The sequence below is a fragment of the Bos indicus genome, chromosome X, assembly GCF_029378745.1.
Source record: "Bos indicus isolate NIAB-ARS_2022 breed Sahiwal x Tharparkar chromosome X, NIAB-ARS_B.indTharparkar_mat_pri_1.0, whole genome shotgun sequence".
Taxonomy (NCBI): Eukaryota; Metazoa; Chordata; class Mammalia; order Artiodactyla; family Bovidae; genus Bos; species Bos indicus.
In genome coordinates this window covers 22,046,047-22,334,404 of record NC_091789.1, presented here as the reverse complement: position 1 = coordinate 22,334,404, position 288,358 = coordinate 22,046,047, and positions in this window count along the sequence as shown.

Below are 288,358 nucleotides of genomic sequence, written 5' to 3'. Positions count from 1 at the left end.
AGGGAACCAACAGTAGAATAAAGGAGGCAGAAGATAAGATAAGTGAGGAAGAAGATAGAATGGGGAAATAAATGAAGCAGAGAGGAAAAAGGGAAAAAGAATTAAAAGAAATGAGGACAAGCTCAGAGACCTGCAGGACAATATTAAATGCCCCAACATTCGACTCACAAGGGTCCCAGAAGAAGAAGACAAAAAGAAAGACCATGAGAAAATACTTGAGGAGATAACAGTTGAAAACTTCCCTAAAATGGGGAAGGAAATAATCACCCAAGTCCAAGAAACCCAGAGAGTCTCAAACAGGATAAACCCAAGGCAAAACACCCCAAGACACATATTAATCAAGTTAACAAAGATCAAACACAAAGAACAAATATTAAAAGCAGCAAGGGTGAAACAACAAATAAAACACAAGGGGATTCCCATAAGGATAACAGCTGATCTTTCAATAGAAACTCTTCAGGCCAGGAGGGAATGGCAGGACATACTTAAAGTGATGAAAGAAAATAATCTACAGCCAAGATTACTGTACCCAGCAAGGATCTCATTCAAATATGAAGGACAAATCAAAAGCTTTATAGACAAAAAAGCTGAGAGAATTCAGCACCACCAAACCAGCTCTCCAACAAATACTAAAGGATCTTCTCTAGACAGGAAACACAGAAGGGGTGTATAAACTCGAACCCAAAACAATAAAGTAAATGGCAATGGGATCATACTTATCAATAATTACCATAAATGTAAATGGGTTGAATGCCCCAACCAAAAGACAAAGATTGGCTGAATGGATACAAAAACAAGAACCCTATATATGTTGTCTACAAGAGACCCACCTTGAAACAAGGGACACATACAGACTGAAAGTGAAGGGCTGGAAAAAGATATTCCACGCAAATAGAAACCAAAAGAAAGGAGGAGTAGCAATATTCATACTAGATAAAATAGACTTTAAAATAAAGGCTGTGAAAAGAGACAAAGAAGGACACTACATAATGATCAAAGGATCAATCCACGAAGAAGATATAACAATTATAAATATATATGCAGCAAACATAGGAGCACTGCAACATGTAAGACAAATGCTAATAAGTATGAAAGGGGAAATTAACAATAACACAGTAATAGTGGGAGACTTTAATACCCCACTCACACCTATAGATAAATCAACTAAACAGAAAATTAACAAAGAAACACAAACTTTAAATGATATAATAGACCAGTTAAACCTAATTGATATCTATAGGACATTTCACCCCAAAACAATGAATTTCACCTTTTTCTCAAGTGCACATGGAACCTTCTTCAGGATAGATCACATTCTGAGCCATAAAGGTAAGCTTGGTAAATTTAAAAAAATTGAAATCATTCCAAGCATCCTCTCTGACCACAATGCAATAAGATTAGATCTCAATTACAGGATAAAAACTATTTAAAATTCTAACATATGAAGGCTGAACAACACACTGCTGAATAACCAACAAATCACAGAAGAAATCAAAATATGCAAAGAAACAAATGAAAATGAAAACACACAACCCAAAACCTGTGAGACACTGTAAAAACAGTGCTAAGGGGAAGGTTCATAGCAATACAGGTATACCTCAAGAAACAATAAAAAAGTCAAATAAAAAAGCTAACTATACACCTGAAGCAACTAGAAAAGGAGAAATGAAGAACCCTAGGGTTAGAAGAAGGAGATATCTTAAAAATTACGGCAGAAACAAATGCAAAAGAAACAAAAGAGACCATAGGAAAAATCAACAAAGCCAAAAGCTGGTTTTTTGAGAAGATAAACAAAATTGACAAACCATTAGCCAGACTCATCAAGAAACAAAGGGATAAAAATCAAATCAACAAAATTAGAAATGAAAATAGAGAGATCACAACAGACAACAAAGAAATACAAAGGATCATAAGGGACTACTATCAGCAACTATATGCTGATAAAATGGACAACTTGGAAGAAATGGACAAATTCTTAGAAAAGTACCACTTTCCAAAACTGAACTAGGAAGAAATAGAAAATCTTTTTTTTTTTTTTCCCCAGCTGCAGTATTTTATTTTTTTAAATTTTATTTTATTTTTAAACTTTACAATATTGTATTAGTTTTGCCAAATATCGAAATGAATCCACCACAGGTATACCTGTGTTCCCCATCCTGAACCCTCCTCCCTCTTCCCTCCCCATACCCTCCCTCTGGGTCGTCCCAGTGCACCAGCCCCAAGCATCCAGTATCGTGCATCGAACCTGGACTGGCGACTCGTTTCATACATGATATTATACAGGTTTCAATGCCATTCTCCCAAATCTCCCCACCCTCTCCCTCTCCCACCGAGTCCATAACACTGATCTATACATCAGTGTCTCTTTTGCTGTCTCGTACACAGGGTTATTGTTACCACCTTTCTAAATTCCATATATATGCGTTAGTATACTGTATTGGTGTTTTTCTTTCTGGCTTACTTCACTCTGTATAATAGGTTCCAGTTTCATCCATCTCATTAGAACTGATTCAAATGTATTCTTTTTAATGGCTGAGTAATACTCCATTGTGTATATGTACCACAGCTTTCTTATCCATTCATCTGCTGATGGCCATCTAGGTTGCTTCCATGTCCTGGCTATTATAAACAGTGCTGCGATGAACATTGGGGTACACGTGTCTCTTTCCCTTCTGGTTTCCTCGGTGTGTATGCCCAGCAGTGGGATTGCTGACCCATCACAAGCACTCTTCCAGAAAATTGCAGAGGAAGGTAAACTTCCAAACTCATTCTATGTGGCCACCATCACCCTAATACCAAAACCTGACAAAGATACCACAAAAAAAAAAAGAAAACTACAGGCCAATATCACTGATGAACATAGATGCAAAATCCTTAAGAAAATTCTAGGAAACAGAGTCCAACAACACATTAAAAAGATCATACATCATGACCAAGTGGGCTTTATCCCAGGGATGCAAGGTTTCTTCAATATTCGCAAATCAATCAATGTGATACACCACATTAACAAATTGAAAGATAAAAACTGTATGATTATCTCAATAGATGCAGAGAAAGCCTTTGACAAAATTCAACATTGTTTCATGATAAAAACCCTCCAGAAAGCGGGAATAGAAGGAACATACCTCAACATAATAAAAGCTATATATGACAAACCCACAGCAAACATTATCCTCAATGGTGAAAAATTGAAAGCATTTCCCCTAAAGTCAGGAACAAGACAAGGGTGCCCACTCTCACCACTACTATTCAACATAGCTTTGGAAGTTTTGGCCATAGCAATCAGAGCAGAAAAAAAAATATAAAAGGAATCCAAATTGGAAAAGAAGAAGTAAAACTTTCACTGTTTGCAGATGACATGATCCTCTACATAGAAAACCCTGAAGACTCCACCACAAAATTACTAGAGCTAGTCACTGAATATAGTAAAGTTGCAGGATATAAAATCAACACACAGAAATCCCTTGCATTCCTATACACTAATAATGAGAAAACAGAAAGAGAAATTAAGGAAACAATTCCATTCACCATTGCAATGAAACTTAGGAATATATCTACCTAAAGAAACAAAAGACCTATATGTAGAAAACTATAAAACACTGGTGAAAGAAATCAAAAAGGACACTAATAGATGTAGAAATATACTGTGTTCATGGATCAGAAGAATCAATGTAGTGAAAATGAGTATAGTACGCAAAGCAATCTATAGATTCAACGCAATCCCTATCAAGCTACCAACAGTATTTTTCACAGAGCTAGAACAAATAATTTCACAATTTGTATGGAAATACAAAAAAAACTCAAATAGCCAAAGCTATCTTGAGAAAGAAGAATGGAACTGGAGGAATCAACCTACTTGACTTCAGCCTCTTACTACAAAGCCACAGTCATCAAGACAGTATGGTACTGGCACAAAGACAGAAATATAGATCAATGGAACAAAATAGAAAGCCCAGAGATAAATCCATGCACCTATGGATACCTTATCTTTGACAAAGGAGGCAAGAATATACAATGGAGAAAAGACAATCTCTTTAACAAGTGGTGCTGGGAAAACTGGTCAACCACTTGTAAAAGAATGAAACTAGAACACTTTCTAACACCATACAAAAATAAACTCAAAATGGATTAAAGATCTAAATGTAAGGCCAGAAACTATAAAACTCCTAGAGGAAGACATAGGAAAAACACTCTCTGACATAAATCACAGCAGGATCCTCTATGACCCAGCTCCCAGAGTAATGGAAATAAATGCAAAAATAAACAAATGGGACCTAATTAAACTTAAAAGCTTCTGCACCACAAAGGAAACTATAAGCAAGATGAAAAGACAGCCTTCAGAATGGGAGAAAATAATAGCAAATGAAGCAACTAGCAAAGAATTAATCTCAAAAATATACAAGCAACTCCTGCAGCTCAAATCCAGAAAAATAAACGACCCAATCAAAAAATGGGCCAAAGAACTAAACAGACATTTCTCCAAAGAAGACATACAGATGGCTAACAAACACATGAAAAGATGCTCAACATCACTCATTATCAGAGAAATGCAAATCAAAACTGCAATGAGGTACCATTTCACTCCAGTCAGAATGGCTGGGATCCAAAAGTCTACAAGCAATAAATGCTGGAGAGGGTGTGGAGAAAAGGGAACCCTCTTGCACTGTTGGTGGGAATGCAAACTAGTACAGCCACTATGGAGAACAGTGTGGAGATTCCTTAAAAAACTGGAAATAGAACTGCCATATGACCCAGCAACCCCACTGCTGGGCATACACACTGAGAAAAGCAGAATTGAAAGAGACACGAGTACCCCAATGTTCATTGCAGCACTGTTTATAATAGCTAGGACATGGAAGCCACCTAGATGTCCATCAGCAGACGAATGGATATGAAAGCTGTGATACATATACACAATGGAGTATTACTCAGCCATTAAAAAGAATACATTTGAATCAGTTCTAATTAGGTGGATGAAACTGGAGCATATTATAGAGAGTGAAGTAAGCCAGAAAGGAAAACACCAATATAGTATAATAACACATATATATGGAATTTAGAAAAATGATAATGATAACCCTATATGCGAGACAGCAAAAGAGACACTGATGTATAGAACAGTCTTTTGGACTCTGTAGGAGAGGGCAAGGGTGGGCTGATTTGGGAGAATGGCATTGAAACATGTATAATATTATATGTGAAATGAATTGCCAGTCCAGGTTAGATGCGTGATACAGGATGCTCGGGGCTGGTGCACTGGGATGACCCAGAGGGATGGGATGGGGAGGGAGGTGGGAGGGGGGTTCAGGATGGGGGATACATGTACCTCCGTGGTAGATTTATGTCAATGTATGGCAAAACCAATACAATACTGTAAAGTAAAATATATATATATATATTTTTTTTAAAAAGCCTGTTTATTCCTCAACACAGTATTTATCATATTGTATTATAATTTGATATCCTCTCTCTCATTAGACAGCAAGCTTCCTAAAGGTATTGATAGTGACTTATTCTTCTCTACTTGTACCATATTATCTAACACAGTGCCTGGCACACAGCAGGTGCTCAATAAATGCTTATTCGAGGAATTAAGTTTTTGCTTGTAGTTAGAAATAAAGAATCTAATTTGCCCTCAATAAAAATAGGATCTTAAATGGAAAAGCAGAGTTATTTTCTTCAGTTGCCTCATATAAATGTAATCATTGGCATCACTCACTTTCATCTTTCCCATATACATAATCAGATAGTGATAAGACTAGCAGATTGATCTAAGAGGCAGTAGACTGATCCGTCAAAGGGGATTCATCTGAAAGGCAGCAGAGATCAAACTATGGTTGGAAGTGGAACTTTAGATGATGTCACTAATCTGATATGTGGATCCTGAGAACTGCAGTCCTGAAATGTAGAGGTGAGGAAGTTCCTTTAGATATCAAGAATCACACAACTTTTATATCCTGACAGGGCTCATTGTTAGAAGAAGGAGGAGGAGGAGAGGAGGGGGAGGAAAAAGAGGAAGAGGAAGAAGGACAGGGAGGGATGGGGAAGGAGCAGGAGGAAGAGAAAGTAGTGGAGGAAGAGTTTCCTCCATTTCTGATGACAGATCTTTCATTAAGTGCTTTGTTTCAATATATGAAGGTTAACTTTATGATCCTCTCATTTTTTTCCTCCTGTCCTTACAGTTGGAGCCCAATACCTTCATGCTCCCTTAGTCCTCCACTAGGGAAGCTCACCCAGGTTGATACTCCACAAGGTATAGTCGGCCACAAAACTACCTTCTTCATCTCAACTCAAATCTCCATCCTCACAGAGCAGGGATTAAGAGGAAGTTTTCACATTTTCAAAGAAGATACATATAAACGCAATGAAGTCTATAATTGGAAGGATTTCTCACAGTAAAAAATTTGAGGGGGCGTGTGAAATTTTGGATTTCGGCATCAGCTACATGGTGTGACTATGAATCTGTCGTTGGGTCTCTTCTTAATTGATTTCATATTGAACAGTGTCTTCACTCCTTCTATTTGTGAACCTATAGCTTGTCTAAAAGTTTCCACTGTTTTTACATCAATAGCAACAGTTGGAATAACTGTGGCAATCTGCATATACAGATCATGTATGACTCAGATGCTCTTAAGTCAGGGATTGCTTATCTTCCTATTTAAGATTATTCTTAAGTTTTTTCTTTGAATGTTGATTTCAAAAGGTTCATTAAGAGATAGACTTTTATAGAAAAGAGTATTAATGATAAATCACATTTGTATATTGTGTCTCAGTTTCTAAAACAATTGCCAAGTACATCACCTTTGAGCCTTCAGTGAGCCTGAGAAATGGGTTGAAGAGCATTATAACAAATCCTTTATAACTGGGGAAACAGAAGTTCAGGGTTTGGTTGGCTTGCAGAATGTTCTCCACTATTAATAAAGGAACAAAGCTATTAGGTTAGAATCCATGTTTCTCAATCCTGGATTGAGCTCTTTCTACCACATCATTCTGCCTCAAAAACAAAGTTGAGGTTAAGCAGATATCTGGATTTAAGAAACATAGCCCAATTATTGGTTGTTAAGGAGAACATTTGATTAAAATATTTTGCACTATAATCGGATACAGATATACATATGATACGTTATGTGGAGACAAGTGAATGAAGAAGTTAAATCTCTTATTTCTTTACTGAGGATAGAAGAATGGTCATCTTTCCTCTGGATGAACTAACCCTATGAGGAGAAGTTGTATTCACAGCATCATGACTAACTTGCCACTGCTCACTTGTATGGTAGCTTACCCAAATTACACAAAAATCCTTCAGAGGAGATTGAGTTTTTGCCTGTTGAACCTGTAAACACTATGTGTATGGTCACAGTAACACCAGAGGAGTCATAAAAGTAATATATTTATTCATTTGAGGGAAACACAAGCTACTCAGCTCATCTTCAAGCTGTTATAAATTCATTAGGTAATACCAACAGTTAAAGAATTCATGTTAACTTAGGAAGATATAAGTTGAGCCAAAACTATCTGGACATAAAATACATAGAACTATGAAAGTTGGAGAAGAGAATCAAAGACAAGTGTTTTTAGATGAATTTAGCACAAAAAGATCTTGGGAAAAGGATCTGGGAAAAGACAAGGGGGAAAAGTCTTTAAAATAAATATTCTACAGCTGAAAATGCAAGGAAGTTATGATTTTTGTTCAATGAAAAATAAATGTCTTCTCTCAGATACCAGTTTATTTTTGTGTTGCTATATATGTCTATTTTTAAAAAAGTATAGTAATGTCCTATTATAAAAATATTATTGCATGGGTTTAGATAAAGTTTAGGCCCATTCATTTCTTCCAAATATTGTACAGTAACTTGAGGTTGACACAGGGAGTGTGGTAGAAAATGATCTTCAACTATAAGTCAGAACACCTGAGATCTCTTTCCTGGTCTGAAACCTACAAGCTTTTACTCACGTGCTTTAAATGCCCATCATTTCACCATGCCTATTCCCTTTCTTAGAGAATCTGCTTTGCCTTTAGCATAAAGTGAGCAGCTACTTCCCATATGACCCTGTACCCCTAGCTACATGATCCAGGGATGAAAACCTATCTCAAGCTCAGGCAATCAGATTCTCCTTTATGGAAATTTGATCATGTAGACTTGGGGTCCAGGGCTGCCATTTGCTGGAGGCAGGCATGCTGGGCCATATGCAAATAGATCAGTGAGCAATAAAGAATGAAGCAGAGGTGTAGAGAGAAACACATGTGATGTGTGTACATGTGTGACTAGGAGAGAGACAGTAATAGCAAGAGAATGAGTGAGATAGAGATGGAGACAGAGACAGAAACAGAGATAAAAATGGAGATAGAGATTGGTTGCACTAATGGAGGGAAAAGAGGGTATGTCAAAGTATAAACCGGCTGTAAAAAAATCCACCTGGAAATGACACATCTCTGCTCACATTTCATTGGCCAAAACAAGTTATATAATGACACACACCTTCAAGGGGTCAGGGCAGTGCAATCTTTCCATGTGCCAAGGAGAGGAAGCCTAAACATCTGTGATCAGGGCTAATGACTACCATGTCCAGGTACCATCATAAGAGTCCAAGGGAAATCAAATGAAGTAATGTGTAAAAGCAGGTCTTTTAACTTTAAACTGGCATCTAGATGTGAGATGATTATACCTATATGGTACATGTCTATAATTTAACTATCATATATCTGGAGTTCATTAGACTCATCAAATTTTAAAAATCAGTTCATGGCAGGGAGTGATATGGATGTGATGGGATGCATTTTTCCCCTTTGTTCCTGTTATCCTTACTGGTGTACAGAGCATATCTAGCCCAGGATAACTAAAGTTGTTCTCTGGTCCTATAACTCCATGCTGAGAGAGAACTTGAATTCTGTTAGTTGAATAATGCAGGGTGAAAGTGCTAAGAATAGCTTGATCTTAGGCACGTTAAATATCCGATTGTTTTGTAAATACTTCATTCTGAAGGCAAATGAAGGCAATGGCTTCTTTTGTACTTTCACTTTTTATTGCTCAGAATCAAAAACTCCCCCTTTTCTAACACACTAAGCAATCCATCAAGTGTCCAAGGATCAGAATGCTTGATTACCCTTTCCACAGGCAAGAGGAAAATCAGTGGGTTTAAGTGGCCTCAAAAGAGAGAAATGAGAGAGTAGTTTCCAAAGGAAGAGGTTTCTCTACAATGGGAAAGGGTTGGTGGAATGGGGTAAGCTGAGAGAAGAGAATAAAGATCTCACGTCTATTAGGAAACTTGGAATGAGTTGAATGATATAGAGGAGACAGTCTTTATTCTATGGATGTCAAATGATTTGAAATATGCAGTGAAACCAGAAGTAGAGGACACTTTTGTTACACAGGTATTTGTGTATTATCTGACAGAAAGACAGTTTGGTTAGGGTCTGCATCACTCTCCATTTTTACTCTTAAGGGTAAAATTCTGATCCCACATATATTTGGCAAATTATTTTTTAATTAAATTTTCCAAATAAGGATTTTAGGTAAATTAATTATGATCCAGTTACCAGCTATTATTATCTTCACTTAATAAAAGAGGTAATTTTATCATCAAAAAAGCAGGAAAGACTAATGAACAACTGGCCCTCTCTATCTCCCTTATAGAAGGTACAAAACAGAAAATGTTTTAAATAATTTATATTAACTTGGGGAGAATGTGATTCTGGAAAGTTGGAAAGCTGGAGATAGAGATATAGTTCAGAGTCATGAAGGCACTTACTCTGAGGATACGGTCCCACTGATACCAAGAGATCCCAGTACTTTTCTTCTCTGAGGTCTTCATATACCTCTCCCAGATACCACCTCAGGGTCTGTAAAAGTATCAGAGCCCTTTTGCTCTGAACTCCCTCAACAGTAAGATGACCCTCACATGTGCACTGATCACCTGGTCCTCTGCGGGTGCACAGATCCATGGGGGAAAAATGGAACAGGGGCATCAGCACTTGCTTCGATTATAGCCTCTTGCTTACTATCACAGGGGGCTTCCCGGGTAGCTCAGCAGTAAATGCAGGAGACCTGGGTTTGATCTCTGAGCCGGGAAGATCCCCTGGAGGAGGGCATGGCAACCCACTCCAGTATTCTTGTCTGGAAAATCCCATGGACAGAAGAGCCTGGTGGGCTACAGTCCACGGGATCACAAAGAGTCAGATGCTAATGAAGTGACTTAGCATGCAGGCACGTTACTATCACAGAGAGTGATAATGCTGAATATTGTTGTAATTCTCCTAGAATGCTTATGTAAACCACAAGAAAAAAGGAATATAGCATATCAAAAATAAAATCTTAGCCCTGATAGGTATTGCTGTTGCAGATACAGCTAGTTAGTTACCTACTCAGCATCCATTTTCCACTTTTTCCTTACCTACAGAACTCAGATATTGTTTGTGTTGACAATTTCCCTAGTCATTCATCATACTAAAAACAGTCATCTTCCTAGCCTCTCTTGCAGCTAGGAGTGGCTATGTGAGCCAGTTCTGGAAAATGAGATAAAATCTAAAGTCATGACTCCTCTGTCAGGGTGGATAAATACTAGAAGCCAGAAAATAAACAAAGTCCTGGCCAAGATTTGCTTGCTATGGGTCAGCTGCGTCCATGAACCCATCCAATGGTCATTTCCCTGGTCCCATATGTATAATTGGAAGCTAGAATAACACACACACTGGAACCTTGGCCTGCAGAGTTAGAGTTGCCCCCACCCTGACCCAGATGAAGGTCAATCAATTTCACACCAATATCACATTCTAGGAATGGGAGAAATTATTACCACATTAAGGAGGTGAAGGATGCAGAAGCTGTAGTTTCCATCATATTTCCATCTAATCCACCGGTCTGGTCCCTGGAGAAAAGGAATAGATTGTAGATGATGATCAGAGTACCATCAACTCAAGAAAGTGGTAGCTCAAATCATAACCACAGAGTCAGATATGCTCATTAGAAGTCGTTAATATGATCTCAGGTATATGACATGTGGCCACAGGTTTGGCAAATTCTTTATTTTCTGTCCCCAAGAGGATCAAAACCAGCTCACATTCTCAAGGAGGAAAATTGGTATGCATTAGCAGTTTTGACCTTGTGTGATGAGAAATCTCTGATCCTTGGACATAAAGTAATCTGAAGGAATCGGAACATGGATACTTTAAATCAATGCGCTCCTGCTAATTGGAATGTAGCAATAAGAAATGGTGAACCTGCTGGAGACCTTGGTAAAAGACCCGCTGTCTGCTCCAAGAAGCAGGAGATAAATGTTGAAAGATTCAGGAGTCTGACAGATTGCTATAGTTTTTAGGAGTCCAGCTGTCAGTAGACTGCTGGGACCTTCTCAGCAAAGTTAAAGACCAATTGTTGGACTTGCTCCACCACAAAGAAAGAAGCATTGTGCCTGGTAGGCCTCTTTAGGTTATGCAGGTTGTGCATTTCATATTTTCCAGTACTGCTTGAGCCCATATACCAGGTAAAAATAAAGCTATCAGAGGGGACACAGAACAGGAAAGAGCTTTGAGCTTTGCAGCAGGTCAAGGTACAAACAGCCCTGCTGCCTAAGCTATATGACACTGCAGACCCTCTGGTTTTACAGTTATTGGGGAGGGGGAAGAAGAAGTTACACTGAGTTTGTGGAAAGCTTGAAGGAAGAATTGTAACATGAGTCCCTGGAGTTCTGGAGGAAGGCCATGCCATAAGCACTAGAGAATTTAAAGCCTTTTGAAAAACAACTCTTGTTATGGTACTGGACACTGGTAGAGTGAGAGATTACCTAACTGTAGGACACCAAGAGACTGTGCATCTGGAATTCCCCATTAGGAATTGGGTTCTGTCTGATTGATCAGTTGTAAGTGTAGGTACCCAACAAGCTGTAGGAAATAGTAGGCTATATCCCAGTGTCATCTACTACATTTATACTATCACCTCTTCTTCAGACATGCCTATGGCCATCTTAGGATTTCCATGTGATCAATTGATGCTAGAGTTTTGAGAAATCTCAGGCCTGTTTTACAGATAGTTCAGCTAAGTAGACGAGCACAAAACTAAAAATGGATGGCAATTGCCTTATAACTTCATTGTCATAAGGCCAGGAAAGACAACAGTGAGGGGAAAATCTCCCAAAGGATGGAGTTTCAGGAGCTACACTTGGCTGTTCACCTTTTGTGGAAGTAGAAGTGGTTAGGGGTTGGAATATAAGTAGAGACTCATGAGCAATGGCAAATGGTGTGTACATATTCAGCTGCTAAGTTGTGCTGGACTCTTTGCGACCCCATGGACTGTAGCCTGCTAGGCCCTTCTGTCCATGGAATTCTCTGGGCAAGGATATTGGAGTGTGTTGCCATTCCCTTCTCTAGGGCATCTTTACGACCCAGGAATCGAACCCCAGTCTCCTGCATTGCAGACAGACTCTTTACCATCTCAGGTACCAGGGAAGCCCTAGTGAGAGGATGACAAGAGGCAAATTGACATGATGTTCTTTTAGTCCTCATGATATCAAAAAGAAGTTGGTGGATTCTCAGGTACATGGTCTTAGGTTTCCATTGCCAGTTCTTAACACTATGCATAAAATTTACTTTCTAAAATAGCTGTGTTTAAATGTTACTGAGAATGCATAAACATACCCAGGGGCTATAATAAGCTATGGTTGAAATGTTTGAGTTGAATTAATGAGCCAGAGATCTGACTTCTTTCCTGCCCCCAACTAATGAATTGATTGATTAAATTTATGCCCACCTTTCTATGTTTGATATTTTCAACTATGAACAGCAATGTACCCTCAAAAAGGGTTTGTCTGAATGCAACAGTGAGAGTGCTAGGAAAAAATTACCTACAATTCTCTATAAGCCTCCAAGTCTGACCAATGGAAAACTATGAGGAACATTTCCACTGTGTGTGTGTGTGTGTGTATACACTGGATTTTGATGTCCTACAAGGGTAAGCTGAGTCTCTTCCCCTAGAATTGCTGTGGGGTCTCATGGATAGGCATACGTTCCCTAAACACTACATTAAGGGATGATGGAAAGGCAAATCTCTCAGACCTGTTGCAAGGGCCTCTTAGCAGAGACTTTGAGAAAGTGGAAGTTGCTCAGTCATGTCTGACTCCTTGTGACCCCATGGACTATACTAGTCTATGGAATTCTCCAGGCCAGAATTCTGGAGTAGGTAGCCATTCTCTTCTCCAAGGGATCTTCCCAACCCAGGGATCGAACCCAGATTTCCCACATTGCAGGTGGATTCTTTACCAGCTGAGCCACCAGGGAAGCCCAAGAATACTGGAGTGGGTAGCCTAGGCCTTCTCCAGTGGATCTTCCCAACCCAGGAATTGAACCAGGGTCTCCTGCACTTCAGGTGATCTCCTGCAGGTAGATTCTTTATCAGCTGAACTACCAAGGAAGCAAATTGATGAGCATGACTTCTCATACATGGTTTAGAGAACAGCATGTTCTACTTTCTACATATTTGCAAGTAGATGCAGCTCACAGGATGTTTGATTTCTATATAGCCAATCATTTGTATGGAATAGGATAGTGGTTAAAAGTGCAAACTTTGGAGTTAGACATATGTATTAGTAGTTTGTCATGATTCACCACTCACTAGCTGTATGACTATGGGTAGACTGACTTCTGAGACTCAGTTTCCTCATCTGTACAATGGGTGTTCTGTTCATATCTATCTCCAAGGTGGTCGAAGAGATGAATTACAGCAGTGGCTATGTTTTTTACTGAAGCCATAGCCCATGCCCACATTTATTTTCTTATTTATCTTACACTCCACTTACTGTATGTGGAGGCACTGGGCTAGGCACTGGGAAAACAGATAAATGAATGAAATATAATACAAGGTCCTGTCCTTCAACATGCTATGTTCTAAAGGAGAAAAACAAACAAACAAATAGATTCTTACAATACCATGTGGTAAGTACAACAATGGATCTTTCTACAGATTGCTTTAGCAGCACAGATAAAAGGCAACTCCTTCAGATTAGTTGTTCAGTGGAGGATTTCTACAGGTTATAGGTATATTAAGTTTTTTTAATTATTTATTTTTTATTGAAGGATAATTGCTTTACATAATTTTGCTGTTTTCTGTCAAAACTCAACATGAATCAGCCATAGGTATACATATATCCAGAGAAGGCAATGGCACCCCACTCCAGTACTCTTGCCTGGAAAATCCCATGGATGGAGGAGCCTGGTGGGCTGTAGTCCATGGGGTCGCTAAGAGTTGGACACGACTGAGCGACTTCACTTTCACTTTTCACTTTCATGCATTGGAGAAGGAAATGGCAACCCACTCCAGTGTTCTTGCCTGGAGAATCCCAGGGACGGGGGAGCCTGATGGGCTGCCATCTATGGGGTCGCACAGAGTTGGACACGACTGAAGTGACTTAGCAGCAGCAGCAGCATACATATATCCCCTCCCTTTTGAACCTCCCTCCTGTTTTTACAGATAAATAGGAAGTAGTTGGATGGAGAAAGGGTTTTATTGGAAGCTCTAGACAGATGGAAAAATATATGCACAATCATAGAAGCATTAAGCAGAAAGCAAGAATAGGGAGTATCACACAGTTCAACAAGGGAAGGGATGAAATATGAAGCAGAAGACAAAAGCAAAGGCCAGACAATCTAGAACTTCATTAGCCAGAGTAAGGACTTTATCCTGGGGAAGTAAGGAGATATTGAAGAGTTTTTAGCAAGAGACTGATCAGATTTGTTTTTCTATCAGTGGCCTTCCAAGTATGGTCCAAGGTTTCACAGCAAAAGCATCACCTGGCAGCTGTCCAAAGTGCAAAATCTCAGGCCCTAACCTGGACCTGCTGATACAGAGCCCCTGGGAGGGGGCCCAGCAATCTGCTTTAACAAGTCTCCCAGTTATCTTGATGCACACCCAATTTTAAGAATTGTTGATCTACAACTCTAGCTGCAACAGAAAAAATGGGTTGTTGGAGGTAGAAGGAGCCCAGATTGGATGTAGGGAGAACAGTTAAGAAGTTATTATGATAATTCAGTTCAGAAATGACGTGGGCACTGAAGATTCCATTCCTGAAAATCAGATAGTCCTTTATCAATCTTGCTTTTTCAGTTCCTGGAGCTTTCACTGTTTCAAGCCCTATTTCTAGACTGGTTTTACTATTCTTGTACATTTTCCTAAAACACCATGACTACTGCTGAGGAGAACACACATTGGACTTAATCCTTTTGAAAACTCTTAGTGCGATATAAAGGGCTTTAACAATCTGGCTTCAGTGCCTACTACTCTTTGCAAACTCTCTTCTTATGATGTCATTCTCTCTGTTTGGATGCTGTCTTAGTGTGCTGGAGCTGCCACAAACTATATAATATCATAGACATGGTGGCTTAAACAACAGAAATGTATTTCTCACCATTCTGGAGGCTGGAAGTTTGAGATCATAGTCCCAGCACAGTGGGGTTCTGGTGAGGAATCTCTTCCTGTCTTGCAGACAGCCACCTTCTCTCTGTGGGAGAGAGTGCTGGTGACTCTTCCCATTCTTACTAAGGTACCAGTTCTGTTGGATCAGAGCTTTATGCTTACAACCTTGTTTAACCTTAATCACCTTCTTAAAGACTCTCCAATACAGTCACATGGTGGGGGGTTAGAGCATCAACATAGGAATTTGGGGAGGACACAATCCAGTCCATAGCAGATGCCACTCTGTCACCTCTCAACTGGCAAACTTCTATCCCCTCTTCAAAATTCAGCACACATCTCTTCTGTTTGTATACTGTTCTTGGTGTCATACTATTGATGATAGGAAAGGATTAGCTTCTAGTTCTGTGGGAAATCTTGCTAAGGAAAACAACTGATTTCCTAAGGTAGGTGTTGATGTACAAACAAGTTCATGGTATAGTATAGTTCTTTATAAAGAACCTTTATTGAATCTTGACAAAAAAGATCTTCATGACCCAGATAATCACGATGGTGTGATCACTCACCTAGAGCCAGACATCCTGGAATGTTAAGTCAAGTGGGCCTTAGAAAGCATTACTATGAACAAAGCTAGTGGAGGTGATGGAATTCCAGTTGAGCTATTTCAAATCCTGAAAGATGATGCTGTGAAAGTGCTGCATTCAATATGCCAGCAAATTTGGAAAACTCAGCAGTGGCCACAGGACTGGAAAAGGTCAGTTTTCATTCCAATCCCAAAGAAAGGCAATACCAAAGAATGCTCAAACTACTGCACAATTGCACTCATCTCAACTCTAGGAAAGTTATGCTCAAAATTCTCCAAGCCAGGCTTCAGCAATATGTGAACCATGAACTTCCAGATGTTCAAGTTGGTTTTAGAAAAGGCAGAGGAACCAGACATCAAATTGCCAACATCCGTTGGATCATCAAAAAAGCAAGAGAGTTCCAGAAAAAACATATATTTCTGCTTTACTGACTATGCCAAAGCCTTTGACTGTGTGGATCACAATAAACTGTGGAAAATTCTGAAAGAGACGGGAATACCAGACCATCTGACCTGCCTCTTGAGAAACCTGTATGCAGGTCAGGAAGCAACAGTTAGAACTGGACATGGATCAACAGACTGGTTCCAAAGAGGAAAAGGAGTACGTCAAGGCTGTATATTGTGACCCTGCTTATTTAACTTATATGCAGAGTACATCATGAGAAACCCTGGGCTGGAAGAAGCACAAGCTGGAATCAAGATTGCCAGGAGAAATCTCAATAACCTCAGATATGCAGATGACACCACCCTTATGGCAGAAAGTGAAGAGGAACTAAAAAGCCTCTTGATGAAAGTGAAAGAGGAGAGTGAAAAAGTTGGCTTAAAGCTCAACATTCAGAAAACTAAGATCATGGCACCTGGTCCCATCACTTCATGGGAAATAGATGGGGAAACAGTGTCAGACTTTATTTTGGGGGCTCCAAAATCACTGCAGATGGTGACTGCAGCCATGAAATTAAAAGACGCTTACTCCTTGGAAGGAAAGCTATGACCAACCTAGACAGCATATTAAAAAGCAGAGACATTACTTTGCCAACAAAGGTCCGTCTAGTCAAGGCTATGGTTTTTCCCGTGGTCACGTATGGATGTGAGAGTTGGACTGTGAAGAAAGCTGAGCACCGAAGAATCGATGCTTTTGAACTGTGGTGTTGGAGAAGACTCTTGAGCGTCCCTTGGACTGCAAGGAGATCCAACCAGTCCATTCTAAAGGAGATCAGTCCTGGGTGTTCATTGGAAGGACTGATGCTGAGGCTGAAACTCCAATACTTTGGCCACCTGATGCAAAGAGTTGACTCACTGGAAAAGACTCTGATGCTGGGAGGTATTGGGGCAGGAGGAGAAGGGGACGACAGAGGATGAGATGGCTGGACGGCATCACCGACCAGATGGACATGAGTTTGAGTCAACTCCGGGAGTTGGTGTTGAACAGGGAGGCCTGGCGTGCTGCGATTCATGGGGTCGCAAAGAGTCGGACACAACTGAGCGACTGAACTGAACTGATTGAATCTTTAAAGTCTGATTCTTTTTGCAAATTGAAGTATAGTTGATTTACAATACAATATTGTATTAGTTTCAGGTGTACAGTGTATAGTGAGTCAATATTTTGGCAGAATATACTCCATTATAAGTCTTCCTTGGTGACTCAGTGGTAAAGAATCCATCTGTAATGCAGGAGACATGGTTCGATCCCTGGGTTTGGAAGATCCCCTGGAGAAGGAATTGGCAACCCATTCCAGTGTTCTTGCCTGGGAAATCCCATGGACAGAGGAGCCTGGTAGGCTACAGTCCATGGGGTCACAAAGAGTTCGACACAACCGAGTGACTAAACAACAACAACTGCATTATAAGTTATTATAAGATAATGGTTATGATATCCTGAGCTATATAATAGGTCCTTTTTGCTTATCTGTTTTATGTAGTTTGTATCTGTTAATCTCATACTCCTACTTTATCCTCCCTCACTCTTTCCCCTCTAGTAACCATAAGTTTGTTTCCCATATCTGTGAGTCTGTTTCTGTTTTGCATATACATTCATTTGTATTATTTTTTAGGTTCCATGTATAAGTGATATCATACAGTATTTATCTTTCTCTGATTGACTTATTTCACTAAGCATAGTATTCTCTAGCTATATCCACATTACTGCAAATGGCAGAATTTCATTCTTTTTATGGTTAATATTCCATTATACATCTAATATACATATTATATATAGATTATATATTATATATCATATAAAATTATATAAATTATATATGATATATATTATACAATATATAAAATTTATTATTATATACTATATATTGTATAATAATATATAAATTATATGTAATATAATCACTTTATTATAGTGTATATTATATTATATATTACTATTTATTATAATATAGTTATAAAATATATAAATAACAGTATTTAATATTCTATTCCATTCTATTATATACATAATTTGGGTTGGTTCTATATCTTGGCTATTGTAAACAATGCTGTTACAAACATTGGGGTACATGTATCTTTTTGAATTCATGTTTTCAGTTTTTATCCTGCATAGGAGTGGAATTACTGGATCACATATAGTTCTACTTTTAGTTTTCATAGTAACCTCAATACTGGAAAACTTGATTCTTAAAAATAGATTCCTTGGTGCTCCTATTTTAAATAAAAGAGCAATCCCAATAGAAGTTAAAAATTGATAAGGAATTTAATGCATAGTGAAAATTTAAGATACACACCAAGAGTGAACCCTAACGTAAAAGATGGACTTTGGGTGATAATGTTCATCAATTGTAACTGATGTATCACTGTGGGAAGGATGTTCATAGAGGGGAAGGCTGTGCATGTGTGGTGGCAGGGGTGTGTGGGACCTCTCTGTACTTGCCATTGAATATTGCTGTGAATTTAAAACTTCTCTATAAAATAAAGCTTATTAATTAGTAACATATCCAGGTCAATGAGCTTAAAAAAAGAACTGGAAGTTTTCTGGGTAACTTGTAACTAAAAAAGAACAGAAGTATAAGAAATCTCTCAACTACTGACACCTTACCCAACCATTTTTTGGAAAGTGGTACTTGGTTTTGATGCTGAAGAGACTGATAAACGAGTAAATTAGTGCTCTCGACATGCTGATAAAAGTAGTACAATAGAGAGTTCTATGGGCAAACAAGTATGGAAGCATTGGGTTTAACCAAATCAGTTTTCCTGTATTACTCTTCTCAGAGCTCTCAATACACCAGAATATACAGTGAATGGCCAGAAATAGGGATATTTAAGAAACACTTTTCAAACATACTTGATGATGGAACCCCAGAATACGTTTTTGGAGACGTAACTGAGGTTATGGAAAACCACTGGAAAGGATTTTCATAAGATAGTATTAAAAACACAATCAAATATTTGAATTTTAGAGAGATCACCCTAGAAACAATGTAAAGGAAGAATTGTGGGTGATCCAGAAATAGGGCAGGGGGACCACATGAGGGGTTACTGCAAAAGCCCAGCTGAGAAAAGTTAAGGGCCTGCTTAGGGCAGGAAGATAACGGTAGAGCAGAAAGGATGACTGCTGTAGCTTGTAGCATGGAACTGAAGCAAAACACAGAGTTTTCTTGGAGCGCGACTAGGTTTGGTTACTCAGATTTGCTGTAATACAATCCCCAAAGGGAAATTTAGGGAAGGTTTCAGGGACTGCGCTCTATGTATTAAAATGGGCATTTGTGTGTGCCATGAGTTGGCATAATTACTGAAACATCTTCACACAGAAGTGCCTGGGTGGGGAGGGCTTAGGTCCTGTTGTCCACTTCTATAAGCTATGCTTATTGTGTTTCTATGGTAACAACGCCTCTGCAGCTGCTGCTATTTCAATATAATTGATTGAGACACCACACTGCAATTGCAGGGCTCCTGAAAGCTGTCTTACACTTGTTTCATAAAGGTGATTGCTGCTCCTTTAGCATCCATTCTAGCTGGAAAAATCCTAGGGTAACAATTTCTTAATAAAATAAAAGCAAGTTACTTGGTTTCCTGAGGGGGGAAAGAAAAGGCGGTTTAAAGAGCTTTAGGGGAGCCAGGCTTCCTGTCAATTGTCTAATTATCCACAAATAATCACTCCTGCAAATATTTTTAACTCCAGTTCTTTGGTACCAATTTCTTACTGAGCTGGACTCTGCTGAAAAGTTGTGTCCTTTCATGCTGACTTTACTGGCCTAATAGATTGCCTTGCAATCAAACCAATTTTTTTAAAAAAGCTGCAGAACGGGATTTATATACAACCAACCACTTTATACTCTGTAATGTCTCTGAAAGATCCAAGCTAGATTGGGTACTACCACAACCTCATTCCACACAGCCCAGGTTAGAATACCTAAAAACTCCAACCAGTAAGAATAACATTGATAGCAAAGTTAGAGACAGTGAACTACAGTGGGAAATGAGCTGGACAGGTGTCAAGACACAGGGAGCTCTTCCTTTCTCCTTGACCAACTCATGTCACTTTGGACAATGCACTTTATCCCTCGATATCTTCCTCCATCTGTAAAATGGGTATGCAAATACTGACATACTTGCCTCACTAGGACATTTTGAAATAATTTTGCATACGTTTTCATATTTACAGAGCACCTTCACAATCATGATCTTACTTATTCATGTGCTCATTCTTTCAACAAATATCATTGAGAATCTGTTACGTGCCTGAGTTTCTGCCAGATTCTGGCAATACAGATGGCCCTGCTCTCAGGAAACTGCTACTCTGATGGAGGACACAGGAAAGTAAACAATTAAAGCACAATGTAATAGACATTATTAGAGGTATAAGTGTAGAATGCTTTGAAATCCTTACAATGGCTTGTGAAACAAACAGAGAAGCAGTGATCATCCCAGTTTTACAGATGAGGAAACTGAGATTCAACAAATACAATGACTTGTCTAAGATCACGAACCTAGTTAATGGTAGCCTGAGAACCTGAACCCAGCTTTCCTGATTCCTCACTGAAATGTTCCTCTGCTGTAGAAGTCTATATCCAATGCTTTGCAAAATAATCAAGGGATATTATGTGTACTGACAATGCATAGCCAGTGCAGAATACAATGTTGATTCATCAACAGTAGAGTCTGTAGCACTGACAGAAGAACTGGTGGGGATGGAGGCATGAGTAGAAGATATCTGTGTAGTTGAAATCAATTGCAGAATGACGTGATAAAATATAACATTGTATAGAGACTTGGTGATCTCCTAGGACTGTAGCACCATTAACCCCCAAATATTTTGGAATTCTGGGCTAGACTCCAAACAAAATAAATGAACCAATATGGTCCTTACTCCACTGGGGGATAAAGGGACTTTAGATCAAAAGCTAAGATTATTGATCTAATCAAAGGCACCTACTTTTGATCTGATACACATGCACAAACACACACACACACGTATGTGTGCTCAGTCATGTCTGACTCTTTGTGGCCCCATGGACAGCAGCCCACCAGGCTCCTCTGTCCATGGAATTTCCCAGGCAAGAATACTAGAGTGGGTTGCTATTCCCTTCTCTAAGAGATCTTCCTGACCCAGGGATTGAACCCACATTTCTTGCATCTCCTGCAGTGACAGGTGGATTCTTTACCACTGTGGCATCTGGGAAGCCCCACATATATGTGTGTATTTGAGGGAATAATGAGCAAAAGAAAAGTGATAGGAGAAAGAAAGGAAGGAAAGGGGGCTGCTCCTCAAAGTAAGGGCAGATACATGATTCCAGGTGGGAAGAACAACTCTGAGATGTGTGGGGGCTTTTGGAGGACAAATCACTGGTAATTGGAGCTGTGACAGTTACAGGAGATAGGTAGAGCACAGTTCCATCCTAAGATATTCCTAAACCAGGCAGAAAGGCCTAGTCACAATCAGTTAAAAGGAATATATCAATACACGGCAGTGGTCCCTTTTCTATAGCCCATGCCCACTTGCACTTTCATCACTTTCATCATTATCATCAAACTAATATTTTAGGGCTGGTATCATTTACAATGTGCTTTCTAATGAATGTTTTCATATAATACAGCGATTCTATTAGGTAGGTATTAGCCTTTACCATGTTGCAGATGAAGAAACCAAGTCTCAGACAGGTCCAAGAACTCACCCAAGGTCACTCAAGTGTAAGATTCCAGCTGTTATTGACTCCCAATCTAATCAACAATTCTGAGATCACAGCAGATCCTAAATGCGTGACATTTTGATTGGCATCTTTCTGAGGAAATTTTAGGGACTGGCCTTCATTTCATTAGCAACACATTTTCAAGTCATCTCTTAGGGTTGGTTGCTTCTGAAAAGATTTCCACAGATGGCTAACCCCATCTATTTCATTTTCAATTCTTATTATCCCAATCAGAATGACACTGCCTGACCTTGTCCCTCAATTCTGGAGACTCATAAGGAGGCTTGTAGCCTTCTATCCCTGACTAACTTGCCTACAAATATCAGGCAGTAAAATGATTTTAATGATGAGTCTCAAGAATGCCTTCTGTTTCACCTTTTGTTACATGCTGTTTTCGTTAATGATGTGGCTAGCCTGATGCTTGGAAAAACAGTTTAAGCTCTGTAATCTCTTTCTTCCCCCTGACCACAGTGAATAATTTTTGGCTCTTCATTTTGTGGTTTCTCCTCAGATATTTAGAGACAAATAACCTGCCTGATTACCAACTTTCTTCTCAACGGCACAGATCAAATCACACTCCTGGAGGCAGGAGATTGATGGCAGGGAACTAGTGCCCTAAAAGTGGCCAATTAGCTCCTGATTACCCGAGTTATATCTTGCACTGCAGGAGGTCAGGCCATATCATTTTTATAGATGCTTGTAATATGTTGGTATTATTTATTGTCAGCTTATAGAATGTTCAGTGCTGTGCTGGCCTGACCTAAAGCCTTGTTCTCAGAGATCCATCTCCATCAGCCTGACAGGGCAGGAGGAAGCCTGGCTGCACAGGCAGCTGAGACATGTGCTAGAGGTCTGTGTTTTAGGATCGTGCTACTCAAAAGTCAAGTGCCATTCCAAACTCTACCACTGCATTCTAATCAGGTCTTCCAGGTGATGATCAATTCTCGTGTAGGAGCATTTTTCTTGGGATTATGGCTGACAGGGAGTGAATTTTCCCCCGTCTCCTTTTTTAAAAAACCAAAAAATGCTGCAACCCTTGATTAAGAAGCAACATGGCCACCTAGGGACACACACAAGAGACTTCATCCCCCGTTACTAGAACGTGGTATACTGTCAAAAGAGCCATGGGATGGTCTGAAGAAAGGGCAGTAAATACAAGCAGGAGGTTGCTTTTGGAGACTTTGGAAGCTGGTAACTCTTGGAAACTTTTGGGGATCCATTTTGGGGAGCTCTATAAACACTATCAAAGGCTAGAAGGTGAGGTTGCAGGCTGGAGCCTGGGAAGAAGACTTGCTAATTGTGTTCACTCTGGGGACAACACAGAGCAGCATCAGGTATTCAGTTAGTGCCGACCAGGTAAGAACTTGAAAGTGCAAGAAGAAGTGCTTGAGGAATGTGAGTGTTTGGAGCTGTGGGGACACATTCATGACAGATGTTATTCTTGAACACCTACTGTGAGTCAAGCACTCCATTAGGGGCTTTACATCCACTATCTCATTATACCCACTTATTTGGTTGGGGCTATTATCATCACCATTTTACGAATGAAGAAGCTGAGGTTTGGAGAGAGAAGTCATTTGTTTAAGTTCATACAGCAAGAAAGAGGTTGAAAAGATTCCAGCTCAAGTCTGATGGACTCCTTAGCCAACTCTGCTGCTGTTCGAGAAAGGTTTTTACCCTGCCACAAAGATCATGGCTTATCTTCCTCTTCTGGTCTTTGAAAGACCAGAGTAGCTGTGGTTTGCCTAAGGGCAGCCTTTTCTAGCTCTATGATGCCTGGGCAGAGACCAAGAACATCCCATACAGCTTTGCCTGCAGGAGCTTTGGGCTTTCTATCAAGAAACCTGGATTGGTGATCCCTACTAAAGACAAAAATGAGTAAGACTCATAGATTTTCTAAAATTCTGCCACTTGCTGGCTTTTTCTCCCAGAATAATGTAAATCAGAAAATGAAAATAAATGTCAAAAATGCTGAGATATAGAAGACGTTATCTTCAAGTGTTACATTGCTCAGCCAAAGATTTGCCTGAATAGCCTTACTTTAAAATCTATATAGCTCTCCTGCTCCTGCCTGGAGTGTCAGGGTGACAACTTTTCAGTCAGAAGGAGAGTGTGTGGGCCTCATGTTCAGGGAGCAGATGGCTTCCAAGTGCTTTTCACAAAGCACGTTTCCAACCTGGAAGGCCAGGATTCTGGGAGCACTCTCACTGTTTCAGACACTTTATCTCTGCTCACCTATTCAACAACACCCCTTCTTTGGCTGCAGTGATTCTGTTCACAAAATTGGTCTACAGCTGTGTTAAATGATGTCCAAATGAAAACGATGAACTCTTTGAAAACAACTCAGATCCAAGAGTCCTCTGGCCTCAGATGGGCCTGCGAAGGGCTGAAGTGATAGATTCTTTAATAAAGTGAGAAAAATCTGCTCATTCATTCAACAGGTTTTAATCAAGGACCTACTATGTGTCTGGCCCTGTGTTCAGCCCCTAGGAATGCAAAGATACATAAGACATTTCTGTCTCCAAGGATTTATTGTCTTATTGGATGAGATTGGCAAGTTGTAATACAATGTTACAGGTGATGCTGAAGTGACCCAAGAACCAAAGTAAAATTGCTCCTGTATCTAACACTTGAAAATTTGAACACCAAAATAAATTGTTTTAGTGTTGAGTTATAACCCAAAGTATAATCAACTCCCATAATTCCAAATGGAAAATGAATGATTGAATAAATTAATGAGTAGAAGGGATAAATCTTCCTTATAGAATAATTCTAATTAAAATGTGGAAGGATGAGAGAAATATAAAATCACTGTTAGAATACTATAGTGATAAATACTGCAGGCAAGATATGAGGAATGCTAAAGTTAATAGGTGAAACTTTAAGTCAAAATGGGATAAATGTATAGCCTCAAAGTATTCCCCAAAATATTTATTAGTTACTGTGGTAGTTTTAACAAATGTCCACAAATTATTTGCTGCTTTTTCTTCCAGGAAGTATAACTCTGTTCCTCTCTTCTTGTGTGTGGGTTGGACTTAGTGACTCACTTCTAATGAATAGAGTATGGAAAAGGAACGATAATAACTTTACAGTGGAAAAACATGACATTTTGAAAAATATCTGACCAGTACTCTTCAGAAGTGTCAAGGTTAAAAATAAGGAAAGAGAGAGAAACTGTCAGATGGGAGAGAACTAAAGAGACATTGACAGCTAAATGCAATGTCGGATCTTGCTCTGGCTCCTGGCACACAAAAAGGATATCAGTGGAAAACAAACTTTAGTTTGTTTGGGGTAGACAATATGATTCCTAGTCCTGGTCATATATTGAGAGTTTACAGTGGTGTTTTGCCTTGGTCTCTTGCCTTGGATTGGCTCACAGAAAAACCAGACCTGTTCCAACTAGCCCTGAAAGCTTTCAGGTACACTCTGAAACTAATGGTAGATAAAGCAAGTTTGGGTCCAATAGAAGACTGTAAAGAGTTGATTAACTGCCTTGAAGAATACGAAAGTGACTGGTACATAGGTTTGGTATCTGATGAAAAGTGGAAGGAAGCAGTTTTACAAGAAAAACCATACTTGTTTTCTCTGGGATATGATCCTAATATGGGAGTTTACACTGGGAGAGTACTTACCCTTCAAGAATTATTGATCCATGTTGGGAAGTTAAATGCTGAAGCTGTTAGAGGTCAGTGGGCCAATCTTTCATGGGAATTGCTTTATGCCACAAATGATGATGAGGAACGTTATAGTATACAAGCTCATCCACTACTTTTAAGAAACCTTACAATACAAGCAGCTGATCCTCCCCTGGGATATCCAATTTATTCTTCAAAACCTCTCCATATACATTTGGTTTAGAGGCCATTTGACTTGTAAATGTATTGTGAGCAAATGAGATGTGTTTATTTTTTCATTCTAGAAAAGTTATCATTGTGATTCCTTGTACTTCACTGGACTTCCCTCTCTCCTCCCACAAGTCAGATGCCTGAGAAAAGCTAAGCTCTATAAAGTTGATTTTCTTAGATAACGTAGTGGTATAAAACAACAACTTTATGTATAACATAAAAGTTAGAATTAGTTGGCCAATATTTGTGCCCTATGGATTGTGGTAGGCTTTGGTAAATATAAAACATTTGTATAAGATTATAAAATGAATTTTTTAATGCTTTCTTTAATGTGTGATAAGTGACTTGCCTTAGAGTAGTCAACAACTATGTAATTTTTACATGCTTAAAAGATATACATATCAGTGTTTTTTATGTAATAATAATGGATCCTACTGAAGGTTACAAAATGTATATATATTTATTTGAAATATATTAAATTTTATAGAAAAAAAAAAAAGAAAACTGGTGAAATCCAAGTAAGTTCTATAGTTGAGTTAGTAGTATTGTACCAATGCTAATTTATTTCTTAGTTTTAATTAATATGTAATGAATCCGTGAGACGGTAACATTAGAGAAGCTAAGTGAATGATTTGTGGAAACTGCATTACATTTGCAACTCTTTTGTAAATATAAAAGTATTTCAAAAGAAAAAGTGTAAAACTGTTACACTGCTGCTGCTAAGTCGCTTCAGTCGTGGCCGACTCTGTGCGACCCCATAGACGGCAGCCCACCAGGCTCCCCCGTCCCTGGGATTCTCCAGGCAAGAACACTGGAGTGGGTTGCCATTTCCTTCTCCAATGCATAAAAGTGAAAAGTGAAAGTGAAGTCGCTCAGTCGTGTCCGACTCTTAGCGACCCCATGGACTGCAGCTACCAGGCTCCTCCATCCATGGGATTTTCCAGGCAAGAGTACTGGAGTGGGGTGCCATTATAAGCACATGAAAATAAAGCCAACCTTTGAATATTACTGGGGAGTTTTCAAGAGGAAGTGAGGTTTGAGTCTTGAAAGAAAAGTAGAGGCTTGCTAGGTAGACAAGGCAGGGGAGGCAACTCCACAGAGGACACTCAGTACACTGAGTCCCTTGGGAAAACTGCAGCGGCATGAAACAGTTTCCCAGTTTGGAGAAGCAGACTAGCTACAGGATTTGGGATTTCCATTTCTTAGAGACACATTGTCCTAGATTTCCAGCTCTCGCTGAAAGTGTTCTCCTCTCTTCCAAGATCAGACTCAGCAGAGAAGGATGTATGCTGAACTTCTCAGCTAGTTTCATATTCTCTTCTTCTCTTTTGGGTGTTTTCTTTCTCTATCCATGTTGGCTCACTGATAGTGAGCTGTCATTCTGGCAAGCAGAGATACCATACATGGGCGAGAAATTAAAATGAAAAGAGCTGGTGATGAGCATTATTTATAATTTGAATAGTCTCTGTTGAATATAATAGCCGAGCTGTTAAGCCAACTCCTAATGCCTTCAGACAATAGTAAAATGCTCCTCAATTATAATGGTGTGTTTGAGAGACTGATGCTGTGTGGACCATAATGGGGTTGGGGATACAGTGGAGGAGGAGACATGACAGGAAAAAAGCTTAAAGCAAATGAAATGTTTCAGGATATCCTGTCCCTTTGGCCTACCCACCTCAGCACCCCACCCCACCCCCTTTTCTCTCCCTAGCATATCTAACAAGTTGTTGGCCGGGAACATAAATGTCCACTAGAGAACAGAATTATATTCTTTAGGGCTTGAGATGAGAAAATTTACCTCCAGAAGCTTAAATGGGAAATAAGACATAGACTCCTGAGATTGTGCATGAGAGCTGATCCAAGATGGTGCCCTCTTCCATTACAGCCTCAAATGGTTTCTGAGCCAAGATCATTTCAGGGAGATTTGAGGCCCCTCTCTTGAAGGGTAGCTTATGTCCTACTCTGAAGAAGAACTATAAATATACAAAATATGATTATTGCAGTGCAGAAGAGAGACATAAGACTTTAGAGCTCAGGGAGAAAGAAGGACTGGTGATCCTATGGGCCTGACTACTTTCAGGACATTTTTTGTATTTCCAGAGCACCTTGGGCTTACCCCAACCAAAGCACTCATCATAGTCTATTTTTCCTGCCTATTTGCCTTTCTCACTAGATTGTGAGACCTGCAAGGGTGGGGACTGTGTCTCAATAGTGTCCTTAGCACCTACTATAGAGGTTGGCACAGAGTAGATGCAGAGGACTGTTTGTTGAATTCATTCACCTATTTCATAAATAATTATGATATACCTACTTTGATGGTTACTTCTATGTGTCAACTTGAGTGGGCCATGATGTGTCCAGATATTTGGTCAACATTATTCTAGGCAACTCTGCAAGGGTATTTATGGATGAGATTAACTTGAATCTGAACCAAGTGAAGTAGAATGCCTTCCATGATGTGAATGGGCCTCATTTAATTAGTTGAAAAGCCTGAATAAAACAAAAATGCTGACTCTCCTGTGGGTAAAAGGGAATTCCTCTTTGCTGACCACTGAGCTGGGACATCAGTATTTTCCTACCTTCAGACTTGAACTGAAACATTAGGTCTTCTTGGGTCTTGAGTTACTGGTTTTTGGACTGAAACATATAGCGTTGGCTCTTCTGATTCTCAGGCTTTCAGACTTGGACTAGAACTGCATCATGGACTCTTCTGGGTCTGCAGTTTGCTGACTGCCTATCATGGGACTTTGTCAGCCTTCTTAATTGTGTAAACCAATTTCATATAATAAATCAGTCTCTCTCAATCCCTCTCAGGTATTGTGGAACAGAGACAAGTTATTCTCACAGTCCTCTTTCTAAATTCTTGATCCACAGGAGCCAAAGGCCCAGATGCTGGAATGGATGCCAGAGAAAAGGTACCTCCTCCAATTCTGTCAGCTTCATTACTCTAATGGGAATGACACTATTTTTTTCTAGTTGAATAAATGGTTTTAACTAATGAACTCTAAGTATCAGTATAATTTCTGCAAGATGATTACTGAAAATTAATATAGGTTTTTCAGCTATTGCATCTCTCAGACTAGTTTAGCAGTGAGACTGTAATAGGCAGAGTAGTCATGGAGGCTAGCCAGTGTGAAGGAATGACAAGAGCTGGCATGGTAGCCTGGGAACCTGGGTTCTTATCTTGTATCTGAGTCTACATGTGTGACCACAGCCCAGTCCCTTAGCTTTTCTGATCCTAGGTTTATTCATTTACAAAAATGGAAAAACATTATTTGTTCTGCCTCCCTTAGAAGATTTGTGTGAAAATCAAACTCAGTAAAATAAATAAATAGACCAAGAGACCATGAAGCATTATGGTCATAAGAGATTTTGTTTTCCATCTTTCATAGCCCACCCCATGTGACAGCATTTATGTACCACACATGGCAGGGTTAATATTTGGACTGACAACTTCTGTTAACTCTGGTAGTTTTTCTTAAATAACTTAATTTTTATAGTTCAGAACTTATGCTTGCAAAGTTAATGAGGGGAAAGATCAATGCCACATAATAAGATATTTCTAAAAATACCAAATAATTAGATTTAATATTAACAGCATTTTTAAGAGTCCTGCTTACATCCATCCTAAATATTTCTCAGATCTATTCCATATCTATGACCACTACCCTCAAGGTTAATACCAGCCTTTATGACTTCTTTGTGTGAATTAGAACACAGTTGTCTCTTTCTCAAATAGGGTAAGGCCTCTCACTGAAGTTCTTGGTGACTGGAGCCCAGACTAGATTCCAGCTTCCATTTGCCCCCTTTTCACTGCACTCTTGTGCAATGAAAAACCTGAACAACCATATGCAGCCACCCTTATGTCCTCATTTAAGCCATGGGATCATACCTAGATTATGACAATAGCTTTTCACTGAATTATCTGATCCTGCCCCTACTTGTACACCATGCCTGCTTCTGCCAGAACACAAACCTGACCTTGGTGTTCTCATGCCCAAAGTCTTAGGATTGCTCTCCATTTCTTTGAGAATAAATTCCAGTTTTCTTAGCTTTATGCAAGGGGTCCTTTATGAGCTGAGCCTTATCTTCTAGCTTTGTCTCTGTGCTGAAAATTCCAAGTTCCCGTAACATCAGAACTTGTAGCTCTCCACAGGCTTCCTGCTATTTTATGCTTTCAGTTTTTGTTCCTACCGATTCTTCTGCATAGACTGCCTCCTAGGCCCACACCTATTCTCTCCTTAATGAAATCCCATTCATCTTGAAGGTTCAGTTTGGTGTCACTGCCCCCAGAAATCTTTCCCTTGCCAGCCCAGCTTGTGCTGAGGAAGGCATGAGGATGAGGTATTACCCCAGTGCATAACTCTTCCTTTCCACCACCATTCTAGAACTGACCACACGACTTGTCAATGTTCTACTATGTCTCTCTTTTCCCTACTAGAGGTCAGTGAATATAAGGACTGTTTCTTATTTAACATTATACTCCTAGCAATGAGCAGAGTGCCTGCCACATAATTATGGGTTCAAGATGCATTTACTGAATGAATGAAAGAATGAATGAAGAATCATAGAATGCTAGCACCAAAAGGGAGTTAATAAATGTTCTAGTTCAGTTTCCTTATTAAATCTAGGAGAAAACTTAGGCCCAGAGAGGGTAAATAGTTAATGAAAGTCACATAGCTAGTTAAGAATTAAAAGTAGGCTTAGGATCAAAATTCCTTTCCTCCTATCTTTACATTTTCCTACACTGACCTCAGACTTATTATCTCTTTAATATCCAACTAAATAGACAGGTACTTTTCTTGAGAGAATTTTCAATTTATAAATCTCTGCTCAAATGCTTTTCTCCCCTATTTTCTGGCAAATACCATCTGTCAACTGGTATTTTATGTGAATGGAATAACAGAAGGTTTGTGCTCTTCAGAAAGTGTTAGAAGTTAATACTTCCCGCTGTGATCCATATTTGGTTGCTTAAAGAGAAAAAGTCTTTTTCAGCATGAATAAGGAAAAATCAACTTGAAGCTTAACTAATTCCTTTAGAAACTGTGGTTGAGTTCAAGGTTGCTTTGATCCTTATGAAACTTTTTTGGAAGTGTGACATGTCTTTTTTTTTTTTAATATAACTCTATCCCCCAAGAGATACCAGAACAAGAGATTGATAAAATTATTAGCTTTGAAACCATTGAAGAATTTACAATGAAGAAAAGGCTGATGTAGACTCCATAAATTCTAAACCTCTGCTGCTGCTGCTAAGTCACTTCAGTCATGTCCGACTCTGTGCAACCCCATAGATGGCAGCTCACCAGGCTCCCCCGTCCCTGGGATTCTCCAGGAAAGACCACTGGAGTGGGTTGCCATTTCCTTCTCCAAAGCATGAAAGTGAAAAGTAAAAGTGAAGTCGCTCAGTCCTGCCCGACTCTTAGTGACCCCATGGACTGCAGCCTACCAGGCTCCTCCATCCATGGGATTTTCCAGGCAAGAGTGCTGGAGTGGGTTGCCATTGCCTTCTCCATCTAAACCTCTACATATACATAAAAATGGTTAAAATAATAAGGCAAAAAACAGATGAGAAAAAATTACCAGTAAATATGACAAAGGACTATAATCTAAGAAGCTCATACAAATTGCTAAGAAAAACATTAAGAGACTCAATAGATAAGTGGGCAATGTAGATGAACAATTTATAAAAGGAAGTGTTATTAGTAAACAAGCATATGGGAAAATGTTTAAACCTTCTAGCAAGAAACAAAGTAAAAAAGAGAACATTAATGAAGTACTTTTTATAGCCATTAAACTAGTCAAACCAAAATGCTATTGACTACACAATGCTGTGGTAAAATTGGCACATGCCTAAATCACTGGTGGCAGTGTAGGCTGGGATAAACATTTTGGGTTTGGATATGTATAGCCTTTGGCATAGTAATCTTGCTTCTGAGAATTCAACCTCAGGAAGTAATCCAAAAGGAGAAAATAAACCATAGTCATAAAAATGTCCATTTAAGTGTTAGCTAGGGTAGAAAAATAAGAAACCATCTAAATATTTAATAAAGGTAAAGTATCTGGTGAAGCAGTAATAGTCTAAAAGATGAGACATTATGCAGTCATTATAATTATGATTTGGAAGACAAGGTAAATAACACAGAAAATACTTAAGACATAAAAAGTGAAAAATAAAGGATAAAGAATATAACTCTAGTATAGTCATGGTTATAATATTTTGTTGGCGTGGACCCAGTTCCCCTGTCCTCATAGTCCCATGAGAGAACTTTTGCTCCACTCTTCAGGAGGAAGTAGTATCAAAGAAGCCTTTTAGCCCTTCTCTTTATCTCTTACTTTTCCTCTCCTAGGGAGGAAAAACGATTTATCTGATTAACAAGCTAGGGAAAGGGTCACTGGGTACATGCATACATATGTTTATTGCTTGTTCTCTTTGGGGGCATTTGCTCTTCTCCCTACCTCTGTTTCCATGTATGATAAGGAGAGCTGGATCAGGGCTCAGGACCTAGCTTCCAAAGGCAAGACTAGAAGTCTCCCTCTCTGTTGTCCCCCGCCTCCTGCTTATCCAGGGTATGACCTTCTGCATGGTTACCTGGGAAATGCCTGGTCTGCAGACCCAGTTCTTCCCATATGCAAATCTCATGTTAGTTGACTTGAAAGGGAGTCAAATGGAACCTCCCCTTTGGTAACTAGTCTAAACCACTTCTTCCAATCCTTTACCAACTATAAACAAATAAGTTTCACTGGGTTCCTGTGTCTAATTCTCGACCGCTTTCAGAGAGAAGAAAAAAAGGCTGAGTAATGAACTCCCCACAATCCTAACACACCCATGCCCACGGACCTAGAAGGGAGTCCCAGCAAAATTAAACCCATTTGATTTATTGGAGGGGTAAATATGGTTGTGAATTCTTTCCCTTTCTTTCATTTGATTTTCCATTAATCTTGTCTGAGATAGAAATAGCTCCAAATCTGTAGGCAGGTAGTAACTACTTCTGGTCTTAGTCCAGGTAATGGTATGTGACTGGCATCCCCCCAGAAACCACTTTTCTAAGGACTTTGGCAAGCTTCTTGGGAGCATGAATAGTTTTGTATTTCTCAGGGGTGGCTCTTGAGGGACTATTCACTGGTATAACAATGGGAACCTAACCCAAGTTGGATCAATAAGATCTCTTCCCTAGCATTTAAAAAGCTAATTTGAGAATAAAACTGATACAGAAGTGGATTGACAATGGAGAAGAAGAGAATAGTTAGGGTGTAGGGAAGCTCCTGGCTCCAGGTATTGCTGACAACCAGCTATATATAGCCTTCCTTCTTCTCTACTTGGTAACCTAGACCAGTAAATTCTCATTTTGGCATAAGCTGGCTGCAGTTGGAATCTACCTAAATTCTGACTGCAGAGGGAAACTCTCTGTGAAACTGAATCCCATCAAGGGGTGCTTTGGAATCAGTAATGAAGCTGCCCTGACTCTCATCTAAGGCCTACTTAGGAAGGTTGTATGAAACTATAAAATGTGATCTCTGTCAGAGAAAGGCTATTCTGCATATAATCCATAAGAAGTCACAGTTTAAATAATCACAACACTAGTGTTTTTAAACAGAAGATTAAATCAAAATTGTTCAAAATCACTCACTGCTGTATTTCATCAACTCTGTTAGAATCACAGCAGGTATGAATGAGTAGCAAATTCATGAATTGTGCATTAGTTTCTCTTTTCCCCAAGGCTAATTGTTTGCTTTATTTTTCTTCTATTAGCGCTGTCAGTGCACAGTGACATATAGTAAGCCTTGCATCTTGATGAGAAATAAAAAGAAAATTTTAAATGTGGATATAATTATACAATGCCACAGAGTCTGTTTCCTTTTTCTCCCCACTAGCTCTCATCAAGGCAAGAGTTTTTGGAAATTAACACAATCAGCCCTGAGAATAAAGAAGTCAACAAACAGAGTTTGTATATCTGCTGACTGCTCTCTCCATGAAGAACATTATCCAGAGTTGATCTTTAGCTACTAGGCTGCACAAAGGTTGTGTGTGTGTGTGTGTGTGTGTGTGTGCTTGCGCGCGCATAGGCACGTGTGTGTGTGTGTGTAGGTAGGCTGAAATTCACACTGTAGGTTGTTTTCCAAACTGACAGCTCCCTTTCCTGACCTGAATGGCTGTGGGTAGTGACTACAGACTTTGTACCTGGAGTCAGGAGCTCTTTCTCTCCTTGGTACACTGGGCATCCTTCGCTTTTATCAAGTCTGCCAGATAAACCCTTGAAATGGCAGTCAATATTTACTTTGCCTTAGGTCAAATTCTGTTTCTCTTTCACTCTAAGTATCATTTGAGAATACAGAGAATATTGGTGATAGTCAGAACTTCCAGAACTAATTAATACTGTCAGCCACTTATTGGCATAAATTCCTCCTCTATCTCTATTTTTTAAGTGAATGGAATCAGGTTCTAAAGAACTTCTTAAACACCTTGAAATGAAAAAAAATTACAATCACATGTCTATCCCTCAGGTCTTTTTGAAAGTTTCATTTCAATGCAAGTTTTATTTCCCATTCCTTTCCATCATTGTCTCACAAAAAAATGAAATCAAGATATGTTTTGTTCTTTAATCTGATGCATCTCTTTCCATAATGGAGACACTGACCACAAGCCACTCTCCAGAACTTTGACTCATCTTATTTTATTTTCCTCACAGATCTTATGCTCCTATGGAAGACTGAAGACAAAGTGTAGTCCTTCTGGGTAGTCTATATGTCAGAAGATATAAGCTGATAGGAAAATGATAGATATTCTCTTAGATTCCGTCTCTCAGTGAATTAAGGCATCCACAATACCAATGAGCACGTGGTGAAAGGTTTGTGCTTCATATTAAGGGGTGCCTAACTCAGTTAAGACTGTCGTGTGCTTAGAGTAAACATGAGAGTGGCCAATTAAAAACATTAATAAACCCTAGCAAAGAGTGAGTACATAGTGACACATAAAGTGAATTTGCTAGTTTATAGATATTAAGAAGTAATTACCTTTTATCATAAACCTAATTACTGGTATATCAATTTAAGTTTGCAAAGCACCTTCATTATAATCAAGTGAGAGCAGCATCACCAGTACATCATTTTTCTGCTGCTATTCATAGCAAATTTTCTAAAAATACAAGTTGTCTATACTCATTGCCTCTCCTTTGCCTTCCACTGTCTCCTCAGCCAACTCTAATAGGCTTTTGTGAAACATTCTTCAGCAACCACCTTTAATATATATAATTAATACGTTCTAGTATTATATTGGGTTGGCCAAAAAGTTCACTTGAGTTTTTTGTAAGATGAGAAAACCTAAATGAACTTTTTCTTATCTTACAAATAAAAAAACCCAAATGAAATTTTTGGCCAACTCAATATTTCTCAGTAATCTCCATGTGGCTAGGTTTGTTGGTCAATTCCCACTTCTCATTTTTACTTCATCTCTTAGCAAAATTTGACACAATTTATTGCTTTCTTCCTGCCTTGTGAAGTACTAATCTCTTTTATTTCTCCTCCTACCTCACTAGCTGTTCCTTCCCAGTTTCCTTTCTTGATTCACACCTGACCTACTTAATCTCTTAATGGACAAGTGACCCAGGTTCAGCCCTTGGATCTCTTCTCTTTTTCATTTACATCTTCTTTCAGTTCAGTTCAGTTGCTCAGTCATGTCCGACTCTTTGCAACCCCATGAATCACAGCACGCCAGGCCTCCCTGTCCATCACAAACTCCCGGAATTCACTCAAACTCATGTCCATTGAGTCAGTGATGCCATCCAGCCATCTCATCCTCTGTTGTCCCCTTCTAACTCCTGCCCCCAATCCCTCCCAGCATCAGGAAATTGTGTTGGCTCTGCCTCTAAAATAATGTCCCAAATCTGATTGTTTCTTACCACCTCTGCTAAAAATAATCCGGGTCTAAGCCAACATCATTTCTTGTCTGGATTTTTATAATAGTTTCCCCACTGCTCTCTGTTCCACCCTTGCTCCCCTATAGTTTCTTCTCTGCAGAGCAGACAGAATTGTCTCCAAAAAATGTAAGTCCCAAGCAACCTCCTATCACACTTAGAAAAAAAACCCACAGTCTTACGATGGCCTAGAAGCCCCTCTATGATCTTGCCATATCTCCTACTGCTCCCAGTTTTCTTTCCTGTGTTCCAGCCTGTACCTCCAACATATTAAGCAATTCACCTTAGAGTTTTTGCGCTGTCTACTTCTGCCTGGAAAGCTCTTCTACTAAATTTTTGCATGACTGGATTCTTTATATTATTTGGGCTTCTGCTCAGAAGTCTCTACCTCAAATAAGCCTTTGTGGAACATTCTATCAAAAAGACAGTCCATCCATTTTACCCATCCTTCTCTATTCCTCTATTCTACTTTATTTTTTCATAGAAATATTACTCTGTGAAATTATATATTTTATTATTTGTTTATATATTTATTGGATTCCTCTCCACTTAGACTACAAGCAGCATGAAGGCAAAGTCTTTGTCTTGTTTACCAGGACAGCCTTAGTGCTGAGCATATAATAGCTACCCAAAACCCCTGTGGAATGAATGAATCAAACACTGTATTTTATACAAAAGAAAACTAAGGCACGATGGTTAAGTAATTTGCCCCAGGTCAGAGAGACTTTGACTTAAAGTCTTATCTTCATGGTACTTACTCTGGTTGAAATAGCCTATATTCATGGGTACAATGCTTAAACAGAAAGTCTCTGAGGTAAGACCATATCACTAAGCTCTTTCATGATACATACCAGCAATATACAGCATAGCATAGGGCAAAGCCAGCAGACTAGCTTGCAATAAATTTCTAATGCACACACCAACAGATAAGATTTAATACTTATTAATATCTTTCCAAAGACAAGCGTGCTACTGAACCCAAACTTCAACTGATGATGATTGTGTTCCTCTTTAGACTTTTTTTTTTAATGGACAGGTTGATTACAAATAATTCATCATTTCAGATTGTTCATTACTTAACAAAGAAATGGAGAGAGGGAGCCAGCATCCTTCCTGCTGTCTCCTACAAGTGGAAATGAGGCTCAGACATCCAGGACTGCACATTAATTTGACTTTTTAAAAATAGGGACTGACAACTTTAATAATTCAAGACATGGATGTCTCTATCTTTGCACATGAGCCTTTTTAATCTTTGGAGACTAAGATAGAAATCATTTCTTTAGTACAAAGTAAAAGAAAGATTTTTTAATTGTGGTCTTTTGTAGATAGCTCTGCTTCATGATGCATTAGTGCCAGGAAGCTTTTTTTTTTTTTTCCTGAGAAAAAAGATGCTCTGTAGTCCTAGGTTTGCATTACAATCCATAAAGTGTGTCTGAAATTCTCCCATTTCTAATTCATTTCTCTGGATCTCTTAGATCTTACTCTTCAATGATCTGTCCCCTCATATGCAAATATTCACGCCCTTCTTCAACCAGCACCACTCCAAAGAATCTGTGAAATCCAAAGGGATTCATTACTAGTATGGTGCTTTGATGGTGTAAGTGTTGGCAAGAAATCACTTATATCTATAAGTGGTATTTATATGGGCAAGATCTTCAACTCTCTTGATGAAACTGGTCGATTAAGATTTTTCTGAGTCAGAAGGTTGACAGGAGCAGGTTTCTTTCTGGATTGACTCCTACTTACAGGACAGAACGCAACACTACACTGAGTAAAGGGGAAAAGTGAGTTTCTGTGCAGAGAGAGTCCCTGGCTCTACTTTTGAAGGGGAGCTATCACTCAGAAGTATAAAGTCAAATTTTGCATCTTTGAAGAGCTCCATGAATTATCTGAGTATGCTTTTCATAAACTGAGTCATCCTTGGAGCCCACCTGCAGTTCTGTGTATTTTCGAGCAGGACATTTAAGAGTTTTGGAGTCAACAGAGAGCTGGGCTTGAATCCCAGGTTACAGTCTATTTGCCCTTATGCAGGTTACATAAGTTTTGTGTCTCCATTTGCTTATCTCTAAAGTGGAGATAAAGTGGAGAAGGCAATGGCACCCCACTCCAGTACTCTTGCTTGGAAAATCCCATGGACGGAGGAGCCTGGTAGGCTGCAGTCCATGGGGTTGCTAAGAGTCGGACAGGACTGAGTGACTTCACTTTCACTTTTCACTTTCATGCATTGGAGAAGGAAATGGCAACCCACTCCAGTGTTCTTGCCTGGAGAATCCCAGGGACGAGGGAGCCTGGTGGGCTGCCGTCTATGGGGTCGCACAGAGTCAGACACAACTGAAGGGACTTAGCAGCAGCAAAGTGGAGATAATGTCAGCCCCTGTGAGGATTACAAAAACTGATGCTTAGGACGGTATCTGACACATAATGCAATTCAGTAAATGGAAGTTATTGGTGCTGATGGTGCCTCCTTTAAAAGGAATAATGTTGTATCTTTGGCATTTACCAGCTGTGTGACTTTAGGCAAGTCAGTTCACATCTCTGAGTTTCAGTGTTCTACTTTTTCAAAGAGGGATAATTACAATATCTACCTGAAATGGCCTTGTGAAGATTACATAAGCAAATCAGTGTAAAGCTCTTTAGTAGAGTACCTGACATGCTGTAAATAAATGAATAAATGTTGATAGTATTCTTGTTGATTCCTTCTTCTCTTGACCAACATGTATCTTTCCTTGGAATAAGAAATCTCTTAGTAAGGAGGGAAAACAGAGGCAGGGGGTTGGGGTGGGGAGTATCTGGATACACAGGAAAGTGAGGGGTTGATGAGACATCAAATGTCATGATGCAACCACAAAAGAGAATATAAATTCAATTATGACATTAAAGTACAGTTTAATTTTCATTTTGGAGGAAATGACAACAGATTGGATCCGATTTGATTAAAAATGAAATCAAGACTAGAAATTCGTCCACAAAGTGATGAAACTGGAAGATTTCTTAGGGGTGACTTTAAGAATTAAATGAACTCCCTCAGCCCTTTTCAGAAAGTAAAAGCCTTGCCCACTTTGAAGTTATTGGAAGGGAGTATTTGATCTACTCATGTGGCCACTGGCACACCACCACTCCTCTCTATCATCTCACTACATAATCCTCATGTGTGCTCTTTGAATCCTGTCCATAGATTGAATTGTCCCAGACTAGGTTCTCAGTCTAGACACTGAGAGAATGTTTGCTGTTTGTGCCGTATGTGAAAAAAAAAATATTCAGTACTCTCCATTTTCAACCACAATTGCTGAAAAATTAAATACAGAAGAAGAAATAAAAAGGACAGATCTAAAATATTCAAGTGCCCACAATTAAAACGTGGATCTCATGACTCTTCCTTAGAATATTTCTTTTAGAAATTGGTAATTTTTAGTGTGTGTCAGATATTAAGGCTCTAAATGCCCTTTACTTATTTTTAGGTAACTTTTAGAACTTGTTCAACAAAATATTCTAGATGTTAGGTTGTGGGCTGATTCTAGTAGGTAGCATAAGTATATAAATTAAATAAAGGTATTTCCAAATGGTTTAGTTCTAGGGATGGTGAGCATTTAGAGGTCTTGCATTATGTAGTTCATGGTTTAAAATAACATATTTTCTTACAAGTGACAGAAAGTTTGAGCTGCCTAATGTTCTAAAAGGCCGGATGTACTCAATTTCTATTTAAACTACTTTTCTAAGAACTGCTATTCCAAATATCCATCCCTCACTGCTCAGATATATTTATGGTATTGATTTTTACTGAGAGTAGTCTTATAAGAAACTGGTGACCCAATAGTTCCAGTTTTTAAATGTTTCTTTTTTTTACTTCTGTTGTTATTGTTTTTCAATCTCCTATACTGGTTGGAAATAGAAAACCCAAAATAGAACAGATTCAGGTAGCTTAGGTAAAATTTAATTGGACTGTAACCCAAGTCACAAGTCATAAAGTATAATTTAGCAGATGCTCAAAACAATCTTGGGAGGTCACCAAAAGGTTTGATTTTAAATAGTTATTTTTCTGTAATAATAGCCAGTTTGTAGGATGCTGTTTATATTCGACTCTTTGACTTTCATTCTAAATTGCTTTTTTACATAGAAGTTTTTACTTTGGAGAATTGTGTGATTTTTTAAAATTGATTTTCATCTATATTTGGGAAGGAGGTAAATGTTTTACCAGAAAACAAGTGATTACTGAAGGGGATGTGTATGGATTCCCAAAGCTGCTATAAACTCACTGGTAGTAATAAATTGTGGTTTCTAGCTTTGATATTTTTTTTTGGGGGGGGGGAGGAGGCAGTGATTGTTCTTTACAAGGAAACATCATACTTTAATGAATGTTTTTAGTGGCTATCACTAAAGCGGCCATTTTAAAAAGACCGAAATATTTGTCACATATTTGTATTTACAGATTTCACTTTTTTATTGTTTAATGATACATGGTGCAATGAATACATAATGGATGTAATACTGCCACCTCTTGGTTATGTAAATGAGGTGCTCTGCAGTCATAATTCTCTGTCTTCAAATTGGAAAATGCAAGTGCTTGAAAGTCAAGGAAGCCTTTTCTATTTTGGTTTGGCAAAACAGTTGTAAATAAATATCTATGCGTGTGTGTGAATGCTCTTCACAGAGCCTCTATAAAGTACATTATCTATGCATTAAAAGATATGTGCACTTACAAAATAAAAGTGACAGTGACATTTTGTGCTGAAGCGTTCCAGGAAACAGTGCTCAGACCTGGAATAAGTTTAAAATTGTTTAGAGTGTCCTTTATTCAATCAAGATCAAGTTAATTCAATCTTTCCTTAACTATAACCTAAGGCATAGAAATCCAATCATTTTCTGTTTTCTTTCTTTTTTTAAAAGAGCATTCCCTCCTCATTTTAATCAATTTTAATCACTTTAGCAAGGTATTAGATAACCAGATTACAGGCTAGAAAAGCTGGCATTTTCTTATTAAGGAAGGTCAAAAAACACTGACTGAAACCGAATTCAGTGCCCCAGGATTAAAAATGCTAAATAACTTTTTTTTCCTTTCACTTAGGTAAGAAGGAGCTTATAGAAACAACACATCAAATAATCTTTCTGTGGTTAGGTAGATGCTAAGATCAATTACCTATTTCAACAAGAATGGCAAGAAGTAGCCACAGCATAACACTGGATAAGTGTTTTACTATTTTAGTAGCAACTCTCGTTTCTACCATACTTTATATTTTACACAGCCCTTCCATATCCACCAGCTCATGTGATCAGATAGTCAGTTTCCTTGGCAGTAGGAGCACATAATGCAGTCATGAAGGACCCACTGCCTTTTGTCTGTCAGGTAGTCAATGGTGCTCTTAGCCCATCAAGAATAATGTGAATGTGCTGTCGTCCAGACACAAAGGTGACCCTGCTGACGGAGGATGGATGTGCACTTGGTGACTGGTGTGGGCAGTAAGGATCATCATACACGTCTGCAGGCCTGTTTCCCCTGGCAACAAAAAACTGGATCAGGACTAGGGACAGAGTGTATAACTCTAGAATAGGTTATACGCTATGTAAAAGCCTGAGGGAGAAAAAAAAAAAATCTCAAAATTGGAAGAGACCTTAGAGACTGGCTTCCCTGGTGGCTCAGTCAGTAAAGAACCTGCCTGCAATGCAGGAAACTGCCTGCAATGCAGAAGTCGCAGGTTTGATCCCTGGGTGGGGAAGATTTGCTGGAGGAGGGCACGGCAACCCACTCCAGTATTCTTGTGTGGAGAATCCCCATGGACAGGCTACAGTCTATAGGGTCACAAAAGAGTCAGACATGACTGAGTGACTAAACCACCACCACCATCACCAAGCGTCCTGAGACGACATGTGAATGGGTCACTCGGCAGATGGGTGGCAGAGCAGGACCAGAAGCTGAGCCCTCCACCGACAAGTCCAATCCCCTCCCTTCCCTCTGTGCTGGGTCTGGGCTCTCTAGTCCTGGCTTCTGCCTACAGGTGTCTTTAGTTGTGGAAGGTGACATCTGATCTCTTCAGGGTGGCTTTACAATTATAAGTGGTAAAGGCTCTTAAGCTCCACCCCTTACTCAATGCTCTGATCAGTGAATCCTCTTGGCTTCAGGGGATAATTACAGGTCCAGGGGCAGCTCCAAGGTCAGGGCTACTTTTCAAATCCAGGATGGAACCTTGTGTGGTCTTCGAAATAAGTGAGCAGAGCTCAAATAATCATCTCAGACAACTCACCAAAGAGGAAGTATCACCAAAGAGGAAGTACGAGAACATGGCCTTTAATTTTCCATAGCTGATGGACAAAGTGCTACCCAGAGAGAAGCAGACATGTGTCTGGCACAAGTCTCCCAGCAGGACTGTGGTCTAGAGGAGCCTGGGTCTTTGCCGGAGCACCACGACCCCTGCATCACAGCTCTAGTGCCTCACCTGACAGGGCAGTGGGGAGGAAGAGCTTTTACAGACTGAGAGGAAATCTGAGGCTAGAGGGTGCTCCATACAGGTTCCATAACCTTGAAGAGATGGTCACTGTGCAAGGTGGCAGCTGGAAGACAGGGGACCCATTTGCTTAAATCGAATTTCCAGCGCTAGCTGCTTTTTCCGGCTTCCCACTGTTCTCCGTGACTGGCCTGACACCTGAACCACTGCCGTGGAGAATTCAAACTATCCAAATAAGTTAGAGCTCCACACGTGTTATGTTCTTCTGGCCCAATAATTAGTCCCGGACCTCAACCCGTGGAAGAACACGATTTCTGTGTTCCAGCAGCTCCCAGTATACACTGGCCATGGAAGCTGCCTAGAGGCTCAGCAAACAGAATCTGGATGACAGGTGTTTGATGCTATAATTCTGCACTGACCTCTGAAGCAGAGATTATGGCAGCAACTATGATCCGGAAAGGGACTCTTTCTGTTATTGGGTGCCCATATAGAGTTGGAAGAATCCGACTGCAGTGCGGGAGAGCTGGGTTCGATCCCTGGGTTGGGAAGATCCCCTGGAGAAGGGAAAGACTATCCACTCCAGTATTCTGGCCTCGAGAATTCCATGCTGTATAGTCCATGGTGTCACAAAGTGTTGGACGCGACTGAGCAACTTTCATTTCACTTTAGAGTTGGAAAGAGAAGGGATCTGAACTTCTGGTAATGAGGTCTCAGTCAGTCAAAGGGAAGAGAGAGCTTTGTGTAATGTGTGGTGTGGAAAATGTATGTGAGCGCCTCCTTGGAATGATGTAAGAGTGTGGAAGTGTTTTATTCTGGGCCCGTGTGTGTTGTGTGTCTGTGGATGTCCTGTTTGTCTGGGCAAAGCACTGTGAAGGGAGGGGGTAGGATGTGTGTGGTGTGTATGGTGATGGGGCCTGGAGAGGGAACTTTGAAGGAGAGAGACTTAGTATTCAGTAGTGGGATGGCTGAGGGACACTAGGGAAGCTTGATATTTGGGGCTTTCTGGGACCCTGGAATCAGACAGCATCCTAATCAGAAATTCTAGATCTTTCTTAGCTGGCAGACCACCGATAAATAGCTATAATTTCTTGAGCATTTACCATGTGCTAAGGTCTTTCCATGCATGTGTTCATTTTGCTCCCCTAACAATGTTGTGAAGTAGCACTACTACCTCCCGGTTTCTGCAGATGAAGAAACTGAAGCACAGAGTGCTTAAATACCTTCCCTCAGGCCACTTAACCAGTAAATGGCAGAGCCAGAATGTGAACCCAGGCTACCGGGCTCCATAGCCCCTGCTCTTTGCCACAATTCTCTACAGTCTCTTACCTGTCACCTCCCTGTCAACACCCACTCATTCTGAGGACCTCCTTTTACAGCTGCAAAAATGGGAGCCTGGGGAGGAGAAGCCGATTGCCTGGGTCTTTGGTAGAGCCCAGCATTTCCAGCACTCTGGTCTGTCTTTGACGTTGGGCAGCCAGCCTCCTGGGGTGGGTGGGGTCATCTTTTCCTTGAGCATCAAACACAATTCTGGCCCTGCTGTCAGTAGCAGCCAGTCAGAAACAAAGTCCCTTTGCTGGTTTGAAGGCAAATGGAATCACTGCATTTTGCTTCCCTTTTGTCATTAATATTGTGAATGAAAGTATATTTTGCTTAAGACTGCACAACCCCTTCCAAAGTACTCCAATCTCTCAGTCTTGGAGTATTAGGGAGAAAGCGAGTTTGACAGATCTAGTGAAACACCTCACAGGACACTAATCCAGGAGGGTTATTGCCTATTTTTTTTTAAATAGCCAAAGTGCTAAGGCAGGATCTGTGATAAGACCAGAAGCTAAGCCATAGGAATATGAAGATTCATTTATGAATGGTTCTTGGTGATATGACAAAATGAAACGAAATATAAAGAACTGTAAAATTGCTTTTTAACTTTAAATTTTACGCTGTGTAGCCATGTGTATATGATAAGCAAAACAGAACCACAAATGGCTGATCAATGTTTTTGACCATCTTAATGGCCAAATGGTATGTATTGCTTGGGTGTTGGGATCATTTGTACACAGATTAGGCAAGGCTGCCCACCTCCAAGATGAGCTGCTTGGGGATGAACTAGCCCGAGCAGTGGTTGTGAGATATCCCCTTCCTAAACTTTTGGAGCAGCATACGGCCCATCTATTTTTCTACTAAATTGGAAATATGATGTTTTTAACCAAGAAGCAAATTCTAGACTTGGAAGAAATAGATACAAAGCCCAGCTTGTAAATCAGGAATGCACATTATGCACTTTATTCTGGAAATATAGCAAATGCACCCAAAAATGAACTATTTAAATCAGTGGATGAGCCAACTTTCCAGAAAATGGTTAAAACAGCCATGGAGGATAAGAGAAAGCTTATTTAAGAGCATGACCTTCAAATATATGTACATGTATATATATACACACACACAATAGAATACTACTCATCCATAAAAAAAGAATGAAATGACATTTGGAGCAATGTGGATAGACCTAGAGGTCATACTAAGTCAGAAAGAGAAAGACAAGTACCTTATGATACCACTAATATGTGGAATCTAAAATAAGATGCAAATGAACTTAACTATGAAACAGAAACAGACTCATACACATAGAGAACAGACTTGTCGTTTTGTTCTCTCAGGGGGGAAGGGAGTCGGGGAGGAGTGGATGGGAATTTGGGATTAGCAGATGCAAAGTATTATATAGAGAATGGATAAACAACAAGGCCCTACTGTATAGCACAGGGAACTATGTTCAATATCCTGTGGTTAATTATAATGGAAATGAATATGAAAAAGAATATATATATATATATATATATATACACACACACATATATCTGTACATATATTGGGTTGGCCAAAAAGTTCATTGTGGATTTTCCAAAAGATGTTACAAATATTTGACCAATCTAATATACATCACATATACATGTACATAGCAGCTCAGTGGTAAAGAATCTGCCTGCAATGCAGGAGACTCAGGTTTGATCCCTGGGTTAGAAGATCCCCTGAAGAAGGAAATGGCTACCCACACCAGTATTCTTGCCTGGAGAATTCCATGGACAGAGAAGCCTGGTGGGCTACAGTTCATGGGGTCGCAAAGAGTTGGACACGACTGAATGACTAACACTTTCACTTTCATATATACACACATATATATTCTTTTTCATATTCTTTTCGACATGCAACCCAATATATGTATACACACACACACTCAGATAACTGAATCACTTTGCTTTACACTAGAAACTAACAAAACATTGTGAAACAAGTAAACTTCAAAAAAAAATTTTTTTTAAAAAAGAGCACAACCATCAAAAATGGCTAGGTTCTCCACCTCATACTAGCTAACAGGACAGAAGATTGGCAGTTCTGGTGAGTACAGTTTCCTGTAGTTTTTTTTTTTTTTTTTTTTAAGCTTTTAATAGAAGTTACGCCAGGGTAACTGCCCATATCTGGGTAGAAATGGAGGGGGAGGGGTGGAAGATTGACAGCAGCTTCTGACACACAGGAGCAATACTATTTTAAACAATTTTTTTTCTTGTTTTTAAACAATGACAAGAATTTAATATCAAATAGAAGGACAAGAGAAAGATGAAGATAAGCAATTAGGAAGTTAGACACATAGTTGCAAATTCCTCCCTAATATTTCCAGGTCTAATTTTTGAAGTGTTAGGCTAATGTGCAGAAAGACAATAGATTTGTAGCTGAGAAATGATGCTCCTGAGATCTTAATTGTTATTTAAAATAATGAGAACTGCACAAGAACTTGAAAATATAATAGTGGTTATTTAATCATTTTGATAGTTTGCAACAGCAGAAATGTCACGCATTCTCTGCAAAGTTTTATGTTTCCTTTGATCTATTTCTTTGTGGATTCCCTAGCTCCAACAGTTATTTCTTAAAATAATCACTCCTGCTTATTCTGTTAAATAGAAAAATTTTAGCTATTGTACATAAATCTTGGGAAGAATAAAGTTACCCTGCTCCCCAAAGCTTGAATAACACTCATGCATGCATGTTCAGTCACATACGATTTTTTACGACTCCATGGACTGTAGCCCACCAGGCTCCTCTGTCCATGGAGGTTTTCAGGCAAGAATACTGAAGCGGGGTTTCATTTCCTTCTCCAAGGGGTCTTCCCTACCCAGGGATTAAATCTGGGTCTCCTTTGCCTCCTGCGTTGGCAGGTGGATTCTTTACTACTGCACCACCTGGGAAGCCCAAATAGCACTCAAATATATTCAAATATGCATTATCATTTGTCTCTATAAGGCAGATACCTTGTCTGTAAGGCAGATACTTCTTTCCATTTAACAGATAAAAAAAGCTGAGGCCCCAAGACATTAAGTGACTTATTAAGATCATCTCCTAAGTGGTAGAGCTAAATGTAAGTCATGTTTCTGACTCTACCATTCTATATCTAAAGGATGTCTGACCGCAGAGCGACTTTCAAAATGTAACTCAGATGTTTGACACTGGTTACTGGAGTGCAGACTACCATTTAGCAAGGTGAACTGGCCATTCATCTTCACATTCACCTTCAGTCCAACAAGTGGGATCGGTGGAGGAGTGGGGGTTGGGGCAGGGGGACTGGAAAGGATTGCATGTGAGCACAGCTCCCCCTGGATTCAGTGGGCCAGATGCATAGTTTGTGAGGCCAAGTGCAAAATGCAAATACAGGGCTCCTTGTTCAAAAATCCATAAGCACTTCAAGACATCAAGAACTGAGCAGTCAACCAAGTCCAGGGCCCTTCTAATCACAGGCCCTGTGACAACACAGGTTGCTTGCCTGGCGGCTGGCCCCGACCCCACCCAGAGCACTAACTGTGAGTGTTCAGAAGATTTTTTCTCAGGGACTACTCCATTAGGAAAATGACCAGAGACTGCCTACGAGAAACTGCCAAGGAAATAAGCAAAAAGTAAGATGAAAAGAATAAGTGTCCCTCCAATAAAAGAAATAGGAGACATCTGTGCAAACACAGATGAGAGTGACAAGAGTTGATCAAGTATGAGGGCAGACAAATAGTAGGTACTCAGAGAATATCTGTCAAAAGACTAACAGCATGGAAACTGTATTTAGTCACATACCTCCCCCATCCCCTAACTTCAACAGGTATTGTATTACGGAGAGCTGAGAATGCACAATTTATGTAAGTGATTTCCAGGAGCTCAGAACCTGGGGTCAACATCTTGGAGGAACAAGCAATTTCCTACTACATAGAATTCTCCAAAGGCATGGCCAGGACAGTTTCTTAATGCGCCCACTTTCCCTGGGATGCATGCCTTTAGTGTTAGCCGCAGAGTTTGTCACGACCCACTGATGGCTCTGATCAAGGATTCTATAGGGTTGCTCCTACTGAAACAAAACATAAATACAGTATACTAACGCATATATATGGAATTTAGAAAGATGGTAACAATAACCCGGTGTACGAGACAGCAAAAGAGACACTGATGTATAGAACAGTCTTATGGACTCTGTGGGAGAGGGAGAGGGTGGGTAGATTTGGGAGAATGGCAATGAAACATGTAAAATATCATGTAGGAAACGAGTTGCCAGTCCAGGTTCAATGCACGATGCTGGATGCTTGGGGCTGGTGCACTGGGACGGCCCAGAGGGATGGTATGGGGAGGGAGGAGGGAGGAGGGTTCGGGATGGGGAACACATGTATACCTGTGGTGGATTCATTTTGATATTTGGCAAAACTAATACAATTATGTAAAGTTTAAAAATAAAATAAAATTAGAAAAAAAAAAGGATATAAAAAAAAAAAAAAAAACATTACCTGGAAGCTGGGACTGAGGCACTACATAAGAGGAACAAAAAATAGCTCCTTTCCAGCTAAAATTAAAAATATTATCTTGAGAGCCAGTTTAAAAATTCAGACACAGGAATGAGGCCAACTTAAATCTGAAATCCCCCTTTGCTATTTTGAACTTTGTGATCTTGTCTACATCGCTAATCTTTCTAGCATTAGTTTCCTTTCATGTAAAATGAGGATAATACCAACAACATTAGGATGCTGTTAAGGAATTAGTGAGATCATTAAAGTGTGTAAGTTGCTTAGCACCTGTGCCTGGCAATTGATAAACACATAATAAATACAACTACTGTAATTATTGGAAACATTAAATAAGTATTGCCCATATTAGGTCCAGATCATAAAGACTATTTTATATCTTTATGAAAAGTGTAATGATCCTAAATATATCAACAGTGTATGTTCTTGGGATATCAAATCAAAGGTTTTTAAATATTAGTAGGCCTTTGAACAGAATACATGATTTTGAGCTAAGTTCCTTCAGTTATGTCTGACTTTTGTGACCCTATGGATTGTAGCCCTCTGGGCTCATGGACAGAGATCCATGAGATTCTGCAGGCAAGAATACTGGAGTGGGATGCCATGCCCTCCTCCAGGGGATCTTCTGGACCCAGGGATCAAACCTGTGTCTCTTACATCTCCTGCATTGGCAGCTTGGTTCTTTACTACTAGGGCCAACTGGGAAGCCCCTTACATGTTTTTAGGTGTAGTTTAGAGAGAGTTTGGGGAGTGGTAACAAAAGTGCCAGCACAGCATTTTATTTTAAACTCTATACTTTGGGGGTTATTTTGATGAGTTTTCAATTAAAACACATTCATTTAATATGTAGGTGTTAATGACATGGAACAACAGACTGGTTCCAAATAGGGAAAGGAGTACGTCAAGGCTGTATATTGTCACCCTGTTTATTTAAATTCTATGCAGAGCACATCATGAGAAACACTGGGCTGGAGGAAGCACAAGCTGGAATCAAGACTGCCAGGAGAAATATCAATAACCTCAGATATGCAATGACACCACCCTTATGGCAGAAAGTGAAGAAGAACTAAAGCACCTCTTGATGAAAGTGAAAGAGGAGAGTGAAAAAGTTGGCTTAAAGCTCAACGTTCAGAAAACTAAGCTCATGGCATCTGGTCCCATCACTTCATGGCAAATAGATGGGGAAACAGTGGACACAGTGGCTGAGTTTATTTTGGGTGGCTCCAAAATCACTGCAGATGGTGACGGCAGCCATGAAATTAAAAGACACTTACTACTTGGAAGGAAAGTTATGACCAATCTAGACAGCATATTAAAAAGCAGAAACATTACTTTGCCAACAAAGGTCCGTTTAGTCAAGGCTATGGTTTTTCCAGTGGTCATGTATGGATGTGAGAGTTGGACTATAAAGAAAGCTGAGCACCAAAGAATTGATGCTTTTGAACTGTGGTGTTGGAGAAGACTCCTGAGAGTCCCTTGGACTGGAGGAGATCCAACCAGTCCATCCTAAAGGAGATCAGTCTTGGGTGTTCATTGGAAGGACTGATGTTGAAGCTGAAACTCCAATACTTTGGCCACCTGATGCGAAGGGCTGATTCATTTGAAAAGACCCTGATGCTGGGAAATATTGAGGGCAGGAGGAGAAGGGGACGACAGAGGATGAGATGGTTGGATGGCATCACCGACTCAATGGACATGGGTTTGGGTAGACTCCGGCAGTTGGTGATGGACAGGGAGGCCTGGCGTGCTGTGGTTCATGGGGTCACAGAGAGTCGGGCACGGCTGAGCAACTGAACTGAACTGAACTGAATGACAGTTACATAAATAACTGTAATGACAATCATGTGAAATAATTTATATATAAGAATTAAGTCTGGAAGGGAATATGGAAAATAAAAAGGATTGCACTGGCAGGGACAAGAGCTTATTTTTAAGTGCTCAGTTTAATGTTGTAGAATTGTTAATTTAGCAATAAGTAGTATTTTAGGTATACTTAGGTTTAGAAAAGAAAAGAGATTCCCAGTCATATAAGATAGTTTTACTCATGCATAATTAAAAGAAGAAATAAACATTTGCCTTGTTCTTATATTTCCTTTAAAACATGAAATTGGAAGAAGGGGTCAAATATCCCAAATCACTAAAGAATTGCCTCTTGATTTTAAGTAAACAACATCCTTTGATCTTTGCTTTTAAAATGCAGTGTATTGTTTTCCATAAATACCCACACCAAAACAAGGGCTGTGGTTTTACTAATTTCTTCTTGAAATCCATAGCTCCAGGCTTTGGCTCTACATGCGCATCGATGTGATCATTCCCCCAAGATCACTACAACTAACAGCCTACACCTGGAAGTCAAATGAATCCTTCTACAATAAAAGACTTTCCGGTACAGTTTACCCCTCTCCTCTTCCTCAGTTGTATTCAAGTGGCTGTAGGCTAAGGCACAAACTCCTTATTTAATGTGTCCTTGTGGTCTTTCACAGCTGGGCTCCTCTTTCTTCAATGTTATCTCCTACAACCTCGCAGTAAACTAAACCTTTCTCTATTGTTTCTCCCAGCCTGACGTACATTGTACTTCCCTGTTTCCTAGCTATTCTTTTAAGAAACAGCTTGAGACCAGCATTCTTGGGGAAAGTCCTCCCTTTCTCTGCAGGCCCTTGGGGATCTCTGCTTTCACTGCCTCCTCTGCATGTACCTCCTATGTATCTGAACATTCTTGGCCTTGAGCACTTGCTGCCTGATGCGTGGCCTTGATCTCTATCCTGCCACTGATGCCGCCTCTTTTCCCCTTCCAGCAGGGCAGGCAAACATCAGTGTAGTTTATTGATCATGATGATAGTAGAGCAATGACTGTGGGGGGAAAAAAAAACTGATGGATAAATAGTGGGAATCTATCCCTTTCATGTATCCTAAGTTCTTACCAACAGTTTCAGCTTGAAGCATATAATTGCATCCTTGCTGCTGTGTAACTTGTAATGGTCCTCACATAGTTTTCTTATATGGGTGCTACCTTCCCCCCACAAATATCAGTGCACCAAAGGCAAGACTCTGTTTGTCTTCATCCTTCTTAGTAATATTGGATTTAGCAGGGCCACCTAAAGGTTCAGTTATGTCTTTGTGCCTAAGTAACCATAAATAACCAAGAAGGGAGGTCTGGACAGCACCTGAAAGGGAAGGGTATTAACCTAACCCCCTTGATTCCTCCTTCCAAGTTTGAGTATTTTTGTTGGTTGTGGTACATCTTGGAGAACGCAATGGCACCCCACTCCAGTACTCTTGCCTGGAAAATCCCATGGATGGAGGAGCCTGGTAGGCTGCAGTCCATGGGGTCGCTTAGAGTCAGACATGACTGAGCGACTTCACTTTCACTTTTCACTTTCATGCATTGGAGAAGGAAATGGCAACCCACTCCAGTGTTCTTGCCTGGAGAATCCCAGGGATGGGGGAGCCTGGTGGGCTGCCGTCTATGGGGTCTCACAGAGTCGGACACGACTGAAGCGACTTAGCAGCAGCAGCAGCAGTGGTACATCTGGTAGCTTGGCACAAAAGACATGTCTTAATAAAAATGTTAATGCCCTCCCCACGCTATGGGTGTATGTGTGGGGGTCATGGTAGTAGAATGTTTTTGGAAGATAAGGTGTTACACTTGAGGTTGAGAGCAATTTAGGCCAAAATGCATTTAATCCAGGAAAGTTTTGCAGGGAAAGCTAGATCAAAGGTAGGACTGGGACACCAATATGTTATCATAAGGAAAGTCCTGGATGAGAAGTCAGGAAATCTGGGCTCTTATCCCTGTGAATGGATCCATCTCCTCAAAACTCTAAGCTTAATTTTTTTTATTTGTAAAATGAGAGGCTTGGTCTTGCTAAGGTTTATATTAGAATCGCTGGATTCTTGAGACACAATCAGATACGAAAACCCTCCCTTCCAACATCTACATCAATGGGCCAGTGAGCCACTGCCTGTGTACCTCCTGTGAATGGGATCTAGGAACCTCTCTAGGAAGCCCATTTGTTTTAATGCAACTTTGATTCTTGGGCGGTTTTATTTTCTCAAATGATATCCCTTCTAGCTGTACACCTGAATTTTGATGAGATGCCTGGGATAATCTGGCAGATCAAATCGGAGGCCTCATCAGACACAGGCGAATGGACAATGTGATGTATGTGTGTGTGCTCAATCGCTCAGTTGTGTCTGACTCTCTGAAATCCCCTGGACTGTAGCCCCCTGGGCTCCTCCATCCATGGGATTCTCCAGGCAAGAATACTGGAGTAGGTTCCCTCCTCCAGGGGATCATCCCAACCCAGGGATCAAACTTGGGTCTCCTGCATTTCCTGCATTGAAAGGCAGATTCTTTTACTGCTGAGCAACCTGGGAAGCCCTGGCAATGTGATAGAGGGGGAGAAATCAACAACCTGTAAGAAGTGAGTTTACAAGAGGGAAAGGGAAGAAGAGGATAGAAATATAAAATATGACACAGAGAGAGTCAAAATAAGCATATCAAGAAGCTGCTAAGGCCAGGAGGATGAGACCACCAAAGAGAGTAACATTTTATTGATGTGAGGTAGGCCACAAGAGTCTTCAATGGCAGCGGCAGCTACTCCCACATCCTCCATTTCCTTAGTACATCACTGAACACGAATCAGCTCTCAAGGAAACCTCTGGTGCTGTGTTTGCTTCCTGTTGGGATTTATCTAATTTGGCAACGTATCTAAATGACTAAGCATCTTGAAAAATTCTTACAAATTTTGTTGTTGTTCAGTTGCTCAGTCATGTCCAACTCTTTGCAACCCCATGGACTGCAGCACGCCAGACTTCCCTGTCCTTCACCATCTCCTGGAGTTTACTCAAACTCATGTCCATCTCATCCTCTGTCACCACCTTCTCCTCCTGCCCTCAATCTTTCCCAGCATCAGGGTCTTTTCCAATGAGTTGGCTCTTCGCATCAGGTGGCCCAAGTATTGGAGCTTCAGCATCAGTCCTTCTGATGAATATTCAGGGTTGATTTCCTTAATCCTAAAGTCCATATTAACAAATTTAGTTTCAGCAAAGCTTCTAATCATCCAAAGTGCACCTTTTCAGCTTGCTGAGAACCATGATCAGTAGGCACTTGGGCTCACAGGAGTTATTTCTGCCTTCAGACTACCTTCTTCTTCTGTCATGGTTTCCATCACCCTGTTGACACTGTCCCTGAGTCACTTGCCATCTGAATGTGCACACCAGCTGCGTGGGAGGCAGTCTCTAGAGGTGCTGCAGGAAGGCAGCCTAAAATGAAATATTTGCTACAGCAATCTGAACCGGGCTGCCTGGAAAGCAGTGGAGCTCTTTGTGTGCCAGGGAGAAGGAGCAGGGGAGATGGAGGGAGGGAGCTAACACCTACTGCAGCCCCTCGCTGCTGTGTGGCAGGAACAGTGCTAAATGCATGGAGCTTCTCATTTACTCCCCACAAAACTGCTATAAGCTGATGGGTATTATTGTCCCCATTTAGATTCATTTATTCATCCACTGAGTTAACATACATGATTGCATATGTTCTGTGATAAGGAAACTGAGCCTGAGAGGGGGACAGACTTGCAGAGGGCCCAGAGCTAGCACCCTATCTTGTCTGCTCCCAGTCTTTGCTGAAATCGGAATATCAAAAATACTCCCCTGAGGATAAGAAGGGTAAAGTGGCTTCTCCCTTATCTCCTGGTAACACAGATTATAATTAGAATGGCCAAAGAGATCAGATGATTACTGGTAACACAGATTATAATTAGAATGGCCAAAGAGATCAGATGATTACAGGAAATAATTCTGTAAATATACTAAATACAAGAACAATGTGACTTGGGGTTTGGCAACTCATCACTACATCAAATGATCTGGTAGGTAGTTCCATACCCATCTCTCTTCCAATGTATCATTCTGCTTTGTAAGAATAAATGGCATCTTTGCCCATTGCTTTGAGAAACCTACCTCTAAGGAAGTCCCTCTAGTTCTGACCTAAACCATCTGGATTGACTTCCAAAGAACTAATTTGACTAGATTGGTTTTTCTATCACTTGCCTGATGTTTACATAGACACAACCAAGGAATTCAGTAAAGTCAAATGAATGCTTTTGCTTCTTCCTAGCTCTGTGAAGCTTGGAGCCTTCAGGTTGTTCAGGTACAAGCAGCCTACACTGCAGTATAAACACGAGGGCTCCATGAGCTTAGGCATTAGAAAACTGACAGCTGCTATTAGAAGTTCCATTCTTCCCCTCATGAAGCCCCATGAGGCTGACACTGTCCCAGCTGTGCCTTTGTCAAGTTCAAGCTCATAAAGTTGTCGAGTGAGTAAAATAAAGTCCAATGTCTCTGCCTGCATTGAAGCTGGATCTTGGCCATGACCTGTCCTTGAGGCATTTGGTCAGAGTTTGGTGGAAGCTGTCAGTTAGTATCCCTCCCATCCCAGTACCAGCTCAACTAGAATCAAGGATCTGCTGGTTGAATCCAGGCTTAAACCAGTTTCCAAGCTACTAAAGGCATCAGTCCCATTAAACAGGGTTCAAGGTAAAGGAAGAGATTAATCTCTGGAGGCTACTGGCCAATGGTTCTTAATGATCGTGAGAACAGGGGATGTGTTTAATTTCTGTAAACTCTTGGAGTACTGATAGAGGAGGAATAGCAGGTCATGGTTGATAGGGGAGGTCTTAGCAGGAAGAACCTGAGCAGAGTCAAGGAGGGAAGACAGACAGCATGGGAGTGGATCAGGGGAAGAGAGAGAACCTGGAGCCTCTGAGGGATCCAGGAGGGCATGGGGACCTCATCGTGCTAACAGAAAGGTAAAGAGTAGTATTTGCCAAGTGCCTACTATGTACCAGGCACCATGCCAATTGTTAGACACGTTCTTTCATTGAATTCTCCTGTCAACTCTATGAATGAGCTCTTATTATCTTGATTTCGTAGATCAGGAAAATGAGGCTCAGAGACATGAAGTCATTAGCCCAAGGGCACATAGCTGGTGAGTGTCAGAGTCCAGAGTGAAACTCAGGCCTGTCTCCCTTTATAGTTTTTTCACTATTTCAGCTGCCTCTAAGAAAAGGGAGTTAAAACTCTGAAGCAGGCACACCTCCATCCAGAGTCCCAGTGAGCACTAAGAGAGCAAGAGGCAATTGTGGATTCAGGAAAGTGTGGAAGGCAGGGTAGCTGGGGAATGCTGAGAGAATCCAGGCTGGTAAACATCCCCTCAATGCAGGAGACCCCGGTTTGATTCCTGGGTTGGTAAGATCCGCTGGAGAAGGGACAGGCTATCCACTCCAGTATTCTTGGGCTTCCATGGTGGCTCAGCTGGTAAAGAATCCGTCTGCAATGCAGGAGACCTGGGTTTGATCCCTGGGTTGGGGAGATCCCCTGGAGAAGGAAAAGGCTACCCACTCCAGTATTCTGGCCTGGAGAATTCCACGGACTGTATAGAGTTGGACACGACTGAGCAACTTTCACTTCACTTCAAGCATCCTCTCACCTCCCAGTGGCCTCAGAATTCCCAAGAACAACACAAGCAAAGGCTAGGGAGTTTGCACTCAATACTGGAAAAGCAGGAATGAGAGTGTGATGTCATTAACACACTATTTTCCTGGCTGTTTTCACATAGTTCCTGGTGCAGGAAGAGAGTCCTTCACGTCTCAGATGCTGGCCTAATGAGAGTACATACCACAATGTAGCAAAGGGCTCTCAAATCAATAATGTTTTCTGGCACACACCTCCTTGGTAAGCACTTTTGCAAGGTGGACATAAAAATAAATGTGCAATGTAATATTTAAGAGTAACCTTTAGCTATTAAGCTGATTGCCTATCAAACTGTTACCTTTACGATAGCAGCTTGCTACTTTACGCTCACTTAAAATCCCTATATGCAGGAGCCTCATCCAACACACCCTGTCCCAGCTGAGGGGTGATGGAGGGGGATAAAGGTAGGGAGGCCTTGTGTCCTTCTTAAGTCAGGAAGCCCACCTTCGGTCTTTACTTTTCCCTGTCCTAATAAATGTCCTAATAAAAAGTCCATTGCCTTTCCATATTTCTGCATGTCTGGGCTTGCCCATCATTCCAGATGAAGAAGGCTGCCACAGGCCTTTCCGTCCCGACCAAGAGTCAGCTGAACTGAAGGAACCTTAAAAATAAGCCCAGCTCAGAGAGCTGGTATCAGAAAATGAAAACTCTTTCTGTGCTTTCACCAATCAATTCTTCATGTGGAATACTATCTGACCCAATAGTCACTCTCATTTTTTTTTTAAAATCTTTTCCTAGCAAGGAGAAAATTCTTCACATGCTTAATTATCACCTTTCTAGCCTAGGTCCAGAGATCTCCAAGGATTTCTGATACAGCAAATTCAAAAAATGATGTGACATTTTCTTTTAGTAGGCAGAGATGGTGAGTCCTGAATCCTTTCTCAGCTGGGCTAATGAACAGGGGTATTTGAAGCAACTGTCCTATCCTGGAGCACTTCTGCCCACAGTCTGTGTTCAAATATGTAAAACAAAAATTGAATGTGTGATGATTAATAAGTCTGATTGCCTATTCTAACCATCCCCAGTGGGTTTTCAAGTCTCTTTGGTAATCCCAATTCAAAAACATACACACATGCATGTGTGCACACGGATGTGCTTAAATACACATATACATACACGCAGACTACATAAAAGGCAACCTTCACTCCCAGGCTGGAAAAAGGAAGGTATTCTATGCATGAGGCCAGGCTAGCTGTGCTCTATGAAATAATGATTAGAGCATGCATTTATTGGATGCACACTATGGGCCAGGCAAACTGTCAAATTGTTTTCTTAACATTATTGAATTTGATCCTCACATATTATTTATCACCATTTCATATATGAGGGAAATTGAGACTCAGAGAGTCTAAGTAATTTGCCCAAGTTCACATAGTTAGTGAGGAAAAGAACTTGGCCTGCAGCCCAGGTTTCCCTGACTGACTATGCACATTCTTTAATTATTGATTTCGCTGCCTACAGAAAATATGGCAACCTTGCTCAAGATTTGAAGGGTTACTCAAGGCTCTATCAGCCCTCAGTTTGGAAGCACAATGGAATACATGAATACAAGTGTGGGTCTCAGGCAATGATCAACAAACACTGTGGTCAAATAACTGCCTCACATAGCACTATATCCATTTAAATGTCTTCAAGTGCAGATGTCAGCGTAGTTTAACATCGTGCAATTAGAGTCCTTTCCTATGCAGAACGTGGTGTTGCATAAATTAGCTGACTACCTATGCCAACGTGTCTTAAAGACAGTTGGGCAAATTAAGGGGCAAAAAAAGTATATTTCTCAGTAAGTCCCTCAGAATAACCAAGAACACGGAGGAAAAGAAAGCAATTGCTCAACCAGATTATGAGTTTCAAATGGAGCTTTTCAGAGCAGGGACAAAATGAATAAGCACAAGACCTAACCAGATGGTGGGGAAAAGGCATTGCTTCACTCAATGGTCTCTCAGGAAAGGCAAGAAACAGGTTTTCTAAAATATATAAATGAATCCAGCTGTTCTACTTAGACTCCTTGGCCGCAGTGAAGTATCTGAAGTTGAACTAAATATTGATGACTAAGAACAAAGGAACATGAAAATCCACCCCTCTGCATGCTGATAAATTACTGTACCCTAAAGGTAAAAAGGTTGGAGGTTAAAGTGCTGTGCATTTTGTTGAATCTCTTAATAGCATTGATCGAAGAAACTCACAATGGGGTTTTAGGCTAATTGTGAGATGTTGGATTTTACATAGATCAGTGCTCCTCAAATTTTAATGAGTTTACCTATCCTCTGGGATCTTGTAGATTTTGATCCAGCCAGTTTGGGGTGTAGCCTGAAATTACGCATTTTTAACATGTTCTCATGTTACGCTGAGTAACTTTGGGACTTCAGGTGGTGCAAGTGGTAAAGAACCCATTCCCCACTGCAGGAGACATGAGAGATGAGGGTTTGATCCCTGGGTTGGGAAGATCCCCTGGAGAAGGAAATGGCAACCCACTCCAGTTTTCCTGCCTGGAGAATCCCATGGACAGAGGAGCCTGACGGGCTACAGTCAATAGGATCACCCAGAGTGGGACATGACTGAAGCAACTTAGCACGCACAGGAGTAAGCCATCTGGGTTGTTAGTTGGGTGAGGGAACTGCCTTTGTTGGAGGAAGACACTACTGCATATTCGTGTTGAATGCAAAACATAGACATTTTAAGTGAAAAAAGGTCACAATGTAGACTTCACCTAAATTAAAAATTTTGCCCAACAAAACATACTATTAAGAACATGTCAGGACTCCAAATAGGATAAAGTATTTGCAATACATATATCTGATAAGGGGCTTATACCAAGAATGTATAAATAATTTCTATAACTCAACAATAAGAAAACAAATAACCCAATTAAAAATGGGCAAAATACTTGAACAGACACTGACAAAAGAAGATACATGAATGGCCAATAAGCACTTGAAAAGGTGCTCAACATCAATAATCAAGGGACAAAACCATAATGAGATACCATCTCATACATGGGAGAGGCAACAATTACTGGTAAGGATGTGGAACAAGTGGAATGCTCATGCATTAAGGGTAGAGGTGTAAACTTTTACAGCTACTTTAAAAAGCTGGCCTTTTTTTTTTAAAGTTGGGTGTCTCCGGTGGCACAGTGGTAAAAGAATCTGCCTGCAATGCAGGAGATGCAAGAGACCTGGGTTTGATCCCTGGGCCAGGAAGATCCCCTGGAGGAGGAAATGGCAACACACTCCAGTGTTCTTGCCTGGGAAATCCCATGGACAGAGAAGCTTGGTGGGCTACAGTCCATGGGGTCGCCAAGAGTTGAACACACACATGCACACTTTTACAACTACTTTTAAAAGCTGGCAATTTCTTTTAAAGTTAGACATATATATTCCCTATGATCCAGAGATTCCAGTCTTAGGTGTTTATTGAAGAGATGAAAAACATGTCTATAGAAAGACTTGAACAAGAGTCTTATTCATAATATGAAAAAATAACAGCAACTCAAAAATTCATTAGCAGGAGGTTGAAAAACAATTTGTGTTGTATTCATCCAATAAAGTACCACTCAGCAACAGAAGGGAATGAGCATCCATGCAACAATATGGATGACTCTGAAAACCATTATGAAAAGTAAAAGAGGTCATACACAAAAGAGCAAAGATTTCAGATTTCCATGTATATGAAATTATATAATATACAAAACGAATCTACCATAATAGATCAAAGAAAATAGTTATTCTGGACGGTGGGAATTGGCTTGGAAGGGGTACAAGGACATTTTCTCAGGTTAAAAAAATTTTCTATACCTTGATTTACTAGTAGTTACCTGGTTGCATACAATTGTCAATACTCGTCAAATTGTACACTTAATATCTGGGGATTTTATGCACATTATACTTCAATTTTTAAAACACATTTTACTGCAGAACAGTTTGTGAAAGTTTTTAATAATTTTCACAAATGATGATGCAAATAATGAAATTCTAAAGCCCTTTTCTTCCAAGTAGAATTAGTGATAAGATTGACATACATATTCTCCACTCTTAATGAACATTTTCCCTCTAAAATCAAAGTTATATTGTTAACTGAAGAACATACTGAAAAATAGAAGGAAATAATCTTTTTTCCCACAGAGAGCCTCAATTATATTTTGGTATATATCCTTCCAAAATTTTTTCTATCCATATTTCTAATTTTTAAAAACTTACCTGAAACCCACAATTAATCATCTTTTCAGTTAAAAAATTCCCCATGTCAATAATTTTCACTGGAATGATTTTTCACACAATTCTACCATGTGTATGTACCATGACATATTTATTCAATCCCCTATAAATGGACATTTTTATTATTTTTCCCACATTTTTACTGTTAATACTGAGATAGGCATCCATATGTAACCCATTGCATGCGTGCTCAGTCACTCAGTCATATCCAACTCTATGTGACCCCATGGACTGTGGCCCACCAGGCTCCTCTGTCCATGGGATTTCCCAGGCAAGAATACTGGAGGGGTTGCCATTTCCTTCTCCAGGGAATCTTCATGACCCAGGGATTGAACCTGCATCTCCAACCTTGGCTGATGGATTCTTTACCACTGAGCCCCCTAGGAAGTCCCATATCACTTAATACTTGCTTATATTCTTGATTATTTCTTAAGAATACATTTCAGCCAACATTCAGTAAATCTTTAATACAATTTTCTGTTCATGGATGGGGCTCCATTCTGTCCCTGTTATTTACCTGGAGCCAAACAATTGTGGAGGTAATGAACAAAGAATGAAGAGATGGAGAAAGAAAGCATCCAGAAAGAATGAAGAGACAGAGCCAAAGCAAAAACAACACCCAGTTGTGGATGTGACTGGTGATCGAAGTACAGTCCGATGCTGTAAGAACAATATTGCATAGGAATCTGGAATGTTAGGTCCATGAATCAAGGTAAATTGGAAGTGGTCAAACAGGAGATGGCAAGAGTGAACATCGACATTTTAGGAACCAGCAAACTAAAATGGACTGGAACGGGTGAATTTAACTCATATGACCATTATCTCTACTACTGTGAGCAAGAATCCCTTAGAAGAAATGGAGTAGCCATCATAGTCAACAAAAGAGTCCAAAATGCAGTAGTTGGATGCAATCTCAAAAAAGACAGAATGATCTCTGTTCGTTTCCAAAGCAAACCATTCAATATCACAGTAATCCAAGTCTATGCCTCGACCAGTAATGCTGAAGAAGCTGAAGTTGAACAGTTCTATGAAGACCAACAAGACCTTCTAACTGACACCCAACAAAGATATCCTTTTCATTATAGGGGACTGGAATGCAAAAGGAGGAAGTCAAGAAATACCTGGAGTAACAGGCAAATTTGGCCTTGGAGTACAGAATAAAGCAGGGCAAAGGCTAAGAGAGTTTTGCAAGAGAATGCACTAGTCATAGCAAACACCCTCTTCCAACAACACAAGAGAAGACTCTACACATGGATTCACCAGATGGCCAACACTGAAATCAGATTGATTACATTCTTTGTGGCCAAAGATGGAGAAGCTCTATACAGTCAGCAAAAACAAGACTGAGGATTGACTGTGGTTCAGATCATGAACTCCTTATTGCCAAATTCAGACTTAAATTGAAGAAAGTGGGGAAAACCACTAGACCATTCAGGTATGACCTAAGGCAAATCCATTACGATTATATAGTGGGAGTGAGAAATAGATTCAAGGGATTAGATCTGATAGATAGAGTGCCTAAAGAACTATGGACGGAGGTTAGTGACGTTGTACAGGAAGCAGGTATCAAGACCATCCCCAAGAAAAAGAAATGTAAAAAAGGCAAAATGGCTGTCCGAGGAAGCCTTACAAATAGCTGTGAAAAGAAGAGAAGTGAAAAGCAAAGGAGAAAAGGAAAGATAAACCCATTTGAATGCAGAGTTCCAAAGAATAGCAAAGAGAGATAAGAAAGCCTTCCTCAGTGATCAGTGAAAAGACAGAGGAAAACAATAGAATGGGAAAGACTAGAGATCTCTTTGAGAAAATTAGAGATACCAAGGGAACATTTCATGGAAAGATCGGCACAAAAGGACAGAAATGCTATGGACCTAACAGAAGCAGAAGATATTAAGAAGAGGTGGCAAGAATACACAGAATAACTATACAAAAAAGATCTTCATGACCCAGATATTAATGATGGTGTGATCACCAACCTAGAGCCAGACATCCTGGAATGCAAAGTCAAGTGGGCCTTAGGAAGCATCACTACAAATAAAGCTAGTGGAGGTGATGGAATTCCAGTTGAGCTATTTCAAATCCTGAAAGATGATGCTGTGAAAGTGCTACACTCAATATGCCAGCAAATTTGGAAAACTCAGCAGTGACCACACGACTGGAAAATGTCAGTTTTCATTCCAATACCAAAGAAAAGCAATGCCAAAGAATGCTCAAACTACTGCACAATTGCACTAATCTCACATACTAGTAAAGTAATGCTTAAAATTCTCCAAGTCAGGCTTCAACAGTACGTGAATTGCGAACTTCCAGATGTTCAAGCTGGATTTAGAAAAGGCAGAGGAACCAGAGATCAAATTACCAACATCCACTGGATCACTGAAAAGCAAGAGAGTTCCAGAGAAAAATCTACTTCTGCTTTATTGACTATGCCAAAGCCTTTGACTGTGTGGATCACAATAAACTGTGGAAGATTCTGAAAGAGATGGGAATACAATACTACCTGACCTGCCTCTTGAGAAACCTATATGCAGGTCAGGAAGCAACAGTTAGAACCGGACATGGAACAACAGACTGGTTCCAAATAGGGAAAGGAGTACATCAAGGCTGTATATTGTCACCCTGCTTATTTAACTTATATGCAGAGTACACCATGAGAAACGCTGGACTGGATGAAGCACAAGCTGGAATCAAGATTGCCAGGAGAAATATCAATAACCTCAGATATGCAGATGACATCATCCTTATGGCAGAAAATGAAGAAGAACTAAAGAGCTTCTTGATAAAAGTGAAAGAGGAGAGTGGAAAAGTTGGCCTAAAACTCAGCATTCAGAAAATTAAGATCATGGCATCTGGTCCCATCACTTCATGGGAAATAGATGGGGAAACAGATGGTGAATGCAGCCATGAAATAAAAAGACGCTTGCTGCTTGGAAAAAAAGTTATGACCAACCTAGACAGCATATTAAAAAGCAGAGAAGGGTGGAGAGGGGCGGTCCTAAGATGGCAGAGGAATAGGACGGGGAGACCACTTTCTCCCCCACGAATTCATCGGAAGAACATTTGAACGCTGAACAAATTCCACAAAACAACTTCTGAATGCTAGCAGAGGACATCAGGCCCTCAAAAGGCAGCCCGTTGTCTTCCAGAGGAGGTAGGACAAAATACAAAAGATAAAAAGAGAGACAAAAGAGGTAGGGATGGAGATCCATCCCAGGAAGGGAGTCTTAAAAACAGAGAAGTTTCCAAACACCAGGAAACACTCTTACCGGCGGGTCTGTGCCAAGCCTTGGAACCTCAGAGGGCAACATAACAGGGAGGAAAAATAAATAAATAATTAAAACCCACAGAGTATGTGCCTAACGGCAACTCCCATCGGAAAAGCAGCCCAGAAGGTTGCATTCACCACTAGCAAGAAGGGGCTGGACAGGGAGGCACTGGCTGCATTGCTTAGGGTAAGGACCGGGCCTAAATGCCCCAAGGGCAATCTGAGGGAACTAACTTGAGGTAGCAACCCAGACTGTGGGCTAGCTATCCCTCAAAAATCCCTAACCTAAGACACTGCCAGACCCGCTCATAGAACAAAGGACTGAGCAGAGCTAGCCGGCTGCGGACCAGGCCATACCCTGCTGGAGACAGGCAGGTGAGGGCAGCCAGACCCGGAAGCGGGTAATCACGGCCCAAGAGAGGCATCCTCTACCAAACTGCAAGCAGGCTTTGTTGCTAACCAAGACCTCTTGGGATTCTGGACAGTTGACATCTGCTGGGATGGTTGCAGGCAGAGATCAGGTCCCCATAAGAGACACACGGCACACCCGAGAAGGCCCACCCGTTGTACACCCAGAAAACTGAGCGGCTGGGACGGGGGAGGTGATAAGATGCAGCCTCCAACTGGGGGCGACTGCGCTTGCCAAGCATCTGGCCACCTGAGCTGCTCGGACCTGGTAAGGGCACAAAACACAGGCCCAACCAAGTCTGCACCTTTGTGGAGTACCCGAGAACCTGAACCTGAGCAGCTTAGACCTGGGAAGTGCACCCAACCCAGGGCCCACCTCAGACAGTTCCCGGCAGAGCAACACAGAGCCTGAGCAGTATAGACTGGGAAAGCACACACGCTGTGAGAGGGGGCAAACCCAGTGTGGCTGAGACACTGTGAGCATTCCCCACACATGCCAGTGATATTTGTTTGCAGTGTTCCTCCCTCCCAACAGCACGACTGAACAAGGGAGCCTAAAAGAGTGACCACCACCGCCCCCTTGTGTCAGAGCAGAAATTAGACACTGAAGAGACCAGCAAACAGAAGAAGCTAAAATAAACAGAGGGAACCGCTTTCTAACTGACAGGTGCAATAGATTGTTAAGTCACTTCAGTCATGTCCGACTCTGTGTGACCCCATAGACGGTAGCCCACCAGGCTCCACTGTCCATGGATTTTCCAGGCAAGAGTACTGGAGTGGGGTGTGATTGCCTTCTCCAGGTGCAATAGATTAAAACCCTGTAGTTAGCACTGACTACATAGGAAGGGGCCAATAGATCTTGAGAAATATAAGCCGGATCCAGGAACTATTTGAAAATGAACTGACCCCACACTGTCTGCAATAGCTCCAGAGAAAGTCCTAGATATATCTTTACTATTATCATTTTTTAACTTAATTTTTAAGTCCTCTATTACTCCTTTAATTTTCACTTTTATAACCGACAATTACCTTGCAAAAAAAACCCCTATTTTTAAAGCAAACTTCATATATATATATATGAAATTTGTTTTGTCTTTTTAATATTGTATTTTTGAGAGTCTGACCTCTACTCTATATTTTTAATCTTTGCTTTTTGGTATTTGTTATCAATTTTGTACCTTTAAGAACCCAGTCTTCAGTACCCATTTTCACTTGGGAGCGAGATTATTGGCTTGATTGCTCTCTCCCAGTTTTGACTCTCCTTTTCTCCACCAGGTCACCTCTATCTCCTCCCTCCCTCTTCTCTTCTCTACCCAACTCTGTGAACCTCTTTGTGTGTTCCAGACAGTGGAGAACACTTAGGGAACTGATTACTGGCTGGATCTGTCTCTCTCCTTTTGATTCCCCCTTTTATCCTCCTGGCCACCTCTGTCTCCTTCCTCCCTCTTCTCTTCTCTGTGTAACTTGTGAACATCTCTGAAGGGTCCAGACTGAGGAAAGCACACAGAGAAGTGATTACTAGCTAGCTTGCTCTCTCCCCTTTTGATACCCCCTCTTCTCCACCTGGTCACCTCTATCTCTCTCCTCCCTCTTCTCTTCTCCATGTAACTGTGTACCTCTCCAGGTGTCCCTCACTGTGGAGAAACTTTTCATCATTAACCTAGATGTTTTATCATCAGTTCTGTATAGATGGAGAACTCTTGAGGCTACTGTAAGAATAAGACTGAAAACCAGAGGCAGCAGGTTTAAGTCCAAATCCTGAGAACACCAGAGAATTCCTGAATCCAGGAAACATTAACAGATAGGAGCTCATCAAAAGCCTCCATACCTACACTGAAATTAAGCACCACCCAAGAGGAAACAAAGAGAAGGCAATGGCACCGCACTCCAGTACTCTTGCCTGGGAAATCCCATGGATGGAGGAGCCTGGTAGGCTGCAGTCCATGGGGTCGCTGAGGGTCGGACACGACTGAGTGACTTCACTTTCACTTTTCACTTTCATGCATTGGAGAAGGAAATGGCAACTCACTCCAGTGTTCTTGCCTGGAGAATCCCAGGGATGGGGGAGCCTGGTGGGCTGCCATCTATGGGGTCACACAGAGTTGGACACAACTGAAACAACTTAGCAGCAGTAGCAGCAAGAGGAAACAAGTTCCAGAGCAAGACATACCATGCAAATTCTCCAGCAACACAGGAACATAGCCCTAAGCTTCAATATACAGGCTGCCCAAAGTCACACCAAACCCACTGACATCTCAAAACTCACTACTGGACACTTCATTGCACTCCAGAGAGAAGAAATCCAGCCCCATCCACTAGAACACTGACACAAGCTTCCCTAACCAGGAAACCTTGACAAGCCACCCGTCCAACCCCATCCACAGCAAGGAACCTCGACAATAAAGAGGAACCACAAACTACCAGAATACAGAAAGGCCACCCCAAACACAGCATCTAAACAAGATGAAAAGGCATAGAAATACTCAGCAGTTAAAGGAACAGGACAAATGCCTACCAACAAAACAAAAGAGGAAGAGATAGGGAAGCTACCTGATAAAGAATTACGAATAATGACAGTGAAAATGATCCAAAATCTTGAAAACACAATGGGGTTACAGATAAATAGCCTGGAGACAAGGATTGAGAAGATGCAAGAAATGTTGAACAAGGACCTAGAAGAAATAAAAAAGAGTCAATAGATAATGAATAATGAAATAATGAGATCAAAAACATTCTGGAGGGAACCAAAAGTAGAATAACAGAGGCAGAAGATAGGATAAGTGAGGTAGAAGACAGAATAGTAGAAATAAATGAAACAGAGAGGAAAAAGGAAAAACTAACTAAAAGAAATGAGGACAAGCTCAGAGACCTCTGGGACAATGTTAAACGCCCCAAAATTCAAATCATAGGAGTCGCAGAAGAAGAAGACAAAAAGAAAGACCATGAGAAAATACTTGAGGAGATAATAGTTGAAAACTTCCCTAAAATGGGGAAGGACATAGTCATTCAAATTCAAGAAACCCAGAGAGCCCCAAACAGGATAAACCCAAGGCGAAACACCCCAAGACACATATTAATCAAATTAACAAAGATCAAACACAAAGAACAAATATTAAAGGCAGCAAGGGAAAAACCACAAATAACACACAAGGGGAGTCCCATAAGTGTAACAGCTGATCTTTCAATAGAAATTCTTCAGGCCAGGAGGGAATGGCAGGGCATACTTAAAGTGATGAAAGAGAAAAACCTACAACCCAGATTACTGTACCCGGCAAGTATCTCATTCAAATATGAAGGAGAAATCAAAAGCTTTACAGACAAGCAAAAGCTGAGAGAATTCAGTATCACCAAACCAGCTCTCCAACAAATGCTGAAGGATCTTCTCTAGACAGGAAACACAGAAAGGGTGTATAACCTCAAACACAAAACAGCAAAGTAAACGGCAACAAGATCATATTTATCAATAATTACCTTAAATGTCAGTGGGTTGAATGCCCCAAGCAAAAGACAAAGACTGGCTGAATGGATACAAAAACAAGAACCCTACATATGTTGTCTACAAGAGACCCACCTCAAAACAAGGGACACATACACACTGAAAGTGAAGGGCTGGAAAAAGATATTCCACGCAGAGACCAAAAGAAAGCAGGAGTAGCAATACTCATGTCAGATAAAATAGACTTTAAAATAAAAGCTGTGAAAAGAGACAAAGAGGAACACTACATAATGATCAAAGGATCAATCCAAGAAGAAGATATAACAATTATAAATATATATGCACCCAACATAGGAGCACCGCAATATGTAAGAAAAATGCTAACAAGTATGAAAGGGGAAATTAACAATAGCACAATAAGAGTGGGAGACTTTAATACCCCACTCACACCTATGGATAGATCAATTAAACAGAAATTAACAATGAAACACAAACTTTAAGTGATACAATAGACCAGTTATGTCTAATTGATATCTATAGGACATTTCACCCCAAAACAATGAATTTCACCTTTTTCTCAAGTGCTCATGGACCCTTCTCCAGGATAGATCACATCCTGAGCCATAAATCTAGCCTTGGTAAATTCAAAAAAATTGAAATCATTCTAAGCATCATTTCTGACCACAATGCAGTAAGATTAGATCTCAATTACATGAAAAAAATTATTAAAAATTCCAACATATAGAGGCTGGACAACACGCTGCTGAATAACGAACAAATCACAGAAGAAATCAAAAAAGAAATCAAAATATGCATATAAATGAATGTAAATGAAACCACAACAGCCCAAAACCTATGGGACACTGTAAAAGCAGTGCTAAAGGGAAGGTTCATAGCAATACAGGCTTACCTTAAGAAATGAGAAAAAAGTAAATTAATAAACATAACTCTACACCTAAAGCAACTAGAAAAGGAAGAAAAGAAGAACCCCAGGGTTATTAGAAGGAAAGAAATCTTAAAAATTAGGGCAGAAATAAATGCAAAAGAAACAAAAGAGACCATAGAAGAAATAAACAAAGCCAAAAGCTGGTTCTTTGAGAAGATAAATAAAATTGACAAACCATTAGCCAGACTCATCAAGAAACAAAGGGAGAAGAATCAAATTAACAAAATTAGAAATGAAAATGGAAAGATCACAACAGACAACACAGAAATACAAAGGATCATAAGAGACTACTATCCCCAACTAAATGCCAATAAAATGGACAACCTGGAAGAAATGGACAAATTCTTAGAAAAGTACAACTTTCCAAAACTGAACCAGAAAGTAATAGAAAATCTTAACAAATCCATCACAAGCATGGAAATTGAAACTGTAATAAGAAATCTTCCAGCAAACAAAAGCCAGACAGCTTCACAGCTGAATTCTACCAAAAATTTAGAGAAGAGCTAACACCTATCCTACTCAAACTCTTCCAGAAAATTGCAGAGGAAGGTAAACTTCCAAACTCATTCTATGAGGCCACCATCACCCTAATACCAAAACCAGACAAAGATGCCACAAAAAAAGAAAACTACAGGCCAATATCACTGATGAACATAGATGCAAAAATCCTTAACAAAACTCTAGAAAACAGAATCCAACAACATATTAAAAAGATCATACATCATGACCAAGTGGGCTTTATCCCAGGGATGCAAGGATTCTTCAATATCCACAAATCAATCAACGTTATACACCACATTAACAAATTGAAAGATAAAAACCATATGATTATCTCAATAGACGCAGAGAAAGCCTTTGACAAAATTCATCATGCATTTATGATAAAAACCCTCCAGAAAGTAGGCATAGAAGGAACATATCTCAACATAATAAAACCTATATATGACAAACCCACAGCAAACATTATCCTCAATGGTGAAACACTGAAAGCATTTCCCTTAAAGTCAAGAACAAGACACCATACACAAAAATAAACTCAAAATGGATTAAAATCTAAACATAAGACCAGAAACTATAAAACTCCTAGAGGAAAACATAGGCAAAACATTCTCTGACATAAACCACAGCAGGATCCTCTGTGACCCACTGCTCAGAATATTGGAAATAAAAGCAAAAATAAACAAATGGGACCTAATTAAACTTAGAAGCTCTTGCACAAAAAATAAAACTATAAACAAGGTGAAAAGATAGCCTTCAGAATGGGAGAAAATAGTAGCAAACGAAGCAACTGAAAAATAATTAATCTCAAAAATATACAAGCAGCTCCTGCAGCTCAATTCCAGAAAAATAAATGACCCAATCAAAAAATGGGCCAAAGAACTAAACAGACATTTCTCCAAAGAAGACATACAAATGGCTAACAAACACATGAAAAGATGCTCAACATCACTCATATCAGAGAAATGCAAATCAAAACTGCAATGAGGTCCCATTTCACGCCCGTCAGAATGGTTGCTATCCAAAAGTCTACTAGCAGTAAATGCTGGAGAGGGTGTGGAGAAAAGGGAACCCTCTTACACTGTTGGTGGGAATGCGAACTAGTACAGCCACTATGGAGAACAGTGTGGAGATTCCTTAAAAAACTGGAAACAGACCTACCATATGACCAGCAATTGCACTGCTGGGCATACACACTGAGGAAAGCAGAAGTGAAAGAGACACGTGTACCCCAATGTTCATTGCAGCACTGTTTATAATAGCCAGGACATGGAAGCAACCTAGATGTCCATCAGCAGACAAATGGATAAGAAAGCTGTGGTACATATCCACAATGGAATATTACTCAGCCATTAAAAAGAATACATTTGAATTAGTTCTAATGAGGTGGATGAAACTGGAGCCTATTATACAGAGTGAAGTAAGCCAGAAAGAAAAACACCAACACATTATACTAACACACATATATGGAACTTAGAAAGATGGTAATGATAACCCTGTATGTGAGACAGCAAAAGAGACACAGATGTATAGAACAGTCTTTTGGACTCTGTGGCAGAGAGCGAAGGTGGGATGATTTGGGAGAATGGCATTGAAACATATATACTATCATATATGAAACGAATTGCCAGTCCAGTTTAATGCATGATACAGGACGCTCGGGGCTGGTGCACTGGGATGAGCCAGAGGGATGGGATGGGGAGGCAGGTGGGAGGGGGGTTCAGGATGGGGAACACATGTACACTCGCGGTGGATTCATGTCAATGTGTGGCAAAATCACTACAATATTGTAAATTATTAGCCTCCAATTAAAATAAATTTATTTATTTTTAAAAAGGAAAATAAATTTTTAAAAATAAAAAGCAGAGACATTACTTTGCTAACAAAGGTCTGTCTAGTCAATGCTATGGTTTTTCCAGTGGTCATGTATGGATGTGAGTGTTGGACTATAAAGAAAGCTGAGTGCCAAAGAATTGATGCTTTTGAACTGTGGTGTTGGAGAAGAGTCTTGAGAGTCCCTTGGACTGCAAGGAGATCCAACCAGTCCAACCCAAAGGAAATCAGTCCTGAATATTCATTGGAAGGACTGATGCTGAAGCTGAAACTCCAATACTTTGGCCGCCTGATGTGAACTAACTCATTGGAAAAGACCCTGATGCTGTGAAAGATTGAAGGAGGGAGGAGAAGGGGACGACAGAGGATGAGATGGTTGGATGGCATCACCAATTCAGTGGACATGAGTTTCAGTAAACTCTGGGAGTTGTTGATGGACAGGGAGGCCTGGCATGCTGCAGTCCATGGGGTTGCAAAGAGTCGAACACAACTGAGGGACTGAACTGAACTGAACATTACTATTAAGTCAAAGGATTAGTGTGATCCTATGATTTTTATTAACAAATGCTATATTTCCTTCCAGAAAGATTTATTTACTTATAGTCTTGTTAAATATATATGATAATAATTGCTGCTGCTGCTAAGTCGCTTCAGTCGTGTCCGACTCTGTGTGACCCCATAGAGGACAGCCCACCAGGCTCCTACTCACCTCTTATTTCCGGGCGTCTGCGACGGCACACGAGGGCGGGCGTCTGCGACGGCGCACGAGGGCGGGCGTCTGCGACGGCGCACGAGGGCGGGCGTCTACGACGGCGCACGAGGGCGGGCGTCTGCGACGGCGCACGAGCGCGGCCGAGAGGAGCTACCCCGAGTCTGAGGTCAGGGGCAGAAGCCAGGAGGACCCCCTGCCCTAGGGTCGGTGGCCAAGAGGAGTTACCCCACATTTGAGGTCAGGGGCCAGGCTGAGAGGAGCTACCCCATGTCCGAGCTCAGGGGCGGCGGACAAGAGGAGCTACCCCGCGTCCGAGGCCAGGGGCGGCGGCTGGGAGGAGCTACCCCAGGTCCAAGGAGCTGTGGCTGCACAGGCGCAGGAGGGCCTAGAGGAGCTACTCTACATTCAAGGTCAGGAGGGGTGGCGGTGAGGAGATACCCCTCGTGCAAGGTAAGGAGCAGTGGCTGCGCTTTGCTGGAGCAGCCATGAAGAGATACCCCATGTCCAAGGTAAGAGAAACCCAAGTAAGACGGTAGGTGTTACAAGAGGGCATCGGAGGGCAGACACACTGAAACTATCCTCACAGAAAACTAGGCCATCTAATCACACTAGGTCCACAGCCTTGTCTAACTCAATGAAACTAAGCCATGCCCTGTGGGGCCACCCAAGACGGGTGGGTCATGGTGGAGAGGTCTGACAGAATGTGGTCCACTGGAGAAGAGAATGGAAAACCACTTCAGTATTCTTACCTTGAGAACCCCATGAACAGTATGAAAAGACAAAATGATAGGATACTGAAAGAGGAACTCCCCAGGTCAGTAGGTGCCCAGTATGCTACTGGAGATCAGTGGAGAAATAACTCCAGAAAGAATGAAGGGATGGCGCCAAAGCAAAAACAATACCCAGCTGTGGATGTGACTGGTGATAGAAGCAAGGTCCGATGCTGAAAAGAGCAATATTGAATAGGAGCCTGAAATGTTAGGTCCATGAATCCGGGCAAATTGGAAGTGGTCAAACAGGAGATGGCAAGAGTGAATGTCGACATTCTAGGAATCAGCTAACTAAAATGGACTGGAATGGGTGAATTTAACTCAGATGACCATTGTATCTACTACTGTGGGCAGGAATCCTTTAGAAGAAATGGAGTAGCCATCATGGTCAACAAAAGAGTCTGAAATGTAGTACTTGGATGCAATCTCAAAAACGACAGAATGATCTCTGTTCGTTTCCAAGGCAAACCATTCAATACCACAGTAACCACAGTAATCCAAGTCTATGCCCCAACCAGTAACACTGAAGAAGCTGAAGTTTAACGGTTATATGAAGACCTATAAGACCTTTTAGAACTAACATTCAAAAAAGATGTCCTTTTCATTATAGGGGACTGGAATGCAAAAGTAGGAAGTCAAGAAATACCTGGAGTAACAGGCAAATTTGGCCTTGGGATATGGAATGAAGCAGGGCAAAGTCTAATAGAATTTTGCCAACAGAACGCACTGGTCATAGCAAACACCCTCTTCCAACAACACAAGAGAAGACTCTACACATGGACATCACCAGATGGTCAACACCGAAATCAGATTGATTATATTCTTTGCAGCCAAAGATGGAACAGTCAGCAAAAACAAGACCGGGAGCTGACTGTGGCTCAGATCATGAACTCCTTATTGCCAAATTCAGACTTAAATTGAAGAAAGTAGGGAAAACCACTAGACCATTCAGGTATGACCTAAATCAAATCCCTTATGATTATACAGTGGAAGTGAGAAATAGATTTAAGGGACTAGATCTGATAGATAGAGTGCTTGATGAACTATGGATGGAGGTTCATGACATTGTACAGGAGACAGGAATCAAGACCATCACCTTGGAAAAGAAATGCAAAAAAGCAAAATGGCTGTCTGGGGAGGCCATACAAATAGCTGTGAAAAGAAGAGAAGCAAAAAGCAAAGGAGAAAAGGAAAAATATAAGCATCTGAATGCAGAGTTCCAAAGAATAGCAAGGAGAGATAAGAAAGCCTTGCTCAGAGATCAGTGCAAAGAAATAGAGGAGAACAACAGAATGGGAAAGACTAGAGATCTCTTCAAGAAAAGTAGAGATACCAAAGGAACATTTCATGCAAAGATGGGCTCAATAAAGTACAGAAATGGTATAGACCTAACAGAAGCAGAAGATACTAAGAAGAGGTGGCAAGAATACACAGAAGAACTGTACAAAAAATATCTTCATGACCAAGATATTAATGATGGTGTGATCATTCACTTAGAGCCAGACATCCTGGAATGTGAAGTCAAGTGGGCCTTAGAAAGCATCAACACGAACAAATTTAGTGGAGATGATGGAATTCCAGTTGAGCTATTTCAAATCCTGAAAGATGATGCTGTGAAAGTGCTGCACTCAATATGCCAGCAAATTTGGAAAACTCAGCAGTGGCCACAGGACTGGAAAAGGTCAGTTTTCATTCCAATCCCAAAGAAAGGCAATGCCAAAGAATGCTCAAACTACCACACAATTGCACTCATCTCACACGCTAGTAAAGTAATGCTCATAATTCTCCAAGCCAGGCTTCAGCAATATGTGAACCGTGAACTTCCAGATGTTCAAGCTGGTTTTAGAAAAGGCAGAGGAACCAGAGATCAAATTGCCAACATCCGCTGGATCATAGAAAAAGCAAGAGAGTTCCAGAAAAACATCTATTTCTGCTTTATTGACTATGCCAAAGCCTTTGACTGTGTGGATCACAATAAACTGGAAAATTCTGAAAGAGACAGGCATACCAGACCACCTGACCTGCCTCTTGAGAAACCTGTATGCAGGTCAGGAAGCAACAGTTAGAATTAGACATGGAACGGTAGACTGGTTCAAAATAGGAAAAGAAGTATGTCAAGGCTGTATATTGTCACCCTGCTTATTTAACTTATATGCAGAGTACATCATGAGAAGTGCTGGGTTGGAAGAAGCACAAGCTGGAATCAAGATTGCCGGGAGAAATCTCGATAACCTCAGATATGCAGATGACATTACCCTTATGGCAGAAAGTGAAGAGGAACTCAAAAGCCTCTTGATGAAAGTGAAAGAGGAGAGTGAAAAAGTTGGCCTAAAGCTCAACATTCAGTAAATTAAGATCATGGCGTCTGGTCCCATCACTTCATGCAGCATTGGTAAAACTATATACTGGTTTTGTTACCTTGATATAGTTGGGGGTAAAAAAAGTAGTAACTCGTTTTAAGTACCCTTTCGTTGATTATTTTAGGGCTGAACATTTTCACACTTTTTGCTGCTATACTTATACTTTTTAATTGCCAGATTATATTATTTATCTGTTTCTCTATCTGTTTTCCCTATTTTCTCTGTTTACTTTTTTCTTATTGATTTCTAAGTGATCTTTATAATCTAGGGCTTTATTTTTTATCATGTGTGTTGTAAATAATTCCTATTTTATCACTGAAACTTTAATTTTCTTTATGATAAATTTTCAGTTATTTTTATGATTTCAAATGCATCAATTCTCTTTTTTTTTTCTAAAATGAACCTTTTTAGTATTAAAGGGGAAAAAAAGATTATAAAAACTTTTACATTGGTTGGCTCTGACATGACCTGGAAATATTTATATCCAGAGAGTAAAAAGAGCTGGTTAAGGACTGAGAAAGGGACAGGGGAGGACTTTCTATGGGTCTAATCAGCGCAAGCTTTATTGAACAGTTTAAGAATGGGCTGCTCAAGTGTCCTGCCCCAAACCTCATCAGGGAAGACAGTTGAAGAGGATGACCATACTGGAAAATTGTTAGAAGCTGTGGAAAGGGGATGGTAGAAGTTTGGAACCTAATTCAAATCCTTTAGCAACATCAACAATTGAATCTCATATATATAGGATGTCAAAGGTTAATTGGCCTGATACAGGTTTCTCTAACCTACTTCTCTTTCTGTGCAGCACTTTGAGGCAAACTGTCTAGCCAAATAATTGCCATGGAGTCGGCTTTCTTCTTGTGACACAGGATGCCAAATGGGTCCCTCAGACTACTCATTACCTAGACTGACCCCAGAAAGGATCATTACTGTTATTAGGGTAAATGGCTTTATCAGTGAAGCCTAATTACTACTCAGCACCATAATGATTTTGCATGTCATTACATATATGACCAATTAATTCTGATGTAAGTTCCATTGATTCCCAACATATGGTGCCCCTGTCCTCAGTCTGCAATTTGTTCTTCATGTAATAGGGATTTAGACCAACTCCACCTACCGCATACTCCACCTACCCTATTTTTGATGAACCCTGAGGAACTACAAGGCCCAAGCTCATTATGTGTACTTACAAATCACCTCCATCGTTTCAGTCTCTACCCATTAGTAACCCACATGGGTCTGGATTTAATTTCAAATCAGTGTTTGGTGTAGTGCATATAACATATTAAAAATTTAATATAAATGTGTCAAGCAAATGAGTGAGGGGAAAGATTAACAATACCCAGGCCAGACTGTAATGATACTTTCAAATGGAAAGTGCAATAATAATAAGCACTCCAGACATTTACTTATTGCATATAAAATGAGAGTGAAAAACTCCTGGTATAATGCCTAGACTGTATATCCCTTAATAGGTGTGCAACAAAGTTTTGTTAAACTTGAGTCTGAATAACTTAGATCCTAAGGGAATAGAAGCAGAAGAGCCATCTTCTGCTTCTGTAAATATATCTTCTACCCTTTTGCTATTCAAAGTGTGATCTGGGGACCAGGAACATGGGCATTATTTGGGAGTTTGTTTAGTACGCTGAATATTAGCAGCTATACTAAATCAGAATCTGTATTTTCACAGGTGATTCATACACACCAAAAGTTTGAGAAGCATTGATCTAGACTTGATCACATGCTCTGTCACTTCAGTCGTGTCTGACTTTGTGTGATCCTATAGACCATAGCCCGCCAGGTTTGTCTATCCATAGGATTCTAAAGGTGAGAATCTCCTCCAGGTGATCTTCCCAACCCAGGAATTGAACTCGCATCTCTTATGTCTCCTGCCTTTGCAGGCAGGTACTTCACCACTAGCACCACCTGGGAAGCCCTAGACTTGATTGTGCTTAGTCATCTCAGTTGTGTCTGACTCTTTACAACCCCATAGACTGCAGCCCTCCAGGCTCCTCTGTCCTTGGAGATTGTCCAGGCAAGAATACTGGGGTGGGTCACCATTCCCTTCTCCAGGGGATCTTCCCAACCCAGGGAATGAACTTAGGTCTCCTGCATTGCAGGTGGATTCTTCACTGTCTGAGCCACCAAGGAAGCCCAGACTTGATTAAGGGTAATTAAAAGAAGAGGCTTTTCTGGTGGCTCAGCTGGTTAAGAATCCGCCTGCAATGTGGGCAACCTGGGTTCAATCCAGGTCTTAAATTAAAAGAAAACATAAATTAAGAATTGCTACTTTATTCCTGCGCAGGAAATGTCTACATAGGTATCTGACTCTTACACATAACGTCTAGTATTTTTTTAACTTTTTATTTTATATTGGAGTATAGCTGATTAACAATGTTGTGATAATTTCAGGTGTACAGCAAAGTGATTCAGTTATACATATACATGTATGTATTCACTTTCAAATTCTTTTTCTATTTAGATCGTTACATAATATTGAACAGAGTTCCCTGTGTTATACAGTAGGTCCTTGTTAATGACCTCGGTACTTAAGAGAGAATGGTCTACTGTGAGTACTAGAACCCTTTCAATGAGTTGCTTCTCATTGACTTAGAATTTTTTACCTAAAATGGTTTGGCATCAATGCAAACTTGGAAATTGTCCTGGCTACTCTTATTTCCAAATTAATATTTTTAATAAGAAATACTAGTGCCAGAGTTTACCCTTAAAGAGACTCTGCTGTCTGTTAGCTCATTCATGCATTCAAAAATATCTAGTAAAGATTTACTAGCTAGATATACAGAGAAGGCAATGGCACCCCACTCCAGTACTCTTGCCTGGAAAATCCCATGGATGGAGGAGCCTGGTAGGCTGCAGTCCATGGGGTCTCAAAGAGTCGGACACGACTGAGCGACTTCACTTTCACTTTTCACTTTCATGCACTGGAGAAGGAAATGGCAACCCACTCCAGTGTTCTTGCCTGGAGAATCCTAGGGACAGGGGAGCCTGGTGGGCTGCCATCTATGGGGTCACACAGAGTCAGGCACAACTGAAGTGACTTAGCAGCAGCAGCAGCTAGATATACATAAGTCACAGAGACCATAGTCAAAGCTGAAACATTAAGTGAACAGGTGCTTTGTAATCCAGTGTAAGATAGGGGAAGTATTAGGTTGAACATATCTTGTCAATGTTAGATATTTTTGTAAACAACAATTTTATATGGTTTGACTTAATTTGCAGAGAACCCAGGGATGTTAGGAAAGACATCCCTAAAAAGCGATGATTAAACTGGGATCTTAAGGGCAGGTAAGAGCTGGCTACAGCGTGAAAAAGAACAATAGAAAAATTCTCCCCATTTGTGCATACAAAGTAGTTCCTATTTAATTATAATATTCATTTCCTATCCTTAAGCTGACTTCTTGACCTGGGGTAAAGTCCTCTATCTCACCACTTCATTTTTTAATGAGTAGTTTGTGTGTTTTATGACAAAATATCATCATTCTTGAGTACATGTCTTTCCTGCTAATGACAGATATCTAGTCATTTACTTTAATTCATTTCAAACACTAAAGCTTTATAAATAGACAAACAGTCCTTAGACTTGTTATTAAGGTGGCTGGATAATCCCAATATTGACCAGTTTAGTCTTTTTTTTTTTTTTTCAGTTTAGTCTTTTTTTTTTTTCCCAGTTTAGTCTTTGATGAATACTTATCTAGGAAGAAATCTCTATTCCATGCAATATTTGGAATATTTCGGAAATAAGAGGTTTCTCTGAAATAAGGACAGACATAAGGAATTAGTTGCTAGAAATGTATGCACATTAGAAAAGAGAAACAAAGATCCTAAATGAAGGAAACAAGGAAGGGAGGATATCAGATGTTTAGTGGTGAGGTCAACTCTGCTGCAATTTCAAAGCATGTAGGGAATGTATCATATTAGAATGCTCTTACTAGAGCCAGCTAGAAATTCTTAACCTCTAAGCTATTTGATAGTGAAAACTTTGATTAATATTCAGCAATATCTTATTGTGAGAATGAGATGGAATGAAATCATGTAGATAAGTATTGTTGTTGTTCAATCGCTAAGTCTTGTGTGACTCTTTGTGACCCCATGGACTGTAACCTGCCAGACTCCTCTGTCCATGGGATTTCCCAGGCAAGAATACTGGAGTGGGTTGCCATTTCCTTCTCCAGGGGATCTTCCCCACCCAGGGATCGAACCTGCATCTTCTGCATTAGCAAGCAGATTCTTTACACTGAGCCACCAGGGAGGCCCATAGATAAGCATGCTGCTGCTGATGCTAAGTCTCTTCAGTCATGTCTGACTCTGTGCGACCCCATAGATGGCAGCCCACCAGGCTCCCCCGTCCCTGGGATTCTCCAGGCAAGAACACTGGAGTGGGTTGCCACTTCCTTCTCCAGTGCATGAAAGTGAAAAGTGAAAGTGAGGTTGCTCAGTCATGTCCGACTCTTCGCGACCCCATGGACTGTAGCCTACCAGGCTCCTCCGTCCATGGGATTTTCCAAGCAAGAGTACTGGAGTGGGGTGCCATTGCCTTCTCCATAGATAAGCATACATATACACAAAGGCACATACCCCCACAGGCATATTTTAACAGTTATTTAAAACACATATATCTGGCTAATTACAAACAGTTGTTTGGTTAGTTATTGCAGTGGTATGCATGATTTCAGCTTTCAGCAGCTTGTGAGAGCTAATTTTTAAACTTTCAGGAACTTTGTGAGCCAGTTGTTAAACACAATTTTTACTTAATAACGTAGACTCAAAGAACAGTCCAAATCTTACAGCTTATACAAAAAGCTAGAGAGAAGGCTTCCTTGGTGGCTCAATGATAAAGAATCCACTGGCCAATGCAGGAGACACGGGTTCAATCCCTGATCCAGGAAGATCCAACGTGCCTTGGAGCTTCTAAGCCCCTGCACCACAACTACTGAGCCTGTGGTCTAGGAACCAGATGCCACAACTACTGAGCCCAGATGCCTTAGAGCATGTGCTTCATAACAAGAGAAGCTAGTAGCCCCCACTAGCCACAACTCGAGGAAAGTCCACACAGCAACAAAGATCAAGCACAGCCAAAAATAAATACATAAAAATAATAAATTTAGAAAAGCTAAAGGGATACCCAGAGAAGGCAATGGCACCCCACTCCAGTAATCTTGCTTGGAAAATCCCATGGACGGAGGAGCCTGTTAGGCTACAGTCCATGGGGTCGCAAGGAGTCGGACACGACTGAGAGACTTCACTTTCACTTTTCACTTTCATGCATTGGAGAAGGAAATGGCAACCCACTCCAGTGTTCTTGCCTGGAGAATCCCAGGGATGGGGGAGCCTGGTGGGCTGCCGTCTATGGGGTCGCACAGAGTCAGACACGACTGAAGTGACTTAGCATAGCAAAGGGATACCACTATTGCAACCAGTGCTATTGAAGGTGAAAGGAGTTTTAGTTTAATGATATATGTAAATATATATATATATATATATATATATACATGGTAAATAGTTTAACATAGTCTACATATAAGATTTAAGAACCAGAATTTCTTTGGGAAAAAAGTTAGAGGATGAGGATTCAACTGCATTTGTCAAATCATGGTTAAACTGAAACCATGAGATAGCTAGAGATACAAGAGATCAGCTAAAATATCAAGTGCATTGTATAATGAGTGAGCTGTCAATGTTTTCAATGAAGAGCACTGTATTTTTCATTTTTATTTGTAAATCATGTGATACACATCCTTTATATCAGCCAAATTTAAATAAACTATGTATGCTGTGCTTAATCGCTCAATCTCACCAACCCAGGGATCGAACCCAGGTCTCCCACATTGCACGAGGATTCTTTACCAGTTGAGCCACCAAGGAAGCCCAGAAATACTGGAGTGGGTAGCCTATCCCTTCTCCAGGGGATCTTCCCAATCTAGGAATCAAACCGGGGTCTCCTGCATTGTAGGCAGATTCTTTACCAGCTGAGCTATCAGGGAAGCCCAAACTATGTATACATTTATACTCTTTTTTTTTTTTTTTTTCCTGGAGAGCTAGTTGTTAAAACTTTACTAAGCCAACACTGGTCAGCTGACTAAATTCAGGCCATCTTTTTTTTAATTAATTTATTTTTTATTATTATTATTTTTTTTACTTTACAATAATGATACAGGCCATCTTTTAAACTGAGTCAAAGAATTCTTTCAAACTAAATTTAGTCAGAGATTGAGTCTGGTTTTGCCACAGGCTTAGTCATTGAGATTGAGTCTGACAATCACTGCTGTCATCCTCAAGGTAAAACAACCAGAGTGAGCAATGCTTTCCAGATCGAATCGATTGGCAAGTTCAGACCAGTGGCATTTTGGTAGCTTAGAAAAATTTGTGATTTTAGAATTCTAAAACTGTGCTCTAAGCATCCACTATGTATTTTTGTTTTATCATTTCCTTTCCTGCTTGCTTATTTGTGATATTCTAGGAGTCTATAAAGCTTTCTTGCTGATCTCCAAATAAAATGTTTTTCATTTCTTTAAAAATAAAATTGTGATTGCTCAAAAGTGATAGTGATTAGGCAGTTTCTGTTATATAGACGGAGAGATTGAGCTACAAATGACAATTGAATTGAAGACAATATTCATGTGATTCTGTATCTGGGTAAATAGTTATGTACAGAACTTTGTGTGTGCTGGTATTTTAAGAAGTCTGTAGGTTTAAGAGATGTTTCTACCTACAGGGAGGCTGTATACACACCCACCCCCAAGGGACTGCCATAGTCATTCAAAATAGCATAAGCTATACTTCTAGTGAAATGGTTCTTATTAGGGGTTAAAAAAAAACTGAGAATTTCATGAAAATCTGGTTTCCTTACTGTTTCCCAGTAGGAAATAAAGGTTACCTTTTGCAAAAAGAAGGGGAAAAATAGATGACTCACTCTCTACTTTCTTAAGAAATTCTGAATATCTTTTGTGTGTGGTCAGTACATTTAAATAAAGCTTACATTTAAAGAAAATTTAGGCTCTGAAAAATTAAGTGCAAGTTTACCAAAGCTTTAATCTACATGTAATTTGACTACATACTCTGTGTGTGTGGGCAGGGGGAGATTGGCAGTCTGGAGGTATTTGCATGCTTTAGCGCTTTTCAAATCTGTACTTTTCTTGTGCCTTGTTCTCTACCATGAATGTGTTTCATTCATTCATTCAACGAATATACATTCAGTGGCTCCAATGTGTCTGTATTATGCTAGGATATAGCACTGGTTCTCTTGGAGCTTACATTATATACAGACAATAAACAAATGAATAAACAGAATAATTAAAGACATTTAGAAAAACTCTAGAGGAAATAAACAAGTAATTGAGGGAGGCTAACTTGAGAAAGAATGGGTAGGGAAGGTGCCTATAAGAAGGTGCCATTTCAACTGAGACTTCAAGAATGAGAATGAGGATATTCTAGGCAAAGAAAATGGCAGATAACAAAACTCTTGAGCTGGAAAAAGGTATCAGGGAACACAAATGAAGTTTATGGAGATAGCTAGAGTATAGGTAGCTGGTATAGAGAGTATTGAGAGATGAGATCAAAGAGGTTAAGGTTAAGGGCAGGCCAAATAAAGCTTTGTAAGCATATATGATGGAAAGCCACTTAAGGGTTTGAAAAAGAAGGATGGCACATTTTGATTTTCATTTTAAAGACATCACTCTAACTGCTGGGTAGTGTGTGATGGTCTGGAGTAAGAAGATCAGTTAGTAGCCTGTGGCAACAATACAGGCTAATGATACAGAGTAATTCTGGCCTCATGAGCTGAGAAATATTCCTGTCTTTATTTTCAGAAGGAATTTGAACAATTCATATTATTTTTTCCTTAAATATTTGATGAAATTTATCAAAGAAGCAAAGTGGGGTATAGTTTCTTTATTGAAAGGTACTAAATTAGAAATCCAATTCCTTTCATGTATATAGTAATATTCAGATTTTCTCTTTCTTCTTGGGTCAGATTTGGTAATTTGTATCTTTTAGGGAGTTTGTTCATTACATCTAAGTTGAAATTATTGGTATATATTTGTTCCAATATACTTTTATTTTCTTTTTAATATTGGTAAGATCTCTAGTGAATCTATGCATTTATTTCTGATATTGGGAATTTGTGATCTTTCTCCTTCTTTTCAATATCAGTGTGACTAGATGTTTATCACTTTTATTAATCTTTTCAAAGAAATTTGGTTTCATTCCTATTCCCCATTATTTGTCTGATTTTCTACTTCATTTCTTTCTCCCTTGTTATTATTTTCTTCCTTCTACCTACTTTGGGCTTAATATGTTCTTCTTTTCTAGCTTCTTAAGATGGAAGCTTGGATTGTTTATTTTGAAGTTTTATTGTTTTCTAATGTATGCATTCAATGTTAGAAATTTCCTTCTAGGCACTGCTTTAGCTGCATCCCACAAATAGTATGTTCTCATTTTCATTCAGTTCAAATGTTTTCTGATTTCCCTTGTGATATCTTCTTTGACATATGGTTATTTAGAAGTGTGTTTTGCTTGTTTCCAAATACTTGAAGATTTTTCAAATAATTTTTATTGATTTTTAATTTAATATTTTTGTGAAAAGAAAACATATTCTGTAAGTTATACAGACCAGTTTCCTGACCTAGAATATGACCTATTGTTGAATGTGTCGTGTGCCTTTGAAAGGAATGTATATGGTGCTACTAATAGTGTAGTGGTCTGTAAATATCAGCGAGGTCAAGTTGTTTGATAGTATTCAGGTTTTTTATAACCTTACCAATTTCTTTCTACTTGTTTAAAACCAGCTATTGAGAGAGCAGGTCTTCTCTGGTGGCTCAGATGGTGAAGAATCGGCCTGCCATGCAGGAGACCCGGGTTTGATCCCTGGGTTGGAAAGATCCCCTGGAGAAGGAAATGGCAACTCACTCCAGTATTCTTGCCTGGAGAATTTCACAGACTGAGGACCTTGGTGAGCTACAGTTCATGGGGTCGCAAAGAGTTGGACATAACTGAGTGACTAACACACACATTGAGATCTCCCAACAAAGACTGTAGTCTCATTCAACTCTCATTGAAGTTCTGTGATGTTTCTTTTAATTAAAAGCATAAACTTTTATGATTGTTATGTCTTCCTGATAAATCTATTGTTTTATCATTACATATGACAATATATATTACCTCATTATCATTGGTAACATTTCTAATTCTGAAGTTTACTTCGTCTGATATTAATATAGCTACTCAAACTTTCTTATGATTAGTGTTTGCATGGTATATCTCTTTCCATTCTTTTATTTTTAATCCAGGTGGGCATATTTAAGGTTTTCCTCATACAGAGAACACAATGGTTGAGTCTGCCTTTTTTATTAGTTTGACAAGGTTTTCTTTTTAATTGGTGTATTCAGACTATTTACATTTGAGATAATTATCTGCATGGTTAGGTTTAAATTTACCATATCAATATTTGTATCTATTTATCCTATCTGTTCATTTCCCCCTTTCCTCCTCTCTTTTTCTACTTTCTTTTGGATTGAAAGTTTTGCATTCGTTTTGCTTTTTTGCTTTGCTTTGTTTTAGAATAGGTTTTTTTCCTTCTTTGTCGGATTATTAGTTTTATTTTTGTTTCTCTTTTTAGTTCTAGATCTAGGGTTTGGAATATACATCTTTAACTTTTCACAGTTTACTTTCATGTGTATTGTAAGAACCTTGCAACATCCCACCCCAAAAAACTTTACGCCATTGTTTTCATACATTTTACTTTATTACGTTATCCAACTCACACTGCATTGTTATCTTTAATTCTTTAAATATTCATTTACTTTTAAAAGATAATGACAAGGAGTTTTACAATTTCCAGCATTCTGTCCCTTTGTGTACATGCGTGCTAAGTCACTTCAGTCGTGTCCAACTCTGCGACCCCATGGACTGTAGCCCACCAGGCTCTTCTGTCCATGGGATTCTCCAGGCAAGAATACTGGAGTGGGTTGTCACGCAGATCTGAGTTTCCACTGATGTTATTTTTCTTCAACCTGAAGAACATTTCATGGAGTACAAGTCTTTTGCTGCTGATTTTTTTCAGCTTGTGTTTGTAAAAACAGGGTAGATTGATTTTTTTTTTCAGCATTGTTTCTGATGGAGATTCAGTGTTTATTTTTATCTTCTTCCTTTATCTGTAATGTTTATTTTTTGACTGCTTTTTTTTTTTTTGGCCATGCTGTGCAGCTTGCAGGATCTTAGCTCCCCTGCTAGGGATTAAACCCAGGTCCCCTGTAGTGGAAGCACAGAATCCTAGTCACTGGGTTGCTAGAGAATTCCCTTGACTGCAAATATTTTCTTTTTATTGCTGGTTCAGCTATTTGGTTATGACATGCCTTGATGTGGTTTAATTTTGTATGTTTTTTCTGCCTGTGCTAGGATGAACTACTCATATTTGTAAGTTCATACTCTTCATCAAATTTGGAAAATATCTGGCCATTATTTCTTAAAATAATTTTCTGTGCTCTTCCTCTTTCTGAAAAATGTGACTATACATTTGCTTTATCTCTTGATATTATCCCATAGATCATTAACATTCTGCATTTTACAATCATTTTAATCTGTGCTTTGGTTTATGTAATTTCTACAACAACATCTTCATGTTCAATGATATTTTCCTCTGAAGTGTTTAATATACTCTTATGGCTACCCACTCCAGTATTCTTGCCTGGAGGATTCCATGGACAGAGGAGCCTGACAGGCTACAGAATCCATGGGGTTGCAAAAAGTCGGACATGACTGAAGTAACTTTCACTTTCACTTACAACTATCCAGTGAACATTTCATTATAGCTATTTTATTTTTTAGCTCTTGGAGTTCTATTTAATTCATTTTTAGAGACCTGATCTCTTCTCATTATGTGTATGTTTTTCTTTGGATTATTTAATATACTTAAAATAGCTGTTTGAAAACATTTGTATGCTAGTTCCATTTATGTTATTTCTGAGTCTAATTTTTCTGGCTAACATTTCCCCTGATTCTTTGTAGGCCTATTAATTTTTGATTGGTTGAAGCACATTGTGAAAATTACCTATTGAATGTCTACATTTTATTGTCTTTGTTTAATGAAAAACTTGTTTTGGCAGGCATTTATTTTACTTGTGGATCAGCTTGATCATTTTAAGGTTTTTTTAAAAAAAAAAAAAAAAAAAAACCTTCATTAAGTGGGATCTAGAGTAGTTTTAAGTCCAGGGCTATTTTAGCTCTGTAACTATGGTGTGCTCCTAACCAATGGGAGGTCCAGAGATGAAGCTACTGAAGGGCCTGGTCGATGTCATGAGCAGTGGTTCCCCCTCCACCTTGGAGCTCAGAGGGGTCATCAGTTCGATCTGGGATGGTCAGAGAAGACCTTGCTGGGCAGGGGATATTTGATCTGTCCCAGGATAGGGGCTAGAATTCAAACCAGCTGAGAAGACAGTAGAGCATTTTCTCAGCAGGGAAGATTCCAGAAGCACAGCTGTAGAAATGGCAACACTCAAGGCAGGACTGCTCCTGTGACACTGGTCCAGCTGGGCCAGGCTGTGTAAAGTGGAAATAAAGCAAAAACGCAGCAATGAGGGCCAATTCTGCCACTTCTCAGTGACGAAAAATGGGCCACACCTAGTTTGGAGAAGTCTCATGCTACTTCAAGATCTGCCTGGCAGCTTCACAAGGCTTTACTGGGTAAATCCGAGCAATGCAGAGCCACCCAGCCTGTTATCTGAACTGGAGTCACATTCAAGGGCTAATGGGAAACACATCATGTACCATTTCTGGTCCAGCTTTTTGTAAAGCAATAAATTGCTTTGAAAATACAGTACTTATGCAAATGTGGTATTACTATCAGTTACCACATTTGCATAGCCATCTGCTACATTTTTAGAGCTAAGCTCAGAAATCTTTCCACTCCAAGACTCTAGATAAGGCTTTGTGATACCTATCGGATTATATATCAAAAAGCTCTGAGGATGGCTAGAAATCCATCCTGTGACCATTGAAACAAAAACCATCTGGCCATAATGATTATTAATAGATTTTCAATTAATTAATGTAGTCTTCAGCTTAGATTTTGCATATCAATTCTACCCACCCATGTGGTGAATATGCACTGTCATGGCCAGGGAATTTCCTCTGGCTGTTACCATGAGCTCAGAGCCGAGCTTGGTGGAACAGAGTTTCACTCACTCACTCACTCGTTCGTTCATTCAACCAACCAACCACAGATATTTACTACTTGTTTTGTGCCAGAACCAGCTCTAAGAGCTGGAAATACAGATTTGAACATGATACAAAAAAAAAAAAATCCCTGTCTTCATAGATCTTACATTCTAGTGGAGAAAGTAGAAACCAATTGATCTGAGATATTAATATAAAGTCAGGTAGTGATAGTGTATGAAGAAAAAAAATAAAGCAGGACAGAGGGACAGTGAGTGACTGGAGTGGTACTGCAGACAGACTCAGCATGGAAACCCTTTCTGATGAAATGACATTTAAGCAGAGATCTAAAGAGACTGAGGGAGTGAGCCATGTGTGTGTCTGGGAGAGAGTACTCCGGGCAGAGGTAGTGCAAAGTGAAAAGTATCTGAGGGAGAAGCTTGCTTGGCACATTCAAAAAAGAGTAAAGAGAACAGTGTGTCTGGAACATAGTGAGCAAGGAGGAAAACGGTGGGAGACCAAGTCAGAAAAGCAGGCATATGAACTAATCATATAAACTAGGGTAAGAAGTTGCCTTACTCTCAGTGCTAGAAGACACTAAAAGGTTTGAGTAATGGAAGAAAATGTTACATTGGAGGCTCTTGATTTCACTTTTGGAATAGGGTGTTTTTAAAAGTTCCTCAGATGATTCTAATGTGCATTATCCCTGCTGCTGCTGCTGTTGAGTTGTGTCAGTCGTGTCCAACTCTGTGCGACCCCGTAGATGGCAGCCCAACAGGCTCCTCTGTCCCTGGGATTCTCCAGGCAAGAGTATTGGAGTGGGTTGCCATTGCCTTCTCCGACATTATCCCTACTTAGCAGGATTACTAGGCCTGCATTTTTGAGAACAGATTTTGGGCAGAGGAAGCAAGGGTGGAAGCAGGAACACTATTCTGGAAGCTGTGGTAACAATCTGGGCCAAGTTGAAGCTGCCTTGGATTAGAGTGCTCTGAGAACAACAGGAGCCAATAAGTTGGCTTTGAGCATCCCCGTCAGCGTCTTGGCTGCAGCTGCAAGATGGGGCAGTAGCTTGTGTTTTGTCACCTCAGCCTTTCTTCCTTTATTGTAGCTGGACCAGAGAATTATGGCAGAGAACTATGCCTAACAGATGAGGGGGACTTAGGAATTCTTGGGTAAACATTTCAGGGATCTCATCATAAAGTCCCTCTCGAATGCAACAACAAAAATCTAGCAACTGAGCTGCTTTTTTCCTGTGGCTTTGCCCCTCACCACCCCCCCCACCCCGCCCCAACCAAGATTAAAACCTTATGATTGAACACTGGTCTGTCTGATATCTGGTTACCCAGTCTCTCCAGGTAAGAGTAAATCTCCATTCTCCCCTACCTTACTTTTAAAGTCTAAGTGTATACTTTTAATAATGAGCACTATTTATTGAGCACTCACTCTGGGCTAGGCACTGCTCTAAGCAACTTAAACCAACAAATTCAGTCCTCACCATAATCCTAGACGGTGACTGCTGTAATTACACCTGTTCAATGTATATGATGTAACTGAGAATCAGAGTTAAGGATCTTGCCCAAAGTCACACTCTTAAGTCCCAAGGCCAAGATTTAAGCTAGATCTGTATGACTCCAAAGACTGTATGCTTTTACTCACTGAGCTACCTCCTGTTCTAGAAGCCAGCTTCAGACAAGATCTGGACCCTGCTGACAAACACCTCCATCTTCCTGCCTCCCTGGATCTCTGCCTCCTCCTGCCCTTCCACATGGGTGTTCCTCTGCTTCCACCGCCCTGAACTCCAAGCACGTTTGATGTGCTCAGGTGGCTTTGTTCCAGCTTCAAAGAAGTAGCTGTCTCAGGTTTCCGGGTCCCTGCCCTCAGAGCAGGGGTGAATGTGACTACATCTCCAGGAAGCTTGCCTTCTTCCAGAACACGCAAGTTTGAGTGTGTAGCAGCTGGACATCCTCATTTCTTAGGGCGCCTTCTCCTCCTGCCCTCTGGGAGTGTCATTTACTCTTACTTCTGCAGAGCCAGCAGCCCCATTTGGAAGGGATAGCACCTCTTTCTCTTACTAGGGCTCTCGTTTGCACCCTGGAGAACGTGAACTTCTAAAGCCCTTGGTGAATGCAAAAGTCCATCAGCACTGGCAATCTTTCAGCATCTCTGACAAATGGAAGCAACTTTATATAAAAACATAGATACATGTTCTTGCATAGACCTGTGAAAATACATTTTTACATATTACCAATGTGTTACACGTTGGCTGATCTATCTGCAACCGATAACATGTATTTGAAGAGGGAGCATCCCTGGAGTCCCCCAGGTGCTCAGGTGTGAACAGTGGTCTTGGGCGGCTCCGGACTGGCTGAATCTATGAGTGTAGAGAACCCTGGAGTATGCAGGCCGAGCACCACCAAATGATTTATTAAAAATCACCCTAGAGACAAATTTTAAATGGTTAACAAAAGTATGAGCAAGGAAATGTGTTTGAAATATAAACTATTAAGAAAAGTGGGAGAGGACCTAATTTGTATCTGATATGCAGCATTAAAAACGCAATCTATAAATGAATTTTGTAAAGCCAGAGTTTATTGCAACTGACTATAAATATATAAAGAAGTAATTCATCTTCTAGTAAAAAATGAAAAAAGAGTGCTCAGGTGTAGGGGTCATTGTGAAGCTTGCTCAAAAAGCTGCTTTTTACATTTTGTAAAGAAATAACGGCCAGTTTATTTTCTAATACTTTCTACATTTTCAATCGAAAATACATCTATGTGTCATGGACCTGATAAAAACCTTTTGTGTCAAGTGGAGTCTATCACTGCTAAGGGCATGAAAGTGACACTGAAGGAGCCAAGTCTGGCCTTCACCGTGTGTGTGTGTTAAGTCACCCTGTCATGTCTGATTCTTTGTGACTCCATGGACAGTAGCCCACAAGGCTCCTCTGTCCATGGGATTATCCAGACAAGAATACTGGAGTGGGTTGCCATTTCCTTCTCCAGGCGATCTTCCAAACCCAGGGATGGAGCCCAGGTCTACCGCACTGCAGGCAAACTCTTCACCATCTGAGCTACCAGGGAAGCCCTGGCCTTCACTGGCTCCGACTAAAGGAAGCGGGACGTATGGGAGTGGCTTCAAGGCACAGAGCCTCTGATGTTCCCTCCTGTGGTCAAGGGAACTAAATATATTGGGTAACGGGTTTTCCCTCTCATATTCTCCCCTGAAAACAATCTCCAAGTCAGCACTTGGCAAACCTAAACCTGTAGCTATGTCACATGTCATCATTTTGTCTCTGGCTGTTTTCTCTCTTTCTCTTATCTCAAGACTCTTTTTCATCATATCCACAGACACTAGGGGTCCTGATCGATAATTTCCCCTGCTTTCCTCCATGCTCCTTCTTCCACATCCAAACCTGCAGTTGCTGTGGCTTTGCAAATACAAATCCCCTTCAGAACTGACCTGAAATAAAGCTGAAAAGAGCTAGCTTCCAACTAAAATGACATCTCTAGGAGCCAGAGAAGGAAGACAGTACATCACTGGCTACTCTGGGAGGTGGATTAGCATGGTATTTTAATAGGTTAGAGAATCACGCAGACTGGGGTTCTTGTAGGAACTGTACTTAAAATAGCCAGTGTACTCTGTACAATTATCATAGGGATGAAGTTCGATGGTGCATATGAAGTGTTCAGTACAGTCCCTAGAATCAGTGATGATCGTGATTATGATTCTGAAACAGGCGAACAAGGGCAGTCCCAGGAAGACTTGGCAGCACTGAGCACCTACTGTATGATACATAATTCACACGCTGTTGTCAGGTTCCTCACAGACTACCAGGGAGCAGTCACAGACCTGAGCCTTACAGGATGGATAGTTATCTCATACACTCTGTGGAAGATCAAGGGATGGACATCATGATTAAAGAGTGCATAGGGTGATTCTAGACTACATCATTTATCATGGTCATAGGCCCCCCAGAGTGTCCGGCACATAGCCATTGTACAATCAGCATTTGTGGAATGAGGGAATCCAAGTGGTGGGGCTTCATGAGTGGAGGGAAGGGAATCGCAGGGTGTTAATGGTTACTTTGGGTTAATCAGTAGAGTGATGAGAGGGAAGTATTTTCTCCCCATCTAACCTTACATCCTCGTGCACACAGCTTCCTCTCCTCTGTCCAGGCATTTGCGCCCTCTGGCCTTCCCCATCCAGGGTGTTTCCAAGATATATCCACCTCTCAAGTGGCTCTGTTCACTTTGATGCTCTTCAGGACTCTGCTTTTTAGAAATATAGTAGTATGAATAATAGTCATCAATGGCTTAAATATCACCTTTGTTTCTCAAAGGTCCTGGGCTCCTCCCTGGCAATATTTTGGGAGGCTGTATCACACATTCTGAGGTCAAGGCTGTGTCCATATGTTTAAGCATTTCCTGTCTAAGAACAATGTCATGGAACTCAAATAACCAGGTCTCTTTTCTCTACTAAATGCCAAATCATGACATTTGTCTGCATTGTTGGTTGCCTCTCTTGTTAGCAGTGCAGGCCTTTGAAATCAGCCTAGAGGGATCATCTAGCACTCAACATGTTCATTTCACAAAGAAACTGAGACTCAAAGAGGAAAAATCTATCTGCCCAAAGTCATATATCAAGTTATTGCAGGACAGGAGCTAGTATCCACATATTTCCCTGTCCTTTTTTATTTTAATTTTTTGTGGGTCTTAGATCCTGTAATTGGAGCTACTAATGTTTGTTTCATTCTTCTCATTAATTTCATAACTCTTCTTGTGACCCAATTCTCATCTCCACTGTGGGACCCTAACCAGGGAATTTCATCCATACTAAAACTGTTACTGATGCTACCTGACACTTAGCTCTCCTGTCTGAGAATCTTCACAGCCCCCAAAGCTTGGCTACAGGGGATGTGGATAATTATTTAAGATCCCCTACTTGCCAAGAGAGTCCTAGAACATGCTTCTCTAGAGACACTGAGTTACAGTTATCACATTCCACATAACTGGGCTCAAATTTTAACTGTGAAAGTTAATCTCGAAATGGCCCAAGGCAAGTTAATTAACTTCTCCATGCCTCAGTTTCCTTGTCTTTAAAATGGGGATGATGAAAATTTATTCACAGAATTGTCCTCAGAATTAAGTATAATAGTGCATGTAAAGAGCTTAAAAGATGGAGAGAAAGCCTCATTTGTACCTGACAGAGATCATTTAGATGACGAGATTTGGATATTTTAGCTGATGAGCTTTAAATGAGATTTTGGATTTTGAGTTCATGCTATAATGGGATAAGACTCCTGGGAACATTGTGAATTTATTTTGTACTTAGAAGGGAAGTGAGTCATTGGAGGCCAGAGGGCAGACTGTGGTAGACGAAATTCTAAAAATCGTCCTCAGTGTTCCTGTCTCCTGGTGTATAATCCTTTCCCTTACATGTGAGCAGAAACCATGAATATGTTGGATGTCACATCTATGTCAGATTATGTTGTATGGTGAAGATGAAGGGACTTCACAGATGTAATAAGATTCCTAGTTAGTTTGACTGTGACTTAATCAAAAGAGATTATTTTAGGTAGGTCTGAGATACTCAAGTGAGCCTTTTATAGGAGAGAATGGAGATCAGTTATAGAAGTCTCTCTCCTGCTGACCTTGAGCAAGTTTCAAGGTAATGAATGCTTCCAACAACTTCATATTATGCTTGGACGAGGACTCCAAGCCTCAGACAGGACCACAGCCCTGGTAATACCCTTACAGTAGTCTTTGAGACTTTGAACAAAGAGTCCAGTTAAGCCATCTCTATATTCAACTCACAGAACTGTGAGATAATAAAAGCATATTGATTTTAAACCACTGTGTCTGTGGTACGTTGTTATGTACAGAAGCTGTTCAGTAAATAGCACTTTCCTTCTACCACTTATTTGGATATCTGAGCACTTCACTGTATGAACTCTGGACTCCATGTCATGGGTTCCTTCCTCTTGCCTCCTATGCTTCCCATCAGACCTCACCTCCCATGACTTCTGTTAAATGTCCCTGGTGTCCATATATCCAGCTTTGCCCTGTCTGAACTCTACCTGGAGTTCACAGCATCCCCCTAGAATCTCTGTCCCTGTGGCCACAATTACTCAAGGGGCTGGTGCAACTTATCCTCAAAATACTCTTCTCTACATTTGCTGATTCTTACTTTGGTGGAATGTGAAGTCAAGTGGGCCTTAGAAAGCATCACTATGAACAAAGCTAGTGGAGGTGATGGAATTCCAGTTGAGCTATTTCAAATCCTAAAAGAAGATGCTGTGAAAGTGCTACACTCAATATGCCAGCAAATTTGGAAAACTCAGGAGTGGCCACAGGACTGGAAAAGGTCAGTTTTCATTCCAATCCCTAAGAAAGGCAATGCCAAAGAATGCTCAAATTACCACACAATTGCACTCATCTCACACGCTAGCAGAGTAATGCTCAAAATTCTCAAAGCCAGGCTTTGTTGAGAATTCAACAGTACGTGAATTGTGAACTTCCAGATGTTCAAGCTGGTTTTAGAAAAGGCAGAAGAACCAGAGATCAAATTGCCAACATCTGCTGGATCATCAAAAAAGCAAGAGAGTTCCAGAAAAACATCTATTTCTGCTTTATTGACTATGCCAAAGCCTTTGACTGTGTGGATCACAATAAACTGTGGAAAATTCTGAAAGAGATGGGAATACCAGACCACCTGATCTGCCTCTTGAGAAATCTGTATGCAGGTCAGGAAGCAACAGTTAGAACTGGACATGGAACAACATACTGGTTCCAAATAGGAAAAGGAGTACATCAAGGCTGTATGTTGTCACCCTGCTTATTTAACTTATATGCAGAGTACATCATGAGAAACGCTGGACTGGATGAGGCACAAGCTGGAATCAAGATTTCTGAGAGAAATATCAATAACTTCAGATATGCAGATGACACCACCCTTATGGCAGAAAATGAAGAACTAAAGAACCTCTTGATGAAAATGAAAGAGGCAAGTGAAAAAGTTGGCTTAAAGCTCAACATTCAGAAAACAAAGATCATGATAAACTCGAAATGGATTAAAGATCTAAATGTAAGACCAGAAACTATAAAACTCCTAGAGGAGAATATAGGCAAAACACTCTCCGATATAAATCACAGCAGGATCCTGTATGACCCATATCCCAGAATATTGGAAATAAAAGCAAAAATAAACCAATGGGACCTAATTAAACTTAAAAGCTTCTGCACAACAAAGGAAACTATAAGCAAGGTGAAAAGACAGCCTTCAGAATGGGAGAAAATAATAGCAAATGAAGCAACTGACAAAGAATTAATCTCAAAAATATACAAGCAACTCCTGCAGCTCAACTCCAGAAAAATAAACGACCCAATCAAAAAATGGGCCAAAGAACTAAACAGACATTTCTCCAAAGAAGACATACAGATGGCTAACAAACACATGAAAAGATGCTCAACATCATTCATTATCAGAGAAATGCAAATCAAAACCAGAATGAGGTACCATTTCAAGCCAGTCAGAATGGCTGCAATCTAAAAGTCTACAAGCAATAAAGGCTGGAGAGGGTGCAGAGAAAAGGGAACCCTCTTACACTGTTGGTGGGAATGCAAACTAGTACAGCCACTATGGAGAACAGTGTGGAGATTCCTTTAAAAACTGGAAACAGAACTGCCATATGACCCAGCAATCGCACTGCTGGGCATACACGCTGAGGAAACCAGAATTGAAAGAGACACGTGTACCCCAATGTTCATCGCAGCACTGTTTATAATAGCCAGGACATGGAAGCAACCTAGATGTCCATCAGCAGATGAATGGATAAGAAAGCTGTGGTACATATCCACAATGGAATATTACTCAGCTGTTAAAAAGAATACATTTGAATCAGTTCTAATGAAGTGGATGAAACTGGAACCTATTATACAGAGTGAAGTAAGCCAGAAAGAAAAACACCAATACAGTATACTAACGCGTATATATATGGAATTTAGAAAGATGGTAACAATAACCCTGTATATGTGACAGCAAGAGACACTGATATATAGAACAGTCTTTTGGACTCTGTGGGAGAGGGCGAGGGTGGGATGATTTGGGAGAATGGCATTGAAACATGTATAATATCATATGTGAAACGAATCACCAGTCCAGGTTCAATGCATGATACAGGGTGCTCGGGGCTGGTGCACTGGGATGACCCAGAGGGATGGTACTGGGAGGGAGGTGGAAGGGGGGTCCAGGATGGGGAACACGTGTACACCCATGGTGGATTCGTGTTGATGTATGGCAAAACCAATACAATATTGTAAAGTAATTAGCCTCCAATTAAAATAAATTTATATTTAAAAAAAAAAGAAAACAAAGATCATGGCATCCGGTCCCAACACTTCATGGCAAATAGATGGGGAAACGATGGAAACAATGACAGATTTTATTTTGGGGGGGGGGGGCTCAAAAATCACTGCAGATGGTGACTGCAGCCATGAAATTAAAAGATGCTTGCTCCTTGGAAGGAAAGCTGTGATCAATCTAGACAGCATGTTAAAAAACAGAGACATTATTTTACCAACAAAGGTCCATGTAGTCAAATCAATGTTTTTTCCAGTAGTCATGTATGGATGTGAGAGTTCGACCATAAAGAAGGCTGAACACCAAATAATTGATGCTTTTAAGCTGTGGTGTTGGAGAAGACTCTTAAGAGTCCATTGGAGTGCAGGGAGATCCAACCAGTTCATCCTAAAGGAAATCACTCCTGAATATTCATTGGAAGGACTGATGCTAAAGCTGAAGCTCCAATACTTTGGCCACCTGATGCAAAGAGCTGACTCATTAGAAAAGACCCTGATGCTGGGAAAGATTGAAGGCAGGAGGAGAAGGGGACATCAGAGGATGAGGTGGTTAGATGGCATCACCATTACAAAGGACATGAGTTTGAGCAAGCTCTGGGAGATGGTGAAGGACAAGGAAGCCTGGCAGGCTGCAGTCCATGGGGTTGCAAAGAGTCAGACACAATTAAGCAACTGAACATCAACAAAAACATTTGGGCAAGTCCTGTTTGTTCCTCTGTGAATTTCAATTTTCCCATCAATAAAATAGGGGGAATAAAGGGGACTATTGTGTCAAAAGACCTTCAAGAGCAGTTCCAGCTCTGCCCTTCAAAGACTTTATGAAATTTACATTAGGCCATCTAGTTTACCCAACTATTTTGGAATATCATGCTTTGTCATTGTAACTGTTCAGGGACGCAAGGCCACTACTAATTTTAATTGATAGAATATGGTAATGAGACAATGAAAATTTATAGCTTATGTCAGGTTTTGATGCATCATATCTTATTCAATCAATACATATTTGCTTAATGCCTGTTGTGTCCAAAGCAATGGATTATGTGCTATGGGGAATTCAAAGAAGTAGGAGAAATATCAATCACCTGTCTTTCTGAAACTCAGTACTAATCAAGGATGTGGGAACCAACTGAAAAATCTGTATTCTAAGACAGCAACGTATAAGAATCATAGGATAAAGTACAGTGCAATGAACAGGGGGAGTGGACAGTGGCTTGGCTTGAGATGACAGAAATCTAGATTTCTGAGTCATCCACTCAGTATGTCACTGTTATAGAACACTTTTTCTCACTGGACCTTACTTTCCTGAACAGTGAATAAATTGAGTTAAAGAATATTTGAGAGAATTTTCAGTGTCAGCATTACGAGATTCTATAAGATGATATAGATAATTTTTGGAAGAGATGGATGAAAAGGCTTTTCAATTTTAGTATTGTATTCTTAGCATCCTTCTGGGATGGAGCAAATGAAAATCAAACTGGACTATAATGGATGGAAAGAATATTAATAAATGGTAAGAAAACATGAAAGAATTGTATTTCAGGTCATATAAACATCATCAGTAGAGGGATGTCAAATGCACCATTTGGCTTGAATGAAAGGGTACCTATGGGGAGAGACACAATACAAAGTTTGAAAGGAAGACAGGGACCAGACTGGAGGACTGACTGGCAGGATAAGTAGTTGACTTTTACTTGTACTGAAGCTTTTGGGAACTAAATAAGATGTTTTTAGGTTGTTTGGTTGTTTGGTTAGTTGGCTAGTTGGTTTTAAATAAGGCAGTAGTATGATGAGAGTGGTTTTTAGACAAGAAAGCACTCATGGCTGTCTGGAGTGTTGAATTAAAGAGGTTGAGATCAGAGGCAGAGACAACAATGATCCACATGAGACAATATGAGAGGCTGTACTAAGGCAGAGGCAGTAGGGGTGAAAATAAAACAATGGGTTTTTTTTTTTTAAACAACAAAAGACTCACTGTGCAGGGAGACATAGCAGGGCCTGATGTATAACTGGATACAGGAAATGAGAAAAGCATGAGGCAAAAACAATGCCAGAATTTCTTTCAGTGGCACTTGGAAAACGATTATTTCACAGAAAGAAAAAGTCAAGGGAAAAGACAGACTTGAAAGCACAGGCAAACGTACTTTGAGACTGAGTTTGAGGGCTGAGAAGACATCCATACTCGAATAATCATCCAAAGTGTTGTAGTTCACCAGTGAGGTCACATAGCTGCGAGGTAGTGGAGCCAGGATTTGAATCAGGAAAGTCTGGCTCTATGCTAGTGTTCTACTGATATTGTAACAAATCACCACAAACTCCATGGCTTTACACACTCGAAGTTCTATAGGTGAGACGTCCAGGCAGGCTCAAATAGGGCCACTGCTTAGGGTCTTAGAACATTGAAATCAAGTTGTTGGTCAGCTGGACTATTATTGGGAAGCTCTAGGAATAATCTGTTTCCAAGATCATTCAGGTATTGACAGAATCCAGTTTCTTGAGGTTATAGGACTAAAGAGGTTATAGGACTGAAGTTCCCATTTTCTTGTTCACTGTCAGCCTGGGATCATTTTCACCTTTGAGAGGCTGCCCACATTCCTTGGCCCATGGTTCCCTTCATCTTCAAAGCCAGCAAAGGCACATGGAGTCTAAGCCCCTCTTATGCTTTTCATGTGATTACAGTGGGCCCACCAGAAAATGCAGAATATTCTTTTTATCTTAAGATTGGTTTAGCAATACTTCAAAGTCTTTTTTACCAAGTAGTAGAACATGACCACAAGTGTGACACCAGAGGGCAGAGATCATAAACTACAGAGCATATATGCTGAATTGCTAAACTCTGATATAAAATATAGATCCAAGTAAATAAATTCGGTATATCTGTACAAGGGAATGTAACCTACAAATAATGATGGTAAGTACAACATGGATAAATTTCAAAAAATATCAGGTTGAGTAAAACAAGCCAGGTATAATCCTATTTATGTTGCAGAACAGTTCAAAGTAATCTATATGACAGAAAGCAGAGCATCTGTTGACCCCAGCTGGGAGGAATAACTGCAAAAAATCATGAAAAAAATTTTGTGATGATGAATCTATTCTATATCTTGATTGTGGTGGTGGTAACATGGGTATATGCACACTTAAGTGCACATTATTGTTACTTAACAATATTCAGTAAGATTGATTTTTAAAAACTAACACCAAGAGGCCCAACAGCTAACCGATAAAAGTTCCAGAATAAAACTATAGATAAAAATGAAAGAAAGGAAATTGTCCCTGAAAACAGTAGATGACAATTTCTTCCAGAGTGGAAGGACATAAGTCTTCAGATGAAAAGGGCCATCCAGTCCTCAAAAAAATAATGAAGAATGACTTGTTTTCTCTCTGTCACACACATACATTACTGAGAAATTCAGAACAACAAAGATAAAGGGAAAATCCTCAAGACTTTTAGAGATTCAAAATTGGTCACCTGTAAAGGAATAAGAATCAGACTGCTATCAGAACTCCCATAAACAATATTGGAAACTAGAATACAATCAGGAAATATAGACCAAGTTATAAGGAAAACTATAATTTTATCTCACTGAAACTATTAATCAAACCTCATAGTAGACTATGTATGGATGTGAGAATTGGACTATAAAGAAAGCTGAGCACCAAAGAATTGATGCTTTTGAACTGTGGTGTTGAAGAAGACTCTTGAGAGTCTCTTGAACTGCAAGGAGATCCAACCAGTCCATTCTAAAAGAGATCAGTCCTGGGTGTTCATTGGAAGGACTGACGTTGAAGCTGAAACTCCCAATACTTTGGCCACCTGATGCGAAGATCTGACTCCTTGGAAAAGACCCTGATGCTGGGAAAGAATGAGGACAGGAGGAGAAGTGGACGACAGAGGATGAGATGGTTGGATGGCATCATCAACACAATGGACATGGGTTTGGGTGGACTCCAGGAGTTGGTGATGGACAAGGAGGCCTGGCGTGTTGCGATTCATGGGGTTGCAAAGAGTCAGACATGACTGACCGACTGAACTGAACTGAACTGAACAGAACATAGTAAAATAAAGACTTTTTTTTTTTAACATATAAGGACTCAGAAAGCACATCTTCCTAACTCCCTTTCTTAAAGCTTTCCCTATAGATGTAATCCAGCAAAATAAGAATAGATAATAAAAAATAAGATATTGAACCTACTCCAAAGAGTGTATTGAAGGAAATTCCTAAGATAGCACTGTAGGCCTGAAACATGACCAGGCAACCCAGGCCTTCATAGATGAAATCATACCACTGAAGAAGGGATAGAAGCACTCTAGTCCTTATGAACTGTCAAAACTGAAAACCTATCAGCCCATGGCTTCCTTTGAGCCCCACAATGAGGAGAAATTAATGGTAATGGAATCAAAATTGAGCAGGAGAGGGACAACAGAGACAAAGCAAAGAGAAAGTGCAGAATAAAGTAGGGGAGAGAAGAAAGCCAGGAATCTCAGAAAGCAAGCCATGATGTTTGTGAACATTACACCAAATAACATAAAATCAATTTCCCTTAAAAACAGACAATCAAGGTTTATCAAGGCCAAATACAAAGTTGTTAAAAGAAAAAAAAGTCAGAGACATAACATCCCACAGACAATGAAAGTATGCCAGAATGATCTGCTCACAAAACAGGATAAAACTCAAACTTATGATTTCAAAGAAACTACAAGATATTAATTAAATCATATAGTATGTGAAAGAACAATATAAATCAGAATTTAAAACACTCAGAAAGGAGGCAACCGAACTCAGAAAGGAATTACAAACAAGAAAGAAACATTCAAAAAATAAAGACTAACTAGAGGGAATAAAGGGGTGAAAAAACACAACGATGCCTTTTAAAACATTAAAGAAGGTAAATTATATTTTAATAACTTAGAAATAAATGGAGATAAAATGAGTTTGAGAGACAAAAATGATAAATATTGATTATAGGAAAGGATAGTGAATACATACATAATAAAAATTGCTGACGAAGGCCAAAGCAACAGAATACTGTAAATACAATGGATAAACCTTTCTTGATTAAAAATTGTTTTAAAATTACATATTGAAAGTGTGCACTGCATATCTTGGAATAGTGACCCCAAACTAACAACACCAAGGCACATTTTAGTGAAAATAATGGACTTTAAAGGAAAAGAAAAATCCCTCGGACATGTAGGGGAAAAAAAGAGCATTTAACTTATAAATGAAAAAAATATATGATCAGACTTTATGCCAGAAGAAAATGGAATAATTTTAAGTTATCTAGGAAAGAAAAGTGGGCACCAACTACTCTTTATCTAGCAAAACTGACTTTTAAGAAGAGAGAGGCACAAATTGTTGTCAATATGCAACAAATTAAGGGGTTATTATCCCCATGAGTCTTTCCTAAAGAATCTACTAGAAAATGAGCTTTAGACAACCGAAACAACTAGCGAGACATCAACTGATGTATAAACAAAATAGTTAATAAATAAAAATAATAAACATTAAATTTCTTTAAAACTGAAAAATGAATTTAAAATTTATAGAAAAAGTATAGAAAACAAGCATGGTTGCAAAATAAAACATACATTTTATCAAACTTGGGAATAGGGAAAATAAAGGAACAAGCAGATAAAAGCTGGAGGAAGGTAGTAAGGAGATGAAAAGGAAAGGAAGGATGTGACTCCAGGCTTCCCAGGTTACAAAATACGAAACTAAGAGATTTGTAAGTTGTTAATGGGTCAATAAGGGTTTCCCTGGTGGCTCAACAGTAAAGAATCCGCCTGCCAATGCAGGAGATGGTGGGTTCAATCCCTGGGTTGGGAAGATCCCCTGGAGAAGGGAATGGCTACCCATTCCAGTATTCCTGCCTGGGAAATCCAATGGACAGAGAAGCCTGGTGGGCTACAGTCCATGGAGTCACAAGTAGTTGGACACAACTTAGTGACTAAACAAATGGGTCAATAAACAGAATAGTTTGGGCATGATATTTGAAGTTGCAGAGGTAATCAGGGAAGCCTGCCTTCCCATGATGAAAGTCAAAAAGGCTCCTGGAGGTTCCTTCTGCCCTACCCTCGTTCCAAATTCAAAAGGCCAGCAGGTGACCTAAATAGAAACAACTAGATTCTAAATCCCAGCACTTTCAATCTTAAGCAGAGTGAAGTGAAGACAAAATATACATGATTGAAATTCATCCATGCAAGCAGCAGCACTCAGCTCAAATTGTTTCCATCCTGGTTGCTTTCTGTTTCCTAGCCTTGTCTCCAGCCTCCCATTGCACTTGAAAGCTTCCCAATATCCCTTTGTTGCTGTTGTTTAAGGAACTGCAATATTGTGATTTATAAGAAAATTATATTTGGTCATTCAGAGGACCAAAATACATTTCTCATATGAATTTGTTCTTTGTCCACAGTTCTGGCTCATAGCTCCCCAAACCTTTGTAATTTCATGAGGAATAAGAGCAATGGGGACATCTTTTGTCATGAATTTGGTCTCTTGTCCTCAGTTCCTGAAATCACTTCAGAGCTATGAAGGTGAAATGAGTGTCTCGTTATTCATAACAAGACCCTTTGCACCATAACTGGGTTTATGTTAATGAGATGACTTTTGGAAAGCACCTGAAGATGGGGGCTGGTTGTCAGGGGAACCAACCATGAGAGAGAGTTGGAATCCCCCCTGATTTCTGGGGATGAGAGAGGGGCTGGAGACTGAACCAACTATCAATGGCCAAGGAATGAACCAATCATACCTATGTAATGAATCCTCCATAAAAATCCAAAAGGACTAGGTTTGGCGAGCTTCCAGGTTGGAGAACACTCGGAGGTGCTGGGAGGGTGGCCCCTCTTCCAATACCACACTCTATGCTCTCTTCCATGTGGCTGTTCCCTAGTTATATTCTTTTATAATACACTGGTGATCTAGGAAGTAAAATATTTCTCTGAGTTCTGTGAGCCACTCTAGCAAATTAAGCAAATCCAAGGAGGGATTCACTGGAACCTCAAATCTACAACTGCTCAGTCAGAAGCACAAGTGATAATCTGCGCTTGTGACTGCTGTCTGAAGGGGTGGGGTAGCCTTGGAGACTGAGTCCTTAACCTGTGGAATCTGACACTATCTTTGGGTAGATAGTGTCAAAACTGAGATGAATTGTAGAATGCCCAACTAGTGTCTGGGAAATGCTCATTGGTGTGGTGAGCCCCCCTCCTCATCCCCATCAAATTGGAATTCAGTGTAGAACCCCTTTTCAGTTCAGTTCAGTTCAGTCACTCAGTCGTGTCCGACTCTTTGCGACCCCATGAATCGCAGCACACCAGGCCTCCCTGTCCATCACCAACTCCCAGAGTTCACTCAGACTCACGTCCATCGAGTCAGTGATGTCATCCAGCCATCTCATCCTCTGTCGTCCCCTTCTCCTCCTGCTCCCAATCCCTCCCAGCATCAGAGTCTTTTCCAATGAGTCAAGTCTTTGCATGAGGTGGCCAAAGTACTAGAGTTTCAGCTTTAGCATCATTCCTTCCACAGAAATCCCAGGGCTGATCTCCTTCAGAATGGACTGGTTAGAACTCCTTGCAGTCCAAGGGACTCTCAAGAGTCTTCTCCAACACCACAGTTCAAAAGCATCAATTCTTCAGTGCTCAGCCTTTTTCACAGTCCAACTCTCACATCCATACATGACCACAGGAAAAACCATAGCCTTGACTAGATGGATCTTTGTTGGCAAAGTAATGTCTCTGCTTTTGAATATGCTATCTAGGTTGGACATTACCTAGGAAGATTTTTTTTTTTTTTTTTGGTGGTGGTGGTAGTCGTGGGGACAGGGGTGAAAACAATCAAAGAATACAAATCCAGTAGATTCCAGAGTTCCTCCTAGCTCTCCCATAGATTACTCAATTCAACAGAGAAGGTTGAGACAAAGAGAAGGAAGGAGACATTCCCAAGTCCTGCACTGAATTCACAATAGACCAAAGAAAGTTAAATGGGAAAGTGAGAATGACAAGAAAGTGTTTGGGGGCTTTCTGCACAGAGGGTGCTGTCAGGCCACTCCTATGGTATGAAATGAAAAGTGCTGAGAGTTTTCCCTCTTTCTTTAGTTATTTCCTTTCAGACTACTAACAGGCCTGAGCTCCCAATGGATTGAGGCCTTGGAGAGCTGCCAATCCCTGGCCCAGGCCATTCAGCCAAGCTGTTGGAGCACACTGATGACAAGAGGATGCTAATGACCAGAGATTTGTTTTCATATGGAACATGAAACTTTCTCATTATTGGAGGATTGGCATCAGTTAAATGATACAGATTCTCCACGATGACAGGACATGCTCATTTGATTGTGTTGTACAAATACTGTGTGGATGACTTACCTCCTAATTAGCAGCAAAGGGGAGACCAAAATGAAGCAGTAAAAACTGGAAATAAGGTCAGGAGAAACTCTGGTATTTCCCAGTTGCTTGAAGGGAATAAAGAAGTAGAAAGGAAGCCCAGGCAAAAACAAGAGTATAAGTCCTGAGAAGGAGACTTCTCCAGCTAACCTTAGGGCAAAACCAGGAACATGAAGGAGATGGGCAGCTCTCCGTTGAGTGCCTATGATGTATCAGAGTTCTTATGCATGTGATTTCGTTTGATCTTCATTATAACCCATGGTCAAGGGAGTAAGGATTATTATTCCCAGTCTCAAAGTGAGGAAATTGAAATTCATAGAGCCGAAGTGACTTCCCAAGGTCAATATCAGGTCAGTGGCATGCCCAACTCCAAAGCCAATGCTATTTCTAATATACTATTTCTGAACATAGTAGATGCTTAATACACGGTGTTGGGGGTGTCCGGTATGGACTTTCAGCCCCAAGGCTGATTTTCATCCCAGTCCCTTGTCTGCAGAGCAAAGGAAGTGCTGAGTGAGGCTGTGTTTTTCATACTCATTTTAATCTAAAATGTTTGACAGGTATTAGATGCTGTGGAGGATAAAAAGCCATGGCAGGCCCTTTGAAAAATGTGGCTGTATTATCTACTTAGTCAGAGCCTCTCTGAACATCAGAATTGCATTTCATTGAATATGGTAGGGGAGAAAAAGCAAGTTCAGAGTTTCTCTCTAAATTGTTCTCGGGCCTTTAATATTCAGAGAAGATTGTTTGTTCTTGGGTTGGGCCAGGGAAGATGGATGGTCATCACTGCTCCCTCTGGCTGCCTTGTTTCCTGGCTGAGGAGATTGCATGTCTGAATATAGTGTCTGTCTGTCTTGTGTTTTTTCCTAAAGTATTAGGCTTTGGATAATTGAAAATACAGTAATCTCTCCCCAGTCATGGGGTTTTGTTCCTGAGAGAGGGAGTGAATTCAGAATCTACAAAGAGAGACACAGCATATTGTTTCAAGATAAATCCAGAAACAATGTGGATTATATCACATCCATGAAAAGGCAAAGAAAACTGAAGCTATCATTGTTGGACATCTGTTGCATGCCTGACTCTGTCACTATAATGGCTAATTTTATGTGTCTTCTTGATTGGGCCACAGGGTACCCAGATAATTGGTCAAACATAATTCTGGGTATTTTTGTGAGGATGTTTGCCGATGAAATTAGCAGATCTGAGGGGGGGCTTTAGGGTAATTTTGAAGGCAGCTATAATGGCCCAGTAGACCATGAGCCTAATTACAGCTAGGAGTCTATAATACATGACTTACTCCCCACTCTATGCCTAGCACTTGGCACATGGGCTTGGCACAGAGTTGGCAGGTGTTAAGTATTGGTTCTACAGATGAATGAATTCCCTGTCACCTTGCGAGATACGCTAGATCATGGACTCCTAGAAGGCAGAGCCAGTGTCTGACTTGTCTTTGGACTTCCCGTGCCTGGCACAGCATAGGTTCTTAATAAATGTGGGATGATAAACCTTTCACCAGAAAACCTGAGTTCAGCTAAATCTATCCCTGTCTACCTCTTGCTCCTCCCCTTGGTTCTTCCCGACTCCACTTTGCCATCCAGTGTCTTGTGATGTCCTTTTCGTTTAGCAGTTTCCTAAGAGGCTGAACTCTATCCAGCATCCAGCCCCTTGACAACAAATGAGAAAGAGGTTTGCAAACTAGGAGTTTCTCATCATTGGAGGAAAATTAAATTACCTGGAGGTCTGTCTTTGTAATGCAGAGCAGGCTTTCAGGTTGGAGAAACACATATGGGATAAGGAAGGAGCTTTTGTGAGCACTGAACACTCCCCACTTGATGACTCTATTTGCATTCATTAGCCTGATTTGCATGTCTGTCTGTGTTGTGTCACATCCTTCAACGGGTTTTTAGGGTTTGGGCTGGATGTACTACAACCTGGAACTAGCAGTGACACTGGTATCACTGGTAACATTTCTAAGCCACTGGTAACATTTTGCTCTGTGCAAATGGGAAGTTTAAATAGGGGTCTTGAAAAGCATGAGTTAACCCTGTAGTCTCAGGCATGTAGTCTCTCTGTGCCTCACTGCTTTGTCCATTAACTGTGTATAATAATATTTAAATCTCACAGAAGTTTTTAAAGAATAAAATATGACCATATTTGTCAGGATTCTCCAAAGAAAAAGAACCAATAGGATGTGTATACTTAGATAAAGAGATTTATTATAAGGCACTGGCTTGTGTAATTATGGAGACTGGCAAGACCAAATGTGCACTGGAGATTCTGGTCAGCTGGAAACCCAGGAATACTGATGGTGCACACAAGTCCAAAGCTGTCAGCTAGAGAGTTCCCTCCCATTCAGGGAGAGGGTCAGTCTTTCTGTTCTATTCAAGCCTTCAACTAATTGGATGTGGCCCATCCACATTGAAGAAGGCAATCTGCCTTACTTAGAGTCCACCCACTTACATGTTAATTTCATTGGCAAACACCCTCACAAAAATACCCAGAATTATGTTTGACCAATTATCTGGGTACCCTGTGGCCCAATTAAGAAGACACATAAAATTAACCATTATAGTGACAGAGTCAGGCATGCAACAGATGTTCAACAAATGATAACTTCACTTTTCTTTGCCTTTTCATGGGAGTGATATAATCCACATGAGTTTTAAAAAAGCAACCAGAAGGTTTATTCACTTCATGAGAAAATACTTGAGGCAAATTATGGATAACTCAAGCTCCCAATGTCATTTTGATCAATTTGAATAAAAGTTCAAGTGACAGCTCTACATGCAATTTGATTCCTGTGTTTGTTATTTGACCTGTAGACAACTGAGATCTTCACATAAAAAGATGACTTCATATATCTACAACTAAAAGAATTCTGACTTTGTCTTGTGTGTAACAAACACATTAGCCCAGAATGGGGTGTGGCTAAGGGGAATCAGAAGCACACACAAGTACTTCTTTCCTTGTCAAAGAAGAAAAGGGTCTGGAAAGCAAGCTTTCCATGAGCAGTCTACAAAAATGCTCTACCAAGTGGGCGGGGGTGGGGTGGGGAGGGTGGTAGCTCCTAGGTAGCAGGCAGCGCAGTGATGGTAAGCATATGCTTTGCAGTAAGAGGAACCCAATCCGAAATGTCAGCTCTGCTATTTTCCAGCAATGTAAATTGAACAAGTATACTAGTCAAAAGTTCTTTAGAGAAGCAGAATCAATAGAGGGGGATGAATCTATTTTAACATAAGGAATTGGTTTGTGTGATTTTAACCCCACATGAGTTTAAAAAAGCAAGAAGTTTTATTTATTTCATGAGAAAATAATTTAGGCAAATTATTATCAAGCTCCCAATGTCATTTTGGTCAGCCCCCCAGTATTGTTCCAGTTTGAAAGCCAACAAGCATGAGACTGAGGAAAAGCCAATGTTTTAGTTTGAATTTGAGCAGAAAAAAGGAAACAAACTGTATCTCCACTAGAAGGCAGTCGGTCTGGCACTCCCTCTTGAAAGTGAAAGTAAAAGTCACTCAGTCGTGTCTGATTCTTTGCAACCCCATGGACTATACAGTCCATGGAATTCTCCAAGCCAGAATACTGGCATGGGTAGTCACTCCCTTAGGAGAAGGAAATGGCAACCCATTCCAGTATTCTTGTCTAGACAATCCCATGGACAGAGGAGCCTGGTGGGCTGCTGTCCATAGGGTCACACAGAGTTGGCCATGACTGAAGTGACTTAGCATACACGCATGCATTGGAGAAGGAAATGGCAACCCACTCCAGTATTCTTGCCTGGAGAATCCCAGCGACAGAGGAGCCTGGTGAGCTGCCGTCTATGGGGTCGCACAAAGTCGGACACGACTGAAGCAACTTAGCAGCAGCAGCAGCAGTTGTTCCCTTCTCCAGGGGATCTTCCCAACCCAGGGATCCAACCCCAGTCTCCCGCCAATGCAGGCGGATTTTTACCAGCTGAGCTCTCAGGGAAGTCCCATGAACTTGTTCTCTCAAGCTTTCAATGGATTGGATGAGAGCCACTCACATTATGGAGGGCAATCTTCTCTACTCTGCTAATTTAAACATTAATGTCACCCAGCAATACCCTCACGTCCAGACAAAGGTTTAACCAAATAATGGCCCCATCAAGCTGACACATAAAATTAACCATCACAGTAAGTTAGTCAAACTCCCTAAGCTTCCTATTCTTCATCTGTAAATGCTCAGAGTCACACACAAGCACAAGGCAGTAGAACCTGGGTATGGACTCAGGCCTGTCTGACTCCACACTCTCCCTCTAAGAAGGTTTGCCTGGATTGTCCTCCTGCCAGGTTGGACTTGATTTCCCTGCTCTCTTCTCCCACAAGCCCCCTTGCCTCTCTCAGTCACAGCACTATTATTAAGACCTGGTGTTGGAACTTCATCTATATCTTTGTCTTATTCTACTGTGAAACTCTTGAGGGCAGGGACACTGTTCTATTCATTAAAGACTCTCCAGAATTCTTTATAAATGCTTGTTGAAAAAATAAATGAATCCAGGCAAATTAGAAGCTGCAGTTAGTTGGCTATTTCTAACCTGGAAGTTTCTGAGGTTGTATTAGGGGCCTCTGCACTTGAGCTTTGTATGATTCTGATTCATAGTTTCAGGTCCAAATTGCATAGTTTCAGGCCCTAATTATAAAGAGCTCTCACTGAATGCCTGCTCATTTCTTGCCTGCATTTTACTGCTTTCTGCCATAACAACAAGTCTCTTTCACATTCCAAAAATCCTTTTTATTAGAGAAAAGTTTCCTTGACCCAAGCTGAGCCCATATCCTTTTTATCAGCCTTGTGTCCTGTCTTTCCCTCTTGTAATTTTTATTTGTCCCCTGGAACTCATTTAAACAATTAGTCTCCATGCTGGTTGTTAGCCATTTATGTTTGGTATGCTAGTTTGATCCGGGTTTGCTCTGAAAAACATTCCATATTGATTTTAAAATGTAGGGCCAGTGTTCGCCACATTCATCAACTCTGTCAGGTACAAAAATGCTTTCTTCCTGTCACTGCAGATGAATAACTAGCAAGCTTTCCAACAGGTGTAAAATGGGCCCAACCTCACTGACAGTGCATGGTCTTTTGGCCTCTGTTTTATTTTTTTACTAGCAATAAATTAATTATTTGTAATTAAATCTTTACATCCAACTGTTGAATAATGGGCATATGCATTCTTTGGCATTTTCTGTGGGCAAAAACTAGTGTTCAAGAACTATAAACACTACTTTAATGGTGATTTTTTTTTCTACAGTAGAGGGGAAAACAGGAGGTTAACTTCTAAGAAATTTGAAAGAAAACTATGTTGGAATTTTCCTATGTTAACTTTGACTTTCACTTAGAACCCCTCATCCAATATTTCATGACTTTATGCAAAATAAACTCAGATTGCTGCCTAGAGGAGTGAGGGTGCATCCTGAATTGGGACACTAGCTTGTGTTTAGCCATTAACTTCTTCCCTTCCTCTGTTCTCTTGGGAGGACTCGAAATCCCTGAGACTCCCTGAGGAAACTGTGGCCAACATGCTTTGCATTATTTAGTAAGGTGATTACCGATGGCCTGTCAGCCTGAAGGTCATGGAGAATGCCAGGTAATAAATCTTCAAAGCTTCCCTGGGACACAACTCTTGCATCTTTCGCATGAGGAATAAACGCAGTCTGACACTTTGTTTCCAAGCTCAAAGAGCCAACCTTCTTCACACCAAAGTAGCCAAAGGTGAACTCTATGTCTTAGCCTTCTGGCTTTGAGCGCTGATGGTGGCCTTCAAGCTTGGATTGGTAGATGGAGGAAGCCAAGCATTCTATGAGCCAATAGGAAGAAGTGTAAGTTCTGGGGTTCTACACAGTACATTCGCTGCAGGCTCCACCCACCGAGCTGGGATGAAGGAGACAGGCTCCAGAGGCGCTACTTAGACCAGATGAAGTTCTGGATTTAGCAGCCATCGGAGCTTGGAGCCTGAGCTTGCATCTTTGTCAGGACAGCTGCTTGAGAAGGCAGGTGCTGGGTGGGCAGCTGTAATGGGCAGGCTGTTTCCTCTCAGCTCTCAGAGAAGTAAACCCCAGAGCCTTACCAAAAAGTCAGATTGCATTCTATGAGACCCTTTGCCTCCACCAGCACCAACCCCTGAGCTGACGTCCCCCTCCCCTGCTCACAGGTCTTAGACATCTGGCACGAAACCCACAAAGGGCCTTGAGTTGTGTTGGGACTACACTGGGAACAGGCCTGCCAGCACACAGATGCTGCTGTCGCTCTGAATGGGAGGTGGGAATGATCTCTTTATACTTGGTAAGTGCAGCTCTACCATTTGAAAACACTAGAACCCTGCTTCTCACACTTACTCTACTTCAGGATCATCATGGGGACGGTGAATACAGGTCCCGGTGGCCCATCAGTTCTGATTTAGCAGGTCTATAGTAGGATCCAGGAATCCAGGTTCTTAAAAAGCTGTGGCCCACGTAATGCCTGGACTATATTCTGAAAGAAGAACGTCCAGCATGTTGAACTGGAAGAGTTCTTGATGACCATCTTGGCAAAACCACTGTTTTACAAATGAGGTAACTGAGGTCCAGAGAGGAAGGCTTATGTGAACGATGTAATGCCAGATTACCATGATCACAGTGATATGATGCCAGAACTAGAACCAAGGTCTCCTCTCACCCCTCTCATGCTTTCTCCTCAGAAGAAGGAGAGGAGGAGAAGCCATGAGTCTGTATTCTTCTAAGTGGATTTTTCTAAGTGGATCCAGCCTGGTGTAGGCCTGCAATGGTTATGAACAGCACATGTCATTAAGAGTATTCTGTAATGTGGGATGATCTAGTGCATTGCAGGCCCCTGAGTATTAATGTCTACCCTGAATCATTCTGACAACCCCAAATGCCTGCACACAGTTTTCAAGTGTCCCTTGGTGGTGGTTGGGAGACAGTGCTGCTTCTGGTTGAGAAGCACTGGTAAGGAAAAGAGTTATAGTTCATTATTCATCAAAGGAAGTTTGATTTTGAGTTTTCATTTTCCATTAACTTACTGTGACCTGAGGCATGTCTCTGGCCCAGTTGCTGAGGCTCTGCACCACCCCACCCCCCAACCCCGGTTCTTCAACAATTGGGGGAGGAGATCAGAAAGCTCTCTTGGGACCCTCTGCTGGTTGATGAGGCACTGGTGGGGTACACAGGGTGAGAACATTTATGTTCTTTATCTTGCACTGCTCTAGTTAGCAGAAGCTACAAATAATTCTATCACCAAAGGGTCTATTCCCAAATGAGAGCAACAGGGGGAAACTTTGGGGGCTTAAGCCCAATATCTTGGTTTTGCCAAGATGGTCATCAAAAACTCTTCCAGTTCAACATGCTGGACGTTCTTCTTTCAGAATATAGTCCAGGCATTACGTGGGCCACAGCTTTTTAAGAACCTGGATTCCTGGATCCTACTATAGACCTGCTAAATAATTTATTTTATTGAAGTCTTGTTGAGCTACAATGTTGTATTGATTTCTACTATACAGTGAAGTGATTCAGACTCTCTGAGCATTGTACATCTCCCACCCAACACAGCTAGCTTCACACCCTCCACCCTCTGCCTTTAAGTGTGTTCATTCTGTTAACTCTGGGTTGACACTGACACAGAGATTCAGTGTCCAGAGGTGATAAGGACACCTAGCACAGTTCTAGGGGATGAGTCTCTACAATCCCTAGGCAAACTTCAGAGGTGTTAGCTACCTCTGCTTCTTTATGAATTTAGAAAGGTTGTGTCTCCTGTTTGAGAGGCAGCCCCCATAGCCCTGTGCATTATGGGGGCACTCCACCTTTCCACTCCAGGGGAGGGAAAAGAGCACTCAGGGATAGTGTGTATGTGTGGGGTGGGGGTGCAGGCCCCCCCTAGCCCTCACATGACTCTCAGATTGGAAATATTTGATTACCTTTATCCCACTCTATAGTCACCTTCTGTATTAGCAGAGCTTCCCCACCCCCCGCCCTACCCCAAGCCAGCACCCTAGAGCTAAACTAAGGCCAATTGGTGTGTTCTCTCCAAGGAACACAGAGTTCTTTACTTCTCAGAACTGCAAGTTGGCTCTTTAGGCCAGCTCCTTCGGGATAAAGGCATTAGATTAATCTCTGGGATAAAAACATGATTAATGAAAATAATAAGCTGTTTTAATGTTCTTTTCATCTACCAGTTACTGCCTTTTCAAAGAGCTCTGCAGCGAAGCTGTTGACTAGAGTAGTTATTTACTCTCAGTTCATTTCATAGTAGTTTATAGTATTGGGTTGGGCAAAAAATTTGTTTGGGTTCTTCCATTACATCTTATGGAAAACCTGAACTAACCTTTTGGCCAACCCACTACTTATACACTGGTTTTATTTTCAGTTCATTTTCCTAGAACAGTGAAGCTGAAAGACACTAAGTCCTTTAAGTCCAACTCTCTTATTCTATAGCTGGGGAAACTGAGATCTATAGAAGGAAAGGACTTGCATAAGGTCATGCAACTAGTGAACAACAGAGATAAAACTAGAATAGAGGTTTTCTGACTCCCACTCCAGTGCCCCTTCCACACTTAACTCACTTTGGTTGCTCTGTACAAAATCCCTGGTTTAAATTGTTACTAAAATTTCAAAAAAGATAGCAAATAACAAGTGTTAATGAAAGTGAAAGTCATTCAGTCATGTATGATTCTTTGTGACCCCACGGATTGTAGCCTGCCAAGCTTCTCTGTCCATGGAATTCTCCAGGCAAGAATACTGGAGTGGGTTGCCATTCCCTTCTCCATGGGATCTTCCCAACCCAGGGATCCAATCCAGGTCTCCCCCATTGCATGCAGATTCTTTACCATCTGAGTCACCCAGGGGGCTCAAGTGTTAATGAGGATGTAGAGAAAAGGAACCCCTCCTACACTATTGATGGGAATGTAAATTGCTTCAGCCACTATAAAGAACAGTATGGAAATTGCTTTAAAAACTAAAAATAGAGCTACCGTAAGATCCAGCAATCCTACTCCTGGATATATATCTGGAAAAGAGGAAAACTCTAATTCAAGAAGATATATGCACCCCGTTATTCATAGCAGCACTATTCACAATAGCCAAGACATGGAAGCAACCCAAGTGCCCATCAACTGATGACTGGCTTAAGAAGATGTGGTACATATATACAATGGAATATCACTCAGCCATAAAAAAGAGTGAGCTATTGCCATTGGCAGCAACATGGATGGACCTAGAGAAGATCATCCAAAGTGAAGTAAGTCAGGCAGATAAAGAGAAACATTGTATGCTATCACTTATATATGAAATCTAAAAAGTAATGCAAGTAAATCTATATACAAAACAGAAATAGACTCACAGACATAAAAAAACAAACATATGGTTACCAAAGGGAAAAGGAAAAGGAGGGAAGGATAAATTAGGAATATGGGGATTAACAAATACAAACTATTATATACAAAATATATAACTAACAAGGATTTACTGTATAACACAAGGAACTATATTCAATATCTTGTAATACTGTATAGTATTACCATATATATAACTGAATCGTTTTGTTGTACACCTGAAACTGACACAATATTGCAAATCAACTACACTTTAATTTAGTAAGTAAATAAATTCTGTTACTGGAACTTCTAGGTCAAAACATGCTAGTACAGGTCCCCTGCCCCACAGACACATAAATACATACCAAGTATTGTGTTGTGGTCAGTTTCAACTAATAAAATTCTCAAACTTATGGCCTCAAGGAAACCATCAAGCGGAAATTCCAGACAGAAGCACTTTTCTCTGGTAATGTGTGTGCTCTTCTTTCATCTTACTACTTGACATAATATTTGGGGATGTGGCTCCATTCTGCCTGAACTTAATTGCCATGATATTGCTAAAAAAGAGCTGCTACAAGAATGATCATCTCAAATTTTCAAGGAGTGACAGATGAGGTTGTCCTTTGTAGATGAAAGGCAAACCCTGTACTCACATCCATGAGCTGAGATACATGACTGACATTCAGTGAAATAGCCCCAAGTAGATGTTCTCTTTTATCCCTTCAGAACCCTCAGGATGTTGCTCAAGCATTAGAATTCCCGAAGACAGACGGACTAGACATTACTTACTGGACACACACCTGGTTTAACCCTCATTGTGTCAGACTGCAGACCATGCTGTTTTTACTCAGTCTTCAAAAAGACCCAAATTCCTTTTTTCTCAGTATGTGACACACAAACAGACATCCTGGGGGCAGAAACAAAGTCAGAAACAGAAGGATCAGTACCAATCAGCTGCTTTGGCTGCCTCTGGACTTCACAGTAAGTCATGACTTACCAGGCTCCCGATCCTTATCCAGCGGTCTCTGTCCTTCGCTCAAATTTCTGTGCTCACGCTCTCAGGAAATGGCGTCACTGTCCTCTTAACTGTCCAATTCAGGGGCTGACTTTCCTCTGTCCTTCACCCCAATTCCTCACCAAATGTGTGGTGAGGAATTCCTCTCTTCGATTCTTCCACTTCCCACTTTCTCTGAGCCACCATCTGATCTGCAACAATGTCTTGTCCCAGGTTGTATACTAAAGCTGAAGAAACAGCAGTGAGTGAATCAGACTAGAACACTGTCCTCACGGAGTTCGGGTCTGTAGTCTAATTGGCCGTTGGTTCATTTGCTTCTTCCACGAGCTCTCTGAGAGCTTGGACCAAGTCTAATTCATCTCTGCATCTCCAGAATCTAGCAAAGTATTAGGCATGCCGCAGATGAAGGTCAACTTTCACAACTGTGTGGTAGCCCCAGCATGACTCTGCTTGTCTATTATGAGCCCAGAAAACTGTGCCCAACTTTTCCTTCATCCCAGCCCTTAACCTATTTCCCCTAGTCATTCCAGCCCTTTTGAACACTTCGGTGGTATCCTATCCATTTTGTTCATGTCCTATGCTTTCTGGAGCTCTGGGTTTGTCCCTTTCTCTGGAGAGCCTGTTCAAGCTGCTTTCTTCTATCTCCAGGCAGATTGCTACCAGCCATGCACCTGGTGGCCCAGCCCACAGGTTAGAGCATGTTGAACTCAAGGCATCTGGTGAGGCTACAGGGTTAACCAGAGTCCCTGAACAGACAAGGTCTAAAAGCTTGACAGCTCACACCACAAACTGGAAACCAGCTTCTGATAAGCCCTAAATCAAGAAGCATCTTCCACGTGTATACTTAAACTATGTGTTCACTAGCACAGCAGAATCTGTTTCTAGGTCAGGTCAGTATTGTCTTAAGACTTCAGTAAAATTTGTGCTATTCAAAAGAATGGGTTAAAATAGATATTGAACAGTGATAGTATTAATATCAAAGTCCTTTGACTTTTATGATTCAAAGGAGGGAGAAGAGTGATTGTCACTATTCCATGGGATACAAGAAGGGAAGGATTGGAGCCTATCTTTGACTCTCATTATACTCTCAGTGCTACCTCATAGTAGCATCTCAATAAATATTTCCTTAACAGATGAATGATGAGATCCATAGTAGTTACAATTGGTTTATGCATCCTGGTGACTGAATTCTGAATTCCTAGACAGTGAGTAGGAAAAGGCGTCTTGAAATTAAAATCTCTTCACTTTACAAATGAGTCACTGGTCAAGAGTGACTGGGTAACTTAGCTAAAATCACACGGCAAGTTAGTGGCTGAGCCCAGACTTAAATCCAGGTTCCTGATCTCACCATGCTATCCTCTGCACCTAACTACTCACCCCCTAACCAGGCTTAAACCCAAAGTTTCCTAAAAGGATTTATGAAAATCTGGCCTCTTGGTCCACAGTCGGATTCTGTACATTTTGACGCACTTGAAAAAAAAAAAAAAGCATTGATACTTAGACTTGTCAGCCAGAGTTGCTCCTCTTCACTCCTATCCAAGTTCCTCTATATAGCTGAGTTTTCTTTTCTGCAATAAAACCAAACTTTCAAAGGGCTCTGTGCTTTTAGCACATAGAAATAAAGCCTATCAACGCCAGAGGTAATAGATAGCTATAGATAAATAAATCACTTGCTTTAGTGTCAGAGAATTCTGAATGTTTGGGACTGATTTAATAGATTTGGGGGAAAATAAACAAGGGAATTCAATAATGAGCACCTGCTCTTTCCAATAAACTTGCTGGGAAACAACCAAAAGTGAAAGGAATCAATTTAGATATAAATGACACAACCGCCAGCCAGCCGAACGGGAAGGCTTGAAACTACCACAGCTTCAGGTGCAGCCCTTGGCCCTCTTTTGTTTTGGTTCCTCTACATCACAGGGGTTCAGTGGTCTATTTCAGATGTAACATTTCCATCTTTGCAGAAAAGCACCCCCTCATCTTCCTGGCTTCCTTGAACTAATAGATCTGTGACAGTTTAACTTTCTGTAAAATGCTTTCACATCTCTTATCTTGGTCCTTTTAGTTCATTCTTGTGACAATTCCATAAAGTAGGTAGGGAAGGAGTTGTCATACCAGAAAGATGAAATGACTTGTGACGGGTCATTGGGTTTTTCAGGGGCAGAGACAGGAATAAAATGTCAGGGCTCCAGACAGAGTCTAGTCCTCTTCTATCCAAGCCATTTCATCACCGCAGGAGACACTCTGCATGGCAATTTCTTCTTTGTTCTTTATCACAAAATTTATGAGCTGATAAATTCTAGGGGAAGAAATTAAAGGGTCATAGGTTGGAATCATTGTAGTTCAGTGTTGGCAATATGAAGCCCTGAGAGGAATAATGAGATAGATTCATTCATTTCTCTCTTCTGTTTCATAAAAGCAACGCAAAAGAATATGAGCCTGAGATGACATTTCCCAGGAAAGAACTAGACACCCTGGCAACAGGAACACTGTTTTCATTGGCCGAAAAGTTCTAGTCTTTTGTGCTATACACCAGGGGGTTGGCAAACTATGACTGATAGGCCAAATCTGGCCACTGCTTATTTTTTTAAATAAAGTGTTATTGGCACATAGCCACAACCATTCATTTGTGTGGGGTCTATGACCACTTTCACACAACAGCACGACTGAGCAGTTGCAACAGTGACAGCTCTCAAAGCCTAAATTATTTACTGTCTGATCATTTACAGAAAAGGTTTGCTGAACTCTGTGTTATAGAAATCAAACACCAACCCTACTCATGAGGAAAGGTTCCTTTTGTCATTACAGAGAAGTTCTGTCCAATACAGAAATTGCTGGCAAATGAAAGGAGACTACACGTTGCTGAAATTCCCTGAATAGGTTTATGGGGATGGGTATTGGGTCCAGGATGCAGATAAACATTTTTTCTTGCCATTCTTTTTGAAATCAGTCTTGAGCCCTCATTATTTTTACTGTGAAAAGATCTATTATAATGACTTGCAACCATTGAACAATTCCTGGCAGGATTCTCTCTTCATTACCAGTAATATACTATCAATCCAGTGCCAGAGGGTTAGAGGACAATGGAATCAATATCCTGCAGTAGACACTACGGATGCTTCTTCTTCATGAGTGTCCTGTTTCTAACTTTTCCCATCAAGCAGAGCAACCAGCATGTGAATTATGAGGAAGCTGTCTTCATGGGGTTTTCTGAAGCTTATCCTCATACAAAGGTCTGGGATAATTCGAGGCAATGTGGGCCTTGGAGAGGCCAAGAGCCTGTGAAGTTTCTGCAGATTTCTTTATAAAGGGGCAATGCAACTTCTAAGTGACTATCCATGCACTGTGATCCACTTTGTGCACCTGGATAATAGAGTTAACGAGGACAATCAGGAAGCTCACTTTCCTCTCCTAGGAAATTACCAGTTCCTTCAGACGGCTTGCCGGAAGGAAGCTATGTCTTCAAAATGCCAGATTGGGTTGTGGGTGAAGGTAAAAGATGCAAGGATGGAAGACGAGCAGGAACGCCCACCAGGAACTGTGAGATTTTTCTCTCTCAGTCTTCTCCTTGCCTATTCCTACTGTATTAATTTGGTAGGACTGCTGTAACAAAATACCACAAGCTGGGGGGCTTAAACAACAGAAACTGATTGATTCATAGTTCTGGAGGCTAGGCATCTGACATCAAGGTATGGGCAGGGTTGGTCCTTCCAGAGGGCTGGGGAGAAGACATCTATTCCATGCCTCTCTCCAAGTTTGTGGTGGTTTGCTGAAACTGCTCCAGTCTCTGCCTTCATTGTCACAGGGCATTCTTCTGTGTGTGTGTGTGTGTGTGTGCATGTGTGTGTGTGTCCCAATTTCCCCTTTTCATAAGAACACCAGTCATATTGGATTTAGGTTCCACCTCACTTTATTATAACCTCATCATAACTAATTATATTTGCAACAACCCTATTTACACATAAGTTCACATTCTAAAGTACTGAGGTCAGGACTTTAACAGGTGAATTTGGGAGAGGGGCAGGGCCTCATTCAACCCATTGCACCTACCCACTGACTCTTTCATCCACCCTTCCTTCGCTACTGCCTCTTTAGGGTTCTACTCCTCTGCTTCAAATTCTGGACATGTCCCAATACCACTAGAGCTTGTCATAAGATTAAAGTCAGAGAGCATAAGGTCAACACTTATTGGAAGCCTGTCACTTCTTAGGTATGTGAACCTGGACACCTGGCCTTAGTTGCAGCATTGGTGAACTGGAAAGAATAACATTCTTGATTTCATGGGGTGGTTGTGTGGCACATATTACACCCTGGCCCATAGGAAGTCTCAGTAAATAGTCACTATTATAATTAGCTGCAGCGGCACTAGGGACAGCCTGGCCTTAGGACAAAGGAGAAAGCTGAAGACAGCAGGTATGGTGAGGATTTATTCCTTTGTCTCAAAGAATATTTTTTGAGCTAGGCACTCTCATGGGACCTGGGGATGAAGCAGCAAAAACAACAAAATTCCTACTGTCAAGGAGCTGAGAATCGAGTGGGAGAGACACACAAGAACAAAATGAGTGAATGCATATGATGCAGTCAGATAGTAATAAATGCTATTAAGTAAAAAACACATAAAAGTGAAAGTGTTAGTCGTTCAGTTGTGCCCAACTCTTTGCGACCCCATGAACTGCAGCCCACTAGGCTCCTCTGTCCATGGGATTTTCCAGGCAAGGACTGGAAGAAATGGCAAGGAGTGGGTTGCCATTTCTTTCTCCTGGGGATCTTCCCAACCCAGGAATTGAACCTGGGTCTTCTGCACTGCAGGTAGATTTTTTACCAACTGAGCTACCAGGGAATCCCTAATAAATATTGGAATGACTAAATAAATGATATCAAAATACTAATCACTGTAGCATTCAGATGGTTAAATTATAAGAAATTTTTATCTCCCAAATTTCTTTCTTCTATTCATTCAAATATTTATTGAATGATAATGTATAATAGATTTTATATAATTATGAGCTGGGCACTGTTCTGAGTGTTAGAAGCCCAGCAGTACATAAAACAAAGTCCCTGTTCCCATGAGGTGTATGTCAAGTGGTTTTACTATTTATGCAATGAAAACACAGTTATTAAAACTAAATGACTTTTCAAATTCTTGGTTATAAAAGCTTTTAAAATGCAAACATACACTTTTAATTTATATGTTCATAAATTCAACCCTTCATGTATTAATTAGTTTACAGAAAATTAATTTTCTGGAGTGTGGCACAGTTAAGTAGACAAAATATTAACTTTTGTGCAAATCAGCTGTCTTCTACTGCATGTAAAATAGAAATATTAGAGGAGATAAATAGTGAAAGTAGCTGGGTAGGAAATAGTTCTGAGAAGTAGTAGGGAATTTTGGGGTGACTAAGTGACATTTGCCCCAGTGCCCAGTAGGCTAGGCTGATGCTGGCTTTGGTAGACACACAAATAGACAGCTCTGCTGAATTCTTTAGGAGTGAATATTCTCATCAATTGGCTGAGATGTGAATGTTGATTCCAATTCACCTCATTTCTGTCTATTAAACTCTTATGTCTCTTCAAATAAGTACCATATCATTGAGGCCTTAATCAGGTGCTGCCCAACAGTCCACGTTGTTATTTGTCCCACCCTAGACTCTTCCACTTCACTGCAGATGGTGATTGCAGCCAGGAAATTAAAAGACACTTTCTCCTTTGAAGGAAAGTTATGACCAACCTAGATAGCATATTCAATAGCAGAGACATTACTTTGCCAACAAAGGTCTGTCTAGTCAAGGCTATAGTGTTTCCAGTGGCTATGTATGGATGTGAGAGTTGGACTGTGAAGAAAGCTGAGCACCGAAGAATTGATGCTTTTGAACTGTGGTGTTGGAGAAGACTCTTGAGAGTCCCTTGGACTGCAAGGAGATCCAACCAGTCCATTCTAAAGGAGATCAGCCCTGGGTGTTCATTGGAAGGAATGATGCTAAAGCTGAAACTCCAGTACTTTGGCCACCTCATGCGAAGAGTTGACTCATTGGATAAACCCTGATGCTGGGAGGGATTGGGGGCAGGAGGAGAAGGGGACGACAGAGGATGAGATGGCTGGATGGCATCACCAACTCAATGGAAGTGAGTCCGAGTAAACTCCGGGAGTTGGTGATGGACAGGGAGGCCTGGCGTGCTGCGATTCATGGGGTCACAAAGAGTCAGACACGACTGAGCGACTGAACTGACTGACTGAGACTCTTCCACTGGCCTGTTGGTTCTTTGGAGCCAGGTCTCCTGTCTCATATTTCTTTTGTAATGGTCTCACTCTTAGTTAAGTTCTCAAAGAGGTGATAGTTTCTCCATAATACTTGTGCATTAAATGACTTACAGGGAAAAAGTTTCTCTGTTTTGTATAGGAGACAGACAATGACTAGAGCAGAACTCCTAAATATATTATGCTGATGTTGAGACCAAAACATAATCTTTGCCTACTGGAATTACCATAATTTGTTAGGCTAGAATCATCTGGATACTGTTGCAGGGGGACATAGCATTTTCCATGACACATTCCCTACATGGTACATAATAGTACTGGCCATTATGTATTTACCATGTGCCAGGGGTTGTTCTAAATGTGCTTTACCTCTAATAACTCATTTAGTCTTTGCCACCACCTATGAGGTAGAGAACGTTATCCCCATTTTACAGGTGAGGGCACTGAGGCCAAAGCTCAGAATACATTACTGAAGGGCCCAAAGCAGAAGATGAGTCCCAGATTCTGCTTCTTTCTGTGTGGTCCCTCAAAAGGCACAGCAGTCTCCACCATGTTGGCCTCCTGGACTGCATCCTGCAGACAGATGGCTAGTAATCTAAGGGACCTCTCAAGGAAACCATGGCAGCCGGTCAAGATAAATTTTTTAAAGATAACTTGCTAACTTTATTTTAATCTTATTTTCCTCTGGGAAATCTATTTTAGTAATTTTATACATATTTTTGAAGCAATCTAGCACTTACAGAAAAGTTTTAAATGCAGTAAATGTAGTACAAGAGTTTTTTTTCCCCCCTGAATCATTTGAAAATAAATTGCCATCCCGATGTCCCACTGCCATCAAATACTTTCATATTTCCTATAAACAAGGGCATTCTCCTATATAACTGCAATTGGCCATTGAAATTAATATTGGAAATAAAGGAAATTAATACTGATACATATCTATAGTCTAATCCTTAGGTCAAATTCAAGCTTCACAGTTGTCCCAATAATGCCCTCTGTGGTAAAAGGATCTAGTGCAGACCATGTGTTATATTTAGTTGTTATGTCTTTCTAGTCTCCTTCCTACATAGCACCTCAATCTCCTTGACTTTTGAGATCTTATCACTTTTAAATATTTCCGGTTAGTTACTTTATAGAATGCTCTTCCTTTTGAGTTTGTCTCATGTTTCCTCATTGTTAGATTCAAGTTGCACATACTTGGCAGCAGCAATACGACACACGCGATGCAATGCTGTGTTTTTCTCTCAGAATCTTATCATGTTGCTCAAACACAAGCAAATTTCAGGGTTACCCATCACAGTTAGCTTCTGAATCAGTGTCATCACTAGTTGCAACAAACACTCAGCTGCACTTAACACTAGGCTCAGAATGACAAGTGCTCGTTATGTCTCCACACCAAAGTCCACTGGAAATATGGCCTTAGCTTACCTCTGTAGCTTCACCTCCTATAATACCTGTTTTAATTTTCCTCCAGATGCCCAGGAACACTTTCCTAGTTCTGTGTCTTTGCCCAAGTGCCTCCCTTTGCCCTCCATACCATCTCCGTTCCTACCCATCCCTCATGTCAAAAGCTGTCTTGTCCTTCAAGGACTACTTAACACTCAGTCATGTCTGACTCTTTGGAGAAGGCAATGGCAACCCACTCCAGTACTCTTGCCTAGAAAATCCCATGGATGGAGGGGCCTGGTGGGCTGCAGTCCATGGGGTCGCTAAGAGTCAGGCACGACTAAGCAACTTCCCTTTCACTTTTCACTTTCATGCATTGGAGAAGGAAATGGCAACCCACCCCAGTATTCTTGCCTGGAGAATCCCCGGGACCAAGGAGCCTAGTGGGCTGCCATCTATGGGGTCGCACAGAGTCAGACACGACTGAAGTGACTTAGCATGTCTGACTCTTTACAAACCCATGAACTGTAGCCCACCAGGCTCTTTTGTCTATAGAATTATCCAGGCAAGAATGCTGGAGTGGGTTGCCATTCCCTTCTCCAGGGGATCTTCCTGACCCAGGTATTGAACCTGGGTCTCCTGCATTGCAGGTAGATTATTTACTGTCTGAGCCACCAGGGAAGTCCTCAAATCTTATGCTCTCTATGATATTTTCCCTAATCCCCTATTCCTAACTTGGAATTTCACCTTCCCTCTAGTATATATTTTAATAGTCATATTATCCCTTTATACTAAAATTAGATGATAGATTGCAAGTTCCTTGCAGTCAGTAGCTTTGCGTTATCTGTCTCTATTCTGTCCTTAATCCTATTACATCCCAAACCCTGTCCATGGACTGACCATTTAATATAAATGCTGTGTGTATAGTAGTATTAGCTACTGTTGTTGACTCTTAACTATGTACAAGGCAATGTTCTAAGTTGTCTGCATAGATTGTCTCATTTAATGCTTATAACTGCTTTGTGAATTAGAGGACTATCATTGTCCCCATTTTATGGAAAGTAACTCAATAAGAATAGATAATAAATATCCACTGATGGAAAGAACCATTTCCTGAACTCAAAAAATATTTCACAAAGAGTTATGACACTGATTTCTTGAGGATCCTCCAGCCCCTGATCTTGAAGGCACTGTTTCTATTCATTATTGGGCAGGAAAACTATAGTCAGGCCACTAAAAAATGAAAGTCAGAAGCCAAGAAAGTTCATTTGGAAATAGAGTAAAAAAGCAGGTGGTGAGCAGAAACTAAAGTACCAAAAAATATGTGAAATTACAACAAATGGAGGCAAGCTCTTGAGACCTGCACACAAATCCCAAGCACAAGAGAAAGGGAAGTGAAAGTGAAGTCGCTCAGTCGTGTCCGACTCTGTGCAACCCCATGGACTGCAGCCTACCAGGCTCCTCCGTCCATGGGATTTTCCAGGCAAGAGTACTGGAGTGGGGTGCCATTGCCTTCTCCGAAGCACAAGAGAATATATTAGCAAAAGTGTCAACATGGAGAACAGGAGAGGTCCCTGGGGCCCAATGGCTAGTTAGAGTCACTTCAGGAGTAGTACTGACGAGGGCCGTTTGGAACACAGAAACCACAGTTTACACTTCTGCAACTCTGATCGAATGATCTATGTGTCAGCCCTGGATGGTTAGCCTTCTCAGTACACTCAGGCCAAGACCCCAGACAAGGGGTGGCTAAGTCATGCAAATTCCAGAGGAATTATCCTCTGGTAAGTCACCTTATCTGTATGAGCTCTGTTTCCTCACTGATAAATTGGTAGTAATGCCCACATTGGCTATCACATGGTGATTATAATTGTTAGGCTGAAACATCACCAATGTTGATTTTTTTACATATACAAAGCTATTTCATATGGCTCAACCAAACAGAATGCAAACTGTGAGGTCCTATTTATCTCTGTCTTTCCAGTATCAAGAACAGTTCCTGGAGCAGGGGAGGCATCCAAGAAATATTTTAACAGATATATTGAGGTATAATTGACATAAAATAAACTGTCCATATTTCAATTATACAATCTGATGAGTTTTGATATGTATACATCTGCAAAACCATCATCACATTCAAGATATAATGAGCATATCTATCACTTCCCAAAAGAAATATTTGCTAGAGAAGAGAAAAAACATGGCTACCATACTGTTCTGGAGACTATAAAACATGAACAGCAAGAGACTATTACAGATGCCCAATGAGGAGACTCTTACTCCTCAACCTTATACCTAGGGTATAGGGCCATGGGAAGCAGAGAAGACCGAAGAACCCTGGGCCGTGAGGGGTTGGACAGTCACAAAAACAACGGTGCTCCTGGTGGCAGAATCCACTGCCTATTTGGGGGAATTAATATACTGATGTGGTTCCAGGTGACATTCCCAGCTCTGGTACAAACTCTAATTTGCGTGGTGGTTTTGTTTGCCTTTTTCAAAAAAGCCTTATTGATCTGGAAAGCATCTTTAAGTTGATTTGGTGGCTTTAAATCTCATTTTCTTATGAGATTTTCTTTTCACATTGTTGTTAGCAATAAACTTGGACAGAGATGGATGGTAAAGAGTGCTAAGGTGAAACTGAACTGCAATTTTGAGTGAGATCACAGCCAAGATGGGGTGCTTTACTCACATTTATGGTAGTATGGAGTATTGGAAACTTCCACAGAGTAGTAGGGCCTGCCTAATTAGCTTGGGAATTGGAGGGTGTCCGGGCCTCATCTAAGTGGGGCAAGCCTAGTAGTTCACCTTTGCCTCCAGTGATTTAGAAAATTGGGGACAGTCCCGATTTCACCCTCTGAAATCACCTTTTGCTTTGCTTTGCCCAGGGTAACTGAATTGAAGGCAGACATTTATCCAGCCACTCTACATGTGCTTTTCACCCTGGCCCTGTGCAGACCAACCTGGCTTTCTGTGTAGAAGTCAAAACACCATGAGTCATAGGAAACTCAGGAATGTCTGTTTCTGTTGCAAGAGCAAGAACAGCATGGACTACTTCAAACTAACCTGGGAAATGGATGCTCTCTGATGACAACACCCAGCAGAGGCCTATCTTTTCGTATTTTCTTGTAGTATCTGGACATTGTGTGGAATGTTAGAGACAGACTACATCTTTGGGACGACTCAGCATTTTTAACCTGCATCTTTGGGATGACTCAACATTTTCAACCATCGTTCTGTGACAGAATCTAGAACACAAAGAAAAATTTACATGGACGCTCAATATACACAACCTATAAAAACAAACCTATAAAAACAAAAATAGATTTGATTGAAACTAACTTATCACTACCTTGAGGGTACCAGAAGCATTTTTATGAACCCTTAGGGTTCTGTTGAGTGATATTATAAACTTCTAGTTTCTCTGAGCCTCATCTTCCTCCTTTGTGAATGGGAAGAATGCTAGTGTCTACTTCCTTGGGGAGTTGTGAGGACTAAATGAGATAATACCCTAAAGCATTTGCAGTGTCTAATACATGGACAATGCTCAATAAAAGGGAACCATTTTCTCTTCCCATCTCCCTGGGCCTATTCCTTTATGGATCAGAGAACCACATCCTATAGAGGGAAGTGATTGCCCTCAGTCAGAGAGCAAGTTAGTACTGATGCTGAAGCAGCTTTTTCAATTTCCACTCCAGTGTGCCTTTCAGTACACCACAGTTGTTATCCCTCCTTCTGCTGAAACTGTGATAGAATAAAAAAGATGCCTGGTCCTCAATACCTCTGAGATGCTATCTGATTGAATCCTAAGAACGGAATAAAGAAGGCTGCCCTCTAAGCATCACATAAATAAGTAAAGAAGAAGTCTGGGTGTTTTTCAAGCACAGAGAATCCCAGTTCTGTTAGCTGTAAGTCTTCCTAAATCCCAGATTACTAAATTCATAGTCTAAATGACAGTGATAGTCTCCCAGAAAGCTAATGCACCTAGACAGGAAGCAATTTAACAGAGGTGGTGCTTATAAAGTCACAAAAAGCATTCTGTACCACCTCTGCATTGTAGCAAAAGCATTAATCAAGGCATTGATGTCAAGTAACTTCCAAAATGGCAGAAACCTGCATATGTGATCTGACTGCACTGGTCTCTGATCATGGCTTTGGATGCATTTCTAAACTGATTAATCCTGGCCCATTAACATTTGATGAATTCAGATAGACAAGAATGAGAGGAACCCAAAATACACCTTATTTTAATGTCATGTATTTTTTTAAAATCACTTTAAGATATTTAAAATAGCCCAGGAAGTTCCTCTGCCGTCTGGTGCTTTCAGTCATTTTTTTTCCAAGAGAGAATAATTAATATGTCATCATTATTCAACATGTGACATGTTTCTACTCTCCCCACACCAAAGTGGAATGTTGTTTAGAATCAAATAAGATTTTAATATTCACACTTGGGCTGATGTTTGTACTGTGGAGCTAGGCAGCTCGAAGGAAGGCTTTGGCTTTCCTTTCAGCCAAGCTTCCCTGCTACTGTGTGATAAAGCCATCTTGTCCATAAATGGAGATATTTTGCATATTGGGTTGGGAATTCCTCAGGCATGCCAGTAAATTGCACCAGTCCTGCCAATAAGCACAGATAATCTATCTCATCATTTTCCCATGAGGCCATGGCCAAATGTTTCCCATGTTTGTACAAAAAATATGTTGACCCTGATGGATGACAAATGACGTTCTTTTTTTCATTTACAACCACAGAAACCTATGAAATCGGGTGGAATTGCAGATGGAACTCAGATGATAGATGTGACTGTATATGCAAAGAATTGGCTTTGTGGGTAGGATTCAGACACTAGAAGCTATCAGTTATGTTGCTGGAATAATGAATCCGAGATTTCTGGGGTACATGGATTTACCACAGTGAATTATAATGAGGTGAAGGTCACCGTAACTTTGTTGTTACCAGCTGTCTTGTAGGTTGTTATAATGAACTCCTGAGTCTCACCTCTAATTAGACAATTATAAAAATTATACTAAAATTTTCTGTATAATCAATTGACAAGGAAATTACTTCTTGTATTTATAAAGGCTCAGAATCAGATGTGACTTTTCATAATTGAACAAAAATGGGTAAAAATAACTTGCTAGAATGAAACATAATTTGGAAATTTCCTAAAACATAGAACATTAGACCTGAGAGGGATTTTCAAGGTAAAACAGTATATTTCAATTTGAAGTCCTGGGGTTCCTGTAGGTTTCCTAAGCCAATAATGGGATATCTGGATTTATTTTCTATTGGAAGCTCTAGCTTCTCAAAATAAAGCTGCACAAGCTAACTAGAACATCAAGTGTCATTGTGTTGGGCTGGAATTTTATGCGCTTAATGTGGTTTAATGTGTGGTTACTTCACATTCATCAGAAGCTCTTATTGACTGCTGCTGCTGCTAAGTCACTTCAGTCGTGTCCGATTCTGTGCGACCCCATAGACGGCAGCCCACCAGGCTCCCCCGTCCCTGGGATTTTCCAGGCAAGAACACTGGAGTAGGTTGCCATTTCCTTCTCCAATGATGCATGAAAGTGAAAAGTGAAAGTGAAGTCACTCAGTCGTGTCTGACTCTTCGCGACCCCATGGACTGAAGCCCACCAGGCTCCTCCGTCCATGGGATTTTCCAGGCAAGAGTACTGGAGTGGGGTGCTAACGCCTTCTCTGGCTCTTATTGACAGATCCTTGTATATCTAACCACTTAAATATAAGAAAATAAATTATTAGTTAATAAAAAGCAGTTTGTATAGTAGGTTTAATATTTCAAAGCATGGAGTCCATGGAATTATTGGGGGTGGGGAAAGGAATTTTTTAAAGAGATGTTGGCTGTGAGAAGGTTGTAACTCACTGAACTTGTCAAAATCTCTTGTTTAAAAAATGACCAAACTAAGGCACAACACATTCCTGTCCCTTATTAGTCATCCTGGATCACTTGAAAGTACAAGGGTAATAGCTTATGTATTAATCAATAATGCCTATCTCAGCACCTCCACTAATACATTTCTTTTCTCCGTACATCAGCCTTTTATTTAACCACTCACTCTACTGAGAAGTTTCACATTTATGAGTCATGTCAGTCTTTAGTCATTAGTTTTAAATTCCCCAGTCCAATTTTACTCACTTTTCTTTGACTGTTATCTACATAGTTGAGTGGGTTTACCATCTTAACTGAATTGATTAGTCTATTCAGTTGAAATATCAGAAGGTATTTCACTCATCCCAGTGGAGTCACGCTAGATATGGCCAAGTATACAAATAGATCAGAAATCTACTCTGTACTGGTAAAGTCTCACCAACTCCAGGGCTGAAAATCAGTAGGTCAGGAATATGGTATTTTACCACTAAGGCAGAAGAAAGGAAGAACATCAGCTCCTTAGAGGCCTTCTTCTGTTGCTAGCCAGCAACATCTCTACTTTCCCACTCTGTATGAGGCCAAATTCTCCAATAAACAGAGCTTGAGGTGAAAATTTGTGTGCAGGTATTTTCTTGGGTACTACAGCACTGTAAAGGAATTGAGGAAGTAGGATTTGGCAGAGAGAGTCTACTGAGATGCAGTTGCAACAGAGTCCTCGGAGGATCTTGTGGGGAGTTCTAGAGCTGGGATGGGTCTTTTGAGTTGTCCTGAACCAACATAAGGGGTCTTGATTTGTATATACACATCACCAGGCACTGGATGCGGGCTGTCTCTGGGGAGTAAGAATCACCTTGGGTGAGGCAATTCTCTTTGAATTATGGTGATTCTCAGAGAGAAATTCAGCTGGGAGAAGGCAACACTCTGTAGTTAGGATGTCTCATTCTTGATGTGGGAATCTGAGGACACATAAAACATCTATTATACCTTCCTCTCCTTAACCTCCCTGTGTACCACCTCTGTAGACAATGTCCTCTATGCATCATTCTCATAGAAAGAGGGACTTAGAAAGTAGACCCAAACTCTTTCCCTTTCCCCACAAATCATCCTTATAACTGGTAGAGCATTTTTGATAGCTGGCTAGCTAGGGTTAATGTGAAAATTATAGCTAATGGGCAGAGAAAAACAAATAGTCCCTGTGCATGTTTGAAGTTTCTTTCATTATTTAAGGAGCTTTCTTTTGCTATTCAGTTATATAAAGATTAGAAGACAAAGTGGAGTCAACAAAAGAAATGAATCATTTGAATAGCATGATTGTCATTCTGCGGTGAACTGAAAAGTCCAATATCACCGTTTAAATCAGATTCCCTTTTGTCCAGAGAAAGAGGCTTGACCTTTTCCAGTGGCCACCTAAGTAGAAGGTCAGACAGCCTAAGAGAATGCCTCAACCTTCTCTTGATTTTCTTTTATTCTTTTAGCCTTCCTTTGTTCTCATGTATTCTACATTTTAACTCTTTTTTTTTTTTTTTTGCACTGAAAATCTGTTTATCCAGCCACATCTACAGGAAGATAAAGTATCTAAAAACAAAAATTCCATTAGTTAGTTGAAATGGTGTACATTCCCTTTACCTTTGCAAATGTTGGCTAGATTCAAATAGGCACATGTGTAGAGGCACAGCCATTAAAGTTATGGGGAAATTTTAACATATATTTTACAAATGTCTTTACATAAGGTACTGCTTCTTAAGCTACAAGTTGTAGCTTATCAAGTGAAAGAAGCAAACTTGGATTGTAATAGTCTCCACCTATCTTTCTGTAGTTTAGTACATGGCATCAAAGATCACTGGACCAAGCAGCCTGCCTGGTTCCCGATCACTTCAGTTCAGTTCAGTCGCTCAGTCGTGTCCAACTCTTTGCAACCCCATGGACTGCAGCACGCCAGGGTTCCCTGTCCATCACCAACCCCCAGAGCTTGCTCAAACACATGTCCATTGAGTCGGTGATGCCATCCAGCCATCTCATCCTCTGTTGTCCCGTTATCCTCCTGCCTTCGATCTTTCCCAGCATCAGGGTCTTTTCCAATGAGTCAGTTCTTCACATCAGGTAGCCAAAGTATTGGAGTTTCAGCTTCAATATCAGTCCTTCCAATGAATATTCAGGACTGATTTCCTTTAGGATGAACTGATTGGATCTCCTTGCAGTCCACGGGACTCTCAAGAGTCTTCTCCAAAAGCATCAATTCTTTGGCGCTCAGCTTTCTTTATAGTCCAACTCTCACATCCATACATGACTACTTGAAAAACCATAGCTTTGACTAGTTGGACCTTTGTTGGCAAAGTAATGTCTCTGCTTTATAATATGCTGTCTAGGTTGGTCATAGTTTTTTTTTTTTTTTCCAAGGAGCAAGCGTCTTTTAATTTCATGGCTGCAGTCACCATCTGCAATGATTTTGGAGCCCCCCCCAAAATATAGTCTCTCACTGTTTCACGATAGGTTAGGAATTGTTCACTAGAATGTCATGGCCTCTTATAAATTCAAATGGTATGTTAACCTTTTGGGAAAGAATGAAAGCAAGAAAGCTGCTCTTTTAAGGATTAATATCTTCTTAATTTGATTTATATTAAGAGTCTTGCCAGAAGAAAAAGCACATGATTCAGAACTCCAGATTCCTGGGTTCTAATTCTAACAGGAACACATAACTAGCAGTTACGCATGGCTTTTACTGAAGCATTTTGTGAATCCTAAGCTTATGCCATTGAGCCAGAATCTCTCTGCTAAAGAGAGATGACTTCTTTTGTTGTATGGGAAAGAAGGGATTACTAGAATATATTCTTCTTTCTTCTTGTGAAATAAAATCAATAATTGTATTCTCAAAACATCAAATACTTTTGCAAAGAAATGATCTGGTGATGCACCCAAAAATCTTCTGGCTGTGAGAATGTTGACACATCTTTAGGATCTGACTACATCAAAGAGTTGTCTTCAATACCTGTCAACACATCATGTTTCTGCATCTCAGTTTTCATATATTGCAAGAAAACTATCAACATTTACTTCCCTACATAGTACATTTTGGGGAGGAGTGAAAAGTAATGCAAGTAAAACTGCATTGTTGGAGGACACAGTAACTTCCTTCTTTGGCTTTAGCTGACACACCCATTCCTTGAAATTCTTCCCACCTTTATACTCCAGGATACTGTAGGTTAATTTATCACTTGTTCTCATTTGATAGTTTTTCTTTTTCACTCTCTAGTAATCCATGAATCTTCTAGAAGTAATCCATTAAATCTTAATATTCAATCATCAGCCTATGCATGTTTCTAGCAATAGTTACTTCTTTCAGGGAGGTGGTCTAACTAAGATTATTGTCACAAATCCAACTCTGACGTTTCCCTGACAGTCCTGTATTTTTGTTAGGGGAAGCACATTGACCGAAACCACCTATCCTGGCCAGGCACCATAGTAACTATTGCATGAATTGTTTTACAACAGGAGGTCCTGGTAGGAACACGGAACTAATAAGCCACCACCAACTGGAAGAGTGGATTTCATCTACAACATCAGTCCTATCAATGAACACCCAAGACTGGTCTCCTTTAGGATGGACTGGTTGGATCTTCTTGCAGTCTAAGGGACTCTCAAGAGTCTTCTCCAACACCACAGTTCAAAAGCATCAATTTTTCAGCACTCAGCTTTCTTCACAGTCCAACTCTCACATCCATACATGACCACTGGAAAAACCACAGCCTTGACTAGACAGACCTTTGTTGACAAAGTAATGTCTCTGCTTTTCAATATGCTATGTAGGTTGGTCATAACTTTCCTTGCAAGGAGTAAGTGTCTTTTAATTTCATGGCTGCAATCACCATCTGCAGTGATTTTGAAGCCCAGAAAAATAAAGTCAGTCACTGTTTCCACTGTTTCCCCATGTATTTCCCATGAAGTGATGGGACCAGATGCCATGATCTCAGTTTTCTAAAAGTTGAGCTTTAAGCCAACTTTTTCACTCTCCACTTACACTTTCATCAAGAGGCTTTTTAGTTCCTCTTCACTTTCTGCCATAAGTGTGGTGTCATCTGCATATCTGAGGTTATTGATATTTCTCCCTGCAATCTTGATTCCAGCTTGTGCTTCTTCCAGCCCAGCGTTTCTCATGATGTATTCTGCATATAAGTTAAATAAGCAGGGAGACAATATACAGCCTTAACGTACTCCTTTTCCTCTTTGGAAACAGTCTGTTGTTCCATGTCCAGTTCTAACTGTTGCTTCTTGACCTGCATACAGATTTCTCAAGAGGCAGGTCAGGTGGTCTGGTATTCCTATCTCTTTCAGAATTTTCCACAGTTTATTGTGATCCACACAGTCAAAAGCTTTGGCATAGTCAATAAAGTAGAAATAGATGTTTTTCTGGAACTCTCTTGCTTTTTTGATGATCCATTGGATGTTGGCAATTTGATCTCTGGTTCTTCTGCCTTTTCTAAAACCAGCTTGAACATCTGGAAGTTCACAATTCACGTATTGCTGAAGCCTGGCTTGGAGAATTTTGAGCATTACTTTACTAGCGTGTGAGATGAGCGCAATTGCGTGGTAGTTTGAGCATTCTTTGGCATTTCCTTTCTTTGGGATTGGCATGAAAGCTGACCTTTCCCAGTCCTGTGGCCACTGCTGAGTTTTCCAAATGTGCTGGCATATTGAGTGCAGCACTTTCACAACATCATCTTTCAGGATTTGAAATATTTCAGGATTTGTATAGTGTATTATACATTAAATCATAAGTTCTCTGGAGTCAGATACCTTTTCTGTTTTATTTAGTATTATAATCCCACCGTCTGACCCAATATCTGATTGCTGTTGTTGTTCAGTTGCTCAGTCATGTCCGACTCTTTGTGACCCCATGGACTGCAGCACGCCAGGCTCCCTGTCCTTCACCATGTCCTGGAGTTTGCTCAGACTCACTTGCATTGATTCAGTGATGCCATCCAACTATGTCATTCTTTGTCCCCCCCTCCTCCTTCTGCAGTTAGGCTTGGCCAATAGGTTGGTACTTCATAGAGCCTTGTACTCCCTCATATCTTGTTGAAACATGAGTTAAATAATGACTAAGAGAAAGTGCCAGCTATTGAATCACCAAAAGGTACAATTATCACCAAACCTGGAGGTTTTGGGAGAAATATCCAGTTGCACCTGATTCTATTCCATCTGCTCTCTCTCTTTTTTTCCTACAAAGGTAACAATAAATTTGCTGTCCTTCCTGAAACTGACTTATCTTGCCAGAGAACTGACATCTTGGAGGCAGAAAGCATGACTATGAAACATTTTGGAAAAGTGAAGATTAATAACCAACACATTTTCAACTTCTGGCGTTTAGGGGGTTTAATGAAATCAGAAATTACTAGGAAAAGAAGTCGAGCAAATCTCATGTTAAAATTTGTTAGGGAGTTTTGATATCAAGGAATAAGTGTGTCAGGCAGCAGATGAGCCTCTAGGATGAATTTGATTAATTTTCTACAACAGCAAAGTTGTATAATCAGATGGTGTTACTTAAGGCCTTCTCTTGCTTTGGAGTTGAATAAATTGTGTAACCTCTAGTTGATTTCTCTTCTGCCACATATCAAAGATGTAAAGAGAAGATTTTCAATTGGGTTTCAGGGTAAAAACTGAGGATGAATATACTTTATTGGATTCAGCTCCCTGGTGACAGGAAGTGTCAGAATCAGTGACACTTCAAGTATGGTGACCACAAAAATGAGAGGGAAGGAGCACTGTCAAATTATAAGGACTTTGGTTGTAATTTTCACTCAACTACTAACTTGTTGTGTGACCTTGGGCAAGTTGTTTCCTCCCTTTGGGCCTCAGTTTCTGCTTCTGTGCTGTGATAGAGAGTAGACATCCTCCTTGGTGGTCCCTGGGTTCCTTCTACCTCATGAAGCCTGATACCTCAGTTAGCTAGGCATCTTAGATGATAGGGTTTATGGCCCAAGTTAATCAGATGGTCCTCTCAATTCTGCATGTAACTTTGTGTTTGGCTACCTCACACCAAATATCTGGATGGACGGTTTTGTCCCCCCAACTTTCATTCATATGTTTAAGTGCCAGGTGCTGGATTTGTGGATCTAAGCCACGTTGGCTAATATCAGTTGAATGAAGGGCTAACTGCTTATGAAACATTTCCTAAAGCAATTTGTACCATTTATTTATTTGGGAATCTAATCTACATTTGATATTTGGCAACAAACTGGCACTGGTAAGTGCCAGTTTATACTTATATTCTGTCACCCTTTAAGCTATGGCATAACTAAACTGACTTTTATTATCTATAACAGTATCATCTTGACTGGGACTGTATTAGACCCCCAAGAGAATAGATTTTTAAAAGGTCTTTTTTTCCTATGAAATTCTTTTATTAATTGTTTTTCTTCAACCAATATGGCTTAAGTTGGGTGTGAGTTAGGCCCTCTCTGGGGAGTAATTACTGAAACAGAGTTTGAAAATGCAAAGGTTTATTGGAGGTAATGTCTGTAAAAGGAAAAGGAAGCGGTTAAGCAGAAGTCAGTAAGGAAATATTTCAGAGTGTGATGCTGATGTGATCCTTGTGAAAGAACAAGGGACGGGAAATAGGATTAGATAGAGAAAGCCTCAAACTGAGGGTCAGATCTCACAAAGCCTCATCCAACCCAGTGGAGATCTTGTAAGCAAAAACTCCCCATTACAGGAATCTCACAATGGGGAGAGATGTCCAAGCCCTAACCCTATATTCAGTCATTGAGAGAGGGATGCCCATGAAAAGCACAGCTGAGGTAGAACCCAAATGCAATAATAGGTGGAGGCTGTCAGATAAATGCATTCCTTACAGCTGAATGACGAGTTCTTTCTTGAATAGAGATCCAGGCAGCATATCTCCATAACTTCCAGAAATGCCATTTTATTTATATTTCACTTTGAGCCTCCAGTAACCTGCTCTTGCTTACAAAGTCTAAACTCCTATCTAATTTCACATAGAATATAATAATTAGGGATACATTTTACAAAAGAATTGCAAAGCATATTCTGAAAACTGAAACACATCATTGAAAGAAATTAGAGAAAACGTAAATAAATGAAAACCTATCCTATGTTCATAGATTAGGAAACTTAGGATTGTTAAGTTTGCAATTCTCTGCAAATTGATCTATAGATTCAGTGCAATATCTGTCAAAATTCCAAGTGTCTTTTTTTTTCTTTGCAGAAATAGACAAGCTGATCCTTAAATTCCTATGAAAATACAAGGAGTGCTGATAAAACAATCTTGAAAAAAACAATAAAGTTGAAGGATTCATTCAAAATTACTACAAGGCTACAATAATTAAAACAGTCTGATACTGACTTAAGAATAGACATATACATCAATTGACTAAAACTTAGAGTTCATGCATTGGAGAAGGAAACGGCAACCCACTCCAGTGTTCTTGCCTGGAGCATCCCAGGGACAGGGGAGCCTGGTGGGCTGCCGTCTCTGGGGTCACGCAGATTTGGACATGACTGAAGCGACTTAGCAGCAGCAGCAGTAGAGTCCAGAAATAAACCTGTTTGTCTGTGGTCAATTGATAAGGATACCAAGGCTATATAATGGTGGAAAAAATAGTCGTTTCAACAATGATGCTGGGACAACTGGATATTCATATGCAAAAGACCCCTACCTTATATCATATACAAAATTAACTCAAAATGGATCAAAGACCTAAATGTAAGAGCTAAAATTTTAAAACTCTTAGAAGGAAATGTATGGGTTAATCTCTCGATGTCAAATTCAGAAACAATTTCTTAGATATGACACTAGAATCACAACTGAGAGAAGAAATATAGGTAAATTGGACTTTGTCAAAAATTTTCCTCTAAAGTGCTTCAAAGGATCCTATCAGGAAAGTAAAAAGTCAACCCACAGAGTGGGAGAAAATATTTGCCATATATCTGAAAAAGACCTAGTATTCAGAATACACAAAGAACTCTTATGACTCAACAATAAAATGACAAACAGCCTGATTAAAGTATGCAAAATATTTGAATATATTTTTCAAAAGAAGATATGCAAATGGCCAATAAGCACATAAAGAAGTGATCAACAGTAGTAGTCATCAGGTAAATGCATATCAAAACTACAAGGAGATACCATTTCACATCCATTAGGATGGTTATAAAAATATTTTTTAATGGAAAATAACAAGTGTTAGGATGTGGAGAAATTAAAACCCTCATATAGGAATGGTAAATGGTGGAGCTGGTAGGAATGCTAACTGGTGGAACCACTTTTTGAAACAGTTTGACAGTTCCTCAAAAGCCCAACATATAGTTGCCATATGACCCAGGAATCCCACTTGCAGTATCACATCTAAGAGAGCTACAGATGTGTGTTCACACAAGAATTTCTACATGAGTGTTTACAACAATCTTATTCTTAACAGCACCTGAATGGAAACAATAGAAATGTTTATTAGATGATGGATACATAAAATGTGCTATATCCATACAGTGGAATATTATTTGATCATAAAAAGAAATGTTTTAATACATGGCTCAACATGGAAAAACCTTGAAAACATTTCACGAAGTGAAAGAAGACAGATATATTGTGTGATTCCATTGTACAGAATGTTCAGAATAGGGATGGTGTGAGAGGGGAATTGAAAATAACTTCTCTGGGTACTGGGGTGATGAAAATATTCTAAAATTCAGGAATATACTAGTGAATATACAAATCAGTCATGTACTAAAACCCACTTAACTGTACACTTTTAAAGGTAGACTTTATGGTATGTGAATATTACCGCAGTAATACAATTAAAAACAAACATACAAGCGACAAAAACCAGTACACAGAAGAGGAGCTGCCATAAGGACAAACTAAGACTTTAACAACAGATAATTTGTCCCAGACAAGTTATATCCAATGGAGAACACAGAACAATACGTGCTACAAAATGTCATGAAGTCTGAGTAAAGTGCTGAATCGAAACAATAGACTTCATTCCTTGGTTCAGAATAAACTTTTTGAGTATTTATTCTGCTCCAAATCTATTTTAGGGTCTGGAATTATGGACTGGGACAAAACACAGTCTCTGCCTTCAAGGATATCAGTGTTTAGAAACAGACAAAGAAATAGGCAATTTTGATATAACATGATAAGTGCTATAAGAGTCATACTGTGGGAACATGGGAGTTCAGAGAAGCAGCACCTGTCCTGGTGATAGTCAACCAGAGCTTTCTGGAGAATATTTAATATGAGCTAAAGATCTGACAAATAAAGAAGACTGAGCTAAATTTAAGGTGGTAGTAGTAATAGTGGAGGTGAGATGGTAGAGATAGGCATTCAGTTCAGTTCTGTTCAGTTGCTCAGTCATGTCCGACTCTTTGCGACCCCATGAATCGCAGCACACCAGGCCTCCCTGTCCATCACTAACTCCCGGAGTTCACTCAGACTCACATCCATCGAGTCAGCGATGCCATCCAGCCATCTCATCCTCTGTCGTCCCCTTCTCCTCCTGCCCCCAATCCCTCCCAGCATCAGAGTCTTTTCCAATGAGTCAGCTCTTCGCATGAGGTGGCCAAAGTTCTGGAGTTTCAGCATCCGTCCTTCCAATGAACACCCAGGACTGATCTCCTTTAGGATGGACTGGTTGGATCTCCTTGCAGTCCAAGGGACTCTCAAGAGTCTTCTCCAACACCACAGTTCAAAAGCATCAATTCTTCGGGGCTCAGCTTTCTTCACAGTCCAACTCTCATGTCCATACCTGACCACTGGAAAAAACATAGCCTTGACTAGATGGACCTTTGTTGGCACAGTAATGTCTCTGCTTTTCAATATGCTATCATTAGAGCAAAACAAAATAGTATATGCTCAAAAGCCCAAAAGTGTGAGAAAGAAAGAACAGTATATTCATTGAACTGCAGGAGGTTCAAGATGACAGAGTAGAGGGTACATATGAAGAACTGGGGAGAGATGGGACTGGTGAGGTTTTGGGTGCCTGCTCATGCAGAACACTTGTACTAAGTTAAAAAGTGTGAGGCAAAACTTGCTTCGCGAGACACGATTCATTGAAGGACTCCCCAATGTAAAAGTCCAAAAGACTTTAAAATTTGTTGTTAGAGTTTGTCCCCCTCAGGAGGATAACTTTTGCAAAAGTCTATCTATTCTCTCTAGTTTCTTGTTTCCTTTGGGCACTAGACAGCTGAATTTTTCAGACACAGTGACTCCATTTAACATGGGGGCAAAGGAAAAATGTTCATTTGTGGAGCCTCAGAGTAACAGAAAGACACTGAAACTGGAATGCTTAAACACAACCACAGCTCTTGACCTCTGCTTGAAGGATCTCTTCTGATGCCAGGAAGAGAAAAGATGTGTCTTAGTTTTTATGTCTCTTCATGCACCCAGAATACTGCTGCTTTCCTGTTAGGCATTTTCTTGATGCCTGCTGTGGTCTCCTATCCCCTCTTCTCATTTATTCACGAGATTGGGGCTTCAACTATTCTGGCACTTAGGGTTTTGAAATAAGGTTTTGTATCATTTCATTCCAGATTAGAGACAGTAACAGAAAACTGAGAAGGAAGCTGGATAAGATGGAATCAGTCTTCTGGAAAAAAAACAGCACTAGGTATCCTCTGGGAATACTACCTTGTCACTGGAGGACAACTGTGAAAACAATTAGGATGATCAAAATAGAACATCATAGGTTGAGTGAACAGCATAGCCTCCAAAGTGTTAAAATTGATAATTAAAAAAAAGCACAGTGATAATTTGATGCTTAAGATACTCTGTACGTGTTTTCCTACTTAAGAGGCACAGCTGAAACCTCTGATTTCAGCTTCTCTGCTTGCTACCTGTTTGACCAGTAATTGGGACTGACTGACCACTGTTGCCTTCTTTCTCAACTTGGAACATTTTTCCATTTAACTTCCAGGAAGTGCCCACTCTCCTGGATGTCCTGTTACTCACTGGGCACTTCCTTTTAGTTTCCTTTTCTGCTTCTCCTCTCTGTTCATCATCTAAATACTGAGGGCCGAGGGCCTTGGCACTAGTGTCTTCTTTGCTGACACACTCCCCCTAGGTGAGCTCATCATTTATATGGCTTTGATATTGTCTAATGACTCACACAGGTTGTATCTTTAAACTTGACCTGTGTTCCTGGTTCTAGTCTTGTATATCCAGTTGCCTCTGTGTGTCTGATGGGCAGCTAAACCTTTATGTCCAGGAAAAAACTTCTGATTTCTATCCTACCCCCAATCCTGCTTCTGTCTTAATCTCTCCCAATCAGTCTATAACATTACCAGCTACCCAGCAGTTCAAGCTAAAAACCCTGGATTCCCTCTTTTTCCCTTTCTTATTCATCAGCAATTCCTATCTCCAAAACACATGCTGAATTCATCCACTGATGCCCTTCTCCACTGTTACTCCCTAATCAAAACTGTCATCCTCTCTCATCTGGACTAGTTAGTAACTAGCCTTCCATATCTACTCTTCTTCCATGTAATCCACTTTTCACACAGCAGCTGGGGTTTATTTTTTTTTTTTTAAGGTACATCAGATTATGTTACTCACCTGCTTAAAACTCTCCAATAGTATTGTCCCATATTTAGAATCAAATCCAAACTTCTTACCATGCCCTACGAGGCCCTCTGATCTGACCACTGTTTACCTCTCTGATTTAAGCTGGTGTCAGTCTTTCCTGGAGAAGGCAATGGCACCCCACTCCAGTACCCTTGCCTGGAAAATCCCATGGACGCAGGAGCCTGGTAGGCTGCAGTCCATGGGGTCGCTAAGAGTCGGACACGACTGAGCGACTTCACTTTTACTTTTCACTTTCATGCATTGGAGAAGGAAATGGCAACCCACTCCAGTGTTCTTGCCTGGAGAATCCCAGGGACGGCGGGGCCTGGTGGGCTGCCGTCTCTGGGGTCGCAGAGAGTCATGACTGAAGTGATTTAGCAGCAGCAGCAGTCTTTCCTTGCTCATTGTACAACAGCCATACAGGTGTTCCTAGAAAACACCAACTCATCCTTGATTTAGGACTTTTGAGTTTGCCATTCCATTTGCCTGGAAGACCCTTCCCCTTTCATGGGTCTGTTTCTGTAAGTAAAGTTCTATTGGAACACAGCCATGCCTATTTGCTTACTACTGATAATGCCTGTTTTGGGGCTTCCCTGGTGACTCAGATGGTAAAGAATCCACCTGCAATGTGGAAGACCTGGGTTCGATCCCTGGGTTGGGAAGATTTCCTGAAGGAGGGCATGGCAACCCATTCCAGTATTCTTGCCTGGAGAACCCCCGGACAGAGGAGCCTGCTGGGCATAGCCATGGGGTCGCAAAGAGTTGGACATGACTGACCTGCTTTGGTGCTACAATGACAGAGTTGAGTAGTTGAAACAGGTGTCATGTGACCCACAAGCTCTTTAAGCAAAAGTTTGCCAAATCCAGCAGGATCTTTGCATGACTGTCTCCTTATTTAGGTTTTGGTGCTAATGTCACCCCCTCAGAGAGACATGTCTCCTCTCCTACCCTAGTCACTCTTTCACATTATCCTCTTAATTTCTTCACAGGACTGCTTTGAAATTATCTTACTTGTTTGATTGCTTATTACCTATTGACCTGACTAGAGTGTGTTTCTCTGTCACATTCCCTGGTAGGTCCCTAAGTCCTAGCATTGTATCTGGAACACCATTGGTCCTCAGTATAAATATGTTGGATAAATTAATGCATAAATGTATGTGAGTCCTCAAGTTTACAAAGCAATGGTTTAAATTAGGAATCCATGTACCTAGAGCCATAGAATGTATTTAGATCTAGCTTATGAGTAAATGTATGCTCAGGAAAAAATACTTCCTAAAATAAAGGTATGTGAACATTAAAAAATGGATGAAGAATCACTGTGTGGTAAAACCAATTTCAAAATAATTCATAATTAATTAATTGCATTTCATAAGAGCAAATATTTTAAGATTTTTTTTGAGCAATGGTAAAAAGAATCAAGTAGAAAGTTTCCAAAATTACTTAGCTATTCCTCCCATATGTCTGGAAAAAGATGTTAATATTACTTTGTTGAATTCATTTTAATCAGAAGATGGAAGGTAGTGGGAGGGGTAAATGTGGGTGCTGAAAAATGACCCTTTTAATAGATTTCCAAACTAGGCTTCATTTATGTCATCTCTCTGCACTTTTTTGGCAATTACTTTTGCTGCTGTCTTTCTTTGAAGAGATGTACGTTCTTGACCACGCTCCCACCTCCCTCTCCAAAGCTCCCATCTTCCTGCGCGTTGCTACAGCTTCACACCTTGTCTTTGAGCTCCCTCTGCTGGAAAAAGAAGGCTGCAGAGTTGCTTTCTTCTAAAGTAGATAACCTAAAGTACACAGGATGAAAATAACCATTTCAAAAGAGCAACCTTTCTCCTCTTCAGTTAGATAAAATTAAATGGTGTCTTATTTCATACATTTCTGTGAAATCAGCAATTGTGGCATTTATAAGGCACAGCCTTAATTACTAATTCAATCTAAATCCATGTCAACAAAGCTTCTTCTGTGTACTTCTAGAACAATGTGGTTATCTTTATTCTTTATTCCAAAATATTGGATCTGTGCAAAAGCCCACATAGCCTATGGAGATTCTCTTGACTTCTAGTTTGGACTTAATGAGATGTTTATACATGTGTTTTCAAAGCAACAAAATGATGTGCAATCCATATGTCAGTGCATCTACCCCTTTCACTTGTTTTTCTCTTAGACTCCTTTAAAACTGAGTTTGAGGGTGTTAATAATTAACCTTTTTCAAGTTGACTAATGACATGATTATTTCTAATAAATGGATGTTCACTAGCTGACATTGATCAAGGACTGACTTTCCATATAAAGTTAAATAGCACTGCTTTGAGATTTACAAGTTACCCCACATAGAACTTTAACAGCCACAGACTGTTATTTGTCTAAACAAAAAATAGACTCCTATTTGTCTTAAACTGCAACTGAACTGGCTGTATAACCTTGAGAAAGGAGGTTAACTTTTGTGGAGTTGTTTCATTAAGTACAAAATGAAGAAACTATCTGAGGCTATCTCCAATGATTTGATGATTTGGTGTTAATTGATATATTCTCTGCAAAAAGGCTTTCTCAGTGAAAGTGGTCTAGTAAAGACTCATTTGATATCCTCAATATGAGGATTAGGAGACTATGTTGCCTCACCAATTTAGGGACAACGCCCCTTGTCAGCTCGGAAGCAGTTATGGAACGAGAACGACGCCCCTTTTCCCTAGGCAACATAATTCTCCTAAAAGAAAAGGGGGGAATGAGAGAGTCAGTTCCTAGGTGGGTTGATAAGGAGTCTAGGGGTTCCCAAGGAGAGAGGGGTCTGGAATTCTCAAGGAGAAAGAAAGGACAAACTTTTTTTCTCTCTCCACATTCCTTAAGATTATATAACAATAATGTATCTTGCCTAAGGACAGTCTCTGGATTAAACCTTCTGTTATCTTAAAATGTAAATTATGGGAGTAGGTCTGATGAGGTCTTTACAACCTCCAGACATTCTTTGGATTCATTGGAGAGTATATAACTTCATTGTTAACACTAGCAAGCAGGTACTCTTTCTACCCACTTCTGATGCCTATGTCAGAAGCTTTCTCTCTCTCCTTTATACTTTAATAAAACTTTATTACACACACACACACACACAAAAGAGTCATCTGAATGTTTCAACTTCTTTATTTTACATTTTACAACTTGGATGTTTTATGTTTTGACATTTGAGACAAATACGCAAACAATGACTTTTACAAAAAATTGTGTACCATAAGCAGTATGTGCTTGTGCTCAGTGACTTCAGTTGTATCTGACTCTTTACGACCCCATGAACTGTAGCCCACCAGGCTCCTCTGTCCATGGGATTCTCCACGCAAGAATACTGGAGCGGATTGTCACTCCCTGCTCCATAAGCAGTATGCACTCTAGTCATTTGATTGGTTTATGAACAGTCTCCAGGAGGCTGAAAATAGTTAAGATGTTGTAGAAGCAAAGTGGACATGAAAGAGTTAAAGGGACAAAATAGGAAAAGATCTGAAAAGGAATCTTTTCTTCTTGGAACTCGTCTGTGAGTGGAAGCAGCTGGCTACTGGAAACCTTCCACGAAGTTACCCATTCAGCAGGATGACATATTACTAATAAGATTACAGTGTCTTCCTAGGAAGCAGCCAACCGTAAATGCAATCAGTGTAAAATAAGTTATCAACTTGGAAGTGATAACAGGTTCTACAAATCTATTAGAAAGGGAAGGATGATGTAATGACAAGTACCAATTGTAGAGCAATCATGTCTGAGGCCAGACAATGGATAATTGGAGGGGACCCTTGTCACTGTCCGAAGAAGGCAATAGCAGCCCACTCCAGTACTCTTGCCTGGAAAATCCCATGGACGGAGGGGCCTGGTGGGCTGCAGTCCATGGGGTTGCTAAGAGTTGGACACAACTGAGCGACCTCACTTTCACTTCCCACTTTCATGCATTGGAGAAGGAAACGGCAACCCACTCCAGTGTTCTTGCCTGGAGAATCCCAAGGACGGGGGAGCCTGGTGACCTGCCGTCTATGGGGTCGCATAGAGTCGCACACAACTGAAGCGACTTAGCAGCAGCAGTAGCAGCTTGTCACTGTCACCAGCTATGTCCAGGGAGATAGTGCCTTGACCACTAAACCCCTGGTTTGGGGGCACTTGGAGTAGAGGGAGCACTCATTCATCATCAGAGCTTATTGTGACCTTTCTATATCCTCCCACAACCAGGATACTATCCACGTGAAGCTTCCTTTAGATCTTGTGATCTCCCTTCTGGAAGGCGATTGGACTTATCTGGCCAACGGGGACGTTTCAAATTCTTGAGAGTGTTAATAGCCTCAGTAGGAAGGCCAGAGGTCCCCAGGTGGCAGGAGGAAACAAAACTGCAAGTGGCTGACTTTTTTCTTTTCTCTTCTAATCCTGTGTTGTCATGGTGACACCTGGTTCCACTGAGCTGAACTTTATCTCAAACCTTGAGCTAACCAATGTGTTTTTCTCATGGAAATGTCTTCCTTAAGCTATGTTAATGAACTATATATTTGCTTGGAAATCTGCCTTTCTTCAAGATTCCTGTCAATTGTTTTATGGCAGGGGATGACGGTACCTTGTGCCAATGCTGTCTCAAAATGCATGCTTTTGGAGAGGGGCCTGGTACAACTCTCTCAGTTCTGAGGTGTTTCTTTTCTCTAATTAGCAGCTTGCTAATAGGTATATAACTCCTTGCTAAAAACTAGCAAGCGGGCACTCTTTCTGTCCCCTTCTGATGTCTATGTCAGAAGCTTTCTCTATCTCTTTTATACTTTAATAAAACTTTATTACACAAGAAGCTCTGAGCAATCAAGTGTCGTCACTGGCCCCAGATCGAATTCCTCTCCTCCAGAGACCAAGAATCCCGGTGTCGTGTACTGCCTGTAGCAGCAAACTTCCATTCTCTGTAACTTTTACTTATCATTCTAAATTAATAGATTTCAGGTGTGATTTATCAACAAGGCTACTGAGAATTTAAGTAACATGAGCTAGACAATTCCTTCATGAAAGTATCATCACCATCATTCCAGAAAAATAAGGCTCAAAGATGAAACATCAGACCCTGATGACCTTCCACAAAAAGGATAGCATCCCTTAATGTCCACCCACTTCCCAATTTCCAACTTCTTCAGAGACTCCTATATCATCAGTATCGAGTGTGTAAGACCACAACCTGGATTTGTAATTAACAAGAAATGGTCCATCTCTTATATCTCAAATGTTAATACCAGTCATAATTCTCTTACTCCCTTTAGTACTGCTCTCCACCTTTACTGAAAGACTCTGTTCCCTTGATTCCTTTATTTGCTTCCAGTTTAATCACCCCTCAGAGTCTCACTTTCCTCCCAGTGCTGCCTGGATGCCATGGTCACTACCTTGAATTTCTATTTCATCAGCCCTCTCAACTCCCTTCTCACCCCTGTTTTAGTTTCCTTTTTGTGTTTACTTAATATTTAAAGAAGGCTTTTAAGTGTCAGGCAATTTACATTGATTCTCCTATCTAATTTTACCAACCATATGAGGTAGTTACTTTTATTGTATCCATTTTAAAGATGAGGAACTTACATTTTTGAAAGGGTAAGTAGGTTGCCCAAGCCCACACAGTTAGTAAGTAGCAGAGCCAGGATACAAAGCCATGTCTGTGACTAAAACCTTTACTCGTAATCACAGCGTAGTGCTGTACTCCCCGTTGCTGTTGTACCTGCCTGATACATTTTGGGCACACCATCTTCCTTCCTTGTTTTTATAACCAGCAGGCTGGTAAAGAAAATCTCAGACAATTGTGCACATGAATGCCTCTACAAATCCCTGACTTTTTACTTCAGTTGAATCCTTCATAGCATGTATCAATCCCTTTGCCTATTATTAGTTTGTTCCTATATCTCACAATAACTGCTCCAATTTGTTGCCTCTCTACTCAAGTTTTCTGCCCAATTCCCAGATCCCTCACACTCAAAGACTTCTATGTCATCAATATTGAGTCCTCTGGGGTGAAATCCTTTATCTCCCCATTATCCACACACACATTTTTCTCTGTACCCACCCACTCTTCTTCCACACTGTATGAACAGAAGCGCCTCTCTGCTATTGAAGGTCTGCGTCTTGTGCCACCTGTTTCTTCCTAAGACTTGCTCCTTCATATGTTTTCTCTCAGTACTTGATTTTTCATTTCTTTCTCACTATTATCCACTCATCCTCAGCATATAAATATGTTTAAATGCCTTCTAATCCTAAAGAAAAGTCACTCAATTCGACTGTAGCCAGTCCCACAGCCCCAAGTTACTGGTTCCCTTCTCAGCAAAGCTTTTTAAAAGAATAACCTATTTTGGACATTTATGTCTATATCTCTCATTCCTTCCTGAAATTAAGCCTCCAACACTCCATTTGATCTTTTTCCATTTGCCTTCACAATATCATACATATGGAGACTATATTTTGCCTGCCTAATGCTGGTCATTTGGTCTGTATCTCTTTTAAAAACTATTTCTCTACACTCATACACTGTTGTGGGAATGTAAATTGGTGCAGCCACTGTGGAAAATAGTATGGAAGTTTCTCAAAGCACTAAAAATAGAGTTTCATATGACCCAGCAATTCTACTCCTGGGAATACATACATATATATATATATATATATATATGAAAAAAGCAAGAACATTAATTCAAAAAGATACATGCACCCAAAAGTTCATAGCAGCATTATTTTATTTATTTAAATTAAAAATATTTTTCTTGCCCATGAGGGTTTATCCCAGGATATTGAATACAGTTCACTGTGCTGTGCAGTAGGTCCTTGTTGTTTATCCATTTTATATATAATACTGTAACATGTTATGGAAAAATCTCAATGAACTTTTTGCCCAACCCAATAGGTTGCATCTGCTAATCCCAAACTCCCAATCCATTCCTCCCCTATGCCGCTTGGCAATCACAAGTCTGTTCTCTATGTCTGTGAGTTTATTTCTGCTTTGTAAATCAATTTATTTGTATCTTTTATTTTAGATTCCACATGTAAGTCTTATCATATGATATTTATTTTTCCCTGTCTTACTTACTTAATATGATAATCTCAAGGGCCAGCCACATTGCTACAAATGACATTATTTCATTCCTTTTTATGGCTGAGTAATATTCCATCACATATTGTATCAAATCTTTTTCTATTCATCTGTCAGTGGACACTTAGGTTGAAGAGCAGCATTATTTACAATTGACAAAATATGGAAACAACCCAAGTGCCCATTTGCATCAATGTGGATGGACTTGGAAGGTATTATGTTGGGTGAAATAAGTCATACAGAGAAAGACAAATACTGTATATCACTTATATATGGAATATAAAAATACAACAAGCTGGTGAATATAACAAAACAGAAACAGACTCATAGATAGAGAACAAACTAGTGATTATCAGTGGAGAGAAGGAAGGAAAAGGGACAATATAGAGGTAGGGGGTAAGAGGTATAAACTATTATGTATAAAATAAACTACAAGGATATATTACAAAATACAGAATATAGCCAATATTCTATAATAGCTACAAATGGAGCATAGCCTTTAAAAGTTGTGAATCACTATATTGTACATCTGTAACTTACACTGTATTAATACATCAACTATACTTCAAAAAAAGAATATGCTTTTTAAAAAACCCTCTTATTTCCTTTAGTTTACATGACACAAGAGTCTCCTGGCTGTTTTCCTTTTATCTCTATTTATATCCTTTCAGTCTTTTTTTAATGGCCTCCTCTTGGACTGTCTGTCCCTTAAATATTGTTGTTCCCAAAGACTTTAAAATTAGCTCTCTTCCCGTCACTTCTCTTTGCTTAGAGATGTACACAAAATGAGAGACCCTCAATTTCAATGATTTTAATTTTCATCTATGTGCTGTTTTCAATTGATGACATTACCTCCTTCTGTAATGAAAAAATAGAAACTACCACAGACAAAATTATTTATCTTCTCACCACAAAATCTAAAACTACAACTTCTCTGAGCTAAACAGAGAACTTTTCCACTTACATATATTACAGGTCCTCAAAGTCAACACATCCTGAACTCAATTAATTTAGTGAAGTCACTGTCATGTCTGACTTTTTGCAACCCCATGGGCTGTAACCTACCAGGCTCCTCCATCCATGGGATTTTCCAGGCAAGAGTACTGGAGTGGGTTGCCATTTCCTTCTCCAGGGAATCATCCCAACCCAAGGATCAAACCCAGGTCTCCTGCATTGCAGGCAGACACTTTACCGTCTGAGCCACCAGGGAAGCCCAATTAATTTAGTCTTTCCACAAAACCAGATTTCCCTACTTGTAATATTATTTAATAAATATGTATACCATCTGTATCCATTCACTAAGGACTACAATAAAAAATAGGCAAATTCTTACTCATATTGAACTTACATTCTAGTATGTGCTGGAGTGGGATGGAGAGAAGAAAGAAGAAAGTCGCTCAGTCGTGTCCGACTCTTTGCGACCCCGTGGACTGTAGCCTTCCAGGCTCTTCCATCCATGGGATTTTCTAGGCAAGAATACTGGAGTGGGCTGCCATTAAGACAGACAATAAATAAACAAAACATATTATATGTCAAGAGGTGGTGAATGTTAAGAAGAAAAATAAAGCCAGAGTACAGGCCCAGGGAGAATTGATGGAAGGGATATAAGATTGGTAAATATGGTAAAATTTCACTATTAAGGAAAATAGAAACCCAAATAAAGAGAAGCTTTGAGCCTTGTAAACATCTGAGAGAAGAGTGATCCAGGCAACTAGAAAAACAGATGCATAATTTTTGCCAGGAAACAGGACAGTGTTAAGCAAGGAAATTTGTGTTCTTGAAAGAGTGGGTGAAGGAGAGTGGTAGAACATGAGACTAGAGAAATAGTAAGGGACAGATCATGGGTAAAATGTTGAATTTTACTCTGAGTGCCATGGAAAGCCATTATGGGGTTTTCAAGAAGAGTACCAGATACGACCTACTTATCTTGACTTATAAAAATTTTTAAATATACACTTAATTTAAAAATTAAAATATTTGAAATGTATAGAAATACCGAATCACTATATTGTGTACCAGGAATTAACATAGTACTTTAGGTCAATTATACTTCAAAAGCAAAGAAACTCATAGAAAAAAGGATCAGATTTGTGGTTACCAGAGGTGGGGAGGGAGGGTGAGGGGAGAGAGAATTGGATGAAAGTGGTCAAAAGGTAAAAGGTACAAACTTACAGTCATAAGAGAAATGAGCACTAGGGATGTAATGTACAAAATGATAAATATAATGAACACTGTACATTATATATGAACATTGTTAAGAGAGTAAATCCTAAGAGTTCTCATCATAAGAAAAAAGTATTTTTAAAATTTCTTTTATTTCCTATCTATATGAGATGACAGATGTTCACTAAACTTATTGTGATAATTATTTCATGATGTATGTAAGTCAAATCATTATGCTGTATGCCTTAAAATTATATAGTGCCATGTCAATCACATCTCAATAAAAAGGGGGAGAAATATACATATATCTATATATAGAGAGAGAGAAAAAAGAAAAGGAAATAACATAATAAGTATTTATATACCCGTTACCTAGAATAACAAATATTAACCATGTTTGCTTCATGTATACTTTATTTGCTGAAGTATTTTAAAGCATAGAAATCATGACATTTTATCCCAGAATACATCATTATAAATCTACTTTAAAAGTAAAATATCTTCCTATATAATCACTATGTGTATTACCATATCTACCAAAACTAACAATTCTAGTCCCCAGCTGATAATTATATTTCCCTAATTGTCACCATAGTTTATTATAGTGGTTTGTTTAAAACAAGAGTAAATCCAGGACCATACATTTCCATTAGATTGTCAGGCTTCTTACATACCTGTCTAGGTAGAAAGCTCCCCAACCTCCATCCTTTTTTCCCAAGGTATTAACTTATTGGAGATCCAGAGCCAGTTATCCTGAAAAGCTTTCTCTGATGGTTTTCTTGAGTCATTTAACTTATCCCTTCATCTCCTGTAGTTCTACAAACTGGAAATTAAAAATAATGGCTTTGTTAGATTAGCTTATATTTAAATAAATCACTGAATGATTTATTGGAGAATATGCTTTGGAGTGGAAGGGGGACAAGGAAACTAATCAGGAGGCTATAGTAGTAGTCTAGGTGAGAGATGTTGATGGCTTAAGATAGTGGATTTGGTGAGAAATGGTTCCATTCTGCTTATGTTTTGAAGGTAGAACCAACAAAATTTACTGCCAAATGGGATGTAGGGAATGAGAGGAGAGAAGTCCAGGATGACTCCATAGCCTGAAGCTCAGTAACTAGAAAGATGGAGTTGCCATTTACCGAGATAGGGCAGACTGAGGTGGAAGCAGATTTGGGGGTAAGGTACAGAGTTGATATTTGGACATGGTACCATTTACTAGGTTAACTTAAATCTTTGACACTTCTCTGGCCTTCAACTCCCCATATTCAATCATCAATATTTTCTGATTTTACATACCAAACACATCCTGTTCATCTGTGCTTTGCTACTGTCATAGCCCAAGTCCTCATCATCTTGCCACTGGACTATTATCACAATCTCAAAATTTGGGATCCCTCCATTCCCTCACCTATAGGTCACCTGAGAAGCCTCTCTGCAAAAGAAAAATCAGCTCATATCACTTTCCATCTTAAAACCCCTCAGTTCAGTTCAGTTCAGTCGCTCAGTCATGTCCGACTCTCTGCGACCCCATGAATCACAGCACACCAGGCCTCCCCGTCCATCACCAACTCCCAGAGTTCACCCAGACTCACGTCCATCGAGTCAGTGATGCCATCCAGCCATCTCATCCTCTGTCATCCCCTTCTCCTCCTGCCCCCAATCCCTCCCAACATCAGAGTCTTCCAATGAGTCAACTCTTCACATGAGGTGGCCAAAGTACTGGAGTTTCAGCTTTAGCATCATTCCTTCCAAAGAAATCCCAGGGCTGATCTCCTTCAGAATGCACTGGTTAGATCTCCTTGCAGTCCAAGGGACTCTCAAGAGTCCTCTCCAACACCACAGTTCAAAAGCATCAATTCTCCGGTGCTCAGCCTTCTTCACAGTCCAACTCTCACATCCATACATGACCAAAGGAAAAACCATAGCCTTGACTAGACGGACCTTTGTTGGCAAAGTAATGTCTCTGTTTTGAATATGCTATCTAGGTTGGTCATAACTTTCCTTCCAAGGAGTAAGCATCTTTTAATTTCATGGCTGCAGTCACCATCTGCAGTGATTTTGGAGCTCAAAGAAATAAAGTCTGACACTGTTTCCACTGTTTCCCCATCTATTTCCCATGAAGTGATGGGACCAGATGCCATGATCTTCATTTTCTGAATGTTGAGCTTTAAGCCAACTTTTTCACTCTCCACTTTCACTTTCATCAAAAGGCTTTTTAGTTCCTCTTCACTTTCTGCCATAAGGGTGGTGTCATCTGCATATCTGAGGTTATTGAGATTTCTCCCAGCAATCTTGATTCCAGCTTGTGTTTCTTCCAGTCCAGCATTTCTCATGATGTACTCTGCATATAAGTTAAATAAGCAGGGTGACAATATACAGCCTTGACGTACTCCTTTTCCTATTTGGAACCAGTCTGTTGTTTCATGTCCAGTTCTAACTGTTGCTTCCTGACCTGCATACAGATTTCTCAGGAGGCAGATCAGGTGGTCTGGTATTCCCATCTCTTTCAGAATTTTCCACAGTTTATTGTGATCCACACAGTCAAAGGCTTTGGCATAGTCAATAAAGCAGAAATAGATGTTTTTCTGGAACTCTCTTGCTTTTTCCATGATCCAGCGGATGTTGGCAATTTGATCTCTGGTTCCTCTGCCTTTTCTAAAACCAGCTTGAAATCAGGAAGTTCACGGTTCACATATTGCTGAAGACTGGCTTGGAGAATTTTGAGCATTACTTTACTAGCGTGTGAGATGAGTGCAATTGTGCGGTAGTTTGAGCATTCTTTGGCATTGCCTTTCTTTGGGATTGGCATGAAAACTGACCTTTTCCAGTCTTGTGGCCACTGCTGAGTTTTCCAGATTTGCTGGCATGTTGAGTGCAGCACTTTCATAGCATCTGATGCCTATTCGCCTTCAGTCTCGAGGTTTGTATGCATCAGACTAACCCACAAATCTCTCAAAGATTTGGCTCTAGACTCATCTTTTGTTACTCCTTCATACTCTCCACCCTCTTTTGATCTGCCCACAGTGAACTCTTATGTTTCGTCAGACAATGCCTGCTGTTTCATATCTCTGGGTCTCTGTATCTGCTGTTTTTTCCTCTATTGAGAATGCCCTTCCTCTGTCAAAGGCATGGGCAGTGTCTGTTTGAAATCAGAATCTTCAGAATCTAGCACATAGACAACTGATTAGGAGGTAGTCACTCACTGCTGACTGTTGAGTGAATGTACCTTTGACAAACGTGCAAGTTACTTTTAAGCTTTATACCACAATTCACAAGGCTGCATGTTATCTTTTCTCAGCCAACATCACCACAAATAATCCATAAAAAAATTCTGGATTCTACCTGATATATGTTTTTCATACTGGTTTACATGTAATCACTTTAGGTTAGGCACTACAGAATTGAAGCTTTATTATTTCTTTGGATTGTCTCTGAATTGTCATTTTGCATCAATTTTTTAAAGTCATACTTTTTAACTCTGAATTTAGAGAAATTAAGACTATGAGGAGTAGACAGGAAGGCACTTCACAAAGTAAAATCATAAGGTGTCATTAGTGTTATTATAATAGTTATTGCCTTCAAATGAAAAAGTCTATCAAGGGCAGAGTGTGAAAATTAATGATTGATTTTTTATTTGTGTTCAGGGCCAATTTGCCATAAACAGCACAGGCGTTGTGATTCATGTCTCTGATTCATGTGGGCTCTCAGCTTGTGGATCCTGTCTTTAATTTAGCACTAAATGTGTTACATTTCATTTTCCTTTGGCCAGGACTCACTGGGCCTTGGACTGCTAAATGAGCGCCAATTCACCTTCCAGGAAGCCAATTACCCAGAGAGGGAGCACTTAGTTGATGTTTATCAGAGTGAGTTATTTTATTTCCCCTTGATTGCTGGAAAAGTGACTGGAAAGGTGAAGAACTTGTTCTGGCACTTAGAAGAGCACCAAGGCTGTTTCTGGTTCTTTGGTAATCCAGAGCAATATCCAGAGTTTGAAGACTGGATTTTCCTTTGAACAACTGTGGCAGAAGAAACCGAGAACGTGATTCCTTAAGTGTTTATACTTCCCTGTTGATAAATTCCCAATGCCATAACCCAAAGGATAAAGAAGAGGTTTCTCTTTCAAATATTGAGATTGTACCCTTTTCCTTCCTCTGTAGCATTTTCCCATTCCAGTGACTTCCTGACCTAGCACACACTAAGCCAATCATTTGAAATGTGAAAATGACTATTTGCAGAGTTCTTGTCACAGATACATGGTCTCATGTCTTCGACAAGCCAGAAGAGCTTAGCACGCTGTCAGATTTGCCTGGATTTTACCACTGTGGGTGCTGTGTGTTGGGTAAAAGAGTACTAGACTAGGTATTAGAAGTTCAGATTGCAGTCTAACTCTCCTACAAACTAGGTTACTGGATTATCTCACACAAGTCTTTTCCTCTCCTTGAACCTCCATTTTCCTAAACTGTGAAATGACATTAGAGACACGACCATTCAATGCCCTCCCATGACCTAAGATTCTGTACTCTTTTTCTAGCATGGATACAGCCTAGGTCTTCTTTGAGGCTCAACTCCAAGGTCCAGCCCAATGAGCTCTCCCTAGCAAGATATGACAGCTATCTGTTAGAATCATTACCTGCGGCCTCTTAAATTAATTCTTCTTTCTCAGAGAGAAATTAGGAATTGTTAAAAGGAAAAATCTACTTTCAAAGTTAATTATACTTCTTTTTTCCTGTTAAATAGAATGGTGATATCTCTCTTTCTTTATCTATCTGGAAAACATAGTAATAAATATCAGCCCAGATACTTCATTTAACTGGTTACTGTAAAATACCAGTCAAGGAAATTATCCTCTCCAGTGTGCAGTATGGAGTAGAGGGCTGAGATCAAAGTCGGCCCTAAATCAATGTTTGTTAAGTCACTTGGGGAGATATCATTATTTCCATACATTAACTTCAGTATTTCAACAGGAAAATTATACTTTAATAATGAGCACAATCAAATGTAATGAAGCATTTCAGCTTAAAACACACTTCCCATTGAGATAGAATATTTATGTATTGGATATGTTTTCCAAAAATCACCAGGAACTTTGAGACTCTGACTTTATACCATGCAATCTGGTCAAAAAGACATTTCTTGCTTTGTTTGGAATTTAAAGGAACACTGGAAAGAACTAGAATGGAAGTAGACTGTTTCTATAACAACCAGTTGATCTTCACAGTGTTTATGGTTTTAAGTTACTACTTGCATGCAATTATGTTGAAATAATGAATTAACAGTTGATTGATTGAATGCTACAGGTGGTTTGCAAATCACTTTGCTTTTTGACAAGACTCAAGCTTCTTCTTCTTTCACATGGTTTAACTTAATTCAAACTGGTACTTTTTGTTCTCCCCACTTGTATATATGCAGTCAGACAAGTACTAGGCATAAAATAGGTGCTCAATAAATATTTGAAATATAAACCAGAGTTACCAGTTGGCCTAGCCTTTAAGTCAGATAAACATTTAATATCCAGTTGTTATGATTACTTATTCTTTTCTTGAATATTTCCAAGCTATTCACTATAGCCATTAAGCTAAGACAATCATAATTAAGTTAACTGCTCACTGCCAAACTTGGTTTCAAATTCTCAACTTCAGGAGGATCAATGAATTAGAGAATTAAAAGGTGTCATGTAGGATAATTGGTTCTTACAGGAAGAGTTACCTCATTGCTTCCACAATTAACACAAAAGTAGGTATAATGAAGACTAAGTATTTTCGTGAAGTTAGGTCATTAACAATGGATTAGGAATAGAATCCAATTTCCTCCTCTACCCGTGATATATTGGGCATCACTATTATCCTTTCGGTAATGAGGAAAAGAGTATTACACTTTGTTCCCTTCCTTGGTAACATCCCGATGACTAAGTGGATATTTCAATAGAGGATTAAGGTCAAATTTAAAACTCAGAATGCATTTAAAGTACATATATGCCTTTCCAAAGAAATGGAGGCCTATTTATCCACTATCAGGACCAGTCAAGACTAATGTTGACCACAGGACTAGGAAAGGAATTTAACAGAGTTCTTTCCTCCTTCTCTACCACAATATTAAAGTTCAAATTTGGAATCCAGTGGTTGGTTAGTCCCATACTCAATCAAGCCACATTCCCATGTCCTTCTGCTACATTTCACCCACTCCAGTCATCCATCATTAGTGTTTATTAATTCTATGGCAGCTCTTCACCACTCTATCCCTGTTCCCACTGGTTGGAGACCAAATAACAAGTGGAGTTTGTCTTCTCTATCCAGAGGTAAGCCTTAATTCAGTGCATAGTGACTCAGAGGGCTCTAACACTGGATTTGTGGACTAGCATGTAAGAGGCTGTCTTTCCCCTGGAAGTGACAGATGATGTTCTGAAATGCTATGAACCAGAGACTTACTGCCATGAGCTGGACTGTTCACTTACTAGCTTTTAGCACTCCAGTGGGAATTCAGATTTAAATGCAAGTAGGAAATGAGTTTTAAAGGCACAATCAGTTCTTTGGAAACGTGCTATCATTTCTTCAAGAGAATTTTATGTTAATTTATTTATTATTTTATTTCCTTAAAACTCTTCTACCCAAATTAAAATGTTGCTCTAGAAAAACACCCATTCCATGGGTGAAGTCTTTTACTCTTTCTAAAGTCATGATAAGTGACATTAAAATATGAAAAACAGGTGCATTCCCTAGATAAGTTTATTGAATTTCTGCATCATTCTTGCTCTCAATTATTCTGAAGATAGCAGGACCAGAAAAATGATGAACTTTTCATTTTGAATGGCATTCAGCATTGGCTTGATATTTCGTAATGAAGCAAAGGTCTTAAAAATATTCCAAAGAGTAAATGGCTAGCAAATGCTTTACTTGTGATGTATTTCATTTTTATGGCCCTCTGTTGGGAAAGGGAGTCTTTAAAATAAGGGAAAACTTAAAATTCATTGATCTAACATCTAAGTCTACAATTGTCAAATGGAGCTGCTAATCAGAATGTGTGTATTAAATATCTTGTTTTCCTTGTGCTGGAACTCAGGAGAGTGTGGTACAGTGGGAACATCAACCAGGAAGTAGACACCTGAGTCCTTGTCTGTATTCTGCCACCCATTAGCTATATAACCAAGAGCAAACAGCTTAACTTCTTAATCTGTGTATCTGCACACTGAACTATTATGGAACCCAGTGAGATATGGACTCATATATGAAAAAAGCTTTGTGAACTGCGGAAAAATATACTAATGAAAAGTCACACCTAAGATTTTTGCAAACTGTAGAGTACCATGTACACAAAGACTTAGAAATCACATTTGATCTTTTTACGTTACCAATGAGCAGAGATAATTTCAAATGAAAGGAGTCCTGAGACAATTACTTTTTTTACTGTTTCTATTTTTTGAAGTTCCATGTATAGCTAAGAAATATCAAAACATTTTTATAAGAATTGAGGTGCTGTTCTATACATCAGTGTCTCTTTTGCTGTCTCGTACACAGGGTTATTGTTATCATCTTTCTAAATTCCATATATATGCGTTAGTATACTGTATTGGTGTTTTTCCTTCTGGCTGACTTCACTCTGTATAATAGGCTCCATGTGGGAGAGGGAGAGGGTGGGAAGATTTGGGAGAATGGCATTGAAACATGTAAAATATCATGTATGAAACGAGATGCCAGTCCAGGTTCGATGCACGATACTGGATGCTTGGGGCTGGTGCACTGGGACGACCCAGAGGGATGCTATGGGGAGGGAGGAGGGAGGAGGGTTCAGGATGGGGAACACATGTATACCTGTGATGGATTCATTTTGATATTTGGCAAAACTAATACAATTATGTAAAGTTTAAAAATAAAATAAAATTTAAAAAAAAAAGAAATACATTAACAACATTTATCTGAAACAAACAAACAAAAAAGAATTGAGGTGCTTTAAATTTTTAATATACACACAATAAACCTGTATGTATCCTTTGAAACTCTGTGAAAAACCCAGAGACCCTGGTTAAATGGCTCTTCTAGATCTCATCTTGTACAGTAAGTTCACTACATACAAACCTTTGACTTGGAAACTTTCAAAGATCATGTAAGTTATTTCAGATGTCTGGTGTACATTGTCATGGGCATCCTCTCAAAGTGATCATGCTTTTGCGAGTGGGAAGTGGTAGTCATTCAGTCATGTCCAACTCTTTGTGACCCCATGGTCTGTCCATGGAATTCTTCAGGCAAGAATACTGGAATGGGTTCCTATTTCCTTCTCTGGGGGGTCTTCCTGACCCAGAGATCGAATCTGGGTCTCCTGCATTGCAGGCAGATTCTTTACCATTTGAGTTACCAGGGAGACCCAGTATATAGAGTGCATTAGTGCAGTATCTTTATTTCAAGCCCAGGATGTCTGGAAGCAAGCATAAACACAGAGGTGATGTAGTTGGTACAGTGTAGCCAGTTGTGTTAGCGGGGTACCTAGGCTAACTTTGTTGAGCTTACAAACAAATTGAACTTACACTCTCTTGGGATGGAACTTGTTTGCTTGTTAGGGACTTACTGTAATATATCTTGCTAGTGATTTACTACACAGGTGTCATGCCTGGTGCTTTTATACTAATTACTTTCTGTGTTCAAGTTTCAGAATAGGAGAAATGGAAATTAAAGTCTTCCTTTTCTCACTGTATAAATAGACCATGTACCCTACTCCAAGTTTATGGCAGGGCTAGAAATGCAGAGCAAACTGAAGAGAACGGGAAGCATTGAGAGTACGTAGGCAAATATCAGAATACTCCCTTGTTTCCCCTACTATGATTCAGTCAATAGAAGGTCATCCCAGAAACCACTCTGAGGGAGCCCAGTTCCTTCGAAGGAGGAAAAAAAAAATCACACTAAGAATGATGATTCAGCCTCAGAGTGGTGTCACATTCAAGAAACCTACATATAATTCTGAATTTTACTCAAATATTTCAAAAAACATTCTAAATGCTATAATTAAGAACCCCCCAAACACCTTTAAAAGCTCCCGTTCCCTCCATTTCTCCCATGCCTTCAGCTCCTACAAGCACTCAGAACTCTACAAGAAACCAAGGCTTCATGAGCTCTTCCCTATGCCAAATCTATTTTGCCATGTGTCTTAAGGTTGTAAGATAAAATATGGTGGTGATTTAGTTCCTAAGTTGTGTCCGACTCTTGCAAACCCATGGACTGTAGCTCACCAGGCTGCTCTGTTCATGAGATTTTCCAGGCAAGAATACTGGAGTGGGTTGTCATTTCCTTCTCCAGGAGATCTTCCCAACCCAGGAATCAAACCTGGGTCTCCTGCATTGCAGGCAGATTCTTTCCAACTGAGCTATAAGAGAAGCCCAAGATAAAATACAGGGGCAGAGTTAAATTGGAATCTCAAATAAACAATGACTCTTTATTGGTATACTACAGCCCATGAAATATTTGGGACAGATGTATAGTAAAGAGATTGTTTGCTGTTTATCTGAAACTTATATTTAATCAAGTGTCCTGTATCTTTATCCGCTAAATATGGAAACTCGAACCTGTACCCAAGAAGGGCCACCAATGCTATGCTCCCACCCACTGGCCCCACTGGCCCCACTGTACCAACAGACATCAGAGAACCTGGAGGCCCCATGTGCACCAGTTTGCTCCTGATCACAGTGGATGCAAGGACAAAAGCTACTTGGGAGGCATTATTCCTCCCTCCCTCTCTGTGCCTTTTTTTTTTTAACCATAAATTCTCCTCATGGAGAATTTCCGGTGAATAAAATTCTCCTCATTATACATCACAGGAACTGAACTCAGAAGTGTAAGAGAAAATCCCCCAAGGGACCTGGAAGAGACCAAAAGTTAAAATGAAAACAAACACTGATATAGATCTGATAGACAGAATGCCTGATGAACTAAGGATGGAGGTCTGTGACACTGTACAGGAGGCAGGGATCAAGACCATCCCCATGGAAAAGAAATGCAAAAAAGCAAAATGGCTGTCTGGGGAGGCCTTACACATAGCTGTGAAAAGAAGAGAAGTGAAAAGCAAAGGAGAAAAGGAAAGATATAAGCATCTGAATGCAGAGTTCCAAAGAATAGCAAGAAGAGATAAGAAAGCCTTCCTTAGCGGTTAATGCAAAGAAATAGAGGGAAACAACAGAATGGGAAAGACTAGAGAGCTCTTCAAGAAAATTAGAGATACCAAGGGAGCATTTCATGCAAAGATGGGCTCGATAAAGGACAGAAATGGTAGGGACCTAATAGAAGCAGAAGATATTAAGAAGAGGTGGCAAGAACACACAGAAGAACTGTACAAAAAAGAGCTTCACGACCCAGATAATCATGATGGTGTGATCACTCACCTAGAGCCAGATATCCTGGAATGGGAAGTCAAGTGGGCTTTAAGAAGCATCACTACAAACAAAGCTAGTGGAGGTGATGGAATTCCAGTTGAGCTATTTCAAATCCTGAAAGATGATGCTGTGAAAGTGCTGCACTCAATATGCCAGCACATTTGGAAAACTCAGGAGTGGCCACAGGACTGGAAAAGGTCAGTTTTCATTCCAATCCCAAAAAAAGGCAATGCCAAAGAATGCTCAAACTACCACACAATTGCACTCATCTCACATGCTATTAAAGTAATGCTGAAAATTCTCCAAGCCAGGCTTAAATAGTACGTGAACCATGAACTTCCAGATGTTTAAGCTGGTTTTAGAAAAGGCAGAGGAACCAGAGATCAAACTGCCAACATCTGCTAGATCATCAAAAAAGCAAGAGAGTTCCAGAAAAACATCTATTTCTGCTTTATTGACTATGCCAAAGCCTTTGACTGTGTGGATCACAATAAAATGTGGAAAATTCTGAAAGAGATGGGAATAGCAGACCACCTGACCTGCCTCTTGAGAAACCTGTATGCAGGTCAGGAAGCAACAGTTAGAACTGGACGTGGAACAACAGACTGGTTCCAAATAGGAAAAGGAGTACGTCAAGGCTGTATATTGTCACCCTGCTTATTTAACTTCTATGCAGAGTACATCATGAGAAATGCTGGGCTGGAGGAAGCACAAGCTGGAATCAAGATTGCCAGGAGAAATATCAATAACCTCAGATATGCAGATGACACCACCCTTATGGCAGAAAGTGAAGAAGAACTAAAGAGCCTCTTGATGAAAGTGAAAGAGGAGAGTGAAAAAGTTGGCTTAAAGCTCAACATTCAGAAAACTGAGATCATGGCATCTGGTCCCATCACTTCATGGCAGATAGATGGGGAAACAGTGGAAACAGTGGCTGATTTCATTTTTCTGGGCTCCAAAATCACTGCAGATGGTGATTGCAGCCATGAAATTAAAAGACGCTTACTCCTTGGAAGGAAAGTTATGACCAACCTAGACAGCATATTAAAAAGCAGAGACATTACTTTGCCAACAAACATCCATCTAGTCAAGGCTATGGTTTTTCCAGTGGTTATGTATGGATGTGAGAGTTGGACTATAAAGAAAGTTGAGCACCGAAGAATTGATGCTTTTGAACTGTGGTTTTGGAGAAGACTCTTGAGAGTCCCTTGGACTGCAAGGAGATCCAACCAGTCCATCCTAAAGGAGATCAGTCCTGGGTGTTCATTGGAAGGACAGATGTTGAAGCTGAAACTCCAATACTTTGGCCACCTGATGCGAAGAGCTGACTCATTGGAAATGACCCTGATGCTGGGAAAGATTGAGGGCAGGAGGAGAAGGGGACGACAGAGGATGAGATGGTTGGATGGCATCATTGACTTGATGGACATGGGTTTGAGTGGACTCTGGGAGTTGGTGATGGACAGGGAGGCCTGGAGTTTGCGGTTCATAGGGTTGCAAAGAGTCGGACATGACTGAGCGACTGAACTGAACTAATATATAGAAAGAGGTTATCATAGGGGAAGGGGTGGGGAGAGGGTGAAATAGTAAACGGCATCAAATGCGTGGTGACAGAAACTAAATTTTTGGTGGTGAGCACACTGTAATGTATAAAAAGCAGAAACAGAATTTTGTACACGTTAAACTTACATAATGTTATAGACCACTTTACCTTAATAAAAAATAAATCTAAAATTAAAAAAGAGAACAGCAGGTAAGGAAAATCTTAAATTCATCTGGATACAAATACTACTTGGATAGTTGGTGATATGTAAGGATTATCATTACATTTTTAAGCAAGCTAATGGTCTTGTGATTGTGTTTTACAAAAGACCTCCTTATATTTTAGACATACGTACTAATGTAGTTATGGATAAAATGGTTTGGTGTCTAGGATTTGCCTTAAAATAATCCGGTAGTGGGGAGAAAGAATATATGTGGATTTGTTATATTATTTTCTCTACTTCAGCATATGCTTGAATTTTCCAAAATACGCTTCTCAAAACTAAGCCAGTTTATCACCTAAATAGGCTCTTCTTTAGAAGAGGATGCTGGAAACATCTACATCATCCCAGTACACCAGAGAAAAGAGGCTGCCTGAAGGAGAACAGTGGCTGAGCTGAAACTAATCAGGGCCCAAATCAGTGCCTCTTTAGGGCCATTCCAGTTGGAAAAGGTTCTGATTTATTTGATATTGGAATCTTCAAAATAGACTTTGCAGTAACCAATCAGAGGCTCATATACAGAAATCTCCCTCCAGTGCCCATATAGAGAAAGTACAATTTGGATGAATGCTTGATGGGTAGAACCTGTTAATGCCAGAGCCTCCCCCAGGCACTAGTATATTTCTCCCAAAGTGTCTGTGGAGTGCTGTGTAGAAACAGTTTCTCATCAAAAGTGGTACTGGCATTGGGCTAGAATCCTAAATTACATTGCTGCTGCCTTAGTCCTCTATTTTTAGGAAGGAAAACCTTTTTGCCATAATGAACATTCAGGGGAAAAGGCAAATCCTGACAGCCTCAGGGACAGTTGTTGTCCTGAACAAAGTAGATCTAGAAATGTTTACATGAGCTGCATACAGAAGCCTTCCTCCTCAACTGCATAGGCAATCTTGATTTTATCTGGCTGTGGCCCCGTTTCTTTGATTTGCTTGGCCACAGTCCCCCCCACCCCCAAGTTTTGGCAGTTTTTACAGAATAAGAGAAGCACCAACTAAAGAAGGAAAAATTCATCAAATTGAAGTCCAATGAACCAGGGTTTGTTTTTTTTCATTAAATATGGAATTTTTTAAAAATGCAAATATATTCAAAATACGGTTTTGTATAGACATAGTGGGAGTAGGCAGGGATTTGTTTTCATTCAATTCAACTATAATATTTATTGAATAACACCTACATACCAGGAACTGAGTTCTGGAGTTTTTTTGGAAACAGACCTTATATACAGAAAAAGATAATATACAAAAAAAGATAGTTAATAATTACTTTCAAATTACCAGGTGTCTTCTACAGATTGTATGGAAAGTAAGGGTCCTCAGATTTTACTCATTTTGCTATCTGATTGTCACCTGATTTGGATGGAGTTGGAAGTTTGTTAGCAGTCCCAGTCAGTCAGTCAGATTCTTTGCAAACTTGCCTTTGTTTATGGCTACACAATGTCAGAATTGCTGGATGAAGACTGAAATGCTGACATATTTTTATTATTGAGTTCATCAGCCAGATATTGTAACTGGAAGTCACACACTGTGGTGATGAGAGCAAAGGACTTGGAGTTCAACATCTGAGCCGGAATTCCCATTGCACCAACTCATTAGACACTTGTCCTCAGAAGAAATTACTTAAACTTGATGGATCTCAGTTCTCTCAACAACACATGAGGCATAATAATGCAAGCATCATGAGGTTGTTGGGAGGACTCAGTGGCTTTATAACTGATGCTTTTTTGGCTTAGAAATTTTTTTATCTCTAAGTAACAGCTGTGCACTACTTCACCAGTCTAGGATCACATACTTGTCTTTAGAAGTAAAATTAATGATTTAGCACTCACTTTTTCACCACGAGAACCATTTTTTCCCCTCCAACACAGGGTTATTTCTATTGGCATAATCCCACTCCTCATTTCTAATAGCTCCCACTTGGCTCTTAACTTGGAAATCTGATATGCCCCCTTGATACTGGAGAAGGCTATCACTGACACCAGAACTTGCTTGCTTTGGGAAGGCCAAGTGGACTATGCCATCATGCCAAGGAGTATGAACCCATCCTCAAGAATTATGAAGAGACCTGACACCGCTGCTACCACCAAAATATCAGCATTACTACCACCATGTTTTCCATTAGGCCAACCCCACTTCTTTCAAGCACCTCTATAGAACAAGCAAAAGTGCTTGCTCTCATAGATACATTGTTAAAAGTAAACCATCCCACATACTGATTTTTCACCTATTCATCACTGTGATGGCTTCATCGCTACTCGTGCAGTAATTTCCCATGCTCCAGAGAAGGAAGATAAAAGAGGAAATCCTCTCCTCCGGAGTTATGATCAGGTATGGTTTTCAACACTTTGACCCACGGTCTGCCTGGGCTTTTTTTTTTGTAGTCACACATTCTCAAATAGCCATTAATTCAAAGGCAAGACCAGGAACAGTTTCCAACCTCCCAACATATTGTGCCACAAGCAGCCTCTCCTCTCAAAGCAGAATGTAGGCTCAAATGATGAGCCTGGATGGCTGGTCCATACTCCATATTCCCCCCATGATGAATTATTCCTTAAGGGACTGTTGGTCTTTGTTCCAGCTCACTGATCTCAGTTGGGACCATATCATCTCAAACATTAAAAATGTCCTAACAACATTTAATCTCAAAAAGGAAAGACATTGATATCTCTATCCCTTCTTTTATTTTTTGTGGTAAATACACATAACACAAAATGTACCATTTTAACCTCTTGTAAATGTGCAGTTCAGAGGCATTAAGTACACTCACACTATTCTGTAACTATAGTGCAATCACCATTATCCTTCTCCAGAATGTTTTCATCTTCCCAAACTGAAACTCTGTACCCATTAAAAAACAATTCCCCATTTCCCTTTGCCCCTAGCCCCTGGTAACCACTATTCTACTCTCTGTCTCTGTAAATTTGACTATTGTAGGTACCTCATACAAATGGAATCATACAACATTTGTATTTTTGTGTCTGGCTTCTCTTACTTAGCATAATGTCTTCAAGGTTCATCCATGTTGTAGCATATGTCATAATTTACTTCCTTTTTAAGGCTAAATAATATTCAGTTGTATGTATATACCATATTTTACTTATCCATTCATTGATGGAGATTTGGATTGTTTCAACTTTTTAGCTATTTTAAATAATGCTTCTATGAACCTGGGTATACAAATATCTTTTCAAATCCTTGCTAGCAATCATTTTGGATATAAACCTAGAAGTGAAATTGCTGGATCATATTCTATTTTCAATTTTTTTTGAGGTCCATCCTTCTTTGCCAGGAGTTTTCTTGCCTCCAGAGTAAATCTGCCGATACTTTCCATCACTATTTCTCCTTTAAAATTAGTTCAGTGGATGCCTTCTTCCCTTGCTATCTCCAAGTCTCATGAGGTGCTCCTCCTTGGTGTGCTCCATACCTCCACCTTCTTACTTACTAGACTGGACTGCCGATTTTCTTGCTTTATTCTTCTCCATTCAACCAGGAGCACTGTCAAGACAAAGAATCTCCCTATTTAGCACTACATTCTCAGCTTCCAGTATTTCACCCAACACATAGTGGGTTCTTGGAACATGACAGGCCCATTTCCACAACCCCAGACATTCATTTGGTCTGCTTTTATACCCACCTCCTCACAAGAAATTTATCTATTTGTTTACCCCAGTGTTTCCTGGAAGTGTTCACTTTTTGAGATTTCTGCAATATTAATATTTTCCCTACCCTTCCTAGAATATCAAGAAACATTTGGGGGACAATTTGTCCCAGTCTTTAAAGGGCTATGTCTAGACATTTCTCAAAACTGATCAATTTGTGACTTAGTCAAATGGCAAACTTAGTCATGTTAATGCAATATATTTTGAGTTTCTAATTTCAAAAATCATAATATACTCGATTTTAATGAGATCCCAATTTTGTCTCATCTGCCTCTCAGCTGTTAGCCTCCTAGGTACAAGGTTAGGCTTGTTTTATTGTCTAGTGAAAATGAAAGCTGACAGCTCTATCCATATTAATCACATTAATGAGAACTTTTGGAACAAGCAGTAACAAGGCAACTCATTCCCTACATCATGTTGGCATAATGGGCCCAAGGGGCCTTGCCTATTCACCCTGTGTTTCCCCTGCAGTATGTAATTAAGAAACTGCACCAAAAGAAGAATGGGAGAGTTCTGCAGCGCTCCTAAGCTAAAGTGCAAAATTCGAGATGAGTTCCTTCATTAGGCAAATTTCTTGGAAAACTATAGTCACAATGTTTTAGTCAGCTCACTTTAACAGTTACAGAGAGCTTTTCTCCAAGCAGCTACAAAGGGAAATGTAGGTTTAGCAGAGACACAAAGCCCCTCAAGTGAGGCAGGAGTCGCACAGGTCAGAGGACTAGTGGCCAGATGAGATGAGAGGCAGCAAGGCAGCACACAGAGCTCTCCAACTTTCCCAGGCAAGTTCCCCCACAGAGAGCAGTGTTCAATGTATTGCTTTGAGATCTCATATTGAATCTTCTAAATTAATGAAAATCTTGCATTCTAGTCAATAACATGTTCATATTTGTTGTGAAATTTCTAAGGGTGTTTTCCCTTTCAAATCTTCATGTATACTTGGGACTGATAGTGGTGATAATAGGGACTCCCAGGTGGCGCTAGTGGTAAAGAACCCACCTGCTAATGCAGGAGACATAAGAGACAACCTCTGGCAAGTTTCTTTGTCACTGGAGTGGCTGCCGTGCTCACAGTTCACCAGCACATGCCCCAACACCCCAGTTTCTTCATTATCACAGAAGTACAGCACACTGCTGTGGCAGCCACCATGTCTCCTCAGAAATCTGCAGCTCAGCCTTGCAGGGCTCTGTCTCTGTTTCTCGGTTCTCTTCCTACTCACATATCCCTCGGCACTGGCTACCTCTGTATACCTTGGAATTCTCTTTTACTCCCTTCACAGTTAACTATCGCAGTTAACCTGGGTTAACTATCAAACCCAGGTTCGATCCCTGGGTTGGGAAGATCCCCTGGAGGAGGGCATGACAACCCACTCCAGTATTCTTGCCTGGAGAATTCCACAGAGAGAGGAGCCTGGTGGGCTACAGTCCATGGGGTAACAGAATTGGAAATGACTGAAGTGACTTAGCATACATGCAATCACAGTATATGGGCTTATCAGGTGGTACTAGTGGTAAAGAACCCATTTGCCAATGCAGGAGACATAAGAGACATGGGTTCAATCTTTAGGTCAGGAAGATCCCCTGGAGGAGGGGATGGCTGCCCACTCCAGTGTTCTTGCCTGGAGAATTCCCACAGACAGAGGAGCCTGGCAGACTACAGTTCGTGGGGTCAGAAAGAGTTGGACAGGAGAGAGCAACTAACACACATACACACACACACACACACACACACACACACAAGTTCACTCATACTTGAATGAATGAGGTCTAATAATGCATGAAGAGTATCATCCTAAGTCCTGAATGAACCTCATTTGGTCCAGAGTCCTGCTCCAAAAGGGGGATTTGGATCCATGATCTGACTATAAGTTGGCTGTTCTTGCTGTCAGGATACCATTGTGCTGGCCTTGGGACAACCCTTTTATGTAAGGCAATTGATAGAGTGCCTGGAGGTCAGTCATGAGAGAGAATTCACACTAGGAATTTGTACATGGAAACGTTAATAGAAAGAATGATGTAATTAGGTAAGCGATAGTTAACTGTGAAGGGAGTAAAAGAGAATTCCAAGGTGTACAGAGGCAGCCAGTGTCGAGGGATATGTGAGTAGGAAGAGAACCGAGAAACAGAGACAGAGCCCTGCAAGGCTGAGCTGCAGATTTCTGAGGAGATGTGGTGGCTGCCACAGCAGTGTGCTGTACTTCTGTGATAATGAAGAAACTGGGGTGTTGGGGCATGTGCTGGCGAACTGTGAGTGCGGCAGCCACTCCAGTGACAAAGAAACTTGCCAGAGGGTGCCTGCATCTGAAGTGTAAGAGCAGCCTGCTGCTCTGGAGATGAAGAGATGAGCCAGAAGGCGCCCTCGGCTGAACTGTGAAGGCTGCTGGGACTCCCTCATGCTGCTCTGCTTGCTACCACACAGAAAATAACACACAGAAAGAAGTCTCTTCTTCCAGCTCCCACTTTGCAGTCTCCATCCAGTGCCATCTTTCTTGTTGTTCAGTCACTCAGTTGTGTCTAACTGGTTCAACAAGTAAAATATTGATGTAATCCATCGTATTAAAGAAGAATATCACAAGATATCAACTGTTGCATAAATTAATTGGATAAAATTCAAAACCCATTCATGAAGAATGATTTGGAAAAATATAAACAGGGGGAACTACCACAACTTCATACAGAGCATATAGAAAAACTTTAAGATAACTTTACTCTTAATGACAAAAGACTAAAAACTCACACTGCTCCCCCAAATCTGGAGCAAGGCAAGGATGTATATTCTTACCACTCTCAGTCAACATAGTACAGAAATTGTTAGCCAGTGCAATAAAGCAAGTAAATGAAAGGCAAGGCATACATATCTGAAAGGAGCAAACAAAAATGACCCATTTTCAGATGACATGGTTGCCTAGAAAATCCCAAATCTACAAGAAAAAGAAAAGGTTCAACAACTAATATGTGATTTCAGCAAGATCACAGAATACAAGATAAGCATACAAAATCAGTTGTATATGTATATAATAGCATAAAAACTATGGGCAATGAAATTAAAAATATAGAGGCATTTTGTTGCTGTTCAGTGGCTCAGTCGTGTCCAACTCTTGGTGACCCCATGGACTGTAGAATGCCAGGCTTCCCTGTTCTTCACCATCTCCTGGAGCTTGCTCAAACTCATGTATATTGAGTCAGTGATGCCATCAAACCATATTGTCCTCTGCCATGCACTTCTCTTGCCTTCAATCGTTCCCAGCATCAGGGTCTTTTCCAATGAGTCAGTGCTTCACATCAGGTGGCCAAAGTATTGGAGTTTCAGCTTCAGCATCAGTCCTTCCAATGACTATTCAGGACTGATCTCCTTTAGGATTGACTGGTCCAAGGGACTTGCAGTCCAAGGGACTCTCAAGAGTCTTCTCCAACACCACAGTTGAAAAGCATCAATTCTTCAGCTCTCAGCTTTCTTTATGGTCCAACTCTCACATCCATACGATGGAACTTTATTGGCAAAATAATGTCTCCGCTTTTTAATATGCTGTCTAGGTTGGTCATAACTTTTCTTCCAAGGAGCAAGCATCTATTAACGTCATGGCTGCAATCACCATCTGCAGTGATTTTGGAGCCCAGAAATGAAGTCAGCCACTATTTCCACTGTTTCCCCATCTATTTCCCATGAAGTGATGGGACCAGATGCCATAATCTCAGTTTTCTAAATGTTGAGTTTTAAGCCAACTCTTTCACTCTCCCTTTCCACTTTCATGTTCTTCACTTTCTGCCATAAGGGTGGTGTCATCTGCATAACTGAGGTTATTGATACTTTTCCTGGCAATCTTGATTCCAGCTTGTGCTTCTTCCAGCCCATCGTTTCTCATGATGTACTCTGCATATAAGTTAAATAAGCAGGTGACAATATACAGCCTTGATGTTCTCCTTTCCCTATTTGGAACCAGTCTGTTCCATGTCCAGTTCTAATGTTGCTTCCTGACCTGCATACAGGTTTCTCAAGAGGCAGGTCAGATGGTGTGCTATTCCTATCTCTTTCAGAATTTTCCACAGTTTATTGTGATCCACACAGTCAAAGGCTTTGGCATAGTCAATAAAGCAGAAGTAGATGTTTTTCTGGAACTCTCTTGCTTTTTCAATGATCCAGTGGATGTTGACAATTAGATCTCTGGTTCCTCTGCCTTTTCTAAAACCAGCTTGAACATCTGGAAGTTCTTTGTGTATGTACTGTTGAAGTCTGGCTTGGAGAATTTTCAGCATTACTTTGCTAGCGTGAGATGAGTGCAATTGTGAAATAGTTTGAGCATTCTTTGGCATTGCCTTTCTTTGGAATTGCAATCAAAACTGACATTTTCTAGTCCTGTGGCCACTGCTCAGTTTTCCAAATTTGCTGGCATATTGAGTGCAGCACTTTCACAGCATCATCTTTCAGGATTTGAAATAGCTCAACTGGAATTTCATCACCTCCACTAGCTTTGTTTGCAGTGATGCTTCGTAAGGCCCACTTGAACTCATATTCCAGGATGTCTGGCTCCAGGTGAGTGACCATACCATCATGATTATCTGGGTCATGAAGATCTTTTTTGTACAGTTCTTTGTATTCTTGCCACCTGTTCTTAATATCTTCTGCTTCTATTAGGTCCATACCATTTCTGCCCTTTATTGTGCCCATATTTGCATGAAATTTTCCCTTGGTATCTCTAATTTTCTTGAAGAGATCTCTAGTCTTTCACATTCTATTGATTGCCTCTATTTCTTTTCATTGATCACTGAGGAAGGCTTTCTTATCTCTCCTTGCTATTCTTTGAGACTGTGGATTCAAATGGGTATATCTTTCCTTTTCTTCTTTTCCTTTTGCTTCTCTTCTTTCCACAGCTGTTTGTAAGGCCTCCTCAGACAGCCATTTTGCCTTTTTGCATTTCTTTTTCTTGGGGATGGTCTTGATCCCTGCCTCCTGTACAATGTCACAAACCTCCATCCATAGTTCTTCAGGCACTCTATTAGATCTAATCCCTTGAATCTATTTCTCACTTCTACTGTATAATCATAAGGTATTTGATTTAGGTCATACCTGAATGGTCTGGTGGTTTTCCCTACTTTCTTCAATTTAAGTCTGAATTTGGCAATAAGGAGTTCATGATCTGAGCCACAGTCAGGTCCCACTTTTGTTTTTGCTGACTGTATAGAGCTTCTCCATCTTTGGCTGCAAAGAATATAATCAATCTGATTTTGGCATTGACCATCTGGTGATGTCCATGTGCAGAGTCTTCCCTTGTGTTGTTGGAAGAGGGTGTTTGCTATGACCAGTGCGTTCTCTTGACAAAACTCTCTTAGCCTTTGCCCTGCTTCATTCTGTACTCCAAGGCCAAATTTGCCTGTTACTCGAGGAATTTCTTGACTGCCTACTTTAGCATGTATAATTTCTCCAGAAATTAAATATCATGTCAATGTGTTGGGATGGACATGGGGCTACGCACATGAGTATAGGAGACTAGGAAGTCTAATAGCATCTTTTTTTAAAAGATTTTTAACCAGTCCTTTCATATCACCTCAACTTTAGCCATGCTTAAGTGTCACAAAGTAAGATTAGTTCAGGTCTTATTGTTATTCCCCTCTGTAGCTACTTAGGCTTCAGTTCTTTATGTTCTAAGCCATTTACCCATCTTCTGTCTACTGTAGATCTTTCAGATTTTTGTTTATTTATTTCTCCTGCTGAGTCTTCTCTCCTGTTCTCTTTGTGGTTATGATTTGTATGCATCTTATTTTTTTGTTGTTGTTTTAATGGGATTTGGGGTAGCCGCATAGATAATCACATGTTTTCATCTGCCACTTTTTATAGCTTTACTGTGGTATAATTGATATAACATAAAATTTACCCACTCTAAGTATATATTTCAATGATTTTAGTAAAATCAGAGTTGTTCAATTAGAGTTGTTCAAAATTGTTCATCAGAACAATTGTTCAAAATTAAAGTTGTGCAACTCTCCCTGCAGTCTAGTTTTACAACATTTCCGTCACTCCAAAAAGTTCCTTCATGTCCATGTGTAGTCTAAACCCACTCTCAGACCCAAGCCTGGACAACCAGTGAACTGTTCTGTCTCTGCAGATTTATCTTCTCTGGAAATTACATTTAAAATGAATCATTCAATGTATAATATTTTATTTTTGTCGTTTCTCACTTAGCATTTTGTTTTTGAGACATAAACATGAAGACAATTTTGAAAAAAAAGGTTAAAGTGAGAAGAAACAATCTATCAAACTTCAAGACTTATTATATGGTTAGAGTAATCAAGACTGTACTATTGCAGAGGAATATACACATAAATCAATAAATAAAATAGAGAACCTACCAGTAGATCTACACAAATAAAGTTAAACTGATTTTTGACAAAAGTTCAATAGCAAATCAATGGAGGAAGGATAGGCTTGTCAACAAATTGTGCTGGAGCAATTGACCATCCATAGGCAAAAAAATAAAATAAAATAAACCAACCCAAAACAACAAGAACAAAAACCTGAACCTAAGGCTCAAACCTTAAGAAAAATTAACTCAAACTATACCATGGAATTAAATGTAAAACATGAAAATATTAAAATTTTAGAAAAAACGTAGGAGAATATCTTCAAGATCTAGAGCTAAGAAAACATTTCATAGACTTGACATTAAAGTATGATCCATAAAAGAAAAGATGATAGATTAGACCTCATCAAAATAAAAACTTTTACTCTGTGAAAGATCCTTTAAGAACATGAAAAGTTATGCTACAGACAGGGAGAAAAAATATGCACACCACATATCCTACATAGGACTAATATCTAGAACATATAAAAAAAAGTCTGAAAGTCAATAAACAAATTCAAACAATTCAGTTAGAAAATGAGCAAAAGACATGAACAGATATTTTACTCAAGAAGATACAGCAATGGCAAACAAGGATTTGAAAAGATGCTCTGCATCATTATACATTAAGGAAGTGCTGATTCAATATCAGCATATCTATCAATACACTTCTATCTGAATGGCTAAAGTAAAAAAAAAATTGTGAAAATGTAGAGAAACTGGGTCACACATATATTTCTAGTAGAAATGTAAAATGGTACAGTCACTATGGAAAACAGTCTGGAAGTTTCTTAAAAAAAAAAAAAAAAACTAAAATGCAGTCACCATATGATCTAGCAATTGCACTCTCTGGCAATTATCCCAAAGAAAAGAAAACTCATGATCACATGTAAACTTGTACACAAATGTTTCTTTCTTTATAATAGCCAAAAATTGGAACCAAAAAGTCTGGCACTTTCTTAAAAAGTTAAAACGGAATCGCTATATTACCTGGCTCATGGCAATAACTAAGATCATAGCATCCGGTCCCATCACTTCATGGCAAATAGACGGGGAAACAATGGAAACAGTGACAGACTTTATTTTTTTGGGCTCCAAAATCACTGCAGATGGTGACTGCAGCCATGAAATTAAAAGATGCTTGATCCTTGGAAGAAAGGTTATGACCAACCTAGATGGCATATTAAAAAGCAGAGACATTACTTTGCCAACAAAGGTCCATCTAGTCAAAGCTGTGGTTTTTCCAGTAGTCATGTATGGATGTGAGAGTTGGACTATAAAGAAAGCTGAATGCCGAAGAACTGATGCTTTTGAACTGTGGTGTTGGAGAATACTCTTGAGAGTCCCTTTGACTGCAAGGAGATCCAACCAATCAATCCTAAAGGAAATCAGTCCTGAATACTCATTGGAAGGACTGATGTTGAAGCTGAAACTCCAATACTTTGGCCACCTGATGTAAAGCACTGACTCATTGGAAAAGACCCTGATGCTGGGAAAGATTGAAGGTGGGAGAAGAAGGGGATGACAGAGGATGAGATGGCTGGATGGCATCACTAACTCAATGGACATGAGTTTGAGTAAGCTTTGGGAGTTGGTGATGGACAGGGAGGCCTGGTGTGCTGCAGTCTATGGGGTAGCAAAGAGTCAGATATGACTGAGTGATTGAACTGAACTGATACTACCTAGCAATTGCACTTTTTGGGCGATTATCCTAGTGAAATTAAAACTTGCGTTTACTTGTAACTGGTTCACAAATGTTTATAACAGGTTTCTTTGTAAAAGCCAAAAATTGGAACCCAGATGTCTTTCTATGGGTGAATTATAAAACAAATACAAGTTTGTCATCCACACCACTGAATGAACTATTCCTCAGCAGTAAAAATGAAGTATTGTTACATACAACAAACTGGATGACTCTCTGAGAAATATGTTTTGCAAAAGTTGATCCCAATACTTACCCATTGTATGAGTCCACTTACATAACATTTTTGAAATGACAAATTATAGAAGTAGAAAACAAATTAGTAGTTGCCAGGTGTTGGGTCTGGAGGGAAGAGTATATAGCTTTATGAGGACAAAATGACGGATCTTTTTGGTAGTTCACATGTTTCCTATCTTGTCTATAGCAGTATCAATATCCTAGTTGTGACACTGTGCTATACTTTTGCAAGATGTTATCAGTGGGGGAAATTGGATAAAAGATATACAAGATCTGTATTATTTCTTATAACTACATGTGAATCTACAATGATCTCAGCAAAGAAATGTAATTTTAAAAATCTTTTGCTCTGGAAATAAACTCTTAAGAATAAAAAAAATAATAAATCACAGACTAGAAGGAAATGACATATCAGATAAAGGACTTGTAGCCAGGATATATTTAAAAATCTTAAAACTCAACATTAAGAAAACAAACAACCCAATAAAAACTGGACAAAGGATGTGAACAGACAATTCACTAAAGACTGTATATGAATGGAAAATAAACACATGAAAAGATGTTCAAAATCATTAATCATTAAAGAAGCACAAATTAAAAGCCCAGCGAGAGACCCATACACGTTTATTAAAATGGCTAAATAAATACACATTTATTAAAATGGCTAAAGTAAATAAACTTGATAGTACCAAATGTTCCTGAGAATTCCAAGTAAAAGGAGCGCTCATTCATTGCTGGTAGTAATGGAAAGTGGTACACTGATTCTGGAAAACAACTCACTAATTTCTTATAAAGTTAAATATGAACTTACCATATGACTCAGCAGTCTTACTCCTAGATATGCACCCAAGTAAACTAAAAACTTTAATTCACACAAAAACATGGATGTAAATGTTAAATCAGCTTTAGTCACTATTGCTAAAAAAAAATGGAAATAACCAAGATGTCCTTCAAACAGTGAATGAATACACAAACTGTGAGATAACATACAGTGGAATACTATTCAGCAGTTTTAAAAGAACAACTTATTGACTCACATAACACAGATAAATTTTAAATATGTTTTGCTAAGTGACAGAAGTTAGACTAAATTGGCATTCCAGAAAAGGCCAGACTATAGGGAAGGAAAATAAATCAGCATTGCTAGAGGTTCTTACATGATACAAAGGTGTCTCATGAAGTGATATTCAGAATAATGGAATTTTCTATATGGCAGTGTGGTGGTTGGTATACACATAACTCTATGGATTTATAAGAGCCCATAAAACTGTACATCACAAAGAATGAACTTAACTGTATGAAATTATTTTTTTTAATGGAAAGTAACCTGAATATTAGGTATCTTGGGATTTAATGCAAACTGTGATAAGTGAGGTTAACCTCAATACAAATGTATGACATAACTCACTGAAATGGCTGGGTAAAATATGGAGCTGATTGAATCTTGCAAGGATAAAGACAGAAAGAGCTATACATCATATCATATCCTATTCTAGTTGGTATTCTTTTCTCACAGGGGTACAGGTTAGCAGTCCTGAAGTCTAATAAACACCATCTTAAGCAAATGATCGATGCTAACACCACTAGTAATAAGGAAAACTTATCATAGGCCACTGACATGATGCAATGAGATTATCTCAAAATATTTCTAAAATTTTGTGAAACAATCATTCACAAGATAGAATTAAATATGGTTAAATAAGGAAACGGACAGAAATAACAGAAAAACTTAAGGTCATGTCAACATTCAATGAAAAGAAAGATGACTATTAGCAGTCTATTCACACTTCAGCAACTTGAACAATAAATTGTGTAATTGTTAAGATGTGTCAAAGTCCTGACAGTAAAATGCATTATCTCTGAAAATAACAGAGCCTGTATATGTTCTTTTTTTAGTAGTAATTTGAGTTCAAAATTATATCCATCCATAGAAACTTCATATTTTTGGCCAAAATGAACACTTCTGATCATTTTTTTCAGAAGGGAATGCTATCTGAATATTCTCATTTCAATATTCTACTGAACTACCATCCTCTAAATAGTAGATTGTGGTATGGGTGACTATGCTTGGTAAACTAAGAATGAGTCCCAAATTTAGAGTGACTGTACATCAGAAAGCTCTATAGAATCTCAAAATAAAATATTCTTCTCAGTTGATCTGAGAGCTATGTAAATCAACAGGCAATTTGCAATATTTTTTCCTAATGCATTCATTAAAAAAGTGATTTTCCTTGAATGCCTGTGTATTGGTTACCTACATCCTTTCACACATATACACACAACTCCACATACCCTACTGATTTTCCATTGCCTATGCAGCATTATTCACAATACAGATGGTGGCTCAGAGTCATATCTTCATTCAACCATGTTATGCAGGATAAAAAGAAATGTATTATTGATCCAAAAGGATACATGCACCCCAATGTTCATTGCAGCACTGTTTACAATAGCCAAGACATGGAAGCAACCTAAATGTACATCAACACAGGAATGGATAAAGAAGTTGTGGTACATTAATATAATGGAATATTACTAAGCCATTAAAAATAATGAAATAATGCCATTTGCACCAATATGGATAGATTGTCATACTGAGTGAAATAAGTCAAACAGACAAGGAGAAATACTGTATAACGTCCCTTATGCATGTGGGCTCGGTCACTCAGTCATGTCCGACTCTTTGCAACCCCATGGACTGCAACCCACCAGGCTCCTCTGTCTATGGAATTTGTCAGGCAAGAATACTAGAGTGGGTTGCCATTTCTCCTTCAGGGGATCTTCCTGACCCAGGGACTGAATTCATGTCTCCTGCACCTCCTGCAATGGCAGGTGGATTCGTTAACACTGAGCCACCCGGGAAGCCCATGACATTCCTTATATGTAGAATCTAAAAAGAAATGATGTAAAAGAACTTACTTACGAAATACAAAGAGACAGACTTAGAGAACGAGCTTGTGGTTACCTGTACACACTGCTATACTTAAAATGGATAGCCAACAAGGACCCACTGTACAGCACAGGGAACTCTGCTCAATGTTATGTGGCAGCCTGGATGGGAGGGGAGTTTGAGGGAGAATGGACCCAAGTATGTATATGGCTGAGTCCCTTCACTGTTCACCTGAAACTCACAACATAGTTAATTGGCTATACTCCAATACAAAATAAAAAGCTTTTTAAAAATAAATGAAAAACCAAGGACAAAAAGAAATACATTGTAATTCTTACACAGAAAAAAATTATGAATCACAATAGAAGATCAACTGAAAATTCTAAAGATGGGACTGCCGCCTGATTAAAAGGAGAAGGGAATCAGATGTTTAAACCACCAAGAAGTAATTGTTGAAGCTGATGCATTTCAGAGAATAATATACTTGAAATATCCTTGCCTCATAATCTATTGATAAGAAGATCCCTATATTTTCATCATCAGGATCCTCACAGTTATGGACATAGAACTGTATTTGATATCACTATTAAGCCCCATTTTTCCCCTATGCATTTCACCACACCATGTATGGTCAAATAAAACTTACCACTTCCCAAACACACCAGACACTTTCACAATTCCATGTTTTTGCACATGCTAGTATTTACACTTGAAATACTGACCCCTCCTATTTGTCCAACATTATTAAAGAAAGCTGTCAGTTATTCCTTTCTCTTTCTACATTTCATTGTAATTATCCACTTAATAATTGACTGTCTCATATAACTGACTGAGCTCATTGATGGCAGGGATACTGTGTCTCCACAGATCCATGTTGGTTTGCCCAAGATTATAGACTACAGCAGTTTAGCACACAGACATTAGATGAGCACTGCAGTCTAAGGAATCCCCTGCCCAAATTCTGTGTCCTCTCCCTCTTCCCTTTTCAAGTATCAGGCCTGTGGCATGGTCTGAATGCTCTTCATGCCCAATCCTGTTTTTTCTCACTTTTATCTCTTACAGGTATTACTTCCCCCATTCTTGATAAAGCTCTTGAACTCCTAATTCCAAGTAGTGTCTATTTCACAGAGGAACCAACTGACATGATACTTCAAGATTCAGCTGACCACAGTATCTGGATAGATTAAAGAGAGTAGAGACTGGGCTCAGAGATATGGGCTCAAGGATTTCATAGCATGTAGGTATGGTTTGAGTATGAGAGTGAAGCTGAAGGGATCAAGGGATCAAGCATGACACAATTTTGAGCCCGATATCAGGAAGGATTGTGGTGCCATTGACAGGAATAAGTTAGAAGGAGACTCTGATTTGGCCTAAAGGTTGATGTTAGGTTTTGAAAATACTGACTTTGTAGTAAGTTGTGTATGATATCCAGCAGGTGATTGAAGATATGGAGTGAATTCTGAATGTGCAGGAAGAACTATTGAGGAATATTTATAGATTATTGGCATGGGAATCATATCAGCTAAAAGGATTAGCTTTCTGAGTGTGATGGTGGAGAGGAAGACGCTGATCCTTGTGAAAGGCTCTTGAGTTAAGACTTTCCTCTGAGGCTCTGGCTGCCCTCTGAGCTAGATGTTCTGTTACCATCTTGCCAATGAAATGCATCGAAATAATGACTAGTGTATCAGCATTTTGTTACTCTTCTTAGATCTATTGAGATTAAAAAAGTGAAGTGGGATATAAAGAATGGAAAGCTTCTCAACTGTGTGTGAGCAGCCATCTGGCATTCTGACTGCTGGTAAGAATAACTAAATGTGAATATCAATGCCAGCACATTCATTGTGCACATCAGTGGTAATGGAGTTGGAAATGAAAGCAGAAACAACTTCAAAAAGGTGTGTGCCTGGCACAGAATGCTTTGGAAATGGAGTAGCAGAAATTTTAATTTCTTTTTGAAGAGGGGCACAGCTGGTTGGCTTGACACTCAAATCCAAAAGAAAGCACTAGCAGACACTCTCTGCTCCCTTAGATGTATGTACTACAAACTGGAGTGATCATCTGCTAAAGCTGAGAACAGAGTGAGACAGACTACTTTTCTTGTACCTGCTATATCATTGACAAAATATTAAAGGGTCATTCTAGCTCTAGAGCTTTCCATAGCATCAGCTGAGGTTCTTGAGCTTCATCATATCATGACTTCTCCCTCTGACCGCCCCTACTCCTTTCCCCTCAATTCCACTAGGTTGTTGCTCCCAAAGGTATCCCATAATAAATACTTTACCTATTGAACCCTATCTTAGACGTGGCTGCCTGTGGAACCCAGCCTGAGACAATAATCAAGTTGAACCAAGTGATTTTTTAAAAAAGGATAATATAACATTTCCAACTGAGATTGATTCTAGAATGCAGGGAAGAGTTCAATATTCAAAGGTCAATCAATACAATTTGCCTAATTAATAGAAGAAAAAGAGAAAAATCACATGATATCCTCAATAGATACTGACAAACCATTTGTTAAAATTCAACATCCATTCGAAATTAAGGGAAAATACCTTCTTGGCAAATTACATAGAGAAGGGAACATAATCTGATAAAGAATATTTATCCAATAAAAGCTGACAGCACGCATCTCAGGTAATGGTAAAATAAAGGCTTCCATCAGATCAGGAACATGAAAAGGATGCTTTATATGAGTACTTCTATAAAACCTTATACTGGAAACAGGAACCAATGCAAAAAAGACAAGCTAAAAATAATAATAAAGGTATAAAGACTGGCAAAGAAAAAATTAAAGTGTCAATATTTGAAAATTACCTGATGTATACAAAGAAAATACAGAAGACTCAACAAAGGATGAGAATTAAGAAGTGAATTTTGCAAGGCCATTGGTCAATGTAAAAAAATGTATTCCTATAAACCAGAAACAAGCAATCAGGAGGTGAAATTTGAAAATATGCATTTACAATAGCATCAAAAACATCAAATATAAGGGAAAATTAATAGCTAGGCAAGACTGGAACACTAAAACACTATTGAAAGAAAATTTTTTAATACCTAAATAAAGAAAGAATATAACATTTTTAAAAATGAAAGTGGACATGCTAATTCTTATGTTTATATGAAACTTCAAAGAGTCAAGAATAGCCAAGACACTCTTAAAGCAGAATAATTTGATAATTCCCTGGTAGTTCAGTCAGTAAAGAATTTACCTGCAGTGCAGGAGACCTGGGTTCAATCCCTGGGTTGGAAGTATCCCTGGAGAAGGAAATGGCAGCCCACTCCAGTATTCTTGCCTGGAAAATCCCATGAACAGAGGAGCCTGGCAGGCTACAAGGGTCGGACACAGCTTAGCAACTAAACCACAACCACCAGAACATTGCTAAAAGACTGGGAGTCAGAACTCCCTCACATGGGATTGGAGACCTTCATTATTTGAACTGTGCACCTCTCCCAGCCTCTCAATGCTTGGCATGTTTCCCCAAATACATTATGCTAATTCATTTGCATGCCCTTCCTCTCTCTAGAATTCCTTTCTCCTTTTTCTTCACCTGGTTAACTTCAACTCAGTCTTCAACAGTTGATTCAGGGATTACTTCTTCCAGTATGGCCTTTTTTTTTTCATGTACTTCTAGCCACACTTAGCTACACTCCCTCAAGTTTTGCATTCCTATAGCACCAGTGTATACTTCTATCATATGTGTTAGTTTAACAAATATTTATTGAGCATCTCCTATGATTCTATGTGATGATATTTGTCAGAGCACATAGTATGTTACACTGTAGTTGAATAAATGCTCCCTCCCTGCCTTTAAACTGTGAACTTTCTTGACATCAGGGCCTGTGTCTCATATTTCTATATCCTCAATGCCCAGCATAAAGCCTGATCATAGAAGAGTCTGATAAACGTTTGTTGGATTCATGTGTGAATTTAGCTAAGGCTGGAACTACTTTTCCCTGAATGTCTCTTCCTGTGTGGTTCTGGGTAAGGCTTTCCAAGAGGAATCTACATGAGATTGGCAAGGCAGAAGCGAAGTAGAAACCACTCTTATGCTCTGAAATTTAGTGCTGCTGCTGCTACTAAGTCGCTTCAGTCGTGTCCGACTCTGTGCGACCCCATAGATGGCAGCCCACCAGGCTCCCCTGTCCCTGGGATTCTCCAGGCAAGAACACTGGAGTGGGTTGCCATTTCCTTCTCCAATGCATGAAAGTGAAAAGTGAAAGTGAAGTCGCTCAGTCGTGTTAGACTCTTCTCGACCCCATGGACTGCAGCCCACCAGGCTCATCCGCCCATGGGATTCTCCAGGCAAGAGTACTGGAGTGGGGTGCCATTGCCTTCTCTGGAAATTTAGTGCAGGACCAGGTATTTTGCAACTCAGCCATACTGTCACAGATCTGGCCTACCTTATCGCTGTGAGGCAGCAGCAAGGACTGCAGCTCCTCCAGCTTCTGCAGGATTTTGCTTCCAGCTTCTCTGAGCCCTAAGCCAGGAACACTTGCTCCTATGGTAAAGGTTGCTGGTCCATCCTGCACTCTCCATCATCAAATGTGGAGCAGGTGGGGAAAAGTGCAGGTTTTATTTTGTCCTTGCAGGTTGCAGTTTATCCATGCTTTCCCCTATGTCACACCCAGTTTCCCTTCCTGGCTGCTGGCTCTGCTCACTTCATACCCTCACTAGATTCCTAAAGAGACTCACATAGACTGCTTATATGAACCACACATTTGCAGAAAGTCAAGTCCCTATGATAAACCACTTATTCTAGATCTTTCCTACTAGTCTGTTTCTCTGATCAAATGCTGGTGCAGAATTTGGTATCAGAAGTAATTCCAGGGTAACCACAGACCCTTAAAGATAGATTCTCTTTATTGTTTTTAGGTTGTCTGTAATTGATTTTCTAAACTGATGAGATCAAAAGGCACTAATTATCTGGTTTCTAGAGATACCAGGAACCCTGGTAGTCCATGTTAGGTAGTGGCAAACAGCTACTTAAGAATAACCTGTACACCAATACAGTATATTAGCACATATATATGGAATTTAGAAAGACGGTAATGATGATCCTGTATGCAAGGCAGCAAAAGAGACACAGATGTAAAGAACAGACTTTTGGACTCCGTGGGAAAAGGTGAGGGTGGAATGATTTGAGGGAATAGCATTGAAACATGTATATTACCATATGTAAAACAGATGACCAGTGCAAGTTCGATGCGTGAAGCAGGGCACTCAAAACCAGTACTCTGGGCCAACTCAGAGGGATGGGGTGGGGAGGGAGGTGGGGGGGGGGGGTTCAGGATGGGGGGACACATGTACATCCATGGCTGATTCATGTAAATGTATGGTATGGCAAAAACCACCATGATATTGTAAAGGAATTAGCCTCAAAATAAAATAAATTAATTAATTAAAACAAAGAATAACCTGTAGACACCTGGAATAAAGGACAAGATGTGGGGGACTAAGTATCTGTTGCCATAAAACATTTTAGTGAAAAGAAAAGGAGCATAATGGTTTGGTTGGCTGCTTCTAAGTGCTCTGAAGAAGGTGGAGAAAGAGATCTGTGGCCACTTCTCAGGGTGACTGTGCATTGAGGAAAAGAGGGGCAATCAGAAATTTGGGGAATTACTGAACACTGACTATGAATGGCACTATTGAAGAACAAAAATACCACTGCTGTCCACCAATCAGAATAGGGGGGTTTGCAGGTCAAGTAATCAAGAGTGTTCCCTCAGTTCTATCTCACAGTGGACCACAAGTCCTCAATCCCACCCTGTAGTTACTTTTCCAGTTCCAAATGCATAGTTGGAATAAACACACTTTATGGCCGAATCTCTGTTTCCTGATCTGTGAAGTGAAGGTTATTAGGGTGGGAAATAACAAGTGGAAGCCATTAAAATTGCCTCTACCTACCACAGCCCAACCAAGTTGATTGTTTAGCTTGCACAGAAGGCAGAACATGGGGAATGAATGAATGTATTATTACAAACTCAATCAAGTTGTAACGCCACTGACAGGCATGTTCTTTCAGGCATGGTTTCATTGTTGGAACAATTCAACATATTCCTTGCTGACAGAGGCACAATGCTTACTGGGCCTCTCCAGACTTGGGAGGCATCAGGGTTTTCATTTTGGTTCTGGTTGGGGTCCAGTTTATCTGAGTAACCCCAAAGGCTGCCGGTTTTGAGCAGACTCAGAATAAGAGAAGGCTTTGTATCAGGTTTGCAGTCCTATACAAGCTACCCAACCACTTAGGCTATGTGACCTGACAGAGCTGATGGTGCTTGAAGTGTCAGGAGCAGAGAGAGATGCTCTACAGATCTTCTGTCAAGTCCCTATTGGTGAATCACACCATAGACCTTTACAATTTGGGAGTAGAGAAATGCCATCCTCTGCAGGTATTCTCCTTTTGATAAATAGCTTCTTATTTGCTACTGTGCCCCAGTGGAAAACCTTAAGTTACCATGTGACCTAAGTCACCCTTATAAATTGGGTGTTGTCTGATCCAGTGACACACAAAGTTGGTCCTTCACAGCAGCAGTCAGTCATCAAGTGGAAGGTATACATTAGCTCAGACTCAAGCAAGTTCTGGAGGCACGAGTAAATTCCACAAGCAAGTGCTCAGATGCCCACCACCCTTACCACTGCTATATTATCTTCTATCTCCCTGCCCACACCTACAGTCTCATGGGGAGTCACCTACAACCAGTTATCTGAAAAAGGAAAAAAAATTTGAGCTCAGTTTACAACATGCAGGAACCACCCAAAAGCTGACATGTGCCACACCAGCCTCACTGTGGATAGCCCTGGAAAAAAGTTGTGAAGAGAAATCCTCCCAGTGGGCAAAACTTTGATCAGTGCACCTGGTTGTTCATTGTGCTTAAAAGACACAGGTCAATCTTGATTCATGAGCATGGCTAATGGTTTGGCTGGATGTCCATGGACTTGGAGAAAAATAAAATTGGAAATGTGGTGGCAAGACCTGGGAAGAAGTATATTGACAGTCCTTTCTGAATGGGCACAGAGGATGAGGATATGTGTGTGCCAAGTGAATATTAAAGAGCAACTCAGCAGACGAACAGCTTAGTTATCAAGTGGATAAGTTTATCGGTTCTGTGAATGTCAGCCAGCTAGCCTATTTCCCCATCTACCCTTGTCACAAATAGATGGGGAAACAGTGTAAACAGTGACAGACTTTATTTTGGAGGGCGCCAAAATCACTGCAGATGGTGACTGCAGCCACGAAATTAAAAGATGCTTACTCCTTGGAAAAAAAAAGTTATGACCAACCTAGACAGCATATTAAAAAGCAGAGACGTTACTTTGCCAACAAAGGTCTGTCTAGTCAAAGCTATGGTTTTTCCAGTAGTCATGTATGGATATGAGAGTTATTCTATAAAGAAAGCTGAGCACCAAAGAATTGATGCTTTTGAACTGCGGTGTTGGAAAAGACTCGAGAGTCTCTTTACTTCAAGGAGATCCAACCAATCAATCCTAAAGGAAATCAGTCCTGAATATTCATTGGAAGGACTGATGCTGAAGCTGAAACTCCAATACTTTGTCCACCTGATATGAAGAACTGACTCATTGGAAAAGACCCTGATGCTGGGAAAGATTGAAGGCGGGAGGAGAAGGGGACGACAGAGGATGAAATGGTTGGATGGCATCACCGACTCAAAGGACATGAGTTTGAGTAAGCTCTGGGAGTTGGTGATGGACAGGGAGGCCTGGTGTGCTGCAGTCCATAGGGCAGCAAAGAGTCAGACACAACTGAGTGACTGAACTGAACCCTGGTCAGAGCTCATCATGAAAACAGTAGTTAGTGACAAGGTTGGAGATGATGCTGGAGCAACATGGTCTTTGCCTACCAAGGTTTGTCTGGCTCCAGCCACTGCTGAGTGCCCAACCTGCCAAAATAGAGATCAACAGTGAGCTCTTAATATGGCACAATTCCCCAGAGGAATGAGTGCATTGACTACTTGCATTCATGGAAAGGGCAGTGAATGTTCTCACTGGAATAGACATGCTGTATATGGATTTACCATTCCTGCCTGCAATAGTTCTGCCCAAACCACTGTCAGCATCTTCTTCCCCTCAAGATATTCCACACAGCATTGCTTTTGACCAAGGAACTTGTTTAGCTGAAATGAAGAGTGGTGATGGACTCATGCAGTGAAGATCTGTAGGTCACCCACATGGTGATGGTGAGACAGGAAGACTGGTTTCAAACTGTATTCATGGATTCTGGTTTTTCTTTGCAGGTTCGTTTGTTCTTGTAGCTTCTTTTGCCCTTAAGAGTTTTCCTTGATCCCCATACATTCCAGTTTATCCTCATAGGTTTCAGTTTGGCCCTCCTCTCCTCACTCTGTGCCCATCTTTCCTCCCTGGTTCTGACCTTGATGACTTTATGCCTGACAGCAGATGCAAAAGCAACAGCCTTACATGATAACTTAGGATCCTATAACATCAAATTCCTATAATAAATCATCACTCATAGCGCTTCTGCTTCACTGACCAAATCCTGACTGATAAATATTATTACAAGCTATATGAGTTTCTAATGTACTAATTAATTCAAATGACAGTTATGGTTTGTCCTTTTTGTTTCATTTTGTTTATTTTTTAAAGTAAAAAAAAATGTCATTTCTTTATAGGAATCTTCTTTCATCTCTGCTCCTGTAATGTGCTGCTTCTGAGCATAATTTGGCATTTCAGGCTCTAATTAATAGGGTAATACATTTTGAAATGATGAAACTAAAAGTAAAACTAACAAGTGGGGTGTCCCTTTGACCCAAGACTTCATACGGATCAGGCAATTCCATGTTTCTGTGTTCCTTAAACTGTGAACCCTCTATTTCTGTGCTGATTTAGAAAAGACTATTACATTTGTAATGAATATGAAGATGATTATCAAAATGGGCATACTGGACCCTGTTAAATTATGGGTGGCGGAATATACAATATACTCAATGAAAAATCAATCTGCTAAAATATTTTCTGTGTAGGCTCTGTCTTCTTCTTGAGCTCAGCTCAACAGTCCCTGGGTGATTGCAGTCAGCAGGAGCAGCCACAGCAATTCCACAGATCATTTGGTCAGATGCTTTCTTTTAACACTGGTTTTTTTCTTCCATTTAAAACAGAGAAAAATAAAAGCATGGAGTCTCAGGGGATGGTGACAGCATTACCAACCCCCACCAAGATATGAGAGGGACTCAGGGGATCTATCAGATCCCTGGCTCTGGAGGGATACAACTGTGAGACTAACTCAACCTCACATATCCATCCATCTGTCATTTCCTGAGCAAGCATGCGAGTTGTTGGTCTTGGTATTATATCCAGCAGGTTCTGCTACCTGCTACCTCAAGACATGCCTCGGGGCCAGACTCAAGGAATGTTTCGAGCCTCTGCTCAGTCTGAGCAAGCTTCAGGAAAATGAAAAGTAACGTCTCGTTTTTCTCTCCCTGATGATGGCTCCTCTTCAGGTCTTCATGGTGCATTGGGCAGGCCAGGTATGGGAGGTAGAATAGTGAGCCTCCTCCCTAATATGTCCAGGTCCTAATCCCTGGAATTTGTGATTATGTTAGGTTATGTGGCAAAGGAGAATGAAGGTTGCAAGGTTGCTAATCAGCAGAACTTGAGATGAATTATTCAGATGGGCTCAATGTAATCACATTGCATCTTTAGAAATAGAAAAGGATGGGAGAAGAGAGAACCTGTAAGATGATGGTATGAGAAGGAATTGGCCTGATGCTGCTGGCTTTGAAAATGGAAGAAGAGGGCCATGAACCAAGGAATATGGACAGTCTCTAGAAGTTGGAAAGGCAACAACATGGATTCTCCCTCAGAACTTCCAGAAGGAATGTAGCCCTGCCAAAACCTCGATTTTAACCCAGTGAGACTAATTTTGGACTTCTGACATCTCGAGTTGCAAGCATAATACTTTGTGATGCTTTATGAACCACTAAGTTTGTGGTAATTTCTTAAGCAGCAATAGAAAACTAATATACCAGGTTTGTTTCAAAAGTAACCTGTTTCTGTCCTGACTAAGTGGCCTCGTGGGAGGCCTCTTTTTCAGCCCTTTTCTCTTCCTTCTTTTTGTCTGCTCTGTTTTGTACAAATTCTGATTTTTGGAAGTCCTTTCATTTCACCTGTGAAGTCTGCTTGTTCCAACCATCTTAGACTCAAATTCATAACTCTGTGATCTGTTTTCATGTATTCTCATCTTTGGGCTTCCCTGGTGGCTCAGTGTTAAGGAATCCACCTGCCAATGCAGGAGACTAGAGACACAGGTTCGATCCCAGGGTCAGGAAGATCCCATGGAGAAGGAAATGGTGACCCACTCCAGTATTCTTGCCTGGGAAATCCCATGAATAGAGGAACCTGGAGGGCTACAGTCCATGGGGTCACAAAGAGTCAGACACGACTGAGCAACTAAGCATCATTCTCATCTTGGCCTTCTCTTCCTTCACCCAGTCCATTCTATGCTTTTGAATACTCTCTTGCTGTATCCAAAGACCACTGAGATTTGCTCACGGCCCAGTTCTCACGCCAAGATTCAACACATAGCCCTGGTTCTACTCTCCTCCTGTATTAAACATTCTGTCTCCTCAGTGCAGCAAGTTGATTGATCTAATTCACAGTAAGTCCCTTTCCTTGAGCCATCTGAGGAGTATTTACCACAGGGGAAAAAAAGAAATGAGATACATGTGTGTGGGGAGGGGGAAATTACATTAGAATATGAAAGTTACTTCCTTTTCATCTACCAGCACTGTATGACTGGTGTATGAAGTAATTATTTGAATATATACACATGCATGTGTACACAAAGAGATAAATTAATAGATAAATAAATGTTAAATAGACAAACAGGCAGACAGACAGACTGGGGAAATTGGTAGAGAGAAAGGGAATAAAGACACAGAATAAAGAGTAGCTATTTGGTCTCAGAAGAGGAGATGATTGAAGGTGGGGCCAAGAACGGGGGTAAGGAAAGAGTCTTGAATGGGAGAAAGAATACATCTTCCACTGAAAATGGAAGAAAGGAGAAAAATTGGATGTAAGTGAAATGTACTATAGGTGGAGGAGTAAGAAGCTGGGTAAACTCATGTCTGATGACTTTAATTCTACTGGTGAAATGGTGCAACAACATCTGCTAATGGTTGCATAAGAGACTTAAAGGCCGAAAATTTGTGGGAGAATCACTGAAAGAAATAACAGCAAAAATGAAGGCCAAGAAGTGTCAAGGACCCAGTTGAGATTAAGGACAATGAATCTGTAGCAAGATTTTCTTTTGTAGCACAAAGAGGCTGTAGGGCAGGACCAGAGAGGCAAAGTGTGGGAACATTTCCAGATGGCGTTTAGCCAGGAAGATCCAATGGAAGAACAGGAATGCCAGAGTGGTGGTGCCACTCACTGAGTTAGGAGGTACATTTTCTTTGACTTGTTCTTTCTCCAAGGAGATACTTTGGGGTAGTAGAAAGAGAAACAGATACCAGGGTCCTAGCATGTAATATTTCTGACCTAGGATAAATCCTTTCCCCTTTCTGGGTCTCTGTTTCTCCATCCAGCCATGATGGATTTAGTCTCTAAGGCCCTTTCCAGCTCTGACTTACTATGACTCAGTGAAATATATTATGATTCCCAGAGTTAAGATCAAGAAAGTTTGGTAAAATGCAAGTATGTGTGGACATATTGTGCTGCCAGATTTGGACAGTGCAATTTGGCCTCTCATGTCTGCCTTCTTCTCTGATTCAGACCACCCTTAGACTCTTAAATCTGTGAATCCAAAGATACAGACACAGGTCACTGGAAGCAACATGCAAAGTACCCAGGGTAATTCCAACCTGTAGCAGTTACATGGGTCAAGTCTCACTATGTCTGACATATTCAGAAAGATAAAAGCCCATACCCTTTACTCAAGGGCAGAGGCCAACATACCCTTCTGTTTATGAATGCTAATCTATTTGTGCTGCCCCCAGCCTCTTAATCCTATGCTTTCACAGACGCTAAATTTATCCCAAAACTTCGTGTTAGAAGGATAATACCTTCAACATTTAGGCCATAAGAAACAATGTTTATCAGGGTTCTGGCCTCCACAGAATTATACTAAGGCATTTCAAATTTAGGTTGATGTGATATTCTAAGCCAAGAGGGTAAGGATTAGCTCTCAGGTCACATATCTCTTAAATCACATAAACCCTCTGACAGATTTGAAATACAAAATTTATCTTCCTCAAATGGTTGAAGAGCTAGATGTTTTCTTTCACCTCTGAAGTGCTGAGGTAACATTCTGAATGCATGTCTACTACTAAAGCAAATCTTGTGATTTGGGTTAGATTTCAGAATGTATTAATCTTGGATGAAGTATTCCTGAGAAGACTTCCTTGGTGTTCAGCCACAGAGGCTGGTCCTCTGTAATCTGCCTCAGTCTAGTACCTACATCTACCCAAGCCAAGCCTGTGTCTGCTGCAAACATTCATTCATTTAGTTAGTCAGTCAACATGTATTATGAGTGTCTGCTATGTGGTAGAGATTGTGCTCAGTGCTAGAAATGCAGAAATAAGTAAGATATGGCTCTTACCTTCAGGGAACACACTGGCTCCTTTACAGTGATAGACAGGCATGGAAATATGTCATTATATTAGCAAGGAGATCAACAATAGGCATATGGTTAAGAATCAAGCCAACCTGGGTTTGAATTCTAGCTCAGCTATTCTTAGCTATCTAACCTTGGGCAAGGGGGATGGGCAATATAGAGGTCAGGGATTAAGAAGTACAAACTATTATGTATAAAATAAGACACAGGGCTATATTGTATAACACAGAGAATGTAGCCAGTATTTCATAATAACCATAAGTGCAGTAAAACCTTTTAAAATTGTGAATCACTATATGGTACACCTGTAACACAATACTGTGCATCAATTATATGTCAATAAAAAATTGAAAAAAATTAAACAGATAATTTAACATTAGAAACTATGGAGGCCAGAAAACAGTGGGATGGTATATTCAAAGGGATGAAAGAAATGACCACCATCCAAGAATTCCATACCCAGGAAACTTATCATTCAGTAGATAATAATTCAAATCCATATAAAGAAATAAAGAAAACTGGTAAAGTTTTCCAAATCAAGAATTATAAAAAATAGTCAAAGTATATTTTTTATTTTAACCATTTTTCTTCTATTTGATTTAAAGGACTACATAAAGCAGTAAATACAAGTTTATATTGATAGGTATATATATGTATGTATGCTTGTGTGTGTATATATATACTATATACTTATAGTATTTCTTTATGATTGGGAAAAGAGGCACCAAAATCCAGGTTTTCAAAAGAGGCTGTCCTAAAATAATTGTGCACTCAGGTTTGATGGAAAAGTACCAGAACTACTAACTGACTGTCTTAGCAAAAGAGAGGAGTAGTTTAGGGCTTGTGGGAATGATAACCTGGCCACCGAATACAGATGTTGGAGCCCTTTGGGTCTGGAAAGGCTACAAAAATTTGGAGATTGTTGAGCAAACATACACTCCAGATCCATATTTTTCTGATCAAGTTTGGCTTCTGAAACACAAACAAATCTGTGTTCTGGTTTGCTGTGCAGTAAAACATGAAGGGAATCTCACAAGGATAACTGGGATTCATATGGAATAAATGCTCAAAGAAATCTTGAATTTGGCACTCTGTTGGTGAGTCTATATATCAGAGTCCATTCTCTTGCCCAAGGGCTTACTGTCTGGAAAGGATAATGGCTCTTCCCAAACAATTTCAGCAATGGTTGGATTTTTTCCCCATCCTTAATTAAAAAAACATGGACAGTTCAGTCGCTCAGTTGTGTCCAACTCTTTGCAACCCCATGGACTGCATAACGCTTGGCTTCCTTGTTCATGACCAACTTGCAGAGCTTGCTCAAACTTATGTCCATCAAGTCGGTGATGCCATCCAACCATCTCATCCTCTGTCGTCCCTTTATCCTCCTTCCTTCAATCTTTCCCAGCATCAGGGTCTTTTCCAATGAGTCAGTTCTTTGCATCAGGTGACCAAAGTATTGAAGCTTCACCTTCAGCATCAGTCCTTTCAATGAATATTCAGGACTGATTTCCTTTAAGATTGACTGGTTTGATCTCCTTGCAGTCCAAGGGACTCTCAAGAGTCTTCTCCAAAAGCATCAATTCTTCGGGGCTCAGCTTTCTTTATAGTCCAAATCTCACATCTATACATGACTACTGGAAAAACAATAGCTTTGACTAGATGGACTGTTGTCAGCAAATAACGTCTCTGCTTTTCAATATGCTATCTAGGTTGGTCATAGCTTTTCTTCCAAGGAGGAAGCATCTTTTAATTTCACAGCTGCAGTCACCATCTGCAATGATTTTGGAGCCCCCAAAAATAAAGTCAGTCACTGCTTCCCCATCTATTTGCCATGAAGTGATGGGACCGGATGCCATAATCTCAGTTTTCTGAATGTTGAGGTGTTTTTTTTATTTTTATTTTTTTTTATTTTTAAACTTTACAATATTGTATTGGTTTTGCCAAATATCGAAATGAATCCACCACAGGTATACATGTGTTCCCCATCCTGAACCCTCCTCCCTCCTCCCTCCCCATACCATCCCTCTGGGTCATCCCAGTACACCAGCCCCAAGCATCCAGTATCGTGCATCGAACCTGGACTGGTGACTCGTTTCATACATGATAGTATACATGTTTCAATGCCATTCTCCCAAATACATGTTTCAATGCCATTCTCCCAAATCTTCCCACCCTCTCCCTCTCCCACAGAGTCCATAAGACTGTTCTATACATCAGTGTCTCTTTTGCTGTCTCGTTTACAGGGTTATTGTTACCATCTTTCTAAATTCCATACATATGTGTTAGTATACTGTATTGGTGTTTTTCTTTCTGGCTTACTTCACTCTGTATAATAGGCTCCAGTTTCATCCATCTCATTAGAACTGATTCAAATGAATTCTTTTTAATGGCTGAGTAATACTCCATTGTGTATATATATCATAACTTTATTATCCATTCATCTGCTGATGGACATCTAGGTTGCTTCCATGTCCTGGCTATTATAAACAGTGCTGCGATGAACATTGGGGTACACGTGTCTCTTTCCCACTGAATGTTGAGTTTTAAGCCAACTCTTTCACTCTCATCTTTCACTTTCATCAAGAGGCTCTTTATTTCCTCTTCACTTTCTGCCATAAGGGTGGTGTCATCTGCATATCTGAGATTATTGATATTTCTCCCGGCAATCTTGATTCGGGCTTGTGCTTCATCTAGCCCAACATTTCTCATGAAGTATTCTGCATATAAATTAAATAAGCAGGGTGACAATATACAGCCTTGATGTACTCCTTTCCCAATTTGGAACCAGTCTATTGTTCTATGTCTGGTTCTAACAGTTGCTTCTTGACCTGCATACAGGTTTCTCAGGAGGCAGGTAAGGTGGTCTGGTATTCCCATCTCTTTAAAAATTTTCCATTTTGTTGTGATCTACACAGTCAAAGGCTTTGGCATAATCAATGAAGCAGAAGTAGGTATTTTTCTCTTGCTTTTTCAGTGATCCAATGGATGTTGGCAATTTGATCTCTGGTTCCTCTGCCTTTTCTAAAACCAGCTTGAACATCTGGAAGTTCACGGTTCACGTACTATTAAAGCCTGGCTTGGAGAATTTTGAGCATTACTTTGCTAGCACGTGAGATGAGTGCAATTGTGTGGTAGTTTGAACATTCTTTGTCATTGCCCTTATTTGGGATTGGAATAAAAACACCTTTTTGAGTCCTGTGGCCACTGCTGAGTTTTCCAAATTTGCTGGCATATTGAGTGAGGCATTTTAACAGCATCATCTTCTAGGATTTGAAATAACTCAACTGGAATTCCATCACCTCCACTAGCTTTGTTCGTAGTGATGCTTCCTAAGGCCCACTTGACTTCGCAATCCACGATGTCTGTCTCTAGGTGAGTGATCACATCATCTGGGTGATCATGCTGTGGGTGAGTGATCACACCCAAGATGGATGGGTCATGGTGGAGAGTTCTGACAACACGTGTTCCACTGGAGAAGGGAATGGCAAGCCACTTCAGTATTCTTGCCTCGAGAACCCCATGAACAACATGAAAAGGAAAAAAAAAAAAAACAACTATGTGTGTGTGTGTGTGTGTATATATATATATATATATATATATATATAAAAGTTACCCTAAACCATACAATTATTTTTAAGGAGAAAAAATGGTTGTGTTTTCTCTCCAGAAAGAAATAATCAGACAATAATGGCTTCAGTTCAGTCTCTTAGTTGTGTCCGACTCTTTGCGACCCCATGAATCACAGCACGCCAGGCCTCCCTGTCCATCACCACCTCCCAGAGTTCACTCAAACTCATATACATTGAGTCGGTGATGCCATCCAGCCATCTCATCCTCTGTCGACCCGTTCTCCTCCTGCCCCCAATCCCTCCCAGCATCAGGGTCTTTTCCAATGAGTCACCTCTTCGCATGAGGTGGCCAAAGTATTGGAGTTTCAGCCTCAGCCTCAGTCCTTCCAATGAATACCTAGGACTCGTCTCCTTTAGGATGGACTGGTTGAATCTCCTTGCAGTCAAAGGGACTCTCAAGAGTCTTGTCCAACATCACAGTTCAAAAGCATCAATTCTTCGGTGCTCAGCCTTCTTCACAGTCCAACTCTCACATCCATACATGACCACTGGAAAAACCATAGCCTTGACTAGACAGACCTTTGTTATGCTTTTTATGAAATAAACAGTGGCAAGCTTAGTTCATTTAAAGAGGCTTTTCAAGAGCAGAAGAATGAAAACAAATGGAGTTAGAAATGAAGTAAATGTTCTAGAATCTTAGCTCCCTTTTGTAGCCTCAAGAGTTGGGCAAGCAACAGCTGGATTTTCAAAAATCACAGACCCACAGGACTCAGAGCTGAAAAGAACTGTAGACATCATCTAATCAAATGACTTTCAAAGTTTTATAGCCATATAAATCTTTGTTAACATGAAATATTTTTTGGAACCCTACTATCTAAAAGTTATACAAAAAGTGGTGCCTTGATCACAGCAGGGCTAGGTAGGAAGCTCAGAGTCCTGCTAGCTGCATAGCCTTTCTCCGAATCATAACCCCACAACCTCTGCCATTTGACCCCTGAAAGAACTCTAAAAGTCACAGCTTTTTCATGTGGAGAAACTGAGCCCCACAGAGAGGATGAGCCTCACTCAATATCACTAGGCTAGTCAGCAGCAGAATTGTGACTAGAACCCTGATCTTTAAGCCCAAAGTATTTTCTGCTATATCATATTTCTGAGAAGTCTGCAAACTTTTCAGAAAGCAACAATAAACTTATTTTCACATATGTCCAGTTTACTTGAGGGCGAGGGGTTCTGTGTTAGTGCTCTCATGTCTAAATCTTGGGTTTTTCTCTCATTACCCTTTCTCATCTTTTAATTGGGTTAACTTGCATGGGTAGAAGCCAGCGATTGAAACAGTGACATGGTTTCAGGGCAGTAACTGTACATCTAGTTAAAAAGCTTTCCTGAGCAATAAAGGATTTATCATTGTGAAGCAGGCACTTAATTTGATGATAAAAGGTCTACTAGGATAGTGCCTGGCACTTAGTAGATGTTAAATAAATGTTAGGGTCCTTTTTTCTCTTCTTTGGTTGATAGATGATACATTGAAAGTCATGTTCTCAGCCGCCAGGATAAGCAAAGCACTTGCAAAACAATAGGATTCTGATTGTGTAGATGAATGCCTTAGCTGGGTTCCTCAAGGACCCGAGAGGTACTGAACATTTTACTTAAAGAAATGTAAGCAACGGTCCTTATATTTTTCTCTTCCCATCTGGCATCTAAGCAGCTATCCCCTCCTGCAAATACTCTGTGATGTGTACTCCAGATCACAAAACAAAAGAGATGAGTTAGTCCTGCTTAAGTGCATCATTGTGTTAATGAAATTAATCAGTCACAATGACAGCCTTAGAGCAGCAGGGAAGCTTACAAAATGGTAGCAGTTAAGAAGTGGCTGCTGGAGAGAGAAGCTGAATGCAATCAAGGATGAAATAAAGCAAAACAAGACTGGGTTAAAAACAACCGCTCAGCAATCAACTGTCAATAAGGCCTTGGAATAGAGGGAAAATGGGGACTCTTATTTGAAGTCTAATGAAAAAAGCATTGCAGGGATTATAGCCCCCTTTCCTGTTTTATTGTTTGTTTTTCACAATAGTTTAAATTTCTGTAAATTTAACAAATAGAAAATGTTCTCATTAATCACAAATATGTGTCCATGTGGCCAGTATGTAGGAAAAAAGGGACTTGAAGTGCAGGGCCCCTGGGTTCAGCTCTGCCAGCTGTCTTCCATTAAGCAAGCCCCTTCCCTTTTTTGTTCAGGTCTCAGTTTCCCTATCTATAAAATGACACGGTAGACCGGATACCCTAAGGTAGATCTTTCTAGTTCTAACATGTTAAAACCCTATGGTTTTTTCAAGTTTTATTACAAAAATGATTTTTAGTGTCTCACAGATAGTCTTTGTAAGGACGACAACTTGAGTCCTAAGTACTAAGCACAATTTTCTTGATGATGTTATGCAATACTCATACATTTGAGATAAAAAGGTCCTGTGAAGAAAATGGATTAATGGCTATCTAAATGGGTTTGTTTTGAATACTATTTGCATCTTGTTTTTCATTCACAGACCTAAGCCACTATCTCTAGGGATAGTACTTCCAATGTTTTCCAACTCTACAGCAAATAGACTTTACTGGCAGGAATCATCATGTGTTGCTTATCATAAATTTTCTCTCATGCAATTTCATCCATATTCTCCTTTCTTTGACTTCAGTCCCTTCCTGCCAAGTACCAACAGAAGTTGGTTTGTTTTTCTTTTTTTAAATGTATTTAGTAGCCTAGGAAGGTACAGGGGAAATATTAGAAACTTAAAACAAAGTTTTGCAACATTAAATAGGTGGTGAAAGTTCGTAGCAAGTAATAAACATTTCTCTGAGCCCCATGAAACTGGAAAATCACTGTTTGGATTCATCCACCACAAATCCAAAGAAGGAATTTGGTTCCTGGAGTAGGAAAGAGGATCAAATTTGTAAGATTCTTATATCCATAGACATGACTAAACAATTCATGTCTCAGATCTGGTCAGGGTTTCTAAAGGCTATTGGCAACCATGGTAATTACAGTGGATATTTGGAAGATAGGTTTGGAGACAATTTGATGTGAGAACTCTGGAATAAAATTGCAGTTCTGGAAGCTCAGAGTTGGAAATTGCTCCATCCATTTACCAGAAAAATCAAAGAAATGAAATGGTGTCTGCAGGATGCAGTATCATATGAGCAACTTCTAGAAGTGGTCTTGAAAGCTTATATAACTTTGGAGGCAGAATCAGCATGATTTACTGATCAATGCAGTATCAGGACTGAGGGGATCCTTTACTGATGGTGAAAACATCCGTCAACAGTCGTTCAGTTGTGTCTGACTCTTTGTGACCCCATGGACTATAATCTGCCAGGCTCCTCCATCTGTAGAATTTTTCAGGCCAGAACACTGGAGTGGGTTGCCATTTCCTTCTCCAGGAGATCTTCCCAACCCAGGGGTTGAACCTGGGTCTCCTGCATTGCAGGCAGATTCTTTACCATCTGAGCCACCAGGAAAGTCCTAATCTGTTACGAGATAAGGAATTTGGAGGGTGGATTCAGGAAATGATGTGATATGATCTAAGGCCTGAGGATGGGAAGGAAAGAGGTCAATAATTAAAACTGAAAACCAAGAAAATGGGAATTATCAGAAACATTTAAGACAAGAAAAAATAATATGAGAGTCAACAGGAGCAGAGAAAAACAAACAGATCAACTTGTTGTTTGCTCTTGGTCTCAATTTTCTTTTTCATAAAACCTGAAGAGTTTACAATGTAAATTCCATAAACCCAATTTAATAATCTCAGGGGTTTTATAAGGGCTTAATCAGATGGAAATTTCTAGAAAATGTTACAGTTCCCCAAACTGAATAAGATAATGCTAACAATCCTGTTTTATCAAGGAAGCATTTTGGTAGAATCACCTCAACCTGCTGCTCAGAATCTTCTGGTAGTGCCTATTTTCTGTGGCTTAAAGCTAAACTTCTAAGCCTGGCAGAAAGATTGTCACCATTAAACCCTAACCTATCTTAGCTCCTCCTGTCACCCCCTTTCTTCAATCTCTCTGTTCTAGTCTCATTGAATTTATCATAATTCTCTTTAATAATAATGCCTTTGGTTTAATGACCAAATGCCTTTGCACATACTATTTCCTACCTTTGAAATGGTCTATTTCCTTTGCCATATAATAAACTCCTTGATTTCCTTCCAGAGTAAAAAAAAAAAGTCACTTTCTCTAGGGAGACCTACCTGACTTCCCATTCAAGAAGATTTGGTTGTATGGCCTGCAGAACTCCCACTGCCTTTTACAAATCTTGCCATTAGAGCACTAATCACACAATTGTAATTTGAAATTTTTTCTCTCTGTATCAGTTTCTCTTATACACTGTAGACTCCTGAAGGGACCAAATAACCATCATTATAGCCATGTTATGTAGAAGAAAGCCTAACATTTGTAATTACTTGTTCCATGCCTGTCTTCCTCTTTTAAACCATAAATTTCATGAGAAGTCTTGACCATCTGTTCCTTGTATTCCTAGTGCCCAGCACACAAATTGAGTTACTGTTCCAACAGTTTCAAAGAGTAAAAGATAATAATTGGGGACACATAATTAATGGTACCTGGCAGCCTATTGGAGGTGAGAAATGAGGAAGAAGAGGTTAAGGCATGGCATGGGCTTTTGGATACATGGTGGTTTCATTCACTGATTTGGCGATCACTAAAAGAAGACAAGATTGAAGGTGAGGGAGAGGATAAAGATTTGTGTTTTATTCATTTAATACATGTATTGTTTAGTAAGCATCAGATACTGTTTTAAGTGCTTTACAAATATTAACTCTTTTAATAATCATAGCAATCCTCTGTGGTAGGTACTTTAGTATAATCTCCCTTATACAGATAAAATTGAAGCATAGATTCAGGAATATTCCCACAGTCATCCAGATGTTAAGTGATCTAGAAAAGTTTCAGATTCAGTGAATTCATCTTCAGAATCCACGCTCTTATCCACTTTATATGCTATTGAGTTCAGCTTTGAATATAAGTTTTGGACAAGTTCAGTTTTGGACACATTGTATCTGAGATGCCCATAAGGAAATCCACGAAGTATTAGACATTCATATGTTGGTGCTTCCCTGGTAGCTCAGCTGGTAAAGAATCTGCCTGCAATGCAGGAGAGCCCCATTTGATTCCTGGGATGGGAAGATCCTCTGGAGGAAGGCATGGCAACCCACTCCAGTATTCATGAGCTTTCCTGGTGGCTCAGATAGTAGAGAATCTGCCTGCAGTGTGGGAGACCTGAGCTCAATCCCTGGGTTGGGAAGATCCCCTGGGGAAAAGCATGGCCACCCACTCCAGTATTCTTGCTTGGAAAATCCCCACGGACAGAGGAGCCTGGCAGGCTACAGTCCATGGGGTTGCAAAGAGTTGGACACAACTGAGCAACTAAGCACAGCACAGCACATTCGTATGTTTAATCATAATGAATCTTGATAAACGCCCGTGGCTCAGCTTCTGTAGGAAGCGGTATTTAAAGAATCAATATTTAATAGCCAAAACTAGTTTATTAACTTGTCTTTAAAGACTTTAGAGGTCATCCTTATACACAATCTACAGCCGTCCTTGTTTACATCCTCTTTCTTCTCCAATCATCTAATGTTAAACCACAAAGTCCCTAAGACTCTATTTCTTGCAGTCCCCAAGGTAGGAATAGCAGGTTTCTTCCACCAGCTTCTTGGATTTCTGTCTTCTTTCTCTTCTCCACACCTCAAAATTGCATTATGTATGTATGTAGCCTCTCTTCCAGCAAGAAATCATGGTTTCTTTTTAGGATACTAAGAAGAGGGGACAAATTAGATGAGAGTAATAAGGTTCACTTTGGAGGGATGGTGAGTGAGAAGCCTGCAAACACTCCCATGTGGAGTTTCTTTCTTCTGCCACATGTGCATCTGGAGCTCGGACAAGAAGACTGCACTATTCATTTTGAACATCATTTACATATAGCAAAGAACAAAACTGTGTAAATGTGATCAAAGCATTTGTACATGTAGAAGAAAAATGAGCCAATGATGAATCTCTGACAAACCAGTTAATTCAGCCAGTAAAGACTCTGAAGAATAGATAGTAAAGAAGCAATCTGAGAATAAACTAGTATAACCAGGAGAGTAGTATTTTGGAAGCAAAGGAAGTTTCAAAAAGGAGTAATGCAGTCAATAGCCTAGAACGCTGCAGAGACATCTAGGAAAATAAGGTCTCACGGGTGTCTGCTGAATCTGGCAATACAGAGTGCAGTGCAGACCTTGTCTAGAGCATGTTTAGTGCAATGGTGAGCTCCAAAATTGATGAGGAAGAGGGAGAAAGAGTATAGACAACTGTATAAATAAATGATCATCTGTAAAAGTCTTTCCTACCTCTTCAGAAACTGAAAGGTAGGTCCCATTTTATGTATTTCTTAATTTTTATTATTAAACTCTAATAGACCTCTCATAATTCAAATAGACAACTGAAGCAGTTTCAAATGTGTGTATATAAAATGTCACTTTAAATAATAATATAAATTTGAAACTACAGAGAAAATTTCATTTTACCAGAAACTATAAATGATACATTTACTGTGATTGAACACTAATTTCAACTTGCACTTCCTGGCTTTCAAGGAAAAACATTAAACCAATTGGTTACCCAGCTCTTATTCTCTCTGAGAACACAGCTTCATCACAAAAGAATGTCTGAGGCCATTAAAATCTTGAATGAGTTCTGGAATTAATTTTAAAATTAACTTTGGATTTATTTATATTCTTGTCCCTTTTCTTCTTGTTCTCCATAAAATATTATATATAGATAGACAAAATTATTTTTAGAAAAAAATTCTTAGAAAGTGAGTATTTTTTAACCAATGAATTGAGAATATTTTAAAGCATAGTATAATTTTCCCTTTCCTTACATTTCTATGCAAACAAAATTACCAGCCCATGTCCAGAAGATTTCTGGACATATTTTTTTCTGATAAAGACCATCAATTAGAGTGAAAATGTTTTCATTCCCCCAGTTACTCAAAGGGAAATATCTTGCTTTTAAACTAGATCATAGTTTAATAGAGAGAATGGAAGTTATAAACTATGCCTTGACCACATTTGATTAAAAAAGAAATATCACTTAATAAAAAATGAAATAAAAATGATCTAGTGGGCTTCCAGTCATGATAAAGTAACTGGTTATGAGACTTATCCTTCTGCCATAAACAACTAGAAAGCAAAAATATATATACGAAAAACTGCTTTAGATATTGCACAATAGGCAAATAAGAGCTATAACACCTGAAATAAAACTCTACATTTGTCCCAGTTTTAGGCAATGGAGCATTTTCGGAACTGTAGCATAGGGAGGAGGCTCCAAAGCAGAATATGATCTGCATTAGGAGTGTATCATTTGTTTCACTCCACCTACTAGGGTCATCACATGTAGAAACACCACATCTGTCAATTTCTGTGTCATTTCCAGTCTTTGGTCTTTGAAACACTTCTTTCAACATAGCAGGGTGTATTTTGCCCTCCTGCCTACATACCAAGAACTCACTCCAATTTCAAGCTTGAACTTAGGCAAGGGTTATATAGGAAACTCTAAATACTTCTGTGATTCAATATCAGGACATACGGTTTCCATTTCATACTTCACCTAGTGCCCCACTGACCTCCATTACCTTTTTTCTTCACTGTTCTTTGAGTCATCACCAAATGCCTAGCACTCTAGGTCCTCTAGGATTCATGACCAGTCTTACTCTTGCAAGCAGTGTTCCCTCCACCCTTCTAGAAACTAGAATCCTACCTGACCTGGAGTACAACTTTATGATATCAAAATTCCTGAGTGATGATTACCTGCATAGACTACTGAATGAGTGCCTGTGTGCTAAGTTGCTTCATTCATGTCTGACTCTTTGTGACTCCATGGACTGTAGCCCACCAGGCTTCTCTGTCCATATGATTCTCCAGGCAAGAATACTGGAGTGGGTTGCCATTTCCTCCTCCAGGGGATCTTCCCCACCCAGGGACTGAACCCAAGTCTCTGTGTCTCCTATATTGGCAGGTGAGTTCTTTACCACTAAAACCACCTGGGAAGCCCTTTTTGGAGGTCAAGAAAAGAAAATCTGTCACTGCTTCCACTTTCCCCCCTTCTATTTGCCATGAAGTGATGGGACCAGATGCCATGATCTTAAGTGTTTTTCATGTTGAGATTCAAGCCAGCTTTTTCACTGTCCTCTTTAACCCTCATCAAGAAGCTCTTTAGCTCCTCTTCACTTTCTGCCATAACAGTGGTGTCATCTGCATATCTGAGGTTGTTGATATTTCTCCCAGCTGTCTTGATTCCAGCTTATGATTCATTCAGCCCACCATGTCACATGATGTACTCTGCATATAAGTTAAATAAGCAGGGTGACAATATACAGCCTTGATATACTCGTTTCCCAATTTTGAACCAGTCCGTTGTTCCATGTCTGGTTCTAACTGTTGCTTCTTGACCTGCATACAGGTTTCTCAGGAGGCAGGTAAGGTGGTTGGTCTGGTATTCCCATCTCTTTAAGAATTTTCCACAGTTAGTTGTGATTCACACAGTCAAAGGGTTTAATGTAGTCAATGAAGTGGAAGTTGATATTTTTCTGGAACTCCCTTGCTTTCTCCATGATCCAACAAATGTTGGCAACTTGATCTCCAGTTCATCTGCCTTTTCTTTTTGTTGTGGTTGTTGTTTGTTTGTTTGTTTTTTATTTTAATTGGAGGCTATTTACTTTATAATATTGTGGTGGGTTTTGCCATACATTCACATGAATCAGCTATGAGTGTACATGTGTTCCCAATCCTGACCCTCCCTCCAACCTCCCTCCGCATCCCATCCCTCAGGGTCATCCCAGTACACCAGACCTGAGCATCCTGCCACATGCATCAAACCTAGACTGGTGATCTATTTCACATATGATAAAATACATGCTTCAATGATATTCTCTCAAATCATCCCACCCTCGCCTTCTCCCACAGAGTCTAACAGTCTGTTCTTTATCTGTGTCTCTTTTGCTATCTCCCATATAGGGTCATTGTTAACATCTTTCTAAATTCCATATATATGTGTTAATATACTGTATTGGTGTTTTTCTTTCTGCCTTACTTGACTTTGTATAATAGGCTCCAGTTTCATCCACTTCATTAGAACTGATTCAAATGCATTCTTTTTAATAGCTGAATAATATTCCATTGTGGATATGTACCACAGCTTTCTTATCCATTCGTCTGCTGATGGACATCTAGGTTGCTTCCATGTCCTGGCTATTATAAACAGTGCTGCGATGAACATTGGGGTACACGTGTCTCTTTCAATTCTGGTTTCCTCAGTGTGCATGCCCAGCACTGGGATTGCTGGGTCGTATGGCAGTTCTATTTCCAGCTTTTTAAGGAATCTCCACACTGTTCTCCATAGTGGCTGTACTAGTTTGCATTCCACCAATAGTGTAAGAGGGTTCCTTTTTCTCTGCACCCTCTCCAGAATTTATTGTTTGTAGACTTTGATTGCAGCCATTCTGACCAGCATGAGATGGTACCTCATTGTGGTTTTGATTTGCATTTCTCTGATAATGAGTGATGTTGAGCATCTTTTCATGTGTTTGTTAGCCATCTGTATGTCTTCTTTGGAGAAATGTCTGTTTAGTTCTTTGGCCCATTTTTTTTATTGGGTCGCTTATTTTTCTGGAATTGAGCTGTAGGAGCTGCTTGTATATTTTTGAGATTAATTCTTTGTCAGTTGCTTTGTTTGCTATTATTTTCTCCCATTCTGAAGGCTGTCTTTTCACCTTGCTTAGAGTTTCCTTCGTTGTGCAAAAGCTTTTAAGTTTAATTAGGTCCCATTTGTTTATTTTTGCTTTTATTTCCATTACTCTGGGAGGTGGGTCATAGAGGATCCTGCTGTGATTTATGTCAGAGAGTGTTTTGCCTATGTTTTCCTCTAGGAGTTTCATAGTTTCTGGTCTTACATTTAGATCTTTTATCCATTTTGAGTTTATTTTTGTGTATGGTGTCAGAAAGTTCCAGTTTCATTCTTTTACAAGTGGTTGACCAGTTTTCCCAGCACCACTTGTTAAAGAGATTGTCTTTTCTCTATTGTATATTCTTGCCTCCTTTTTCAAAGATAAGGTGTCCATATGTGCGTGGATTTATCTCTGGGCTTTCTATTTTGTTCCATTGATCTATTTTTCTGTCTTTGTGCCAGTACCATACTGTCTTGATGACTGTTGCTTTGTAGTATAGCCTGAAGTCAGGCAGGTTGATTCCTCCAGTTTCATTCTTTCAAGATTTCTTTGGCTATTCGAGGTTTTTTATAATTCCATACAAATTGTGAAATTATTTGTTCTAATTCTCTGAAAAATACCATTGGAGCTTGATAGGGATCACACTGATTCTATAGATTGCTTTGGGTAGTATACTCATCGTCACTATATTGATTCTTCCGATCCATGAACATGGTATATTTCTCCATCTATTTGTGTCCTCTTTGATTTCTTTCACCAGTGTTTTATAGTTTTCTATATATAGGTCTTTTGTTTCTTTAGGTAGGTTTATTCCCAAGTATTTTATTCTTTTCGTTGCAATGGTGAATGGAATTGTTTCCTTAATTTCTCTTTCTGTTTTCTCATTGTTAGTGTATAGGAATGCAAGGGATTTCTGTGTGTTGATTTTATATCCTGCAACTTTACTGTATTCATTGATTAGATCTAGTAATTTTGTGGTGGAGTCTTTAGGGTTTTCTATGTAGAGGATCATGTCATCCGCAAACAGTGAGAATTTGACTTCTTTTCCGATCTGGATTCCTTTTTTCTTTTTCTGCTCTGATTACTATGGCCCAAACTCCCAAAACCATATTGAATAGTAGTGTTAAGAGTGGGAATCCGTGTCTTGTTCCTAACTTTAGGGGAAATGCTTTCAATTTTTCACCATTGAGGATCATGTTTGCTGTGAGTTTATCATATATGGCTTTTATTATGTTGAGGTATGTTCCTTCTATGCCTGCTTTCTGGAGGGTTTTTATCATAAATGGATGTTTAATTTTGTCAAAGTCTTTCTCTGCATCTATTGAGATAATCCTATGTTTTTTATCTTTCAATTTGTTAATGTGGTGTATCACATTGATTGATTTGCAAATGTTGAAGAATCCTTGCATCCCTGGGATAAAGCCCACTTGGTCATGATGTATGATCTTTTTCCTGTGTTGTTAGATTCTGTTTGCTAGAACTTTGTTAAGGATTTTTGCATCTATGTTCATCAGTGATATTATCCTGTAGTTTTCTTTTTTTGTGGCATCTTTGTCAGGTTTTGGTATTAGGGTGATGGTGGCCTCAGAGAATGAGTTTGGAAGTTTACCTTCCTCTTAAATTTTCTGGAAGAGTTTGAGTAGGATAGGTGTTAGCTCTTCTCTAAATTTTTGGTAGAATTCATCTGTGATGCCATCTGGTCCTGGGCTTTTGTTTGTTGGAAGATTTCTGATTACAGTTTTGATTTCTGTGCTTGTGATGGGCCTGTTAAGATTTTACATTTCTTCCTGGCTCAGTTTTGGACAGTTATACCTCTGCCTTTTCTAAACCCAGCTTGTACATCTGAAAATTCTCGGTTCACATACTACTGAAGCCTAGCTTGAAGGATTTTGAGTATAACCTTGCTAGCACATGTGATGAGCACAATTGTGCAGCAGTTTGAACATTCTTTGGCATTGCCCTTCTTTGGGATTGGAATGAAAGCTGACCTTTTCCAGTCCTGAGGCCACTGCTGAGTTTTCCATATTTGCTGACATATTGAGTGCAGCACTTTAACAGCATCATCTTTTAGGATTTGAAATAGCTCAGCTGGAATTCTATCACTTCCATTAGCCTTTGTTCATAGTGATAATGCTTCCTAAGGCCCACTTAACTTCACACTTCAGTATGTCTGGCTCTAGTTGAGTGACCACACATCATGGTTATCTAGGCCATTAAGACATTTTTTTGTATAGTTCTTCTGTGTATTCTTGCCACCTCTTCTTAGTCTCTTCTGAAATAAATATGGAATAAATAAAGTTCAACCTTTAACTCACTCTATACCCCAAAATTTAATAAAAATGGATTGTAATCCTAATCATAAAAGCTAAACAGCTGTACAACTTCCAGAAGGAACAGGGAAAAAATATCTACAACCTTGGCATAAGCAAACATTGTCTACCTACATAGGACAGAGAAGCATAAACCTGGAAAGAAAATAATTGATAAATAAGAATTCAAAAAAATTAGAAACCTCTGTTCTTCCAAAGTTTTTGCTAAGAAAATGAAAAGTAAGCCTCAGACTGGGAGAAAATATTTTCAACACATAAATCTGAAAAGGAATTTGTGTCCAGTGTATATAAAGAACTCTGTTATCTCCATGATAAGAAACAACTTGAAAAAAGAAAATAAAAATAGGCATTGATTTCTTGAGTACTGAATTCTTAAACAGGCAGTTAACAAAAGAAGATGTAAGAATGGACTATAAGCATATGAAATGAAGCTTAATGCTAAGTGTTAGTGAAGACGTGGAGGCACTAGAACTCTCAGAAATTTGTGTTGGGAATGTAGAAAGATACTGGGTTGACCAAAAAGATCATTCAGGTTTTTCTATAACATTTAATGGAAAAAACCCAAATGGCCTTTTCAGCCAACCCAATACAACCACTTTTGAGTCATGGTGTGACAGATTCTAACAAAATTAAACATGCATTTAACAAGTGACTAGCAATTCCATTCCTTGGTATTTATCCGAGAGAGGAAAATATATGTTCATATAAAGACATATATTAATGTTAAAAGCAACTTTATTCAAAATACTTAAAAACTGAAAACAGCACAAGTTCCCCATTAACAGATGAATGGATAAACACAATCACATGAGTACTACTTAGTAACAAAAATGAGCAAACTACTGATACACACAACAACATGAATAAGCCTGAAAAACATTTTCAAAAGAGTAAAACAGATACAAAAGAATAAATGTGTATGATTCCATTTATACAAAACTGAAGGGAAAATACAATCTATTATTATTTATAGTAGAGTAATGGTTGCCTAGATAGCATATTGAAAAGCAGAGACATTACTTTGCCAACAAAGGTCCGTCTAGTCAAGGCTATGGTTTTTCCAGTGGTCATGTATAGATGTGAGAGTTGGACTGTGAAGAAGGCTGAGTGCCGAAGAATTGATGCTTTTGAACTGTGGTGTTGGAGAAGACTCTTGAGAGTCCCTTGGACTGCAAGGAGATCCAACCAGTCCATTCTGAAGGAGATCAGCCCTGGGTGTTCTTTGGAGGGAATGATGCTAAAGCTGAAGCTCCAGTACTATGGCTACCTCATGCGAAAAGTTGACTCATTGGAAAAGCCTCTGATGCTGGGAGGGATTGGGGGCAGGAGGAAAAGGGGACGACAGAGGATGAGATGGCTGGATGGCATCACCGACTCGATGGACGTGGGTTTGAGTGAACTCCAGGAGTTGGTGATGAACAGGGAGGCCTGGCGTGCTGTGATTCATGGAGTCACAAAGAGTCAGACACGAATGAGCGACTGAACCAAACTGAACTGAACTGAATGGTTGCCTGGGGCCAGAGGTGGAGGTTAGGATGACTGCAGAGAGACACAATGGAAAATTTTAAGATGATGGAAATATTCTCTATCATGAATCTATGGTGATTATATGGGTGTATGCACTGATCAAATCTCATCAAAATATACACTTTATTTTATCACAATATAATTGCTTTACAATGTTGTTATAGTTTCTGCTTTACAAAATTGTTAACCAGCAATATGTAAAATACATACTTTAAATGGGGCTTCCCTGGTGGCTCAGATGGTTAAAGAATCTGCCTGCAATGTACAATCCTGGGTTCAATCCCTGGGTCAGGAATATCCCCTGGAGAAGGAAAAGGCAACCCACTCCAATATTCTTGCCTGGAGAATCCCATGGACAGAGGAGCCTGGCAGACTACATAGTCCATGAGGTCACAAAGAGTCAGACACGACTGAACAACTAACACACACACTTTAAATATGCATATTTTATGTAAATTAAACTTTAATAAGGCTATTTTTTTTCTTTTTGTTTCAATTGGAGGCTAATTACTTTACAATATTGTAGTGGGATTTGCCATACACTGACGTGAATCAGCCATGGGTGTACATGTGTTCCCCATCCTGAACCCCTCTCCCAACTCCCTCCTGAACCCATCCCTCAGGGTCATCCCAGTGCACCAGCCCCGAGCACCCTGTCTCATGCATTGAACTTGGACTGGCGATGTGTTTCACATATGATAATATACATGTTTCAATGCTATTCTGTCAAATCATCCCACCCTCGGCAATAAGGCTATTTTAAAAGTAGAGTGTGGATGAATGAACATATATACCAGTGTTGTAAAAGTTTGCTGACGAAACTAGATTTTTATATTAATAGTTATGAAAATGTTAACATACGTGGTAAAAACAACTAGAGTTCTAATTTCTTCACAGTGAACTTCAGAGTATTAAATCCAGTTAATATGATGCAAAAGTAGATGGAGCAATAGAGGATTTTCAAGGACTCTCAGAGGATAGGACCCTCAAGTTCCCATTACATCACTGTGGGTTAAATACAATGATAATTTTTCATATTTATTAAGCACTTATTATATACCAGACACCAATCAAACAGTTTTAAAGGCATTACCTGTGGATCCTATTATTTTCCTCATTTTATGTGAGGAAACTGATGCTGAAAGATATTTGGTAACTTATTCAATTTCACAGGGCTTCCCTAGTGGCTCAGACGGTAAAGAATCCATCTGCAATACAGGAGATGTGGGGTTTGATATCTGGGTAGGGAAGATACCCTGGAGCAGGAAATGGCAACCCACTCCAGTATTCTTGCCTAGGGAATCCCATGGACAGAGGAGTCTGGTGGGCTTCAGTCCACGGAGTTGCAAGGAATCGAACACAATTGAGTCACACACACACACACACACACACACACACACACACACTCTCAGTGTCACACAGCCAGTAAGAGAAAAGGCTGCAGTTCTAATCTGAGTTGTCTGGCTCTACAGTTAGAGCATTTTTTAAAGTGGTAACAAACTTTTTGCCTTATAGAGTTTTTAATTGAGTATACTTCACATACCATAAACTTATCTTTTAAAGTATACAATTCAATAGTTTTTAATATATCCACAGTTTGAACCAACATTCATGCTATCTAGTTCCAGAATATATTTGTCACCCCCAGAAGAAACATCAAATACATTAACAGTTCTTCATCATTTCCCATCTCTCTCTCCCTCCCTCTGGATCCTAACCACCACGAATATGTTTTCTATCTTTATGAATTTGCTTATTTGAAGATTTAATATAAGTAGAACCATACAATACATGAGTTTTTTCTGTCTGGCTTCTTTCACTTAACATAATGTTTTCAAGTTTCATCTGCATTGTAGCATGTATCAATTTTCTCTTTATGACTGAATAATCATCCTTTCAACAGATACATTACATTTTGTTTAACCATTCATCAGTTGGTGAAGATTTTGTTATTCTTCCCTAGTTTCTGGCTATTACAAGTGAGGCCTGCTCATGTGAAAAATTATGTGTCAATACATGCAGATGATCAACACACAACCTAAGGCTGAAATAATGGTTAGAACTACTGCTTGTTTGAAAAAGATCTAGTGATGTCTTGGAGTTTTTGGTGACAGAGTAAAGAAAGCTTTTTTGAGTATGAAGAAATGAATCATTAGGCAGAAGACTTGGAAGAACAAGTTCTGTGTGGCCAGGTCAGTGCAAAGATAGTTTGGAGAAATTTTTGGAATCACTCTCAGGGACATGGCTCTCTCCAATTTCGGGTTGCTCTTAAGAAAAGAATTCATACTTTAAACAAGTAGCAAAAAACTCCCTAGGACCCAGAGTTCAAGGACCTTGCTTCCTCAAGAATAAAAGGATCAGAAAATAATTGGTAGGACAAGATGACTCAGTAGGTTAGGCTGTAAATGCTGATGAGCCAGTAAGTGAACAAGGAGGACTTAGGACTAACAATGTTTTCAAGGCAGGCCAAGCTGGATAGAAGAATGTGTGATCATGTACTTGCAATTTACCAGGTTCATAATGAATAATATATCATATCTGGGGAGACTGTAGAGATCATCTGATATGATCTTTAGCGCTTGAGGCAGAGAGGTCAAGAAATACATTGAGTCACGCAGCGAGTTAGAAGGAAAGAGTCTCTAAGATTCTTAACTTTTGGAGTGGTACCATTTCCGTTATATCACACTCGTTTACTCTGATAAAATAGCTATTTTACATAGTGGCAGTGTGTGGACCACACTGTAGTGGACATTGAGGGGGACAGTATAACACAGGAAAGGTAAAAGGAGCATTGCCCTAAAATCCTGAGGGTTCAATCTTGGAAGAAAAAGTTAACTTAATCCTTTGGTAGGCAAAAATACCCAAGCTATTTAGAACCCAGCCAAGCAGTGCAAGGGTGGGGATATTTACTTCATCGTTTGGTTGAGAGTATATTTTTATTGTAAGTTATTGCATAACAATATTTAATTTTTGCAGCTAATGGGTTAAAACCCCTAAAGAACCTATAAGAATGTACGCCATTAAAAACTCCACTTCTGCCTCCCTCTCCTTGTCAGCTGCTGCCTTTGTGCAGACACCAGCAACCTCAGACTGCATGCTCCCTGCAGGAAGGAGGAACTGCTATGTATATGAAGAGCTACTCGGCTGCTCACTTGTTTTTACCCAAGGCTATTTCATCATTTTTAATTCCTCAGGACAGAATAACCCTTACAAAGCAAAAGGCAATATGACATGATTAGATGCAAAGTTATGGCTGAACAATTCATTTAATCTATTTATAAGCTTCCCTCTTAGCTCAGTCAGTAAAGAATCTGCCTGCAATGCAGGTGACCCGGGTTCGATTCCTGGGTCAGGAAAATCCCCTGGAGACAGAAATGGCAACCCACTCCAGTATTCTTGCTTGGAGAATCCACTGGACAGAGGAGCCTGGCAGGTTACAGTCCATGGGATCGCAAGAGTCAGACATGATTTATCGACTAAACCACCACCACCATTTATGAGTTACTGCGTAGTACATTGGGGTTTCCCTGAAAACAAACACCACAACTGTTACTGGGGCCCAGAATTACTGGGGCCCAAAATCGCTGGCCAGTTAACAGCCTACCAAGCCAGACAGCACCACACAGAGGGTGCCTACAAGCCTTAAAGGCTTATCAAACCTGCAGCACCAACTCGATGGACAGGAGTTTGAGGAAGCTCAGGGAGTTGGTGATGGACAGGGAAGCCTGGTGTGCTGCAGTCCATGGGGTTGCAAAGAGTCAGACACGACTGAGCTATTGAACTAAACTGAACTGAAAGATGAATCCCCCGAAACCATCTGCAGGTGACTCGAAGGATGCGAGACTCTTAGGGTGCAGTGTTCTCCTAGGGGCTGCACCCAAATCTAGGTGGCAAAAGGAAGTTTGTGGAAATTCCCAAGAGTCCCCTCTGAGATTCTGAAATGGGAAGATCTCTTAAATAACATCACCTTTCCTCCTCTTACCTCCACCCCAACCCCTCCACATCTTCTGAAGGCCCTACTTCCACAGCCTGAGAACAACGCACTGAATGGAGGAGGTGAGCTAGATTAGCAAAGGAGCAACACGTCAGCCTGTGTGAGCCAAGGACTCACAAGCATTTTCTCATCTGATCCTCAAAATAACCCCAGGAAGTAGGGATTATTAATACCTCTATTTTACAAACAACAGAAAGCTTCAAGAAATGAAGGTACCTGTCCGCAATTCTGCAGCTAGAATAGGCAGGACTTTAACCTACACAAGTCTGACTTCAATGGCCATGCTTTTTCCACATCAAGATGCCTTTCGAGTCAGGTAGCTCCAGTGTCACCCCTTCAGTGCAGCCCTCTTTACACACCTCCCAGCTCTAACTCTCCTATGCCCTCAGTGTATTCTGGTGGCACTGTTAACGCAAGTCTGTGTGTCTGATGCACAGTGAGGCCAAACTGAAACGTTGGATTTGGAGCAGAGAAAGGTTTATTGCAGGGCCATGCAAGGAGTCAGGTCTTGCCTTAAAACTCTGAACTCCTCTAAGGGTATCAGCAAAGCATTTTTTAAAGCCAGGCAAGGGAGGGGGTGTCAGGGTACAGGATCAGAACAGGCACAATTCTCTGATTGACTGATGATGAGGGAATAGGATGGTGTCACAGGGGTTAACTTTTTCAATTCTTAGACTCCAGGGGAGGCCTGGGGCTATGTGCTCAAGGTCCTCAAGTAGTTAACATCTTCAATTTGGTTGAGGAGGGGTTTCACATTTGCAAAACAACTCAGGAAATTTGCATCAAATAGAGTTATCTAGGTACTTCAGAGAGGAGCTAAAGCAGAGGATGTGGGGCGGGGGGGGGGGGGGGGGGGACCTGGCAAGGCCCTCAGTCCTCTCCAACCTCTTTGCCATCCCATGGACTATAGCCCACCAGGCTCCTCTGTCCATGGGATTCTCCAGGCAAGAATACTGGAGTGGGTTTCCATTTCCTCTTCCAGGAGATCTTCCCGACCCAGGGATCGAACTCACATCTCTTGAGTCTCCTGCATTGGCAGGTGGATTCTTTATCACTGCACCACCACTGGGAAGCATCATTAGTTTGCCTAATAATATCTTAAAGGTCTCAGTGTATATATATATTTGAGTGCTCCTCTAGGAAACTTTGGAAAGCAGTTTCTGTTTATAATATGATCATAGGCTTTCAGGCGCCCATCACAGGGCTGGCACAGCACAGGTTCTTATTAATATTGGTTGGACTGAGGCAAAATTTGCCTTTTAAAAAATTCTTTTTATTGAAGTAAGATTCACATAACAAAATTAACAATGACTCTGTGACTTTGTTATACGAATCTTACTTCTTCAATAAAAAGAACTGAATTAAGTGGCATTTAGTACCTCCACAATGTTGTGCAACCCATCATCATTATCTAGTTTGAAAGCATTTTTGTCACCCCAAAAGGAAACCCCATACCCATTAGACAGATATCCCCCATTTCCCTCTCCCTGACCCCCTGACAATAACTATTCTACTATGTCTATAGATTTACCTATTCTAAATATTTCATATAAATTGAATCACATAATATGCAACCTTTTATGTCTGTTTTTTCCCACTTAGCATAATGTCTTTGAGGTTTATCCATGTTACAGCAGATTGTGTTAGTGAGGGTTTTCCAGAGAAACAGAACCAATAGGTAATAGATATCTCTATTGCCTATCTATCTATATATCTACCATCTATATACATATAAAGAGAAATTATGAGGAATTGGCTCAAGTAATCTTGGAGGCTGAGAAGTCTCATGATTACCCATACGTAAGTTGGAGACCCAAGAAAGCTGGTAGTGCAATCAGTCTAAGTCCAAAACCCTGAGAACCAAGAGAGGGTGGTGTAAGGTGTAGTCTGAGTCCAGGGGCAGGAGAAGACTGATTCTGGAGTTTAGTTAGGCTGAGGAGAGCAAATTCTCCCTTTCTCCACCTTTTTTTGTTCTGTTCAGGCAACTCGGATGCTAATCTCATTTGGAAACACACTTACAGACACATCCAAAAATAATGTTTACCATGACCCAGTCAAGTGGACACACAAAACTAACCATCATTAATATACCTAAACTTCAGTCCTTTCTGTGGCTGAATAATATTTCATTGCATGGAAATATCACATTTTATTTATTTGTTCATCTGGTGATAGACACTGTATGATGGAACCCAGTAGGTCTGACTCCAGCACATTCCTTTGTATTAGTGCTCTTTTCTAGTACTTTTTAAATGTGTTCCATAGGTTTATCTATGAGGGCATTGGACTAGGGGAATGGTAGACAGAGCCAAATGGATGTAGCCCAGGCCTCACTTCAGTTTTAACTGGAGTAGCTCTGATGTGTCTATTTTATATAATGCAGTTCTACTTAAGATTTCTATTTTTAAAAAAATAAAATACATAGGATTTTAGAAAACACTCTTCCTCAGTTATTTACACATGGTCTAGAGACCTCCTTCCCTATTCTTCTGTTTGGCTGATACCTTCTTAAGGTCTCAGTAGGATCATTACTTCCTCATAGATACCATGATTACCCTTTATCCTGTTCTGTGCTCTAGGTGATTGTGTACTTATTTTTCATGATCACTCAGTGAAGATCTGCCTGCTCTATTAGATTGCAAGTTCCCAGAGTGCAACAATCATGACTGTGTGGTTTATGAGCCTGGCCCCAGCACATAACACACATCCTGGCATGTAGTAAATGCCTAAAATGTGCTTGTGGAGTGCTTGAATGACTGTCACATGGGATAAACCACCATGTGGCTAGGAGACAGTGGGATTGAGTTGTGTTTTAGCAAATCCTTACCTCCTTATCCCAAAAGGAGGGTTGAAGATGGGGCAATCAGGTCTTGCCTGAAATATAGATATTGTAAAGCAGGCAAGACTTCCAGCTGCCTCACAGATTATATTAAGGAATCAAGCTCTCCATCAGTCCGCATTTAAAGGTCCATTCTGTGAGCCGGGACTATATCAGCAGTACCCCCTTGTGGTACCAGTAACACTCAGAACAAAGAGGAAAAGCTAAAATTTTACATAACCTCCTGCTCATTCTGCCTCTGTAATTCAGCTTGCTCCTTGCAAAGTGTGGATCACATAGGTCTCAGAAAGTGGGGACTCACAATGCTAGGAACTGGAGCTTATCTCAGTCACCTTTGTCCTGCTCTTTGCAATCGCCCAGCCCCTGCAAACCCACAAACCCGCTTAATCATGCCTGCCCGGTGTATTAAAACTCTGTAACCCCTTTGTTCAGGGCTCAGAGCTTGGAGTGTTAACTCCTCTGGGCCCACCAGTGTAATAAATCTGAGTTCTCCAACTCTCCGAGTGTGGTGTTGGTTTCTCGAGTACTGGTTTCTGCAACAAGAGTGCTTTCTTTGTCCTGAGATCCAGTTGAGGTCCAACAGTTTGAATCAAACCTGGATTCAACTACTGGGGCAGTCAGTCAGAGGGCAGGCCAGTCCAGGGCCTGGCCACAACTCCAGCTATGTGGAATCCTCTGGGCAAGTTGTTGTCTTCAAAGAGTCTTAGGCTTCAGCTACTTCAGGGGCACAGATATGTACCAGCAAAGGCACTACCATACTGGCTTGCAGCTTGAGGGTGAGTGTCACTCAAATGGAGCTCAGGAAGTTTCATACCAGTAACCTGAGCAAAATACTCCAGAGCCTAGCAGTCTTGGGATAGTTCAAAACCATGTATCAAGCAAGGCCAGCTGTGGGTACTCGACTTGTTGCTTTCTGCCAGCATCTCCTAGGAGGCTACCCCTGGAAGAAGCAAAGAGAGCAGAGGACTGTTGCAAGGGCTGGTGATCATGGATATGGTTGTGATGAGGGCTCATTAGAAGGGTCCCTTTTGAAGGGATGAATGAGACAAGAAGCATGTCACTTGGTCCCAACTCAGCTAGGAACTTTGAGAAATCAGAGGGACTGCCAAGAAAATGACAAAAAGCTTTCCACTCTTTTCTTCCTTTTCTGACTTTGCTCATGGAAGTTCCTAAGAGGAGCTGGCAGGAAGGAATGAAGGGGAAACACAATGCTGGCAGAGAGCAGAGACATGCAGTCAGACAGGCCTAGATTGCATTTCCAAATCTATAATTGATAAGGAAACACAGGACAAGACAACTCCTCCTTTATGAGTTTTAAATTTCTCATCCACAACATGAATATGACTCTATCTTTCAGCAATGTTGTGGTCACTGAACAAAAAAATAATATGCCTAGCAAGGTGTCTGGTATATACAAAGCAGTCAACAAATGTTAGAGTTTCTACCCCATCCCATAGGCCCAGCTTGTGAGGCAAGAAAAGTTCTTAACAAAGATGAAGGCAGCATCTGTGTCGCCTTCCCCCAAAAGTAGTTGTTCAAACAGATAATGCAGCTATACCATGAGTTCCTTTTACAACCTCTCTGCATTTCTTCTCTACTCTCTTACCAGTTCTCACTTTCTCAGCCCTCTTTCAAGCAAGTCTGGCCTTTCTACCACTTCCTTATACAGGTCTTCCAAAGAGTGAAATTCTTAAAGAAAAACATTGGGATAAATGAGGAGTTTGGGTTTAATATATACACACTACTATATATAAAATAGATAACAAACAAGGTCCTACTGTATAGTACAGGGGACTCTACTCAATATTCTGTAATAACCTAGATGGGGAAACAATGTATGTGTATAAATGAATCACTTTGCTATACACCTGAAACCAACACATCATTGTAAACCACCTATGTGTACGTGCTTGCTCAGTCGCTAAGTCATATCCAACTCTTTGCAATCCCATGGACTATAGCCTGCCAGGTTCCTCTGTTCATGGGATTCTCCAGGCAAGAATACTGGAGTGGGTTGCCATGTCCTTCTCCAGGGGATCTTCCCGACCCAGGGATAGAATCCACGTCACCTGCGTCTCCTGCATTGCAGATGGACCCACTGAGCCACCTGGGAAGCCTGCATACCAGCAATACTCCAATATAAAATAAAAATTAAATTCAAAAAAGAAAGATGCACAAAATCTGCATGAAAAATTAGAATCTTCTATTAAAGAAAAAAATCATCATTTATAAAATAAAATAAAGTGTATGTCAAATTAATATATTCAAACAGATGAAATGATATTAAAGGAAATCATGTCATTGCATATCAATCTTCTTTGAAATAATGGATTTTAAAAAGTAATAAATGTTCAACAGCAGACAGCTAGATAGGATCTTAATTCATAACTGGTGAAAATGTGAAATAACACAAGAATTCTGAAAAACAACATGGACATTTATAATAAAAGTGACAATTACAAACTATTTTCTTCTCATATGTAAATCTTGTGGGAATTATGCTCTAGGAAAGTAAGCCAGAATAATTTTAAAAACTAATACAAAGTATTTAATTTGTTGTAAAGTTTCAGTAAAAGCACATATGATTTAATAAACTATATTTTAATAACTATAAAATATACAATTGGCAATAATACTTATGAAAAATGTGTTTAGATATGGAATTTTAGATTTAACATAATAAAAAATAAAAGCTGGAGGGGAATTGTGGGAAAAAATCCAATACCCATAAAGATTAAATAAAAGTAATTTTTCATTACTTCCTAATAAAATTGAGTCAGAAAAGTAGTAGAAAGAGCAATAAAATCACCAGAATCATAATAAAGCCAATATAGTTAAAAGGAATCTTACAGACTTTTGAAGTTTAATAGTGCCACTGATTAGAATTGTTGAAGCAATTGAATAGAATGTGTGTATTACTTTTTCTAAATTTTCTAATACAAACTAATTTATAAAACAAACAAAAACATTGGCAGGGACTAACATTCTCCTAAGTCCAGTTTCACATTAAATGTAAGAATCACACCTTGCTTCCGCTTTTACACCTCTGGTAGTTCACTGCCCACTGAAGCAGCCCCTCCCATTTTGGAGTAGCTTCAGTTTTATCTATTCTAAAGAAGGAACCCGGATATTAGCAGATGTGATCCAGCTGCTGAGAATCTTTTCGAAGCCTCAGTTGGGCACACCTGGGCTGATAAAGGAACTGAATATTTGAAATGGCACAATGAGGGAAAAATCCAGAAAATCTGTTGAACAAGAACAAAACAAGTTTCAATGACTGAGGACAACAGGCTGGGTCTCTGGTGGCTGCGGCTAAAAAAGGGAAATGGGAGAGGAAGAGAAGTGTGTGTACACACAGGCATGTACACTGTTATCCAAAAAGAGAGTTGGAAAAAAGGTACTAGACATTGTCCTCAGAGTCTAACCTCTGGATTGCCCCTTTAGAGCCTGTAGCACTCCTGGCGGGCCTATATATCAGTTTACCAATGCTGGTCATACCCAAAAGCTTTGCCTTCTGACCTCAAGATCCATTTGATTTCTGCCCTGCTCTGTGGTATGACTATGCCCTGAAACACACCAAGATGATACACGCTGGAAGCGGTAGCTCAACTATCTCTATACTTGGAGAGTAAAGGCTACATCTGACCTAGACAGGTTTTGAGGTTTTAGCTATATCTCAGACACATCTGTCTGAAGGGAAAGCTGTCCAGAGTGATGGAGCGGAGGACAGAAACTATTAAATTTGGTTCTTCCATTTTTGACACTCTCCTCTCCTTCCAGCTAATATCTCTAGGACCATAAGTACTACTACCCAAGAGAGAATAGTTCCATCTTTCTTTGGTGATTAGTACTAGTACTGGAGTTTGGTTTCCTACACATTATTCTGATATGTCAAAACTATCCCCAAAGAGGTGTTTGTTGGAGCAGCCTGAACGTTTTTCTGGAAACAGTGAGTGCATAAACACTTTATATGAACCACATGTACTTCGAAAGTGCTTATGAAAGCATTCTCCAGTTTAAAAAAAAATCAATAAACTTGCATTAAATATTGATGTCAAACGGTTTCCTGATACTCTGAGTGTAAACAAGTTTTTGAAGATCTTGCATTACCAGTGATTGTTGCTTCAAGTCAAGATAATGAAATGCTACAGATACTCTCATCTAAACAAAGGAGTACAGTGCAGGTGTTTAGATGTTTTGTGTCCTTGCCTAGAATGAGTGCTTCACCAAAATGGACATGATTTTCTAAAAAGCAATTAACAGTTGGGATTGCTGTTAATCCCACAATTGTTAATCCCCAATTGTTAATCCCACACCTAACAGTGGGATTGCTTTTGCAAGTTCAGACCTTAAATGAACTACAGCGGGCCTACATTCCCAGTTTGTCACAAATTCTAAACTTTTAAGATCAGTTTTTTAAAGTGCTGATAAAAACACTGACTGGATTGTCACTTTAAAATAACAGTTTTTACTCTTTTAGGGTTATTATTCTAGCAAGAATCACTTAACTCTAAGTATCACCTACAATTCTCCTTTATGACTAGATATTAGCTTTGTAAAAGCATTAGTGTCTCAAGTATAAACATGTAAGTCCCACCCAGCTCTGTTTTTACTAGGTGTATAATATTAACACCAAGGGAAAAAAAAAAAATTAACACCAAGGACTTCCCTGGTGGCTCAGTGGTAAAGAACCTGCTTGCCAGTGCAGGAGATGTGGGTTCGATTCCTGGATCAAGAAGATCTCCTGGAGAAGGAAATGGCAATCCACTCCAGCACTCCTGCCTGGAAAATCCCATGGACAGGGGAGCCTGGTGGCTACTGTCCATAGGGTCGAAGAGTCAGACACAACTTAGCCACTAAACAATAACATACTACTAAGAGAGTCATTCTACCTTCAATGTGAGCCTCAGTTTTGTCTTATCAGAGTAGAGAAAACCCCACCTCCACTTTAAAGTTATCAAGAAGAGTGAAGGGGATATAATTTGCAAAGCGTCTCTTAATAGAATATAGCACTTGGCTCATAGTAGTGCTCAATAATACTAGTTGTTTTCATTTTTATACAGTTTACAAGTGTATGTTTTATTAAACAAGTCAGGTCACAATGCAATATGACCACTACCTTTAAGCACTGATGAAAACTGAAACAGCTCATTGTGGTTTCTACATATTTTGCTTTCTTCTTCTAAGGGATCTATTTTTAGTTGAATAATATCCACAAGGATCCAGAAATTCCTTTGATTAAGGGTTGTCTGTTTTCTACTGATCTATATTTGATGTAGTTTATTTTTGGAACTTAAGCCTAAACATCATGATGTGTCATTCTATTTTGTTTTAACTTTCAAGACAAAGGAATAAGGCACTTGCTTGTATTTTTGAGGGGTTCAACTTTAAAATGTTCCTGAGAAGTGCCATGAGCATTTTTTGATAAATGTAGAGCCTAGTATTAAAGTCACACAGTGAAATGAGAGAAAGCATTGTTCATAGAAATTTGCCATGACATTAGATGCAAGGGAAAGACTTGCTGAGCTCAAGATAGCCAGCACATGTTCTATGGGCTCACTCTAACCTCTACTTCATACTCATAGACAAGAAGGAGAGCAATACAAGGGGTGGGGGTGATAGGAGTGGAACTTGGACCACAAAGTAATCAAGGAGAGAAAACTGAGCCTCTGCAACCAGCCAGGGGGAGGAAATTCAGTGACAGAGAAGACTATGAGCTGCACTTCAGTAGGAGCTGGCATCCTAGAAAGGAGGGAGGCTGACAAAGTATGTGATGGTGAAAATATTTCAGTCCTAAAATTCCACTGGATGGAAGGATAATCAACACAAGTTGGGGGTTGGAGAGCTAGGAGGAAGTAGTGAATATTAGCTAGCCAAGGTCCCGGTTTTCATACATGTGCTATGAATGCATGAGTCAATGAGAACCCAGGACAGGATGTCAGAAGCCCTGGTTCCTGCTTTCAGTCCTGCCACTCACTCACTAGCTGTGGGACACCGGACAAATCCTTTGTCTTCTGTTGCCCTATCTGTAAACTGAGACTTTGAATAAGATCATCTATAGATGGCCTTCCAAGTTTATCACCATTCTGTGTTTTTTCAACCCCAGAAGATAAAAACACAAAGATATGAAAACAGACTTTTTGTGGTTATTTGTTTCTCCTCTCTGAGTAAAGATCAGGGCTTTTTCTATGTTAAGAACCTTGGGCAAACACTGCTTATGTAGAATTCAGCAAACAAATAAATTTAAATACTTCCCAACACCCCTTTGATTTCTGCATAAACTGTGACTTCAGTGCACCATCAGAGGCTTGAATAGCTTGGATTTCTTAGGCCTCGCCAAATCAAGCTTAAGTGCTTGAGCTTGGACGTGTTTTCGAAGACATCCCTGGACAAGGAATCCGAGCTCGGCCACGATGGTGTAAGCACGGAGGTGCTGGAGCCTCTCCCACTGATTTCAGCACTTCTCTGAAGAGTTGGGCAAATGTTCAAGTGTGAAAGTTCCCATCGAATCCTGATCTTTTTAGTGGAGTTGTGTTTTCAAAGCAAGCTCAAGACCACAGGGGTTGCTGGGCTGAGTGTGAACGATCAAATTCCAAGTAAACAGTCTCATCCCCAAGCCTTCATTCCTCTTTCTTCCTCTGGGTTTTGCTATCCATTTGGAAACTGCTCTTTCATTTGGTCTAGGGGACCCCCTTCTGAGCCAGAACCCTTTGTTTTAGTCAGTGTGTGTTCCGGGGATATGAAAGTGTGCATTAACTTCGCTGTTCGTCATTGCCAAGGTGTTGTTTGAAGTTGCTAACTTTCCCTTCAGTGGGTATGCTAAATGCAAACAGAATGAAAAAGACCATCATTCCCTCCTAATTCTCCAACTAGGCTGAGTGAAAGTGACACACTTCCTTTGGGAATGACAGAAGGTGACAAGAGGCAGCTGGGGCAGCAGCTGCTGCCGCACCAATATAATGACACTCTTGTCCGGCCTTGGGCCTCGTTGTCCAGTTCACACCCTACAGTTTGAATTCTGAAGTTCTATCTTACCCAGAGGGGAGACCATGCGCCCTGGACTTTCCAGGAGAATTCCCTTTGTGAGTGTTCTGTCCCATTTGTATACTTGTGTTTTAATTTCAGATTTGAAAAAGTGGTTTCTGTATCCATTCCATCAGTGGCAGGACTACAGTTCTTGACAAGTACACTGTTTTAATTTTGGATAAGTCTAAATAATTGGGTCATGAATAATTAAAATTTTTTCCTCCTTCTGTGGTGCATGTATGCATGTTAAGTCACTTTAGTCATGTCAGACCCTTTGCAACCCTATAAGCTATAGTCTGCCAGACTCCTCTGTCCATGGAATTCTCCAGGCAAGAATACTTGGGTTGCCATGTCCTCCTCCAGGGGATCTTCCTGGCCCAGGGATCAAACCTGCATCTCTTACATTGCCAGCATTTGGCAGGTGGGTTCTTTACAACTAGTGACACCTGGGAAGCCCCCCTTCTGTAGTACATACTTGCAGGCTTGGGAGGTAAGTGGAGACTTGTAGGAGTTTATACCTATTGTAAAATGCCCTTCCTAGGGCAGTCAAGTGAGAATGGGTAATATCTCCAGACTGTGTTCATGGAGTGCTGTCCATTGGCATTGAAGTTTTGAGACATAGAACTTCAGAGCTACAAGGAACCTCAAGGATCATCTCACTTCCACCTTTTATAGATAACATCACTGAAGCTCAAAAGGAGAAGTAATTTGTCCAAGGCCAAATACCAAGTCAGTGGTTGAAGTGGGATTCACACATGCACTTTCTATTAGAACCTGACAGTAGTTTTCAAACAAAACAGAGAAGGTCCAAGAGATGAAGGAAGTGTAGGGATATGAGCTAAGAAAGGGCTTGAGACTTAGAAACCATCAAAGGCAGAAAGGCTGTCCTTCCTTGGTGGACTATTCCCATCAGGAGCAGCTAAAGAGAGCTGAGTATGGAGCTACGTGCCCAGAAGAGATGAGACAGATTCAGTGCTATGGACAGGACCTTCATACTGTTCAGGGCAATTGATAAGGAGCCTGGGAAAGGGATTTGTTTTTCTAGACACTAACGATGCAAAAGGAAATGGCTCTGCCTTGATGAAAACATGGAAGACACAGGCTGTTATGGCAAGGAAGCTCAGGGAGACCCTGAGGGGAGATGACAAGGGGGGTCAACTGGCCCAAGCGGGCAACAGGGGACGGCTTGGAGGAGCATAAGATTTGAGACTGAGTCACTAACATGGAACTATTCTGTACAGAATACAGTCACTTAGATTCCACCAATAGGATATTTACTCTTCAGGTAGCAGCTCCCGAGCCTGTTCATCACTTTATAAGAGGAGACCATGTAGTATAGTGGGAAAGAGTGGAGAGTGTGATGTTGGACAGGTTTGAATCTGTATTCTGGCCTTACCTCTTGTGTGACACTGGACAAGTCACTGACCTTCTCTAAGCCTCATTTTCTTTGTCTTTAAAATGCAAGGAACTTCAAAAGATTTTTGACAAGTTTCCAATAAAATAAGACTTGGGAGAGTGCCTTGAACATAGCATGTACTCATACATGCTAGCTGTTATTAATAATGATCAGCTGAGAGTGAAAAGGGGCTTCCCAGGTGGCACTAGTGGTAAAGAACCCATTGCCAATGCAGGAGATGTAAGAGACACGGGTTCAGTTCCTGGACCAGGAAGATCCCCTGGAGGAGGGCATGGCAACCCACTCCAGTATTCTTGCCTGGAGAATTCCATGGACAGAGGAGCCTGGTAGGCTATAGTCCATAGGATCACAAAGAGTTAGACATGACTGAAGCAACTTGGTGCACATGCATGAGAGTGAAAGGGTCCACAGATTTCAGGCACAAAGTGGCTTGGTTCACTAACGTATCCACTTTTCTTTGATGAAAGTATGAGAGCACTTTCTCTCTCTGACATACACTCTCCTGATCTATAAAATGAATACAACAATAGCAATAACAATGCCTTAGTGTTGGTATCAGAGTCATACAGATGTGGGTGCAGTGTCTGATTCGTCAGGGTAGTAGTCATTACTAAACTAGGCTCAGAGTTTCCATAGATGAAAGAAAAAGGAAGAGCCAAATATAAGGACCCTGATCTTTTTCACCTTTTCCTCAGATGATGGCAGTGTAAAGATGCTAATCCAACTACAGAAACATGGCAGAGACTGTCCTCAACAGGAATCTCTAAGATAATTACAAATGCCCCTCTTCCTCTTTGGTTTGTTTAGAGTTGACCAGCATTCCCAGAAGAATTGCAAGCTCCTCTTGTACACCTCCCAAGGCTTCTCACACCAGAATCACACCTAAGGTGGCCACAACAACACTTACCCTGTGGTTCCATCAACCATGTTTGATGGTGGTTTCATGAATCATCTCCAGAGGCCTTGCATCAGAGAGCCCACTTCCACCTCCAGTACTTGTGTTTGGAGTCCATAAGCATCAGTAGAGCCCCTACTGTGTGTAAGACTTTATACCTGACTCAGAGCAGATACTCAAATATTCATTGATGGATTGATTAATTGGTAACAGTGATTACTAGAGTTAATACAACATTCTCTACCTTCAAGGTACTGACATCTAGTGGGAAAGATTGATTCGTACAAAGTTAGTTTGCAGTTAATCTCTGATAAAGGTTATGTAAAAAGTACAGAAAGTGCAATTGGGACTAATTTCAACTGGAGGAAACTGAGAAAGCTCTTAAGAGAAGGAAGCATTTGATATAGACCTTGAGGCTAACTGAGATTTTGACAGCCAAAGGAAAGGATATTTCAGTCACAGAGAAGAGCAACTACAAGAAAGGAAGAAAGCAAGACGTTCTTATTGGTAAATGATAAATAGTGGAGTGTGTGTGTGTGTGTGTTCTCCCACATATGTGTGTGCATGTGTCCTGGGGTCAGATCATGGAGAACCATGATGGCCATGCAAATAATTTTGATCTTCACTTATGTGATAGGGGTCTGGGGAAGATTTTGAGAAAGAGAATGATGGGATTAACTAAATATTTTGAATTTTATTATGAGATAATGACACTTCAAAATCACTCAGATGTGTTTTCTACCCTCACTAAAACTGCTAGGGTCAGGAGAAAAATTAGAAAGCTACTGGAGTTGGTTCACATAAACAATCAACTGACGAAAACAACTTTGAAGAGAAAGTTAATTGACAACTTCTGGGAGCTGGACTCCCAGTCTGATGACCAACATCTACCCTGGTAACATCAACATCATCCTTTTTGTTTAATGTGACACTAGTTGTCAACAACAGGATCCATACCTGCTGCACCAGAGGCTACTTCTGGCAGTGTTCACCAAACATTAACATTGACATTCAGCTTTACTTGAACTAAGTTTGAAAGAAAGGACTGCTCTCTAAGGTCCATTAGAGGGAATGCATCACAGATGAAGATGATAACACTGGTCTGAATTTCACAAAATACAGTTTCTGCCAGGTGTTATTCATTTCAACATTTAAAAAGGGTTCTGGGATCAAATAAGTATGGGAAATTAACAGCCAAGAAAAGTTTAACTATTTCCCTTGCTATAGAAACTCTTAGAACCTTCCCTATGTTCATATGTATTGTGACTCAAGAATCAAGAATACACAGCATTTTCCACACTTATTTGATCTCAGAACTCTTTGTTTTTGGATCAGCACATGGGACAACGGTTCTTTGGAATTCATGCTGGGTAATGCTGTTGCAGAGAACTGGATTAGATTCAAAACAGCATTTGAGGTTTAGGTCTTACAGATCACTGATGAGGGTGTTTGCTATAGATTGTGTCTCCCCACAATTCATATGTAGAAACCTAGAAACCTAATCTCCAATGTGAGGGTATTTGGAGGTAGGTTATTGAGAGATGACTGGATCATGAAGGTGGAGCCCTCATGAATGGGATTAGTGCCCTTAGAAAAGGCACCATGGAGAGCTCCCTTAGCCTTTTGGCTGTGTGAGGACACAGAGATAACAGCCATCTGTGAACCAGGAAGTGGGCTTTCACCAGAATTAGCTAGTGCCTTGATCTTGGACTTCCCAGTCTCCAGAACTATGAGAAAAAAGTGTTTGCTGTTTATAAATTACCCAATCTATATTTTTCTGTTATAGCAGCCTGAATGGACTGAGACAATGTTCTTATGTAGAGCAATTTCTACCCAGCTGCTCTCTGCTTCCTAGCATCAATGAGAACAACTCTTTTATACTAATTTCAGTATGTAAGTTTTGAAGACTAACTTCATCCTTGATTTTTCCAGGCAAACAATGCATTGTCTAACATTCTCTTTCCAGTCCTCTTATTTGATCTATGGCAACAATCTCTACGGAGAAGGCAATGGCACCCCACTCCAGCACTCTTGCCTGGACAAGCCCATGGACGGAGGAGTCTGGTGGGCCGAAGTCCATGGGGTCACTAAGAGTTGGACATGACTGAGCGACTTCACTTTCACTTTTCACTTTCCTGAATTGGAGAATGAAATGGCAACCTGTGGGGAGCGAGCTCCGCCCGTGGCAAAGGTCATGAGGAAGGAGGCTTGACATACACAAAGGCGGGATCAAGCCTCAGGAGTCTCCCTGGAAATTCTCGAGCAATCTACCCCCAAAACCAGAGTCTGCCTACTTTCTGCTTTGTGCTTTCACCTACACCTCTGACTTTACGGGGGGCTGTCCCCCACTACCTCTCTGAAAAAAGTTAGCTTACAGCTACAGTTAATAATTCCTGGGTGTGACAGTGTTTAACCTACAAACTCCTTTGGAAATCCTCTAGCCTGCCTGAATAGGTTTTTCCGGCCACATGTGATTGCTCAGAGCCTCCCAACTGTGAGAGGCAGGAGATGTTCTAAACTGTCTAAACACAGATTCTTTTGAGTAGTTAAAAGATTGATTAGAAATTGTATTGGTGAAGGGATTTTCACTTGTTGGGCCAATGTTTGCTGCTAAGTTTCCATATCCCTTACCTGCTGTGTCCCTGGCAGTGTATTGATTAATATAATTGGTGTAAGTAGTAGCTTTAATGTTTGTAACCTGGGACCCTTGAGTTAATTCTTTTTCTTGTTATAGCCCACCACACCTTTGCTCTGTAGGAATGCAACTTTATCTAATGCTTTTGGAGGGTGGCTCCTGACCAATCACCTTTAGAGAAAAATAAGTTTTCTGAAGAAAAGGTCTTAAAATGTTAACAGGCCTCCGGGCCAGAAGATGATGCAAATCACCTAAGCTTTTGCATATGATAAGTTTGCAGGAAGAAAGCCTGGTTTGCTGCAAGACTCTACCCCTTCCCCCATTATCCTCTATGCATAACTTAAGGTATAAAAACTACTTTGGAAAATAAAGTGCGGGCCTTGTTCACCGAAACTTGGTCTCACCATGTCGTTCTTTCTCTTACCTTCTGGCTGAATTATTCAGCCTCTTTTCTCCACTGAATTTCCTCACTGAGCTATCCTTATTTCAGCCTCTTTTCTTCACTGAATTTTACTGAGCTATCCTCATTCTATTACTCTTTATATCCTTAATTAACATTTAATTAAGCAATTGTCACCTGATCTTCGCCTACACCGTCTCTCCTTCGAATACCCTGGATCAGCCGGAGCTGGTCCCCGGCAGCAACCCACTCCAGTGTTCTTGCCTGGAGAATCCCAGGGACGGGGGAGCCTCATGGGCTGCCGTCTATGGGGTTGCACAGAGTCAGACACGACTGAAGCGACTTAGCAACAATCTCTAATATACCTTATGTCTATGTTGTCTCCTCTTTCCAAGTTGTCCTTAAGTATCATCCATTCCTAAAACATCAGTCTGATTGTGTTGTTACTCTGCTCAGAGTTATGATGACTTCCTCATACTTACTTTAAAAAGTAGCTGTCTATGGCATTCAAAGCCCATCCAACTCAGGCTTCAATCTATCTTAGCAACTTTCTTTGAGTTCCTCTGTCTCTCCCAACTTACATTATTGCCACGTTGCAATCAAACCTGGCCACTTGCTGTTCTCTCCTAATCTCCACTCTTTAAAACTTGTTACCTCCATCATTCTACAAAATCTGTTCTTTTTCAAGGAAAACCCAATTCGAATACTTCTTCCTCCATTAAACTTTCCCCTGATTATATGCAAAGAAAGGGATTACTCTGCCATTTGATCTGAAGCACACTGAGTTCATAAACAAGCACTGATACTGGTACATCCTACTGTTATTTGTATATGGGTTCAGAACCTGGTCTTGCTACTTCCTATGGCAACCCACTCCAGTATTCTTGCTTGGAGAATCCCATGGACAGAGGAGCCTGGGCAGCTACAGTCCACGGGGTCGAAAAGAGTCGGACACGACTGAGCGACTTCACTCACTCACTCAGAACCTGGTCTTGCTACTTCCTAGCTGTATGAGATTGGGTAAGTCACTTTATCTTTTGAAAAATGGGACAATCTAGTTTCTACCAATAGGACTGTCGTGAAGATTACCTGAAGTAATACATGCAAAGCAGCTGGCTAACTTAATCAATGCCAATTTCCCACGTTGTATCATAATCTTAAATTGTAGGCTTCTTGCAGAAAGTAACCAACCCTGATTCCTATGCACCCCAGGCACCTAGCTCAGTGTCTGGCCCTGACAAGCACCTATGTTTTTGAGTGAATTGACGAGACTGGACGTGTGCTCTCTTGCCACCCTGCTGTATTGTGAAGCCAGGGTGAAGCTACCCTACCAGGCTAAACACACAGTTCTCTTACCTATGGCTCATCACTGCCCTTTAGTTTCAAGCATGACTGCTTGGAAGTTGGAGGATAAAGTCAGTTCTAATTTTAAAAATAACTTGGAAAAAACAACTCATTAAGACACAAATGAAGTCTCACTATAGTACAATGTGTCAATCCTGAGTCATATCGAAATTAATCAAAACGTCTTATTTTATATTCAGCTATCTACATAATTTTCCCTTTATTGTCACAGTTTTATTTTCACAGAGCAGATGTTATTCTCTTTGATAAATTGATCAAGACTGCCACCTATTCGCTATTCGGTTGAAATGCCTCACATGTGGCAGTCTTCCCATACTCGCTAAAATCTAGCAAGTTCCTTCTGAGAAATTGTCCTTCATCTCAGTGGATCCAGTGAGCTTATCTGGGGATGGGCTTGAGGATAGGGTCTGGGTCAAAGATCAACTCTTCTGATAAATGAAAAAATGTAATCTCACTGAGATACACACAGAGGTGTTTAAAGTAATAAGCCTGAGTACTAAAAACATCTCTGCATGGTTATTCTCTAATTAGAGTTGCCAGATAACATAGAGACCCCAAGTGAAATTTGAAAATCAGAGAAACAATGAATAATTTTTAAAATTCAAGTATGTACCAAATATTGCATAGAACAAACTTACATGACAGTTTTCACTGTTTACCTGAAATTCAAACTTAACTGCGCACCCTGTATTTTGAGTTGCTAAATACGGCAACCCTGTTTACATGTCCCTGTTCCTATCCACTCTTGACCCTGAGGACCACCAGCTTTGTGTCCTGGGAAGCTGATCAGAGATTGCAAAACTTGGGCTTCCTTGGCTCCCTGGCTTTCATTTGACTTTGGCCAGTGGGAAGTGCTGGGATGAGATATAAGGTGAAAGGAAAAAGAAGCCAACTACATTCCTCTCTCATTCATGCTTCTGGTAGTGACTACATTCATAATTAGTTATACATCCTGCTGGTAGCATCTCCTGCATGGTTCCAAGTTCTCTCCAGTTCTGGTCATTCCATTCCTTCCACCTGTCCCTTCAGGCTTAGAGATGAAAGGGCTTCCCACAGTCATAAATTCCTGGTGCTTAGCATCCCATCAGTTCAGTCATTCAGTTGTGTCCAACTATTTGCAACCCCATGGACAGTAGCCTGCCAGACTTCCCTCAGTTCAGTTCAGTTCAGTCCTCAGTCATGTCCGACTCTTTGCGACCCCATGAATAGCAACACGCCAGGCTTTCCTGTCCATCACCAATTCCCGGAGTTTACCAAAACTCATGTCCATCGAGTTGGTGATGCCATCCAGCCATCTCATCATCTGTCGTCCCCTTCTCCTCCTGCCCCCAGTCCCTCCCAGCATCAGGGTCTTTTCCAATGAGTCAACTCTATGCATGAAGTGGCCAAAGTATTGGAGTTTCAGCTTTAGCATTAGTCCTTCCAATGAACACCCAGGACTGATCTGCTTTATTTTTTTAAATTAAATTTATTTATTTTAATTAGAGGCTAATTACTTTACAATATTGTATTGGTTTTGCCATACATCAACATGAATCCACCACAGGTGTACACGTGTTCCCAATCCTGAACCCCCCTCCCATCTGCCTCCCCACACCATCCCTCTGGGTCATCCCAGTGCACCAGCCCCAAGCTTCCTGTATCCTGCATCGAACCTGGACTGGTGATTTGTTTAGGATGGACTGGTTTGATCTCCTTGCAGTCCAAGGGACTCTCAAGAGTCTTCTCCAACACCACAGTTCAAAAGCATCAATTCTTCAGCACTCAGCTTTCTTCACAGTCCAACTCTCACATCCATACATGACCACTGGAAAAACCATAGCCCTGACTAGATGGACCTTTGTTGGCAAAGTAATGTCTCTGCTTTTTAATATGCTGTCTAGGTTGGTCATAACTTTCCTTCCATGGAGTAAGCATCTTTTAATTTCATGGCTGCAGTCACCATCTGCAGTGATTTTGGAGCCCAGAAAAATGAAGTCAGCCACTGTTTCCACTGTTTCCCCATCTATCTGCCATGAAGTGATGGGACCAGATGCCATGATCTCAGTTTTCTGAATGTTGAGCTTTAAGCCAACTTTTTCACTCTCCTCTTTCACTTTCATCAAGAGGCTCTTTAATTCCTCTTCACTTTCTGCCATAAGGGTAGTGTAATCTCCATATCTGAGATTATTGAGATTTTTCCCGGCAATCTTGATTCCAGCTTGTGCTTCTTCCAGCCCAGTGTTTCTCATGATGTACTCTGCATAAAAGTTAAATAAGCAGGGTGACAATATACAGCCTTGACGTACTCCTTTTCCTCTTTGGAACCAGTCTGTTGTTCCATGTCCTGTTCTAACTGTTGCTTCCTGACCTGCATACAGGTTTCTCAAGAGGCAGGTCAGGTGGTCTGCTATTCCCATCTCACTCAGAATTTTCCACAGTTTATTGTGATCCACACAGTCAAAGGCTTTGGCATAGTCAATAAAGCAGAAATAGATGTTTTTCTGGAACTGTCTTGCTTTTTTGATGACCCATCGGATGTTGGCAATTTGATCTCTGGTTCCTCTGCCTTTTCTAAAACAAGCTTGAACATCTGGAAATTCACGGTTCACATATTGCTGAAGCCTGGCTTGGAGAATTTTGAGCATTACTTTACTAGTGTGTGAGATGAGTGCAATTGTGCAGTAGCTTGAGCATTTTTTGGCATTGCCTTTCTTTGGGATTGGAATGAAAACTGACCTTTTCCAGTCCTGTGGCCACTGCTGAGTTTTCCAAATGTGCTGGCATATTGAGTGCAGCACTTTCACAGCATCATCTTTCAGGATTTGAAAGAGCTCAAATCAAATAGCCCACAAAGTCTAGGGGCAAACGGACTCAGAAACGTGTTTCTATAGGAGAAGGTGATTGCAAAGCCCCGTCCCTTGCTTTCAGCTTTCTTCCACTTTAAGCCAGCCCCTTTCCAATGCCGTCAAAGCTTACTTTGTGGACAATTCTTCTGCAGTCTCCTCTCCTGTTTATGGTCTAGTGTCTGTCACTTTGAACAGAAGAATTTGCCTCTACCCTCCAGTGTGCCTGGCTCACTGACCCTGATCACCTGCTTTGACAGTGGGGGCTATACCACTAGCACTTCCTGCTCCAGACCCAAACCAGTCCCCTGACCCAGAACCACTAGTTTGGTTAACTAGCCTCACTCACTGTGAGAAAGAGCTTTGGAAAATTTCTGTGAACCTCTAATTCCACAGAACTCTTGTTACCATAGCAACAAAAATAAGCTGACAGCTGCCTTCTAATCCCTGAGCCTGGTGAACATGGAAGTGATGGAGAAAACACAGACCTCTAGAGCAGGTGCCGAAATTCTCTCATCAGTTGGTTGAGGAGGGCAAAGCTGTTTACCCTGAGCTGTTGAGGGCTGATGCAGCCTCAGTTCTGTCCCGCTTTCCTATAGAAAGAAAAATAGGGGCAACATATTAATAGTTAAACTGCCTCTATCAATCCCTGGGTTGGGAAGAGCCCCTGGAGAAGGGAAAGGCTACCCACTCCAGTATTCTGGCCTGGAGAATTCCATGGACTGTATAGTCCATGGGGTCACAAAGAGTCGGACATAACTGAGCGACTTTCACACACTTCATGTTATTGTGCCCACCAAGCAGATTAGAGTACAAAGCTCCAGGAAGTTTAAGAAATTTGACAAAATCATATGACTAGGAAGTGACAGAGTTGAGAATTAAAGACAAATTTTTTTTGTTAAAATTTTTTTTAGATGGGGAAACAATGGAAACAGTGACAGACTTTCTTTTCTTGGGCTCCAAAATCACTGCAGATGGTGACTGCAGCCATGAAATTAAAAGACGCTTGCTTGGAAGAAAAGCTATGACCAATCTAGACAGCACATTAAAAAGCTGAGACATTACTTTGCTAACAAAGGACTGTCTAGTCAAAGCTACGTTTTTTTTCAGTTGTCATGTATGGATGTGAGAGTTAGACTGTAAAGAAAGCTGAGTGCTGAAAAATTGATGCTTTTGAACTGTGGTGTTGGAGAAGAGTCTTGAGAGTCCATTGGACTGCAAAGAGATCCAACCAATCAGTCCTAAAGGAAATCGGTCCTGAATATTCATTGGAAGGACTGATGCTGAAGCTGAAGCTCCAATACTTTGGCCACCTAATGCGAAGAAATAACTCACTGGAAAAGACCCTGATGCTAGGAAAGATTGAAGGCAGGAGGAAAGGGGACGACAAGAAAATGAGATGGTTGGATGGCATCACCCACTCGATGGATATGAGGTTGAGCAAGTTCCGGGAGTTGGTGATGGACAGGGAAGCCTGTTGTGCAGTAGTCCATGGGGTAGCAAAGAGTCAGATATGACTGAGCGACTGAACTGACTGACTGATTGTTTTAAGCAGCATCACTTGTTTATGGACACCTAGGAAACATGATTTGGTGGTGGTGGTGGGACTGGAAAGGAAGAAATTTACACTGTACTTAACAGATTAAAAAAAACATTGTTAATAATAATAACAATAGCTAATAATTGCTCGCTCTGTGCCAAGCACAGTTTAAGCACTTAACATGTATTATTGTTTTTATTTAACCCTCACAAAAATTCTACCAGGTAGTTATGAGTACCTTCATTTGACAGATGCAGAAAGTGAGGATCATAGAGGTTGGGTAATACACCCAAGATAACACAGCTAATAAATGGCAGAGTAGAGACTCAAACCCAAATCTTTCTGACTTCAAATCCCATGTTCTTAACCTCTCCTCTTTATTTATTAATAACAAGTTTAAAATTCCTGCTGGTCAACTTGGGAGTTGTTTGATGACACTGCTTAGGAAAACATAACTGACAGAGTCAGCTGATGGCTCTGCCTCTGAGAAGGGAAGTTTCTGTCCTATGCTACATGCTTGACATGTGTGACACCACGTAGAACAGATCACCTGAGGCATACAGTCCCAGTACAGCTGATTCTAGGAAATGTCACAGCCATCCAGCATCAGAGAACCAGGGCACTTCAGTCCTTGATCCAGGCTGCATCTACTTCCCAAACTTCCCAATGCATATATTGGCTGCCAATTACACGGAGAATGGCTGGATCTACCCTGGATTCTGGGGGGGTTGACCAACTTGGTAGCTCATGTCAGCCCTCATCCGTGGGTGGGGTGATGTCTGTGTTTGGGGCAGGAGGAACCTGCCAGTCACAAGCCACCCTTGTATAGCTCAGCTTGAGGGATTGCTCTGAGTGAATAGTGCCACCGTCCACATTCCTATCATCCTTGACCTTGTGACTAGAAACTTACAATGTTTCATCTCACTGTTTATGTAGGCAGCAAGGGGACAGTTGGCACTTAGTATCCATATCACACTCTTATGATTGGAGAATCTCTCACCGTTAGCCTTGGTTAGAGGCAGGGCTCCAGATCCCATGAAGCAGTGGACCCCAACCTTTTTGGCACCAGGGATCAGTTCTGTGGAAGACAATTTTCCCACTGCCCAAGGATGGTTTGGGGGTGATTCAAGCACATTACATTTATTGTGCACTTTATTTTTATTATTATTACATCAGTTCCACCTCTGAGCATTAAGCATTCGATCCTGGAGATTGGGGACCCCTGGCATAAAGGAAACTGAAAGGGCAAGATAATCACTCATTCTGCCCATGGGACCAAGTCATAGCCATATAATCTGTACTAGACCAATCAAGTATTCTCAGTCTCTGAAGCAAATGGCACAAAGAAACAGGCATTTTGGAAACTACCCAATGGTGGGAGCAGTAGCAAGAACATCAGCAATGAGAGCATCTCCCTAACCAGCTGGTTCCTGGAGTTTGACCTTAAAAGGTTGTGCTAGATGAACACTTGTAACTGAGCAGCCCTGTCAGTCACAAGTCATCCCCAAAGAGTTCAGCTTGAACAATCCGTCAAGTGACTGTAGCCAACAAATACCTACTACTCACATTCCCGTCATCCTCTGTCTTATCTGAATGGAAACCTACAATGCACCACTCTGCCATGTACTGGGCAGCACGGGAAGTGTAGACTGCTCAGCATCTACACTCCACTCCTATGTTAGCTGGGACTCTGACCACTGAGCTTCACTCGGGTCTTCTCCCACCCTGGTTTGCCAGCATTGACACTGACTCCCAACATCTTTCCCGTAAATTCTTTCTTTCTTAACCCCACCAGAGACAGTTTCTGTTGTTTGCAATCAAAAATCCTGACCTGATGGCCTGAAAATTTACTTTTGCATCTGATGATGCCTGTATGACTCTCTCTCCACAGTGCCCTGACATTCTTGGAGCCTTGAACAAACACTCTGAAAGCCAAATGATTTGAACTAAGAAAGAAGGATTTTTTTCCCCACACTAGAACTGCAGCTGACTTGGTGCTTAGGGGCACATCTACTTTCTATTCAGTCTCTTTTTCCTGCCTCCTCCCTTACCACATTGCTCACTACTTCCCCTGTCTGAGCCACCAGGGAAGCCCTGCCAACCTGCAATCAAACCTTCAGCTTTGATTTCCCTTCCCTCCTGGAACCTTCCTGACTAAGCATAGGCTGGGTGAGGTGGCCCTCTCCCTCCCTCAGGGCCTTCACCTTGCTTAGCACCTGATCACACTGATGTAATTGTATGCCTAGATTACTGAATTGACTTACATATTAGACAGGTTGCTCCTTAAGGGTAGAATCATGTATTTCATCCTCATGTTCTCAGAAGCCAAGGTACTACTGGATATAGAGTGCTGCTGCTGCTAAGTCGCTTCAGTCGTGTCCGACTCTGTGTGACCCCATAGACGGCAGCCCACCAGGCTTCCCCGTCCCTGGCATTCTCCAGGCAAGAACACTGGAGTGGGTTGCCATTTGATGCCTGCAAAATATATGACAAAGGAATGAATACAGTGTCACACACATACCCCAAAATAAAATCACTGTTAAGAGTCAGAGGGCCAGATCTTCTGGGATAATCAGGAAGAAACATTCATCAGATCCTCAGCTTCCCAGATATGTTAAGCAGAACAGGGAGCTCCAGGGAACTATTGCAGCCTTCACATCATAATCTTTAGGGTTGTAATAGTTTGCTATTGCCACTATAACAGATTACCACAAAGTTAGTGTCTTTAAGCAACAAATTTATTATCTGATGATAGTGGAGGTCAGAATTCCAAAATGGGTCTCCCTGGGTGAAAATCAAGGTGTCGTTAGGGTTATGCTGCTTCTGGAAGCTCTAGGGAAGAATCCATTTCTTTGCCTTTCCAGCTTCTAGAGGCTGCTCACATTTCTTGGTGCATGGCCTTCTTCCTCCATTTTGAATTCAGCAACATTGCATTTTCTGTGTTTCTAGTTTACTCCTTCATATGTGTAGTATTTCTCTGTCTTTTCATTATTTCTTTTAACTTATTGTATTGGAGATCTCCTTTTCCCAGGCTTCAAGGAAAGTTGAAATCTTTCCTTGAAGAAGGTTGAATTCTTTCTTCCTTTTGGTTTCTGCCCTCTTAAGGTCGGTCCAATGTTTGTGTGAGCTTTGTATAGGGTGACATTTGTGCTGAGTTTTTGTTTGTTTGCTTGTTTTTCCTCCGATGGGCAAGGCTGAGTGAGGTGGTCCTCCTGTCTGCTGATGATTTGGTTTGTATTTGTGTTTTCTTTGTTGTTTAGATGAGGCATCCTGCACAGGCTGCTACTAATGATTGGGTGATGCTGGGTCTTGTAATCAAGTGGTTTCCTTTGTGTGAGTTCTCACTATTTGATACTCCCTAGGGTTAGTTCTCTGGTAGTCTAGGGTCTTGGAGTCAGTGCTCCCCACTCCAAAGGCTCAGGGCTTGATCTCTTTTCTGTTTTCCAGTCTGTCTTGGACTCAGCCAGTGAGGCATGGAAGATTCCCAGTGAACAAATTAAAGACAAACACTTTCTCCTCAGGGTCGAGGGCCCCTGTCTTCTGTCCTTGTAAGTTGCTTGGGTTATCTGGTTTTCTTTAATTAACAATCATCTTTTGATGTTCTGATTACCTGCCCTTTGTTGCGAAACTTCTATATAATCCAGCACCTCCTTTACCTCCTTGGAGCAGTCCTCTCAGGGTCACTTGAGATGCTGCCTCCCAGGCTTGAAGTCTAGATCTCTGGCTCATTATAAAAGATTAAACTCAGAAACAGCCATATGGGAGGGGTGCAGAGGGCAAGGTCTGAGAGGAGAGGGCTCTTTCCAGGCTGCCATTCTCCCCAAATCTCCACATGGTTACCAATCTGAAAATCAACATTGCATTTTCAAATCTATCTCTTACTCAGACTTTCCTGCTTTCCAGTTACAGGGATGCCTGTGGTTAGATTGAGCTGACACAGATAATCCAGGATAATCTCTCCATCCCAAGATCTTTAACTTGGTCATACCTGCAAAATCCCTACTGCCACATAAAAGTAATATACTCATAGAAGCTGCGGATTAGAACATGGACATTTTGGGGAGATCATTATACTGCCATCTAATCCTTTCTCTATCAGAACCACCTAGAAGAACTTCAGTGTTCATAATGCTGGATCTCTGGAAGCACCTAGAATTTGCTCTGACAATAAGTGAAAGCAAATTTTCATGAAGTGTCAAAGTTGATCAGAATATCTTATGATGCATGTGGCATAGCTAATGTTTTTTCCTCAGTTTTATTGACTTATAATTGACAAATAAAATTTGACATATTTACAGTGAAAATGTGACAGTTATATGTATAAGTGATTAGCACAGCAGGTTATTAATACATCCATCATCTCACAGTTACCTTTTCTGTGGTCAGAATGCTTAACATCTACTCTCTTAGCTAATTTCAAGTATACAGTACAGTATTATTAATTATAGTCAGCATGATGTATTTTATATCCTCAGAACTTATTCATCTTAGTACTGGAAGTTTATATGCTTTGACCAATATCTTCCCATTTCCCCCACCTCCCAACCCCTGGTAACCACACTGACCTTTTTATTCTCTGTTTCTATGAGTTTGGATTTTTTTTTCATTCTACATATAAATGGGATCATAAAGTATTTGTCATTATGTGTCTGGTTTATTTCACTTAGCATAATGCTCTCCAGGTCCATCCATATTATTATCAAGATGCCCTTCCTTTTTATGGCTGAATAATATTCTATTGTATAGACCACATTTTGTTTATCCATTCATCCATTGATAGTCACTTAGGTTGCTTCAGTATCTTGGCCATTGTGAATAATGCTGCAATGAACACGGAGTGCAAATTCAAGATGCTGATTTTGCTTCCTTTGGTTATATCCCCAGAAATGGTATTGCTGGATCATATGGTAATTCTATTTTTAATGCTGGGGGAAAACAATACATATATTATGGGAATCCCAGAAGGAGAAGTGAGAGAAAAATGGGCCAAAAACTTTTCAAAATGAATAACGGCTGAAAACTTTCCAGACCTAGGGAGCAATATGGACATCCAGTTATACGAAGCTCTTAAAGATTCAACCCAGTGTGTCTTTCAATGAGGCACATTATAATAAAACTGTTAAAAATCAAAGAAAAGCAGAATTTTGAGAGTAGCAAAATAAAAGAAATGTCTCACAAGAAAACTCTAAAGCTATCATCAAATATCTCAGCAGAAATCTTGAGATGCTATATTCAGAATTTGGTCTCTCTCTCTCTTTTACTGCATCTCTTTACTCTGCTTCCTTCTGAGTACTCTTTACTCTTCAAACAAGCTTTCTTCATGTATCAGGGAAAATGGCTGCCTTTACATCTGCCCAGCTTAGCAACTACGGAGACAAAGTTAGCCTTCCTTGTTGTGGGGGGCGGGGGGGTGGCCGTGGGGGTGGCAGGGGGGAGTTGGTGGCAGTAGCAGAGCATTCATTACTTCTACATTTTAATCAAACTCTCCAAGTGGTTCTGACGCATGCTAAAGTTTGAGAATAACTGCCCCAGGAGATTCAATATACATTTGCCTTCGCTATCCTTAAAGAATTTCTGTAAGAGTTGGAATTGCAAGTAAGGATTAAGGACACGATGGGATTTCAAAAATAAAGACACTTTTGGTTTCCAATGATATTCTAATAGTGAAAATCAGAAGTTTCAACAATTTTAGAAACTATTTTTAATATTCTTACCTGAGTTCAATGTGGAATAAGTGTGTCTTCATTAAACAAATACAGAACCAAGCTTTTCCCTCCAAAACTTTATTTTCTAGCCTATTACAAAATCTGGACATTACCGGGAAATGTCATTTTGATAACATACATGGCAGTCTTCAGAGAAAGTCTTTTTTGCCTGAATTTCAATACCACAGGTTTCCTTTGTAATCACATGTTATTCTTTTATTCATCCACTAGTGGACACTGTTGAGCTTCCGAACTTAACAGCTATTTCTGATGGGATGGTGAAGAGGCAAAAGAGGAGACATGAATGGGGAAATAAAATCTGAATAAATACAGCAAAGTCTTTCTACAACCTTGTTTATTTGCCATGTAACAGGCTAATAAATATTATGTCAATCATATTTAGAATAACAAACAATGTCAGAAACAGCTAAACGGATATTGCTCACAGAGAAATTTTTACAGCAGGGAAGCACTGTTTGATGGCTCATGACATAACTACACTACAAAACAGTATTCTATTCCTCAGGGAAATCACATGCCTCATTTTAATGAAAATTATTTTACTTTTTCCTAGTTTCCATTTCTTCCAAATACTTTTCTTTAATATGAGAATGTTGTCAATATTTTCATCAAGATTCAAACCAAATACTGAAAAAGTAGAAGATAACAAGCTATCATTAAAAGGTAGTTTTGTGATCAGAAGTTTGAGGCAAAAGACAATGAATGGATTTTAAGTAATTTATATAATTTATTTTATTTTAATGAATGGAATTCTGAGCTCATCATCTAAATTATAAGAACTTCTGTAAAGAGAATCTAAAGTTATTTCATTCTGAGCTATCATTATGCTGTGCAAACAATTACTTTATAACACTGGAGGTAACATTTTTAAATAGGAGGATTATAAGCTCTGAAATGACCTAGGAATGAACACTATTCCTGCTGCTTGCTAGCTGTCTGACTTTCGGCAAGTTACTAGGCTTCTATGATCCTCTATTTTTTCATCTATAAGAGTGGGAGTAAATAATACATCCCTAGCAAGTTAATTGTGAGAATTAGTGAGATAATGTACAGATGGTAAATAATAGAGTCCATATTAATTCCCATATCCTTTTATTCAAGACCATGTTTTAACTACCATATTAAAATGCCTTCATCTCCAATGTTACGAATTAAAACAATGATATTAGAAATTGAGATTGCACAAAAGACATGTTAAGTGAATTTATTTTTCATATTTAGTAGCAAGTTGATCTTTACCAAGTTCAGTTCAGTCGCTTAATCATGTCCGACTCTTTGCCACCCCATGGACTGCAGCACGTCAGGGTTCCCTGTCCATCACCAACTCCCAGAGCTTACTCAAACTCATGTCCATTGAGTTGGTAATGCCATCCAACCATCTCATCCTCTGTCGTCTCCTTCTCCTCCTGCCCTCAATCTTTCCCAGCATCAGGGTCTTTTACAACGAGTCAGTTCTTCACATCAAGTGGCCAAAATATTGGAGTTTCAGCTTCAGCATCAGTCCTTCCAATGAATATTCAGGACTGATTTCCTTTAGGATGGACTGGTTGGATCGCCTTGCAGTCCAAGGGACTCTTAAGACTCTTCTCCAACACCACAGTTCAAAAGCATCAATTCTTCGGCACTCAGCCTTCTTTTATAGTCCAACTCTCACATCCATACATGACTACTGGAAAAACCATAGACAGACAGACAAAAACCATTTGACTAGACAGACCTTTGCTGGCAAAGTAATGTCTCTGCTTTTTAATATGCTGTCTAGGTTGGTCATAACGTTTCTTCCAAGGAGTAAGTGTCTTTTAATTTCATGGCTTGAGTCACCATCTGCAGTGATTTTGGAGCCCAAAATAATAAAGTCTGTCATTGTTTCCATTGTTTCCCTATCTATTTCCCATGAAGTGATGGGACCAGATGCCATGATCTTAGTTTTCTGAATGTTGAGCTTTAAGCCAACTTTTTCACTCTCCTCTTTCACTTTCATCAAGAGGCTCTTTAGTTCTTTACTTTCTGCCATAAGGGTGGTGTCATCTGCATATCTGAGGTTATTGATATTTCTCCCAGCAATCTTGATTCCAGCTTGTGCTTCATCCAGCCCAGCATTTCTCATGATATACTCTACATATAAGTTAAATAAGCAGGGTGACAATATACAGCCTTGATGTACTCCTTTCCTGATTTGGAACCAGTCTCTTGTTCCATGTCCAGTTCTAACTGTTGTTTCTTGATCCGCATACAGATTTCTCAGGAGGCAGGTCAGGTGGTCTGGTATTCCCATGTCTTTAGAATTTTCCAGTTTGTTGTGATCCACACAGTCAAAGGCTTTGGCATAGTCAATAAAGCAGAAATTGATGCTTTTCTGGAACTCTCTTGCTTTCTCGATGATCCAACGGACATTGGCAATTTGATCTCTGGTTCCTTTGCCTTTTCTAAAACCAGCTTGAACATGTGGAAGTTCACGGTTCATGTATTGCTAAAGCCTGGCTTGGAGAATTTTGAGCATTACTTTACTAGCGTGTGAGATGAGTGCAATTGTGCAGTAGTTTGAACATTCTTTGGTATTGCCTTTCTTTGGGACTGGAATGAAAACTGACCTTTTCCAGTCCTGTGGCCACTGTTGAGTTTTCCAAATTTGCTGGCATATTGATCTTCACTAAAGAGACCCCAAATTTTCACTGTACTAAAGACCCACACCCACAAAATAAGATCCAATAAATTTAAAAAGATGGAAGCAACCTAGATGTCCATCAGCAGATGAATGGATAAGAAAACTGTGGTACATATACACAATGGAGTATTACTCAGCCATTAAAAAGAATACATTTGAATCAGTTCTAATGAGGTGGATGAAACTGGAGCCTATTATACAGAGTGAAGTAAGCCAGAAGGAAAAACACCAATATAGTACACTAACGCATATATATGGAATTTAGAAAGATGGTAACGATAACCCTGTATACGAGACAGCAAAAGAGACACTGATGTATAGAACAGGCTTATGGACTCAGTGGGAGAGGGAGAGGGTGGGAAGATTTGGGAGAATGGCATTGAAACATGTGAAATGTCATGTATGAAACGAGATGCCAGTCCAGGTTCAATGCACGATGCTGGATGCTTGGGGCTGGTGCACTGGGATGACCCAGAGGGATGGTATGGGGAGGGAGGAGGGAGGAGGGTTCAGGATGGGGAACACATGAGAAATAAAGGAATAAAAAATTAAAAAAAAAAAGATGGAAATCATACAAAATATCTTCTCTGACCACATGGAATAAATCTAGAAATCAATAACAAGGAAAACTGGGAGATTCATGATGACATAGAATAAAGCTTGAAATCAATAACAAGGAAAACCAGAAGACTCATAATTATGGGGAAATGAAATACCATATTCTTTACCAAGAGATCAAAAGAGAAATCCCTGGAGGAATTAGAAAATATTTAGAGGTGTGTGAAAACAGAAAACAATAAATACATAAGTGTATGTGATACATTGAAATAAAAACCCAGAGGGAAATTTTCAGATGTAAATGCCTACATTAAAAAAAAGAAATATCAAATCAATAACCTAACATTGCACCTTAAGCAATGAGTTAAAGAAGAGCAAGGTGAACTGAAAGCTACCAGAAGGAAAGAAGCAGTAGATTACAGTTGATGAAACAGAGAATGGAAAAACAACAGAGATAAACAACAAAATAAAAGTTGTTTTTTGAAAAGATCAATACAATGGACAAACTTTTAGTTAGAATGACTAAAAAAGAGAGAGAAGATAAAATATTAATAACTAAACTCAGAAGTGGAAGTAGGGACCTTACTACAGACCTTACAGATACAGATTATAAAAGAATACTCTGATCAATTATAGACCCACAAATTAGATAGCCTAGGTGACATGAGCGGAGAAGGCAATGGCACCCCACTCCAGTACTCTTGCCTGGAAAATCCCATGGATGGAGGAGCCTGGTAGGCTGCAGTCCATGGGGTCGCTAAGAGTCGGACACGACTGAGCCATTTCCCTTTCAATTTTCACTTCCATGCACTGGAGAAGGAAATGGCAAGCCACTCCAGTGTTCTTGCCTGGAGAATCCCAGAAATGGGGGAGCCTGGTGGGCTTCCGTCTATGGGGTCGCACAGAGTTGGACACGACTGAAGCGACTTAGCAGCAGCAGCAGCAGATCATATGAGCAAATACTGAGTATGGATGTGGAATATGAAACTGAATCTGCTTGATTCTATACCTCTGTCCAAATCTACTGTCCCTCATATGAAGTCTGATGAGAGAAATGACTGGAGAGAAAATGTTTGGTTTCTAATAATGAGTATGTTCGCTTCCCATTTAGCAATAGTGAGAACTATACTAATGACTGGGTTTCCTTCTGTACCTTCACCACTCAAAAGTTAAAAACGAAATTTGAGGCTCAATCACAGAAATCATATTGGCCCTCATGCTTGGGGGTATTTGAGGGATTTTCTTTTCTTAGACTGAATTTTCCATTTTTATTTCTATTTTTATTATTAGTTCTGTGTGATTATTTTTTGTTATAAGACACAAAATCTTTTGTGGCTAAAAAGCAAACAAAACAAAGCAAAAAATCATGGATACATAGAACAGAATGGTGACTGACAGAGGTCAGGGGCCTGGGGAGTGGGCGAAACAGGTGAAGGGGGTCAAGAGGCACAAACTTCCAGTTATAGTGAGTCACAGGGATATGATAAACAGCATGATGACTATCAGTTCAGTTCAGTCGCTCAGTCGTGTCTAACTCTTTGCAACCCCATGAATCACAGCACGCCAGGCCTCCCTGTCCATCACCAACTCCCGGAGTTCACTCAGACTCATGTCCATCGAGTCAGTGATGCCATCCAGCCATCTCATCCTCTGTCATCCCCTTCTCCTCCTGCCCCCAATCCCTCCCAGCATCAGAGTCTTTTCCAATGAGTCAACTCTTCACATGAGGTGGCCAAAGTACTGGAGTTTCAGCTTTAGCATCATTCCTTCCAAAGAAATCCCAGGGCTGATTTCCCCCAGAATGGACTGGTTGGATCTCCTTGCAGTCCAAGGGACTCTCAAGAGTCTTCTCCAACACCACAGTTCAAAAGCATCAATTCTTCGGCACTCAGCCTTCTTCACAGTCCAACTCTCACATCCATACATGACCACAGGAAAAACCATAGCCTTGATTAGATGGACCTTTGTTGGCAAAGTAATGTCTCTGCTTTTGAATATGCTATCTAGGTTGGTCATAACTTTCCTTCCAAGGAGTAAGCGTCTTTTAATTTCATGGCTGCAATCACCATCTGCAGTGATTTTGGAGCTCAAAGAAATAAAGTCTGACACTGTTTCCACTGTTTCCCCATCTATTTGCCATGGAGTGGTGGGACTGGATGCCATGATCTTCGTTTTTTGAATGTTGAGCTTTAAGCCAACTTTTTCACTCTCCACTTTCACTTTCATCAAGAGGCTTTTGAGTTCCTCTTCCCTTTCTGCCATAAGGGTGGTGTCATCTGCATATCTAAGGTTATTGATATTTCTCCCGGCAATCTTGATTCCAGCTTGTGTTTCTTCCAGCCCAGCGTTTCTCATGATGTACTCTGCATAGAAGTTAAATAAGCAGGGTGACAATATACAGCCACAACGTACTCCTTTTCCTATTTGGAACCAGTCTGTTGTTCCATGTCCAGTTCTAACTGTTGCTTCCTGACCTGCATACAGGTTTCTCAAGAGGCAGGTCAGGTGGTCTGCTATTCCCATCTCTTTCAGAATTTTCCACAGTTTATTGTGGTCCACACAGTCAAAGGCTTTGGCATAGTCAATAAAGCAGAAATAGATGTTTTTCTGGAACTCTCTTGCTTTTTTGATGATCCAGCAGATGTTGGCAATTTTATCTCTGGTTCCTCTGCCTTTTCTAAAAACAGCTTGAACATCAGGAAGTTCATGGTTCACGTATTGCTGAAGCCTGGCTTGGAGAATTTTGAGCATTACTTTACTAGCATGTGAGATGAGTGCAATTGTGCGGTAGTTTGAGCGTTCTTTGGCATTGCCTTTCTTTGGGAGTGGAATGAAAACTGACCTTTTCCAGTCCTGGCAGCCATGATGACTATAGCCAATAATATTTTACAGTATATTGGAAAGTTGCCAAGACAATAAATAACGTTGTATGGTGATGAATGGTAAGTAGACTTATTGTGGTGATTATTTCATAATGTATCAGGCTTCCTTGGTGGCTCAGACGGTAAACAATCTGCCTGCAGTGAGGAAATTCGGGTTCAATCCCTGGGTCGGGAAGATCCCCTGGAAAAGGGAGTGGCAACCCACTCCAGTATTCTTGCCTGGAGAATTCCATGGACAGAGGAGTCTGGTGGGCTACAGTCCAAGGGCTCACAAAAAGTTGGACACACCTGCTCAGCTTAGCTGAAGTAAGGAAGATAGGGAAAGGGAAGATATTGTACATATGGAGCAATAAGGGAGACAGAAAATTCAAGGGAATTCAAGAACTACGTGGAAGGGAAGGTCAGCTGACAAACACTGATGCTCTCCTTCCAAAGTGTAGGACTGTGATTGGAACGAAGCTGCCCAGCCAGTGAATCTAGTTCCCAGACAACTTGAACCTACATAGAGCCATGAAACTAGTTTTCACAAATGGAATGTGGAGAAACTGATGTGTGTTACTTGCAGGCCAAAGTAGATAAAAGGAGGTGTGCCTTCCTCCTGGTCTCTTTCCCCATCCACCAGCTGAATGGGGAGGGGAGGGACTCCAAGGACCTAGAAGAGTGCACAGCCATAAGATGTAAGGAGCCTCAGTCCCTGAGTGTGCACAGGTGGAAAGACACATCACTAGAAGCACCTGTGTTAGGCATGAAACGTGTGAGAAAGGGTAATTTTATTAAGCCATTGCGAATGCTATCTGTCCCTTAACTGATATATCCAGAGACCTTAATCTGACCAGGCCTTACGATCACTGGAACTGGATCAAAGACAGCTCTGGGAACCTCGAGAGCCGGAATTTTGGGATTTTTTTCTCTAGTGCTATATGATTAATCTGACTCATGTATAATCTGATCTTTGTGTTCGTTCTCACTTGTCTCACTTTCTTCTGGCTTTCTTCCCACTTTTCTCTATTTTTGTCAATGACATAGCTACAGCCTACTCATAGTTCTTGTTGCCTTATGACTTCAGCTTGCTCCTGGGCCCTCATGAGCCCTTCTCTTTGGGCCTTTCACACCTTAGATTCCCACTGCTGCCTAGTTCTCTTTATATTTCCTGTAGCTAGAACCTGAAGGTCTAGTTTATTCCTGTTGACTAGAGTTGTCAGTGCCAGGCCACCTCATAGGCTAATGGCTGGTTTAATGGATGGCTGCTCTTCAGCCAGGTTTCTACCTTCAATAAGCTGTAGTGTATGGATGGAGAGACAGGTGAGGATGAGATCATGGGGCATCAAACCTGGCTACTTAGGACTGGCCCATTAGCATGGGCTGTGAGGGCTGTGGGAATGGCAGAAACTGTGATTGTTCAGCACAGAAAGTCTGGCAGGAGAGAAATCTCCCCCCAGCCCTAGCAGCTAGATGCACTATCTGCAAAGCCCAAAAGTCTAAAAGGATTCAGCCCCACTAGCTGGCAGAGCCTGTTATAAGTCTCACTACCCTAAGCTCAGACACTGTCATGCTCAAGTCTCATCCACGGCCATGTAGAACACACGCCATAAATCTATGTCACCATGTTAATTAGGAACTTCTACTACTATCCTGCAGGGCAGTAGAGCTGCCCTGAATTGCAGCTCATTTGGCTCAAACCATGACCCCCGACCATGCACCTGTGAGCCCTCCTCACCAGAAGATGGACACTGCTCCAGGTTCTCCAGCCACAGTCTGGGCTCCTATTCCAGCAAACCAGACTACCCTGAACGCTTTCCTCTCTCTTTTCTCACCTCAAGGGTCATAACTGTCTGGTGCCATACCCCACTGGGCTTCTTTGGACAGCAACACTGGTCTGGAGGGAGCCCAAGCCCACTTTTTCTTTCTGTCCACCATGATTTAGATTGCATTCAGTCAGTGCATGGACAGAAAAGGACTTGGCCAAAGTTCCAGGTAGATGTGTTAAGCAGCTCAGCCCTGGACAAAGAGGTAAACCGGCAAGGAGGAACAATGGCTGACAGGAGATAATATGATGGCCAACATAGAGAGCGAGTGATATTTCACCCCAAGTTAAGCAAACTGAGTAGCACAAGGTCATGACTGTGTCTGTAATTTCTCTAGGAGAAGGAGGGATAGAAAGTAGCATTTATTGTTGAGCAGTGATTCTAAGCCAGGCAGTGTGCCAGCTGCTTTACACATGTTTTATTTAATCTTCACAACAATGCAATAACTCGTACCATCACTCATTTTAAAGATGAGGAAATTGAGGTGCAGAGAACATTTGTGGCTTGTCCATGATTATATGGCCAGAAAGAGACAATACAGGAACTGAAATCTTGTATCAGATTTAAAAATGAATGCATTCTGCTCAGTACTGCATCATATAACTTGTTCATAGCATGTATTTGGCTGCAGTAAAAAATGGTTTTGAATGGCTGCCTGCACCACCTGTAAGTTCTTTTAGTGATAGGATAAGGGTGGTGCCCTCAAAGAAGTGAAAGGCAAACGTCACCCCTCAGAGAAACCTGGTGTTTTGAACAATGATCTTTTCTCTCTCCCAGATTCTTTTCTGTATGGTGGCAGGCACCAGAAAAGTGTTCCAACAGCCTGGGGAGATATCTGCTCAAGGAGCTCTTTGGAGATGGTCCTGCGGGTAGTGGGCTTCCCTGATAGTTCAGTGTAAAGAATCTGCCTGTAACGCAGGACCCCCTGGTTCGATTCCTGGGTTGGGAAGATCCCCTGGAGAGGGGATAGGCTACCGACTCCAGTATTCTTGGGCTTCCCTGGTGGCTCAGCTGGTAAAGAATCTGCCTACAATGCAGGAGACTCCAATTCAATCCCTGGGTTGGGAAGATCCCCTGGAGAAGGGAAAGGCTAACCATTCCAGTATTCTGGCCTGGAGAATTCCATGGACTGTATAGTCTGTGGGGTTGCAAAGAGCAACTGAGTGACTTTCAATTTCACTTTCTTTCACCTGGGGGTAATAGGTAGCAATGTGACTATGCTTCCATGTGTAATCTCTTAATCATATTCACTCATATTGTCCAGCTCTCTTTTACTTATTTTTTAGACCATGTGCTGTGTTGTGCTTAGTCATTCAGTCATGTCCGACTCTTTGCAACCCCATGGACTGCAGCCTGCCAGGCTCCTCTGTCCATGGGATTCTCCAGGCAAGGATACTAGAGTGGGTTGCCATGCCCTCCTCCAGGGGATCTTCCCAACCCAGGGATCGAACCCAGGTCTCCCACATTGCAGGAAGATTCTTTACCATCTGGGCCTCCAGGGAAGCCCTTTTTAGACGATAACTTTTCAAATACCACCTGTCTTGAGTGCTTACTATGTGCCTGCACTATCTCAAGTACTTTATTTGCAAAAGCTTTATTGGTCTTCGAAAACAATCCTATGAGGCAGATGAAGGACCAGAAATAAATCAAAGACCAAGCAGATAAATGAGTGGCACATGCACGTAGCATTCTTCTTCTGTTTTACAGATGGGGAAACAGGAACACAGAACAGTTAAGAAACTGTCACACACACAGCAAGGAAGTGGCAAAGCCCAGATTTACACCCACCCAGGTAGCCTATGAGGGCTGCCCAGGTAATGCTACTGGTAAACAACTCCCCTGCCAATGCAGGAGACATGAGAGACGTGGGTTTGATCCCTGGGTTGGGAAGATCCCCTGGAGGAGGAAATGGCAACCCACTCCAGTTTTCTTGCCTGGTGAATCCCATGGACAGAGGAGCCCAGTGCCTGGGGTCCCAAAGAGTTGGACACGACCAAAGCAACGTAGCACGCAAGCACACAGATAGCCTGCTGAGGTCATGCTCATGTTTTTACGTCCTTCTTGTTCTTATATTCTCAGCTTCTGATCTTTTGTGTCAACTCTTCACTGTGGCCTCATACTTGACTATGGCTCTGGAAATGGATGCTGTCCCTCTGGTCCTGACCTGTGGCTCCATTCTTCTGTTAAGATAGATTCTGCTGCTCTGGGCAATTCTCCAAGCTAACCCAGCCCATTCTCTCCATCTACCTGACCATAGTCTGTGCGATTTTTCTCAGCCCTGGCACTAGGAAACAAACAAAGCCCAAGCCTTTCCTTTTAGAACTCTAAACCGCCACTTCTCCTATTTCCCACCAATCAAAATTACTGCTCAGAAATTTCTGCAAGGACAGGTTAAAAGCAAAGAGCTCCACCAAACTACATAATAGGGCTTTTTTTTTTTTTCAATAGAAAGTTACCATAGTGGTACATTGACTGCTAAACCATTCCCTTGTAACTAGAAGCATTAGCACAACCCACAGCTTTAAATCTTTCAATAGAGAGACTCAAAACAAGGCATAGTCGCAGATTTTTTTTTTTAGTAGTCCCGTTGTAACCAGACAAGCCTCTAGGGTGGGAAGAAGTTAGTCCTTTAACAAGGGCCAGCTCTTAATTACGCGGCTTCCAGGAATGCTGAGGCATGGTCTGTATTCAACGGGGCTCCGGAAGACTGGCAGCGGGCTCTTTGTCATCTAATCACCTGGTAAGAACATCATCTTTGCTTAGTCTTTCCAGAGCCTCTGAATGGTCAACGTTTGGAGTAAGTATTGCAGAACAGAGAGAGAATTGTTCATTATTTCATGGGCCTTCTCTTCCATGGGACAATAGATCAGGCTGGACGTTTATTGAGTGAGGGGGAAGCAGGGGAGGCGGGTGCAGTGGTTTCAGGATGGCCCCTGGGTCACAAGGTCAGGTTTCTAAAAGTTATTGTACAGACTGCTGTTGGTAGCTCTGCTTATTAGAGAATTAGGTCCTTTGTGTTGTTTGTAAAAGCAAGAAAGTCCCGGCCAGACCCTGGCTTAAGTGAAACTTTTATTGCTGTCAGTCACACAGCCCCTCCAGTCTGAACCCTCTGTGGGAGTTCTTGAAAAGCCAACTACCTTTTCTCATTCATGAATCTGTCTAGGTAGACCCAAAACACTTCAGAGAGCAGAGCACTCCTTGTCATGGCTATACAGGTGTTTTTCATGAGATGACATGTTTAGACAGTTCTGAAAACTGTGGGTTGCAAGAATTGTTAGCTCTTATCATCCTTTATTATAATTATTTCCTTCCTGCTTGCCTTCTCCACTAGATATAAGCTCTATGAGACCACATCTATTTTGTTCGCTGCTCTGTTCTATGCCCAGGATCAAGTACAGAGCTGGGCACATAGTAGGAAATAAATACTTATTGAATAAAAGCAATTATTTATATACTATTAATACTTAAGGTGTGCCTGTCTAATATTCTAAGACTGTCTCTGTCTCTCTCTCTCTGTGTGTCTCTTTTTATGTCTCTCTCTGTGTGTCTCTATTTATGTCTCTCTCTCTGTATGTATATATAGAGAGATATATATATAATGAAAACTGTGTAGATTAGTTTCAATTATTAATCCCAATTTACAGATGAGGTTACTGAGACCCACAGACATTAAATAACAATCTCCCCAAGGCCACAGAGCTAGTAAGTGGTGACATGGGATTTGAAACAAGGCATTGGGTTCCAATGTCTTATCCATCTTCTTACCCACCATGCTCTATTCCAAGCATGTTGTAGACATCAAGAATGGTAATGGGGTGGTTTTCCTCATGTGGAGGGTAGTAAGAAAACAGTAGGATCACTCCAAGGTTCGTCCAAATCAAAATTATTTTCTAAGAAACAAGGGTCTTCATTCCCTGAAATCTCTGAGCAAAGGGAAAAGGATACCAAACATAGTAGGGCAGCAAAAGCTTGGAGTGAATGCTGTGGGAAGCTGGGGAGGCCCCCTTGGAGACCATGGAAGTAAAGAGAAGAGAAGCAATGCCCCGAGACACAAAGGATGGGGCTTTGGGGGAAGGATTGGCAACAGGGAGCAGCAGCATCTTTGACAGCTTTAAAAGGAAGGAATGATCACCTTCAACAGCAAAGTGGGCACATAGAGAAAGTATCGCAGCCAGACTGAGGGTGACATCTTGTAGTCAGCTTTCCCGAGTGTCTCCCATTGGAAAGAAGGAGGACAGCCAGTCCCCCCGACCTTCCTCTAACATTTCCAGCAGCAAACTGGAAAGGGATTTTTGTGAAACCTCAGAACCAGTCCTATCTCCCCAGGTACCTTAACAACTGCAGCACTCATCTCCAAAATACCAAATTTACAGAATTCAAGCTCTGCTGTTGAGGAAAGAAAGAAAACAAATGGAGAGAAAACAAGAAGACAGTGGTAGGCTAAGGAGTTGCAGGAGCTAATAAAATTGCCCATGTTACTTACTCAGGTTTTGTTACTACATATTACACTAACAGTGTTCATTTAGTTTCTGAGTGTCCCATAGGGTATGCACTCAAAACTGTTTTAAAATATTCATTTACTTTAAATCCAGTTATCCATATTTCCATTCTGATGTACCATATATTCAAGGATGCATTTAAATATTCTATTAAAATGGATTCATTGTCAAATAACATAGAATCCACCAAAGTAATAGCTAACATTTCAGCACTAAGCCTTCATCACCGCTACGTCAAACCCTTGATACCCCCTTCATTTCTTTCCAATTCTGGCACCTGTAACCATAGCAACATACACTGAAACCTTTCAAGCAGAACAGAACTGACAATCACACTAACAGCACAAATACCTGAGCTGAGAAAAGAGAGGGGCGGCCCAAGTAGGTAGCTGTTGAAATTAAAAGCTAATGACAAGAAAACAGCTGGAAACAAGCGCCAGCTCACACTGCTGCTTCTTTCTAGCATATGAATGCTATGTAGAGCCCAATTTGATTTATGTTTTATTGGTGATGCTGCCATCAATGAATACTTCATTAGGCATCATCTCAACAAACAATTGGAGTGGGAACTTAAGAAAAATAAGTTGTTTGGAGGAAAATTTCAAGGGCTGTGTCTGGTTGCCAAGAATTTGCACCATGCATGTTCCTGGTTTCTACTCATCCATGTAGCAAGAGACAGAAAAGTGAACCCCTCTTACTGAATCCTCTTGAAATGTAAACACGTGTCCGTAAACTGCAAGGAATTGTCTGCTATTGAGAAAAGACTCCCATTAGCCAATTAGAGTAATTACATGGATTAAGATTTCTTGTTACTGGTGGTTTCTTTTTTTTAATCCCTAATTCTTTCTTACCCAGCAAAGGAAGGGATAAACAGCTGATACAGCCAGAGAATTAAATGGGGGCAAACTAGGGCATTCTCATTTTCAGATCCCGAAATGTAATTGAAATTTTATGCTTACCATAACATAACAACATGTGATGATTTCTGTGCAACGGAAGGCATAAAGGGTCACGTTTCCCTAAGACTTCAATTACAGTAGCTTCTATCTTCCCTAAAACAGCATTTGGTCTCAGAAAATTGCCTTTAATGGTGCAGGTGTTTGCCAAAGAGTATCTATCATATTTAGTCCCAAGCACTCCATATTAATTCACCAGTTTCATTAGCAAAAGCCTTTTCTTCCAGATGACAATGAAAAGTAAATATAATTTCAAACAGATGTGCTTGTTTTTCTGTGAATCTGAAAGGGGAAAAAAAAAAGCTGGCATTGGCTGAAGGCAGGGAAGATGAGACTCCAGCACTTGAATGCACAGAGCATGGATCTGTAGGGCGTATCCTGAACTTGACCCACATGCATGTCCAGCTCTGCCTCACAATGAAGTCTGCCCACGCCCAAGCAGCTACCTACAAACACCGCCAGTACTTACCACACAGACTGTTTCCCAGCCCAGCACAAATGACAGGCATTATTAGTATTAGGAAAGGTGACCTGAAATGCCACTGGAGACCGCTTACCCAGATTCAGTTTACATTATTTCAGCTGGTAATGTTTCCCTAGCCCTTAAAAAAATCACAATAATGAATCACTGACCACAATTGTAAATGTCTCTATAGCATGTACACATGATGTCATGTTCAGAGGTCACCTCTCTGGGAGCCTCACTACCCATGATATAGCCAAGAATTGGAGAGTCAGCAAACAAAGGCCTGTCTGCTCACCATTATTTCAAGTGTGACGTTAAAAAGCAGTGTTCAATTCATTTCAACAAATATCCATGGGACTCTTGCCCCATACTTATACGGGCAAAGAAGGGTCTGGACCTGGTTTCCCACAGCAGCCAGTTTTGTCTCCAGAGCAAGGAGAGATCTTTTTGTAAGCTTTGGCCTGCACGGCTTTGTCTGTTAATTAACAGGCCCTCTATCCCATCAAGGTCAGTTCCTTGGTGATGCAGAAGCTGATTGTTAGCAGCCAAGCCCTCTAAAAATCCCTTAGAAGCATCTTCCCTCTAAAAGAATTACTTTTTTGCACAAGCCTGCATGCAGGTGAAGGTGAAGAGTCTGTTTATAGGACGCATTAGTTCTAGCATTTCTATTAGGACTGATGACTCTGCCAATAATTTCCTGTTAGATGAGAAAGGTCATTGGAAGTCAGCTACTCTACTCACAGTTTAAATGATTATTGAAAGAAACCTCAGAGAAATGAAAGAACTTTAATTTCTTGAACACCAAAGTAACTACACTGCTTTGCAGTTAAAACCCTTTTTGGGCTCCCATGGCCTCCAGGACAGAGGCCAAACTCCTTGGCATGGATTGTAAGGCCTGCATCGCTGAGCTTTGCCAACCTTCCCAGTCTCTCCTCCTTGCTGCCACCCTAAACCCCACCCTTTGTGATCCAGCCACAGTGAACTTTCGGGGCAGTGGCTATCAACTTTGGCTACACACTTGAACCGCCTGGCACACTGAAACATCTCGAGGTTCAGGCTGTATCTCAAGAGACTCTGATTTAATTGACCTCATCTGGAATCCAGACTTTGGTATTTTCTATAAATTCCCTCCAGCAATTCTAACATTTTGCCAAGGTTGAGAACCACTGAGTTAACTGATTTTTGAGTTCCTTTGTGAAAATGAGATTCCTTTCCCTGGTGGTGGTGGGGAGAGGAGGTTGTCAATGAGGATAAATTTAAGTATATCTTTTAAAGATAGAATTTCAGTAGGCAGAAATAAGGAGTAAGGGGCAGAGAAAGCCAGGTGTGGTGGCCCAACTGAGCAGGTGGTGACATGCTAACATTTTTCTTCACTCTCTTGTACAGAATGATACGGGTGGATGATAAGCATACAATTTGGAGCCTATGTGTTTATCCACTTCTATTCACACTTTGCCCAACAAATATTACAACTGTTCCCAATATGCTCAAGCATAAATACTTCAAGTGATAATTGGATGAACAGGTATTCCTTTAAATACAAAAACAAGTTTCATGTAGCTTCATTCTAGAAAGCTAGAAGAGTCAACTGCAAGGTGACAAAACCAATAGCAAGCATATCTTAATCTTCAACTGGCTGGTTCATCTGAAAAATTTTACATTCATCAGAGCATTTGTAGTGGTGATAGAAAAGTGGGAAGATTTATTAATGTTCAGATCCATCATTACTATAGAGAGATAGACATTTACATATGACATTTAGTAGCCAGTTTCTATGATTCCCCATGGCAAATTAGTTGTAATCTGCAACCATTTAGTATCATAGCAGTTTAACCTGGAAAACGTTTCAGTATGGAAGTAAAAGGGATTAAAATGAGCTAAATGGTTGCACCACACATTCATGGTGATGTGATTAGGATATAAAGGCCCCAAAAGACTGGGAATCTACAGGTATGGTTTATAAAAGACTTAAAGATCTTTGAGTGATTATCTAACAAATGCTGTGGTATTTGATAAGGTTAAATGTGAAATGCCAGAATAAATATTTGAAAGTAAAATAATCAGTCCCTTAATTTACTCAACAGACAGTTGTGATGCACTGCAGTAGGCATTGGTGGCACAGCAGTTGGGTGGACAACATCCTTACTTGCCGAGCGCCTGCAAGTCTAATGGAAGAAAGCAAAATGGTAACTGTATGATTGGTGCTAAGTTTGGAGAAAGGACAGGATACCATAGAGCACAGAGCAGAGTCATTTATGGGAGACAAACGCTTCCTGGAGTGAAATTTAACTTGAGATCTAAAATACAAGTGCTATTCATGGTGTGTGTGCGTGTGTGTCTGTGTGTGTCTTGCTTAGAGAGCATAAATCATCCCTAGAAACCAAAAGTTCAGTACTGTTAGGATATGGATTGTGAGTGTGGGTCATGGCAATAGAGGAAACCATACTGATAAAGTCTGACTGAGTCCTGAGGTGGTTGTTAGCATTTCATCACAACATTCTTGTTGTTAGCTGGAAGCAGCTTTGAGAGGGAAAAAAAAAAGGAATTAGTTAGATGATGGCTACACAGGACACAGCCTGGGAATTAACTGGCTTGGAAGTGGGACCTTTTAGAGACGCTCTAGCACAATCATTCAGTTGCTTAATTCCAAAGCAGGAATCTTCTGAATAAAACCATATGGAAGTGATCTTCATGGGCTGAACTATGAAAGTGGAACAAGGTATTTCCACCTTGGGGACCCTCCAACCATACCTCACATTTGTTTCTTGTTTGGTCTAGGAAAAAGCCAAATGAGGGTCAGCTCACTCTGACGCTGACAGAGAAGGGCAGACAGAGCAGTGTCGTCAAATAGATCCTAGTGTAAACGACACCTTGCCTCAAACCTTGTGGAAATTCAAACAACATCAAAGAGTGTTGGCAATAGAGAGAAGGGTCACTGAGATGTGATCCTCTGTGGCTAGCAGTGTAAAGTGACTAATTTGACTCACGGCTGACATGGCATTTGCTTCTTTGCACAGAAATAATTCAGAGATAGGATGAGATTTTATATCGTAAAGCGCTTGGAGTTGCTTATACTCAAGGCGTAAAAGAAATGTGGGGGAGTTTTATAACAAGCACTCAAATGATTCTGAGAAATACCACAGGGTTAACAAGTTCAAAGAAATTTTGAACAATAATAGCAAAATACTCGATCTTTCCTCCTTTCTTTTTTCATTTTCAGCATCTTTACTAGAAAAAAAAAGCATAACTGAATAAACCCTAGAATTAAGATCTCTTTTGAGTGACAATCTCTTTAGTTCTACACTGTTAAGAGAACCCCTATGGGGTTAATAGAAGACTTTGCCTCCTCAGCAGTTATATATTCCATTTAAAACTCTGGGTAACAAATCATTACCAAGCCTTCTGGGACATCATTTTGCTGCCTTTGGAGCCTCTTTCTGGAAGCAGAGCATTATCTTGATACTGCTTAGGAAGTGGGGTGCTCCTAGACCCTGCAGGACATCTAGGGTGACAGTCATGCCCAGGAGCTCACAATGTTACTCCAAGCAAGGAGCCCAGAGCAGACTCAGCACTAAAAGGAACAGAGGAAGTCATTTAGTGGGACTGTCATTATAGTGCAGGTGGAAACATAGACACTAGCAGTTGACTCCAAACCATGGGGCTAGTCCCAAACCTGGCCTAGAACGCAGGTATCAGAGATTATAAAAGTCAGTTAGTCAGTCAATTCAGTCACTCAGTCGTGTCCAACTCTTTGCAATCCCATGGACTGCAGCACGCAAGGCCTCCCTGTCCATCACCAATTCCTGGAGCTTGCTCAAACTCTTGTCCATCGAGTCGGTGATGCCATCCAACCATCTCATTGTCCCCTTCTCTCGTCCCCTTCTCCTCCTGCCTTCAATCTTTCCTAGCATCAGGGTCTTTTCCAATGAGTCAGTTCTTCATATCAGGTGGACCAAGTATTGGAGTTTCAGCTTCAGCATCAGTCCTTCCAATGAATATTCAGGACTAATTTCCTTTAGGATGGACTGGTTGGATCTCCTTGCAGTCCAAGGGACTCTCAAGAGTCTTCTCCAACACCACAGTTCAAAAGCATCAATTCTTCAGCACTCAGCTTTCTTTATGATCCAACTCTCACATCCATACATGACTACTGGAAAAACCATAGCTTTGACTAGACAGACCTTTGTCAGCAAAGTAATGTCTCTGCTTATTAATATGCTATCTACGTTTGTCATAGCTTTTCTTCCAAGGAGCAAGTGTCTTAATTTCATGGCTGCAGTCACCATCTGCAGTGATTTTGGAGACCAAGAAAATAAAGTCTCTCACTGGTTCCATTGTTTCCCCATCTAAGTGCCATGAAGCTATGGGACCAGATGTCATGATCTTTGTTTTTTGAATGTTGAGTTTATAAAAGTAAGAGCTGTTATTTGCTGAGTACTATACCTTGGGTACAAAGATAAACCCTTTCCATGCATTAACCCATACTATTATTATCCCCATTTTACAGATGCAGAAACTGAGAGACAAAGTAACTTGCTCGGGGTTACACAAAGAGCAAGAATCAGAGCCCGAATTCTAACCCGGACCAATGTGATTGTAAAGCATATTGTCATCCTGCTTCTAGAATGAGGTGAAGAAGATGAAAGTACTGAGTCAGGAGTATGCTCTTAAGCATCCTGCCAGGCTGTATTTGAAACTTTGACTAACATTGCAGAACCTGGAGTCTCATGAGAAAAAGCTTCTCCAAATGAAGTAAACATAATTCAATATTTTTGTGGAGAATATTGCCTCATTAAGAGGCTAATTCCATGAATTTGATGATCCTTTGTTAGTCAGCGGAGAAGGCAATGGCAACCCACTCCAGTACTCTTGCCCTGGAAAATCCCATGGATGGAGGAGCCTGGTGGGCTGCAGTCCATGGGGTCGCTAAGAGTCGGACACGACTGAGCGACTTCCCTTTCACTTTTCACTTTCATGCATTGGAGAAGGAAATGGCAACCCACTCCAGTGTTCTTCCCTGGAGAATCCCAGGGATGGGGGAGCCTGGTGGGCTGACGACTATGGGGTCGCAGAGTCGGACACGACTGAAGCAACTTAGCAGCAGCAGTTGTTGTTCAGAGATTTTTGTTGCAAAGACACATGCAAAGGGCTTTGGACACACAATTGTCTGAAGTCAGTGAGGGCAAAAGGAACTAATGGAAAAGAAAAGAACTTGAGCCAAGACAGCCTTGGGTTGTCTGTTAGTTATTCCTCATGGCACCCAGTTTTTTGTTTTCTCCTTCTATTTGAATGCTTAGCACACCTTAGTGTAATTGTTTTCTGTTCATAAATCTTTCCCTTTAAACAGAATATAGTTTCCCTAAAGAGTAAGGACCTTGTTTTTTCTCCTTCGTATTCCTGGTGCCAAGCACAGTGCCTGACATAAATAGATGCTCATTAAAAGACTTGTGGAACTGAATGTTTGTTTACTGAGTGAATGCCCTGTAGCTATATTGGCAGGACTTAATAGACCATCTTAGAAACCAAACCAAATGGGGACTTTGGTAGAAAATGAATGACCATGAAAATTCTAGTCTCTGGGATTATTTTACTACTTTAAACAACTGTTGGGGGACTTCCCTGGTTGTCCAGTAGCTAAGACTCCCAAAGCAGAGGGCCTGGGTTCATTCCCTAGTTGGGGAACTAGATCCCACATGCCTCAACTAAAATCAAAGTTCTACTGTGTCGCAACTAAGAACTGGTGCAGTCAAATAAATAAATAAAAATAAATATTAAAAACAAAACCCAACTATTGGAAATGAACAAGGACAGCCAGTTCAATTTCTAGAAGTCTCTTAGACTACTCCACCTGAAGACACAGAACATGAGCCTGGTTCCTTCAGTTTTGAATACTAGGCTTGGCTATTAGGAGTGCAGTATCTGGGGAGCAAAAGGGCATGATATGATTAAAGGGTCTGTTACATGAATCAGGGACTGTACAGCAGATGGAGAAAAAGCAGCAAGATTTTTTACCCTAAAACTTTATATCACAGCAATACACAATGATCAATGAGATCTCATGATTAAAAACAGCAAAGCCTAACTCATATAACTTGGTAGCACAGGAAACCACCTATCAGGCACAGCAAAGGAAACCATGGTGACTTTTCTTTGTCTCACATTTGTTGAAGGTTTCAAGGGCTGCAACATCAAGCAAAAACATCAGGGAGTAGGTGAGTTGCTCCCTCCGCTGCCCACTCTCCCACTGTGTTCACCTCTAACTCCAAGAGTCTCCCTAACACGGAATCTGAAATCTGATTTCCCCCTGTTTCTGAAGGCCGAGGTGAGGTATGGGGGAGGAGGGCAGCAAAGTGCTCCGACAGCACGGAGTGCTCTGCGTTCTGCCTGAAGTCTCTCCATAGAGCCTCCCGGAGCTCATTTGAGAGAGAAGAGAGCTGCCTGTTATTTATGAGCACATAATATCTCCGCATAGAAAGTCTCAGTCAAAAACGTTTTTACCAACATGGTAAGAGTAACATGCTATGCTTAAGTAGATGAATCTATGGTTTAGAAAGAGGCAGTTCAAATAAATGGCGAGTTTTCCCATTAGAAGAGTTTTCAACTATATCCAGATGGGGGAAAAAAGAAAGAAAATTAACTGGGATCACAGGGCTCCCTCCATCTTGGGTGCTAATGTTCTATTGACAAGTTATAATGAGGGCTTCTCTGTCCCAGAGTGAGGAATAGGCTCATTAAAACTCGAGGAACGGGAGAGCCAGCTTTCAACTCCCTTGTTTTTTAAACTTCACTGGTTTTTAGAAATACTAAATGAATTGCCTGACAAAACGATGTTATTGATTTCAAAGTGTGTCTGCATTCTTGGGCTTGCATTTGCATTTGAATCTGAGCTACTTAGAGTGTCAGTTGTTGGACAGAAGAATGGAAATGAGAGTTCTGTGGTGGGCTCGGAAAGACTGATGTGTTGACTCTTCCACTTAGTCACTGTGGAAATAAGCCTTATACTAACCTTGGTTTCTTCTTGATCAAAACACATCAATTAACATGGTTTGAACATTGCTTTCTTCTGGGTTTGAAGAAAGGAGGATCCCAAATTTCAAACCATTAAATAAGATGGCTGTTCCACAATGTAACCCTATTAGGATGCCAGGCTGTAACTCTGGAAGGGCCTGTTAATGTACACTCTCAACAATCCAAGCCCGAGCACCTTATGCTGAAACAGTAAATAATTCAAAAATCACTTAGATTTGGTTCTGAGAATTCACTATGTGATTTGTGTGTATGTGTGGCAGGTGTAGCCTCCTAATTACTTTTTCTTATGCTAATATTTGCGTGGATTTCTATGCCTCAAGCACATAATCGGTGGCAGAAAGAGGGAGAAGTCAAAGGCCACTCTGAAGTTCAGAGTCATTATTAGGAACAGAAGTAGCTTCAAGGGAGGACAAAGCTTTAGACATGTTGATTTGGAGTCGATGCGGAAAGATGAACACAGGGAAAATGCCCAGTCTTGAGCGCTGGAGTTCTCTGTCTTCATGGAGAACGTAAAATGAATCTCAGGGAATGGCCACAGCTGGGAAAAGCTGGAAGCGGAGGGACGATAGCAAAGGAATCACAGAAGGTGCTATGATTGAGAAAGGAGGAGATTCAGCCTGCCTCTACATCCCAAATCTGCAAGGAATGAAAGTTTTTAAGAAGTGTTATGAAAAGCTTGCAAGAGATTCAAGGGGGCAAGGACTGCTACAAGACCAGTAGACTGGAGTTTGGGAGGTCATTGGACTTCGAAGAGTACAAATAGAATTGTTCAGTCGCTAAGTCGTGTCTGACAGAGTAGAGCGCTCAGTAATCAGGCTTCAAGGAGAAGCGGAGTGGGCTGGAAGTGAAGTCGCTCAGAAAGGGGTTGAAAGAGAATGAGAAAAATAAACCAAAATAAACCTGATACTAACCTGAGGAGTGGGACTGCTTGTCTATTTCAAGACAGAGGTGACTTGTGTCTTTTAAATTTTATTTTGTCGGAGATACGGAATATAGCAGACCAAGGGGTAACCAGAGAAGCATAGTTTTGAAGGTAGTGACACACAGTGGGGTTAGGAACACCCAGAGGCATAGGGAGACTCGGAGGGAGGAAGCACAATCTCTGAGATGAGTTGAGAAGTGAGACGAGAACAGCTACATGGGGATCTGTGTTGAGGTAGAAGAGAACGCTCATACGGTCATGCAATAGGAGGTAAGGGGTGGGGCTGCAGTCATGAAGAAAGCAAGGGAGTTTGGAATGTTATGAGCAGGAGTGTCCTAGGAAATCCAAATTAATCAAAAAGATTGTTGAGCAGCCGTGGGAGTCCTGGTGGAATAAAGTAATCATATTTCTATCTGACCAACTCTGCTCAAGTCAAGTATATTTGGGGCCAAGAATAGAATTAAATCCACAATCAGGGAGAATGTTCTAAGAAGGCAAGTTAGCAGGTGTGATCCAGCAAAAGGGAAGGTGTGTGGAATAGTCCCAAAGTGCCTTTCTCTTTCGGAGCCACAAGATGCTGCTGCTGCTTTGTAGCTGTAGGATGCTGGTCCCGGGAAACGCTCCATTCATTTCTGCTTGCATGCAGAAACTGAGAGGAGTGCGGAATGAAGTTTGTTTTGAAAGCAAACATGGAGTTTTAACCAAAGACAGACAAATGTGTGAAGAGGAAAGCCATGCAGAGGAAAAGAAGAAAGAGGAATTTTGAGAATTTGTAATCTATCTAATTACCTTGAGGACTGGAGTTTTCCATAATCCCCTGTCCATGAAAAACCAATCAAAATTTTCTATGGAAGATAACCTGGGGTGTGAGCACAGGTTCTCAGATTCCCTATTAGTCCATGACTAATATCTCATGACTAAAAGAAGACATACACTATAGGGATACTAGGCAAGGACTCAGAAGGCAAAGTATATGAGTTTAAATCCAAACTGTTGAGACTATAGGCAGGGTACTTACCCTCTCGGTGCCTTAATTTTTCTCATCTAAAAAACAGGCACAATAAGTGGCTATGTCTCACAGGCCTGTCAAGAGGAGGAAATGCATGAGACTTTATTCATTTGATATGTAAAATACTTACAAAGCACAGGCAGAAAGTGCTTTTGTCATTATGAAGTGCCTTTGCCCAGTATTTTCAAAAAGTGAGGCTTATACAACTATTAATGTGTGTATATGACTTTTATTTTGCATCTTTTCCACATTTCATCTCTTTATTTCTCATCTTTATATCTCTCTCACTGCTGCTCCTGCTGCTAAGTTGCTTCAGTCATGTCCGACTCTGTGCGACCCCATAGACGGCAGCCCACCAGGCTCCCCTGTCCCTGGGATTCTCCAGGCAAGAACACTGGAGTGGGTTGCCAGTTCCTTCTCCAATGCGTGAAAGTGAAAAGTGAAAGTGAAGTCGCTCAGTCGTGTCTGACTCTTAGCGACCCCATGGACTGCAGCCTACCAGGCTCCTCCGTCAATAGGATTTTCCAGGCAAGAGTACTGGAGTGTGGTGCCATTGCCTTCTCCGATCTCTCTCACTTCCCTCCCTGTATTGTTAGCTCTTGGAAGGCAAAGGCCATATCTTACACATCTTTATATTTATCCTTGTTCTGATTATCAGGTCGTGTCAGTAACAATTTCACAACTTGGTGGCATAAAACAGCAACCATTTTTTTATACTCACTGATTCTGTGGGTCAAGAATTTGGAAAGGAGACAGCAGGGTTGATTTCTCTCTACTTCATGATGGCTTGAGGGTCAGCTCCATGACCCAAATGACTTGTGGAGCAATATGAACAGCTGAGGGCTACAATAGCTGGGGCTGGGGGATGCACTTCAAAGCTGCCTTCATTGCTCACGTATCTAGTGCCTGGGCAGGAATGGATGAAGGACTGACTTAGCTGGGACCTATGCATAGGAAATGATGCCCTTGTTACCATAAGTTGGTATGGAAACACTCGAATGAACTTTTTGGCCAATCCAATACATGATATCAGGAAACTAATTTTGTTAGGTGTGTAAAGTACATGGAGATTTGACAAAATGTTCTTAAATTTTTTAGAGATTCATATGGATATATTTATGGTCTAAATAACTAATTTACTTTGTATTTCCAGGGAAAAATAGATGATGCATATATGACAAAATGTTGTTGGAGTTTGCTCAAATTCATGTCCGTTAAGTCAGTGATGCTACCTAACCATCTCATCCTCTGCCATCCCCTTCTCCTTCTGACTTCAGTCTTTCCCAGCATCAGAGTCTTTTCCAATGAGTCGGCTCTTTGCATCAAGTGGCCAAAGTACTGGAGCTTCAGCTTCAGCATCAGTCCTACCAATGAATATTTAGGGTTGATTTCCTTTAGGATGGACTGGTTTGATCTCCTCGCTGTTCAAGGGACTCTCAAGAGTCTTCTCCAGCACCATAGTTCGAAAGCATCAGTTCTCTGGTGCTGAACCTTCTTTATGGCCCAACTCTCACATCCGTACATGACGATTGGAAAAACCATAGTTTTGACTATGTGGATCTTTGTCAGCAAAGTGCAGGTCTGTGGTAAAGAATCTGCCTGTTCAATGCAGGAGATGCAAGGGCCGAGGATTCAATCCCTGGATCAGGAAGATCCCCTGGAGAAGGAAATAGCATCCATTCTGGTATTCTTGCCTGGGAAATCCCATGGACAGAGGAACCTGGCAGGTTATAGTCCATGGGGTCGCAAAAGAGTTAGAAATGACTTATTGACTAAATGACAACGACAGTGACAAAATATTAAGAATTTTTACATTTAGATGATGGGTATTCATTGTACTATTCTCTCTAGTTTTCTTCTTGTTTGAAAATTCTAATAAGAAGTAAAATAAAGAAATAAAGAGAATAAACAGAGGGTAAAAGGTCCATCTATGATAGTTCTAGAATCATCTACTTCTCTTCATTCCCAACCATTGCTCTAATTTACAGATTAGCAAAATTTTCCCATATAGGGTCAGATAGCATACAGTTTAGAGTACATAGGCTGTATATTCTCTATAAGAACTATTCAACTCTGCCATTGTAGCACAAAAGCAGCCATTGGCAATATGTAAATGAATGGGCATGACTTTTTCCAATAAAACTTTAATTATATAAACAAGCAGATGATCAGCCAGATTTAGCCAGTGGGCTATAGTTTGCTGTCCCCTGCTCTAACTGAAGCACTCATCCATTCTAACCCAGAGTACGAGTACTCCTACAATCCTTTTACCCATCTTCTTCCATTTAGACTCGTCATCTCTCCACTCTGCCCCTTATAGATCAATAGTAGCAGTTTCCCTACTTAGAACTGGGCCATAGTTTCCCATCATCTCCTCATCCTCACTATGTTTCCAAACCTGACTCCATCATTAACCCCAACAGGTATGCCCCCCATCACACACATCCTTTTCTTTTCACGTCTTTGTATTTTAAACAACTTCATTAACACATTTTTGACACATAAAAATGGATATATTTAAACTGTACAGCTTGATGTTTTGATATATGTATACATTGTGAAAAGATCACCACAGTCAAGCTAACTAACTTATCCATCACCTCTGTAGAGTTATCATGTGTGGAGAGTTATGGTGAGAATATTGAAGATCTATCCTCCTACCAAATTTCACATATACAATATAATCCTGCTATCATCAGCATGCTGTATGTTACTCATTCATCATGCATAATCGAAATTGGTGCCCTTTCATCAACATCTCTCCTTTACCCTCTTCTCCCAACCCTGCTTGCACCTGGCAATTACCATTCCACTCTCCGCTCCTATACATTTGACGATTTTGCTGCTGCTGCTGCTGCTGCGTCGCTTCAGTCGTGTCCAACTCTGTGCAACCCCATAGATGGCAGCCCACCAGGCTCCCCCGTCCCTGGGATTCTCCAGGCAAGAACACTGGAGTGGGTTGCCATTTCCTTCTCCTTGACTATTTTAGACATCCCATATAAGTGAGATCAACACAATATTTGTTTTCCTGTACACACACATTCTTTAGTCTCCTAGATCTTCTTGTTTTCAGACATCTCCTGCTTCCCTACTTCACTTCCATACTTAAAGGGTTGCTCAAACTTCCCCTCCTTCAAGACTCAGCTCAGTCATCACCTTCTCTCTGGTAAGCCTCAGTCTTTTCCCCAACATACATGTATGCATGTGCATGTTCATACATACACACCAGAAATAGTCAAGGTGGGGGCTCCTTATTAGTACTCTCAGTATCTTCAGGGTATCTCTTTGTCATGGCACTTGTCATACTTCCTATCATGATGCGATTACTTCTCTGCTTTGATCCTTGGCCTAGAAGCTTGTTGAGGGCAGAGACTATATCTTACTTACCTCAATGTCTAAAACAGAGCCTGTCATAGGATTAAATGAATATTCAGATCTACTGCAAACATGCCCTTCATAAGGGAATTTCAAGATACTATGATGAAAAGTAGTTGGATTTCACATGATCTCTAAAAATACAAAAGTTATGAGCAAACAAACAAGAGACACCAGTGCTTCTGAATGGAGGTAAGTTAGATCACAGTAGGATCAAATAACCTAGAGATCACTGAAGCACTCCTTACTATCCTAGGAGACTATGGTTTCCTGAAAGATGTAATATACTCAAAAATGATTATATCATGCTCAGGGCTGCCATCCCTAACCCACGTGGGATCCTTCTATCTGGTAATTACAGCCCCCTAACCAGATTAGGTAGCTTGATAAGTAGAGCTCTGTCCATAGGATTTTCCAGGCAATAGTACTGGAGTGGATTGCCATTTCCTTCTCCAGCAGATCTTCCAGACCCAGGGATCGAACCCAGGTCTCCCACATTGTAGACAGACACTTTACCGTCTAAGCCACCAGGAAAGTCCGGTAAGTAGAGCATGGGCTGGATTTCAGGCCCCATTCACCATGTTGACCAGAAGCCCTTGTGCAGTGAACAATATGTGCAAACATGTGCGGTGGCCTTTTATGTATCCCCAGATCATCTTTATGGGTGAGTCAAAGCAAAAAATGGCATAATTTTTGAAGAGTGGGTAAACAATCCATTGATCCTTCAGTACAGTATTTACTTCTCAGCTTGTTTTCTACCAGTAGTTCTCAACGGCAGCATATAGTGAGCATGGTTATCAGAGTCACCTGGGGAACTTCTTAAACCTACACATGCACGCTCCCACACTCCTGCTCCTGATCTCAAAATTCTGATGTACTTCATCAGGGGTGTTCTTATATCCAAAATACAGTGTACCTCAAGGGGTAGAATTGCAGAATGTCTAGATGCAGTTGTGACTGGCCAATTAGAATTGATGCTTTTGAACTGTGGTGTTGGAGAAGACTCTTGAGAGTCCCTTGGACTGCAAGGAGATCCAACCAGTCCATTCTGAAGGAGATCAGCCCTGGGATTTCTTTGGAAGGAATGATGCTAAAGCTGAAACTCCAGTACTTTGGCCACCTCACACGAAGAGTTGACTCATTGGAAAAGACTCTGATGCTGGGGGGGATTGGGAGCAGGAGGAGAAGGGGACGACAGAGGATGAGATGGCTGGATGGCATCACTGACTCAATGGACATGAGTCTGAGTGAAGTCCAGGAGTTGGTGATGGACAGGGAGGCCTGGCGTGCTGCGATTCATGGGGTTGCAAAGAGTCAGACACGACTGAGTGACTGATCTGATCTGAATGTTCCACAACTGGTTCAAGTACCATTTCTATCACTCCATATATTTGTAGCTCCTTGAAAATCACTTTCCACTGGTTTAATCTACAAGCAAAGGAATTGGTTTGAGCTATGTTCCATATATCTATAAACACAACCAGGTCAAACTACACCTTCTGGAAGACCTTGGTTATATGCAAACCAGGCAAGGTCTGACTCATGAACTCAAATACAAATGATTATTCTAGTTCATGTCATGATCAAAGTTGTGGCCTAAATTATTTAAGCAAGAAAACTGTAGCATAAAAACATTGAGCAGCGAGTTTTACCACACTAAAGAAACAACCCATATAATTGGGAAATTAAACTATTTTATTTATAAGAAAGAATTTATTTGGGATTTTTAAATACACCAGTATCAGATTCCTTGAGCAGGAGTTATATTTCAGTTACACTCAGTGGGAATTTCTTAAACTTTTATTATGTGCAATTCTATGTATTGGGAACTATAAGGGAAGTAAATATTTAAAAATAATATCATTTCTTCAAGGAGCTTCAAGACTGGTTGTGAATAAATCAAATGGAGAAATAGTTCAAGGTATATCAGATCAGATCAGTCACCCAGTCGTGTCCGACTCTTTGCAACCCCATGAATTGCAGCACACCAGGCCTCCCTGTCCATCACCAACTCCCAGAGTTCACTCAGACTCACGTCCATCGAGTCAGTGATGCCATCCAGCCATCTCATCCTCCATCGTCCCCTTCTCCTCCTGCCCCCAATCCCCACCAGCATCAGAGTCTTTTCCAATGAGTCAACTTTGCATGAGGTGGCCAAAGTACTGGAGTTTCAGCTTCAGCATCAGTCCTTCCAAGGAAATCCCAGGGCTGATCTCCTTCAGAATGGACTGGTTGGATCTCCTTGCAGTCCAAGGGACTCTCAAGAGTCTTCTCCAACACCACAGTTCAAAAGCATCAATTCTTCGGCGCTCAGCCTTCTTCACAGTCCAACTCTCACATCCATGCATGACCACAGGAAAAACCATAGCCTTGACTAGACGGACCTTTGTTGGCAAAGTAATGTCTCTGCTCTTGAATATGCTGTCTAGGTTGGTCATAACTTTCCTTCCAAGGAGTAAGCGTCTTTTAATTTCATGGCTGCAGTCACCATCTGCAGTGATTTTGGAGCCCAAAGAAATAAAGTCTGACACTGTTTCCCCATCTATTTCCCATGAAGTGGTGGGACCAGATGCCATGATCTTCGTTTTCTGAATGTTGAGCTTTAAGCCAACTTTTTCACTCTCCACTTGCACTTTCATCAAGAGGCTTTTTAGTTCCTCTTCCCTTTCTGCCATAAGGGTGGTGTCATCTGCATATCTGAGGTTACTGATATTTCTCCTGGCAATCTTGATTCCAGCTTGTGCTTCTTCCAGCCCAGCGTTTCTCATGATGTACTCTGCATATAAGTTAAATAAGCAGGGTGACAATATACAGCCACGACATACTCCTTTTCCTATTTGGAACCCGTCTGTTGTTCCATGTCCAGTTCTAACTGTTGCTTCCTGACCTGCATACAAATGTCTCAAGAGGCAGATCAGGTGGCCTGGTATTCCCATCTCTTCCAGAATTTTCCACAGTTTATTGTGATCCACACAGTCAAAGGCTTTGGCATAGTCAATAAAGCAGAAATAGATGTTTTTCTGGAACTCTCTTGCTTTTTCGATGATCCAGCAGATGTTGGCAATTTGATCTCTGGTTCCTCTGCCTTTTCTAAAACCAGCTTTAACATCAGGAAGTTCACGGTTCACATATTGCTGAAGCCTGACTTGGAGAATTTTGAGCATTACTTTACTAGTGTGTGAGATGAGTGCAATTGTGCGGTAGTTTGAGCATTCTTTGGCATTGCCTTTCTTTGGGATTCAAGGTATATAGGGCTTCTCAAACAGGAGGGACAGTATCCTTTTCCCAAGAAGGGCCTTTAGGATCTTTGCAATAGAGATTCTGTTACAGATGCCGTTTGTGTTGTAATGAAGAAAAATATTTTAAGTTTATGGTGTACATTTTCTGCAACAGTTGATCTACATGATAATCTGGGATATCATGTAGTATAGGACAAGGGCTTTTTGAAATAACACTGCCCACTCTTCCAGTTCTATTTCTCTTTATATATGCCAATTTTCACATACTCCTTTAGAATATGGGAACCCCCTTCCTGCTCATATGAGATCATTGGATGGCATCACCTTCTCAATGGACATGAGTTTGAGCAAACTCCAGGAGATGGTGAAGGACAGTGAAGCCTGGCGTGCTGCAGTCCATGGGGTCTCACAGATTTGGACATGACAAAATGACTTAACAGCAACAATAATAGATAAAGCAAATATTAACAGAACTGAAGGGACAAGCAGACGGCAATGCAGTAATAGTAGGAGACTTCAATATTCCCTTTTCAAGAATGGATTAGTCATCCAAAAAGAAAATCAAGAAGGAAATGGAGGACTCGAACAACAATATAGCCAAAATGGATATAACATATGCAGAATAGTCCATTCAATAGCAATAGAATACACATTCCTCTAAAGTGTACAGAATACTCTTCAGGGTATAGCAGGTGTTAGGTCAAAATTGCGACTCCATGGACTGTAGCTTGCCCAGCTCCTCTGTCCATGGAATTCACCAGGCAAGAGGAGTGGGTAGCTCTGTTCCCTTCTCCAGGGGATCTTCCCAACCCAGAGATCAAACCTAGGTCTCCCGCATTGCATGTGGATTCTTTACCATCTAAGCCACCAGGGAAGCTCCTTAAAAAGTTTAAGAAGATAGAAATCATACCTTTCCAATCACATGTTAGAAAATGAGAAATCAATAACAGTAAGAAAACTGAAACATTCACAAATATGTGGCAACTAAAAAACACACTTCAAAACAACTAGTGGATCAAAGGAGAAATCAAAAAGCAAATTTTTAAAAATGTATTGAGACAAATGAAAATACAACACACCAAAATTTATGGAATGCAGCCAAAGCATTTCTAAGATGGAATTTTTTGGCAAAAGTATCTGCATTTAAGAAAAGGAAGATCTCAATTAAATAATCTAACTTTAAACTTCTAGAAGCTAGAAAAAGAACAAAGTTCAAAGTTAACAAAACAAAAGAAATAATAAAGATTAATTAGAGCAGAATTCAATGAAATAGAAACTAGAAGAATAGAAAAGATTAATGAAATTAAGAGCTAGTTTTCTGAAAGACGAACAAAATTAGCAAACTTTTAGCTAGACTCAGATAAAAAAGAGAAGACTCAAATGAATAAAACTAGAAATGAAAGAGGAGATGTTACCACTGATACCACAGAAATACAAAAAATAAGTGTCTACTATGAATAATTATACACCAACAAATTGGATAACCTAGAAGAAATGTATACATTCCTAGAAACATACAACCTACCAAGGCTGAAACATGAATGAATAGAAAATTTGAACAGACCAATAACAAGTTAAGAGACTGAATCAAAAAATTAACAAATAAAAAGTCCTGAACCATATGGCGTCACTGGTGAATATCACCAGTTAAAAATGAATGAAGAGCAATCATTCTCAAACATTTCCAGAAAAATGGAAGAGGATAAATATCCAAATGTATTTTACAAGACCACCATTATCCTAATAACAATGCCAAATAAGAACACTAAAAGAAAATTACAGACCATTTCCCTGATGAACACAGATGTAAAAATCCTCAACAAAATATTAGCAAACCAATTTCAACAGCACATTAAGAGGATCATACACCATGATCAAGTGAGATTTATTCCTGGGATGCAAGGGTGGTTCAACATATGCATGTAATATATGATATATAATATATGATACATTAATGGAATGAAGAATAAAAATTATATGATCATCTCAATGGAGGCAGAAAAAGCATTTGACAAAATTCAACATCCTTTCATGATAAAGACCATCAATAATCTGGACATAGAAAGGATGTATCTCAACATAATAAAGGCTATATATGACAAGCCCACAGCTAATATCATTGTCAATGTGGAAAAACTACAAGCTTTTCTTCTGTGATCAGGCACAAGGATTCTCACTCTCACTACTTCTCTTTAGCATAGTACTGGAAGTCCTAGCCAGAGCAGTTAGAGCAAGGAAAAAGAGGCATTCAGATTGGAAAGGAAGAAGTAAAGTTGTCTCTATTTGCATATGGCATGATGTTATATGTAGAAAACCTAAAGACTCGACAAAAAAACTGTTAGAACTAATAACTTCAGTAAAGTTTATAAGGTACAAATCAACACACAAAACTCAGTTATGTTTCTACACACTTACAATGAACTAGCCAAAAGAAATGAAATTAAGATAACAATCTCTTTTACAGTAGCATCAAAACTAATAAAATACTTAGAAATTAACTCAATTAAGGAGGTGAAAGATCTGTACACTGAAAACTACAAGACTGATGAAAGAAATTGAAGAAGACACAAATAAATGGAAAGATGGATCAGAAGAATGAATATTGTTAAAATGTCCATTCTACCCACAGTACCTACAAATTCAATGCAATTAATCTACAGATTCAATGCAGTCTCTATCAGAATCCAAATGGTATTTTTCACAGAAATAGAAAAAAAAAAAAATCGTAAAATTTTTATGGAACCACCAAAGATCCTCAATAGCCAAAACAATCTTGAGCAAGTACAAAGTTAGAGGCATCACAATTCCTGATTTCAATACATATTTAAAAGCTACAGGACTTCCCTGGTTGTCCAGTGGTTTAGAATCTGCCTGTCAATGTAGAGGACATGAGTTTGATTCCTGGTCTGGGAGGATTTCCTGGATTTCTGGGAGATGCCAGCAGGCAACTAAGCCCATGTGCTATAATGACTGAAGCCTGCACACTCTAGACCCTGGTCTCTGCAACAAGAGAAGCCGCTGCAGTGAAAAGCCCATGCACCACAACTAGAAAATAGCTCCTGCTTGCTACAATTAGAGAAAGCCTGGTGCAGCAATAAAGACCCAGCACAGCTAAAAAGAAGTGTCTACAGTAATCAAAACAGTATGGCAGTGCCATAAAAACAGACATATGGACCAACGTAACAATATAGAGAGTCTAGAAATAAATCCATGCATTTACAGTCAACTGACATTTGACAAACAAGCCAAGAACACACGACAAAAAGACAGTCTGTTTAACAAATGGTGCTTGAAAACTGTATATTCACAAACAGAAGAATGAAATTGGACCCTTATCTCACACAAGATACAAATATCAACTCAAAATAGATTAAAGACTTAAAAGTTAGACCTAAATCTGTAAAGCTACTAGAAAAAAAAAATACGAGAAATCACTTTGACACTGGTCTGGGCAATACATTTTTCAGATATGACCCCAAAAACAGAGGCAACAAAAGCAAAACTAAGCAAGTGCGATTGCATCAAACTATAAACAAACATCAGAGTGAAGGAACAACCTAAACGATGGGAGAAAATACTTACAAACCATACATCTTATAAAAGAATAATATTTAAAATATATAAAGAAATCAATTCAACAGCAAAAAAAAGAAAAAGAAATAACCTGATTAAATAAATGAGCAAACGACCTAAATAGGTAGTTTTTCAAAGAAGATACGCAAATGGCCAGTAGTTCTATAAAGATGCTCAACATCACTAATTACCAGGGCAATACAAATCAAAGCCACAATGAGAAGTCACCTCACCCCTGTCAGAATGGCTATCATCAAAAAGACTACAAATAACAAATGTTGGAGAGGATGTGGAGAAAAGGAAACCCTTGCACATTGCTAGTGGGAATGCAAATTGGTGTCGCTACTGTGGAAAACAGTATGAAAGGAAGGTGAGAGGGGGGTTCAGGATGGGGAACACATGTGTGCGCGTGGCTGATTCATGTCAATGTATGGCCAAAACCACTACAATACTGTAAAGTAATTAGCCTCCAATTAAAATAAATTAATTAATTAAAAAAATTAAAACTAGAATTACCATATGATCCAGTAATCCCATTTTGGGTATATATTGAAAGGAAATGAAATCAGTATCTTGAAGAGGTATCTGTACTCCCATGGTCACTGCAGTGTTTTTCACAATAGCTAAGATTTGGAAGCAATATAATTGCATACAGATTAATTAATGAATGGAAAAAGATTATAGATATATGATATTCAGCCTTTAAAAACATCTAAATCCTATCACTTGTGACAATATGGATGTGCCTTGAGGACATTATGCTAAGTGAAATAAGCCAGACACAGAAAGGTAAATACCATATGACCTCACTCCTATGTGGAATCTAAAAATGTTGGACCTACAGAAGTAGAGAGTAGAATGCTGGTTGCCAGGAACTGAGGGGCAAGGGCGATGGGGAGTCAGTGGTCAAAGAGTACCAAATGTCAGTCATGTGGGATGAATAAGTTCTGGGGATCGAATCTATAGCATAGTGATTATAATTAATAAAACTATATAGTACACTTGAAATTTGTTGAGAGTAGATCTTGTGTCCTCACCACAAAAAAAGTTAACTGTGTGAGGTAATAGGTGTGTTAATTAACTTGACTGTGGTAATCATTTCACAATAAATGCCTATTTCAAAACATCACGTTGTCCACTTTTTTAATAGTTTTTAATTGGAGTATAATTGCTTTACAATGTTGTGTTAGTTTCTGCTGTACAACAAAGTGAATCAGTTGTGTGTGTATATATATATCTCCTCCCTCTTGAACCCCCCTCCCATCTCGCTACCCTCATCCCACTCCTCTAGGTCATCACAGAGCACTGAGTTGAACTCGCTGTGCTATACAGCTGCTTCCTACTGCTACTGCTAAGTCACGTCAGTCGTGTCTGACTCTGTGCGACCCCATAGATGGCAGCCCACCAGGCTCCCCCGTCCCTGGGATTCTCCAGGCAAGAACACTGGAGTGGGTTGTCATTTCCTTCTCTAATGCATCAAAGTGAAAAGTGAAAGGGAGGTCGCTCAGTCGCGTCTGACTCTTAGCGACCCCATGGACTGCAGCCTACCAGGCTCCTCCATCCATGGGATTTTCCAGGCAAGAGTACTGGAGTGGGGTGCCATTGCCTTCTCTGGCTTCCTACTAGTTACCTATTTTATACACGGGAGTGTATATATATCAATGCTACTATCTCAAGTCACATTTTACACTTTAAATATATACACTTTAAATATATTTATTGTTAATTATGCCTCAATAATGTTTGGAAAAAATTTTTAGAAATAAAGTATCTGGAATTGCTAAAAAAAACAACAACGAGCACTAGGGATAATGAAAGGTTTTGTCTATAGGAGTGTGTGAATAGAGTGGAGGCAAGAGTGAAAGGTTAAGATTCACAGATATAAGTGTCCTAAGAGAAATTATGACATGAATTGTTATGATAGCCTCAAAAAGTTATTTTGAGTTCAAAAGAGGGAAAGACTTGACATTGAGGATCTCAAGAGAGAGGTGAGGTTGGATATAAACCTCAAAGGATCATAAAAATTTCCAATTAACTTTTGAAAGCATTAGAAGGAATAGCAGAGGCAAAGGCCTAGAGGTGGGAAAGTGCAGATAAAAGCATTCGGGACAAGGCAATGACTATGCTTAGAACACAGGCTGTGGGCAGTGCCTACTGTGAGATCAGTCAGGGGAGGGAAGTCAGCCTGGGGCTTGACCTCCAGGTGATATCTCCATCACATGCTGCTTTAGGCATGGACAATGTCTGGTTTCAATTTCAGGTAACTTTTGGATTGAAAGGAAGCACCTTTATATCATTAAGCCCCATGAATTTCTCAAGTTATGTTCCACTTGGCATAACATTGATACTGATGTCAAAATTGAGAGAGATAAAGTAGTGGTTCAGAGCAGAATCTGGGGCCGAGCCTGGATTTCATTAGAACCATTACCTAGTGTTATGAGTTGAATTGTGCCCCACCTAAATTCATAAGTTTAAGTCTTAGCCCTCAGTATCATATACTGTGTCCTAATTTGGAGAAAGGGTTTTTTACAGAGACAATCAAGATAAAATTACAGTGGGCCCTAATCTAATATAAGCAGTGTCCTTATAAAAAGGGAAAATTTGGACCCAGAGGCAGACATGCACAGAAGATGCATAGAAGGCATCAGTTCAGTTCAGTTATTCAGTCGTGTCCGACTCTTTGCGACCCCGTGGACTGCAGGACACCAGGCTTCCCTGTCCATCACCAATTCCTGGAGCTTGCTCAAACTCATGTCCATTGGGTCGGTGATGCCATCCAACCATCTCATCCTCTTCCATCCCCTTCTCCTTTGGCCTTCAATCTTTCCCAGCATCAGGGTCTTTTCCAATGAGGTAGCTCTTTGCATCAGGTGACCAAAGTATTGGAGTTTCAGCTTCAGCATCAGTCCTTCCAATGAATATTCAGGACTGATTTCATATAGGACTGACTGACTGGATCTCTTTGCAGTCCAAGGAACTTTCAAGAATCTTCTCCAACACCACAGTTCAAAAGCATCAATTCTCTGGTGCTCAGCTTTCTTTATGGTCCAACTCTCACATCCATACATGACTATTGGAAAAACCACAGCTTTGACTAGACACACCTTTGTCAGCAAATAATGTCTCTGCTTTTTCAATATGCTACCTAGGTTGGTCACAGCTTTTCTTCCAAGGAGCAAGTGTCTTTTAATTTCATGGCTGCAGTCACCATCTGCAGTGATTTTGGAGCCCAAGAAAATAAAGTCTCTCACTGTTTCCATTGTTTCCCCATCTATTTCCCATGAAGTGATGGGACCAGATGCCATGATCTTAGTTTTTTTAAACGTTGAGCTTCAAGCCAGCTTTTTTACTCTCCTCTTTCACTTTCATCAAGAAGCTTTTCAGTTCCTCTTCACTTTCTGGCATAAGTGTGGTGTCATTTGCATATGTGGGGTTATTAATATTTCTCCCAGCAATCTTGATCCCAGCTTGTGCTTCATCCAGGCTGGCATTTTGCATGATGTACTCTGCGTATAAGTTAAATAAGCAGGGTGACAATATACATCCTTGACATACTCCTTTCCCAATTTGGAACAGTCTGTTGTTCCAGGTAGCAACAGTTCTAACTGTTGCTTCTTGACCTACATACAGATTTCTCAGGAGTCAGGTAAGGTGCTCTGGTGTTTCCATCTCTTTAAGAATTTTCCACAGTTTGTTGTGATCCACACAGTCAAATGCTTTGGCATAGTCAGTAAAGCAGAAGTAGATGTTTCTCTGGAACTCTCTTGCTTTTTCGATGCTCCACCAGATGGCAATTTGATCTCTGGTTCCTCTGCCTTTTCTAAATCCAGCTTGAACATCTGGAAGTTCTCAGTTCACATACTGTTGAAGTCTAGCTTGGAGAATTTTTGAGCATTACTTTACTAGCATGTGAAATGAGTGCAATTGTCTGGTAGTTTGAACATTCCTTGGCATTGCCTTTCTTTGGGATTGGAGTGAAAACTGGCCTTTACCAGTCCTGTGGCCACTGCTCAGTTTTCCAAATTTGCCAGCATATTGAATGCACTTGATCAGCATTGTCTTTTAGGATTTGAAATAGGAATTCCATCACCTCCACTAGCTTTGTTCATTAGGATGCTTCCTAAGTCCCACTTAAGACTCCAGGATGTCTGGCTCTAGGTGAGTGATCACACCATCATGGTTATCTGGGTCATTATCTTTTTAGTATAGTTCTTCTGTGTATTCTTGCCACCTCTTCTTAATATCTTCTGCTTCTGTTAGGTCCATACCATTTCTGTTCTTTATTGTGCCCATCTTTGCATGAAGTGTTCCCCTGGTATCTCTAATTTTCTTGAAGATCATACACAGACAGAAAATGATATGAAGAGATGCATGAAAAACCAGCTACCTATAAGCTAAGGAGACAGGCCTGGGACAGATTCTTCCCTCACAGCCCTAAGAAAGAACCAGCTGTGCCAACACTTTGACCTCAGACTTCCAGACTGTAAGGCAATCAATTTCTTTCAGTTAAGCCACCCAGTTTGTGATCCTTTGTTATAGCAGCCCTAGAAAACTCACATACTTCACCTCTCAGGCTTCAGTTTCCAAACCCAAATGTAAAATGACTATCATAGTAACTGCCTTATAGGGTAGTTGTGATGAACAAAAGACTTAAAACCCAAAAACTGCTTAGAGCGATGCTCAAAAAATAAGTGTGTGCTACTAATATTATGGATATAATGCTTTTTTCTGTCAAACTATTTATCTTTCTACATCCAAGTAACTTCCTTGTAGATATCTCTATAAGGGAGGGTTAGATATTTGTCTTTTACTTTCAGCTAGATCCTCTTAGCTTGTAATCACTGTTCTACTTTAAGGTTGCTTCCCATGGAAGTTTTTATATTATACTTTGCTTTCCAATCGAATGGCTTCTCAAGGCAAACATACCTCTTTTGTTAAATGTAGTATTTTCTTTCACTCCTGTTGCCTGCACTCCCTTGACCCTATCAAATAGATAGCCCACGAATTCCTTATCCTGGTATCTATTTTAAGGATACACTCTCAAAGAACATACCTCTTTTCATTTCTTACCTGCAAATAGCAAAACAGTATCAACTGGCAAAGATAATTATCCACTTGTGGATGAAAGTGTAATTTCTTTCTATGGCAATGCAGTGCAATAGAAATGTCACTCTAAGGCAGTTTATATTAAGTAGCTTTATGTCACATGACACAGTGTGAACTGATGCATGCTGTATTTCCGGATTAGATCCGGGGGTCACAAATCTAATGGAACGCTTTGGTACAGAAGTGATTACTACTGGCTCTAAGTAACAAACCTAGTATTCATACTTTTCTCCTGTGGTCTTTACTTTGTTGGGGGAAATAAGGATGTTGAAATTGTGTCATTTAACCACATCTCTAGTGCTAATTTTTAGCCATGTTGAGTACCTTGGTTCCTGTCTTTGCGTGTCTGGGAATCTTGCCACTGACCATATGACCTGAGTTACTTTCCTTTCTCTCACTAGGAAAGCACCTTAGGTAATATAGTTTCTCCACTTGCCAAATTAGAGTGCTGGACTAGGTGATCTCAAAGTGTCACCCAGCTCTAAAATACTAAGATCTTCTTAAACTTGTGATAATACAATGTAAGACTCTATTACAGCATCAAGACCAGCTGACTCAGGTTTTTCCCAGTGGCATTTTGGATTTCTATCTGAAGTCTCTATAACTCGCATTTTAAATTCTGCTTTAGCTCCCCATGAGGCTTTACTGACAGCAGCAGAATTAGAGAGCTAAATATCTTATACTCCTCCCAATAATTACATAATGAATACTAATATATCACCAGAAAGTTCTTTCACAAGGTAAGTAACATTCACATTCAATGAAAGGCTTCAACGAGGCACTGATGTGAGGCCCAAAGACAAATTACAAATAATTGATTGAGGTTTTCATGTGTGTGATGAACAACCGCATTTTCAATTATATGTGAAATGTAATCACCCTCCTTTTTTTTTTTTTTTTTTGCAGTAGACAAAAGTTGTCTTATGGATGTTCTATGTAAATATGGGTACTTGAAAATATTCATTTTAATGAGACAGAATTTGACTGGCAGGAAAGAGAACAAAGGGGAAGAGGATATCTGAGGGTCCTAAAGACGGCTCTGGGGTAGAAGCATGAACACTTCTTCCTCGACCCTACTGCCCTCACACACTCACCCCACGGGGACTGAGCGGATCTGGTGGCAGAGATGTTGCAAGTACAATGAGATGCATTTTTAAAGGTATTTGATTAGGAAGGAGTGTCTGAAAGAATTAAATTCACCTTAGAACGTCAAGAGAAAAAAGGTAAAGGAACCTATCCTAGGCTGAGCACATGCCAAAGAATGTGGGATTTAGGAGAGAAAGTGACTAGCATGGATGAGTGTGATGGGGGAAGGAAGTAGGACAAGTAGATGACTGTGGAGAAACGTCACTAGAAAGGACCTGGCTTTTTCTCTCTACTAGTAGCTGAGGAAAACACGAGCTGAAAACTAGGTTTGTTTTTTTTTTTTTTTTATCCAGCCAGAGCAAATTGGACTGATATCACAGAGTGGTGAGTTATCCATCTATATCATATTTGGGCTTCCCTAGTGGCTCAGCTGGTAAAGAATCCACCTGCAATGCAGGAGACCTGGGTTCGATTCCTGGGTTGGGAAGATCCCCTGGAGAAGGAAAAAGCTACCCACTCCAGTATTCTGGCCTAGAGAATTCCATGGAACGTGGTGGAAAGGAAATGAGGAGTCTCTGGGGTCTCTTCTATAAGGGCACTAATACCACTCATGAGGACTCTACCCTCATGACCTAATTACCTCCCAAAGGCCCTCCATCCTAATATGTCACATTGGGCATTAGGATTTCAACACATGTACTTTGGAGGGGCAAATGTTCAGTCCACAACCGTGACCTTTTCACAGAATTCTGATCTTTCTCTCTCTTAAGAGGCATGGTATAGGGAGGGAGGTGGGAGGGGGGTTCAGGATTGGAAACACATGTACACCCATGGCGGATTCATGTTGATGTATGGCAAAACCAATACAATATTGTAAAGTAATTAGCCTCTAATTAAAACAAATAAATTTAAATTAAAAAAATAAAAAAAATTTGAAAGACTATTAGGCACATATTTTTAAATACTCCACCCTCCACACCTCTACAAGCATATGGTACTTGAGGTTTCAGACATAAGTGGGGTCACTTGATAAGAGCATACATAGATGCTCTCCATTTTCCATCCTTTCTACCTCCACTTATTCAGATCAAGGGCTTATTTGTGCAAGTTCCTGACTGGCTAGCAATACTGCTAAATATGAGTACTGTTACAGTTAAATATCAAGGCATTAATTGAAATTGATTGTGGGTGGGCCCACACTGGGGAAATGCTGCCCAGCCCACTAGTGGTAAAAGGTTCTAACTATTCTTAATAATGAAACATGAATTTGTCACTGCTTCACATCAAAGGACTGGCACGTTATCAGAAGAATAAAAAGGAACAGTGATTTTATTTTTGCAAAGATTTATTTTCAAGAGTAGAAAGTCAGAATCTTTGGTAATATAACTCCATCAATGTGCAGAGGAAAGAACTTTCAATAATCCAAGAATGACCTCATTGGATAGGCAATGCTATAACTTAAAGAACGTGTTCATTTAAAAGAAATATTGAAAGAAGAAAAAACCTTGCTTCCCAACCTACAGACATCAGATATTATAGCAGCACAAAGAAGAAAAAGAAAACTAGGTTGCAAGAGATTCTTTATACCTAAATCCTTTTGGGAGGTTCAGGACAGATCTTAACTATACAACATTTCCAGGTTCTCCAATGGTTGGTCACTTTTTGCCATTTTCACCACTCTCTCCACAATTATTAAATATTAATACTGCATTTGCCACAGATACCTTGCTTTTAGGGATTTTATTTTAAAAGCTGAAGTACCCAAGTGTTTATTTTTTTGTAATACAGCATATTCTAATGGTGCTATTTAGCTAATGCTGCAGCCACCTCATGCCCAATTTCCATTATAAGTCATTATTGTAAGATGTGTAACTCGGCTATAGAAAATTGCTCTATAAAGACACCTGAACAGCAAGTTCTCACATGCTCAAGGAAAATTTAGGATGATGAAATGTTAAAAAAAAAAAAAAGAAGACAATAAATAGTCTTTAATAGCTTAGACTACCTTTCTGAGCTCTTAAAAGTTGAAAATGAGTTGTTGAGGTTTTGCTGTCAGTTTTTTTCTCTTTTTCTTTTTTGGAAATAAAGACAACCTAATAGGCCTCCATCTAGAGCAGACTTCTAACTTCTTTGCCCTTATAAATCAGGCTATAAAGAGGTGAGAATCAGCTCCAGATTTGTTGCACCTTTCTTTCCTAGAGTCATGAATATTGCTATTTTCATTGGCCTTAGAAAAAATACAGTGCTGTTTGCAGTCATTAAAATAGACATTGTTTAAGGAAGGTCTCATTAATGTTCACTTAAAAAAATTCTGCCCTTGGGGCATTAAGTGGTAAAAAGAGCAGGAGCTTAATAGCACAAAATTCAAATCCTGACTCCAGACTCAGAGCCTCAGTTTTCTCAAGCCTAAAGTGAGGACTATATGAATGGTAAGGATCCCACGAGATGAGGCACCCAGTATCACCTAACAGTGTCCAGTGCATAAGCACACAATAAGAAGCAGCCAAGGTGATGACGATGGTGGCCATGATTTCTTTTCTTGGGAACAAAAATATAGCGTCTCATCTGGGCCAAAAAGATTGGCAGAACTGTAAGTCAACGTAAGGGAAGGCTCTTATTAACCACATTTCATGAACTTCAGTCAATGGTTGGGGAACACACACACATACACAATGAACCTTCCGTCCTTCTGAGTCTCAGGAAATACGCAGTGAAGAAAAGTTTCAGAAAGTAAAGAAAAGGAAGGAAGATATAAAATCCATGGAAAAATAACTACTTATTTGCCAGTCTCCTGTGCAATGTAAAAAAATTAATATAGTGCCCAAAGACAAGCCTACAAATAAGTATCAAGGAACTTCTAGTAGCCTTAATATAGCATAAGAATAGAATCTCAAAGGATAAGGCTATCGAGAACCCCACTCCCCTTTAAATACCTTTTCAATCACTATCACCAAAAGCAAGAGAGATTTTCTCACTTGTTTGACCCAGACTTAAGTGATAACAGAGCATCCTCTGTTAGGATGGTGGATACCACAATCGTGCTGAAAGACCTTGACACAGAAAACCAAGCTAATATGTTCCTGAGTTAATCCAACCAACTGTCTGGGAGTTAAATCATATTCTTGTCATCTTGTGGATGTATGTTGATACAGTTCACCATGTATCCCTTGTATGTGCTTAACACAATTCATCCCATTTAGCCAGCAACACTGAAATAATGGATTCTTGACAGTGACTCCAGTTTGGATGTTGCATTTGCAAGCAAAACACACTCTACTTTCTCAATATTGGCTGCTTTAGTGGAGGCTCTTACAGCTGACAACACAACAGAGAACTTCATAAAGAAAGTCTCATGATAGCTGTTATTTATTATGCAAATACTGCCTGCCATGGCAACATTGCATCCAGGAGTTTGCTTTATTTGCGCTAGGACATGGCCTGCATATTCAAATGAAGGCAGCCGTACATTATGCCTACACATTACAAAGATTTTGTTTTCCTTGACACTTACAGGAGAACAAACTGCAATTAATATAGCCTGTTTAAGCAGACAGCACCCAATTAGTTATCATCCATTTTCAGATTGGGATGCTAGACAAAAAACATGGAGCTGGGTTCCTTATTCAAAAGGAAAATACATCCAAACTACAGGTTTTCAAAGACACATTTAACTCACAATGGCAAGGATACTCACTTAGCCTTTAATGTGAAATGGAGTGTTAATTTTTCTCTGTCACCTCTTAATTGCTTCCTTATTATACTGTTCAAGCAGTTAATTGCTAGACTGAGTGAAAGAGTGTTTTCAGGGGAAAGGAAATGCCACAGCATGAAAGAAAAAAAATAGAAGCAGTTCACTAGCGTAATTGGGTCTGATATAACATTAGCTATGGTATTCCTTTTAATGGTACCTACAAAAATTAATAGGCAAAGCCAAATTGTTTGTGATTGGGGAAGTAGAGAAAGATTAAGTCACTTGGCATACCTACATGTGACTTGCGTCTCCATCATTTTACCAAGCAAGCAAGCGAGTAGACCCTTCCATGCCATCCACACTTGGCCCAGATGCCCGCTGCCTCTCCCATGTGTGGTGCAGATGGGACATCTCCATGAGCCGGATGTTCCGAGTGCAGAAGCTGGTTCCAGAGAGCCTTGTAGACACTTATTTGCTGCTCTCCCTGGATTAACCCTTAACAGTATAATTGAAGGGGAAGAAGGGGAAGAGAAAACAGAAAGCAGTTGACACGTGTCCTGTGCTTCTCAATGCTTTGGAGCTCCCCCTACAATTCCATTTGTCCCTTAGAAAAATTGACCCCTCCTTTCAGTACCATCAAAGATGGGAGTTGACACTGTCAGAGCTTGATTGTGCTTCTTCAGGAAAGAAATGGATAGTCAGGAAAAAAGGCAAGAATTAAAGACATTTTTCGAAACAACAAAACATAGATCACTGGCTTTAATGAGGATGCTTGCATGCCAATGGTAGAGAATTCATAATAAGTATTATTTTCTACGTCCTCTAATTTTATTAGAGCATAGCAATTATTAATGAAGAAAGACAGTAAAGAAAACACTTGCTTAAACTGTGAGGTTAAAGAGAGATTTTTTGTTTGTATTGCATTTTAATTATGATCAAAAGAATTAACTTTGTTGTATCTTACATTTTACTTCCCAATGAAATACAGGAAAAATGTAAACCATTTACTGAATTGTGTTCATTAGCCTTTACTCAATGATTAGCTCATTAGCCTAACTCTATCTGCCATCTCTGTTTACTAATTATTGAAATCTGCTGATCTTCTCTTGGTTTTGCCTCTAGAAAGTGAGGGATAAAAGGTGGACAGAGTGACTGGGGGGTGGATTCCTTCTGAGTGGAACAATAATATCAAACTGTACAAATGATCCACCTCCAAAGATGCAGTAGTAGAGAAAATTCAATCCTGAAGTAGATAATGCTCAAGTATAAGGTAGAGAACTACTAGTCAAGTACTTAAAATGCTTAATATAAAACATTACGAACAAAATCTTCTAAGCTTTGCACACTTCTGCCTATGACTATAGGGCAAACAATCTAGAATAGTGGTTCTTAACCTCAGATCCATTCATGGGAATCAGGGGTCCATAATCAACTTAAAATGTTGCATAAGAATTCTATGTGAATATGAGTCTCTGTACATTTTTCTCAGAGAGGTAATCATTTTGTATGCCATATAACAAATTATCAGAAATTCAATGGAATAAAACAGCACACACATTTATCTTACTGTATCTGTTGGTCAAGTGTATGCATGCCTTATCAGGATCCTCTGAGAAGTTGCCACCAAAGTGTCAGGCAACATTTCATTGTCATCTCCAGATTTGACTGGAGAAGGGTCTCCTTCCTAGTTTACTCTGGTTATTGGCAGAATTCACTTCCTTCTGGTTGTAGGACTTGTGGCAGCTTGCTTCATCAAAAGCAACAAGGAGAGAAAGACCCTAGAGTCAGTCTGACAACAAGAAGGAGTCTTATAATAAAATAAATTATAATAAAACATAGAGTGATAGCACATCAACTTTGCCATATTCTATTGGTTATACAAAAGCTGCATATACTACACACATCCAAAAGGAAGGGAATATACAAGGCAGCAAATACCAGGAGGCAGGGGAACTGGAGGCCACCTTAGCTTTTCAGATCTTCAGATGGATATAAGATTTTTTAAAAAGTTATAAACCACTGATCTGGGCTACAGAGTGAGTGGAAGTCACTCAGTCGTGTCCGACTCTTTGCGACCCCATGGTCTGTACAGTACATAGAATTCTCCAGGCCAGAATACTGGAGTGGGTAGCCTTTCCCTTCTCCAGAGGATCTTCCCAAACCAGGGATCAAAACCAGGTCTCCTGCATTGCAGGCAGATTCTTTACCAGCTGGGCCACCAGGGAAGCCACATGGGAATTCTAGCTAGGTCAGAAAAAATGATGTGGCTTCTGCTGCGTGTACTCTGTCTCTATGTTTCTCTGGGCTCTTTCTTGGAATGATTACCTGTGGAGGCAGGCCACCATTCCATAAGGAAGCCCAAACTTGCCCCTACAAGTTTGGTCTACAGAGTACATATATATTATTCATTATCTATTGCTGAGTTACAGATTAGCACAAAACTTAGTTTCTTATAACAATGATAATAACTTTTCCCTCATGGTTTCTGTGGGTCAGGAATTCAGACAAGGTACAGTGTGGAGGGCTTGTAGTTGCTCTAGCATCTGAGGTCTCAGCTGGATGATTCCACAACTGGGAGTCACCTGAAAGTTCATTCAGTCATACATCCAGTGGTTCATTCTTACTATTAGTTAGGGCCCTTGGTTCCTCTCTGCATGCGTTTTTTGTGTGGCCTCTTTAGGGGCAGGTTTGGGCTTCCTTACACAATGGTAGTTGGCCTCCACAGATGATCATTCCAAGAAAGAGCCCAGAGAGACAGAGAGTGCACGCCAGCAGAAGCCATATCAATTTTTGTGACCTAGCCAGAATTCCCATAGCTTTATTTCTAATGTATTCTATTCATGAAAGCAGTTATAAAGATTCACTCAATCTCAGGATAAGGAGAAAACAGACTCCGCCTCTCACTGGCAAAGGAGATGGAATAAATATGTGGGCTGGGTCATTCTGAAAAATATAATCCACCACAATAAATGTAGGCCTTCGACAAATATTTACTAGAATCCTCCAGTTTGTGTAGGTACCTGATCTAGTCCATTTACCAACATTTATTGAGCTGTAACTCTGAGACTTAAAGCATCCCAGAGAAGTCCCAACACGAAACAGAAACTCAGGGTTTGTAACTGAGTCCCTGTTATCTTACAGAGACCTGCTCTTTATAAGGGTCTTTCACCTTTAATGCACACAGACTCTCCAGTCTCACAAATGAATCCCCTTCATCTTACCATAGAAATGCTCTAAAAATGGTTCCCCTGCATTTTGCAGATACAGCAAATTAACAATCCATGATTCAGTACTCATTTATTTCTTTTTCATTTATTCAATACATATTTATTGAATATCTACTATATGCCAGACACTGTTCAAGCACTGGTGAGCAAGCACTGAATTACAAGGAAGAACAAAGTAGACATTGTTCCTGCACTTATTGAGCTCCCAGTCCAATGCAGGAAACTAAAAACTAAGCAAGAAATTGTAACACACTGTGATAAATGCTATGAAGAAGAAAATACAGAGTGCCATGTGCTTGGGTTGAAGGAAAGCTATGACCAACCTAGACAGCATATTAAAAAGCAGAGTCATTATTTCACCAACAAAGGTCCATCTAGTCAAAGCTATGTTTTTTCCAGAAGTCAAGTATGGATGTTAGAGCTGGACTAATAAAGAAAGTTGAGCACCAAAGAATTGATGCTTTTGAACTGTGGTATTGGATAATACTCTTGAGAGTCCCTTGGACTGCAAGGCGATCCAACCAGTCCATCCTAAAGGAAATCAGTCTTGAATATTCATTGGAAGGACTGATGTTGAAGCTGAAACTCCAATATTTTGGACACCTGATGCAAAGAACTGACTCATGGGAAAAGACCCTGATGCTGGGAAAGATTGAAGGTGGGAGGAGAAGGGGCTGACAGAGGATGAGATGGTTGGATGGCATCACTGACGTGAAGGACATGAATTTGAGTAGGCTCCTTTTGTAGGCTCCGGGAGTTGGTGATGAACAGGGAAGCCTGGTGTGCTGCAGTCTATGGGCTCGCAAAGAGTCGGACATGACTGAACGGCTGAACTGACTAACTGATGGGGCTTGGGTTAAGAAATAATTCTTGAAGGAAATGACAGTTACCTGCAAATTCTGTATGTTCTTTAAAGGCAAATAATTCCTACAGTATAAAACATAGGCACTTACTGAGTGCTTAATAAACCCTTGCTCTCTTCTAAAATCTTCAATGGAGTGCAACTTTTTAGTAGGACATTTAGAGCTTTATGTGACTTGGCATTGCCCTTCTTTTCCAGTCCCATCCATCACCACACCCTTCCAACCACCCTGCATTCTCAGCATTCCTAAAAATGGCATACACTTTTACACTGCTACAATTTTTGTGATGTTAGTATAGCTTCGAGTGCACCTCCTGTTCTGTGTGTGTGTTTCCTGTCTTATTCATTCCAAAAGAATTAATTCAAATGTTATGTTATACCTGAAGCCTTTCTTGATCAACGTCACCCAAGTTGGGACTAACTGTACCTTTCTCTTGGTATCCACAATACTAAGTTTACACCAATTATTTCGCTTTGTCTGGCATTTTAATTAGGGCTTCCCTGGTGGCTCAGAGGGTAATGCATCTGCCTGCAATGCAGGAGACCTGTGTTCGATTCCTGGGTAGGGAAGATCCCCTGGAGAAGGAAATGGCAACCCCCTCTGGTACTCTTGCCTGGAAAATCCCATGGATGGAGGAGCCTGGTAGCCACAGTCCATGGGGTTGCAAAGAGTCAACACAACTGAGCATTATAATGACTTCTCTTTGTCTGTCACCCCCCTCTTTATTCATTCATTCATTCACTGATGGGTCAACAAGCATATATTAAGTATATGTTATATATTATATATCTTCCCTAGTGGCTCAGACAGTAAAGCATCTGTCTGCAATGCAGGAGACCCAGGTTCAATCCCTGGGTTGGGAAGATCCCCTGGAGAAGGACATGGCAGCCCACTCCAGTATTCTTGCCTGGAAAATCCCATGGACCCAGAGCCTGGTAGGCTACCGTCCATGGGGTCGCAAAGAGTCGGACATGACTGAGCGATTTCACTTTGTACTTTGTATATATTGTGTGCATTATGCCAGATGCTGGAGATACAATATCAGAAAAAAGAGGCAAGTTTCTTGCCCTTAAGAGAGTACCCCACTGTCATTATTCTACTGCTGGTTGACTGGAATTCACCATATCATTTGTTCCCTTTTTTGCTTCCTTCTGCCCCACATAAAATAGTTTCAAACAAATGATTCATTATTACTATAGTATTAAAATCAGGAATAAAAAATATTAACACAAAAAAGAAACTATCTCACTGTTCTTAGCACAATAATTCATGCAGTTCAGAAGTCCAGTGTATGTTTAATATTGGGATCAGTGGTTTGAATCTCGACTACATCTCTCTAAATATATCACAGAAAGTGTATGATTAGAAACTAAGACTATATGTTACTTCTTAGATGGATCAACTAGTTCAAATCCAAATGACCCCAAGATGAGTTGTTCCAAAGGTTCTGTTGATTACCATTTTAATAAAATAGATAAATTGCCCCACATAAGCTGAGAGACTGTATCATTTGGGTGTGTAGTTTCATTCACTCTAACAAGCTATCACTGTATCAATCCTAGAGTAGTATGATTCCTAGAATAGAGTTTTGTTAAGTGAGTAGCACCGTTTGCATAATATCTTTTCCCCTAATTTTATTGAGAAATAATTGACATACATCACTGTATAAGTTTAAGGCATCCAGCATGGTGGTTTAATTTACATATATTATGAAATGATGACCCCAAACACATCCATCATCTCAGACAGACATAATGAAAGAAAAGAAAAAAATTTCTCCTTGTGATGAAAAGGATCACATACCTTAAAAACATTAATGCAGAATGAGATTCCTGGATGGACTTCCCATTTATTTTCTTCCCTTCAGATAATAAGTCCATGGACCATTTGTCTTACTGTACATTTCATACTGCCTTCATTTTCTACAACAAATTATCCCCAAGTGATGTGTACTGTGTTTAGGCACAGTTTTAAACTGCCTCCAGTGATTGTCTAGGAAAACCAACAAAAGCCATCAAACTACTTGAGACAATAGCAATAGAGGCACTGCTATTCTAGCTCCCTCTCCAACTTATTCTAGATAAACTAGTATTCACTCTCTTTCCAAACCTTATCAGCACTCCCTAGATCTAATCACTCTTCCTTCTAATCCATGTTGTCACCTTCTCCCTTCAAATGAGACCTCTGACAAGCTTTTAAATGATCCTCCTCTGTTAGCATAATCTTAATAATTCTAATAACATAGGCCTGATTTACATATGTAGAACTCCTAAATCAGTATATATACCCTGAGTGACACTGAATTTTTTCTTAATATATTATGTATGCCATGAATTCCTTCCTGTCCTATAGCCTATATTCAGATCTCTCACAGTGTCCCACATTTGAAATAAAGAATGCTGTTTTGTACAGCTGGTACAGTTTGAAAGCAAAAAAAGTATATATTGTTGGTGGATAACTAAATTGAACAATCTGATGTCTGACTTCTATACAAATTCATTTTTATTAAGCTATGTATCCATTCCTGCCTCTCTGTATTAAGTTCTTTACCTAAATCTCTCTTCTTTTTTTGTTAGCTTCCAGTTCTCTATTGTCTAAGCACACAGACAATGTACCCTATACCTTGAACTCAATTTAGCAGACAGTCTTTTTGTACCATTTTACAATCTGCAATATTTGCATTTCTATACATCCCTTTAATTCACAAAGAACTGTACATCTCCTCCAGAGAAGGCTGAAAAATACAGGTAAAGAAATATTAAAATCCTATATAACTTGGAAAATAATTTAAAATATCCATTCATAAAAATATAAATGATCCCTTTTTGTTGCTAGCTTCTAATGGCTTCATTTTTAAAATATGTAGAAGGTCCTCATTATACCACAAAAGAGTCAAGGGAGACAATTTTCCTTGCCAGCCCATGAATTTATGCACTTTCTCATAGAGTTGGAAATTGCTGTTAACATAATCTTTCTCTGAGATTCCATCTCTGTATACTTTATTTGATGTCTGCTGACACCAAATCAAATCTAAACTGTTGTACAAACCAACATAAGACAGGTCATCTAAAAGTGGGGCTCTTCCATTTTTTTTCCCCTACAAGCCCAAAGTTTTTTTGTGTGTATGTCATAATTGGAACAAATACAACAATAAACATATTTCAAAAAGCCCCTGAAATAGACTATTTTTAATAATCTTTAAATTATTAGAAGAAAGGATATCTGTAGAGTAAATGCAAATTAGCAATAATGAGAAGTAATTTTTTAAAGACCAAAGAATCAGAAAAAATGTGGAAAAGAGTAAATGGTAGAAATCCAGGATTAACACTAGAACTTTATTTACTCTTTCTGTAAATAATCTGGCAATCATGTATAGCAAAATCTCCATGAGTATTTTGTTTTTTGCTGATTCACTTTGCTGTACAGCAGAAAGTAACACCACATTGTAAAGCATTTATACTCCAATAACAATTTTTTTTAATCTGGGACTGATCAAATCAAGCAGAAAGGGGACAGGGGGACTGGCAGCAGCAGTCCTGGGAGGCACGGGGTGTTGGCATAGGTCCTTTTGGAGGTCTACCATAGATCCTATACCCTACCATAGAGACTGCAGACTCTAGAAATGGGCCACCTCAGGCCAAACAACTAATAGGGAGGGAACACAGCCCCACCCATCAGCAGAAAACTGGATTAAAGATTTACTGAGCATGACCCTCAAACTACCACACAATTGCACTCATCTCACATGCTAGTAAAGTAATGTTCAAAATTCTCCAAGCCAGGCTTCAGCAATACGTGAACCGTGAACTTCCTGATGTTCAAGCTGGTTTTAGAAAAGGCAGAGGAACCAGACATCAAATTGCCAACATCCGATGGGTCATCAAAAAAGCAAGAGAGTTCCAGAAAAACATCTACTTCTGCTTTATTGACTATGCCAAAGCCTTTGACTGTGTGGATCACAATAAACTGTGGAAAATTCTGAAAGAGATGGGAATACCAGACCACCTGACCTGTCTCTTGAGAAATCTGTATGCAGGTCAGGAAGCAACGGTTAGAACTGGACATAGAGCAACAGACTGGTTCCAAATAGGAAAAGAAGTACGTCAAGGCTGTATATTGTCACCCTGGTTATTTAACTTATATGCAGAGTACATCAGGAGAAACGCTGGACTGGAAGAAACACAAGCTGGAATCAAGATTGCCAGGAGAAATATCAATAACCTCAGATATGCAGATGACACCACTTTTATGGCAGAAAGTGAAGAGGAACTCAAAAGCCTCTTGATGAAAGTGAAAGTGGAGAGTGAAAAAGTTGGCTTAAAGCTCAACATTCAGAAAACGAAGATCATGGCATCCAGCCCCATCACTTCATGGGAAATAGATGAGGAAACAGTGGAAACAGCGTCAGACTTTATTTTGGGGGGCTCCAAAATCACTGCAGATGGTGACTGCAGCCATGAAATTAAAAGACCCTTTACTCCTTGGAAGGAAAGTTATGTCCAACCTAGACAGCATATTCAAAAGCAGAGACATTACTTTGCCAACAAAGGTCCATCTAGTCAAGGCTATGGTTTTTCCTGTGGTCATGTATGGATGTGAGAGTTGGACTGTGAAGAAGGCTGAGCACTGAAGAACTGATGCTTTTGAACTGTGGTGTTGGAGAAGACTCTTGAGAGTCCCTTGGACTGCAAGGAGATCCAACCAGTCCATTCTAAAGGAGATCAGCCCTGGGATTTCTTTGGAAGGACTGATGCTAAAGCTGAAACTCCAGTACTTTGGCCACCTCATGCAAAGAGTTGACTCATTGGAAAAGACTCTGATGCTGGGAGGGATTGGGGGAAGGAGGAGAAGGGGACGACAGAGGATAAGATGGCTGGATGGCATCACTGACTCGATGGATGTGAGTCTGGGTGAACTCCAGGAGTTGGTGATGGACAGGGAGGCCTGGTGTGCTGCGATTCATGGGGTCGCAAAGAGTCGGACACGACTGAGTGACTGAACTGAACTGAGCATGACCCTGCCCACCAGAGTAAGACCCAGTTTTCCCCACAGCCAGTCCCTCCCATCAGGAAGGTTCCATAAGCCTCTCATTGTCATCATTCAGCAGGCAGACAGAAGAAGCAAGACCTATAATCCCACAGCATCCAGAACGAAAACCACAATCCCAGAAAGCTAACCAAATGACCACATGGATCACAGCCTTGTGTAACTCAATGAAACTATAAGCCATGCTGTGCTGGGCCACTCAAGACAGACGGATCATCGTGGAGAGTTCTGACAAAATGTGGTCCACTGGAGAAGGGAATGGCAGACCACTTCAGTATTCTTGCCTTGAATGTTGAACAGAATGAAACAGTATGAAAAGGGGGAAGGAACAATGATCAATTATAAACAATGATCAATTATAAACATTTGAGAATGCAAGCAATTGAGGATTCTGCTTCTTGCCTCAGGATGAAGGAACAGCACACAAAGAACAAGAATTTCCTCTTCAGATTTCTCATTCAAAGCTCTAATAGCAGAGCATGCTGCAGCCATTGCTCAAAGAATCTTCCTTTCACTGAGGATAAACTGAGCTGAATTTCAGCCAGCCAGATAGGTGTGGTGGTGAAGGAAATGTGCCCTTCCTCATAGACTGGCCATTTACATCTGTAATAACTGCTCCACAGTCATTTGCCTCTCAAACAATTTGAGTGCAAGCGTCAACAATGCTAGGGAACTCAACCTAGTTCTAACTTTATTACAAAGCACCAAAATATTTTATTTCAACTAAAAATATCTCCTCCTGATTTACATTGTTATCATCTATAGTAAGCCTTATCTTGAATGAGTACAGTTATTACAGGCACCTAGGACAGTTCTTAGTTATAAAGACATTAAAAATTTATCATTTAAAGATTATTGGTAAATGCAAAAACTTCTAGTATCCCCTAATATTAGAAGTATCAAGAAAGTACTTAATTCCATTGTTTGAGAAGATTTAACTGTGGGAGTCCCTCAAGTTGACTCATGGAACATTAGCTTAAGTAAATTTTTAAGAAGATTTTGTTTTTGTAGAGTAGTATTTGGTTCATGGGTAGTAAAATTTAGAGGAAAGCACTTCCCATATAACCCTTGAGTTCACACATGTGTAGTCTCTCCCACTTTCAATAATACTCACCAGAGTGGTATATTTGTTAAAGTTGATAAACCTACATTAATAAATCATATTCAACCAAAGTTGACACTATGTATGGTTCATTCTTGATGTTGTACAGTCTATAAGAGTAAAGTGAAGTCGCTCAGTCATGTCCGACTCTTTGTGATCCCACAGACTGTAGCTTACCGGGCTCCTCCATCCATGGGATTTTCCAGGCAAGAGTACTGTAGTG